The sequence below is a fragment of the Eublepharis macularius genome, chromosome 5, assembly GCF_028583425.1.
Source record: "Eublepharis macularius isolate TG4126 chromosome 5, MPM_Emac_v1.0, whole genome shotgun sequence".
NCBI lineage: Eukaryota > Metazoa > Chordata > Lepidosauria > Squamata > Eublepharidae > Eublepharis > Eublepharis macularius.
Genome location: NC_072794.1, coordinates 6,054,886 through 6,343,243, shown reverse-complemented (window position 1 = coordinate 6,343,243; position 288,358 = coordinate 6,054,886). Strand labels below are relative to the sequence as shown.

General features: G+C 46.8%; 3 protein-coding genes across 3 annotated transcripts; 1 reads left to right on the top strand and 2 right to left on the bottom strand.

Moving 5' to 3' along the window:
* Window positions 1-51,954: 51,954 nt before the first annotated feature.
* On the bottom strand, window positions 51,955-223,980 carry EFNA2 (ephrin A2). Its single transcript, XM_054980772.1, has 5 exons — window positions 223,919-223,980; window positions 222,399-223,520; window positions 72,296-72,588; window positions 60,078-60,143; window positions 51,955-52,588 (listed from the first exon to the last, which is right to left on the bottom strand). The coding sequence occupies exons 2-5, from the start codon at window positions 222,521-222,523 to the stop codon at window positions 52,467-52,469; spliced, it is 606 nt and encodes a 201-aa protein (XP_054836747.1). The 5' UTR covers window positions 222,524-223,520; window positions 223,919-223,980; the 3' UTR covers window positions 51,955-52,466.
* A 52,060-nt stretch (window positions 223,981-276,040) lies between these two features.
* On the bottom strand, window positions 276,041-280,570 carry FAM174C (family with sequence similarity 174 member C). Its single transcript, XM_054980804.1, has 3 exons — window positions 280,217-280,570; window positions 278,424-278,540; window positions 276,041-277,608 (listed from the first exon to the last, which is right to left on the bottom strand). Exons 1-3 carry the CDS (start codon window positions 280,522-280,524, stop codon window positions 277,605-277,607), a joined length of 429 nt encoding a protein of 142 aa, XP_054836779.1. The 5' UTR covers window positions 280,525-280,570; the 3' UTR covers window positions 276,041-277,604.
* An 864-nt stretch (window positions 280,571-281,434) lies between these two features.
* Window positions 281,435-288,101, top strand: ATP5F1D (ATP synthase F1 subunit delta). Its single transcript, XM_054980705.1, has 5 exons — window positions 281,435-281,687; window positions 282,966-283,119; window positions 283,351-283,439; window positions 285,175-285,302; window positions 287,957-288,101. Exons 1-4 carry the CDS (start codon window positions 281,538-281,540, stop codon window positions 285,295-285,297), a joined length of 516 nt encoding a protein of 171 aa, XP_054836680.1. The 5' UTR covers window positions 281,435-281,537; the 3' UTR covers window positions 285,298-285,302; window positions 287,957-288,101.
* The last annotated feature ends 257 nt before the right edge of the window (window positions 288,102-288,358 follow it).

The window sequence follows — 288,358 nt, the reverse complement described above, 5'->3', positions numbered from 1 at the left end:
AAAATGTTAGAAGAAGTAACCTAGATGCAAAATGGACAATGTCCAAAAGAAATAACCAACATTTCATTTCTACAGAAAACATTATTGATCTGGGACAAATAGCAGAAAGTTCTGGCACCAGGTTCACCCTCAGTTCAAACTTATTTGAGCCACGATGTCTTTCCCCCTGGATGTATTAATGGAGCATTACTAATTTGGGGGGTGGGGAATAATGTACATAGACTAAATGAGATCACTAAAAACGGAATAATGTTATCAACATTTTTTTTTGCAATTAAAGATAGGAAACAAACAAATTCCTTGATACCAGTATCTCTTAAGTACAATATTTTTAAAGGAATCCATTAAATAAAAATTGGCTTAACAGAGATCCTGCAAGATTTGAGGCCATTTTCCAAAACAGGTCCTTATCTCTGCAAAAGGCTAGCTCTGCTAAACAGGACATTTTAGGAGGTCTAGGATACATACCTAAATGAGAAAGAGATTTTGGCTCACCAGTAGCTATTAAGATATGGCCCTCTATTTGGTCTTCATCTGGTTTCACCTTGTCTTCTGCTAACATAACAGAGCTCACCTTTAAAGTACACACTAGTTGGTGCCTAACCCCAGACGAATGACATCACATTACTAATCAATAACCGTTGTCTTGCTGGAAGAAGTGTGGCAAAACTGATTCTTATTTTCATACTTAGTAGGAATGCATCAAGATGCAATGCTTTTTGACGTTAACTAGGTATCATCAGTAAAATAACAAGTTATTCCACTCCCCTTATAACCCGAAGTAATTCTGTCGGGAGTTTTAAACAATAAAACAACCCCTCATATCAGAAAGGAACATATTATATTGGTACTGGGTACAGAGAACCGGTGTGGTATAGCGGTTAGAGTGTCAGACTAGGATGTGGTTGACCCAAGTTAAGTTCCCTGCTCTGCCGTGGAAGCTTGGAGGGTGGCTTTGAGCTGGTCACATTCTCGCAGCCTAACCTATCTCCCAGAGTTATTGTGAGAATAAAATAGAGAAGAGGAGAACAATGGGGGGGGGGACACACGACATTAGGAAGAAAGGTAGAGTATAAATGAAGTAAAACACAATAAATATTAGCAGCAACCAATCTCCTAATGGCAGGAAGCTGGAAGGGGAAAATCTGCTCACCATCACAAGCTGGTATAATAAAATTTGGGAAACCATCATAATGGACAAAATCTTGACACAATTTCAGTGAAAGAATATGGTATTAATTAAGACCATCTAAATGTAAGGCCATGTATGTGTGTATGTATGTATGTTGACAGTTTTATATTCATTTAAAAACTGTATGACAATACAATGTACTGCTGAAAAATATTTAATCTTATGTTTCACCATTAAAATAATGCCAAATATCTGTGCCTTTGTAATAAGTCCTGTTCCTTTGTTTCAAGGCCCTTTGTTTTCGTAAAAATGTGTTACAATTTCAAATTCAAAAATAAGGAAAGTTTTTTTTTTTTAATTGAGGAGTGGAGAAAACTATGAATAACTCCCTGAGCTCCTTGGAGGAAGGGCAAGGTTTAAAAATATATTAAAATAAAATTTAAAAAATCAATACTAACGAGTGGGATGCACAGGGAAAGATAACATCTAAACAAAAAAATGGAAGAGCAGAAGGAAAAACATTATTTCTTGCCTAGGAAGCCAGCGGCAAACTCTGCCATCCCTCCAGATGACTCCCTCAGCTGGCTGGTCAGGAAATAATACCACACGCAGCAGATGTGTTCAATTCACTTGTTTCCTGTCACACAGGGTAGACCTTTAACTCTCCGGGAATGTTCCTGGTGGGATGCTGCCCTGGAGGGCAGGTGCAAGCTGACCCACGGGGACCACCAACAATGGCCAAGCCACTGCTCAGGTGGCCACTCCAAACAACAACCTCACCCTGCACTGTGCTGGATTTTGGGGGACCGTTCCAACACTTCTCACCTGCTGGGTGTCAGTCACAAATATGGCCCAGCGCTCAGAACGGCAAACCCAGAGAATGCTCTTTGTACATGCAGCTATTATTTTCTTAAATATTGCACACTGAAGACAAAAGCAGAGAGGGAGGGGGAGGGAATAGAGAGAGGAATTCCTCATTAAAATGATTTATTGTGGAGAGGTTTCTACAAAATACGTAAGGTCAGAAATGCTAACAGCATCAAGGAAAGAGAAAACACCAATCATATATTATTTTGGAGACAGGCTGCTAGGCTCGGGATGCCACTGACCAACGCAAATGTGCTTATGGCTTTCGGGCTACTCCAGGGAGATATAAATCAAAAAGCAGAAAGGGGGAGAGACTTGTGGGGGGGGGAGCCAGAAATTAAGTGGCAATTTCTGTCTGTCACAGCTACTAAGAGTTTGATTCTCTCCTATTGCTATACAAATCCAGACTCAATTTATTACCAATTTTTATCAGTATCAACAGTATCATAGTTCACCTCACAATGCATAAAGCAGCATGGTCCCTGTGCAAATTAACACATGGCCACTGATGGTGCAAGAGGCGATACAAATATTTTCAACAAATTCTGTGTCTAGGGATCCCCATTTCTGTCACACAAAAGGCTGGATTCTGAGGTCTGAAGTAACTACAGACATGATTCTATCCTGATTTCACTAATCATCAGGAAGGGTAAGATGACATGGAAAAGGGCCTCTCTTTGGAAATTGTGTTTCATCACCCCTGCAGCGGCTGAGATTTCACTGCTGTCTGCAAGAGCACATTTGCCACAGGAAGGGTTAGGACCGGAGCATGTCCGCTTATTTTTAAATGTAATCAGAGATTCATTAAGCTCTGTGATTCTGAGCCAAACACCAAACACACACACACACACCATTTTTCCTAACAATGTTGGTATCAGTAGCCAAGAGCCATTTAGAAATGGCCAGCGGAGTAATACATATGCACAAGGCAGAAGGGGGAAAAACCAAGCAAAGTAAAGCTTTTAAAATGCAGCCAAGGCTGCTCCCCCCATCCCCCACCCCGCCCCATGAACCACTAGCCAATGAGGTTGGTGATGTGACACTATTAAAGGATTAGCAAGTTCTTTTGGGCTCTCATCTGGAGATAAGTGGCATATTTTGTATTATCTTTTCATGCCGCACCATGAAGGATGACAAAAGCGGGGGGAGAATACAACATCAAGGTATCATGGCCTTCAGAACATTATTAAGCGTAATTTGTCTGGGGTGGAGAGAAGAGAAATAAAGCAAAAAGCGAGAAACAGAAAAAGAGAAAGGGGACCAGAGGAAAGACAGGGTTTGAGGATTAAAACTAAGAAGAGAGATTAGGAATGAAATATGAGCTGTATTCAAAGTCAGGCAGTTGGGAGGAGGGGAAATTATATATAAACAGAGTGTTGGCCAGGCCATATCGAGAACACCCCACAAGGAGAGCACCACAGGTAGAAAGTGGTCTTGTATGCAGATGATCCCCGAGTCCCTGTCACACGGCATGCGGCAGGCCGGTCTGTTTGCCTCCCCGTTCTGCTCAATTTATACTTAGCAGCAGGTGGTGGCAAGGGCCAGCTTGGCCTTGTGTAGATGACAGGAAAAGGGGGGGGGGGATGGAATGGCAGCTCCGCCAGCAGAGATTCTGGGTCAGACACCAATGGGAAGGTGGCAGGTGGGAATCTGTGCCATTTCCCAAACATTTTAGAAACGTTGCCTTCTATTGTGTCTTTGGTTGCAACAAGAAGTTTAACAAGACACTATATAAGCCCTTGAGACAAAACCTCGCTCCCCCCTCAAATACGAAGTTCACTGGGAGGCCTTGAGCCTGTTCCCCATGCTTAGCCTTGCCTACCTCGCAGTGGTGTTGCGAGGATACAATAAGATGACCCCATTCAACATGGCCCCAACTTCCTGGAGGAAAGGCCTCTGCCGTTACATTCAAGATGTAACGTGAAGAGGGTACAGATGTTCAATGATGAACGACTCCTCAAACTCCACAAGGAGTCAGGATCGATGGTAGGTTTTAATCTATAATAATGAGGCATCCAGACCAGCGTCCCAAGCAACGAGGCATAATACTGATTTTGAGCACAACTCCATTTTCTTTTGTCACATCCGAATAGTCATTTTTATTGTTAGGGGGTCTTGGGGCAGGTTTTGAAGTCCTTAAGTGTGCAAGGGGAAAAATAGATGTTCCCCCACAAAGATTCGAAAAGGGCTCTTATAGATCTCCTCTGCACTTTCCTTTCCCTTGGGCTCAGGGATGTTGCCAGATTTCATACTGCTTCAATAATAAAATCCCAGTTTCTGACATGGGATCCCTCACTTGGGATGCAATCATGATCATCAGGGTTTTTTTTCTGGGAAAAGAGGTGGTGGAACTCAGTGGGTTGCCCTCGTAGAAAATGGTCACATGGCTGGTGGCCCTGCCCCCTGATCTCCAGACAGAGGGGAATTTCGATTGCCCTCTGCTCCGAGTGGCTCAGAGGGCAATCTCAACTCCCCTCTGTCTGGAGATCAGGGGGCGGGGCCACCAGCCATGTGACCATTTTCAAGAGGTTCCGGAACTCTGTTCCACCGCATTCCCACTGAAAAAAAGCCCTGATGATCATCCTATTTCCCTCTTGGAATCTGATAAAAAATATTAGCATTACAATCAACAATTTCAGAAAGAAGACACGGAGACGGTGCTTGAGTTATAAATGGCACAAAAATGGAGTCAAATGAATCAGAAACACCCACAACAAAAAAGGGATGACTCAAAAAGACTGCCAAAGAAATTATGAAAAATTAGTATGGTATATTCACACATCATATGGCTTCAGGGGTTGGGTTTGTAGCTGGGGCTCCCCCCAGCTATGAGACTGAACTAATCCCCATGGGAATGGGGAGTCATTGGGAAGCCAGGAGCTTTATAGATAGCGAAACCACCAAATTCCCCATGGTGCTGGGGATAAGATGGCTATGGGATCATGACGCACACATAAGGTGGAAGACGGGTGGACTGTGTTTTGCAGGAGGGAGCTGCCAAAACCATGCATGGAATAAAGAGTGGGGGCTGACTGCCCGCCATCTCCTGGAGGTGGCGTTATTAAGTCAGGAGGAGCAAGGGCAAATCCCTCCAGAATACCGTAATTTGAGACAAGTGATCGATGAAAAAGAGGCGGATGGGCTTCCCCCCCACAGGGCTACGGATTGTGCCATTGAACTCATCCTGGGGCAGAAACTGCCCAAAGGGAAACTGTACTCTATGAGCCCTATTGAGTGGGAGGAGCTACGGAAGTTCATTGACAAGAACTTAGCTAGAGGCTTTATCCACCCCACTAGCTCCACGCATGCCGCCCCTGTAGTATTCCGAAAGAAAAAGGATGGGGGGTTGAGACTTTGTACCAATTATAGGGGGATCAATGCAGAGTTGTTGTCCCCTGCCTACTCCCTACCCCTCATCAAGGATCTTCTGAGTGTGGTTGCCCAAGGGAAGATCTTTTCTAAATTGGACTTAAGAGATGCATACTTTTGAGTAAGAATCAAAGAGGGGGACAAATGGAAAACTGCCTTCAACACCCCGTTGGGACAGTTCGAATACCAGGTCATGCTTTTCAGATTACAAGGGGCACTGGGTTTTTTTAATTAATTTAATTAACGAGGTTTTGCATAAATACCTGTACAAAGGTGTGGTGGTTTATCTTGATGACATGTTGATCTATTCACAAGATTATGAATCCCATGTCAGAATGGTGCAAAAGGTACTGAAAGCTCTATTGGACAATAATTTACCTGCAAAGCAATCCAAATGTGAATTTCACAAAGAGGAACTGGATTTCCTGGGGTATAGAATATCGGGGCAGGGGCTGAAAATGGACCCTGCTAAGATACAAGCAGTAGTAATATGAGAACCCCCCCAAATAAGGAGACAACTACAATCATTCCTGGGCTTTGCTAACTTTTACCAACCATTTATAAGGAACTTCGCTCAGGTGTCTCTGCCCCTGATGGACTTGCTGAAAACTAAGGGGAAGGGGCAGCAAGGGGTAAAGCTGATTGCTAAGCTGGACACAAGACGGTCAGGACGCATTTGAGTGCCTGAAAACCTTATTTACGTCCGAGCCTGCCCTATGGCACCCCGATGAAAATTGCAAGTTCATTGTGCAAGTAGACGCTAGTGACGTAGCCATAAGGGGGGTCCTATTACAAGAAGATGTTGAAGGCAAATTACACCCCTGTGCTTATGTCTCAAAAAAATTCTTGGAGGCTGAATGCCACCGAGCCATGTGGGATAAAGAGGCCTCGGCTGTTAAATTAGCCCTAAGTACCTGGAAGCACTAGTTAGAAGGGGCTAAGGAGCCATTTGAAGTATGGACAGATCATAAGAATTTAGAAGTGCTGCAGACCCCACATAAACTGGCCAAACAGTTGTGCTGGGCAGAGTTCTTCTCCAAGTTCAATTTTGTGTTAAAGCACCTCCCTGGGAAATCTAATTTTCTAGCAGATGCCCTTTCTCGCATGCCCCAACATGACAGCATGAGGGAGGAAAGAGTGGGCACCATGTTCTCACCAGCACAGTTGGGGGGGGGACAGTAACTACCCAGAGCCAGGCAAAGTCCGCCAAATAATACTGATCAGAAGGGGTGGGAGGAAAAGAGAAAAAGAGAGAGAAAAAGAGGGGGAAGAAGTGTCAAAAAGTGAACTGGAAAAAGGTGAAAACGGCAGCTGGTACAGGCATTGTAAAATGTACATCCCAGCTAGCCTTAGGGGGAAAGTTTTAAAGAACTGTCATGACTCCAAGCTAGCTGGACATTTTGGGTATATGAAATCATTGCACTTAGTACAGAGACAGTTCTGGTGGCCCAATATGAGACAGGACATTTCTCAATATGTTTCTTCTTGCCAAGTGTGCTTGATGGGGAAAAAAAGAGGGGGGAAACCACCTGGGCTACTACGAACCTTGGAAATCCCCTCCCAATCCCTCCCAACTGTGGGCAATGGTATCAATGGATTTTATTACTGATCTTCCCCCTTCTAAGGGGAAAACTGTGATTCTGGTGGTGGTGGATCTATTTTCCAAGCAAGTCCATCTCATGCTCCAAAATCCTGACTGCCCCCAAACTGGTCACCCTCTTCATGCAACACATAGTCAGGCTGCACTCATTTCCGGAGAAAGTAATTTCTGACCGCGGAGTACAGTTCGTTGCCAACTTTTAGCGAGAGCTAATGAAGGTGGTGGGAATTGAACAGGGACTTAGCTCCATTCATCATCCCGAGACCAATGACCAAACCGAATGGGTTAATCAAATGTTGGAACAGTTCTTACGTTGCTATATCAATTACCAACAGGACAACTGGATGGAATTTGTATTTTTTGCAGAATATTGGTACAATTACCAAAGAACCTGAGAAAAGTTTGCCCTGTATTTCATTTCAGTCTCCTGAAAAAAGCTCCCCCTCCTGATGAATGGCACTCGAACCGCGGAGTCCCCCCCCCCCTCCTGGTGGATGGACAACCACATTATGTTGAAGATATTTTGGACTCTAAATTAAAACATGGGGAACTATTTTATTTGTTCCAATGGATTCACTTTGATAAAAGTAATGTGGAATGGAGAAAAGCCTCTGATGTTAAAGCCCCCAAGCTTGTACGCAAATTTCATAAAATATATCCTGAGAAACCCAGTCCCTTATGAGGTGGGGAGTCATTTGGGGAGGGGCAGTATGTCATATATATCTGTCTACATATCTGCCACGAGTATTATGTGCTGAACCTCTGAGAGTATGGGAAGTGGCATTTTGGGGCCTGGCTAGCTGAGGGCTGCTTATCTCACAGGTGCCTGCCACGATGTCTACTTTTGTTTTCACGGCCGCCTGGGAATGTGTCCTTGAGGGCTGGCTTCTCCCTTGGAACCATAAATAACTTCATCTCTCCTATAGTTCTTCTCACCTCCTGCCTCAAAACCCCTCCCCCCCCCAGTTCCTTCGCGCCAGAAGCATAACCGTCTATATCCTAAAGGCAGGAACTTTCCCTATAACTAACCCCTCCAACCTTGTACACGTCACTTCTGCCAATACTCGTCTGTGTTTGCTGATACTGATGGATCTCTAATAACGTAACTTTAACTCATACATCAGAATGTGTGCAGTGGAGTACTACGGCAATCTAACTGCCAGAACCTGACAGAACCTGTTATGTGCCAACAAGTTGCTTCTAACTTATGGCGACCCTATGAACGGTCTTGCAAACTGGAAGTCATGGCTTCCTTTATTGTGTTAATCTGTCCCATGTTGATTGTTCCTCTTTTCCTATTGTCTTTAATTTTTTCTAGCATTATTATCTTTTCCGGTGAGCCTTGTCTTGGCATGCATAGAATAGTTTGTTCCTTTGCTTCTGACTCTTCACCCCCAAAGTCTTGGATACAGTGAGAAAGAGCCTTAAACCTCAAGATCTGGAAAACTGAGATTTTCCTGAGAAATCAACCTCATCTTACAGAACGGTTATTTGTCTGTTTGTTTGTTTATTTATTTATGCTTCTCTTCACTGTACACAGACTTCTTGCCTGAACAGAAGAACCTGCGAGCATACCTCAAAATTTGCCAGAGGGAAATTGAAAGGCATCTCTGATCTATTTCCTCCAAAAATGGCAGCCACTACAGCAGAGATTCGGCCTATGCAGTCAATAGAAAGACTAGAAATAAAGTGTGAGGCGGGGCACAGCAACATACAGCACTAGGATTGATATCAGGTGTTTGAAGAAGGGAGCTTTAACACTTGAAAGCTTAGTCTGAAAATCTTGTTGATCTCTAAGGTGCCACTGGATTCAAATCCTGCTGTTCTACTGCAGACCAGCACAACTACCCAGCTCATTATCCTTAGGGTTGATATTGAGGGTAGCATGGATGGGCAAAAGCCAACAGCCCAGCAAAGATCCCACTTTCTACTAGCGCGATGTAGACCATCAGGAACAAGGATTTTAGCTAATCTCCAGACTACAGAGATCAGTTCCTCTTAGGGTTGCCAGTCCCCCACTCCCATCCTCCACCCCCTGCCCCTGAAATCGGCCCACTGTGGCATGCAGAAGCACTCCCAGGGGTAGCACATGGCTTACACAATGACATCACTTCCTGGAAGTGACATCATCACATAGCCCCAGGAGCACATAACTATAAGGTGATTGCCAGGTCTTCCACCTCCCACCAGAGGGTAAGGGGACCTGCCAAACCTAGTTCCTCTAAAAAAAAATAGCAGCTTCAGAGGGTGGACTCTAAGGCACCAATCCCCATTGAGTTCCCTCACAGCCCCACAAATCTCCAGGAATTTTCTAAGCTGGAGTTAGATCCAGAGGAGTTAGCTGTATCAGTCTGTAGCTGCAAAATAGTAGAGTCCAGTAGGACCTTTAAGACTAACCGACTTTATTATTGCATAAGCTTTCAAGAACCATAGCTCTCTTCGTCAGATGCAACTTTATTGTAGCATAAGTTTTCGAGAAACACAGCTCTCTTCTTCAGATGCAATTTTATTGTAGCATAAGCTTTCAAGAACCACAGCTCTCTTCATCAGATGCATCTGGCGAAGAGAGCTGTGGGTCTCGAAAGCTTATGCTACAAAAAAGTTGGTTAGTCTTAAAGGTGCTACTGGACTCTTTACTACTAAGCTGGAATTGGCAGCTGTACCAAGAATGGGAAACCACTGTATTTTCTCAGTCAGAGAGGTACCCCACAGCAGCAGTATGGTTCAGGCATGACAAGAGAGATCCATGCTCCAAAGTCTCCCTTGATCCTACTCCAGCAGGGCTACAAAAACCCACAAGAGTCCACTCCTTCCTCTAGGACAAACAGTCACATGAGGCATTTGTGGAGCTATGTACACTTTGTAGAGTAATGGGAGGGGACCCAGACCACCCCTTCCCAGAAAAACCTTGAGTCAGCCCTGTATGCATCATGCATCCCATTCTTTTGATGGCCAGTCTTATGAGCCGGGTTTTGGCCCTTCTGTTTCTGACCCCCCACCCCCACCCAATGAACTTTTCTACAAGGTCTTCCTGGTCTTAGTATCCCTGGCCTAAAAAATTGCGCTTCTCCCTAAATTCCTTGCTAGCAGCTCTTATCATGAGCTTGACCCCAAGTAAGCTGATGGTTTCTACAAGACCAGAAGATGATTTTGGAGGTGGAGGCTCCATCTCCCCCTAGACATACACACACGGGCTGTTTTTCCACATGTCCTTAAAGGGATGGACCACTCACCGAATGCTGGTGGCTTTTCTCCTTCACTCCACATGTCTCTGATTTCAAAGAGGTGGCAGGCTGTTTGGCTTCCATTTTTTCAGCACCTTTTATGAGAATGCAATTTCCCACACTTCCCTGCATCCCCGAAAAGAGACCGAAAAAAGGGAGGCCAAATTTCCTGCTACCACTTTGAAATTGGAGACATGTGAAGGAGAAAAGCTGCCATCGTTTGATGAGTGGGCTGTCCCTTTGGTGAGTGGGCCACCCCCTCTTCACCACTCACCTGGCCAGCGGGGTGGGGGAAGGGCAGGGGAATAGGCCTCCCAGGCACGCTCCCAGGGCAGTACGATGCTGTCACTTCCCGGGAATGGCGTCATCACACTGCCTGGGAGTGCTCCTATGCTTCCCAGTGGCCCAGTTTGGGTGAATGTTGGCCTGCCTCCCTCCTACTGGGAAGGTAAAGTGACCTGGCAACCCTAGGTATAGTGCTTTAATACCCATCCTACAAAACAGCATTTTCTCCAGGGGAACTCATCTTTGGAGATCAGTTGTAATGCTGGGAGATCTCCAGGTACTACCCCGAAGTTGATGAACCCAGTGGAACAAGGAAAAATAAAGAGAGCAACAGCCACCTCCTCCCTCTGGGATTTTGTTTTATAGATAAAGAGTCATAAAGCCTAGAGAAGATGAATGACTTTCAGCAGTGCCCACCTGTCACAGCTGCTGAGTCCCAGGGAAGCTATCTGTAGGCTGCCACACACAATACAATATTTGTGGTAGGATATGATCTTTTGTGAGTCTTCAGATACCTGAAGTGAGTTGTGACTCACAAAAGCTCATACCCTACCACAAATGTTGTGAGTCTTATAGGTGCTACTGGACTCTTCTTCTTTTCTACTGCTACAGACTAACACGGCTACCCATCTTGATCTATTAAAATGGGGCAGGAGAGGAAGGTCACAAGGGTTACATTCAGCTAGACACACTTGGAACAAGCTGTGTCCTAGTAGCGGTATCAGCATCTCAGGGATTTGCCAAAGATTTGGCAGTGATGGGGTGGACCTGGGAGGTGAAGACAGACATAAGCCCTGTCCTGTTGCCTTGTGCTGCACCACTGGCCACAGCAATGCTGCCCATGCCCAGTTGCTTGGGAAGCAATCTGGGCCTGAATGCCAAACAAGATGTGCCGCTGTCTGGTACATGTGCAAAGGTGTTGCTTACCTCTGGATTAGGGTCTGGAAGACCTGAGTTTGAAATAGGAATCCCAGGTCCCCTGATGGGGGCGGGGATCCTCCAGTCCCATTCTCCACTTCCCACCACCGCTTACCTGGCTGGTGGGGAGGGGAAGGCAGGGAAACAGGCCTCCTGGCACGCCCCTGGGATGGCGCGATGGCCTCACTCCTAGGAGGGATGTCATTGTGCCACCCCAGGAGCTCACGCACATGAAGCATGTGCAAAGGTGAGTCTTGGGTCCCCCTCTCCCGCCGGAAGAGTGAAGGGGCCTGGAAGCCTTGAATCCCTGGATGACCTTAGGCCACTCCATCTCTCTCAGCCGAACCGACCTCACAAGGGCATTGACAACAACAACAACAACAACACCTGCACTTATATACTGCTCTTCTAGACAGATTGCTGATGATACCAAATTGGGAGGGGGTAGCAAACACCCAAGAAGATAGAATTAAAATCCAACAAGACCTGAATGCTCTGGAGAAGTGGGCAGCTGTGAATAGGACGCAATTCAACAAAGACAAGTGTACAGTATTACACCTGGGCCACAAAAACGGGAAGTACAAATACTGGATGGGGGATACACTTCTGGGCAGTAGTATATGTGAAAGGGATCTTGGGGTAAGAGTGGACTGTAAACTAAGTATGAGCAGTCAGTGTGATGCGGTGGCAAAAAAGGCTAATTCAATCCTGGGTTGTATCAAAGGGGCCATAGCATCGAAATCGCAGGAGGTCATAGCCCCTCTCTATACTGCCTTGTTCAGGCCGCACCTGGAATATTGTGTGCAGTTTTGGAGGCCTCACTTCAAAAAGGATGTGGACAAAATCGAGAGGGTGCAGAGGAGAGCGACAAGAATGATCAGGGGTCTGGAGACTGAGCCCTACGAGGAAAGGCTGAGGGCCTTGGGAATGTTTAGTTTGGAGAAGAGGAGGTTGAGGGGGGACATGATTGCTCTCTTTAAATATTTGAAAGGCTGTCATTTGGAGGAGGGCAAGGAGCTGTTCCAGTTGGCAGCAGAGGGTAGGACCCGAAGCAATGGGCTTAAATTACATGCACAAAGGTACCGGCTGGATATTAGGAAAAACTTTTTCACGGTCAGAGTAGTTCAAAAGTGGAATCAGCTGCCTAAGGAGGTGGTGAGCTCCCCCTCACTGGCAGTTTTCAAGAAGAGGCTGGATGAATACTTGTCAGAGATGCTTTAGGCTGATCCTGCACTGGGCAGGGGGTTGGACTAGATGGTCTGTATGGCCCCTTCCAACTCTATGATTCTATGATTCTATTAGTGCCTCACCCAGAGCAGTGAACAGGTTAGTGTTATTATCCCCACAATACAGCTGGGGAGCTGGGCTGAGAGGAGTGGCTGACCCAAGGCCACCTGCTGAGCTAATGGCAGTAGTGGGATCTGAACCAGAAGGGTGCTGATTCGCCGCCGAACCACTTAACCACTGAGCTACAGCAACTCACAGGACATTGTGAGGATAAAATGGGAGAACTGTAAACAGTACCTTGAACTCCTCGGAGGAAGGACAGGATGAAAACATACCGCAGTGTAATTGGGGGGGGGGAGGCTGCAGGCACCTTGAGATACGCCTATCCATGCTGAGTCCTGATGACAGCCCTGGATCCTTCACTTTGCAAACATGCAAAGTTTGGCCTGCATTTAATGCAAGAAGGAGGATTAACACCCAGGTCCCTCCAGCTTTTGAAAATATAACAAGCTCAACTTACACGGCATTATTCTATCCAACGATCAATCAGGAAATGGGAATTTTACAGCTGCTAGAAATAAAACCTCCTGTGCTTCACCCCCCCCCCCCCCCACACCAGTATTGATTGGCAAAGATGACTTTTAGGATTCAGGTAATGGAAATATGCATCGGGAGATGAAATCAAATGGAACAGCTAATACCAAGATCACTGATACGAAGAGGCACAGACCCTCATTTGCGGGAGGAGAAATCCTATCTTACAGTTGGCCAAAATCCCATTTCAGCAGCTCTCGCATCTCTAATTCTCTGCCACCTGACTTCGGGGCTTGCCTCTATCTCCCAGCCTCCCCCCACTGCCAAAGCCTGCCAGTTGCCTTTTTACAAAGCTTCAATGTCAATTTCTGTTTATTAACTTGGGAAGTTCAAAATTCTCTCCCACCTCTGCACAGGTGGATTCAACCCACTTGCAATGGGCCTGTGTATAAGGTTGGAAGAGAATTGGAAATACCATGCATTTCCGTGAGCACCAAACAATTTCCAAGGGCCCATTTTTAAAACAAGTGCAGCTGTTAAGGGACCCTCCGATTTAATTCGGAGGCTATTTTTGGCTCTGGTGTATAGCCAGGAAAGAAAAAGACCAGATTAAAAAAAGGGTGCTTTTGGCTTATTAAATTGCAAATTATTCTACGTTTCCTCAGAAAAGGGCACCGATATGGAGGTTTTGGTCAGCCACAAATGTAATGGTTTCATTTATTAGCAGGCAGGAGATTCTTTAAAGTTGGCGGATGGTTCTAAATCATAATAATACTTCATCCTTTCTATTCATTATCAAAGCAGACAAGGATCTCTGTGTGTATTTTCCATGGCATCCACTCTGGGGTGTATTCACACCTACACCTTCAACCAGCAGTAGCTTCCTCTACCTCACCAAGCTGAGAATGCAAAGTCTTTTTCGGGGGGGGGGGGTTGTCCCAGGCTTGGATCCTTTCCCATCCCTTTCTCCAAGGAAAAGCTTGGCTTTCCTTGTAAAAAACATTTTATAATCTGCCTTTTCATGGATACTGGCAGGGCTTTTTTTCAGGGGGAACGTGGGGGAATGGAGTTCCAGAACCTCTTGAAAATGGTCACATGGCTGGCAGCCCCGCCCCCTGATCTCCAGACAGAGGGGAGTTGAGATTGCCCTCCGCGCCTGAGTGGCGCGGAGGGCAATCTCAACTCCCCTATGTCTGGAGATCAGGGGGCGGGGCCGCCAGCCATGTGACCGTTTTCTTCGAGGGCAACCCACTGAGTTCCACCACCTCTTTTCCCAGAAAAAAAGCACTGGATACTGGTATGTTTTTAAATTTTAGCAGCCGCTGGTTTTATTGTTGCTATGGTTACTGCTCTTACTGTTTTCAATTGCTTTTTTAAAAAACCCCTCGCACTCTGCTGCAATGACCTTCAGGTTATGTGGCAAGGTATAAATACTACTATTTTACTGATTTAAATTAAATGAGGATCCAGATTTGCCCTGGGATTCTCAAGGGGACAAATTTCAGATTGTGCCCCTTCCCCAAAGGCAAGGAACCTGTTAAATCTATTTGCTTTCACCGACCAAATGTCTATGCAGTCCAGCAAGCTGCCAGATGTTTCTGAGTATTCAAGATAATGAGTATTGAAGATAATGGGCATCACATCATGATGTTTTTCTAGCATGATACACAGTGGTGTACTGTCTCTGAACATGGAGGCTTAGTTTACTGCCAACAGCCAATAAGAGACTTGCTTTCTATGAATATGTTGAGTCGCTTAAGTTAGCGTTCCCTGCCACATCTTGTGGCCATGAGTTCCACAGAAAAGCCACCATACAAGCAATTGTGCATTTGTACATGAACCACTGAAGTAATTTTGGGCTGCACATTTTCACTGGCAAGGAGGGGCAAATCCTCTATTCTTTTCACTCACCCTGGTTGTTCATGAGGGGTGTGTACATGCATTTGGTGTGTTTTATTTTAAATAATCCTATTTTTGAACTGAAGGATTACGACTGATCCTTTGCTCGTAATGCTGTGGTAATACAGCATTGCGTGGCCAGCAGCAGTTCCCTGCTGAAGCACTTAAGGTAGTTTAAACCCATTTGCGCCTGGGAGTGAAGTGAATTGACAATGAGGCAGGGGATGCAGACACTAAAGAGAAAGAGAGGGGAAGTTGCCGCAGGCCTGTGTACAAGACAGGAAACCTCATCTAACTCAAAGGTACCCACAAGAGTCTGGGTTCCCCCATGGACATATAAAAGAAGTCTGAAATTTAAGATTTTATTTTGCCATAAAGATCCACGGCACAGGGCAGAGTAATCTAAGAAAAATGAGAAAGGGTCTCCGTCCTAAGGAGGGACACTCTAAAAGCAAAAAAGGTAAGGAGTCATTTTAAGACAACAGGAGAATCTGAGGCTGATGAGAAGGAGGAGTGAAGATTATAATCGAAAACAAGGAGAGGGAAAAGTAATAATTGTTCCAATAAACAATTAAATTCAATAATGAATGTGTCTGTCTTTAAGGGACCTTGGGATTCTTGGCTGTAGCAACACACAAGAAGAAACCTCTGCACCCAAAGAAAAAGATAAAACCGAAAATGTCCCTGGCTAGCAGAAACGTTTTATTCAAAATCTGGTCCTTCAACACGGGCAGGTTTTTGAAGCATGTTACAAGTGCCCAGAAATATCCATATATGAGGTTGGGAGATGGGAGAAGAGCCTGCTAACTAGCCCCTGCTGAATAATATCTCATGGAATTTGGTCTGCACTTTGCACACAGGTATATAAGGTCTGGGTGAGACCAAGGCGTGAGCCCCTGGGCAAGAGTAGGGTTGCCAAATTCAGGTGGGTCCTGGAAATCTCTTGGAATTACAATTGATCTCCAGACAACAGCGATCAGTTCTCCTGGCGATGATGGCTGCTTTGGAGGGTGGACTCTAGGACACTATATCTCATTGAGTGTTGGGATAGGCAACCCAGCGTGCCTTGGACTTTGGGGGTGTTGGATGTCTCTGTGTGTATGTGTTATCATCCTGATAAGTAAGTGACTTCTCTTTGTTCTAAGGCGTGAACGCCTCCTGACTCCTCTCTCTCCATCTCCATTGAGAGAGATTTTCTCCCTGGCAGGGCTGGATGTAGGGTTGCCAGTGGCCAGGGCAACCCAAGTCCGGCCCTTCACGCGTGCAGTGCATGTGTGCTCCCAGCGCTGCATGATGACGTCACTTCCGTGATGTCATCACGCAGGGTGGAGCGTGCCGCCCACATGGCAAGCTGGGTGCTCTGGCATGCTGCGGAGTTGGCAGAGGCAGCGCAGGGGGTTGGGAAGCTGCCTGCACCATTCGCCTGCCACACAGGACACAGGACAGGCAAATGGCACGGGCGGCCTCACAGACCCCACGCTGCCTTTTGCCTGCCCCACAGGACAGGTGATGCATGGCAAGCCGGCCACCTCCTGTCCTGCGGGGCAGGCGAAAGGCAGTGCGGGGGGCTGGGAAGCCGCCCGTGCTGCCGCCCGCATGATCCTGGCAGCTGGCAGCTGCACCCAGAGCCCCCTCCTTGGTATCGCCGGGGCAGACTATCCCCCGTGCCCCCCCTTGATCCGGCCCTGCTCCCTGTCCTTGAAACAGAGAGGTTGAATCTATTTCTCTCCTGCAATGGGAAATTTCCCTCTCACACTCATGCAACTATGGTACTGAACTAGTCGGTCATGGTACAGGAAAAGTTGGCCCCAGCAAAGCACGGGAGCATTCCCGCGTCCAGTGAAACGACATTACTTCCTGAAGTGACGCCATCACGCCCCGCTGAGAGTGTGCCTGGTGCATGTTTTCCCAGGTTGCCTGCCAGTGGTGGGTGATCTCTGGGCGGGCTTTCCACCTCCCACCAATTGCTAGCGATTGGTGAGCAAAGGGGCAAACCCCCAGGAGATTGTCCACCATTGGTGGGCAACTAGAAAGCCTATGGATCAGACCAAGGTGGCCTCCATCTGAAGATGACTGCATTTGCAGGGACTATGCAGCATCTGCACAGGGAGATTGTCCATCTTTCCCTCCCTATCCCCTTGCACCCACCAGTCCCCATGGTTTGTGGCTGCCTTTGCTAGCTCCTAAAATAATTGGCAGCAACTGTATTCTATAGAGTTTTAATGTTACAGTGATATAGCAACAGGTGATTTTTAAAAAAAAATGCTGGCCAAAAGCGCTCTAGTGGCACAGGCTGTGTGTGTTTGGAATGACAAGAACAAGGGAACAGGAAGGGGAAATGGCACCAAGATGGGCAGGAGGTCTGAAAATCTGCACGTTCCTTCCCACTTTGACTAAGAGGGTGGCCAGACCTACAGCTATGATGGGAGACTGAGTGCTCAGTACAGCAGCAGGGGGGAAATGTGAGGGCTTTGCAGCAATGCCACAATGTCCTTTCTGGTGCAAACACAGAAGTAATGCCAGCATGTCGGCCCAGAGCTCTAGGATCCCACCAAAACTCTGTGGTAAAACCATCGAACGTCATGCTGCCATGCTGACGTAACTTCTGGGTTCAAGCTCCAGAATGCCCCAAGATGGACTTGGCAACCCTAGTGTGGAAGCAGTCCTGCAGTCCATTCAGTCTAGGAAGCCCACCGTAGGCTTCCCACTCGCCTGGCCCTACTCCCTGGCTGACGGGGGAGAAGCTCACACTGAGATGGGGGAGCTGCAGGTCATGCTGAGGCCAGATTCATTAAAAATCACCTAGAGGTGTTGCTCCAGGAAACATCATTTCCTGGCCTAGGGTTGCCAGGTCCAGGTTGGGAAATTCCTGGAGTTTTGGGGGGTGAAGCCTGGAAAGGGTTAGGTTTGGGGAGAGGGAGAGGCCTCAGTGAGGAATAATGCAATAGACTCTACCCTGCAAAGCAGCCATTTTCTCCAGGGGAACTGATCTTCATCACCTGGAGATCCTTTGTAATTGTCACCTGGAGACTGGCAACCTGCTGACCCCAACACTGGGCCCTGGAGATCTCTCTCAATTATAACTGATCTCTAAACAACAGAGGTAAGTTCCCCTGCAGAAAATGGCAGCTTTGGAGGGCGGACTCTGTGGCATTATTATGCTCCACTGTGTTCCCTCTCTACCCCAAACTCTGTTGTCCCCAGATGCCACTCTCAAATTTCAAGGAATTTCCCAACCCTTAGTTGGCAACTATAATTCAGTCCAGCTCCAGCATTCTGCTTCTCACAAAGGATTAGGGTTACCAGGTGCCCAGCAGCGGCGCCAGGGTTTTCGGCGCCTGCGGCCGGCCAGTGGTCTGGGCACCCACGCAGCTCCCCGCACATGCACCAGCGTGTGTGATGATGTCACATGTGACATCATCATGGGCATGCGCGCCGCCAGCCCCATTGCTGTGGCGGGCAGCTGGGACAGCACACAGGTGGCCTCCAAGCTCTCCTGCTCGGTTTCCCTGTGCCGCCGCAGACGCCTCCCAGCAGCTGCTGAGCCCGGTCGGGGGGGTGTGCTGGCAGCAGTGGCGGCGGCTTGGGGCAGGAGAGCTAGGAGGCTGCAGGTCCATGGCGCATGCTCCCACCCCCCGCTCCTCCTTCGGCACCCCCTCCGGCACCCCGCGCCCTGAGGCCACCGCCTACCTGGCCTCAATGGGCGCTCCGGCCCTGCAGGTGCCTGCTGGTGGTGGGAAAACTCCTGTGGATTCACACCCTTAACCGCTGATTGCTGAGCGATCGGTGGGAGGGGGCAAACTACCGGAACGTGCCCGCCACTGGCACGCACCTCATGAGCGCACACTGTGTGCGCGCTCCCACCCCTTGCGCTAGCCACGGGAGCATCCCTGGCCTCAAACCGGCCTAATCGGAGCACAGGAGCGCTCCCGCAGCTAGTGTGATGATGTCACTTACAGAAGTAACGTCGCCATGCACTTGGCGTGGTGACGTCACTTCTGGAAGTGACATCATCACACCGCCGGCAGTAATGATGGGTAAGTTCCCGGCCCCTATCCTCCCACTGAGAGGTAGAGGGACCTGGCAACCCTACTAGGGATAGTCACAAAGCTGAAGGTACAGTGTGACTCCTCACTTATTGGCTTGAAGGGAGCACTTTTTAATATCTGTGGAGAAAATGTTTTTTAATGCTGGTGGGCCAAGGAAAATACAGTGTGAGCGTGTGTGTGTGTGTGTGTGTGTGTGTGAGAGAGAGAGAGAGAGACTACAGGGAAATAAGATGCTTGCATTAATGGACGGATTGGCTGCTGCCATATATGATTTATGGAGCATGCTGGGAGATGTAGTTCTGCAAACTGCAAAGGCCCAAGCATCGAGTTCACAACATGTGTGTTGGGACTGGGGAGAGGACATCCCCTCCCCAGAACTCGGAATTTACTGGAATGTATACTCTATAGAAACTTGGAAGTTTTAGCACACACATACCCCTACTAGTCCACAAGGAGTAAATTAATGGAGATTTGGGGATGGTGCTAGGGTTGCCAGCCTCCAGGTAGCAGCTGGAGATCTCCTGGAATTACAACAGATCTCTAGCCAACAAAGATCAGTTTCCCTGGAGAAAATGGCTGCTTTGGAGGGCGGACTGTATGGCATTACACCCATCTGAGGCCCATCCCCTTGCCAAACCCTACCCTCTCCAGGCTCCACCCCCAAATCTCCAAGAATTTCCCAACCTGGAGCTGGCAACCCCAGATGGTGCCCCAGTTGAGGCTGGTAAGTAATGCTAGGAGGAATGCTAAAAAGATCTCAGAGCTCATTCCTAGCAAAGAATCATAGCCAGCAATTTCCAGGCTGAGAATTTCTGCTCTTGGGGGCAGGGGGCCTAGATCAGCAACTGGTGTGGGCAGGATGTGGCTTCTTCTAGATATGCCAATATGCCAGTCCATTTCACACGGAGATATGGAGGTACCCTGAAGTGTGTCTGCAATTGAATTTCCATTGCTCCTCTCCCGCCAGCAGCCGTGTTCCTGGCTCTCTTAGACCCTGGGCCCTGATCCGAGTTCCTCATTCCTCTGCCCAGGAAACGCCCCTCCCTCCCTCCAGCTGCTTTGGCCCTGAGCCTCCCACCCAAAGCAGAGGAAGAGCTACACTGAATCCTGATCGCTGCTGGACAGCTCAGCACAGGAGGCAGCAAGTTAGGAGGGGGCTGAGGGGGCACAAGGGAAGTAGTTGCAACATGTGCATGAAGGATGAATGGGGGGGGAGGGATGCTAGCTTTGAGTGGAAGGCCCAGGAACAGGGGGGAGGGGGTGCGAGATTCAGCCAATGCCCTGCCAGCCATAGCTGCAACCACATTCCCATGAGGGGAAAAAACCTGAAGCTAAATTGTGCATCGTGCTCAAGGCTATTTATGACAACTTATTTCCCTATCTCTCCGACATGTATCCGTGTGGGGTGTCCAGACCTCGTGAGATTTGCTAGTGCCAAGGAAAACAGATATAGGCCAAAACAAGCAACATGTTTTTACTGGAATCAATTATGTCTATAAAGTGCCACTGAATTCTGGGTTTATTCTGATTCATGAGTTGCTGGCCCAGCCAGAGATGTGCTTGAGAACAGAGGGAATATGCCCCTACCTTTAAATTTTGGCTTTTGGGAAAGCGTATGAACTGCCCGACTGATCTTATTAAGTGAGATTTACGAAAAAGCAAAGCACATTTCCTTCCAGTGCGGTGCATTGCCCTACGGACTTCCTGTATGCTGCCAGCGACTGCAGCAGAAGCTGGAAGTTCTGTCAGCCAGGCTGCACCCTTCAAAATCTGCAGGCCTTCAGGTTTCAGATTTGGTTAAAGTACCCGAATTGTATCCGATTTGCAATGATTCGGAATTCGTATAGCTTCGGGAAGCTTCGGGTCAAGGGGTTTAAAAGCAGCATGGAAAGGGGCATTTAAACCCACAGATCACTGTTTGGTGGGGAGATCCTCACCAAACAGCTGATCCGGGACTTCCCTGCCGCCCTGCTGGCCACTGCAGCGGCAGAGGAGGTGGTGCGGGTCCTGGAGGAGCTGGCTACGGGCTTCCCCGCCGGCCAGCTGGCTGCTGGGGTGGTGGAGGAGGTGAGGTGGGCCCCGCAGGAGCTGCTCTGGGCTTCCCCACCGGCCAGATGATTGGCCTCCCCTCTCCCTGCTGGCCAGGTAAGTGGGGTGGGTAGGTTTGCCCCAGGAGGGGTGAGGGTGGCGTGGGGGTGGGAGATTTGCTCCCCTTCACTTCAGAATGCTCCAAATTTTTATGGAGCATACCAAATCAAACTAAATACCAGAAATTTGGGGGGGGGGTGCAAACCCCTAGTGGCGACCCAAGAAAGGGCCTTCACAGTTGTGGCACCAAGGAGATTTGTCTGTCTACCTCTACTGCTGCCTTCTCCCGGGGGTGAAGACATTTTTGTTTTGTTCAACATATACCCAGTAACTATTACTGGCCCTCCTCTCTCTTCTTTGTGCTATGTGTTTGTGTGTGTATTTTTATTTGATTGTTTTTATAAAATTTTAAATGTTTTAAATTTAAATTATTTCATTTTTTCTTTTTAAAAAATAATATCCAGTGCTTTGGGGACCCTGTTTGTATAGAAAGGAGGCACATTTAAATAATTAAATAAATAAATGTCCAGGTTGCATTTTTATCCAACGTATTCCCAGTTTACATATACATGTCTTGAGCCCCTTCCCTTGCAGAGAAATAAGGAACATGGCATATTTATGCAATGGAAGGATCTAGAAACTTACTTTAAAAAAAAATGAAAGCTGGGAATTCAGAAAACTTACAGCATATATTATTACAATGGTACGTTGATATAGCTATATGAAAGTGAGGATTTTAAAAGATCAAAGACAAAACCAGGGACTTTTCTGCATGGGCAATTTCTTTTTGAGCGTTTGCTCTGCAAGGATTGGATTCATTTTGGCCATCTACCATTCCACGCACCGCTTGTAATCCCAATATGGGTGCCATCTTTTTTTGTCCACACCACCATGAAATAGAGGGTTATGTGGTGAGGTGTGGACATCATCATCGGCATTGCTGTCTGCGTCACCAATGCCATCACATCATCAAAATCCCTTTTTTAAATTTCTCATGTATGCCCAATTGCGTTATTACATGATTATGACGAGAGGCACCCAGCACTAAGGCATTAGCAGTGGAAAATAAACAAAAAATGAAAGAGAAAGGAAAGTGAAAGGAAACCCAGCATGGCGCATGTGCAGTGTTGGCGCAAAGTAACCCCAAACACAGAACTTTTTACCCAAAAAGCATAAAGGGCTAATCTTTGAAAACCTAAAAGAGATCCATGTGACCAGAACACAAACTAACCCTGTCATTATATTATGATGTTATAACATCATTATACTTAGCTTTAAAAAAATTCCCTCATAAACAACAACCATGCTCTGAGTAGACCTTTTAATTTACGATTTATAACTCCTCTCCACAGCCCAAACTGTAGAGCCCCGTCTGAGCTGACCCAGAGTTGGGAGTCAGAGATTGGCATGAGCACCGCCGGTGCCAGGGTTTCTGGTGCTTGCGGCAACCTCCATGCATGGACTGTGTGATGACGTCACCATGCGATGATGTCATCACACAACAAAGCCGGGCCCTTTGGCCAGCGGGTGGCTGGGATGGCGCATGGAGGCTGCCTGCGCTCTGCACGCCACCCCGACTGCCTGCCGTGCCTGGCCCACAGCTGCTGCGCCCGGCCGGGGGCATGTGGTGGCGGTGGTGTGGGGCTGGCCGGCTGCAGCAGCTGCAGGCCAGGCACGCCAGCTCCGTGGCGCGTGCCTCTGCCCCTGCCACCCCCTCTGGTGCCCCCTCCGGCGCACTGGCATCCATGGTGCCCGCCTCACCACCTCAATGGTGGTGCCAGCCCTGGGCATGAGCGGGACAAACCGACACAATACAATAACACCACAATTATGATATTATAACATCACTGTTTTCTTCAAAAAAAGAGGTGCATCTTGGGAAGGGAGGGAGATAGGGATCCCATTTCCCTGGTGGGGGCAGGGGACTCCATGCTTTCAGTCTCCACCCCCTGCCACCACTCACTTGGGGGGGGAGGTGCACTCCTGGGGTGATGTAATGATGACAGTCACCGGAGTGATGTCATCACGCTGCCCCAAAAGCGTTCCTGTCATTTGCCACAGGCTGATTTGGGCCCTAAAAAGTCCATTTTGGTCTGTTTGAGGCCAAAATTGGCCCACGGCAAACCACAGATGCGCCCTGTGCCTACGTGATGACATCACTTCCCAGAAGTGACATCATCATGCAGTCATGGGAGCGCTCATAAAAGACATCATGAGGATGCCGGTAAGGTAAGCGCCGGGTCCCCTGCCTCCCACCAGGACAATAGGGAGACCTGGTAACCCTTGGGGGGGGGAGGATGAGGGGAAGGAAGAGGGAGAAAGGGGGAGGGTGGATCTGAGAGGAAGATACCGAGACCAGTCAGTGAGAAGTGGCCTGTGGGGGGGTGGGGGTGGAACAGAGGAAAGGAAAATTCTGCATAATTAAAAAAGCCGACTCTAAACTGCATTGCGGGGAAAGTGTTGGCAGAAAATTTGAAAGCACCACATAGAAATCTGATGGGGGAGTTAAGTGTGCAGAATTCAGAAGAAAACCCAAAGCAGTATGGGGCTAGAACCAACAGAAATCACCTGTGGGGAAAAGGCCCGTGTCAGCTGTGGCAATGCCGTTGACATGGCCTTACTGCCAGGCAATTCATTTCCAAATCCTTATCTCAAGAGGAACGGGCATCTCTTTCCTACCCTGGCCGCTGCACCACTAGCAGGTTTTAACAGGTGTCCAGAAAAGAGAATTCCAACAGGGCAAAGCTTTCCCCTGTCCTTGTGACTCTTTCTTGAGAAAACTGGATGCTTTCTCACCCCACAGGTAGCTGCACCATTGCTAGTGATCGATGAATGGAGTTATGCTTAACCATGGATCAAGCTGATTGAAGGACCAGGGGCAGAACAGGTGCGCAAAGTTCACACACATTGAAAGCATAGAGAGAAAGAGAAAAAGTGGAGGATAGAGTGCAGACTTGATAGAGAAACGGATTTTCAAGAAAAGAACCAATGAGAAATCCCAGGTCATCATGAGAAAGAACCTCCTACATTTTAAAAGCCTGCACTACAGTTGGCAATGCTGATGTATCAGTAATTAGTTAATCGAGAGCTCTAAATGCAGCTTCAAGGATACAAAGGTTTTTCATTGGATCAATAAAATCTGCTGTTATGTTCTGCAAAGTGCCTCTTTAAAAACACACACACCGTTGCTCTTACCAGCCGATGTAGAGAATGCTCGGGCGTGGCCCAGAGACTCGCCGATGTTCCATTTTTCTCCCTGTACAGCTGTCTGCTTTGATTCTCAGGATCAGCAATAAAAATTATAGCCTATGGACATCCCGCCTCCCCCAAAGGAATGCTGGAGAAGCTGCAACAATGAGGGTCAAAAGTGCTTTTCTTCCACCACTGCTCTGAATACTCAGGCATGAACTCTTGCAGCTGAACAATTGCATCCTCCCACAGTGTGTGGGTGACAGCACCAATCACTTTCAGGTGCAACCTGTTCCCCTTAGTAAAAAGTCCAGTAGCACCTTTAAGACTAACCAACTTTATTGAGGCATAAGCTTTTGAGAACCACAGCTCTCTTCATCAGATGCAACTTTATTGTAGCAATGCATCTGACGAAGAGAGCTGTGGTCCTCGAAAGCTTATGCCTCAATAAAGTTGGTTAGTCTTAAAGGTGCTACTGGACTTTTTACTGTTTTGCAACTACAGACTAACATGGCTAACTCCTCTGGATCTGTTTCCCTTAGGAAGCAGAAGGGGGTAGTGCATGCAAGGCTAGCCTTTCTGTCAATGAATGGCAAAGTGTGCACGTGTAGGAATAGTGTTAAGCACTGAACAATGGCAGGCCGTGGGACCTGCCACGGACTTGCGGCTGCACAATCATTCCCGTGTCATTAAACAGTTATGAAAAACAAACTTTCCAATCCTAATCGCTGGAAAGCCATGGCTGACAGAGTTCTTGAACAGCTTTTCAGCTGGTGTCCCTGGTGTCCAGGGAAGTGGCATTACAACAATAACCATGGCCGTTTCCAGACGACTAAGCAGAAGGCGCTGCATGCCGCCATGTTCCGGATCGCGACGGGGAAAACGCGAAATATCGCATTTTCTCGCGTGAGTTTGGTGTGACGTCGCGCCAAACTCGCGCGAGAAAACGCGATATTTCGCGTTTTCCCCATCGCGATCTGGAACATGGTGGCATGCAGCGCCTTCTGCTTAGTCGTCTGGAAACGGCCCATGTGATTACTAAGAGCCAGCATGGGTTTCTCAAGAATAAGTCATGTCAGACTCACTTTCTCTCTTTTTTTGAGAAAGTTACTACCTTGCTGGATCAGGGGAATGCTGTAGACATATTTTATCTCGATATTGGTAAGGCTTTTGATAAGGTTCCACATAATATTCTTATCAACAAGGTGGTAAAATGTAGGTTGGATCCTATTACTATTAGGTGGATCTGTAACTGGTTGACAGATCAGACCCAAAGATTGCTAATTAACGGTTCCTCATCGTCTTGGATAAGAGTGACAAGTGGAGTGCCTCAGGAATCTGTCCTGGGACCTGTTTTGTTCAACATTTTTATAAATGATTTGGATGAAGGAAGAGAGGGAATGCTTATTAAATTTGCAGATGATACTAAATTGGGAGGGGTGACAAATATGGTCGAAGACAGAGTAAGGATACAGGATGATCTTGACAGGCTGGAAAACTGGGCTAAAGCAAATAAAATGAATTTCAACAGAAATAAATGCAAAGTTCTGCGTTTAGGAAGGAAAAATCAAATGCATAATTATAGGATTGGGGAGACTTGTCTTGGCAGCAGTATGTGTGAAAAGGATCTAGGGGTCTTACTAGACCATACACTGAACATGAGTCAGCAGTGTGATGTGGTAGCTAAAAAGGCAAATGCGGTTTGGGGCTGTATAAACAGAAGCATAGTGTTCAGATCATGAGAAGTGATGGCATCGTTCTATTCTGCTCTGGTTAGACCTCACCTAGAGTATTGTGTTCAGTGCTGGGAACCACAATTTAGGAAGGATATAGACAACCTGGAACATGTTCAGAGGAGGGCAATGAAGACGGTGAGGGGTCTGGAGACCAGGTCCTATGAGGAAAAGTTGAAAGAACTGGGTATATTTAGCCTGGAGAGGAGATGACTGAGAGGTGATATGATAACCATCTTCAAGTAATTGAAGGGCTATCATATAAAGGATGGTGCGCAGTTGTTTTCTGCTGCCCCAGAAGGTTGGACCAGAACCCACGAGTTGAAATTAAATCAACAGAGTTTTCAGCTAAACATTAGGAAGAACTTCCTGACAGTTAGAGCAGTCCCTCAGTGGATCAGGCTTCCTCAGGAGGTGGAGGGCTCTCCTTCTTTGGAAGTTTTTAAGCAGAGGCTAGATGGCCATCTGACAGCAATGCTGATTCTGTGAGACTGGGCAGATCATGAGAGGGAGGGCAGGAAGGGTTACACCAGTGCTTAGTTCTTGTGGTCCCTTCTTACATGCCCAGGGTGATGCCAGTCGCCACCTTGGGGTCAGGTAGCAATTTTCCCCGGGCCAGTTTGGCTAGGGATCCTGGCAGTGTTTTGCCATCTTCTGGGCATGGAGCAGGGGTCACTGGGGCAGTCGGGTGGGGGGGAGTAGTTGTGAATTTCCTGCATTGTGCAGGAGGTTGGACTAGATGACCTTAGAGACCCCTTCCAACCCTATGATTCTATGATTCTGTGTACTTACATATCATCCTTCTGGACAGATTAGTGCCCCACAGAGCAGTAAACAAAGTCAGTGTTGTTATTATTCCCACAATACAGCTGGGGAGCTGGAACTGAGAGGAATGGCTCACCCAAGGCCACCTGCTTAGCTCATGACAGTCATGGGATTTGAACCAGCAGAGTGCCGACTCACAGTCCACCCACTTCTTTCATAAAACTTTGTTGGTAGGTCAAACTGACTGACAAGAGGCTGAGGTCAGAGAAAAAGAAAGGGCTTTTCCACACAGTATGTGCTTGTGGAACTCAGTGACACAAAACACATTGAAGGACATCAGCCCAGTGCGACCTTTGTATACCTTGTCTTTTGCAGCTTGAGACCAATCTTTTCTTTGAGTTTCTCAGATGTCAGATACTGTCATTTCCCCAGAAGATGGGTGGTGTATCGGCCATGATAACTAAACAGAACTTCCATGTTCAATGACACTGTATTTCGGATTACCAAATTCTGTGCACAACCAACAGATGTGGGCTCTGGTTTTCATGCTGCTGGCTGGCCACTGTAGGAAACAGAATAAACTCTTCTGATGTTTTTTACTTCACAGAAATAGTTGTCAGTTGTCAGACAAAAACAACACACAGCTGCTGTGCACAGAGCAGTACCTTCTTATGCCACAAGATAGCAGGAGGGAGGTAAATTGGCCAGCCCCAGATGGGGTACACAAAGCCCTCGACACTGATAACAAAGCCTCCAAGTCTGTGGAGTCCTCAACTGACTGCTGCTTTTGGATCTACAAACCTGCAGGAAATTTGTCTTCCCTGGCGACTTCCCCTTCTGTCTCCCCACCAGGCTAAGCCAACATACTTACAGACCCTCCTGATTCTTATTATTGTTTATGTAATCCTCCAAGGGGGTCTGTGGATCTCTGTTTCCAATCAAGGGCATGCGTGGGACACCCCAAAGGATTTTGTGGTTATGCCGCATCTTGTCAGCTGCCCCCCACATTTGTAATGTAGCTGGTTGATGCTCAAGACACAGAACCTGACTTTAAGGTTTCCCAGGCTGAGAGTTGCTGAATTTATCACACAGGATACTGTTCCTGTTGCAAAAAAGTTGGTTAACTGGAACGTGTCTATAGCACAGCAGCCTGTTTCTGGACAGGAGGTCCACAAAATAGAGGATGGGCATAACCTTAATTTTGTACTTGTGGGCTTCCCAATACATTTCTGGGAACCAAGAATGCTGACAGCCTCTGGGCTGATCCAGGAAAGCAATTCAGATATAATGATTTTTCTAATCCTGATGTGCTGCTCTCTGTCAGTTCATAGTTGAGGCCTGCAAAGCAGTTATTAATACCCCAGTTGTTATAACAAGGATCAATGCCTGAACACTGCATGTCTCGCTGTTCGGCGTTCTGGAAGGCTGTGATCTAGCAGATGTTTTACTCTGCAGTCACCTAACCTCCACTGACATCAAAACTAAGGCAGTTGTGAGCCTGTGTGGTGTAATGGTTAGAGTGTTGGACTAGGATCTGAGAGTTGTGGGTTCAAATATCCACTCCAAAGGGTAACTACATATACTGCCCCAAAGTCATTGGAGGGAAAAATAGATGGTGTGCTCTTTTGGTTAAAGGTAAAGCCTCAGATGATAAATGCCCTACAGTACGTTACCAGCAATTCAAAAAAACATGCTGCGTGCAGCATGATTTCTTAGTGTTCATGCACACACATGGACACTAGAGGCAAGATGTGGGAGACGGGCTGTTGGATGAGATAGACCAGGACTCTTCTGATGTTCTTATGAGATGGTGAGAAGGCAGCAGAGCTGTGAAGGATGCTATCTCACAATAACAAAATTTTACTAGGCATCAAATAAGAATGGTGATTTATCAGAGTAAAAGTGGTGAACTGGCTGAAGAGTCAGACCAGAATCTGGGAGACCTGGCTTTGGATCCTCACTTTGCCATGAAGCTTGCTACAGATAACCTTGGGCCAGTAATGCGCTCTCAATCTCACTTACCTCACAGGGTTGTTGTGATAATAAAATAGGGTAGGAAGAACCACCTAAGCTCTTTGGAGGAAGGACGTGGTAGATATGTAGACCAGAATGTAGAGATTCTTCAGGGTTAATTGGGACAGCAACCCTGAGCTGGATAGCCCAAGTGAGCCTGATCTTGTCAGATCTCAGAAGCTAAGCAGGGCCAGTAATTGGATGGGAGACCTCCAACCAAGACTGGGGTTGCAGAGGCAGGCAATGGCAAACCACCTCTGTTAGTCTCTGGCCATGAAAACCCCACCAGGGATCGCCATAAGTCAACTCTGACTTGAGGGCACTCACCACCACCACCAATTGGGACAGCAGGACTGGATGTTAGTTTCCGTGCTAGAAGTTTTTTGCATGTCTTTGGACCACTTTTCGGTGCTCAGCTGTTTTCTCAAAAAGACCAGAGGCTTGTCTTTTACACTTTTCTCAGATGCTTTAATGCACAGCATCGTCCAGAAGCCCATGGCTCTATTTGGGACATTTCCCTAGAAGATGCCATTTTTGCTTTGAGATTAAAGACATGTGGTGAATAGCATCCCTGAGACAAAAGGGCACTGTGAGATGGAAGTTCCTCTCTGCTTTGAGAACAAATTATCATTTGGGTCCGACAAGGCGCTTGCAGGCTCACGCCACCACAAACACGATAATGAAGTGTCCTCATCAGAGACGGAAAGCATCCCGTCCCTGCTCCACTCACTTCCTTGGCCTCTACTTGTGCTATGAACATATGCTAATGTGTGGCCTTTCGCGCTCCCCCCCCCCCCAATCCTCTCTCTTTTATTTTGCAACTTCCCAGCCAGCAAAGGACTATTTCTGCCCCTCTACATGACTCTGCACGGCTGATTGAATATCAAACATCTATTTATCTGACTACAGAGGGATGGAGGCATTGATGCTGTGAGCAGTTTTTTGGGGGGGGTGGCGGAATGAGCGCGTTCTCTCCCCCTCCTTGCCAAACCCACTGATCTCATCGGGACACAACTGGGGAGAAACAACAGGCTGTTAAATAAAGGCTGCCTTTGTCTGAAGGAACCTTCTCTAAGTGCTTAAAAGCTTCCAGGGTGGGTCATTAGAGAGATGAGCGAAGAGAGAAGTGCTTCTTTTGTACCAAAAAATATACAGTCTTCATCCATCTCTCCCTTCATTGTTATCCTTTGTTTTCTCCAAGGAACTGAGAGTGGCATATATGCATCCCCTTGATTTAGTCTTCACAACAACCCTGTGAGGCTGGGGGGGGGGGAGCAGCTGGCCCTAGGCCAGCCAATGAGTATCATAGCCAAAGGTCTAACTATGCAATATATGGTTCCTGGATCTGCCCCCCAAACGGCCAAGCAGATGTGGACGGGGGATTGCTGGGGAAAACTCTGCACGAGACATCTTACACAGGGACTCTTAGATTCCAGGCATACAGTTGTCTAATGGGAAAATGGTAGAGGGAAGGCACTTTATCCATGCTCAGAGGCTTATCCATGCTCAGAGGCTTAAAGAAGCAGAGTACGTGCTATATTTGCTCACCTTCGTTACTAGATTGGTCTTGTCCCACTGGTGCTTCCTTTCTCTCTCCTCACTACCTTATTTTTTATTGTAAGCTCTTCAGGGCTTTAAAAAAATTGTGCCATAAACAATAGTCATATGTACCTTGATGGCCCTTGATCTTTTCACAGTTAAAGGTGGAGATTAACTTCAATGCGGTGATTGACAGAGGGAACCATTTGTGTATGTAATGATGTAATATCATGAGCCAGCCACAAGCCAAGCCCCTCTTCCCATTGATGCAAGGACAGCTGCTTTCTCTCCCCGCCCGCCCCCCCAATATATTTTGCAATTTTCTTCTCTATTGATTTTCAATCGTAGGCAGAGAAAACAAGACAGACCAGGATAAAATCTTAACAGCCGGTCAGCGGAAAATAATCGTGGCAATTAGCAACGGGCTCAGACAGGGCAGTTAATGAGACAGGAGTCTTGCATCAGGAGGAGTCAATTACCGCCTACCTGCCCCACTGTGGTTGCCTTCCCCCTTCCCTTGTGGACCAAGAACAATTAGATTATCTCATTAAGAAGGAAGGTCGCTGCTCTGGACACTTAGAACTCAGATCGATATGCGAATTGCAACGTGCAAAGTCTCTGGCTTTAAGTATGGTTGCCAGCCTCCTGGTGGGACCTGGAAATCTCCCAGAATTACAGCTGATCTCCAGACGACAGAGATCCATTCACCTGGGGGGGTGGGGGGAATGGCTGCTTTGGAGGGCAGCTCCTATAGCATTATATCATGCTGAGGTCATTCACCCTCCCCAAACCCTCCCCTCCCCAAGATCCATTCAAGAATGTCAGCCCCTCCCCCCCTGGTCCAGTGATGACATCATTTCTGCCACAACCCGGAAGGAACATCTCGTTCCAGGGTCAGTTCAGTAAAAATCGACCTCCCCAGTATGTTTGGGCCAATTTTTACTGAATTGGCCCTAGCCACCTGGTGTGACCTGTCACTTCAAGGCTGTGCCAGAAATAACATCATCAGCCGGGAACACAATCACACACTTCCAGGTAAGTATCTGTAGCCCCTCTGGCCCCCACACCCCTCCCACCATTTTTAGATTGGGGGAGCTGACAATCCTCCTTCGTGGGCTTTCTGCCAACAGTGGCCGTTTTCACACTGCTTACTAGCCACGGAACATCGTTCCGGGAGCTCGGCACGATGTTCCGTGGCCGGTAAGCAGTGTGAAAACGGCCAGTGTCCAACTCCTCCTCTCCTTTAGCCCTCTCAGCAACTTATCTGGTTGGGCCAAGTTTCAGGCACTGGCTGAAATCTTCCTTATTTATGCTTTCTCTATCCATCTATTTAATTTTTACTCTGCCCTTTTCCCAAGGAGCTGAGGGTGGCATCGTCTACTTCATGTTATCCTCACAACAAGCCTGTGAAGTAGGTTAGGGTAAGAAAACATGACTGGTTCAAGGTCACTCGGTGAGTGGGGATTAGAACCTGGGTCTCCCCACTGCTATTTCGACATGCTAACCACAATATCTAACTGGTTCTCAACCTGGTTTTTGGGTTAGTGCTGTTTCTAACTTGTTTTGGACTGCCTTTTAATTATTCCCCTGGAAACTGTTTAATGTGTATTTTCTGCTGCTTTTTTGCTACTGATTTGATGGATTATTCGTTTCAAGGGCTTTATCATCTATTTTATGGTTTATTTGATTTTCTTGTGCACCACTTGGAGCATATTTTTATGAAGCCTGCAGTTGAATCATCATCATCATCTAAAATCTGTTCCTCAGTGTGGTGTGAGATGGTGATGTGGACTGGCTAGAGCAGAGGACTCCCCCTCACACCTTTTTGAGCCTGTGGGTGGAGCACTTTGGAATTCTAGCACAAGGGAGTGGGCGCAACCACAAAATGGCTGCTACTGCAGCAGGCAGAACCAATCCCAAATTGGCTGTTACAGGAGGCAGAGCCAACCACAAAATGTCAGGGTGGGAAGTCAAACAAAACTCTAATAGCAATGTATCTCCTGCAATCAGATCTCGAACAGACATGGGCACGAACAGGAAAAAAACCCGAACATGGTGTTCGTTGTTTGTTGCCATCCACCAACAATGAACAACGAACATTGACGAACATGACCTGTTCATGAACATGTTTGTTGTTCGTGGGGGACAGCAGGCTCTCCTCCAGCCATCCCTACCACACCACTCCCAGAAACCTTACCTGAGCAGGCAGCAAGAAAGGTACCAGTAATAAATAATAGCTTGGCCCAGAGCCTGGCAGCAGCCCTGGAACTTGAAGAGGTAAATCCCTATCCCACCACACACAAAGAAAATTCAAGCTCCAATGCACTCTCCCTGTCTCTCTCTCAAAATGCCAACAGCAACTGTCTCTCCCTCATCGTCTGCAAAACCAGAGCTGGGAGCCCCCCTCCCCCCTGCTTTTTCCTTCCTTGTAACAAATTTGGAGCTCCACACTTGAAAAGAAGACCTGCCTATTAAGCTAAATTGGGCTTAGATTGGGGTTTCCAGGGCAACAGTTCAGATAGAGTTCAGGCAGTCCCTGCCTCCAGTTGCCAAGGGAATTGATTGCAGGTGCCAGATTGTCTGGCTTGACGAACAGCAACGACCACCTGTTCATTTAGAATGGAGCCTCATGAACATCTTGTTTGCGAACAGCTGATTGGGCTGTTTGTGGCTTTTTTTGTTCATATTGCTGTTCGTGCCCATCTCTAATCTCGAATGGCCATCAGAAACCTGCTGAGCAAAAATGCCACCCACTTTCTAAAAACATTCGGCGGGCGCCATGTGGGATCCTGTGGGTGAGAATATCACAGTAGGATCTTGGAAATTAAATCCCCTACTCAACCACAAAGTTCATTGGGTATCCATGGGTCAGACACTCTTTCTCAGACTCACCAACCTCACAAGGTTGTTGTGAAGATAAAAATAAAAAGGAACAACCATGTATGATGGGAGGGATAAAAGAATACTAGACAGACCAACCCCTCAATCTCTCTAGCTGTCTGATCCCTCCCAGGAGAGGTCTTAGGGCACAACTAGACAATATGGCATCCCTGTGGACAACCTGGAGATACTGCAGCACTTTTACCTCAGGAATTCTTCTGCTTCAAAAATGCTATCTCCCTCATGCTGCAGTCTTAATCAGGATTGGGTCCCCAAAGCATTTTTAAAGCAGGAGAATTCCTGAGGTAAAATGGCTGCAGCAACCCTGGATTGTCCACGGGGGTGCCATATTGTTTAGTTGCACCTCTACTGATTTTGGGGCTCTGGGCAAAAGTCAAGGCGCCTCCCCCCCCCACCACTCAACCCACTCTAAGCAAGGCGAAAGTACTCCGTTTTCACAATGCATGTTCCTTCAGATATAGGCTGCAACCTGACTGTAACATAACATTATCAAGACTGAGGATGTTTGTTCATCATTTTCGGGAAAAAAAATTACAGTTAACAAATAGTGCTAGCTAGATCAATCACATCTGGGTGTCATTAAAAATGCCACCTGTGAACACAAAAGGTTGTGCATTTGGAAAGGACATGATATTTGAACTAGTTGTTGGGATATTTTGCTATCAGATAAAACTAAAGTAGATGAAAACACTATCAGGTTTTTCATATACACCGGGTGATGTAATTGATGGATTCTTCAGTAGGTCATATCTACCCCATTCTCTCCTTGGGCAATTACCAAGGCTGCCCATGGCTGTTTTCACGTCTTATTGGCTGCGCAAAATCGCACAAAACTCCCGGAACAACGGCGTCTTCCTGGCAGGATTTCCCATCATGACTCCAGTTTGTGACATGATTCGCACCACAAACCAGAGTTATGACGGGAAATCCTGCCAGGAAGACACTGTCGTTATGGGAATTTTGCGCGATTTTGTGCGGCCGGTAAGACGTGTGAAAACGGCCCATAGGTAATATGTCTCCCAATCCCTGCTTCTTTCAGATTCTTTTAGCCAGTCTCTTCCCGTTTCTGGCCCTCTGGACTCTCCCACCTCTTGTCATCCTTTCAGCCCTCTTATCAGCAGCATTTCAGAATTCAGTCACCTTCCTTCCTGGGCCTCCTCCCAGCCCGTTCCTTCTGCCTTTAGACAGATCCCTGAATCTGCCCTTTTTCATTTATTTTAACTTTTGCTCGTTGTCATTGTGAGCTCTTTTGTTCTGCTCTAGTTTCATTGCTGGGGCTTCTGATTCATCCCCGTTTAGAAAAAAAATGGATGCAAAAAATAATTTTGAAAAACTTGATGGGGAATATTCTAATAGAGGAAACAACAAATGATGCAAAAAGACAGGCTTGTGGTTTAAGTTTGCACAAGGGAGAAGAAACAATGGGCCTTTAGAAGTCAAATTGGCAAAATTCAACTGCATCCCCACTTTTAACATCTGGCCAAGTTGCACTGTTCATCACTATTTACCTATCGATGTTTGCTGGCACTCAGGTAGGGTTGCCAGCTCCAGTTTGGGAAATTCCTGGAGATTTGGGGAGGTGGAGCCAGGAGAGGGTGGGGTTTGGAGAGGGACCTTATCGGTATAACGCCATAGGATCCACTCTGCAAAGCAACCATTTTCTCCAGGGGAACTGATCTCTGTGACCTGCAGATCAATTGTAATTCTAGGAGATCTCCAGCCAGTACCTACCTAGAGATTGGCAAACATAGCTGGTGGTATAGTCCTTTACAGGCAAAGAGTTTCTGTCCACAAAATGGCAGGTCTAGAAGCTTGCTTTGGACAGAATTGAAACACAAAGGTGTTTCAGTTAATCTGCTCCCCCTCCTGACCTGCCTGCCTCCCACTTTTCATTATACGAAAACCCAAGCCAGCCGGGAGAAGCAACCCCCTGTGATTGATGAGGCAACTGGAGATTTTCAATTTTGCTTTATTCAAGACAGGCGGGGAGCCTCCAGGCTGGGATTTCACCTCGACAGGGAGGCCAGCAAACCAGCTGCCTGGGGGGCGGGGGGGGGGGGACAATTTCCCCGTCCTGGCTACACAGGAAAAAAATAAAATAAAACTCAGCTCCAAACTAGCATAATAGTTTTTGTTTGTACATCTGTAAAGATCACATATGTTAAGTACACAGGGATATAGAAATCGTGCGTGAAGGCTGGAGGGAACGGGTCTGCAACTGTTATGGTTACCAAAAAGCAGGGCCTGGAGTTTTCCTGATATTACAATTCATCTCCAGAGCATGGAGACCCGTTCCTCTAGAGAAAATGGCAGCTTCGGAGAGCAGACTCCATGGTATACCATAGAGTGTAGGAGAAACAGATGCTCTAGCGTAACATCACACGGCAGTTGAGCTCCTTTCCTCCTTGCACGCCACCCTCCCCAAGCAACCCCCCCCCCAAATCTCCAGGAATTTTCTAAGCTGGAGTTGTCAACAGCAGAACTCATGGCCACTTACATGGTTATCCATTTCATCCTCACAGCAACTCTGCTGAAGCTGCTGTGAGAGGGGCAGAGTTTCCTCTGCTGAACAGTTTTTGTAAAGTTTGATTGCAACTGGACCACGGTTAGGGCTCCCAACCTTCCCCGCCCTCTCCAGGCTCCACCCCCAAACCCCAACCCAGGAATTTCCCAACCCAGAGTTTAACAGAGGCTTGTTTTTGGAGCATGGAAACAAGAACAGACGAAACCGTGAAGCGTATTGCAGACAAGCATCTTTTGAGTTCAAGCTGTAACGCTTTGTCCTTCCTTTGGAGTACGGCAGTGACTCTGCTGAGGTCGGGATGGACGCACAGGATCTTTTCCATTTTCAGTGTCTGTCAAGATTGTGTGGCTAACCCAAGTGCCCTGCTTGAGATAGGGTTGCCAGCTCTAGCTTGGGAAATTCCTGGAGGTTTGGGGGTGGGAGGGACCACAGTCAGGTAAGATGCCATAGAGTCCACCCTCCAAAGCACCCATTTTCTCCAAGGGAACTGATATCTGGGGATCAGTTGTCTGATTGTCTGGGGATCAGTTGTAATTCTGGGAGGCCTCCAGGCCCCACCTGGAAGTTGGGAACCCTAGATCTGTATAAGGATACTGAATTCTTTTGGCAAATCTGCGCAGAAAGAGCAAAATGCAATGTTGCAATGTTCCCTTCGCCTGCTGACCCAGTCAGCAGTGGAATCGGGTGCCCCGGAGTGTGGTGGGTTCCCCCTCATTGGCAGTATTCAAGGAATGGCTGGACAAATGCTTGTCATGGATGCTTTAGGCTGTTCCTGCATTTGGCAGGGGGTTGGGCGAGATGATCCAAGGCCCCTTCTAACTCTATGGTTCTATGAAAATAAGGACTCCACAATGCTTCCATTTCCTTTTTTAAAAACTGAGGGAACTCTGCTGCTCAAAAGAGCAAAAATGAAGAACAATCTGTCATTACTTCACCTGCAGTTATGTTCCTAGAATTTTTGGTTTTTATTGTAGAGATCTGAGAAAATCCTGGAGTGTCTCTGTAGTGTTGCTTCTGGGTAAGTTTCTGGAAGGGACGTTGCAGCTTCCTGTGCCACCCTGCCCTGCCCCCCAAAATGCCCAGAGATTGCCAACATGCGGCTGGCAACCTCAAGGAAATTTGACCGTGGATCAGCATGGTATTTAGAATACGAGATTAAGGCTGGGGAGGTCTGAGTTCAAACCCCTGGCCTGCTATGAAGCTTGCTGGGTGACCTTGTATCAGGCTCAGCTTAACCTTCCTCACAGGGTTGTTGTGAGAATGAAATGGGCAGAGAACCACTGAAGTGGCCATGAGTTCCTTGGAGGAAGAGTGGAATAAAAATGTACCTGCTTGCCAGCTCTCCCAGCATCCACAAATCCCTTCCCTTTCCCCCTCTTTTTGCAGAAATCCTGCCAAATACTTATTTACCTAGGGAAGCTGCTCATGTTCCTTCCAATCCGGATCATCCCTTTGATGAGACAATAGCTCCTTTCATGTTCGAATGTTGGCCACGTTCAATGCCCGCTTTATGCCACTCTGTCATCTTCTGACTCTTCTGATGGGCTAAACGCTCTCCTCCACTGCGCAGAAAGAATTTAATCCTGGCTTTCTTTGGCTGCTAATCCCAAAATTTTAATCATCATCATCACCATAAAGGGGAGGTGGGGATTGGAGGGAGGCGAAGGAAAGATTTACCTGAGTAAGTGTCAAAAGTTGGGGAGAGGGCACCAATTTGCCAGGTGTCGGCTTTGTAGGAGCATCAAATTCCATACTAATGGCTCAGCTAGGAAACGGGGTTCCAGGCAGAAGCAGTTCCCGTTTCTGGCCAATTCTGCACTGCTTGTCCTGTGATTCTTTCCAGATACTAATCACCAGCTGGGAGGGGGGGGCAGTCCTTGGGCCATCTCAGTGCTGGACAAGAGGGGCACTTGCCTAGGGCCCACAGCACACTAGGCCTGCTGATTCTGAGATGGGAAAATCCTGAGATCTGAGAGCGGATCCTTGGGAGGGAGGGATTTGGGGAGGGGGCCTGGAGTCATTTTCTCCAGGGAAACTGATCTCTGTAGTTTGGAGACCAGTTGTAATTCTGAGAAATCTCCAGGCCCAACCTAGAGGTTGACAACCCTAAGCACAGCCTTCACTAGAGCCACTGTGGTATAATAAAATCAAAAAGAGTTGAGTAGCACCTTTAAGACTAACCAATTTTATTGTAGCATAGGAAACCTGAGGTCAAATCCCTACCTTGTTAGAAAGGTCACTGGGTGACCTTGCATCACTAACTGCCTCTCTCTGATTAACATACCTCCGAGGGTTGTTGTGCGGATAAAATGAAGAAGGGGACAGGTATGCTACTTTTCACTCTTCGGAGAACGGGCAGGATGAAAATCCAGTAAAACAAAGGCTCCAGGGGCACTTGCTGAGGGCACAACTTGACCATCAAAGATGATGTAATAATTATCCTACTATATAAAAGGCAACAAGTGTCCCAGACAACTCACTTCCTACCCTGGTGTGCAACCAGAGGGCGCTGCCCTGAAGGGAAGACCAGGCGAGGCAGCCCATCCTTTCAGAGAGCACGCCATGGTGGGAAGCCCAGGCTGGAATCAGGCACGAAGCAAGCAGCAATGCCCATCCTCCACCTTCACCCAGCTGGGAACAGGAGCAGAGCAGGTGGCAATGCCCCGCCACCACCTTCATTCAGCTGGGATCAGAAGCAGAGCAGGTGGCAACGCTCACCCACCGCCTTCATTCAGCTAGGAGCAGGAGCGGAGCAGGTGGCAATGCCTTCACCCAGCTGGAATCAGGAGCCAAGCAGGTGGGAATGCCCAGCCCCGGCATCAGGGTTACCGGCGCCTGAGGCCATCCTCGCATGTGTGCTGTGCGCACGCGCCCCCCCAGATTGCACAATGATGTCATTGCATGATGACATCATCACGCAGTGACACTGGGGGTATTGGCCAGCGGGTGGCTGAGGAGGTGTGAGGAGGCAGCCTGCGCTCTGCGCGCCGCCACAGCTGCCTGCCGTCTCTGGCCCGCGGCTGCTGGGCCTGCCCGGGAGCATGTGGCGGTGGCAGTGCGGGGCTGGCTGGCGGCGGTGCGGGCCTGTCCGGCGGCGACGTTACACGCGTCTCCACGCCCAGCACCTCCTCCAGTGCCCCTCCGGCCCCACGGCGCCTGCAGCCCCCACCTCACTGCCTCAATGGTGGCACCGGCCCAGGCAATGCCCACCCACTGCCTTCATTCAGCTGGGATCAGGAGCGGAGCAGGTGGCAACGCCCACCCCCTGTCATATATGCCTCCTGCATGTCTGCCATGAATGTACAAAAGTTCTGCCTCTGGCTTCTGAGGGTGTGGGGAGTTCTTTATTGCACCATGGCTGTGGGTTATCTTACAAATGTTTACTTTCTCTTTCTCACTCTGCAGAGCCAGTGTCCTTGACAGCCAGCCAAAGCTGGCTCGTAGGGCACTCCTTCTGAGAACCAAAGATAAGTTCATCTTTCTCACTGTCTGCTCTAAAACAATGTCTCACTACAAACTCCCCCTGCTTTAACGCTCCTCTTTCCCTTGGTGGGAAGATTCCTTATAACTAACATTGCTAACCCCATGTACGTCACGTCTGCCAATTTCGCCTGTCGATGCACCTTGTACTGAATGGATCTCTAATAAAATTACTTCAACTGGAACACCGGTGTGTTAACTGTGGAGAACTGTGGAGGGGACCCAACTGCCAGGGACTGACACCCCCCTTCATCCAGCTGGGATCAGGAGCGGAGCATGAGGTAATGCCTACCCTCCGCTTCACCCGGCTGGGATCAGGCGAGGAGCGTGAGGCAATGTCCGCCTGCCTTCACCTGCCTGAGATCAATCACATAGGAAGAGGCAATGCCTGCTTGCCTGTCCTCCCCTTTCTAGAGCCCGTTGAATTTTTGACCACAACGGGCTTTGTTACTAGTTTTTCTATAGTCATACATCATGCAATAATTTATTTTCAATCTGTAATAATTCTCAAGATGATGACGGATGAAAAGCTTCTGAGGGCAACAAGCCAGGCAGAGCAACACTTTTTGCCGCTTTTCTTTGGCTTCCTGCCCGCTGCTCAACACGACACAGCATGTTGGCGCCATTGAATGATGCTGCCGGGGGGGGGGGGGATGCATTTGAGATAACTTGGGCAACAGTTGTGTTTTTTGCACAAGCGTTTTTGTCACAGCAGCAGCCAGTTTGAGCCTTTAAGGATAACATTTCAGGGTGAGTTGTCATGTTGGTCTTCAGTAGAGGAGCATAATTCGAGTCCAGTCGCACCTTCAGGACTTCCATGGTAGAAGCTTTCGTGAGTCAAAGCTCCTTTTGTCAGATTAGGCTTGCTACGTCCCCTCGCCTCCAAGCTGGGGGACAGGGGGTGTCTTTGGGTGTGTGTGTGCGCTTGGGGGGTACTCACTGTGCACACATGCAAAGGGCGCATGTGCTCTGGACCCTCTGTTGCCAAGCTGAGAATGACGTCATTCCCAGTATGACAACGAATGGTCTGGAGCATGCGGAAGCACTCCCCAGAGCTCCCGGGCACGTTCCTTGGACCTTCCCCACCCACCTCTGCTGGCCAGGTTAGAGGCGGTGGGAGGCAGAGGCTAGAAGCAGGGGAACTTCCACTCCCACCGAGGGACTGAGAACCCTATGACAGATGCATATAGGACTGGAGATCCCCAAGCCCTTATATCGCAGTCAGAAGCGGGATGTTGTGAATAAGAAGGGAGTAAAGAGGCACAGGTACAAGGCAAACTGTAATCGGCTTGATTGGAACAGGGGAGAAATGCTGAGGGGTAAGAAATGCAGAAAATTAGCATCTGTCGTGATGTAAGAATCCTATGTCTCTATTCGGCCCTGACCAAGGGGGGGAGGGGTGTTCTGAATTTGTGAATGAACTCAGATTCATAAATCTCCTGTTGTAATCTCCTCTTGAAGCTTCTCTGTTTGAGGACTGCCACTGTTAGGTCAATAGTGGAATTTTCTGGAATATTGAAATGTTCTCTTACTGGGTTTTGTGTGTGTGTGTGTTGATTTTATATATATATTTGCATAGGCATCTTCCAGGGGCTGCAATCCTCTGGAAATGGGGGGGGGGGGGTTTGGAGTGTTTCATTCAGGAGCCTGAGCCACGGTACGTGTCGTGATCCTGCAAGGCTCAGCTGGGCCAGAAAGGAGGGTCCAGTCTTTGCTCCTTCGATAAACTGTCTCTTTGAGAAAAAGCAAGGAATCGAGGGCCCTTGCATGTTTATCATAAGGAGATTGTCCCACCCGCCAAGGCTTCTCCTCGACCATGCAGACCAGAAGAATCATTGTTGACTCCTTTCGTTGTTGTTTTGCCTCTGGCTCCATACGAAATATATTTGAATCTGGTGTGGGGATAATGAGCTTTTCTGCTGACTGCCCATTAGGCTTTACTGTCTTTGTGCACCAAAAGCCATCAGGCCCTGCCTCTGACATGCCTCGTCACCAGGCTCCTTCTTTGGATTCACCAGCCTCCTGCTAGTTCAAATCTCACCCGTGGTTCCATCCACTGACCAAGTATTTGCAACACTCCCAAATCTCTCCGGGGGTCTCCTTATATCAGCCAAGGATCCAGAGGAGTTAGCTGTGTTAGTGTGTAATATCAAAATAGTATAGAGTCCAGTAGCACCTTTAAGACTAACCAGCTTTATTATAGCATAAGCTTTTTAGAACCTCAGCTCTCTTTATCAGATGCAACTTTATTGTAGCATAAGCTTTCGAGAACCACAGGTCTCTTTGTCAGATGTATCCCATCTGATGAAGAGCACTGTGGGTCTTGAAAGCTTATGCTACAATAAAGTTGGTTAGTCTTAAAGGTGCTACTGGATTCTTTACTATATCAGCCAAGGAATTTCTCCTGCAGTCTGCCAAGGAAGTAGGAAAGGGTCTTGCTCTTCACATGAGACTCAGGGGGCTGGAAGTTTTATACCCAGAAGAAGACCCACCATCCCTAAAGACAGGCCTCATCCGGAATCAGGGGGCTTGTTGTCAAACAAGTGAGGGGCAATGCTCTGCTTAGGTGGAGAGAATCTTTTCTGTTGTGCATCTTATTATATTCATTTCTATTTTCTCTTGGCCCCAAAGCTCCCTCAGGCACAGCAGCTCTGTGGGAGGGAGATGGCAGCTGTTTCATCACAAGTGGGGAGAACTCAGGTTAGAGACTGAAATATTTGACTAAAAACAGTGTGGCCCCAAACTTCAGGACCCTTCCCACTTTACAATGTTCATATCCTTTTATCTGAGAGTCAAGGGATGGCTCGTGACAGATAGAAAGCTGCTTAATGGGGACCCACCCCCACAACTTCTGGTTCTGTTTTGCAGAAAACAACAAAATGAAAAAACCCAGAAGACGGCCAGCATATAGAGTTGAAGTGGCAAGCCCAAAATGGTGCTGGACCTCGACACCAGGAAGTAAGAGAGAAGAGAGGGAAGCAGAACCAGAACTGAGTCTGGGGGAGCAGAGCGTGACCCAGTTGCAGGAGAAGTGGGGGGGGGCAGTGAGGGTGCTCTTTCTGCTCTCTGTGAGTCCTTGGAACTGAACGTGCCATGCCGCACCAAGTGCATTCAATCGATGGGGACATTTTGGTGCAAGGGAAGAGGAAATTGCAGGTTCCACTTGCGTCAGGGAGAAATGGGGCTTCTGAGCTTAAAACTTCAGAGATGAGAAATGCAAACTCCACTCTTGGCCTGACGGTGAGCAACCAGGTGGCCTTGGGGGCATCCCCCCCCTCCCAAGCCTTTTCAGACTTCCCACATCTGGCCTTGGTAGAATTCATTCCGGTCAATATTGGCTCTCCTAACTCCCCTGGTTCTTGCATGGAGGACAGAGGAGGGAAAAGCATCCCTGACCCCTGCCAGTCCGTGCTGGTGTCTTTAGGAGGCCCCATTGTGGCTCTTTCTCTTCTCCCTGCTGCAAACGCCACGCATGAGGCATCAGACAGGCGCAGCTAGATCCGTCTTTTGTACCCACGGCTTACTAGGAGAACAACCCTCCCCACCCTGCTCCACAAAGCAATAGACACTTTCTGTTGTGACGGACTATTCTGTTCTCCCCTTGGTGGTGGTGGCAATTACTTCTTGTGGTCAAACTTCAGAGACCGGATCAGCTGTATTATGCCACGTTAATGAATGGCTCGTTGTTTCTGTTCCTGCTAATGAGGCTGAAATCTCAGCATTCAAGTGCTGCGAATTAACCTGTGCGCCCACAACACCTGGGGGGGGGGGACTAAAAAAGAAAGAAAGAAAAGACAGCTGTTTTTGCTTCTTCTTTTTTTTCAAGGGGGAAATAACAATTCCATTGGGAGAGCAGACTGATAAAATGAAGCTTGCTTGCAATGCAGGTCTTTAAACTCTGCCAATTCTGACATAATCTCCCACCAACTACCTGATTTTAGGTTTTTGGGTAGTCCTCCTCTCCAGTTATTTGAAAGCTGTGATAGAATGGGAGGATCAGTGGTGTTTCAGCAGAACTATTAAAATTCCTTAAGCATCGTGGCAAAAAGATAATAAAGATGGGCAGGGGTCATTTAGTAGAAAAAGAGGTGGAGGAACTCATTAGCATAACTCATTAGCATATGCCACGCCTTTTGCCATCACCGGAAGTGTGTCATTGGTGTAACTGATTTGCATATGCCACACACCCCTGACATCACCTATTCTGGCCGTTTTGGTCCCAATCCTGGCTATTCAGAGGCGAAATTGGGCCCAAAATGGCAAAAAAGGGCTGAAAATGGCTGAAAAGGGACCCCAAACGGTCAGGATCAGGCTGCTGATGAGAGTGATCCACCACCCGTCAAAGGCCCGATCTGGGCCGTTTTGCCCCCAATCCAGGCCAAAACAGGCCCAAAATGGCCGAGAGTAAGGTGGGCGGGGCCACCTGACATGTGACCTCTTTGGGGAACTGCCGGAACTGCGTTCCTGTGCGTTCCCCCTCGAAATGACCCCTGAAGACGGGCAGGGCTCTTTTTCTGGGAAAAGAGGTGGTGGAACTCAGTGGGTTGCCCTTGGAGAAAATGGTCACATGGCTGGTGGCCCCGCCCCCTGATCTCCAGACAGAGGGGAGTTGAGATAACTCAGCGGCACGGAGGGCAATCTAAACTCCCCTGTCTGGAGATCAGGGGGCGGGGCCACCAGCCATGTGACCATTTTCAAGAGGTTCCGGAACTCTGTTCCACCGTGTTCCAGCTGAAAAAAAGCCCTGAAGATGAGAGAAACAGGATGGGAGATGTCCAGATACTCGGCAGCAATTTCCCTCCTAGGCTTATCAAAATGCCTGCCATGTCCCTCTGACTTCCTTGGGTATTTCTCAGGAGCAAAACCCTTCAAAAATTCACCTCAAAAACCTCTTTTTCAGGAACTTTATTGAGGGATGGACCAAAATTCCAAGTTCAGTAGTGAATTTAAAACCAACAAAATTTTTCAGGATATCCGCTTTTATGAGTCAAAGCTCACTTTGTCAGATTCATGTCAGGAGGATCCAGCGAGGTGAGCTTTGACTCAGGAAAAATTATGCAGCAGGAAAAAAAAAGTTAGTCTTTAAGGACCAACCTATTAGACTCAAATGTTGTTCTACTCCTATAGACTAACATGGCTACCCACATGAAAATTTACTTGGGGATGGTCATGAAGTTCCAAATTCTACACTGAATTCTCCATGGTGCATAAAACTTTCCTTCCATTTCCTGCTCCCCTCATTTTGATGCCTTTGAAATAATTGTTTAAGGAATATTTAGTTACTTCACAGGCCTTAACTCTTTCAGTATTATGCCAGAACATGTAGAATAGCATCATGAGGGAAAGAATCTTGGGGCTGTAGTCAGTCACAAGCTGAACGTGATTTGGCCCCATGATACAGCTTCAAAAAAGGCAAACGTGCTTTAAAGCCTGCAGTTGTAGAAGTGTAGCATCCACATTACAAGAAAGAATCGTTCCCCTCTGTTCTGTGCTACACAGGTCTCCTCTGGCGTTCTGTGTCCAGAACACAGCTTACTAGGAGAACACAGAACCGTCCAGTTTTGGCTGCTCTTTTTTAAGGATGCTGAGAAATGAGAAAGGGTTCAGAGGAGGGCAATTTGAAAGACATTCACTTGAGACAACATCCATTGTTTTTGAATTTTTATTATCAAAAAATACAGAATCCAAACAAGGGTGTAGGGCTTAGGGAAAGAAGAGGGGGAGGGGCTTGACAATCAGCACAATGTTTAGGATGAATAGTTGTGAGTTTAAGAGACCAAACTAGGCAGAGTTGAGACTGACAAGCGATTTTTTGTTAATGGAAAAAAATCCCCATCAAGAAATGGTTTGTTCCCTCCCCCACCCTCTTCGTCTGCAAGATGAGAATCTGGGAGGGGGACAACCTCCCCAAAGCAGAACGAGTCCCCCAATTAAAAAAAAACCCCGTTTTCTTTTAAATGGTCAAAGAAATTAATAATTATAACTTCATTTTTATGACACTTCATTTCCTTTTCTTTCCAGCATTGTCGCTATACACATTATACATATGTTCATTAATATAATATATATATTTCATTATATATATATATTTTTATATATGTATATAAAATCATGGATTCTGGGCCAGATTGTGAGACACCTCTCTGCTTGTCCCAAGTGTCATCAATGGAAACGTCTCCTGGAATCTGAGGTTCTGAATCCTCACTTGCTTGAAATTATGACGGAAACTTTCTAGACTGAAAGGAGAATTCAAAATGCCTTCCATTTTGGACTGTTGTGTACATTTTTATCATGGCAACTGATCAAGGGCTTCTTGACTTGGCTGACATTTGGGAAAACAGAATATAGTTTCATCTTTTGAGAAGAGGCACTGGACCCAACATTCCCCACGGTTCTGATAGCTGAAGCACGGTTTTCTGGATTAAAGATGGAGGTGCACTTCACTCATAGCTGAAATGTTTTCTGCTTTCAGTAGATTAAAAACCCTCAGTGCAGGAGAGCAGAGCAGGATTTTCCTGCTTCCCTCTCCTGCAGTGGCTTACTGAGCCCCTGAAATTTTGTTTTTGTGGGAAGAGGGGCAGTGGACCCAAAGGAACAACACTGGGCAAAGGGGAGATCTGCAAGGGAGGGAATTGCCTCCACTTCTAACTATGGACACACCCTTCTGTCATTGGAAACAGGTGATAAAAGATACAGGCCAGCATTTCTGTATGTCACTAATCTGTCTGTATCTTCTCTTTGGACAAAGACAAGCAGTAGCTCATACAGAGACGCAACAGGCAGCCTTTTCTTGGGATCATTCTACCATGTCTCTGTTTCAGTAGTGAATTAATGATCCAATTATACCCAATGCAGAGAACAGGAAGACTTATCCACCCCCTGAAGAGGCTAATGGGAAAGAAGGCAAAGCCAGAAGTGTGACTCAAGCAGAGATCCAGCAGACAACCCCCTCTGTGCATACCAGAACCTTTTATGATTTAACTGATTTCTTGCGATGCGCTAATGTGCACAGGAGATACTTCTGACACAGAAACAATGAAATGTGGCTTTTGGTAATCAGACGCACTGTGCACTGATGCTCAGTCCTGTTCATATGCTGGACCATGCAAGAAAGGAATATGGTGCTTGCTACAGATTGGCAGCCATCCTGGTAATCTCAACTCCTGCCACTCTCTGATTTTCATTTCAAGCAAGCTTCTCATCACCAGGGCTGAATGCATGGCACCAACGCCAGACAAAATGTCCAAAGCCGTGAGTGCGTAGGAGAGCAGAAAACGAACAGGGTCTCTGGCAGCCAGGGGTGGGGCTTGAGTGTCCCATGTAATTCTTTTGCCCCTCTCTGCAACTACCAGAGTCAGGCCTGTTTATAAAAATTATGCTGATAGGACCAAAGGATTTGAGCACCTTCTGTACATGGCGCCCATGGTCTCATTTAAACCGTGCTCTCATTCACTGTGTGTACAGTGCGAGCATACCAGAGGTAGCTTGCCTGGGAAGGCATTGTGCTGGCATGCTAACGTTGCACATGTAACAGGTTTGTTGATCAAATGAGAAAACAGGCATGTGTAAAGTCACACTAGTCAGTTCTTCTACGCCACCGTCACATTTAAATAAGGCCCCTATACGCAAATGTTCTGGAATGGCGCACTGCAGTACAATGAATAAAGTTCAACTTTCCTCCATTTCCTGCCACAGTGAGATGCTCATTTTGTTTTTTAAACAATGGGGTTCTATCTCGCCATCCATGAGTGATAGGATTGGAGGATCTCCCCCACCCTTCCCTCCTCCATGGAGCCATTTCTGATCAGGGAAAAACTTTTCCCCAGTGGACTTGCATATCCTAACAGCTGCGTGACTGGGTGGCTGAAATTGGGAGAGGGACCTCCATGCGTGGAGGTCCACCCAAGAAGGGAAAGGGCATTCTTGTTCCCTTTCCAACTACAGCCACCTGGCTTACAGTTCCTGAACTCTGGGAATAAACTTTCCCGGGATCTGGAACGCCTCTGGGGGGAGGGGAGGGGGAGATTTTGGACGGTCAGTGCTTTCCATTGGTGGTTTGCAGCACAAAAGCCATGGAGCAAAACACAGTGGTACTTCAGCAGAACTGTGTCTCCAAACCTACTTTTGCCAAGTAAACATGAATTGGAAAGGAAAACCTGGGGGGTTCTACACTCACCAATTCTCACCTCCCAATGCCTCCTTCAGACCAAAAGTTTCCTTTCCTTTTGGATTTGGAGCCCAGTTGGGGAAAACTGATTAAAAACAGCTGGGGAAGAAAATGGAATGGAATATTGCGCCAGAGGTCTCTAGGACACTGCAGAGGCCATCTAGGTGTACTCAAAGTGTGCACAACTCTTTTGCACTTCTGTTAATCTTACTGGCACATGAACAAGTTGCATTGTGCTCCCTCCTCCAAGAGGATGTATGAGTGCAGATGCATGATGGGGTAGCATGCTTAATGGGGAGGGGTAGAGGGCATATTGCCCAGGTTATCCCCCCACAATCTGGAGCCTGGTTAGGGGACTCCATCCTACCCTCTCTGCAGTTGCTCTCCCCTATTTATCTTTAAAAGAAAATATTGGGTTGGGAACGTAACATTCCCTCCCCCCCCGCAACCTTTAGCTCCCCCCCCCACAAAACCCTATAAGTCTTCTGACTTTTGAAAAGGGTGAATGGTCCTGGCTTTATAAAGAAAGGAACCTGGTGGCACAAATAAATCCTGTGCTTAAATGCAAATTTTTGGTTTGTTTGTGAGAACCTGTAACCTGGGCTAGATGCAAAGGATAAAACTGGGAGGGAAGTAGCAGGTCATTAAAAAACATTTTTTTGACAGGAGATTATTGCAGTTTTTAAAAAGAAAAGAAAAGTAGTTTTCTAGTTTAAAACAGCAACAATCTAAAAGAAAAAAAAAGATATTAAAAATTCAAATAATACAACTCGTTCACCAAATCCATTCATTCATTCTCATCAACGCATTCAAATAATAACAATAATAACAATAATTATTATTATAATTTCAGAATCACAGTATTAATTATACCTGCTGGCAATATCTACAGAAATATAACAAGCAGTCCAGCAGAGTCCTCGGCTCACAGATATTGTAACCGGTGATCAAAACAGAAGAGTTTTGGTTTGTCCCCTGTGAAAGTTGAAAAAACACATCCGTAGAAAGATGGAGAGTGGAACAGTCCCAAGGGCAGAGGCTTCACAGCGGGCTCCCATAACAGAAAGTCCTTTTGGTGGTGACGGTGGTGGTGGTGGTGGAAAGGGTTTAAGAACGTGGATGAGACTCATCAAGTTGCCACGATGAGCAGCTGCCCTTCCCTTCTCCTTTGTGGTCGTAACAAAACTGCTACATCAGGCTTTCCCCAGCAGCATTCACACCCCACAAAAACGATTCTAAAGTTAACATGGTGCTCTTCAGACCCCTTTCACCCCTGAGATCCGCATGCAGGGGCCAATCAGCTGACCCCTGCCTGCAAAAACTCAGCCTCTGGCCCACCGGTCAACAGCTACCACGACTGCCTGTCATTTGTGGGGAAGTGCCGGGAAGGGTGGATGGCGATTACTGGGCAAACAGATGCTGCTTCCAGATGCTGCTGCAGTGGCTAAGGAAAACTGGGGAAGGGCGAGGGATGTATGGAGGGGACAGGGGGTTGTGGGGAAACCTGGCCTGGCCTGCTGCTCCGTTGGCTGCCACTGCATGGAGAACACATTCTCCATTTTCCCCCAACACAATAGATCTGTTCACAAGTTACACACACATAATCCATGCACAGAGGAGCTATTCTCATGTTACACGCAATGAATGTGCCGCTCAGCTTGTGATTTAAACTACACATTTATCCAAGTACTGGTCCCCCGTTTCATTTATAAAGTGAACATGCGCTGGCTCCTTCTTACAAGCCGGTGTGCATGTGTGTTCATGCAGGATGTACGTGCATTCCTGGTAATTTGTGAACAGGGCTACTGACACCGACATTGAACGGTTCTCCTCTGCTTTACTTTTGAGTGTAGAAAATCTGACTGAGAGTTGAAATGGCACGCAAATTCAAAATGTAACAAAATTTCAGGATCTCCCCTTATCTTAGCTTTTAAAGGCTATTGTTAAAAAACCTTATGCAATTTAAGGCAAAGGGGTGATGTAGATCCTTGACGTATTACTGCTCCCCACCCCTTCCACATAATCCAGCATTATCCATGATTGGGAACACTGACCCCCCCCCCGCCCCAAATCAAGCCAAATTGGAATTGTTTTTGGTTCAATGTTAGGAGTGCTGTGGTTCTCGAAAGCTTCTGCTACAATAAAGTTGGCTAGTCTTAAAGGTGCTACTGGACCATCCTCACAGGATTGGTTCTGCTGATCAGGTAACAGCACAAGTCCACATTCCAACTATTTACAACAGGGTCATTTCCACACGGCTTACCTTGTTCCAGAAAACAGCGAAATTGTGTGCGAAATCTCACGAGAAGATGCTGTTATCATGTCTTCTCGCGTGATTTCATGCAAGATTTCGCTGTTTTCCGGAAGGTCTGGCTGATCCAGCAGCTTTGTACTGCCTGCCAGTTATAGGGGCTGATGTTGCATACCCCAATTTTGCACCCTAAGAGGTGACCAAAATATGTCAAGGAGGCTTCAGCCCCAGAGTACCAGACCCAACATCTCCTTGGCACTGTGGACCCCCCCCCCACTGCCAACAGACAAAATTGTATGCCTTTTCCAAACTTCTTCCTCTATCTCATCTTTCAATCCTTAGACAGACAAATTCTAACTAGGGTTGGAAAGAGAAAGGAAGGTTTGGATTTCAGAAAGTTTGGAGGCTCGAGGGGAGGGCTGGGCTCCCGGCCTTCTCTCCGCCCTTGGCCATTTTCCTCTGCCACCCTTCTCTGACCCACTGATCTCTGCACCACTGACACAGATAGGCTGCTCACCTTCTCAGTGCCATGTGCTCTCCGTGGTTGCTGCCACAGAAGAGCTACTGTAATATAAGCAAGAGAGGGATGAAGGAAACAGCAGAGGCAGAGGTTAAGAGGTTAAGGGATGGGGCCCGAGGCTTTACGCAGGAACAGGTGGGACACCATTCTTGCCAGTTATACCTCTGGTCTAAGAAAACAACAGGAGAAATTGTGGGCAAGGATAAGGGGTCCTTGGTTATCCTGTGGGCCCATGAATCCATGTGCTCTGTCACTGTAGGATGTCTGAATTGAGTCTGGGTTGTGTGAGGAAAGTCTGGGAGAAAAACTTGATAGCCGTGATTGAGGGAGCTGTTACAAGCAGACTTCAGAACTGCCAGTCTTTGAGGGTTTCACCAGTAGGTATGAAATGTATTGCCTTTCTCCCCAATGGGGACTCAAAGCAGCTTATTCCTCTCTTCCGTGTGATCCTCACAACAACCCTGTGAGGTAGGTTAGGCAGAGAGTGTGTGACTGGCCTAAGATCACCCAGCGAGCTTCCATAGTGCAGCAGGGATTTGAACCTGGGTTTCCCAGATCCTAGTCCGACACATCAGCCACTATACCAGAGCCGATTCCAGATGACTAACCTTAAGGCGCTTCATGCCGCCCTCTTCCGGATCGCGACAGGGAAAATGCGAAATATCGCGTTTCCTCGCGCGGGTTTTGCACGTCGTCGCTTGTGCAGTCCTGGCCAAGGGGTGGTGGTTTAACTTGGGGAGGGAAGGGGGAGAAGAGGAAGAAGAGAACACCAGATCCCCAAACCTGTTCTTCTGACACACAGTACATAAGGGCCAATATTTCAAGTCTCTCTTAACGCCGGTGTTGCACATCCAGATCCATTATGGATCTATCATGTCAACGTTATATTTCCTGTGCCTATTAAGCTGATACCAGCTATTCATTCCTAACCAGCTGGATGGGTGGAATGTTAGTAGGCAACGTTTTCCTCTGTCAGTATACCCTTGCTGGGGAAAGCCACATCTGCTGAATTTCTGCCTGTGACATGCCTGGAGTGGGGAAAGAAGGCCATTCAATGTGTTGTTTACCATGTCCAATATATCAGTTGTGCCCCACTCTTTCCAACTCCTTATAAAAACCAGTTTAAAGGTAACCCACCCCCCAAATTGAACTCTAGAGCTTTGGAAACCATTATGCTGTTCAGACTCTTCCTCTCCCTCTCGTAAACCAAATAAGGTCAAAAGTTTCTTTGAAGCAAAAGTTGGGCCTGTTTTCTGTCGGCCTCAACAGAAATATAGGGCTGGTGGGAGACCCTGTAAGGATGAGCACGCCATGACACCTTGCCCAGACGGCAGAGAGTCCACCACCCAGACGACTGGTTTGCAAGAGCATCCGAAGGGGAAACGGGCTGGCTCAGCTCGGCAAAATAGCGTCCTGGTCCTTTCTGAAACGACCAGCATGTCACGTTCATTCACCTGCATTGGCTCCTATGCTCCGATTTATGGTTTCACAAACTGAGAAATGTGACCAACTTGTCATTGACCTCTTCTTCCACCAGGAGGTTCAAAGGACCTGTCCCAAGGAATGTGGTGGAAAATTGAGGCACAGAGGAGGAGACAAAAGACCTCTCCCTCTCCTCCCCTCTCACTGCAAAGAAGTCTTTTGAGTCTGAAGCAGTACAGAACACAGGGCAAAGGAAAATTAAGCTGGAAAAAAGAGAGGCTATATTTGGTCTAGAAATTCTTAAAAAGCAAAAAAACTCCATCAGGGTAGGAAAAAATTAATCCAAACACTGTCATATGCCAGCCAAGTGAAAACAGTCCGCGGAGTGTCTTGGAAGCAGAGAACCAGCACCGCTTCCGGACTGCGCTTTTTAAAACGTCTTTCTTTCCTCCCCACGCCCCCATCTGCTAGGGGACTTGTTGCACTTGGGATCCTGTGACTTCATTTTCCAAGCACCGCAGGAGCTGGGATAGGAGATGCATCTTTCTCCGCGTGTCTGGATGCCGTTCACCTCAAAGCCTGGGTTTGGCTAAGCTGCGGTTCAAAGAACATTGTAACTACAACCCCCACCCCCACCCCCAAAGCCGGACAGTCTTTTTCTGGTCCAGCAAGAAAATCTCCTTTCTGCATATTTTGCTTCCTCCTTTCCTCTCTTTTCTCCACTGGTCACTGAAACAAAGTCCTGTTTCTCTTTTGTCCACACAGTGAGGCTAGGAGGCTAGAATAGTCCAAAAAACTGGCGCCACCACGAAGAAGGCATTGGGAACTTGGACGCTGCAGCAGGAATTATTGCTGGTGAATATGGGTTCTGGAGATTCGTAGAGGGAGTCATCTGGGGCAGGGAAAAATAGAAAAGGAGAGAGTCACAACACATCGCAAACCATCTTTAATTACTAACCTGCTCTGCCATCTCCTCGCTGATCAACTTCATTTCAGTTTGGATACCAGAGCCCACACACAAGTGTCTGTGTTCACACCATCATACCACGCGTAAGCAGAGCCTTGTGGGATCGGACCACTATGAAGCCCCACAAGCAGGGTGTGAACGCAACAGCCCCCCTCCCCTTTTGTTTTTCCTGAGTAATTGGTATTCGGTGGTACCACCTTTGACCACCTTTGACCATGGAGGTTCCATCAAGCAGTCAACACTACATAAATGCCATGTAAATCTGTCTTGTAAATGGTAAACAGTGATTTCTGTATGTTTATTAAGAAGGGAAAATTCAAAACTCTTAATAACTAGATTTGCCATTTCAAAATTGGCTGACTTTTCAATTTTGTTCAAAAAAATGTTTTGCCTCCACCTAAAAGCAGCCAAGATAACTGAAAGGATAAAACCCAGGACTGGGCATTTTTTTGGTCCATGGTTTCCACGTTGCAGTCTTATCATCTCTAGAATTCCCACCAGGGGTTTGGCAGGGCCTAGGATCCACCCTCGCAAGCTTCCTCTTGTGTTTGTTGACACAAGAGTTGCGGGTCTCAGACAAGGGGAAGGAGCAGCCTGTCACGGGGATCAGAAGCCGCCCCGTTGCTGCCTTCCCCCCTCCAGAGCTTAATTTCAAAATACGTGGGTGGTTTTGTGTGAGATGGAAGCGAGCCAGCCCTGCAGGGCTGCCAACGCGACGAATGCCAGGGACCCCTCTGGGGGCCTTGGATTCTTCCCTTTTTGGCCGAGGCTGCAGCCACACAACACTCAGGAGGCCAAAGGGCAATTGCTTCACAGCAATCCAATAATCCAGTTTTCAAAAGACCCCTAATCAGACAGCAAGGCAAAGTGCCTTCGAGGGAATCCATTAAATTACAGTCAAAGCTGTTTTAACACCTTCCCTTTCAGCTCTGCCTGTCTTAAATTTATTAGTGGATTAAGGGAGATTTTTGCAAAATCACAGCCTGAAAAAAATAACAACAAAAACAGCCCAATAGCAAAACAGCAGAAACCAGGGTTACCAACAACCTGGAGGGAAAAGATCCACGGGAGTTAGCTGTGTTAGTCTGCAGTAGCAAAATAGTAAAGAGTCCAGCGGCACTTTTAAGACTAACCAACTTTATTGTAGCATAAGCTTTCGAGAACCACAGCTCTCTTTGTCAGATGCAACTTTATTGTAGCATAAGCTTTCGAGAACCACAGCTCTCTTCTTCAGATGCATCTGACTAAGAGAGCTGTGGTTCTCAAAAGCTTATGCTACAATAAAGTTGGTTAGTGTTAGAGGTGCTACTGGAGGGAAAAAACCCTGTCCCTTTACTAGAAGCTGAATGTGTTGAAATGAGCAGATGAAAGTTTTCAAGGCATGGAGGTAAAGTTGCCTCCTCAATAACATCCTATTCACCTTCTATTAAGGAGGGAGGGATTTCCCCCCCAGGTTGTTGACAACCGGAGCAGAGATGCAGGCCTTCTTGTTTGAGCCTCACTCCCTCAAAAATCAGCGTTGTATTGCGCCATTACTGCACTTCCGGTTTCGAGCTCAGAGCATTGCACAATGCTCTAGGATCCAATACTGATGTAACAGCACTGCCCATCACCCATTTCTTGCCAATTTTGCTCCCACTACTCCTCAGAAGAGCAGTGGAAGCACAGATCTCAAGGGTAGGAGGTTGCCATAGAGGGCAACCTGTAGGGTTGCCAATCTCCAGATGGTGTCTAGAGTTCTCCTGGAATGACAACTGGGCTTGACAGGCCTCCCACTAGCAAGCCCTATTGCCCACTGCTGAGAAAAATAAAATATAAAACAGTGACACTGCTGACATCGCTATGTCACTTCTGAGTACAACCATAGAGTTTTTGGCAATTCCTAGAGTTACTGTTCATCATTTCCAGGTTGTATCTGGAAGTGACATAGTAACATCGGTGACATTGGCAACATCACACACTTAGCCACTTGTCCCTGCCCCCTGCTCTCCTGCCAGTTGCAAGTGATCTTCAGACTAGAGAGATTAGTTCCCCTGGAGAAAATGGCAGATTCAGAGAGCAAACTCTGGTATATCATAGATACCAGGTGAAATCCCTCCCCAAATTTTCCCCTCCACGGGCACCACCAGCATATCTCCAGGAATTTCTCAGGCCAAAGTCAGCAACCGTAGCAAGCTGGCAGCCCTACCTTGTTCTGTTCCCTTCAGGCACTGATGGAAGTCTGTACGGAAAGGGAGGGTGTACACATCATACACTCCCCAGCCTGTCTGCGTGGCCATGCACACAACTTCCTGTGGGATCCCCTCCACCTCTTCTACAGCACTTCCTCCAAAGGAGGGGACAGCAAGTGCCTTCTTACAGGGAAGAAAGTGAACAGATGCCCTTGGACCAGGGCGGTTAGTCCAGCCCTTGATGGCACTTCACGAATCCCAGCCATTGAGAGTGGCGCTTCCAAGGTCTACCCTCCCATCTACATAGCCCATCCCGGATTCTGCCTCTTGGTTGAGGTGGGTAAATTCTGGCTCCGGGGCCACTTCCAGCCCGCAGGAGCTGTTCGTCCAGCCCTTAAGCTGCCTAATGGTTGGCCTGCCAGGACGCTGCATCAACAAGCAGGATGCTACTGCTGAAAAATGAAGCCACTCAAAAGCTGAGTGCCATTAAGAGCATCCAAGCGGAACAGAGGGCACCAGGTATCTGTTCACAGTGGGCACCAGGCATTGCCAGCTGGCCTGAATGTAAAAACACAGGTGAGAAGGTAAAACGAGGCGGTGGAAACTGGAAGAGCTAACATCCAACCAAAACTCTCAGAATCGGGCAGAGATCCATATGTGAGCCACAGGCTGAAAAATAGACCCGCCCGGCATGAGAATATCTTGAAATGTTGGGGAATGGCTTTTATATCCATCCACCCCAAATCAAAGTGCAATTAAACAAAGAGAATCCAAAAGAGGTAGAGGAAATTTTAGTTAGGAAATTATCATTGTCCTTTGGAATGCCAACTCCAGACTGGGAAATGCCTGGAGATTTGGGAGTGGAGCTTGGGGAAGGACTTCAGTGCGGTGCAATTCCATAGAGTCCACCCTCTTAATCCACTGTTTTCTCTCCAGAGGAGCTGATCTCTATAGTCTGGAGATCAGATGAAAATCCAGGAGATCTCCAAGCCCCACCTGGTGGGGGGCAACTTTAGTCAAGGGGCACTCCCAAACTCCTGAGGGGGTCCTTCAGTCCCACCACTTTCCAGGTAAACTGGATTGCTCACCCCCTCAGCCACTCCAGACGGTGCTTTGGGTTCTGTCCAGCCTAAATCAGGGAAGGTTGCCCAATTATGCTTCTGAAAACTTGCAGACTGGGGGCAAGGACAGAGGGAAACCAGGGGACACGGAGCCTGCTGAATTGTATCTAATCAAAACCCACAAACCACATTAATTGCATCTAATTGTTTAAGCCCCCTTGGAGAGTCACCATGAATGAAAGGCTAGAAACTGAATAAATGGACATTTTTGTTCTGTGGCAGAGTCCGGGGCTGTAGGATGATCATCGTGGGCACTGCCTGGCAGATTCTGGCACGGCAGGCTTGAAGTCCTACTTGATATTAAGAGAGAATGTTGTTTAACCCTCCAGCACAAAATATATGATCCAATTAAGGCTGCCTGCTCCAAGTTAGGAAATTCCTGGAGATTTCGGGGATGGAGTAGGGTTTGGGGAGTGGAGTGGGAGATTTCACCCCCCCCCCCAAAAAACAGCCATTTTCTCCAGTGGAACTGATATTTGTAATTCCAGGAGATCTCATGGCACCACCTGGAGGTTGGCAATCCCAGCTCAAATATCCAGCAATATACCTGATTCCTAACTGGAGGCCAAACTACCAAATGGACTGTTCTGGTACCCGATGGACAGCAAGCAGCCCTTGTTCGATGCGAATAGCCTTTATGCTTCTCAAAGTGGCAATATGACCCTTCCTTTTACAGGCTGCTGGTGAAAGAAGGTCAGCTGGAGATTTTTGTCCCTGTACCTTTCAACAAACTTTGACCTTTTATTTTCTTGCTGGCTAAAATGCACAGTGCGGGCTCTTGGCCAAAGAGAAAGGTGCCCAGGTAGCACTACGTGACAGTTCTACTTTTGTGTAAAAAGAGAAAGAAAGAACTCCAGATTAATGCTTGGTGCAGAAACCCTCCGGGTTCTTGCTAGCTGCTTTGTTTTGAGTAGGTGAAAAGGAGAACAATTTTTTTAAAAAAATCCCCCCCCAACCAACCTGCCCATTCTCTGCAGAGGGGCTACTCTTCAGAATCAAATAGTACAGCCATTGAGGGAGAAAGAAAACACAAATTAATAATTTTCTCTTTCTGTTAACGTGTAATTAGTATTTGGCAACAGCTCTTCCCAGGGAGCAGGCAAGTGGCTAGAAATGTCAGCATCAAAAAAAATGTTCTGCTCTTTTTTCTTTGCTTTTCCATTTTGTGTGTGAGTGCGTGCACAAAAGAGATTTGAGCCAAACCAAAAAGCAAATAATAATGTTTAACAAATGAAAATATAACCTGTTTTCTATAGAAGCTCTGGGGCTCGGTTCAGACATCATGTAAATTCTTAGTTTATTTTAACTAATGTTAGTTTGTGAAACCAGGATACGGCTCACAAATGATTGTTCAAATCCAGATTACGCTGAAATAAATTTTTAGTCTTTACAGTGCCATAAACTCCTGCTTTCTTCAAATCCAGGTTTGGCTCAATCAGATGGCTTTTCTCTGTCTCCCTGGCTGGCATCCTAGCCTGTGGGATGGGGCAATACCAAGAAACAAGCCAGGATTGGGCCAGGACATCTGTGATAGGGTGGCCAACTTCCTGGTGCAATCGGGAGATTCCCCAGATTTACAAGTGATCTCCAAGCTTCACAGATCAATTCCCCTGGAGGAAATGGCTGATCTGGAGGGTGGACTCTCTGGAGTTATAACCTGCTGAGGTGCCTCCCCTCCCCAAACCCTGCCTCCCCCAGGCTCCACTCTCTAAATCTCCAGGAAATTCCCAACCTGAAGTTGGCAACCTTAGCTCATACATCACCCAGAACCATCATTAAGACTAACAGCGGGTAATTGTGCAATTCCAAACCAGGATTTCCAGTCCTGGTTTGATGTACCCTAACTAACCATTGTTAATGGAGCAGTTCATGTTCAGAAGATTACACAAATCACAGGTAGTCTCATTAAACCCTGGTTTCCTGGGATATGTGAGCTGAGCCTAGATGGGTTTGTCTAAAGGCTTTTTTGGATAAAGCCAATTAACTTGATGGTGGACTGGCATTACCCTGTTGACTGCCATTATTGAGGAAGATTTTGTGCCTGGTTGAAGGTACAGTCCTGGGAGCTGCAACCCAAAATTGTCTCAGGCCTTAACCCCTCACCCTCAATCAATCAATCAATCAATCAATCAATCAATCAATCAATCAATCAATCAATCAATCAATCAATCAATCAATCAATCAATCAATCAATCAAACAAACAAACAAACAAACAAACAAACAAACAAACAAACAAACAAACAAACAAACAACATTTGATTTATATACCACCCTTCAGGACAACTTAATGCCCACTCAGAGTGATTTACAAAGTATGTCATTATTATCCCCACAACCTGTGAGGTGGGTGGGGCTGAGAGAGCTCCAGAGAGCCGTGACTAGCCCAAGGTCACCCAGCTGGCTTCAGGTGGAGGAGTGGGGAATCAGACCCGGCTCTCCAGATTAGAGTCCCGCGCTCTTAACCACTACATCAAACACAGCCTGAAGGATATGTGACTTTATAGTGTGACAGAAACTGGTCCTTTGCCATGGTGTTCTAAAACTTATCTGTCTATACAGTATGGCTAAAGAAAGAGATGTATTTACTTTGCAGTTTATATGCCCCCTTTCCTACATTCAAAGCATCTTCAGTGGAAAAACTCTGTGCGCAAAATGAAATCATAGTCTCTATGAGCTAAACTACACGGGACGAATTACACGAGGAAGCTCAAGTGAAAGAGAGACACAATTAGCCGGGAAGCATAGTTTGAATTTCACCTCTCTCTACAGAGCTGGCAATGATCACTCCTCAGAGGGTTTGTTAATTTCCTCTTTGCCGGGAAGGCTTTGTCAATTTTTAACAAACTCTGTGAGGAGCAATCTTTGTCAGCTCTGCAGAGAGGTGAAATTAACAAAACCCGTGAGGAGCGATCTTTGCTGGCTCTGTAGAGAGAGGTGAAATTCAAACTACGCGTCCCAGCTAACATTGCATCTCCCTTCACATGAGTGTCCTTGTGTAATTTGTCTCATGTAGTTTAGCTCATAGACTATGATTGCAGGCTAGCAGCAGCAACTGAGTACAATTTGGACTAAGTGTGTCTTCCTCTCCCTGACAGTAACTATAAAGCTTGGGCATGACTAGCAGAAGCCCTGGGGTGCAACTCAAAAGGCCAGAACCTAAGGGGTCTTGGACCTTTGGTTCTTAGTCCATGGTTCTTAGCTGGTGACCTGGATAAATTGTCTGTTGAATCTCAGCAAACCCAGAGCGTCTTGTTTTTCTCTATTTGCCTTAGTTATATTACACTTTTTTGTCACTGTTGCAAGTGGCTTCAGGACTTTACAGGGAGAAAAGTGAGATATAAATATTCTACGCAGGGCTTTTTTCAGGGGGGACGCGGTGGAACGGAGTTCCAGAACCTCTTGAAAATGGTCACATGGCTGTTGGCCCCGCCCCCCTGATCTCCAGACAGAGGGGAGTTGAGATTGCCCTCTGTGCCGCTCAGTGGCGCGGAGGGCAATCTCAACTCCCCTCTGTCTGGAGATCAGGGGGCGGGGCCAACAGCCATGTGACCATTTTCTCCGAGGGCAACCTACTGAGTTCCACCACCTCTTTCCCCAGAAAAAAGCCCTGATTCTACATAACTAAATAAATAACCAGAAGCTCACAGGATGTCTTCAAGGGCAGCCCTAGCCAGAGAGCATTGCAGCAGATGAGCCTGAAGGGTACAGAAAAGTGCCTCAATATCAGGCTACTCTGGACAGCGTGAGAATGTCTTCACTAGATGGGACTGATCTTAGCAAGAGGTCCGCCTGACCTTTCAAGAAGCAGACTGGGGTCCACGATCCCCCTGGGCTCCTGACCTGCTCAGGAAGGTTTCAGTCGCTCATAGGTCAGTCAGTCCCTTCCAGAACTTCTCTCTTTAGGGCATTTTTGCCTTCCCCTAAGGAGCCTGCAGGGCACATGGCTCTTCTTTAAGCGTCACTGACCCCAAGCTTCTCAGATCCTAGTCCCGCACTCCAACCACGACACATCACTCGCTTTCAAATAGGCAATCCAGACCACTGTTTTCTGCCAACAGGCCAGTTTACAAAGCAAAAGGCGGGCAAGAGGCCTGCCATGTGTGTGCAAATGTGCTACTTACTTGTGGGCCGAACGTAAACCTTCAGCTTTAAGCAAGGCTTGTCAACCAGGTTGGGTGGAGTGGCCGCTGTAAGACATGGCAGGGGTCAGGGGGAGGAAGAAAGAAAGAATGAAAGGTTAGTGTGGGACACGTGCCTCGGAGACTCCGTTAGGATCCTGCATGCTTGCTAAGCATCAGAGGGCAAAACTAGATGCAGAATAATCTTGAGAACAAGGACTCCGGGCCCCTCCCTGTGCCCCAAAGATGGAGTCTGCATGCGTGCTCGTCCTCCATCTTGTGTCCTGAGAAAAGCACGTTATTTCCTATTAAAACATGTCCAATATAGTGTGGGCTATTCCTAGTAACAGTGGGAAAGTGTGTGAAAATAACTTAAGAGGGATGGGGCAACAGGGCATCCCGTGAGGTGCAAAAGAGGCATCAAAGGTGATGAAATATTCAAAATTAATTACAGTTTTCTTTTCAGTAAGAAATAAGGAAGCACATTTGGCATCGAGGAAGACAGATGTCAACCTGCTCGTGGAGGCTTGGTGGGGGCAGCGGGCCAGGCAGAATGGCTTTTGTGGCACCTTTTCCTTAACTCCAGCCTGACAAAGTATATTCAAGCCAGGAGACAATCAAGGCAGCATATGACAAATCACGTTTTGCACAATCTGTGCAAAACCAAGAGCATTTTGCACAAACCATTTTCAAGCAGGCATTGACTATTCGAGGAAGGCAAACTCGGAATTGCAGCGGCAGCAGCAGCAGTTTCCTTTGGGTTATGGCCGGTCTTGATTTGCCCCAATGCTGGCTTCCTGGGGGAGGGACAGAACAGGAAGCCTGCCCCATCTGCAGAAACGGCTGTGGGACTAGCAAATGAGAAACTCCAGCCTAATTGCCTGAATCTAGAGCTCTTGACTTGAAAGCAAAGTTCTGCTGAGTTCAATGGGCCACATGAGTGTAACGCTGAGGCCCCAAAATGCTCTTTGCTCATACACTGATGTGACACAATCATCTAGACCATGGAAATCTCATTTAGCTTCTCCGGGCTAGTGACCTGCAGGATCCGGGGGGGGGGGGGGCACACCATCCGATGTTTGACCTGCACATGTTTCTAGGCCATGTTAACAGGCTTAACAACAAACTCCCAGGTCGCTCCGCCCCAATCCCTTGAGCTTGACTGATACCTCCTGCTTTTAAAATCATATCTTTGATCAACATTCCTTTCTAACCGCCCCCCCCCCAATGTCAAAAGTTGTCTGACCCCCAGTTGGGATGCTTTTCCTGACCAAATGTCCTTAGACATGTTTGGATTTCCGCAAATAAAAACCTGCCAAACCCAATGATACGCTTTGGAGGGCTTCCTTCATCTAAGGGGGGGGGGGGTTGAGACATATTGGGCAGAAAGGGTCTGTCTAACAGAGGAAAAGTTTGTAATTAAAAGCAGAGAGAAGGGGGTAGGGATGAGTGGAAAGGCTTTGGGGCATGAAATTGTCTGGATTAGGATGGACGGAATGGCTGAGAAAAGGGGGTATAAAGCATGGGGGGCGGGGAGAATGGGGCTCGAGGGCAGATTTGACAAGGTGGATTTTTAGCCTGCTCTGAAACAGATCAAATCTGACAGTCCAATTCCAAGCCGGGCAGGGAATATCCTGTTTTAAGAAAAGGCTGTTGCTTCCTTTCCTTTGAAGGGTCATCCCAAACAAATGCTAAAGCCACATCCCAAACACAAATTATACTGATGTTTCTCCAGGGGGCTGTAGACCTAAGCACAGATGCCCCCCACATCCCACCCTCTGTTCGCATCTCATCTATCCTGCCACTCCTGAATTGTGTCTTAGAAAAGAAACTGGCCACATCTTGAAAACAAAATAACATATAAACAGCCTTCTTGGGACAGACTCGTCGGCCTTCTAACACCTGCCCTGCATTCTCCAGAAGCTGACAGATCCAGATATTTTAGAATTTTTTTAGCAATGGTTTTCATTTTTCTGTTGTATACATTATCCTTCTATTCCTCCCCCGCTTATCCTAGTGGTAGGAAATTCCAGGATGACCTTTTGTGGGACTTTCCCCCTAATGCCCTGGACATTTATGATAGCAGCATCAGCCCCTCTCCCAAACCACATGCAATTCTTGGGGGGGGGGGGTTTGTTTGGAAGCAGCAAAAACCTTTCAGCCATTTTTCTTGTGACAGCTGTATCCTAACTGCGGCACCATTTCTCCTGGATCCCACTGCCCTGTGTTCACGAAGCCCTCCTTGATTGTTACTTTTCAACCTTGGCCTTTCCAAACATAAGAAGAGTCCCTGCTGGATGAAACCTGAAGACCACCAGATCTGTGGTGCTACACCAGATGCCGCCTCTGGGTCCTCCACCCAGACCAGGATATGAAAGTAACAGTTGCAACTCTCCCCAAGCAACAGGTCTTCTGAGGTATACTATCTCTGAATGTGGAGGTTCTACATTCCCTAGCCTAACAAAGGCATGATCCAGCCAACCTTTAGCAAATCCATGTGATTTCTTTGCTCAACTTTGCGAATGAAGTGAGTGGGTTGGATTATTGAACTTGTAGAGGGTGAACTCCTTTGGAACAGAGATCTTGGGATTGTTTTGTGGGGGTGTGGGGGGGGGAGTAAAGTAGCACTTTATAAACATTAGAAAACAGAAGTACTAATGTGTTAGAGGTGTAATACAGAAACAGTGATAGAGAAAGTATTAAAAGGATTATATTCAACACCTGAGTTCATAAATAACAATACGCACACCGCAGAAATGGATAAGGACAAAATACAATGTATAGGCAAAAATATAACCATGCCTTCAGCCAATTATACCAAGCTGGAAATGCTCATGAAAATGGCTAAGTGCACACTGAATATAACATTCAGCCGATAACGCAGAGATGATGGACAGCTAGCTGAAATCCGTTTCAACGCTGCTTGTCTTCAGAAAAACTCCCAAGTTGTTTGTAGTCTGTCATCTGCTTGGATCACTGCAGTGATTATTCAGAGGTAAAAAAAATCAACAGTTGTAGTGTATACAATTACACCAATAACGAAGAGACAGAATCTGAATTTTTACAAAGAAGAGGCAGCCATTTTCAGCTACTCACTACATCAGGCATGAGTCATCAAAAGCCCCAGTCCCTGGCTGTGTTGAATACAATCCTTTTAATACTTTATCATTTATATTATACCTCCAGTACGTGAGTACTTCTGTTTTCCGCTGCTGAAGAGGTCAGTCTTTTTTGTTTTCCACTTTATAAATGCTGCCACTAAGATTCAGTCTATTGGCAGAGGAGATGAGTTTGTGCAAAGAATCCTGGTTCAGCTCAATTTTTGCAAAACCCCTATCTTGAAGCCGTTCTGTAAACACAAGAGATAAGAGACGGTGTTTGTGCCATGTATAAAACACTACAGAATAGCATTTACTTTTTTTCTTTGTTCAGGACGTACCCATCTCTTACAGGAGCGCGAGTTTCCTTGGTGTGGAATCTTCTCTTGGCCCAACAGTCCAAGGCAACCAAAGGCAGCTGTTCCCAGGGGCTTTTCAATATTGCTTGCTGAGACACTGACCGCTAACAATAGGAGGGCTTTATTCCAATTCCTGTCCCAGGACCCCCTCCCTTTCCCATAGCTTCAGATTCCTGCTCCCTCCTAGCGCGAGGGTTGGCATTGTCTTCAGACAAGAGAGAAATGTCACAGTGATGTCACCTTTTATCAAGACCGAAGACCGCTTCTCAACGGGACTTATGAGGAACAGAGAATGCCCTGCTCGGCATAGCCCCACCCACTCAAGTGGCATATCCCACCCCACGGTTTTTGGAGTGACACTTGAGGGATGCCAAAACCTGGGAAGATGGTTTTTTATAAATGAAATTGGATTATATCCATATGTGAGAAAATGTTTATTTTGGGGGTGGGTTTTCTCATCAATTGCCTTGGGAGCTGTAATAAATGGAAGGAAAGCAAGACACGGAATACATTTTAAAGATTATAAATCGCTGCTTGAATCTGTCATCCACATAATGGAGAAAAAAACAGAACAGACCCTCTTTCCTCATATGACCATGGAAGGGATCAAGGCGCACCTGGGCGTTTCTTCCCCTTTCGCCATCTCCCCCTGTCTGTCTCGTATTCCATGCTCATCTTCTTTTCTTGCTCCCCCTTCTCTCTGAAACCAAAGCCTCACATTTCATTCCCCTTAACACAAGGGTGATCATGACTTTCAGCTACTCTTTTCGGAACAATTTGTCACCTCTCCACCACCCCTGGTCTCCAGCTGAGAAATAAACATCCAATGTCCTTAGTCAATTTGCCTTCCTTTGACTTCACTTACCTATCCTCATTTTAAAAGTACAAGAACTTATTTTACATGGAAATCTAACGGGGCTGGCTGGAACCTGGAGAGTTCTGAGTTCTGGTCCAATTTGAGGAAGGATTTGTTGAAAGGAAGGAAGAATTGGCACACTGAGCCAATTGGCACCCTGGATATTCAGAAGAACCCACGAATCATGCTAGGAATTTAACAAAAGAAAACAAAAAGGGAAACTGTGTTGTTTCCCCCTGCTTATAAAAGCATTTTATTGAACTGGAATGGAAGCGGAGAGGCCAAGCAGTAACGTGTCCTCTATACCTGAAAGCACGGCACTAGAAGGGATCAGGTCCGCTCCCGAGGCTTGCGTTTGCAGAAGAGGAATCGGGGTTTTGAGCTGAATATCGTGAGGGCAATCCCTTAGGAATGTGCAATGGGGCAGGCATTGTTTTTTTATTCATGCGTCTCAAATCACTGGTTCACTTTCATTATAGAACGCTTACGTGTGTTTTGTTTTTATATCTGTGTACATTTCTTTTGGTTTCAATAGGAAACATTTCTTTGTCTCCCATCCGATCTGGATTCAGTTCTCAGAGATTGCATCCCTCACCGAAAGGACGCTTTCAGTTGAATTTCAGACAGAGAGGAGAAAAGTTCCCAGGTTTATGGCAATCAGGGCAAAATGCAGGGAAGTGAATGGCATTCATTCATTCATTCATTGTAATTTGGGCTTGTTTTTGTTACCCTAATGAATGCATCTAATGAGGCTTTTTCAGTTCATTCATTCATTTATTTAGAAGCTTCCCTACAAACCATACAAGCAAACCAGACCCCATTAAGACTACTGAGTTGTGGCATTTCAATGTCAGTGCCTCTGACAGTATGCAGAGGTTCCCATCCCCCTGGAACCCAGTTATTTTAAGGACCAAACGGGCATACTGCCTCTGAGCACACACAGAGTGTCTTTCTATTGTGAAGGGGACGTTACTCCATTGGTCCAGAGACGGATCTGAACGTGCTGTAGAATCTGGTATTCTTTCTTGTTTTTGCCTTCATTTGTACCCCACCTTTCTCCTCAATGAGGACCCAATGCAACTTACATAATTCTCCTCTCCTCCATTTTATCCTCACAACAACCCTGTGAGGACGGGTAGGCTGAGAGTGGGTGATGTGACAAGGGCTGTTTCCACACTACTCACCTTCTTCCGGAACGGGGCGCAAAACTCGCGCGAGAAGACGCTATCTTCCGCGTTTTTTTCGCAGCGTTGCGCCCCATTCTGGAAGAAGGTGAGTAGTGTGGAAACGGCTAAGGTCAGCCAGGTCCATGAGTGAGGAATTGAACCGGGGTCTCATAGATCCAGGGCTTTTTTCTGGGAAAAGAGGTGGTGGAACTCAGTGGGTTGCCCTTGGAGAAAATGGTCACATGGCAATCTCAACTCCCCTCTGTCTGGAGATCAGGGGGCGGGGCCACCAGCCGTGTGACCATTTTCAAGAGGTTCCAGAACTCCATTCCCCCGCGTTCCTGCTGAAAAAAAGCCCTGCCTAGATCCTAGTACATCACTCTTACCACTCCACTCCGCCCCACTCCACTGGCTCCACTGCCTCAGGTGGAGACAGCCCAAAAAGGCCCTTGCTGACTTGAAAGGAAGAGAGCAGATAAGAACACAACGGGAGTGGGAGGGTTGAGCATAGCTCTAGGAAGACTTGCTGGGCTACAGAACAGTTGGAGGACAGAGAACTCAAGTAGGAGGGACACTGGAAAGCCATCAGAGAGTCTTTAATTTAATGTCTGCTCAAAAGTAGCTGCAAGATAGGGACTTGGGTCAGGCCGTGACACTTAGGCCGGTGTATAAGCCGTGCTCTTTTCCCACAGGCTGTGCTCCAGAGAGAAATCAGGTCCCCAAACTTCTGTCACCTCCAGGAAAGGAAAAAAGAGACTGCAGAGCTTTCTTTGTTTCTCCCATCAAGATGAACAGAAGCTTGGGTCAGGGTGGCATGGGGTTTTGATTTATTTCAGGGAAGCAGTGCAGATGGGTGAAGGTTAGACTTCCCCTGGCCAGTGCCACAGCGAGAGAGAATCCAAACCTCCAAAATTAAAAAAAAAAAAAATTAAAGATGTCAAGATCATATTTCTGCAGTCTTATTTTGCGGGGCCCTGATCCACAAGTGTTGTCCCTTTTGCTACTCTTCATCCCAGGAATTCCCTCCTAGGAAAAGGAGCCGCACCTCTCACTTTCTCTCCTTTCCACGAACCCTTTGGAGTATAAGGATGGATACTATTTTCCTGAATTGGTCTCTTGTTGCCTGGACACTCCCAGTAATTCCTTCTCCTTCTTTTCCTGCTGTTTTAATTTAGATTTTAACAGTCTCCCTCATTTTGTATTTGTTACTCTGAACATTTAACAACAGTTGGTAGTTTCTTTTATGAAAGAACTACAGATTAATAGCAACGCAGAGATGCTGCAGAAAACAGGATCCCCGTGTTAAGCCATCCTACATCTCACATAATGCACTTTTCTTTCATCATTATATCACCACATTACGCTTTTCTCCCTCTCCTGCTGCACAACATTGGCAGCTGACAATGGCAGAGAGTAGGGCAGAGCACAACGTCAGCACAAAGCCTGGGAAAGTGTGTCTACGTGTTGCCAAGAGAAACTGAAATGGATGCCATTTCCAGCAGGAGAGTTGCTCAGGAAAAAAAATGCCATTCCTCTCTGGCCATTTGCCTTCATTTCATTGCATGGGATAGAAAACTGGCCTTGGTTTTATCTTTCCTGATCCGGTTCTGATTTTGACCATATGAAACCCTGCTCAGATGTAAAACTTTTGTCCAGATAATCTGCTGTCCCCTTCTCCTTCTCCTTCTGACCATTTTTTCAGACATTGTTCTGAGAAGTCAAACAGAATCTCTCCCATCCCAAAAGCCACTGTTTAACCTTGACCTAGAACTGCAGAGTGCAAACAAGACCCTTATCCTCGGTGCCTGGAAGGTTAATGGAATTCCAATTTGCAAGCTATAGAAGGTGGTAATGCCTGTTCTTTTATGTCTGCTAAATAGGGTTGCCTCAAAGAGGCATAATTTCTAATGTTCCACATGACATGAATTCTAACTGGCTTAGCCATGATGAGTTTCACTATTTACTCCTGTGTAATCTCTCCCTAACGACATTAAAAAATAAAAAAGAGAGAGAGAAGTAGCTATTTTACAAGTGACATTTTACACAAGGAGAGGGAGAGAGAGAGGAAAATGGTAATTTAATATAGATAAAAAGAACAAATTAAGAGGGTTGAAAACAGACGCTTTAGAGCAAGAGAGGGAAAAAATATTAAGGAAGATAAATCTGCCCGTTAGTTCCTGGACCAAGAGAAAATGTGGAGTGCTTTGGGGTCGTGGTTTTTAATTAATATTATTATTATTGCAAAATTTCTTTATTGAATGCCACACACACACACACACACACACACAAAATAGAAGATTTAAGAGATGCTTTCTGTGGGCTTGGAGATGGTTGCTATGATGTTAATTTCTTCCCTCCCTAATGCTGACCTTGAAATTAACCAACAAGGGGGCCTGATCCTTGGGACCAGGCGACTCAACTCAAAGCACGGTGGCTGTTCAATGGAAGTGTATGGAGCTTTAGGGGACTGTTGTGAGGGAAAGCAATGTGTTAATTTGGGTCCCGTTTGCCCCAGGGCAGTTAAACAGTTTTCGTACCAGTATTGTCTTGTCCTCACAGGAGAATCCAACTGCAAATGACTTGTACAGCACAACAATAATGTGATGTGAAACAATGTGCAGACGCAGCTTTCTCCCCCCTTCTTTTATTTGTGCCTTTTGGTTCATTTTCTGGTATGTTGATCACCATGTCTCAGTAAAGAGTTTAATTTGTTTCAACCAAGCTACTGAGTCTGTGCATTCCTTAGTGGTTTAGCATGGCCGATTAAGGCAAACAGGACTCAGATTTAAAAGGTAGGAGCAGTTGGAGTCGTTGCCTCCCCCCCCCAGGTCACCTTTAACAGCATCTCAAAATAAGAACTTTTCTTGACATGGCAATAAGCCTTTCCCACCAAATTCACACCCAACATTTCTGGGTATTAGGTAGGGTCGCCAGCTGCAGGTTTGGTAATTCAGGGAGATTTGGGGATAGAGCCTGGGGAAGGAGTTCAGTGGGGATGTGATGCCACGGAATCCACATTCCAAAACAGCCAGGGTTTTTTTTCAGCTGGAACGCGGTGGAACCAAGTTCTGGCACCTCTTGAAAATGGTCACATGGCCGGTGGCTCCGCCCCCTGATCTCCAGACACAGGGGAGTTTAGATTGCCCTCCGTGCTGGCGCTGATGCGGAGGGCGATCTACACTCCCCTCTGTCTGGAGAGCAGGGGGTGGGGCCTCCAGCCATGTGACTATTTTCACTGAGGGCGATTTAAACTTTAAAAAACTCCCCCCTTGTTCCAGCTGACCCAAAGTGACGTCATTGCGCCGTCCTGAGTTCCACCACTGAGTTCCACCACCTCTTTTCCCAGAAAAAAAGCCCTGAAAACAGCTATTTACTCCAGGAGGTGAAAACAGATGCACAGGAAACAGTCTGTGTAGGACTGAGCATTCTCCGCAGCATTTAGCAGTTTTGTACATTTAAAGATTTATATGCCGCACTGCCAATAAAAATTTTAAAATGTATTAAGGCTAATATCCTTTGATAGACCTCCTTATACTATATGAATTGGTCTAATGCTTTTTTCTTGAAGGCATCCAGACTATCAGCTGTCACTGTGTCCTGCAGCAGACTTCCAGGACTTCTGCATGGTGCCGGACAGTGCCCTCAAGTCATAGCTGGCTTATGGCGACCCCTGGTGGGGTTTTCATGGCGAGAGACTAACAGAGGTGGTTTGCCACCGCCTGCCTCTGCAACCCTAGTCTTTGCTGTAGGCCTCCCATCCAATTACTAACCGTGGCTGACCCTGCTTAGCTTTTGAGATTTGACGAGATCGGGCTCACCTGGGCTATCCAGGTAAGGGCGCACCCTGCATACATAAAGTTTTTCTTAAGGTCCAATAATAAGGCAAACCCTAATTTGTCTTCAGACATCCCAGCTGTGAACATTCCTCTCCATTTGCATTTGTATGAAGAACACTGATTGATAGTGGGTATAGTGTTGTTGCGGGGATTATTGCTTTGGTTGTTATTCTCTACCTGTAACTGCCCTTTGTATTGCTAGTCTCTTGGCACATTGGCTGACCTGCTCTGATGTCACAGTAGGCCTGCATCAGCAGATGTCTTTGCCTCACTGCCACTGGCTTAGCTGCTCTGATATCAGTAGAAGGGCCAGCTGGTTTGAGCTCGGTTGCTGAGATTACGTGGAAGGGATTATTTTAGACCTCAGCCATGGAGGTGCAGGATCCCTGAAAATCCTTCATGGAATTAGTCCCCTTTACCTACAGTGAAACGGCCTGGGCTTTTGAATGATATCTTGCAGGTCCCAATAGGTTGATTGGTTTCCAAGAATTTTGCTGGAAAGGTACACAGGAAACAGCAAAACAGGACGTGGCCCCCAGCAGAGACGTAATTCTCCCCCCTTTCTTTTTTCTTCCTTTCTTCTTTATAAAGAAAACCAAGATAAATGAAGATTCGTAAATCAGGGGCTTCTTAATGGGTGGTCTGGGAAGCTAATTTAAAGAGTTTGATTATTTTTGCTCTCTGGTAGCACAGTAGGCCAGAGGCCCCGGCAGGAGGCCCGAGTTCAAATCATTTACAAGCCAAAACATGGCCTGGGAAGAGAATCATCTTGAACGCTCCTTGTCTTCCCTCCCCTTTGCAAGAGAAAATGATGGGTCACCGAGGGGTTTCTCTCTCTCTCTCTCTCTCTCTCTCTCTCGCTGCCGAACATTGGCTTATTTTTATTATCTTCTCAGAATGTGGCCCCAGCTGGGTTCTCCACCGTCCCACATTCCCAAGTCACCGATGGAGGTTAAATAGAGTCATTCCTGCTAATTAAACCGGTCCCTGTGATTGCTTTGCTTAGGACTGACAGGGTAATCAGAACAGTTAATCGGCAGTATCACTTCAGATAAAAACAAAAGGGGGACACTGAGAGAACTGGAGCCGCTCAGGGGGACATGAAGGGCACGGAAGAGCCACCGCTCCGAGTGACGTTGCTTTACAGTTTGTCTCACATTGCCTAGCTGAGAGGGTTAATGAATAGGTAAAATGAAGGGAGGGACGGAACCCATGTTTTTAAAAACCCTAACCTCACATTACCAAGAGCTTCTTGAAGAAAGACCAAAATAAGCACGGGATGAATTTTTTTAAAGCTAGCAGCACACTCAGCTGCGCAAATTCCAGATTGTGAAAAAAGTGTTTCCTTTCTCTTCAGCCACTTAATGTTTCCTTCAATGACTCCAAGTTAAAGCTGCCAACTCAGGGTTGGGAAATTCCTGGAGATTTGGGGGTGGAGGATGAGGATGGTAGAGTTTGGGGAGAGGAGGGACCTCAGTAGGGTGTAATCAGGGCTTTTTTTCAGCAGGAACGTGGTGGAACGGAGTTCCGGAACCTCTTGAAAATGGTCACATGGCTGGTGGCCCCGCCCCTGATCTCCAGACAGAGGGGAGTCGAGATTGCTCTCCCTAAACTCCCCTCTGTCTGGAGATCAGGGGGCGGGGCCACCAGCCATGTGACCATTTTCTCCGAGAGCAACCCACTGAATTCCACCACCTCTTTTCCCAGAAAAAAAGCCCTGGGTATAATGCTATACAGTCTGCCCTGTAAAGCACCCATTTTCTCCAGGTGAATGGATCTATGTAGTTGTAATTCTGTGAGATGTTCAGGCCCACCCGGCGGTTGGTGACACTACTCATACGGTGGTCAGATGAGCTGTAAAGACCTACTTTTTGATGCAGAAGAGTTAGCTGTGTTAGTCTGTGGTTGCAAAATAGTAAAGAGACCAGGGCCATTTCCACACTACTCATCTTCATCCGGAAGGTGGAACGTCGCGAAAAAAACGTGGAAGATAGCGTCTTCTCATGCGAGTTTTGTCTGATGTCATGCAAAACTTGCTTGAGAAGACGCTATCTTCCATGGTTTTTTCGCAACGTTCCGCAGCATTCTGGATGAAGGTGAGTAGTGTGGAAATGGCCTAGTAGCATCTTTAAGACGCTATCTTCCATGGTTTTTTCGCAACGTTCCGCAGCATTCTGGATGAAGGTGAGTAGTGTGGAAATGGCCTAGTAGCATCTTTAAGACTAACCAACTTTATTGAGGCATAAGCTTTCGAGAACCACAGCTCTTTGTCGGATGCATCTACATCTGACGAAGAGAACTGTGGTTCTCGAAAGCTTATGCTACAATAAAGTCGGTTAGTCTTAAAGGTGCTACTGGACTCTTTACTTTTTGATGCTGACTATCAGAGATCAGGGTTTAGTTAGAAGGTCATTTTAAACAGTGGGCAAGCGTTTTATCCTATTTTGCTGGGGGAATACATGTTTTTGATACCTGCTGCCTGAGTTTTCAAGAAACTCCCCCCAAAGATGACTTTGAACTTAAGGTGACCCGCCCCTTAAAATGCTTATAGAAAAGATTTTTTATTACTGTACATAACTTCAACTTGTATACAAATTTAAAACAGCACCCTCTTTTTCTTGACAGTACAAGTCCTTCAGGTAAATAGGGCAAAAATTAAATAAATGCAGAATTGTGCCCCCATCCCACAAGATATTGAATGATTTCTGACGATGATCATGCCAACAGGGCCTCAGTATCCAACATCCTTCAAATCCAAAGCAAAACCGTATGCAATGTTTTTATGTACAGTTGTGTTTGCTTCCTGTATGACCCTTTGCCAATCTAACATTTGCATCTATAATTTGCACATTGTCACTAGACGTTGAAAGGTTTCCTCAGCCCAAAAGAAAGTAACTATTACTCACATATATAGTAATATTCGTGTCCTGGTCTGAATTCGAACCCCAGTGAAAAAGGAGTGAAGAGCTGGAACTTTTCAGAGAATTTCAGTGGCCCGTTGGCCGAATCGGGCCTGTTGCATTCCCAGCGTTTGAAGCCATTTTGCCGGTGGTCGCAAGAGGCATGGCCTTCGTAGTTGACCATGTAGAGGATGTACCGTTCCATCCGTTCCATGGGGAATGGGATCTCGTAGTGTGGGCAGTAGATATCCAGATAATCATTGATGCTCACTTCCACCGTGTAGTCCCCCTGATGGAACCTGTGGTGGCGGGCGGGTGGGGCCGGGGGAATGAGAACAAAACGCACAGTTAGAAGCATAAACAACAAAATCCACCTCCCCTTTATAGAATTAGGAATAGGGCTGAGATGAACACCCCCAGTCATCTGGAATGCAGATTTGCCACTTGAGTTTTGAACCAAAAATTTCAAATCTGTGTTTTGTGGTAGATAAGACATTTTGCTTCCAACACCCCCCCCCCCCAAGCCCCAGTACTTTAGCAGTGCCTTTGCAGAGCGAAATCTTATCATCTCTCACCCATCACCCATACAAAATATTAAAGATTGTAAGAGGCACACACACAAACCCCGCAAATGCAACAATATTTGCTAAACATGTGGCAAATTTTTGAGCATTCTGAGAGAATATCAGGGGAAATTAATTTTGAGAAACTTAACTCTTAAAGGAACTGTGTGGGAGGGGAGATTTTTTTCAGTGCTGATAATGGGACTAGAGGACCCGGGAGGTCCTTTCCAACTCTATGATTCTATGACTCGTGCCAGTCCACCTATCTGTAAAGCTCAGGCAGTGTTTGTCCGTGAGCAGTCTTAGCATGCGCAGAGTACTTCTCTGCTCTCACACTGCTGAAAAATCACAGATAGCTTGTTGTACTTGCAGAAAAGCAAGATATTTGAGTAGAAATGCCACTCTGGATCGGGAAATTCCCAAAGATTTGGTGGCAGAGTCAGGGGAGGGTGAAGTTGGGGAAGAGGAGGCAGATCAGCAGGGAGGGACGTGATGCCGTAGAGTCCACCCTCTCTAGCTGCCATTTTCTCCACGGGAACTGATCTCTGCATTTTGGAGTTGAGCTGCAGTGCCAGGAGAAGTCCAGGCCCCACCTAGAGGATGACAACGCTAGATTTGGGACACCTAATTTTAGAAAACTGTTCCTGCCTCCTTTCTCTTCTGCACCTAAAGACCCAGTTTCTCTATCTCCCTTTTAACTCTCCTCCCCAACTTATCGTCTCCCAGCCAGGGACTGATCCCAGGTGTATAAACTCTGAGATGGCCTGCCCCTTTTAGGCTTCCAGACCCTCCTCTCCCGCAGGATGTAGATGCTAGAAGTTCAGACTCCTTGATGCAAATAAAAGCACAATAGATCCTACCAGGCCAAAACGGCTGCCAGTGCAGCCTTCCCTTCACCACGTGACAAGCATAATCTTCCCTCTTCCTATTAACTTTACAAGATTAAATTGAGCACCTCTTAAAATTAATAAACAGGCAACAGTAGGAGATTAGTCGGAGGGGGGGAGTCATTCTTCAGCAACATATCATCTGCCCCCACGGGTATTATATTCAGAGGCACACTCCAGTCCTATAGCAATTTTTTACATTTTTGGGGACAGATTATCCAAGAGATTAGGGGATTAGCGAAACTAGGAAGAGGGCATGGCGGCACCTGGGCTATGCTCGGTGTGTACCAAAATCCTTAAGACACTGTCACCAATTGCTTGCTGAGCCCAACAGTCCCGTGTCTGTCTGCCACTCTGGAAATAACCTCAGCCAGCTCTCCAGCCGAGTCTTTTGTCCACTCAGCCCCATGCTGCCCCTACAAAGAATGGGATCCCTCCCCTCCCCAAGTGCTGTTCTCACAGGGAGGCAGGTGTAGAACACCCACCTAGCCACTGCACAGCACCCCCAGCACTCCACCTCCACCCCCTTGCCCCCCTCATGTGAGGAATTGAACACATGGCACTGCCCTATCCTGAGACAGAGCTCTGGTCCCTCTAGCTCAGCACTGTTTATTCCAGGGGTTTTCAGCTTTGTTAAACTGAAATTTAGAGAAAGGGTAGTGGGCGCCAGTACAAAATGGCTGTCACAGGGGCAGGGTGAATCATACAACTGTGGGAAGTTCCAAGAGGTCTTCCAGAATTACAGCTAGTGTTGCCTGCCTCCAAGTGGCTAGAGATCTCCAGGAGTTACAACAGATCTCCATATGAGAGAGAGTCTCTCTACACGGGACATCTTACACAGGGATTCTCAAGTGTAGGGAGAAACAATTTTAGCTGGGAAGTGTAGTTTAAAAAGACAGAGCAAAAGGCTCTGTCATTTTCACCTCTCTACAAGAGGGTAGTCTGAAAACACAGAACTGGGGGAGATCGCTCTTCAGAAGGTTCGTTAATTTCATCTTGACTGAGCCTTTGGGGAGGTGCAGAATGAAATTAACAAACCTTCTGGGAGCAATCTCCACCAGTTCTGTGTTTTTAAACTACGTTTTCTGGCTAACGTTGCATCTCCCACACTTGAGCATCCCCGTGTAAGATGTCTCATGTAGAGAGAAGAAAATTGCTGCTTTCAAGGGTGTACTCTATGGCATTAGAGACCCCGCTGAGGTCCCTCCCTTCCCTGAGCCCTGCCTTCTCCAGGCTCCATCCCCCAAATCTCCAGGAATTTCCCAACCTGGACCTGACACCCTTGACAGGTTCCTGCTGGTGGCAGGAAATCCCCCACCATCAGCTGGGCAGTGGAAGAAAAATAAGTGAGAAAATGGGTGTGGTGAAGAGTAGGGTTGCCAGCCTAGCAACCGGTGGGGGTGGAGGGGCATATTGCTGGCACATCATTTCCAAGGTACAGCCCAAAGTGACAATGGGTAACTCTAGGAATTTCAGAAGTCTATGGTTTTACCAGAGAGTTTCCTGTAGTTCCCAGAGCTAACATTCACTTCCGGGTTGTGCATCAGAAGTGATGCACTGGCAATTAGGTTGGAGCCTTATTTTTGTTTATTTTTCTCCCAGTACTGTAACAGGGAAAATTACCTGGAAATTGTCCACCATAAGTGGGCCTGTGGTAAGCCTAGCCATGGGTGTTGTCCCCACATGCTGACATCACTCACTGTACACCCAGAAGTGAGGTCAGCGTGTTGCCAGGGTCACTCTAGTATTCAGGCAAAATTCTACAGTTAAACACACGGGAAGTGATGTCAGCGTTTCACCAGCAACATCATATGTTGCCAGAGTAGATCTCCAAACTGGTAAGTCTCCCACTGCTTACCAGCCTTGTGCTACCCTTACCACTACATAGGGCAAGGCAACTCAGAAGTATTTTAGTGAATCAAATTATTTCTCCTGTATGATGCTATGATACCATAGAATACTTCCTGTGAGCAATAGATCCCCACATGAAATCTAGCAATTAAGAAGGTCTCTATGAACGTACATTGAGTGGATTTTCTGTGACCACTGAGCTAGAGGAAAGGGGTTCAAGATTAGAGGGCAGGTCAGCCTGGCAGTCATTTTAACACAACTGCAACTGCATAAAGGTTTGTCCTGTGCCATGACTAGTGAAGAGTTCTGCGTGGCTCAATGGCTTGCATATTTTGACCCTCAGTTTCTGCTGGAGTCTTTTCTGCTCCTTCCTGCGCCTCCTGCATCCCAAGATGCATATGCGTGGACAGGAGGGAAAGACGCTGTGGGCTTCCAAGAGAGGAAATGTATTCAGAATGCATACATACATGCATAAGCCCAGCTAACAGATCTATACCTCCCCACCCACAGTTTCCCTGCCCGGTAGAAGATGTGGCTGCATCTCCATTTAAATGGAGCTGGCTGTAGAGAGGAGTTTCCCACTGTGCTGAGAAGTGGCAATTGAGCACGGTGGGGCAGGCCGGTTTCTCCCAGATCCTTGGCCCACCAACGAGAGTTGGGCACACTGCTGTGTTTGTAATGCAACCACCGCAGGGGAAGAAGCAAACTAACGTGGCAGAGAGGAGACAGCCCAGCCGCATGCAAGATATACACTCCATGGATTGAGGGAGGGGAGATATTTATGGCCCTGATTCAGATCAGCAGGTTGCACGTGACAAACCTGCTGAGGTGTCTTGCCTGAACTAATGAAGTCAACTCCAAATTTGGCCCTAAACATTTTGAGGTGGTGTGAAAGAAACACCAGAAGAATTTTGAAGACACCAAAAGGGGAGGGGACATTTTATGTATCTGGGCTGGGAGTCACCAGTTTTGACAGCACTGACCAGTTCTTGTATGTTGGAGTGGGGGCTGGATTAATCTCTCTAAATATAACGTAATGCTTCATATATAATATTATACAGAGCTTTTTTTCTGGGAAAAGAGGTGGTGGAGCTCAGTGGTGGAACTCAAGACTGCACAATGACGTCACTTTGGGTCAGCTGGAACAAGGGGGGAGTTTTTTAAATTGCCCTCAGTGAAAATGGTCACATGGCCAGGGCCCCTGCCCCCTGATCTCCAGGGAGAGGGGATTTTAGATTGCCCTCCAAGCCAAACTCCGCACCAAATTCCCCTCCGTCTGGAGATCAGGGGGCGGGGCCACCAGCCATGTGACCATTTCCTAGAGGTGCTGGAACTCCGTTCCACCGCGTTCCAGCTGAAAAAAAGCCCTGATATTATAATATATAATCATATATAATATTATATAATGCTTCAGATCAGTTATCCCATAGGTCTTCACAATACTGAAGTAGTAACATAACATTATCATCATTCCAAACTATAGATAAGGGTCTGATACATTATTCCAATCATCTTCCTAACAACCCTGTAAAGTAGACCAATAGAATTATTGCTGACATACAGGTGAACAGCTATAAGAATACTGGTTTGCCTTCAACCAGGTAGTGAAGCTGTAGCTGAGTGAAGATTTGAACCAGGGACTTTCTAGCACAGCTTAGCCATTAAAATAAACCAGCTGTTTGAGGTAGTCTGGTATCTCACATGAATGGACACCCCCCCTCTCCCCCCCCCGATCCTAATCTGCATGACTTATAATAATATGCCTATTCTGTAAACATGTGCAGGTACATTTCACTGTGCCACTGGTTTGCTAAAGAGAGAAACATCTCTGTGTAGCCACTACATTGGTTCCAGCTGTGAGAGAAGCAGGTTGAAGTTTCTCAGAAGTGAGGGAATTGCACACTGCACATGCTTAGAGATCCCTTTGGCTGACCCTACAAATCCTAGGGTTTAATAATCAGAACAAATCCTGCTCTGCGCTATGTAATCAAGGAGGAAGTGAGCCTCTTCCATATTTTTCTCTGTGCCTCCCCTCCCTCTCCCCCTCCCTGCAGCTTCTACTCTCTAATGATATCATTACTCAGAGCTGGCTGAGAGCACTCCAGAGTTTATTTCCCTCTCGGGGGAAGGGAGGCCTTGCTCTGCCCTCTCCAGATACTCAGTGCATCTCCTTGCCATTAGGATCCCACTCATCAGGTACTCTTGAAAGGTCTCGGAGCACCAAAAAGCATCGTCAAAGTATGCCCCCCCCCCGTCACAGCCTGAATCCTAAAGAGCACGCACACAGATGAGAGGTAGGGGAGATGGTTTGGGCGCATTTTTTCCCAGTCATGTTTGCAGAGTATTTAAGGTTGTTCATTGGAATGTTTAGATGCACACAGACACAGAGAGAAAGGGAGAAGAGAGAGGGGGGGGGAGAGAATGCAGAACAGACACCTGTTTAGTACTATAAATACCCAGCTGTGGATTCCAAAGATTCTGGGGCTAGAGTAAGGCCAAAGGGAGGGCCTGGGACAGCTCTGGAAGGGTCCGGTGATTCTGGAGAAGATAAACTGGCTTTCTTGCTCCTGCATCTTGCAGATGTATATGGCTAAACCTGATAGGGAGCTGAGTGCAAAAGCCGCCATCCGCTGGAGTCACCCTACTGCTCACCCCACCCACTCCCCTCAAGTCAACAGAACTTGTGCCAGGGGCTGTCAAGGAAGCGCGTACAGCTATCCTGCAAAGATCATAGGAAACTGTTGCTCTGGGGCTGAGCTTACCTCCTGGTTTCTCAGCTCTCTTGCAAATAAGAGTTGCCAGCTCCATGTTGGGAAATTCCTGACGATATGGGGGCTGGAGCCTGAGGACATTTGGGGAGGAGAGGGCGCTCAGCAGGGTATAATGCCATAGACTCCACCCTCCACAGTAGGTATTTTCTTCCAAGGAACTGATCTTTATGTCCTGGATATCAATTGAATTCTGTGAGATCTCCAGCCACCACCATTTGCAAAGCAGCCCTATTACGTGTATTGCAGCGAAGTTGCTGCCATTTTTGAACCCCAAAGTTTCAGCATCACCCACAAAACTCCTAGCAGCTGCTTTTTCTTTTTAAGGAACTCTGGGCCAATTTTGTTCCCGGTCAGCTGTGTAACCTTCCAGCCGCCACTCCATATCAGGAATAAAGTGTCAGGGCCGTCAGTTCAGAGGCAGCAGCTCCTAGGCGCCTCTCTTTGAAGAAATCCAATTAAAAGGGGCAACTTCTGAGACAGACCGCACCTCTCCTGCTGCAAAGAGAGCCTTGATCTTTCCTGGCCTTCTGGTGAGCGATCCCGCACCACTCCTTCCTTTTACTTCTCCTGACTTGTCAGTCAACATTCAATGCAAATTCTGCAGCGCCAAATCCTGTGACCTGTATAAATTATGCACATTATATAGATGTAGGCAGGGGGCTTGGCGGAACTAAGCTTACCACTTGCACGTCTGGCCTGTGCTTTTCTGCTCCCCTGACCGGCGGTAGGGGAAAGGCACCGAGGGGGCAGAAGCGCATGCACATGCTTCTGCACTCACCTGTTGCGCCGGCAATGGGAGAGCAGCGAGGTGCGCTGAAGCTGAGCTCAGGGAAAAATCACCTCTAAAGAGGCTTTTAAAAACTTTTTTTTACAGAGCTGGGCTTCAGCATGCCCGGCAGCTCCTCCATCACGCTGGAAAATGGCAACAACCGTGGTCCGCATCTAGTACTATATATTAAAAAATTTTCTCTATTTGGTTTAGGGCCCGGTTTGGGGTCTGTCTGGTGAATGATCTAAAATGGGTAGTACAGTGATTCTCCACAACAGTGTTCAATATCATTCACCAAAGTTGCCAATGTCCAGGTGGGGCCTGGAGATCTCCTGCAATCTCCAGACGACACCCATCTCCAGGTGACTGAGATCAGTTCCCTTAGAGAAGACGGCTACTTTGGAGGGAGGATTCTATGGCATTGTACCCCTCAGCTCTTTAAACCCTGCCCTCTGCAGGCTCCACCCCCAAATGTCCAGGAATTTCTCAACCCAAAGTTGACAGTTCTACACCACTATCTCCTTCTGGATCATGTTGTCAGGATAAGCCTAGATGGCATGGCTTTGCAGTGGTTCTGGTCATTCCCGGTGGAAAGATCTGAGAAGGTTGGGCTGGAAGAATGTTGCTTCACCCTGTAGCATTTACCTGTGGGGCACCATTGCATCTCCCATGCTATACAACATCAGTATGGGACTGCTAGACAAGACCACCCCGCATGCTGTCGTGGTTAGTGTCGGACTAGGATCTGGGAGACCTGTTCAAATCCCCACTCTGCCATAGATACTTTCTAATGACCTTGGGACAGGCACACCCTCTCGTCCTAACCTACCTCACAGGATTGTTGTAGGGTTGCCAGCTGTAGGGTGGGAGAATTTGTGGGAGAGGGACCACTTCTTTGGCACTGAAGTGATGTCATCACGTTGGGGCAATGCTCTAGGATTCATCCCAAACTCTAAAGCTTTGGGTGAATCCTAGAGCGTTGTCCAATGTGATAACATCACTTCCATTTTCATGACAGAAGTGAAAACACATGCTGGAAGGTATCTGAAGAAGTAAGCTGCTCTTTCAGACTAACACGGCTACCCACCCTGATCTTCATCTGGTTGAGGGAGGGACTGAGATCCCAAGTCGGTGTTTACAATCAGGGATGGGCTGGATGAGGGCAAACACAGTCTGGAGAACATGGACGATGTTTCGTGGTTTTTCTGTGGTGGTGGTGGTGGGGAATCAAAGAGCAAGGGGAATTCTGCATCCTTTGGGCTTGAGGCTTCCCAGAGGCATCTTGAAGGACACAACAGGAAACAAGGATGACGGACTAGACGGTCTGATTCATCAAGACTCTTAGAAAAACCACTAAAAAGCATCTAAAACCTATTAAGCAAACTTGTGAGATTTTCTTTAATTAAACTAATTTATTTAATTAAATGAATTTGCTTTCCTTCTTTTATTTTGCATAAATTTATTCTGCAACATTTACTCTTCTGTGCAATTCATTCTGCCTTCTGCTTGTGACTGGGAGGAGGACATTCAGGACACCACAGCCCCCTTGACTTGGAGTCTCCTTCTTGGGGCTCCTGGCCCACATGGCTTCAAGCACGTCTTCAAGCAATAATGAGAGACGGCAGCTTGCTTTTTCTTAATACTGAAAACTCCAAGAGGCAGGAATTCTGCACCCACACTTATTTCTCAGGCCCTTGGACAAGATTGCCTTGCTTGTTCCATTTTGCCCTGAAAGGAGGCAATGCACTTTAAGAAGGCAAAAAAGACTCTCCTTTACGAATACGTAACCACAACCAGCCTCAAAACATCTGAGAGAAGAGAAAGTGGTTTCCAAAGCAAGACAGCATACAAGAAATTCTGGGCAGATTCCACATGAAGACCAAGGCAGATCCTTTGGAAATCAAGATACAGAAATGGAGAGCAGGACAAAGAGGCTGATGGGCCAATATTCGAGCAGTGAAGCTTGTTTGAAGGAGGCTGAAACAGGGGCCAAAGGGAGGTACAAGGGAAAGGGCTGGTAGACAAGGAACTCTGCTGCCAGAACCAAGGAGGGGAAGGTGAAGAGCAGAGCCACATCGAAGGAGACTTGTGAGCCACTGTCTGGCTGTGACTCAGGGCTTGATGGGGCCTCACTCGGTGGCATCAACTGCCCCACCAGCAGGGGGCATCAGTACAGAGAACAGGATGGTCCGGCATCCAAGTGAGAGGCCCTCCCCAGCCACTACTGAGTTCCCTATTCGTGCAAACAAAAGAGGATTTCAATTGAACCCACGGAACGTGTTTTTGTTTGGTTGCTTGTACGGTTTAGTTTGAGCGTGGCGCTCCGAGTTTCCTGGGTGTAGAAAACACGGGCTCCCGAGCTGATCGAGAAGGTTTTGTTTCTTTCAAGCCCCCCCCCTCCCTCCTGGCCAACATGAACAGTCCTTTCTTTGAGAATCACAGTGTGAGTTCTCAAGGAGTCTTTAAGTGGCTGTACACCTCATTACTTGCTTCATAAGCGCTTGGATCACACAGGGAAATAAACTAATTAATGCAAAGGGCTTTTTTGGTCTTTGTGTGCATGTGCGTGTGCATTGTGTATGTGTGTTTCTCTTGGCCTCCATTTCCCCTAATCTGTTGCAACCCTGCCCCTGGCAAGGTAACTTTTGAAAATGTAAAATGAGCCCCCCCCCAGCCCACGAAGAAAGAGTAACCATTTACTCTCAGAAACAAATATCTTTGTTACCATAAATGCAAATTTGTTCATAATTATAACAACAAAAATACCCTCCCCTCTCCCTGAAGAGAATTAATTGATTCATATTACAATTTTTTATATATGGGGGATAGTCATTCACTCAAGCAAAGAGGATTAAAAAAAATTAAAGGATACCCAAGTCTCAGAGGGAACAGTATGACGGATAATAATTACACGTTTGAAAAACAACTGACATGCAGCAGAACCCCAAAATCAAAGCTGACCCAGCCCACCTGGGGCTGTCTCCTTTCTTTCTCTGGCTGCCTTTATTTCCTTTTTTTTCAGGACTTGCACATTTTGTTGAAGGAAAAGCTAATTGGACGTTGCAAAGAAGGCAGTTTGCCAAGCGGGTTGGATGGAATGGATGTGTTCCACTAGAGAACGTGCCAGTTGCTTCACTGGTTTTTATTGTAAAGGCGTGCGCCTAAGACATTTTGCACACAGATCCCTATTGGCTGTTGCTCATAACATCACCAATGGCTAGTGACTCATAACTACACCCCTCCAATGCTATAATGAGAAGCCCATTCAGATTCTTATTCATGCAAACACACACATACGCACACACAGAGGTTGCCAACTTCGAGTTGGGAAATTCTTAAAGATTTGGGGATGGAGCTTGGAGAAGACATAAGTTGGGGAGGAGCTGTGCCGGGATTTAATTCCATAGACTCCATCCTTTGCAGCTGCCATTTTCTCCAGGGAATCTGAACTCTATAGCAGAGATGGGCACGAACAGCAATACGAACTTTAAAAAGCCACGAACAGCCCAATCAGCTGTTCACAAACAAGCTGTTCGTGAGGCTCCATTCTAAATGAACAGGTGATCGTTGCAAGCCTCGTTCGTTGCTGTTCGTTGCTGTTCGTCAAGCCAGACAATCTGGCACCTGCAATCATTTCCCTTGGTAACTGGAGACAGGGACTGCCTGAACGCTGTCTGAACTCCTGCTGTTGCCCTGGAAACCCCAATCTAAGCCCAATTTAGCTTGATAGGCAGGTCTTCCTTTCAAGTGTGGCGCTCCAAATTTGTTACAAGGAAGCAAAGAGCAGGGGGGAGGGGAGCTCCCAGCTCTGGTTTTGCAGACAGTGAGGGAGAGACAGTTGCTGTTGGCATTTTGAGAGAGAGACAGGGAGAGTGCATTGGAGCTTGAATTGTCTTTGTGTGTGATGGGATAGGGATCTACCCCTTCAGGTTCCAGGGCTGCTGCCAGGCTCTGGGGCCAAGCTATTATTTATTATTGGTACATTTCCTGCTGTCTGCTCAGGTAGGGTTTCTGGGAGTGGTGCAGTAGGGATCTTGATGGCTGGAGGAGAGCCTGCTGGCCCCCATGAACAATGAACATGTTCGTGCACACATCATGTTCGTCAATGTTAGTTGTTCGTGGATGGCAACAAACAATGAACACCATGTTCGGGTTTTTTTCTGTTCGTGCCCATGTCTACTCTATAGTCTGGAAATCAGTTGTAATTCCAGGAGAATTCCAAGATCCACCTGGAGGTGGACAATCCTAAAACACATACAAGACTTTGAGCATGAAGATGTAAACCAGGCCGGTGGCCTTTGACAGCTGGCAGCTGCAGTTGTGAAACGTATGAATTTGAAGACAACGCTGGATAATGGGGAAGTTCTGTTTGTAGCATTCAGTCTGTTCCGGTCTACTTATGCACCCACGTGATTGCCTGATGCTGCAGACAGCGAGGCACAAATTTTTGAGGCTTTAATTTTATTTTATTTATTTATTTGTGAATCTTTATACCCTTTTCTCCCCAAGGGAGACCCAGGCAGCTTACTACATCATTCTTCCCTTCTCCATTTTATCCTCACAACAACAACCCACTGAGATAAGTTAGGCTGAGAGAGAATGGGCTTTTCTGCCCGTGCAACTTACTCTGGATTTTTTTAGCAGTCAATCTACAAGCACGGAAAGCAGTTTGGGTATAGTTCTTCTGCAAGTCTACCCTCCTTCGCATTTTTAAAGTTGTGAAGACAGTTTTATTTTCTTCTTTAAGCAATCAAGATTTTCAAGTGAGGGAGCTGTTGACATCGGTGGCATCACTGACGATATCACAGCACTCCCCTTTTTTTTACACATGCTTATATCAATATAATTGATTTTTTTAAAAATAAAGATAGAAAATGAACACCTTGGGGAAGCCTAAAAGGAGAGCCGATCGCCTGCCGTAGCTAAGCCTTCTCCCACCCCACGGTCCAAAACGGAGAGCCCTGATCAGGCTGACCCAGAGCCAGGAGCTGGAGATTGGCACCGGCAAAGGCCAACTGACCTCGGTTGGGATGGAGCCCGGAGCAGTAGCGGACGTGTGCTTTTCAAACTGCATTGCTTTTTTTTGGCACCAGAAGTGGCCACCTCCATTCTCTTGGGCTTTTGCAATTTTTTTTTAAATCATCAATTTCATATAACTATATCATTTCAATAATAGGTGCAGCAAGTTCTCTCTATTCCCAAGTTTAATTTGAAAAAAAATTAAGTCTCTAGCCCCTTCCCTTGTGGAGATATAAGGAAAAAGGCATCTCCAGAAATTGGGATACTAGAGACTTAATTTAAAAAAAAATGAAAGCAGAAAATTCAGAGAATCTGCTGCATCTATTGTTACAATAGTAGCCCTCGCCTGGATAGCCCAGGTGATCCTGATCTTGTCAGATCTCAGAAGCTAAGCAGGGTTGGCGTTGGTTAGTAAGTGGATGGGAGACCTCCAACAAAGACCAGGGTTGCAGGGACAGGCAATGACAAACCACCTCTTGCCTGTTAGTCTCTTGCCATGAAAACCCCACCAGGGGTCGCCATAAATCAGCTCTGACTTGAAGGCACTCTCCACCACCACCAGGTCCATATATCTGTATGCAATGGATTATTTTTTTAAAAAAAAATGATTGAAAACAAAACCAGGACAGGAGGGCAGGAAGTTTGGGGGAGAAGAGTAGTTTGACATCCAGTCATTGAAAAGTGAATTGGAGGTGGGTAGTAAAGGGTGGGACAAATAAAAACGAACTTTATGCACAAGGAAAAAATCAACTCGAAACTGGATTCCAGAAAAAGCTTGGGGTAAAAGTGTTTTCAAAAGAACTGAGGGGAAAAAACTGGAGAAAAGAAAAAAACTAAAACTAAAGGCAAAAATAAAATGCATGTGGAAATCAGGGGATAAATCAAAGCAGTATGGGGCCAGAACCAACAACAATAACAAAAAAAGTGAAAAAAAACCATGACTGCCCCCAGGTCCCTTCTTCCTGACTGCTGGGATAGGCGACTCAGAATGCCTTGGACGTTGGGATTGCACTACATGTCTCTCTGTGTATATGTGTTACTCTCTTGATAAGTAAGCTTCTTCTCTTTGTTTAAGGCGGAAATGCCTCCTGACTCCTCCTCTCTCTGTCTCCATTGAGAGATTCTCTTGCCTTGTGTCCTCCAAATGGAAAGTTTGCATCTACCTCTTTCTCTCCCCTACAATGAGGAATTCCCCTGTAATACCCCTGCAGCCACGATGCTGAACTAGTTGGCCGTGGTATAGAGAAAGTAATGTTTTAGACTACGAGTCTCTTTCTTCTACAAGATATTGCTGTGAATGGAATCTACCTCAAGAAACTAAGTTCTATTCTTATACAATTTAATTGCCTGAGGATTAATTACTGTACCTTGGAGAAATGCTTCTGACTGGATAACTGCTACCAAACAAAATATAAACAAAATATAACTGTTTCTAATACCAACAAGTTCATCATTCCAGCTATTAGCATGCACAATAGCCTTGCAAGACTGATGACTTCAGGGGAAGCTAAAATACAAGAAGGGCAATACTTTGAATCTGGCATTCAGATCAGCTTGCAGAATAGCTCATTTGCATCTTTTCCTGACCGATCCCTCAACTCCTCTTATTTTTTATTTTTATTTACATTATCTACCCTGCCTTTCTCAAGGAAACTATAGGTGGATTACACAGTATAAGACAATACAATCAAACAAAGCAACAGCAAATTGATATGACCTATTAAAGCATGCGGAGCTATCCAGCAACAGCAGCATACAGCAGCTTGCAATATACCTATAATATATATACCAGTATTCCTTGCAGTATACCAACACAGCTGCCTGAACCATTTCCTTACAGCACAGCCCTATTATCTGTATCAGAAGGGCCACCTGAATAATTTGGTTTTGCACAGTTTGTGGAAAGCTAGGAGAGTGGAAGCTTTTCTGAACTCTTCAGGTAGGCCATTTTGTAAGGTGGGGGCCACTGCAGAGAATGTGCATGTACATTTTGCCCATTTTCTGGGTGGCACCTGCAGAAGGCCCTGTTCAGATGCCACGGTGAAGCATAGAGGGAGAGGCGGATCTACAGATATGAGGGGCCAAGACCATTAGAGCCCAGTAACTGATGGGCAGCCAATAGAGTGACTGCAGAATAGAAGTAATATGCACGTTCCGCCTAGCTCTAGAAAACGATATGATAATGGTGCATTCTGCACCAACTGGAGTCTCCGAGGTCACTTTGAGGAGAGATGTAAAGTCTCGATGTTACTATGCCATGGATTCCGGTAGCCAGTCTGGCTGTCTCAAGGTAAGGGGCCATATTCTGGTCTAGACTGAGTTAGTGGAAGGCATTTCTTTCTTTCTTTCTTTCTTGCTTGCTTGCTGCATTTACTTGCTTCTCTACCAGCATTGCTGGGTCCAGTATAATTCCCATGCTCTTAACTTAGTCTGCGCAGGTCAGCTGAACCCTGTGAAAGTGGGGAGCACGATGTCCTTCAAGATCTCCACCTTCCCAACCAGCATCACTTCTATCTTGTCTGGAATCAGCTTCAGTTTGTTTCCCTTCAGCCACTTGACCACACCTGACAGGCGGTGCCTTAAGAAGACCTCTCCTGCATCACTAGGGGATTGGGTTAGAGAAATACAGAGCTGGGTGTCATCCACATATGGATGGCATCCAATCCCACAACTATGAATTATTTCTCCTCAAGACTTTACCTAGATGTTGAATAACATGGGGGATAAGATCGCACCCTGCGATCGCACCCTCTTCTATTTTGTTTTTTTAAAAACATGCTTCTTTTTCTCTCTCTGAGCCATTACACACTTCTAATAGGTTTCGACTGGTTGTGGCTTCCTTCAAATAATCTGTGGAATAATTGCTTGGTGAGGAGGCTGAGAATTCTTGGTGAGATCTTCTCACAGAACTACATTTCCCAAGGTTCCCAGAGGTGATGAAATAATTCACAAAATTCTGTTGCATAGAGATGTCCTCCTTTTCTGTTTCTCTCTCTCTCTTAAAAAACACAAAAGAATAGATAGCAACATGTGCGGAGGGGATGTTGCTATGATCTGTATATATTTATTTTTAGTTAGACAATTTCAACCCATCTCAAGACGTGAAGTCTCCCCTCCCCCTGCCATAAACTCCGCAAAAACCAGGAAGCCCCTTTGTTTCCCCCTGTCGGATAATGTGGGTGTTCTGCCTGTGGCTTTCAGCTTATTATGACCCAGTGGTACATGAAAGTCATCAGCGGATGAGAGAGAAAAAACATTCCCCCAATTCCTCTCCCTCCTGCCCCTGCAAGAGCTTCACACCTCTAAGTTCTACCCTTCCACTGCAGGAAGCAGCTCAGGTAGCTTCCAGTAATAATATAGAACATACTAAGATGCAACAATAAAAATACATTAATACTAAAAATACTAAAAAGCCTTTGATGTTCTTAAACATCAGTTTGGTCTAAAAGGCCTTTCTGAAAAGACAGTCTTTCAAATTGCATTTAAAGTTCAACAAAGGAGGGTATAAAATACCTAACAAAAGGGATGAAGCTTCCAAAAAATCCTTCCTATCTAACCTCTGATGAGACAAAACCACACTGGCTGATCTCAAGGCCTAGCCAGGTATATAGATCCACCCAGGGGTTTTTTTTCTGGGGAAAGAGGTGGTGGAACTCAGTGGGTTGCCCTCAGAGAAAATGGTCACATGGCTGGTGGCCCCGCCCCCTGATCTCCAGACAGAGGGGAGTTGAGATAGCTCAGCGGCGCGGAGGGCAATCTCAACTCCCCTCTGTCTGGAGATCAGGGGGCGGGGCCACTGGCCATGTGACCATTTTCAAGAGGTTCTGGAACTCCATTCTACCATGTTCCGGCTGAAAAAAAGCCCCGGATCCACCATTACCTCCAACTGGGCCATGACGTTTGTGCTGGATGACCTTGTGCCAGTCACTCTCGCTCAGCCTAACCTACATCACAGCGTTGTTTTGAGTATAAAAATGAGGAAAGGAGAACCATATAAGCCACCCTGAGCTCCTTGGAGAACAGGTGAGATTAAAATCAGCCTCTTACCATATGTTCCCCGGAGGGTACTCAGATCGATTGATAAAACAGCTGTTGGTGGTCCTCAGCCCCAGGGATGCCCGCCTGGCCTCAACTAGAGCCTTTTCGGTCCTGGCAACCACCTGGTGGAACTCTGTCGATGGAAACCAGGGCTTGGCAGTATTTGCTATCTTTCTGCCAGGACTGCAAGACAGAGATGTTCCACCAGGCATAAAGTTGAGGCTGGGGTTGAGTGGGAGCTCCTTGTTTAGCCGTTTTTAGCTAGTTTCTTGTTGAGGGAAGAATCCAGCCCCCCTCCTTCTGACGGTCTGTCAACCCTCCTAACAGGTATACTATCACCCATCCCATGGGATTTACAGGATTTATCTGATTGGGCTTCAGCATATGGGCTGCAGGAAAAGTTGTTGCCTCTTGCACTGATTTGTATGATTTTATGTAATGTTTTAATGCAATTTCTATATAATGGATTTTAATGTGTCTGATTGTTGTCTGCCGCTCTGAGCCTGTGTGCGGGGACAGCGGGTTACAAATGCAAAAATAAAAAAAATGTCCTGGATAGGTAGATCAAAAATGAGAATATCACATGCTTTAGGAGCACTGCAGCCAGGACTGGAGGTAGGCTTGACAGCCTTTGGGTGAGCCCAGGAGTTCTCCCAGAATTATAACTGATCTCCAGACTACAGAGATCCGTTCCCCTGGAGGAAATGGTTGCTTTGGAGGGTGGAGTCACTTCACCTCCCTGCTGAGTTCCTTTCCTTCCTCAAACTCTGCCCTCCCTGGGCAACGCCATCAAATCTCCTAATTTCCTAATCCAGAGGTGGCAGCCCGAACTGGAGGGACAAGCTCTGGAGATGTATATAAACTTGGGGAAGGGGGGAGCAGGGACAACAGACAACTTGCCGCACAAGCAAGATTGGTCCTGTGGATGGCCCACATTTGCAATCTCACTCCAAGATGCTGCTCTTGCACTCAAGTCGAACAATTTCCAATTTCCCATTTTCCTCCTAACACGTTGCCAAGCCCACAAAAGGGGGCGGAAAGGATAGCTCTTCAACTGAGCTGAATCCACCGCTGTGAGACAATGAGCAGTCTGTTGTCAGCCTCAATATCCCAGCTGTGAGATACAGGCTATACAAGCCCCGAAAGAATGTTATCGGGCAGTTATCTGCCGGCTACAACGAAACATAATCCCAGTTCGGGATGTTGTTCAATGCATGAATAGAGTCCGGGGGAGAGCCGCAGTGGAGCTTGGGCAGTGGTGGGAAATCTTCACGAGTCCAGCTCCCTAGTTATTTCATGCCAGGAGGAGGGGAATGGGGGTCATATGTGCATGTTGTGTGTGTGGGGGGGGGGAGTAGGAGAAGGCAAGAGTGACTGGGTGAAACAGGGCTATAACAGAGCAACAGGTCCACAGCTCTGGGGAGCCAACTCTCAGCATGCAAAAGTACCTCTTGCATAAAAATCATGGAAGGAAGATTTTTGGTCAGCGGCTTTGCTCAGAAAAACATGCAGCAACAAAACACAACAAAACATAACACAACAAAACAAAAATCAACCCTTTAGCCTCACCACACTTCCTTTGGCTTTGCTATCCTCCCAAGCTCTGGTCCCTTTCTTTATCAACTATTATATTTTTATCCCGTTCTTCCTTCAAAGGTACTGTGCAATAGTCTCCTTTCCTCATGTCATCCTCACAACAACCCTTAAGAGGCTTAAGAGTGGCCACCCCAAGGTCACTGTGCGAACTCCATGGCAAGTGTGCGAATTTGAAAACCAAACCTCCCATCTCATGCTCTAACGAATGCACCATGCAAATGTTGACACAATATTACTAATCTCTGTAACACAAAACACAATTTAGTTCTCTGGGTGGAAACCCAGCACATCAAAAATCTGCAGACTTCCTTCAATAAACTCGGGGTGCTGAGCTTGGTTCCTGGCTCTCAGCACCGTATCTTGGGTTGCCAGCCCCAGCGGCAACTCCTGTCAGGTGGCACCCCTGTCACCTCACTTGTGTGCCTGCTCCCAGGATCATAGGATGACATCACTTCCAGGAAGCGACATCATTGTGCAGGGAGCAGCCGCCCCCTGGGAGCACTCCCACAATTCAGGCCGCAGCTCTCCCGTTGGCATGGCAGGTGGCCAGGGTGGCATGGGCAGCCTCCCAGCCCTCCCACGCAGCCGTCCGCGCTGCCACTGCCACCAGCTCTGTGTGTCCAGTGAGCCGGCCGCCCCATCAGTGCAGCAGGTGGCCAGAGCGGTGTGGGCAGCCTCTCAGTCCTCCCACACAGCTGCCCTGCTGTGTGGGAGCTGCCAGCTCCACGCGCTCCCAGTCAGCAGCCGTGCCTGGCACCCTCTCTTTAGTAGCACCCGGGGCAAGCGATCCCCCGTGTTCCCTGCTGGCTCTGGAAACAGCTTGGGAAAATCTTCTTTCCACTTGCTTAGGTCATGGGCCAGTTCTTACTCTTTGGAAGGTGAGGATGCCATCGAAGAATCAAGAGACAATTAATGGGCCTTACACAATGATCCCCTCGTACACACACACACCCAAAATACTGAAACTGGCCATATCAGGGACACCCAAGAAACACCTACATTAGGAAAACAGAGTTGCACTTACTTGTAACTTCTGTCTTTGTGCAGGAACACACTGGGGACTGCGCTTGTGCAGGCCATCCATCCAGAGCAGGATTTCTAAGCTTTTAGGCTACTTGGGTGGGGGGTGGACTCCCCCCTCAGACCGCTCTGAGACAGCTTTTCCCGCCAAAATGGTCACACAGTGAGCAGGCCACCCCCCCTTCTCCCTCAGTTCTCCTGCGTCGCAGCAAGCCCCTAGTAATTTAACCTCCAGAGTTCACAGTGGGGCCGGAGGGAGGAGATGTGTGACCACACGAAGACCTAGATGAACAGAAATTAGAGGTAAGTGCAACTCTGTTTTCATCTATGGTCTTCAGTGCAGTCCCGTATTGGGAGACCTACAAGCTACTCACCAAGGAGGTGGAGTGATGCTCTCAGGAGAAGAGTGATTGTGGGACTGCTTGTCCCACTGCAGTCTCTCTCCTCGCGTTGACATCCACTGCCTAGTGTTTGACAAAGGCCTCTTCCGATGACCAAGTTGCAGCTTTGCAGCTATCCCCTAGCAGCACACCACCCAGGAAGGCTGCTGACATCGCTTGTCCCCTTGTCGAATGCACCCTTAAACTAAACAGGCACGGGACCCTTGCGGTTTTATAACTGACTCTAATTGCTAAAACCACCCATCTAGAAATGGTTTGAGCTGATGCTGCTTTGCCTTTATTTTGTCCAGTGTGGCAAACAAAAAATGCCTGACTCTTGCAAAACGCTTTTGTTCTGTCTATGTAAAATAAAACTACTCTCTTAACATCCAATGTATGGAGTGTCTGTTCCTTTGTGGAAGTAGGGTTAGGAAAAAACACTGGCACTGACATTGCGAAACATGGAACTTGGAAACCACCTTAGGTAGGAATTGAAGGTTGGTATGCATCACTACTTTATCTGGGAAGATGTGCAGGACAGGTGGGTCCACTCTTAATGCCTGTAACTCGCTGACCCTCCTGGCTGAAGTAATTGGCAATAAAAAGGCCACTTTAGCCGATAGTAACGCTAGGCTACATGTTGCTAGTGATTCGAAGGGTTTAAACTTAAGACTGGATAATACTAGTGAAAAAGACCTTGGAGGATACAAATTATATAAACCCTTAAGGAAAAATTTAGAAAGAAATTTAGAAATCTCTGCTAGGATTGGGAAGCCTCCAACCAAGAAAGATAGTGGGAGAAAACTTGTCTTACTATCTACATTAGCATGAAAAGCAGAGATTGCTGCTAAATGGAGGAAGAAGCTAGGCCAGCCCTGTGCAGAGACACTGAACAGGAGATATTCCCTGGGGGTGAGCCCATAAAACAAATCTGTTCCATTTCAATGCATATGAACTTCTAGTAGAGGGTTTGCGAGCATTCAAAACGCTATTCGCTACCTCTTCAGAAAACTGACAATTCAGTGTCTTATGAACCACGCTGTCAGATGCAGTCTGTTCAGATCGTGGTGCCGTGCCTTGCCAAAGCACAGCAAGTCCGGTGTAATTCCCCCTGGCCATGCTCTTGAATGAATGAAACCATCGTTGACATGGCCAGAAAGGAGCTATTAGGTGGTCTGATCTGCTATGATCTTGCAAACTGTTCTCTGAACTAGCGGAATTGGGGGAAGGCATAAAAGAGACCTCCCACCCATCTGATCTGGAAGGCATCCTCTCGAGTTCCTGCCGAGTCCCCCTCTCGAACAGAACTGTGGTGCCTTCACATTCTCTTGTGTGGCGAAGAGGTTCATGTCCGTACACCCCCATTTCTGGAATATCTGATGAGGTTATTTGTCCATTAGTACCCACTTGTGATGGGGACTCCCTAACCTGCTTAGGTAGTCTGCTTTTGTACTTTGGGAACCTGCAATATGGAGTGCAGAAAGCATAATATTTCAGGAAGTAGCCCAGTCCCATAATTTGATGGCTTCTAGGCAGAGTTTTGATGATGCTGTCCCTCCTTGCTTGTTTATATAAAAAATCGTTGTCATATTGTCCGACAGTACCTGGACTCTTCTCCCTGTCACCATATCTACAAGTTAGTTAAGTGAGTAATAAACCGCTCATAACTCCAAGAAATTAATACAGTGCCCCTTTTTCACTTTCTGACCACACCCCATTGACTGACGTATCCCCACAGTAACCTCCCCAACACTCCAGGGAGGCATCCGTCATAATAGTGATGTCACGAGATGCCAACCCAAACTGTATTCTCTTATTCAGATTGATAGGGTCCTTCCACCAATTTAGGGAATGTAAAACATTTCTCAGGATCGAGAATTTAATTTGGGGTGACTGTGACTGAGGATTAAACTTCTTAATAAACCACAGTTGCAAGCGCCTCATTCTCAAACGTGCTAGGGGCACCATCACAGTAGTAGAGGCCATAAGGCCCAAGAGGACCTGAATAGATTGTGCTGACTGGTATCTACATTTTTGGAACACTTGTACCAAGGCCATTAACCTCCCACTACGATCCAGAGGTAAATATGCCCTATCAGTTGTGGCGTCTAACGTTGCACCAATGAATTTTACTACCCTGTTTGGTTCTAAATTAGACTTCTTCATATTAACCACTAGACCCAAATTTTTGCAGGTGACTAGTATCAGTTCTACATGTGACCTTAGTTATTCTGGAGATTGTGCAGTAACCAGCCAATCGTCTAAATAAGTGTAGACTGCGCACCCTAATCTCCTCAGGTGGGCTACCACCACTGCTATACACTTGGCGAACACCCTTGGGGCTGTTGCCAAGCCAAAGGGCAATGCTGTCTATTGGAAATTTTCACCCTTAATGTTAAAACGTAAAAACCTCCTATGGTTGTGACAGATTGCAATATGAAAACATGTGTCCTGCAAATCTAAAACAGTGAACCATGAATCTGCCGGAATCATATGTGGCATATGTGGCAATGTGACCACCCTTAGTTTAGATATCTGTAAGTGCTCATTCAGCCCTCTCAGATCTAGAACGGGCCTCTTTCCCCTGTCCTTCTTATCTACTAAGAAACGAGAGTAAAACCCAAAGGGGTTATCCAAACAGGGAACTCTCTGAAGGGCTCCCTTGTTCAATAAAGACTCAGTCTCTTGTGTAACTCAGGCAACTCATTTACAGGAACTCGCTCAGGCAAATAAGTAGGAGGCAAGGTGTCAAACTCCAACTTATAACCTTCTTTAATGATAGATAACACCCATGCATCCTCACAGATAGCCTGCCAGGCTTCAAAAAATTGTGACAATCTGTCAAAGAATAGCGTTTGGGTTGTAAATGGTGGCTTTCCTATTCATAGCTGCTCTCTCCAACTCTGAGGTGGATCCTTCTGCGTTTGTACTTGGTTTGACTGAACTTTCCCCAATGACTGCCTATGGGGCTGGTTCTGATTTGAATATTTTGCTCGATATGGATACTGGTTTCTATATGGCTGAAACTAGTAATAATGGTATTCTCTCTTGGATTGGTAGCTTCTCCTGACTGGGCTCCGGTAGAATGAGGTATGTCCTGATGACTAAGGAAGAACACCATAAGACTTTGCAGTCTGCTAATCCTCCTCCTTTTTTGATAAATAGTCAACTTCTACTTCCGAGAATAAAGTATTCCCTTCAAATGGCATATCCTCTATTTTGTTTCTAGTTTCCACAGGTAGAGCGGTTGCTCTTAACCACGCATGTCTTCGTAGAGCAACAGCTGCATTCAGCCCTCCAATATATTCCTGCTGGTACTGATTTGCTGTTTGGAGAGAACAATGGCTTCATCTTGGATGAGTTTAGCTAGTACCTTTTTTTCTTCAGGCAGTCCTTCAAGATAAGTGGCTATTTTGTCCCACAGGAAGATTTGATAGCCACTCATGATGGCTAAAAAGTTTGCCATCTTAATTGTAAGGGCAGAGCCTGAGTAGCGTTTCCTGCCCACTATGTCCAACTTACGACCTCCTTTATCAGCTGATGTAGAGAGACTACATTGTCTCTGTCGTGCCTGGAAATCCTCCGCTATCATGAATGATGCTGGAGGGTGGGCGAACAAATAAGGACGTTTGTCCTTCTTAATCTTATAGAGGGCTTCAGCCTTCTTTGCTGTGGCAGGAATAGACACAGGCTCTTGACGCAACTCATCCATTATTTCAATGAAGCTTTCTGTCATTGGGAAGGCCACCACTTCTGGGGTGTCAGAGTATATAGATAGATAGGTAATTTATGGTATATGGCCATAGGCCTTCACAATCCAGAACCTTTCATTAAAAAGACAAAAAAATACATGAATACAATAATAATCACATGCATATAAATACAATTACAATAAAATGCATTTTACCTAAAATGTAAAAAATAAACAACATTAAAACCAAATGGTTTCTAGCAGCTTATAAGACAACAATCTGTATCAGGTGTTTACTCTCTTAGTTGCCACGCTTGCCCTTATTTTCCTAGCAGCCAGGGCGTAGAGCGCCATCCTATTCGGAAAAAAAGGTTCTGTGTCTGAAAGTATAAAATTTAGTTTATCAAAGTCAGACAGCAGATGGAGACCAGATAAAATATTCACCAGAAATTTTCCCCTTGGTTCCTGGTATAAGGGACAGTTTAAAACATAGTGTGGTAAGTCCTCAATTGAGTTTCCACAGATACATATACGCTGATCGATGGGGGTTTTTTTGGAATTGCCCAAGTAGCATCTCAGTTGGCATAGACTGGAAGTGTAATGTCAGAGTATATATATGCTTTAGGATATTGTCCCGTGATTTCGGTTGGGGTGCTGATACATTTATGTCCAGCGACTTTGTCATATGCATTATTTGCTCAGCGTACAGCTTGTAATCAATAGCTGGTGACTTTCTCTCAGACACCCTCAATACCTCCTCAGGGGGTGGTTCGGATGTGAAGCTGGGATTCCACCAGGATCTGAGGGGTTCTGTTTCTGACTCTGACTTCGAATCCCACTTCGATGCCGAAGGGCGGGCTCGAGGGTACCAAGTCAGATCCGACTCATGAAACCTGCTTTGGCTAGATCTGGCCACTCCTGGAAATTAGTATGGTGGAAAATATTCCCAGTCATGCAGGTAGCCTGGCAGAGGATAAGATGGGTACCAAGGTACCGAGAGGATAAGATAGGTACCAAGGTACCGAGATCTCTTGTCTGAGCTGGACCTTCACCTCCAACGCTTGGTCTTGTTGGATCCATCAGTCGAGGCTACTAATGCCGAGCTCGATCTCTGTTTCGATGCCAGAGAAAGTGTCTGTCTAGGTGACTCCAATAAGAGCATCGGAACTGGCGAAGCCACTCACTTGCGAAACTTATGCTTACGTGGTCTCGAGGTCGCTTCTTCCTTTCCAATCGGAACTGGGGACTTTGACCTTCCAGTTGCTGGCATAGAGACCTCCTCATCTATCTGTATCACACTGGCCCCGGAACGGGTGGAGGTTGTAATATCTCGGGAACGAGATTGTGGGCGACTCTGGTCTTTTGGAACCAACGGGTCTGACGGCTGTTCCGCAGATGTCGAATCCAACACTGATGCTTCTGTCATGGTTCCGGGATCAGAATATTTAGCTCGCTCCATCAGGGCAGATTTCTTGACTGCTGGGCTTGTGGAGACGGACATCGCCTTATTCCACAGCATCGCCTTCAGTCTTGAGGCTCGGTTTCCTCATGCTTTGGGGGTAAACAATTGGCAATGTTTGCACCATTTGACTACATGCCCTTCCCCCAGGCAAGCTAGGCACAACGAATGGCCATCAGTCCTGGCTATCTTCGTCCTACAGCCTTCACATTTCTTAAAGAGGGACTTGTCTGCCATAGAAACGGCTGTTGGCGACCCAATCAGCCACAGAAGGGTGGGGAGGGGAAGAAAAAATCCCAACTTTCCCCTTTGGAAGTCCAGGACTACTTTAAACTATTTTAACTACTTAAAACTGTTTACAAGGGACTATCTAAACTCTCAACTCTCAACTAACCACTAACTATAACAACAACTTACAAACTCTACCAAACTCACTAAGAACACTAAGCCTTGCTAAAAATGTGTCTGCTCCTTGCAGAGGCAGAAAACAAATTGAGGGAGAAGGGGGGTGGCCTCCTCACTACGTGATCGCTTCGGTGGGAAAAGCCGGCTCGGAGCAGTCTGCGGGGGAGTCCACCCCCCCAATTAGCCTAAAAGCTTAGAAATCCTGCTCCGGGTGGTTGGGCTGTGCAAGCACATTCCCAATGTGGAACTGCACTGAAGACTGTAGATGAATACACACATTGCCCCAGTAATGAGGTGGATGAGTCCCCCTTTCATGTAATCCCCAGAAATCACCTGTGGTACCATCCAGTGAACCTGGCTGACATTTCAGTCAAGTTCAGTGGATGGTGAAAAGTGTGGGTGGAGGCTGCAGGCCAGGAAACACAACATGTATCTCAGAAGACCTTTTCTAGCCGCACCTCTTCTGTGAAGCCTAGCACCTTTTAATGCTCATCCCCAACCCTAAGGAAGCCGAAGCACATCTTTCACTCACACTGGTTGCACCCAGGTGTCACGGGCTGGTTGCAAGAAGAAGAAGCATGGTTTATGCACTTCCTTCCCTCCCATGGAAGCAAGATCCTGGTTTTGAACGATTCATTTGAATAAACTGTGGTTTTCTTATGTACAAAGTGGGACTGTAAACTAGAGCTTGTAGATAAGAAAGGGCTCCGTAATTAGGGCAGAACAACAAACTTCAGTTGATTCTAAACCAGAAGAAAGTCTTCAATTTCAGCTCCACTCACAAGGATAGGTGGAAGGAAGGCAGGAGGCAGGGAGCACAAGAAACCCAGCACATTTTCATTGGAGAAAGCTAGAGGAATTTTCCCCATTATGTCCAAATACAACTGTTGCCACATCCCTGCCTACCATTTAGTATGTCCCCCATTGGGGATGCATAAACTGTAAGCAACTTGGGAGGCAGAGACCTGTCTTGCTTTATGTTACTCTGTAAGGTGCTACATGTATTAAATAAACATTTGATTAGATGAAATAATGATCCTCAGTTGGCATGAGGGAAAGCCTACAGACTTTTCCATTCTTGCAAAAATGCTTCCAACACAGGAGAACTCAATATGGAGGAGGAGGAGGAGGAGGAAGAGGCAGTGGTTATAATTGGCTGGGCAGCTTAATCCGTCTTCTCACCATCTCTCCTGGGACCAATTAGCACGTCACAAGGCTTGCAGCACTTCCTTCTCCCAAGCAAATTCAAAGCCACCCAATTCAAAGCCACCCAATTCAAAGGCCACCCCCACCACTCCACACCAGCATCCATCATAATAAAGGGTAAACTGGGGGACTGGTGCATCCCTGGAAAAGGAATTGATTTGACTCTCACTGGTTGGAGCAACTTTGAGCATGTGCAGACTGCAGTTCCCTCATCAGCAGCCATCCCCTACTTTCCTCCAGTTCTCTGGGAATTCAGGAGCCAGATCCCACATGTGGTCAGAATGCAAGGGTGTACGAGTGCCCCCTTCACATACATCCACTGGAAGGAGGAGTGGCAGCCGGGTGGCAGCCGGGAACACATTTTCACGTATGGGATGCAAACCAATTGTTTTACTCTGTTTAAAGTGAGTTCCTCCTGTATCTTTCCCTTCATAGGTCAAGTCTTGCTTTAGGTTGTGTGCTTGCATACGAGGACTGCATCTTTTAATCCTCTTAGCAACTCTTACAGTAAAATCCTACGAAGAGTTACTCCAGTCTAAGCCCACTGAGTAGCCCTGCTTAGGATTTCACTGTTAGTGACACTATAAATTAATACGGTTTGAGGGCACTTTAAACATGTGAGTAACCCCGCCCTATGACTATTTGGCTGGGACACAGAACTGTCCTGTTTGATGAAATAGCTGTTTGCGGAACGCATGCATGTGTAGCCCAATCTGAGGGCGGCCTGCTCTTTGGACAACTGGATTGCCAACTCTGAGGAGTTTCCAGTGTGCCCTTGTTCTTTATGCATGTACTAATTGCAAGCATTTTTGGTCCCATGTATTTCCTTTGCAAGTTTTTTTTCCATTTTGTTTGCTTCTTTCACGGCATTTTAACCTCAAAAACGTTAATTTGACTATCAGATTTAGTTACTTTGGTCAAGGTAATGATGATATAGTTCCAAGAAAAACCATAAAAGAAATTCTAGACAGCCACGGGGCGGGGGGGGGGAGCAGGATAGAAATGTTTTAATAAATAAACTATGAAACTGAACCAGAGGTGTCACAAAATTCAGCAACCCTTGACTCAGCAGCTTGGGCAAGTCTCTTCCCACAGATCAGGCTTTTGCCACACAGTTAATGCGCAGCTGGCCTTGTGCAGATACAAGTTCCGAGTTGCCTGTTAATTTGTTATCATTTAAAGTCATTCCCTTCGTAAAATGTCAACAGAGTTTTAAGAAGGCACCACCTGGCAAGATTCCTGCTGCGGCTGTGTAATTCCCTCCACAGGCCTGCCAAACCGTTGTAATTAAAACGAGTGGGATTTGAAGGGTTGCGATGAAGCGCGTCGCTAATTCGCCTGTCTTTGTGTAAAAAAAAAAAGAGTAAAAATTAATATATAAAATCCTGTCATGGAAGCCTGACAAGACAAGAGAGAGAGAGAGAAAAAGCAGCAGGGTTGGTGTCAGGGACTTGCGGAAGAAACAGGAAATCCATCTTCGCGGCTGCCTTTCTAGTGTTTGATAGCCAGCAAGTTAACAGTGAAGAGTTTTACAGCATGTTTTAAAATCCTACCATCACAAGGCACATAGCGCTCTCTCTAACACACTGACAAACCAAATGAAAAGCTCAAGAAGTCCTTTCCAAACCAAATATCAGAATCACCTAAAAGCTGGTGCTGAGTTGGACTAGAGCCTGGAAGAACCCAGTTCAAATCCCGACACTGTCATGGAAACTCACCCCAGTGATCTTGGGTCCGTCATGTCATTGTGAGGATACAGAGGGGAGAACAATGTGGAAAGCCGCTTTGAGTCCCCATTAGAAAGAAAAGCAGGATACGAATAAAAACAAACAGGTAAAACTGGAAAATCAGAACGGTACAATTTCCTACAGATTGATTCCGTTAGTTATGACAGATTTTCTTTCATCTTGCCAAGCTAGACTCCCCTGCTTACTTGGCCTCTGCAAGAAGTGGCACAAAAAAGATCCAGAGGAGTTAGCCGTGTTAGTCTGTAGATGCAAAATAGTAAAGTCTAGTAGCACCTTTAAGACGAACCAACTTTATTGTAGCATAAGCTTTCGAGAACCACAGCGCTCTTAATCGGTTTTTAGGGCTCCATTCCGTTAATGGTCAGCATGAGCAGCCTTCTGGCACAGGTGGGAAGCACACCATGGTTGCCAGGTTGGCCCAGGACAGCCCCTTTCAATACAGGAACAGCTGGGAAACAGGCCATGTGGTTGCCTAGCAATCTCAACCTCCCACCTGCCCTTTGAGGCTAATGGAGACTGCAACAATGGGGAGAAGAGTAAGGGAGCACGAACTCTTAGGAGAGCAAGAGAAACAAGGCTAGGCCAAAGCTGGAGTGGCTGTACTCAAAATAAGATCTGGAGGAGGAGTAGAGTTGCCAGCTCCAGGTGGAGAAATTCCAGGGGTTTGAAGAGGGGAGGGAACCCAGCAGGCCATAATGCCATAGAGCCCACTCTCCAAAGAAGCCGTTTTCTCCAGGAGAACTGACCTCTATGGCTTGGAGATCAGTTGTAATTCTGAGAGCTCTCCAGCCACCGCTTGGAGGTTGGTGCCCTACCCAAAGACCTTGCAGTGGACTGCCAGAGCAAATTCTGGACCTGAACTGGGAGACTAGGGTCCACAGAGAGTCTTTTTTGGATGGAAGGATGGAACAGAAAAGCTTTTAATAAAGAAGTAAATTGCCCTCTGTTCTGTTGCCCAGGCAAAGACTGAAGGCACTATATACATCTGGCTTGGCTAATCCCAAGGTGTCAGACTGCCTGTCTGTTCTAGGGCTTCCAATCTCCAGGTAGCACCTGAAGGTCTCCAGACTGCAAGGCTCAGTTCCCCTGGAGGAAATGGCAGCTTTGTAGGGTGGACTATTTGGCATCACATCCGTGCTGAGCTCCCACCCTTCCCCAAACTTGGGTCTCTCCAGGGACCGCCACCAAATCTCTAGGAATCTCCCGAGCCAGAGTTGACAATCCCAGGGGGTCAATGTGGTCCCTTCCTTGTTCCCTCTGAGGCCTGAACAGGCTCTGATAGCACATGCAGCAGCTTCAATAGGCTTGGCCACAACTGGGCTGGGGTGGGGACTCAGGCAGGAGGCCACTAAAAATCACCACGAAAGATGTTTGGTCCTTTTTCCAAAACGGCTCCCATTAATGGCCAATGATGACCACTTTGGCTGGGTCATCGCAGGACCTAATGAGGCAGCTGAGTGGTGATTGTCTTCATTGAGGGGAAGAAAGGGGGGCACCAGCCACAAGGCTGTGATTAGAGAGCACTTTGGAGGCAGAGACAGACAGAAAAAAAGAGATGCCCCCCCTTTCCACCGCAGTGCGATTCCAGTCATTTAACAGCCTTTAATAGCCTCTGCCGCCCCCTCCCCTCAACCCCAAAGACAAGAGCCATCCTCAGCAGTCCTTCTCTCTCTCTCTTCTCCCTGACTTATCTGTTTGAAAACTTTTCCTCCTCTCCGCCCGCCTCGCAATTTTAACTTCACTCTTCATTTCTTTCCCTCGGTTGGCTCGTAAGCAGCCATGGCTGGAGCACTTGAGCGTGGCTGGGTGAAAAGATGGAAGTTTAAGGAGAAGCTCAGGAGAAATGGGGAGGGGGCAAAGCCTGGCCAACTTTTGCAGAATAGAGTGAAGGGTCAGGCTGCCTCACCTTTATCTTATAAATAAATAAAGGAAATTGCTGATCAACAGAAGTTCTTGGGATCTCCATTCCTACCCATGTCTGAAGAAGGGAGCTTTAACTCTTGAAGGCTTACACCCTGAAAATCTTGTTGCTCTCTAAGGTGCCACTGAACTCAAATCCTGCTGTTCTACTGCAGACCAACATGGCTACTCACCAGAAGTTCTTCAAGGTTTCCATGTTCTAACAAGCTTGTTCTCCCGTCTCTCTCTATCTCTCCCTCTCAAAAGAGATAGGGCTTAGGTCTAGCAAACCTCTACAGGATGCCCCCTCTTAGATATTGGTGGCTTTTTAAGGATACCCCTTAGCAACATGATTTGTACCAAACTAGTTACTACAAGTAGGTGTGTGAAACATCCAAGTGTGTATTTTGAAGAGCCACAGGAATGCACAGTTTGGAGCAGAGAAGCACACAGGTCAGGAGAGGTGTGAATGACCCTTCCCGGGTCTCTATCACCCTACCAGAAGCAGCAATTCTGGCTCCAAAAAGGAATTCGTGGTGATTTGCACATGTGCACATATCATGCCTAGGTTAGATCATACATCGGTGTTGTTAAGTTGGCAGGCTGCTTCAACAGATTTGACAAAATCTGCTTTCTGGAAATGCTGTCAAGATCTCTTTGGCCTTTAAGGTTCGGTCTACATTAACAAGTTTCACGGTCAGGGTAGTTCAAAAGTGGACTCAGCTGCCTAGGGAGGTGGTGAGCTCCCCTTCACTGGCAGTTTTCAAGAAGAGGCTGGATGAATACTTGTCAGGGATGCTTTAGGCTGATCCTGCACTGGGCAGGGGGTTGGACTAGATGGTCTGTATGGCCCCTTCCAACTCTATGATTCTAAGTAAGACTGGGCTGGGTTTCAGTAAATCCAATCATCTTGGAAAATATTGTGTTTTTGTTACAGGTACAAGCTGGGACCCCACAGAGCATCACTACAGATGGAAGGGATTTCCCCTCCCCTCCACTGCAACCCCAAATGTCCCTGAAATGCTTTTTCTGGGGGACAAGGAACCTCCAAGGTGAACTGGAGGGAAGTTAGAGGTCTGAAGCAGGAAGGGTCAGCTGGCAAATATCCAGCCACTCCCCCTCCCCTGTTCTACACACAGAAATCCTCTGCTGGATCCAACCCTATAGATTGATAGAAAGAAAAGAAACACTGGCCGATTCCAGACGGGCACAAATAGAGCGAGTGCTTTCGCTTTTTCAGCGACCTCACTCGTAAAAACCCGCAATTTCCCGTCCCGGCTTACCTGCGGTCCATGGTGCTCAGTTGCGCTCTATAAGCGGACGGTGTGAACGCGGTATTGCGGGTTTGCACACTTCTGGACGCTTCGTCGCTGCGGAGAGGCCCTCCCCTTTCCCTCCTTCCTTTGCCGGCCAGCCGGCAACAATATTCCCTTAATTTTTTTTTAAAAAACGGGTGCCATTTGCGCAGTCGCACGTTTGCACACATCAAACTGCGCAAATGTGCACAAATGCACAAACGCACAAAAGCGCACAAAAGTCAATGCTACATATTCACATACTTGCACATTTGCGCATTTGCGCAAAACACGTAAAAAAAATTTTTTTTAAAAAAACCAAAATGCGAACCAATGAAGGCCCCCGACGTCAACTGTGACGGGGAGGAAACAACCAATCCCGGGTACCTCAGTTGGCCGTGCGAACATCCGGAAGCGGGACGGCACGGCATGCTGCGAGACAAAGCGGATGGAGACGAAAGTGAACGCGTGGCCGGTAAGCGATTATTTCCACAGAAAAACCGCAATTTCTGGCCATCTGGAATCGGCCACTGTATAAACCAGCATGCAAGAATTGTTCAGCTAGTTCAAGGGCAGTTTGGACAAATAGCAACACACACACACACACATCCCACCATACAGCATTCCACTTGAATGTCAAACACCGTTTGTGAAATGGTGCAGAGGCTAGATTTGTTGTTTGAAGAAAACAAAAACGGAAAATAGACCACAGGAGGTGTGCCCACTCTCAGCTAAAGAATCTCTCTGGATCAGGTTATATAGTTTTGAAAAAATAAATAAATCTCGTGCGTTCAAATGCAAATCTCATGATGCTGCCACCCATGGAAAGGGCACTGTAGCATAGAGGTTAAGTGGTTGGGTTGTGAATCACCAGTCTGCCAGTTTAAAACCCACGACTGCCATGAGCTCAGCAGGTGGCCTTGGGTCAGCCACTCCTCCCTGTCCCAGCTCCCTAACTGTCCTGCAGCGATAAGAATAACATTGACTTTGTTCACCACTCTGAGTGGGGCACTAATCTGTCTAGAAGACTGGTATACAGGGGTTTTTTTCTGGGAAAAGAGGTGGCGGAACTCAGTAGGTTGCCCTCGGAGAAAATGGTCACATGGCTGGTGGCCCCGCCCCCTGATCTCCAGACAGAGGGGAGCGTAGATTGCCCTTTGTGCCACTTGGCGGTGTGAGGGGGAGAGATGCAGAGTCACTCCCAGCAAAGAGAAACATTCAGGTCAAGCAGCAGAGACCAGCTAGATTTCCAGGCTGCGATCTTTCAAGAGTCAAAGCTCCCTTTGTCAGACACATGGAGTAGGAAAAGGCAGGAGTCTTTAAAATCCAGGAAGACAGTGGGAGGGGTATTGCAAATTAGGTGGTCAGGAAGCTAGCTATAATACATGTTGTAATTTGGTTGATAGAACATAGGTGTGAAGTGTGTAAAGTTAGGATTACCTGCTTTCAAAGAAGGCTGCCTGTTATGACCCTGTATGAACAACTGCTTTGGCTCTCTCTATCCCACCCTTCCTCCAAAGAGCTTGGGGTGGCCAGCACCATTCTGTCTCATTCCACCACGACATCCCTGCAAGGTAGGTTCAGCTGATAGTGACTGGCTCAAAGTTACCAGTGAGCATCATGGCAGAGTAGGGATTTGAACCTGGGTCTCTTGGTTACTAATCCAAACTCTAACCACTATAGTAAAAAGTCTAGTAGTACCTTTAAGACTAACCTACTTTATTGTAGTATAAGCTTTCAAGAACCACAGCTCTCTTCGTCAGATGCATCTGATGAAGAGAGTTGTGGTTCTTGAAAGCTTATATTACAATAAAGTTGGTTAGCCTTAAAGGTACTACTAGACTCTTTACTATTTTGAGACTACAGACTAACACGGCTAACTCCTCTGGATCTCTAACCACTATGTCATGCATCTAATCAGTAGGCATGCTGTCTGTGGTGAATGGATGTTTCACCCCACATGGAAGCAGATGTGCACCACGGTTGACAGTCATTAGGGCACTGATGCTGACATGTGGGAACAGCAAGAGGGGAGGGGAAAGATCAGGTGCCCCTCTGATACTTACCCAAATCAGTTATGGTGATGGAATGTGCCCTCAAGTCATAGTTGACTTATGGGGGGCCCTGGTGGGGTTCTCATGGCAAGAGACTAACAGGTGGTTTGCCATTGCCTGGCTCTGCAAACCTGGTGTCAGGTCTTGCCAGGTAGTCTCCCCAAGCACTTCACTGCATCACTCAGGTGAATGAGTTAAAGTTACTTTATTAAAGAAGAATATCAGTATCAAGATGGTCAGACAGGATCATTGGCTGAAGTGACTCAAGGTGGCAAAGCAAGGTTAATTATAGGGCAAAGTCCCTCCCCCCCCCCCCCAGTGGGAAAGAAAGTGTGTTAGGATTTTGGCACGCTGAGTCAAGAAGCCGGGAGAGAGGGGAGGAGGGAAAGGATGAGCTCTGCTCAGTCTCTTAGGAGGTTGGAACTTCAAGGCCACGTTCACAGGCCGGCCAGGAAATAGTAACCAAAAACACCTGCAAGATAAGCAGCTAGCAACCAGTCAGCAAAACAGGTTCCCTCTGCATGTTCTCAGAGGTACACTACACACTGCAGCAAGAAAGTCATAATAACACATGGCAGATAAACTGGAGCCGTATCTGACACCTGGTCTCCTTTGGAGGTCTCCCATCCAATTGCTAACCAAGGCTGACCCTGTTTAGTTTCCAAAATCTGACAAGATCAGGCTTGCCTGGGCTATCCAAGTCAGGGTACCAAGGTCAGTTACTCAGGCAAAAATCAGACAGTGTGGGAGTTGAGAGTCTTAAAAAAACCCTCCTCTTCCTTGGATATAAAGATGCCTCCAATTTTAATTTAGGCAAATGTGTGTGCCTGAGAAAACAAAACCTCAGGAGTCACTAAGTTAGAGGTGCCTTAAACAAAAGGAGTGCCCTACCCAATAATAGCCCCCTAATCCTAGCATGGGGATTGTCTCAACTGAGCGATCCCTGGATCCCACTGCCACTGGGATCCTCCTGCCCTTGCCAGAGGTGCCTCAATTCTCGCTGCTATCGCAGACTTCATTGCAGAGCTCAGAATGACCACTTTAGAAACCTTCCAGATTTGGTCAGAACCCTGATAGATATAAATCTTGCAGCTCTGAAACTTTGCCTGGGTAAACACAGGGGAAGGCCATTCGTATTCAGTTCCAAAGGACCCTTGGCCCAGCTTTAAGGGGCAAAGCCCTGAATGGTACCTTCCTGTCTCTACAGCCACTCTGTCGAGTTGTGTTTTCTCCTGTCATGGATGATGAGCAACCAACTGCTTTGCATGCCACAATTCTAACCAGCCTAGTGCCCCCCCGCCCCCCACCAGCAGATAAAGGCACATCTTTGCTATTGTGTGCCTGCATCCTGGCCCAAGAGAAACTTCAATTGCTATGCAGGTCTGCTGAACCCCAGGAAGCCAGCAGGTAATTATTTCTAGCTTTTCCAGCAGCGAAGGTGTAATTACCATCCCCTCAACAGCTCAGGCTAAACGTTCGTGAAAATGGAAATAAAAAAAAAAAGCAGGGTTATAATCTCTCTGTGGGTCAGACGCCAGCAACGGAAGGGGATTCTAATTGTTTTCGAGGACTGAGACAAGCTGCAAACTCCCTCTGCTGTGGTTAGAAGAAGGCAAGGAGGGAAAGACAGAGGGAGCCTAAAAGGCTTTTTTCTCTCTGGAAGACCCTTGTGTCAATGTGGGGAGGGGGCTGCATAAGCAGCTGGGCCCACTGAGCAAGTGGCACACGGCAAAATGTGCCTTATTTTAAGATGGCATCCCTCATTTTAACCAAAGAAGGCCACTGTCTTTAAATGGTACATATTCTGCACTGGCAGTCTCATACATGTTTTCTTAGAAGTAAATTATGTTCAGTGGAACCGAGGCTGGATTTCCACATGCAGTAAATGGGAACAAGCTGCTGGAACAGCCTGTGCTTCGGTAGGTGGGGGAGAATTGCACTTTCAATGCAAAAAACAACCCTCCCCCAAACAAAGAAATGCATACAAGCAGCAGACTAGCAACTAGAGATGGGCACAAACTGCATTACAAACTTCAAAAACCCACGAAATTGGCAATCGTGCGATCGTGATCCGGCGGTTCGTGATCGTCCACGGCCAACGAACCAGCATTCGGGAGAGGCCTGGTTCGGCGCGTTTGGCCGCGGTTCAGGAAGCCAGTCAGGTGCCAGCAATCAATTCCCCTGGCAACAGAGCCGGGGGAATGCCTGAACTCTGTCTGCGCTCCTTCTGTCGCCCTGGAAACCCGAATGGAAGCCCAGCTTACCTTGATCAACAAGTCTTCTTCCAACCATGGAGCTGCAAAGCGGTTACAAGTTGGGAGAAGACACCCAGGGGAGGGAGGGGGAAGGGGGTGTTCTGTAGCCATGGGCACTCCAATCTCATCCCTGCAAACCCTGATAGGCAGCTCTGACGGGCAAAGACAGACCTCCTGCATTGCTCAATGGGACCTGTGCTTATAAATAGCCGTGGGCTCCCAGGCTGGGTTTCACTTTCAGCGAGCAGTGGAGTGGGACAGAGCTCTTGCTTGCCACTTGCTAGCCTTTGGGGAGAGAGACTCAGAGTATAATTCAGCTTGGATTTTTGTGGGAGTTTCATGGGGGCCTTGGATTGGAGAGGGTATAACTCACTCCAAGATCCCTTTTGCAATCTTGTCCAAACTTGGGTGATGGCTGTAGGAGAGCCTGCAAAAGACTCCCCGGGAATATGGGCTCTCTAAGTGCCATGAGGGCTGTTCCGCGACCAGCGAACTGTGAACCAGTTCGGCAATGGGAAACGTTCGTTGCGGTTCGCGACCTTGGGATCTGTGGCGGCACCAAACCGTGAACCGCTGGTTCGTTAAATTTTTTTGGTTCGTGCCCACGTCTACTAGCGACCCAGGTCTATGCCTGTAAAGTAATAGTGTTGCAAAACAGCCTGGCACCAGTCTAGTGGCTGGCATGAGCATAGCCTGAGGTGGGGCAAATGCAGAGGCCCAGGACCTCCGGTGGGGTTCACTACTGCTTCCCCCCATCTCACATAACTTCCCCACTGCTGACCCATGCATGCTCCCTCGTGCCTGTGCAATAGCCACCTAGACTTATGTTTTCAGTTGGGATTTAGGAAACCTAAGTTAGAACAGAGCAACACCCAGCAGCTAGCTAGTTTTTCGGTGCTTTTAGTGGGGAACTTGTTGGAATGGACAAATGCACCGTAGGATAGATACCCAATATCTGGTCAGAATGGGGAATCAAGCTGTTGCATCAAAAAGCACTACACAGGGGCAGGCAAGCCTATTCTTGCACAAACATGGGGAACCAAATCTATTGCACACAAAAACAGAACAGCAATGCAGAAGAATCATGGGGCCATTGCAAGGACTGCCTGTCAGAAACCAACATTCTGAAGATGTGATACTGATTTGGGGGAAGGAAAACGACGTGTGGAGTGGGTTGGGGAAAATAAAAGGTGCCCCGCCCCGCTCCCCTGCATGCTACAGGGACTTGTACGGTGGCAGCATGAGCAGCAATGCTGCCTGGTTACATACTGGAGTTGGGCTGATTAATTCCTCATCACTGGCCAAGGATTACACGCTTCCCGTGTTCAGCAAACAGGTCAGCAGGACTGAGTGAGCACCTAATTTGCCATGGATGAAAACATGTCATTCTGGGGTGCAGAGCCATGAATAGGCTTTTTCAAAGAAGGGAACTCCACTAGGATTTAAGGCAGACAAGTTTCCAGCCAGAAGAAGGATCGCAGGCCAGTACAAGCCTGGCTAGGAAGAGGGAAGAGATCAAGGAGGCTCGTTCGGAGTTGCTGGCTCACATCCATAGTGGTGCAAGACCTTTTTTTCCATTCCCCCATACTGTCTTTCCCAAGGGGAGTTTCCCCCTCCAATGGTTCTCTCTCAACAGTCAGTCTCAGCATATCTAAGGGTGGGGGGGCACCCAGGCTTCCGGAGCGCAGACCCTGCCCCACAACTCTCTCTTTCTTCTACCACTCTCTCTTCCTCCCCACTCTGCTGTCTCCTCGCTCAACCCTTAGCTTTAAAGGGTTTGAGAAATAGCACCCACAAGACAGGATGAAATCTCCAAATTTTATGGCTCCTGGGAAATCCAGTTATGTCACGATCATGACTCAATATCTTGCCCAGCTTGATGTCCCTTCGCACAGGAGGGCGTTTACCTAGGCTAGATGTGCAGGAAGAGTGTACTGGGAGATATAAAAAGATCCCGTATGCAGAGAGATTTTGCTCTTGCACTATGAGTGAAGTGGAATTGTTGGAATATGTCTTCCTTCGCTGCCATTTTATAAGGAACTATGAGATAAGATAATTTCTCCCCTTCTCGACAGACCAACAGTTTCTGCAGATAAGGCCTGCTTGGAGAAACTTTTGATAGATAAAAACTTGTCTATCATGAGACTTACAGCCAAGTTTTGTGTTTATGTGATAAAATTTCATAGCAAACAATAAGATTGTACATGAGGTTGAATTCTTGTGCAACCTTAGTTCTTCGGGGGGGGGGAATGCCAGCCTCAAACCATAGTTAACAACCAGTTCAAGCTTCTGATACCATTCATTTGGTCCGTAGGCCAGCAGTTTACAAATATAAGACCCCAAGTTCTATCCCTGGCATGAGCAGTGAAAGGTTCTCAAGACTGGTAGCAGCCTGAGAGCTGCTACCAGTCAGAGAAGACAATTCTGAGTTAGCTGGACCCAACTGGCAGATAGTTTTGTTTTATATCAGTGTCCCTCAGTGGGCCTCCCATAAGCACCTGGCTTGTTTCTTGAACTCTGGGGAGAAATTCTAAAATGGGAATGGGAGGGGAGGGGGACAAGGAGCTTTGGGTCACTCCCCACCAGATGATCCGTATCAAAGCACTGAGCTCATCGCAGGCAGGTGCCACACAGCAGTAAGCCCTTGGTTTGGACATAAACACAGACTTCCTTGTGTCTCTGGGTTTGGCATCCCCTCTCTGTGGCTGCACAGGGAGTAAACCTGCCCCTTTCTTTGAAAAAAGAACCCAAGAACTCAATGAGCCAATCCTACCCTGCAGGGCAGCCATTCTGTGCCCTTATGGCAGCCATTTGGAATGGCAAACTAAATAGAGACTCCAGAAATTCTTAAATCACCACAGAGGAGGTGATGTCACCACCAGGTGGAGAATGCAATGTCATGTTCTGTGACACTCTGTGATCCCCTCTAGGATCTTTATGGCCTTTCGCATCGTGGTTGGGGAAATCCCTGGAGTGCTGGCATCAATGCTATTTCCCACCCCCACCCCTTAATTTTCTCCTGCTTTTCAAATCAACAAGGGCAGGGGATTGGGACCAAGGGTAAGGGTTTCCCCACCACATGCAGGCAAATGGCAAGCCTACACCGATGTGAGCCGCTGGAACTGAACCGAGACTGTGACGGGGACTCGGGAGGCAGCAGAAAGAGGCATGGGTTGGGGAGCAAAAGAAGAACAAGATGGGGAAACGAGCAATCACGCAGTTACACAGCCTTTGCTTGGCTTGCAGGTAAGGATAAGGACAATGGCATTATGCTGAAAGCTTCAAGAGAAAGAGTTTGCGGTATGTGTCCTTTAGTGTACTGGCAACATCTGTAATTCCCATTTGTCTAGTTCATAACATTCTGAGATATATATGAAACCAAGCACCATTCTCCAGGAAATTCCTCCCCCAGCTCAAAAGGTAAAATGAGATTGTGCATATTCTTCCACAAAACCAGTGTTACAGATGCTTTACATGTGGAAAGGTACATTCAAAGAACGAGAGCATTGTGTGTTCATTTTCCATTTTCTTTTCTTTTAATTCAGCCCTTATGTCAATATGTTGATATAAGCATACAGATTTTTTTTTCAAGGCAGGGCATGCTCTAGTGCCCTCACTTGATAATCCAGATTAAAGCATGTGAGGAAAACAAATAAGATGACTCCAAAACTGTAAAAATGCAAAAGAGACGGCCAACGTGTAGAAGAGCCACACCTAAACCAATTCCAGTGCTTGCGGATGAACTGCCAAGAAAATCAGGAATAAGTCAAGCAAGCAGAAAAGGACAAGATCTTGTTTTGGGCAGTATCCTGGGCCGTTTCCAGATGGCTTACCTGCCTCCGTAACGTTGCGCCATGTTGCGGGGAAAACGCGAAATATCACGTTTTCCACGCAACATGGCGCAACGTTCCAGAGGCAGGTAAGCCGTCTGGAAACGGCCGTGGGCTTTTTTTCCGTGGGAACGTGGTGGAACGGAGTTCCGGAACCTCTTGAAAATGGTCACATGGGTGCAAGAAATACCATCTATTGAAGAATGGACACAAAAGTTGCTGTACATGGCAGAAATGGACAAGATGACAAGAAGGCTGAGAGACCAGAACTCTGAAGAATTTTTTAAGGACTGGGGGAGACTGAAGGAGTATTTGGAGAAAAAATGGGATGTGAAGGGGAAATTATGGCAATTTGATAGTTACTAGTTGGGGAAAATATCGGAGATAGGGATTTTTACCATTTAAAGTGAAGTTTTAATTATTGTTAAGTATAAGTTTTGAATAGATATGAATTTAATGGATATAATTTAGTTTATTAGGGAAATATGAGATAATAATATATAAATGGAATAGATAAGTAAGGAATAGAATAAGATAAGGGTTGGAAAGCTGTTGGAAGTCTGAGAAAAAGAGGGGAGGGAAAGGGTGGGGGGAAATGGATATTTAGGTTTTAAATAAAAATGTTATTTGTTTTATGTATTCACCTAATAAAAAACTTTAAAAAAAAGAAAATGGTCACATGGCTGGTGGTCCCGCCCCCTGATCTCCAGACAGAGGGGAGTTCAGATTGTCAGCGTGGAGGGCAATCGAAACTCCCCTCTGTCTGGAGATCAGGGGGCGGGCCCACCAGCCATGTGACCATTTTCTCCAAGGGCAACCCACTGAGTTCCACCACCTCTTTTCCCAGAAAAAACGCCCTGGCAGTATCCATAGCTTAGTGGTGAAGAAGAAGATCTCAGGTTCACGTTTCAGTTAAAAAGAATCTCAGATATCTGGTAACAGGAAAGATCTTTCCCTGGCTCTTCTGGTCAGGGAGACAGAACTGAGTTAGAGAGACCAAAGGTTTGATTCCATGTGAAGCAGCTTCATAATGTTTATAAAGGCAGGTTACAACTAGATGTGCATGCTTCAGTCCTATCCGAGCAAAAAGAAATTCCTATTTGGCATTGGACACAGCATCAAAATGGGAAAACAACTTGGAAAAAAAATCAGGAGGAAAACTACTTTCCTCCTATCTCCCCCCCCCCCCCCCCGCCCCCAGCCCCCAGCCCAAGGATCTGTTTTCAATTTTTCAAACAGAAAAAATGGGACATTTTGGGAAGAACTAAAAAAAAAACGAAAATCATTTTCTTTTTTAAAATGAGCAAAAAGCTTCTTAAGACATAGTTTTTCCTCACTCAAAATAGAAAAATTGGGAAATTTGGGGTAAACACTGAAAAAAACCCTCCTAACTCTTTTGGGAAAGTAAAATGAAAGAGAGCTTTTATTCCAAATGTGTAGTATGGAAAATTTTATGTAAGATAATCTACAGAAAGAGATGATACAGCCTAAGGATCTGGTAAACATAAACAACATATTCAAGATTCTTTTTGTTTCAATGTAAATAATTTTGGAAATATTAATATGGTATCATGTGTTTAATGATAAAACATTATTAAAGAGGTCAATGTGTTCAGTGTTACAGAGTTCCCATATCCAAAGAAGACGTTTAATTTTGTTTACTATAGAATCTTTTTTCTATTTTCTACTTTTATTTTGTCCTACTTCTCGGATGGCAAAAATTAAGATATATGTGCTATGGTAGCATAAGGTGTAGTGGTTTACAACTTTTCCTCCAGTATTAGATATACATGCAATTTTTCTCACAGCAAATGACCACATATATAATTTTAAATTCCTTAAATAGGCCAAATTGTACCATTTTATATGGTGACAAAGTTGTAAAAGATGATTATTATGTTGTTCAATCAGTAAAATACGCCTCGGTTTGACAGGGAAGTATTACATAGATTCTACTCCTCCTCCAATTTCCAATTTCCTCCAAAAATCAAAACACAACAAAACCAAACAAACAAACAAAGACAGAAAAATACACCCCATGGCTTCAAAAGTTCTGGAAATTTTACATCTCTAATCCCCAACAATTAAAATGGGCTTTCATTTTAATTAATCATCTAAGGCTTCAATGAAGGATTAATCAACTAAAATCTTGCAGCCTCATTTGATCTGTTCTGGGCAAGGGGAGGAGAGAAAGAACACCTTTTAAAGAAAAGTTGCTGTGTTTGACTCTGGAAAAGCCTTACCCTTTAAGAGACCCAGCGTGAGCATTAGAAATCCAGGTGCGCACCGAATGTAAACAGCGCAACCTAATTATGAATATATAATGACTGCCCTGCCCAACCACTGGCCCCCAGAGAATGGCAAAGTGCTTTCTACATATTGATCGTTTAAATTACACTACCAATCCCATCTCTCTCTCTCTCTCTCTCTCTCTCTCTCTCTCTCTCTCTCACACACACACACACACACACACACACACACACACACACAGAGCTTCCATCACAATGGGTAGGTTAGGTCATCTCTGTCTGGCAGAATGAGGGAAGGGAACCAGCAGGTGGGGGAGAGAAGGTGGTATAAGGTCGACTGCCCGCCAGCTACCAAACACATTAAATAAGCAATCCCAGATAGATTTCATCAGTTGTATAGTTCAGGTTTAAGGTCTCAAGATCTTAGATGTGATCTGTCTAGCAGCTCAGGTTTGACAAAGCAGTTCAGCTGAATGCTGAGTTCCAGTTGCGGAATGCCAGTCCTGGCCCCTGACTATGGATGTGCACATTGTGCTTTCTTTTCATTTCTATGCATTTCCATTGAGATTGTTCTCTTCAGCAAACGTTCCATTTTCATTTGTTTCTTTTATGGCATTTTGACACAATTTTTTATATTATGTACCATTAATATGTAACACATGTCCATTTTAATGCAATATTTCTGTTGGACTTCATCAATATAATTGTGGAGGAAAGACAACTTCAGTTTTTCATCCCAAGCGTGGAGAAAACAAAAGAAAACTGAACTTTCATACCAATCCATATTGACATGAAATTCCATGACATCCCTAGCAGCATGAAAACACGATTGGAGGGTACACAAATGAAGGATATCTAATGAGCAGGAACAAATTTGCAAGCAGCCAAGTGCCTGATCGCCTTTGGTGATTAGGAGTTGGCTCCAGGCAATCAGGCAGGGAAAAAAGCAGTCTGGCTGCCTTTTCATTAAACCCTTAAACATTAAACCCTTGGCTCCTTTATGGAGCAAAGAAGCCTTCGGAGTGAAAAAGATCTTGGCTGGGAAAAGCACAACGAAGCCAGGCTAGTGTGCCTCATGTGGAACTATGAGGGACAGATTTCTCAACAGCTGTTAGCCATAGCTGCTGAATATTACCTCCATGTGCAGATGCAGTCTACCTCTGAAAAGCAGGTGTTAGGGATGAGCTACGGGGCAAAGCAGGCCTCTTCAGTTAAAACCTTGTTTATGGGAATCTCAAAGATGACTGCCATCACAGAAGGCTATACTGAGGGTGGGGGGTCTTTGGTTTGACCCAGGAAATCCATACTCCCCAGGAAATGCCTACTCCGATAATGGTTGTTCCCACACCGCAGTTTAGGATTGCCATGACTCCTTAATTCAATTTTAACAGAGGATCCAGAGGTCAGTGTTGCAACCTGTTTATTTCTTATTTTCTGACCTGATTTTTTTGAGATTTTTTAAACCCACAAAAATAAAACTGCAACAGCAGGCAGTTCCATATGGTCAGTAAAAGCGCTATTAAGGATTCTCTTTAAAAATGCCCTTTCTCCTCCCACCTTAATTACTTCCTGTGTCTCTCACTGCCAGACACTTCTCACAGCATTTATAGATGAGTGCTTAATTATTAATTTCTGTTCCCTTGTGGGAGAGTGTGAGCGAGTGAGTGAGAGACGGGGGAGGGGAATGCTAGTTTTCACTTTGTAGGCAGCCAAAGCCACTGACCTTTCAATGAAATGCTTGTTATTTCACAGTTGTGCTATTAGGATCATAAACTGGCAAGAGCTAGTGCAGTGATAAGAGCAGGGCATTTTTTCTGGGAAAAGAGGTGGTGGAACTCAGTGGGTTGCCCTTGGAGAAAATGGTCACATGGCAATCTAAACTCCCCTCTGTCTGGAGATCAGGGGGCGGGGCCACCAGCCATGTGACCATTTTCAAGAGGTTCCAGAACTCCGTTCCACTGCGTTCCTGCTGAAAAAAAGCCCTGGATAAGAGTGTTGAATTAGGATCTGGGGGACCAGATTTAAATCCTTGTTTGGCAATGATACTTACTAGTAGGGGTCATTTTGTAGAAAAAGAGCTGGAGGAACTCATTATTATAGCTCATTATCATATGCCATGCCCCTTGATATCACCAGAAATTTGTCATTAGCATAACTGATTTGCATATGTCATACCCCCTGACATCACCTATCCTGGCTGTTTTGGACCCAATCCTGGCCATTAAGGACTGGAATTGGGCCCAAAATAGCAAAAACGGGCTGAAAATGGCCAAAAAGGGGCCCAAAATGGTCAGGATCGGGCCACTGGTGAACAGAAGAGTGATCCACCACCCATCAGAGGCCCAATCCGGGCCATTTCGGCCCCAGTCCAGGACGAAATGGGCCCCAAATGGCCGAGAGTCAGGTGGGCAGGGCCACCTGACATGTGACCTCTCTGGGGAACTGCCGGAACTGCGTTCCTGCGCGTTCCCCCTCGAAATGAGCCCTGCTTACTAGGCATCCTTAGACCAATCACACTCTCTCAGCCTCACTCACCTTACAGACTTCTTGTGAGGAAATGGAGAAACATGTATGCTGCCTTGAGGCTTATAGAGGAAGTGTAGGATAAAAACATAATAAAAAAACATAAACAAACGGTTTAAAAATAAGAAGTCGTTGTCAGGAGCCACTGAAAACTTTTTAAAAAGATCTCTTCCCATACCACTTAGATCCAGTATTGACATAAATCACATGGTTTGCTAATACCAGTGTCAAGGCTAATAACTCGTTCCCTTATGGCATGTTGTATATCTCACACACACCCCTTCCATTCTTTAAATGTATATTTCACCATTCCTCTCAGGTTGCCAAAAGAAGTATACTTGGTCTCTCCCCTCACCTTATCCTTGCAACAATCTTGACAGACAAGAGGCCGCTGCCTTCAGACAGCAGGAAACAAGAAGCATCTTCCTTCTGACCCCCTCCCAGTTTTCCTCTGCTGGTTCTGCCCAGCTGGTATAAAAGAGCTCCTCTGAGCCGGACCAAACCAACAGTTCTCCACAGGTACCAGGAACTGATGCAGTTGCTTCTTTCTTGGGGGTAAGAGCAACTTCCAGCTGTTTGCCAGTGGAGAAGGAGGGGGTGATGCTCAGAGTCTGAGATGGGGCTCATGTTGTCCTGCCATAGGATGCCAGTTGGGACAGAGGTGGGCAAGTGAAATGCTAGAATGAAGCACAACAGAAAAAAGCAAGTTAGACTCTGAACTAGAGACGAAAGGTAAGCAGAAGGCAGGATGAAGAAAGGAGGGAAGGGGATCCAGGCAAGATGCAACTGGGAATGAAAGCTCCACCTCTCCGCTTGATTTCAGGCCTCCGCGGGAATGAGAAAGCTTCCGGATGTTTATGATGGAGATGCGTTGCTTCCTCTTTGATTCACCCTGTTCTCACTAGAGGTGTGCAACCAAAAACAATATGGGTGATCTGGATCCAGATTTCAGGGATATAAAAAAAATTGGTATCCCTGAAATCCAGGTCAGATTTTCTAATCTGGTTAAAGAATCCTGACTTTATCTGGCCATTGCTCCTTATGGAGAAAACTCTAGGAAGCTGGGAGGGCATCTTTCAAGTAAACTCCACCAAATTTGCAGTGAATGTACTCCTGACTATCCAGTAAAGGTCCCCCCAAATTACAGGAAGATTGTACCCCAGGGTACAAATCTATGGGGCCCTGAACAAATTGGGCCCCAAACCACACTCTATCGTTGCCTATGGAGAAAACACTTCCAAGACTTTCCAGGCAAAGGGAAAGCTTAAGCAGAGGCAACTCCTGCCCAAAGCCAGTCCCACTTCCATGCAAGCTTAACCAACAAAGCCCAACAGAACCAAAGTGAAGCAAGGGAACCCACTTCAAACTAGAGAACTCCAATGCCAAATCAGAGAATCTTGGACTCAAACTGAAGCAGGAGGGTGAGGCTTATTGGAGCTGCAGAGCTTAAAAGGTGGCCAGTGGCAGCAGCTCTTTTGGAGCTTGGGAGGGGGTGGAGGGGAAGGATGGGGTTGCAATCAACTTTGCCTGCTGACTCCCCCCTCACTGCCAGCCTTGTCCCATTCTCCTGCTGCAGTGCAATGCTTGCACTGCCCTTTTGTGCGGGCCACTGCCTCTCGTTTGCACCAGTACCTCTCACTTGCTGCCACGCTGGCTGTGCTGCAGCTGCCTGCAGCCAAATCAGCCCAGCAGAGTTTGGTTCCATGGCTGAGATCCAGGATTCTCTTATGTGATCTGGCATAGCCAGATTGTGCTGGAATAGCATAAATCCAGCTATTTTGCCAGTTCATGAATCCCAGATCACACACCCCTAGTTCCTGCGGCTGACCTGTTCTGGCCTTTGGGACTACAAGTGTCTGAGAAGTTAAATATCAGACACTGTTCCTCAGAAAAGCACAAGAGAAAGGAGTATTTTCCCAGCTACAGGAGCTCATCCACCCTGATTAGGTCTTGGAACTTCTTGGTCATGGCACCAGAATTGTGGAAGGTTTGACTGTCCCCTTCCATCACTGTCTTCTGTGAGTGGGTGAAGACTTTTCTGTTTTGCTTGGTACTCCCTTACTGATTCTCATGGGCCCTTCTTCCTGTTCATGTGTTTTTCCCCATTGTGTTTGTTTCATATATATCCACACAGAGCTTTTTTTCTAAAAAGAAAAAAGAGGGGCCAGCACTCACAAAGTCCACAACCTTCAGAGTCCCAAGCCTGCCAACTGAAAGAGATGCCAGTTGTCATATATGCCTGTCTGCAGATCTGCCATGAATGTATTCTGTGTTATGTACTGGCCCTCTGAGGGCTTGAGAAGTTTCTTATTGATGTTAAGGTAGTAGGTTATCTCACAAGTACTTACTTTCTCTTTCCCGGTGTCTCCAGCAAGTATCCTTGAAAGCTGGCTGTGGCCAGCTTGAAATGTATCCTTCTTGGGAACTGAGATGATTTCATTCTTTGTTCTGTCTAGCCTAAACCTAGCTTGTCTCTTTCACCCCCCCCCCCCAGCTCTTTTGCACACAAGACTTTAACAGTCCTTATCCTGATGGCGGGAACTTTCCCTATAACTAACATCACCAACCCCATTTATGTCACTTCTGCCAATTCAGCTGTCTGAGCACCTTGAACTTGATGGATCTCTAAAAAAGTTACTTCAACCAATATACCTGTTTGTTTGCTGTGGAGAACTTGGGGAATCTACCTGCCAAGGACTGACACTAGTACTGTGTGTTTGTGCATACCACCAGAAAAAAGCCCTGTATCTATATCTGTTTTAAAGCCTACTTTAATGTTTTTTTATTATTATTTGCTGCCTTTGGGGCCCTAAGTTGGGTGGAAAGGCAGCTTTAAAATGTCTTAATTAACAAACAAACTTTGCTAACTGCCTGGGCTGGGCTGTGGGAGCATGTCCAACAGGCAGCATATTTCTCTCAGGGTTGTTGACAAGTCAACCCAAAATGGATACCCAAAGGCACTTCTCCCTTTGGGTTAGCAGCACTCTGACAAGAAGCAAAAAATACCCCACCCCTTGTGTTTGTGGGTTTTTTAGACTCTTAGAGATCGAGAGTAGGAAAGGCCAGGTATGGCTAAAGGTTCCTAGGCACACACAGACTATTTTCCTTAAGCTGTTTTCGCAAACTGAGGTTAGCCAATTGACATGCTGCCATCCACTGCTCTAAAAATGCTGCTGTTTAATGTTCAATCAGTTAGAGGGAACGCTAGCAAAACTCAATATTTAATTGAGAAAGAACACGCTGCCCTGTTATTTATCACACTGACCTGGATGAATGAAGTGGGTGGGACTGATTCTTCCCAGATGTGCCCACCTGAGGTTTCAGTTCAGATACAAGCAAGAATTTGTCAGGAAGCAAAGGGGAGTTGCTAGCATGACTCCTCCTCCCTTCCCAGGTGTTCTGTCCAGCAGAATACAACCTTTCGGTGTCTGTGCTTGGCACACAGCGCTTCTTAGAGTTAAGACACAGAGAGGAGAAAGATCTCTGCTCACAATATGGACATTTTTATAATGCTCTACAGTGATGATTACTGCATATTTTAAATTTTGTAAACTATTGTGAGGATATCAAAAGACGGAGTAAAAATCTTTAAATAAAGGTGTTTAGAGTGTCCTGATGGTGCTACTTTCCATTTCCCTTGGCATTTCCAAGACTGGCACACACATCCCATACTTTTTGATGTACACCATAACACCTAATGGTGTGATCTGCTCAGTGGTGGTATCAGGGGCAGCTTCCTGCCCTTCAGACAGCTGGTCCATACATAACATAAGCAACCCAGGCAGGTTTGAACTGTTTCGTCCCTCAGACGTGGGGATTTCCCCCCACATTCTGCTGCCTGTGCCAAAAAATTATAGGGATGCAACTCAGGGCTTTTTTTCAGCTGGAACACAGTGGAACGGAGTTCTGGAACCTCTTGAAAATGGTCACATGGCTGGTGGCCCCGCCCCCTGATCTCCAGACAGAGGGGAGTTGAGATTGTCCTCTGCGCTGCCGAGCGGCGCAGAGGGCAATCTAAACTCCCCTCTGTCTGGAGATCAGGGGGCAGGGCCACCAGCCATGTGACCATTTTCACCAAGGGCAAGTTAAACTTTAAAAAACAACCCCCTTGTTCCAGCTGACACAAAGTGACATCATTGTGCAGTCTTGAGTTCCACCACTGAGTTCCACCACCTCTTTTCCCAGAAAAAAAGCCCCTGATGCAACTTATATGTGTGAATGAGCCTGTGGCTAACCCTTTGCCATGAAAATCTCCTTGGTGCACAATGGGTACACTTGGCAAGGAAGAAGACTGTCTCTGGTGTGACCTTTCCAGCACAACCTCTCCACACTTGACTTCCGAAACTGCATGCCGTTTTATTTTTAAATCGATAAATGCACCATTCTCTGGGCCCTCCTGTCACTTGCTTCACCCCAGTTTCGCATGACAACACCACACAATCTATTGAAGTGAAATTGCTTAGAATAAAATATTAGAACTAAGGAGCAGGCTCTCCCCCATCCCCACACCCTCTTTTGCCATCTCTTCTGCCACCTCATCCCCCGTTCTGCAACCCCACTACATGCAACTTTCAACAGCTCCCTCCTTTATATGCCGGCATTGTGATCAAATCAGGGCAAGAAATTAACTCCCCTCCAGGGACTGCTTTGTGAGTGTTTTCTACTTCCAGAATTGTAATGCTCAGATATTCTCCTGCCGCGCCCGGACATACAAGCCTTCTAAGAGCATTTCCTATTACAGACAGGATCTCTCGGGACGGCTCGCTCAAAACCTACTCTCCAGATTCTTCTTCTTGGTGGGTTTTTTTTTAATGCTCTGCAAAAAATAAATATCCCATCTAGATCCAATTTGTTTGAAATATCTTCTGAAAGAGCTCTCCGTTCGCAGCAGTTGCTTGCATTAATTCTGCTAGTGTTGAAAGAACAGCTCGCCCTCCATCATCATAACTGCTTCTCAGCAATGCTGTCGTCATCGGACTCGGAGCCCAAGGTGCTCAAGCTAGCTAGTTCCAGTGATCCTACACAAGGTGAATCTTGTGATTTTAGCACTTCTTAAAAGTTTTGAGATGCCGACGGCTTTGGAAAAAACTTCAGCAGCAGCATCCTGTTTTCCACCCCCCCCCCCCCACGGAGAGATGACTGCCTAGTATGGGCCACTGATTCAACATGGAGAACTGTATCAGAAAAGCACCCAAGCACCGGTGGCTAATGTGCATATTTGAGTAGCCTACAATCAAAACGTTTTGCATATCATTTGCATGAATCTGGCAGGTACCAGGAACCATATTAGACAAATTCTCAACTAGAACAACACTTTCTCTGTCAAGCAGCCAGCATTTTCACAGGGACTACCTATAAATATATTTTTAAGAAGGAATTGTAGGTGATTAATTATCTACCTTTTTGGCCTTTAACGAGCTGAAAGCCTTTAGGTACATTTGCAAACTGCATAATCAGTTAGGCTTGTCAACTTGCAAAGTCCAAATTTCATGCCTGGAAGTAGACATCAGAGCGGGCCACAAACTGGAATTGATGGGGGGGTGAGTAAGAGTCCAGCTTTGCCTCTTGCTTTTCTGGTGACCATCCCAAAGGCCAAAAAATACCCCAGCCTATATAATTTTCTCTTGAGCATTGACCAGCCCCAGATGCAGAGCCGATGAAAGACTCTGAAGGAAAGGTTTTTTAAAACTTCCAATCTGAAAATGAAAAGCTACCCCTTGGCACCAACACACCCTTTTACAAATATCCCTCATTATAGTAAACCAGCACAATCAAAGGGGTGTGAGCTGATGTAGCATAGTGGTTAAGTGGGTGGGTTGTGGGTTGTAAGTCAGCACTCTGCTGGTTCGACTCCCGTCACTGCCCTGCTGCTCAGCAGGTGGCCTTGGGCAAGCCCCTCCTCTCAGCCCAGCTCCCCAGCTGTATTGCGGGGATAAGAATAACACTGACTTCATTCACTGCCTGAGAGGGCAATAATCTGTCTAGAAGAGTGGTATATAAGAGCAGTTATTATTATTATTTGCAGACACATTGCCAGTGGCAGAGTGAAGTCTTCACCAGCCAGAGGTGCCAAGGAATGAATAATGTATGCTCTGCTATGGCCTGTGGTCCTTCCAAGTAGCCATCTAAAAAGCCATTGGATGGTTACTGCTGACTGACTGCTGGACAGCCCCTTCTCACAAAGGCATAAATAAGCAGCGCCCATGGAAAGCTTACAACTGGAGTGATGGCTACGGGGTTTTGCTTGCTCAAAAGGACTTGCATGGTATTCCTCACCATCTGCCAGTTTCAAAGGCCTGAGCAGCCAGGCATTCTTTAGCCTCTGGTTGTAACCATTGCTTGCATGCCCAGAAAGATCTTCCCACAACTTAAATGGATTTTTAAAAAATAACAACAAAATACTATGTAAGAAGTACGAGTCAGGCGTGGTTAAGAAATTGTCCACTGAATGCACAAAAAAAGGGGATTTGGGTAGGAAGCAGATGCGTCTGGGCATGAAGGAAAAGACCTTGGACACAATGCTAGTTGACACTAGCTGTTGTAGTGTTTTCGTTGTTTAAAAGGCACAGTATTTGTCTTTCATGGACACTAAGGGGTGGGCCCCCCAATCCTACAGACACTACTGCCCCCCAACCCCTCACATTTGCTCCTTCATCATCATCATAAACCTTTTATTGGCATAAAATACAGTGTTTTATTGGCATAAAATATAGTAAAACAAGATTTTTAAAAACCTTGAAAGGTAAGTAACAAGAGGGTGATATAGAATCTCAGCTGGTCAAAAACCGTGGTAAAATTTTAAAAAACCACAATAAAAAGGTACACGGTAAAGTCTAAGTATTGTAAATTCCTGCCCTTAACTTACATACTTGTGAAAACAACTCAGCGACAGATTTATTATTTATTTTATCACATTTCTAGACCGCCCTCCCCGTCAGATGGGCTCAGGGCGGTTTAACAACAGTTTAAAACACTAAAAACATTATAAAAACATTAAAACATTATATCAAAACAATTAAAATTGGCGAGTATAAAATATTAAAATACAGCATTTTCCTGCATGGGTGGTGGAAGGTCTGCAGTGATTTCGGGGGACTTATCAGATAACAAAAAAATAATTTCGTTATCAATCGTGGATTTTGCAGAAGATAGAAGAGGGCGAATCAGGTGGTGACGTAAAGAGGAGTAATGGGGACAATGAAGAAGGATATGTTGAACAGAATCCTTACCGAAACCCCTACCCTGTAGACCACACGAGCACAGATGTGCAAACTTCTGATGCGTCGCTCAGCTTTCTGCAGAGGAAGAACCTCTACATTTGCCTCACATTTTAACTCGGGATGAAATTTAGGTGCAAAGTCTAAAAGTGAATTACTGAGGTACCCTGTCAGTAGCTCAGTCCTCAAAGTCCTCTTGTGTTCACCAGGATCACTTCCCTGCAAAAAGAAACTAGTGGCATGGAGATGCATCCACTCAACACTGCAAATGTCAGTTTTGTGGCAGAGATCCAGAGGAGTTAGCCGTGATAGTCTGTAGTTGCAAAATAGTAAACTTTATTGAGGCATAAGTTTTCAAGAATCACAGCTCTGACGAAGATCTGACGATGCATCTGACGAAGAGAGCTGTGCTTCTCGAAAGCTTATGCCTCAATAAAATTGGTTAGTTTTAAAGGTGCTACTGGATTTTTTACTACTTTGTGGAAAAGGTTTGCATCTTGTATAGGTCTAGCTGATCCTTACACTTGGGTATGGGCAGGAATTTTATCCAGGTCAGAAGGGGCCGTGACCTGTGACATTACGAGAGGCCACTGCTTTGCATGCAAAAGGTCCCAGGTTCAGGTCTCACCAGTTCAAGGATCGCAGGAAACAGGTGACTGGCAAGGACTGTTCACTGTCTCAGAGCAGGGAGAACAGCTGCCAATCAGACAATACTGGTCTAGGTGGCTTGAGTGGATAAGAAAACTCCTCGTGTTTAGCACATGGCTTGGCTTAATTTCCTGAGTGTTTGCTCCAAAGGGTTCCATGAGAAACAAAATGTTCAACATTTGGCACACTAGCCATTCACTGTCATTCCCAAGCATGATGCAGGAGCATGGCGGAGTGCAATTTGCCATTCCCAGCCCTAGTCCTGTGCCCTTCTCCCCTCTCCCACCGGTCAGGTGAACAGCTGCTGGTGGGAGAGGGCAGGTTGGAGATTGGGATCAGGGGATCCTCTGCCCCCAGTGGGGGACTATACACAAAGAAAGACGCTACCCTTGGACACAGCTAAGCACAAAAGAGGTAACCACCAAACGAGGGATAGGATACAATAAAGTGCAGTAACATAATCCCTATAAAAATATATTTTTATATTTTGTATCACAAGTGCAAGTGCTGCTAATAAACATACAATAAATAGATACATATGTAATAAATACAGTATCACCATTATATAGGAATATTGTCCAAGTATAAATTTCAAGTAATAGTCTCTAGTTCCGGCCGCAAAAATGCACTCTCGTTCATTCACTCGGTGTAAAGCATAAGGCAATCCACTTCCCTTTTTGCCGATGCACGTAGAACATCAAGGTGAAGACAGAAGGCGTCAGTAGTGTCAGGTAAGTATTCACAAGCAGGTAATAATTGTTTTTTCTTCTCTCTTTTACAGGGGGAGGTAAAACAGGGGGAGCAAGAGACCCCATGACCCACTGGGGGACTGGCAACCCTAACTTCTTTACAAGATCAGATCTAGCCTGTTTCCAGTCATGGCCAGATAGGGAAATTGTTATCCCAGTATAGTACCATTCCTAGTGGCTTTTCCACATGCCAAAGATGGCCATCAGCGCAGCCTCCATCCTTTTTCAAGCAGGGCTGGGTGGAAACAGTTCTCTGCAAGGCTAGGCCTCAAAAGATCTTTTGCTAAACACTCCAACCCATTTTCTACATTAATCCCTTAGCTCGGCTGGTCACTGGCACGGCCGGAATCAGCAAAGAGCTTCACACTGAGGACGTTTGCACTAGTTTTCCAATCGCTTGCCTGCTTTCTTCCCTGCCATCCCCCAGGCAGCTTGCTTTTTTATGCTAGATCACTATTCCTGTGCGCAGCTAAACTCAATCGTCTGGGTGTGATGTTAATACGTCTGCATAAAATCCCCAGAACACTGGCAAGAGCCCATATTGTGCACCGAGGCCTCCAAAATAAATCTTTCAATTAGCTGTGTATTGACTGAAGCGCCTGTGAAACGGATTTGTCTAAGTTGGAAAATGCTTAGCTGACTTGCTTTAAAAAAAACTTTATTTATTGAAACTGTCTTCCCCCATTCCTTAACAAGATTAAAATATATGGAGAAACCTTCATGGATGCAAACAATCCTTAAATATTGAAGGAAAATGATATATCCCTTTATGATAGTATTGCAGTTGGAAGTACTATATTTGGTAATTGTATTTCTGCGATGACGTCAAGAGATAACCTTTGATGGGGCTCAACCATTTGATTAACATCTGTTCCTCTTTATACCGAGTACTTGCCATTTATTGATTTAACACCAGGCTGAGCACGTAAGATTTTTAAAATAATATGTATTTGGGCTTCAGATACCAGCCATCGCAAAGCAAAACGGTAGGTTCCATTTTTCAGCCTCCTACCTTTGTGTGCTCCACATTAAAAAGGACAGAGATAGGGGCCATGTTTGACTCTTCAGTTCAGACATGAAAATGCCAAAGAGTTCTGAGTCACCTAGAAGATTGCACTCCTGAGTTCTTAAGTTTACCTATGAAAAGCAATTGCCTCCCGGGCTTTGTTTCCTCTGTTGGGTGTTACAGAGACATTTGATTAACTTCTGGTTTTTGCATTTTCAGCTGGAGACTTCTGCTCTTGCTTCTTCTTTGCCAGAAGGCACAGAGGCAATCTGGCACTGGCTCTAACTGGCATCATTTTATCTCTGCAAACCTGCTAGGCATTTTGTACACAGTATTCTGGGAACGCACCTCATGGACTGAAACCTCCCCCCTCCAACACAGCTTGATGAAGAGTTTTGGAGAACTGTGTTGTGTTCTTTTGGTTGGTCCTTCTAAGAGGTATTGCAGGCTTCTGTTTGTTGGATCTTCTCTGTGGGATTTCTTGCTGTATGGCTAACTTGTTGGCTAAGAACAACAAGTCAGCCCACAAACTCTCATTTACATACTGACTTCCTACCACCATATTCAAGGCAGTTTACAGTTTAAAATAACAGCTGGCAAAATAACACACACAACACCAAAGGAAGAGGGAAAAAAACAAAGACTCAGGTGCCAGGAATAGGGCTGCCAGCCCCCACCCACTCACAATCCCTGGGAGCACGTCGGGGGTGAAGCCTGGTGAGGGGGAGTTTCAAGAAAGTCATGACATCACTTCTCTCTGAGCAGCCGGAAGAGATGCTCTAGGACTACCCCCAATCTCTATGTTAAATACCATAAAGCTTGAAGAAAGTCTTGCTGCCTCTGTTATCACTTATGGCCACTTGACCGGAAGTGATGTCATCATTCATGCTGACATTCCCCTCAATCGCGCCACAAACCAGAGTCATGACGGGAAATCGAGCTAGGAAGTCACTGTCATTCCAGGAGTTTTGAGCGATTTTGTGCAGCCGGTAAGACGTCTGAAAATGGCCCTGGTAAGCTTAGCTAGGATTCTCAAGGAATAGCTGGGACAGTCTGTTTTTGGCCCCTATGTGGGATCCCTGATTTGACCTGCACTTTCCTCAGGAAAATAACCAAATATTATTCCCTTGTAATGTTCAGACAGAAATTGTAACCAACAAATTTCCCTTTCCAGCAGACTGTTTGGCGCCCAGTGGTGGGGGAGGAGTAAATTTACTTCTGCTTCAGCACCCCAGCCTGTTTTAAGCAGCAGTTGGGAGCATCTCCCTGCTAGTAAATTTACCTGTGAGGAGGCTCCCTGCAGCCTCCATTTCCAAGCACTAAACTGACCCCTCGTTGCATGTCTCATAAATTGTGATTCCAGCAGTGGTTCCCATTCATGAGTCTGTCTTGTACTTTTTTATCCCAGCCTTCCTCCAAAGGAGCCCAGAGCAGTGTGCACAGTTCCATCTGTAGCCCCACAACAACCCTGGGAGGTGGGTTAGACTGAGTGGGGAGCTGAACTTTGGTCTCCCAGACGGTAGTCCAACAACTAACCACAAGGCTATGCTGGTGCTCTGATGATTTCCAGGGGGAGAGAAGGGGCAATTTTACTCTCTCACATTTCAGCATCCCCCATCCCCGCAAAACGGGGAGCAACAAAGCCGGGGGATGTTTTGCGGCTTAAAACATGCACAACAGCAGCCCTTAGATGAAAACTATGGGGGGGGGAGAAAAAGGAGGGGCCCAGCAGCATTGCGATTATTCCTCCTGTTTGGAAAGGTCCCTTATGTTTCACCACAGAGCCCATAAATGCCTTCAAATCCCCTGCTGAAATGCTATTTTCTAACTGCTGGCAACAAAGGGCTACAATGAATTAGTTCTTCACCTTGGAGCCGTGGCAGAACAGAGGGGTGGGGAGGAAGATCAGGGAGAAGGAGGCAAAGAGGGGCCGGTTCTCCTCGTTCTCAGGCGGGGGAAGGACATTGTAAAGCTGGCTGATCTTGCCAAGGCACTGACTGCGCGAGTCGGCCCATGTCACAAAGGCAGAAGAACGCGAAAAGAGCCCTGCGGGATCAGACCAGCAACCCCTCTAGTCCAGCATCCTGTCTTGCACAGCAGCCGAGCAGTTACCCTTGAAGGCCGTCAAGCAGGGCCCGGAGGCAGCAACAGTGCTGCTTCCTAGCACCGGGGTTCGGAAGGAGGCTGCTTCTCGATGCGGAGGTGCCCTTTGGTCACCATTCATTTATTTATTTGTTTGTTTGTTTGTTTACACTCTGCCTTCCTCACTGAGACTCAAGGCAGATTACATAGTGTAAGATTAGTACAATCAGTATCAAGGACATTTCCATACAGCATCAAGGACATTTCCATAAACAATGTCATAGGATTTTAGCAAGGATCCAATACAGAGTAGAAGAAATGCTGAAACAGAACATAATCAATTCTAGGACTGACATTAGAAAACATGAAGCACAGGTAGTATATATAGGAGTACATATTTAAAGCAACAGATAATATGTAAGGTAATAGTGGTGAAGTCTATGGTCCGTAACTCATCTGAGACCCCTCCCCTACAATACTTCGCTCCTATCTGGTGGATCCCTCTATGGATCACCAGATCCATAGACATGACATCTGGACGTGACATTGCAACATTGGCAATGCTGCTGTATTTTAAACGTTTTTCTCCTGTGGCTGCTTCACTGTGGTTTTCTGGTAGAAGGCCACAGTGAGAGAGGCCTGGCAAGATTAGTCTCAAGCCATAACAGACTTTGAAGATCATAACAGTGTTGCCAGCAGGGAGCTTTTGGGTGTGGGGCAGGGTGACATCACGGTACACAATATCACTTCTGATTATACACCTGGAAGTGATGTTGTGGTGATACTCTAGGAATTTCTCAAATCTCTGTGGTTCTTACAAATGGAGGGGAAATGCAATAGTCCATCCTCAACCAATGCTATGGCAACATAATGTTACCTCCAGCTACATAAGTGGGTGCCACAGCATTGCCACAACACCTCTTTTCTCAGCATTTTTCTTCTACTGCTCCGGTACGTGGCAGCAGAAGCCTGGGGGCTGCAGGGGGGGGGTGAGACTTAGCAATGTGAGACCAAAACCAACACCTCACATCTGAACTCAGAAACAAATGAGCAATCAGTTTAATGTTCTTTTATGCTTTTCTGTTATTCTGTTGCACACTTTTGTACACCACCCTGGGCCGTTCTATGAAACAGTAAGATTTTTACGCAAGGAAAGTCATATATCGCCCTCCCTCCTCTGTGCCCAATTCACACAAGGAAGAAACAATATCAAAATAAGGATTTTCAAACTGAGACAAGGTCAGGCAGCACCATCTTGAACAACGGCACGTGTCAAGCAGCAGCAAAATGCCTAGTCGTTCCTTCAGAACATCCCTTCACCCACATTGCCAGCCAAGCCAGTAGCTGACTATCACTCATGACGACTGGCCAAAGCCCTTGCCAGTCAAAATGGCGGACGGTAGTTTCCCACAAGTTCTCAGAAGGCGAGGCGAACTACCACAATGGGTATTTGGCCCAGGGGGAGAACTGAGAGCAGGGGCATGCTAGGAGGGGGAAGATCCTGGCTTGCCTCAGTGTGGAGACTGGAGCGCTGTCTTCAGGGACTGCCTTGTACACACAAGGCCTAAATTATTTAATTTCTCCAAACTGCTGCACCTTTATAAATCATTAACAGCTCCTTTTGATCTGTGTTAATGAGGTTGCTTGATTGTGGTGCTTGGTGGGGGAAAAAATAACGGCTCTGAAAACGTGAGATGGCAGATAAGCTAATAAAATAATTTAAATTATGAAGGAGGGGATGGGAAGGGGATGAGGGAAAGAGACAAATGGAGAAAGGCAAGCAATTGAAGGTTTCGAAAGGGGAACAAGCTAGAGCTGAGAGTCCCATTTGACCCCCAAATATAGAGATGAGAACCAGGGGACAGCCAGATTAAGACATGTTGGGGCTTTAAGCTTCGTTAAGAGACCACACAGCATTAGCCAAAAAAGGCAATTAAGTACATTTTCTGTATTTAGAGGTCCTTCATAACCTGAGGCCCTAAACTGTACAGCCAAACCACACATTACACAAGTTCTCAATGGGGACCGGCAGGCATTCTGCAGATGCGAGTTCCCCAGGGCATCTCCATCCAAATGGGCTGCAGAGGCACAGGAGAAGAGGAGTTCCATTCCTGCCTACTTCTCGTACTGTTTTCCAGAGCCAAAGAGGCCTGTGGGCATTATTTGCCACATGGGAGGGGTGGGGGCCTGTTTGTCCACTGAGTGCCTACATGTTAAGCCTCTCAGTAGGACAAATACTCCCCCCTTCGCCCCTGGGCCGTTTTTACTATGGAGAATGGTGTGAAAGGGAGGTAGGAGCCCTTCTTCCCCTGCGCCATGTTCCTGATCTGAATAAGGCGCCTGAGGAACTTTTACACAGAGTGGCCACCAGAAATTCACAGCGGCAATAGGGCTGACAGTCCCTAATGGGAACTTGTGTACAATGTTATGTGTAGTTTGGTCATTAGCCTGTGCATAAATCCAGCTCTGCCTAGGGAGCGTATTGGGCCTGCTGTTTCTGAAATGATTGTCACATGACGTCGCGCAAAACTCACGCGAGAAAACGCGATATTTCGCGTTTTCCCCGCAAGATGGCGCAACGTTCTGGAGCCAGGTAAGCCGTCTGGAAACGGCCCTGGTTAGGAGAATACAGAATTGGCCTTTACCAGTGAGCCGGGAACAATGGGATATTTTCACAACACTTTCTGGTCAGGGGGACCCAGCACAGTGGGATCCTCAATCTTGTCAGGATCCCACAGAGCAGTTGAAGCAATGGATCTCTGTCCTCCAGGGTCTCAATCAATGGGAAATAATAATAATAACAAAAACAACAACATGCAATTCATATATTGCCCTTCAGGACAACTCAGAGCAGTTTACAAAGTGTGTTATTATTATCCTCACAACAATCACCTGTGAGGTGGGTGGGGCTGAGAGAGCTCCAAAGAACTATGACTAGCCCAAGGTCACCCAGCCGGCTTCAAGTAGAGGAGTGGGGAATCAAACCTGCTCTCCAGATTAGAGTCCTGCCACTCTTAATCACTACACCAAACTGGCCCTCCAACTCAAAATAACCTTTTAGGGTTCAACCTATCATGGAGCAGAATTAGGGTTGTCAGCTAGCCCCTTACCATGTTGCAATGGGGGGCAATATCTCAGTCCCATCCCCCATGACCTCTCTTCACTTTGGGGGGCGGGGGGAATCACTTCTGGTTGAACCTGGAAGTGACATCACAGCTTTCTATACATTCCCTGTAGTATAGTGGTTAAGTAGTTGGGTTGCCGGTTCAAATCCCACTACTGCCATGTGCTCAGTGGGTGGCCTTGGGCAAGCCATTCCTCTCAGCCCCAATGGTATTGTGGCAATAACGATAATACTGACTTTGTTCACCACTTTGAGTGGGGCACTAAAATGTCTAGAAGAGCAGTATATAAGCACAGTCAGGGCTTTTTCCCAGTGGGATCTCCTCGGATCTGAGATCTGGCACCTCTGAAAAAAGATCATGTGACTGTGGCCTCACCCCCCGGTGCCCAAAGACCCATGGGCCATCTTCCTAGGTGGAGTTTCTCCCGGGCCGCCTGCTTCTCCAGCCTCTTCCCTAGCCTTTCCCTCCCTCCGTCCCTTTCTTTTTCCTTCTTTCCTTGCTTTTCTTTCTTTCCCTCCTTCTCTTTCTCTTTCCATGTCTTCTTCCCTTTCTTTACCTACCTTCCTGAGGTGCCGCCACCACCTGGCTGGCTGAGAGGCAGGCCAGGAGGGAGAAGAAAGGAAGAGAAAGCTGCCCTCCTGTGGCTCTTCCTGCCACCGCCATCACGCCAAGCAAGGGGCAAGAGAAGGAAAGAGCAAGGCCCGACGACTGAAAATTGGATCACAAAAATTTGGGATCATTTTATCTCTGAAAAATTGGCTGATAAGATTTATCAGGCAGATCATTTTCCATATAGTAGAAATTTTGTGGAGAAGTGGTTTCCGTTTTTTGAGTATCTAGAAAGTAACAGTTCTTATCCAGGACTAAAGTTCTTTCAGGTTTTAGAATATATTTAAAATATTTGTAAATTTCTGTATTTCATCACTTTGCAAACTTTTTCATAGTTATGTACTAGTTATCAACTCTCTCAGAAATTTTGTAATTATGAAAGTCTGACAGTTTGAAATTTTTGGAATGTTGTCATTTTGAAACTGGGAATTTTAAAAGTTTGGAATTTTGTAATTTGTTAGTTGTATTTTACATTGTACAAATTCTATTTAATCATTGTATGGAGAATAAGTATTATCAATAAAAATTATTTTTAAAAAAAGAGAGAAGGAAGGAGGTGCGTGGCTAGTTGGAGGTGGCGGCGAAGGAGCAGCTCGGCGGGGCGTTCTCCCCTCAGCTGCCCCTGTCCTGTCCACCAAGTTCATGGTGGTACTGGTGGAGGCATCCGTTGAGGGGGAGAAGGAGGAGCGCCCGGGGGGTCAACTGCCACTGCCACTCCTGGTGGAGCTAGGCAAAGAGCCCCGCAGTGGGAGCCACAGCAGGCGAGGCGGCAACGCCCAGTGGCGGCAAGCTGAGAGCGGCTGTGCAGTGAGGCGGGGGCAAAGGTGAGTCTCTGGGCTTCTTCGCTACCTGCGCGGTGCAGGTGAGGCAGCCACCTGGGCTGGCCCTTGCCGGGGTTGACAGGGCAGGTAGCCACTTCCCTCGGAAGGCTTCCCTGCGGAGGCCAGTGGCGAGCCACAGTGCTGCAGCTCGTGGCCGGCTCTTCTTTGCCCAGCCAGCCAGTCCCACAGGGGAAAGAGAGGGTTGGGGTGGGGGGGGGTCTTTAGGAGAGAGGATGTAAGAGAACAAATGGTCACAAATTAGTCATTAAAAGTGAAAACACTCAGAAACCTGGAATTAAAAAGGATGAAATGTTTCAGCAGAGATCCGTTCATGAGCTGCTGTCAACCTCTCTAAGTGGGGAGCTTCATTGGCCAAGTGGAGCCTGTGTTCAGTCAGTGGGGAAATGGGAAGGAGATGCTTATAAGGGTTACTTCCCAGCCTTTTCTTTTTCGCATTCTGCTGACTCTTCCATGCAGTCTTTTGCATAGCATGACTTAAATGGTCAAGAGACGAACAGTAGGTCATGTTAAATGGCTTCTGTTTTGTTAGGGCTGTGTATCAGCTTTCTGCTTGTTTTCAAATTCACCCAGTCCATACCCTATTGTATTATTGAATGTCCCAGCCGTAGATCATGTTGACTTACACTGTAATGCGCCTTGAGTCTCAGTGAGAAAGGCAGATCATAAATAACATAAATAAATAAACTGGACATTACTACAACCTAGGAAAATAGAAAAATCTGGATTTAAGACTGTTTAATGCCACTGCTTTCTGTTAGATTTAGGTGGAAAGTTATAAACTAGTGATAGGTGGCTACATCCTTTATGATATCTGGACAAGCCAATCTAAGCCATGAGATAACTGTTGCTCTAGGGTTTCCTTTTAAGCTGAAGTAACATAATGGCTATGGGCTGTGATCTAGGAGGTCCCTAGTTCAAATCTCACTTCTGCCAGGAGCTAACGAGGTGGCCTTAGGTACTCTCAACCATCCATCTGCAATATGAGAACAACACTGGCCTACCTTTCAGGGCAATTGTAAGGGTTACTGGTAATATCTGCAATGCTCTCTGAACAATGAAATTGCTATAGAAATGCAAAGCATTATTACTTCATTTAGAAAAAGTGCAATAATACAAAGCACCGTAGCTTTGTCTTTATTTACTCACTTATTGGATTTCTATCCCACCCCATCTCAAAGGCAGGGTAGCTTGCAATACTTTAATTATCACTCTTATTTATGTACCAGCAAAACTGCAACACTGGAAAAGCAATCATAAGCAAAACCTACTTAGCTTCCAAGATCTAAGATCAGGCTAGCCTAGCTATACTGCCCCAGTTAACTCTTATGCTAAAATAACTGTGAATACATCTTTTATCCACACGTTTCTCTTATCATTTTTAAAGTCCCTAATACCCTCTAGCAGTTGCCACTTCATGAGGCAGTGAACTCCATATATTACAGATGCATTCTTTAATGCCCAGAGGAGTTAGCCTTAACTACTCTGTAGTTGCAAAATAGTAAAGAATACAGTAGCACCTTTATGACTAACCAACTGTATTGAGGCATACCCTTTTGAGAACCACATGTATAATTGGTGTCATCAAAATATTGATGGCACCCAATACCAACGCCTCAGACAATCTAATTCAAAAGTCTTTTAATCAAATGGATCCTAGTTTTGGAAAAGGCGTGACCAAACTTGCAATTTGCTGCTTACAAAGCAGTTTTCTGGCTCACAACACGGCACCGCTTAGAGGGAACATTGCCAGGTAAGGGGCGGGGAGGCAAGCGGGCCCGAATCGAGGGAGCGCTCCGGGGGGTGGCTGCACCCTGTGTGATAACCTCACTTCCGAGAAGCAAAGTCACTTCCAGGAAGCAAGGTCACTTCTGGACGTCACTTCCTGGATGTGACGTCATTGTGTGTTTCCGGCAGCGCCCGCGTGCATCACGCGCGCACATGTGATAATAGAGAGATTCACCACCTCTTTTCCCAGAAAAAAAGCTCTGAGTTATAAGGGCACTCCTACAGCATAGTGGTTAAGGGGTGGGACTGCCAATCAGCAGTCTGCTGGTTTGAATCCCACTACTTCCATGAGCTCAGCAGGTGGCCTTGGGTCAGCCACTCCTCTCAGCCCAGCTCCCCAGCTGTATTGTGGAGATAATAATGACACTGAATTTGTTCACTGCTCTGAATGGGGCAGTAATCAATCTCGAAGAGTAAATAATAACTGTTATTATTATATTATATTATACATTCAGTTATTTATTCTAAGCGCAGTTATTATTTATCTATTTATTGTAAAAACAGGAGAAATAGGTGAATTTCTAGAGCATCAGGACATCACTTGTTGGTATAACTAGAAATGATGTTGCAATGTTGCTTCCTACCCCCCATCCAGTTTGGTGTAGTGGTTAAGAGTGCGGGACTCTAATCTGGAGAGCCGGGTTTGATTCCCCACTCCTCTGCTTGAAGCCAGCTGGGTGACCTTGAGCTAGTCACGGCTCTCTGGAGCTCTCTCAGCCCCACCCACCTCACAGGGTGTTTTGTTGTGGGGATAATAATGGCATACTTTGTAAACCGCTCTGAGTAGGCATTAAGTTGACCTGAAGAGCGGTATATAAATCGAATGTTATTATGTTATTATTATCCCATTTTGCTTCTGCTGGAGTGTAGAGCGGCAACAGCGTCTCGGAGCAGAAGCCAATTTGATAAGCCTAAGAACTGGTTCTATCAGCAGGTACCAGCTGCCATTTTACTCGTTTCTTAGTAATGTTTCTTCCATCTTTCTGTCATCTCAGAACTCAGCATGGCAACCAAACACGTGGCTTTCCCTCCAAGCACCAGCCAGGTTAGCTTCACCAAGGTTGCTGCATCAACCTAGCTAAGTGGAATCTCCTCATACAGATGCTGTCTACCAAGTGTCAGACACTAAAGACATGTTTGTTGCTATCACATCCGGTTTGAAAGATTCCCAGAGGTATCAGGCTGGTCACTGTCAGATACAGGATGCAGAGCTCAATGGGCCTTTGGGACAAACTATCAGGGATCCTCTTATACTCTGAACTCTGCTTGCAGCAGCTGGAGAGAATTCTAGGTCTGAGAAGTCCAGCTGCCCTGGAAGGAGGGTGGCAGGTGATGGGAAGGGACAGCCAGCTTACCTACTAAAGTCATTTTCCATGTCAATATTCGCCACAACCCTGAGGTTCTCATATACAGCAGTGGAATGGCCCAATAATGTTCACAGGTAGGGTTGCCAGCCTCCAGGTGGTAGCTGGAAATCTCCAGGAATTATAACTGATCTCCAGGCCACAGAGACTGGTTCCCCTGGAGAAAATGGCTGCTCTGAAAGTTGAACCGTATGGCATCATACCCCACTAAGGCGCCTCCTTTCCCCAAACCTCACCCTCTCCAGGCTGCACCCCCAAAATCTTCAGGAGTTTCCCAACACAGACCTGGCAACCCTATTCACAGAGGTCTCTTCACAGAAATCTTTTTAGAGGGGCAGGAAGTTCCAAAGGTTTGAGAAACAGCTTCAAGCCTTTTCATCTATATGAATAGAATCCTAGAGTTGGAAGGGTCCTCCCTACAGCCCATCTAGTCCAACCCCCTGCCCAGTGCAGGAGCCCCCTAAAGCAATCCCGGCAAGTATTTGTCCAGCCACTCCTTGAAGACTGCCAATGGAGGGAACCCACCACAGCCCTAGGCAACCGATTCCATAAAGGGCATTTTCCTTATTTGGGGAGGATGAAAAAAAGAAGTTGCATGATTTTTTTAAAGGAATTAAAATCTATGTCAGTTTGCCTCATGAAAATTTCTTCAGGGACAGAGAAAATTTGCATTTGAAATTAGGGGCTGTGGGGGTGGGGAAGAAGAAGGCTGTTTAAAAGAGGTCAGGGATCCAATGAGTTACTACAAAAATATACTATGAAGCCCTGAGTCCAGAATGGAACGGTATTAAGGGATAGTCTATAGAAAAATGAGTGGAGATGCAAAAAGCTGACAAGGAATGGAGCCATAATGTGATTTAAGTCTGGGGACTTGTGGAGGGGGGAGGGCCTAAGCTCAGGGGAATGAAAACAAATCCAAAATTTTCCTATGAGCTAGCAATTGGAATATATTATGCAAATTGGCCAAATCTGGATGTGTTTAATGAATTGTGCATACTTTGTCCCAACGTGCATTTATTTTACTTTGTTAGAATTTGGAGCTTTGCGTGCAAGTTCTTTTTTTCAGTCTCTGGAATAAGAATGCAGGACAGCAGAAAATAGCAGGCAGTTACAAATAAGTCAATAAGAAGGGATCTGGCCTAGATTCCCCATGCAACAAAGTCCCATCTCTGGGCCACCGAATTCTAACCAGTGGGTCCTCGGGGGGGGGGGGGGAGGCCCACGGATACTGGTGAGATTTACTCTTCAGTAACCATGCGCAGAACTACAGCTCAGATGGTCTTCATTTTCTAAGCCATTAGAGAAATTTTCCAAGTGGTATTCTGGATTTCACTTTGTTTTGTTCAGCCTCCAGGGACAGAAACTGGCAGGCCGTGTTCTAAACATGAAGCTGCCACATACAGAGTCAGCCTGCAGGCCCATCTCGCTAGAGCTCCTCTGATGGGCAGCGTTTCTCCAGGACCTCGGGCCAAAAAGGTCTTGAACGGGAGATGCTGCTGCGTCCATGGACCTCTGAGCTGCCTTAGACTGAGGGGCACCGATGGTTCGTTCCTGTCTTTAAGCTCACGATCACTCCTTTAATTGGAGAGTCCAGAGATCGAACCTAGGATTTTGTGTGTGTAAAACATATGAATTATGGATCCTGCTCAAAACAAAATTGCTGACCTTAGAAACATACCAAACTTACGCAGCTTCAGAGCACTGATCCATGGAGCAGCCCAGCACTGTCTACTCTGGCTGGCAGGTAGAGGAGACGCCAGAAATCGAACCGGGACCTTGGCATGCAAAGCAAGAGAGCCGCTGCTCGGCCAGACTGTCCCTTCCACTCATACACAGGGAGCACCGAATGTCACACTGGGAAATGTGCCCCTCGTCCCAATTGCTGACCATTAATGTGAATGCAGGAGTGTTGCTTCTTGTGCCTACAAACTCTCTCTCAGGTCATTTCCCTACAGTTGGGCTCCCCCCACCCCCGCCAGGCCTCAGAGCCCAGTTGAGGGAGTGTGTGTGTGTGTTTTGCCGTGCATGTCAGGAGGGGGAATATTTATTTTCAGCCAACAAAATTTACAGCCTTACTCCAAGAAAAACTCTTCCTTTGGGGGATGATGTGGAAGCTCACAAAGCAGCTTGCTGGAATTTTTTTTTAAAAAGAGAAATCAAAATTGTGTGTCAAGAAAAGCTGGGTTTTAAAAAAAATCATTTAACAAATTCACAGAGTCTACATTTCTTATCCTAGAAGTCAAATATGGTAAAACCAACGTAACGGACAGAAAAGCCCCAAGATCCAGAGGAGTTAGCCGTGTTAGTCTGTAGTTGCAAAATAGTAAAGAGTCCAGTAGCACCTTTAAGACTAACCAACTTTATCATAGCTTAAGCTTTCAAGAACCACAGCTCTCTTTGTCTGACGAAGAGAACTGTGGTTCTCGAAAACTTATGCTACAATAAAGTTGGTTAGTCTTAAAAGGTGCTACTGGACTCTTCGAAACAAAAGCAACATTCAAAATACTTGCCCCAAAGAGAAAACCAAAAAGACAGCAATTGAAGAAATGTCCAAGGACATTTTTTAAAAGAATGGTCAGATAAAACAACCATGAGTATTAATTAAAGGACTGGAAGGAAAGGCTTTTGACGTGGTGCCTGAAATGACGGGCCAAACTAGATGTGATAGCGTCCTTATCTCATTTAAAAATTCTGTGAGGGCCCAACCCTGATTGGTCCCACAGCACAGCACTCTTGACAGCCCCCAAGTCTTTTCAAGTGCCAAAACGGCCACCGGTGGAGGGGGGCGGGGAGTATGGCCATTTTGACACTTGAAAAGTTATGGGTGAGGGGGGAGGACTAGTATCTCAGCCCCTTGAACGGGATTGGATTAAAATGGTGGTGGCATCCTGGTTGCTGCCACGGACACGGTCATGTCTGGTTTGACCCTGAAAGACAATCCAAAGATAAGGAACCCCCACAGGTGGGGCAAGAAAGAGAAGCTCCTTAGAAGAGTTTATCTGCCAGACAGGTTAACAGAGAGTGTTACTCCTGCATAGATTTGCTTATGCATAATGTTGGCACTGAAAGAAGACCAAGGGGCAAGGTAAGAAACGTGTTGAGTACCACCTCCCAATCAATGAAAATCCAGTTAATTCCACTTTCTGGCTTCTGGGATTTCACCAGGCCCACATACTTTCAAGCTTACTGACAGTATTGAGGACTAGGAACATACATTTTAAAAATGGCTGAGAGAGCACGGGAAGACAGAACACACACAGCTCTAGGAGAAGCTGGTAGCAGCCATTGCCAGCACCCCATCTTGTCTTGTGCAGAAACATCCCTCTTGGTTTTGCAAGAAAGAAGGCAAAGACCTCTTTGCAAGCCTTGATGAAGACTAGAGGAACAGCCCAATTTGCTGCCAAACTCGTGAAAACAGAACCTGAGAAACAACCACAAAAGCTGGGCAGAAATGCAGGACAGAGGAAAAGAAACGTCCGAGCGGCATTTCGACAGATGGGCTGGGGAAAGTCTGGAAGACGAGGTCACGTGATTTCCTGGCTGGCGCGAAGCATCACCCTGTCAGCTCTGACAACTTTAATATCAATATTTATGCCAGCTCCAAAACTCTGATCCTTGGCTGCATATTCTGCCCCTCCACTACAGTTATCCATAATGCCTCTGATGGACCTTCCAGAAGGGAAGGTGGTTCGGTTATAATGCAATCTGACAGCTCAGCCTCACGCAGGCAGCTGGAGGTCTCACGGTAGCAGAGGTACAGATCCTGACAAGCAATGCAGCAGGGAACCCGCCTCACCTGGGCTGGGAACCCACTTGCAACTGCTTGCAATGCCTGGAGACAGAGAAGCAGGGTGCACGGCAGTGGCAGGGGACAGAACTCCTAGTCTGGAGGACCTTTGCTGTTTTGCCGTTGAGAATGCAGAAGTGCTTTTCCCACCCAGACCTGCCTGCATTTGGTATCACATGGGTGACCCTGATTTTTCCAAGGGCGATTCAGCAAGAGAGGCTGTCATTGCACTTTGAATTACCGATGTATACACACGGATGCCACAGCCACGCCGGCCCACATCATTTCTGTCCTGTCCAAATGCTCGAAGGGCTACTTAGTGCTGACCTAAAAGATCTACTCTGGCTGGGGGAGGCAGCGGCAAAAGCTGCCCTCTCTCGCCTTGCTTGTCAGAAGGGTCAGCCTGGCACGGCCCCAGCTTGGCTCCATTGTCAGCTGTTTCCACTTCATGCCTCTTTCTTGCCCTGCCACCCCTAACCCAGAGGGACAATGGCAACTCTCCAGCATCATTCCAGGAAAGGTGCGCTTCCCTGCCCTCCCAACCTGGCATCCAGTAAGAGAGAAAAGGCAGGAGGCAGGCGGTGGGAAGATCTTGGCTGCCCAATGCTTTTGCAAGGAGAAGAGAGAGCCCAGTCAGAGCCGGGTGCATTTTAAAAGGATGGCTGCAATTCAAATGACCTCTTTCAAACAGTAAAGGATGTCTTTTTGTGGGATTTTAGTTCCTATATATGAGATTGGGGTCTTAATTCCTCACACGAGAGGTATTGTGGACATACAAGAAATACGGAACTATTTTTACAGAGTGTCAGCAGCGGGGGTGGGGGGGAGAGGGACCAACTAGGAGGCTTTTTTCTGGCACCAACGCCAACTTTCACACACACACACACACAAAAGGCAAGTCATTTTTGGCTCAATTAAGGGCAAGGAACAGCCATCTTTCAAAACAATGAGGAGAGTCGTTTGCAAGTCTCTTTGGCGGCCTGCCCGATCCGCTCAGGGCCTGCCCCGTGATCATCATGATGCGAACTCCAAATTAATATGTACGGTTGAGGGCACAGCTTATCAGATAAGTGTGCTGCCTTGAGAGCATTCAGATGGGAGAACGGCTGACTGCCTCTCCCCCTTGCAAAGGCAAGCAAACAGCCAGAGGACGCATCCGGTCCTGTTTGAGATTCTCAACTTCTTATCAGGCTTTGAAAATTGCCTCGGTAGGGTTGAGTTGACAGGGGTTGGGGGGAGATGGCAGGGAAGGGGAGCAACGGCTTTTATTTCTTTTAAAGAACCTGGTGGAGCGGCAACTCGTTCCTTTGTCACAAATACAAAAATGCAGTGACCGGTAAGCATGACAAAGCAGAAGGGGGGGGGAGTCTGCTTGGATTTGGTGCTGGCAGAGGCGGGGGGGGGGCACGTTAGCCAACATGACCTCCTGAAACCACCTTGGAACCGGCCTTTATAGCCAGTTTGGGGGGTGGGGGTGGAATCAGTGGGCTGGCAAGGGACTGAGCCCTGCTGGAGTGGGTGGAATGGCCCCCTTCTTCTTTCATTCCACAAGACAGCACCCATCACACCTCAGCAATAGTCATGCTAGGGAACAGCCGACACTCAAGAGTAACCAAAAGCAAATATTATCAGCATGGCCCCCAATCACTCCCCAAAATATGCAGCATGACCTAGCAGCTTTTCCTGTTAATTTTTTCCACCCAATCCAAGATCATGCTTGGTCTATCCAGAACACTGCCAAAGTGGCCCACGCACCCGCTAGGCTGAGCTACAGACCCACGGACGTGCAGGCAATCCAGCCTTATGGGACCTGTGCTAGACGTAGTACTCTGCGCCATTCATTAATGCTGGAGCTTGTTAGCCGAACACTGAGAGTAATCAATATCCCCCATTAACTAGATGTCCTAAGCAAGTTGCATTTTAATTGGTGCTGATACTTATTTATCTCCACCTTGCTCTCCGTGAGGGACCGGGCAGCTGCTGTTCAGGCGCAAGGGTGTGGAATCTTGTGGCTTAGCCAGGCACAGCCACATATTTAAAGTTAAGCCTCTGGCCCTTGTGGCTGTGGAGAGAACATGCTAAACACCATCAAATATTTGGAAAAGTGTGGTCACAGGAGAGAGCGGTCAGGGTGTGTGAACTTCTATCTCCTCCCCTCCAAGAACCCCAAACTTTTACCTTCCCAGTAGCTGTTCTCCTGTCTTTGGTTATTGATTGTTGTGCCCCAGAACCTAAGCATGGTTTGCCTCAGTGGTGCAATTTCAAAATTATAGGCCAAAATCAACCAATGAGCTGTTAATGGGTTGTAATAAATAAGGGGATTGGGAGGGTATATTTTAGTGTTTCTGACATTAGCATCAGAAACAGAGATGTTAAACAAGCACAGGTATTTTTAAGTTTGGAAGCTTTTGCCTAATTATAAGAGACAGTGTTGTGCAGTGGCTAGAGGTCAGTCAAGTTCAAATCCTCACTCTTCCATAAAGCTCACTGGGAGACCCCTGACTAGTTACACACTCCCAGTCTAACCTACTTTGCAGGATGGTTGTGAGGACAACATGGAAGGGAGAGACTGATGTATGCTGCCCTGAGGTCCTTGGAGGAAGAGTAAGTTTTTAAAAATTGCCAGTTAGATTCCTGACCCTAGATACAGTCAGATTTTTTTTATTGTATAGCCATTCCCCCTTTCTTTCATTTAGAAACTCAAGGGGGTATATGGAAGGGCATCCTGGTATTGACCAGAACAACATCTGCAAAATTAGCTTTTGCAACGTCATGTACCTTCCACTCTGTGTGGAAGCCATGGGCTTGCAGAGGAGTTGAAACCCATTTCTGGATGGGTTGACAAAGTCTGGATGCGGACCAAGGAAATTTCAGGCCAGACTTCTCAAGAAGGCACCTTGCGCCAGCCTCGCCAACTGACATATTCACGGCCATGGTCACCTTCCCACATTACGAAAGTTTGCCCCAATCCAAGCACAGTTTTACAGAAATTACAAGCAGGGCTTTCCTCATTAGAAATAGAAACTTCTAGAATGTCACCTCCAAAGAACGCCCTCTTCACCTGCCTGGCCATTCAGATCAACATTATAGGCTCTGCCTTCTATCTTCTTGTCATCTGAATAGATCCAGAGGAATTAGCTGTGTCAGTCTGTAGTTGTAAAATAGTAAAGAGTCCAGTAGCACCCTTAAGATGCATCTGACGAAGAGAGCTGTGGTTCTCGAAAGCCTATGCAACAATAAAGTTGGTTAGTCTTAAAGGTGCTACTGGACTCTACTATTTTGTCATCTAAGGTCTCTCAAGAGTCAAGACAGGGCATTTTTGGTGCTGGTGCTTGTATTCAGGAATGCCCTCCTGGCCCCTCATTGCTCCTTGGCTGCCAGTTTGGCTTAAGTGAAAAACCAAGTAAACTAGAGATACTGCTGATTAGTAATGATTGATTGGGCTGCTGCAAGCTCCAGCTGTCACATTTTTATCCCATTCTTCTGTCCAGGAACTCAGAGTGATGTCCATGGTTCTCTTCTCCCCATGTTATCCTCACAGCAACCCTGTGAGGTAGGTGAGGCTGACAGAAAGTGACTGGCCCGAGGCCGCCCAGTGAACTTCTTGGCAGAAAGCCGTCTTCCAGGTTCTACTCCCACACTAGCTACAACACTAAACAGGCTCTCTTCATTTAGATGATCAGACTTACACTGTTTTCATCTTGCTGTCAGCTGCCTGAGGATTTTTTTAAAACATGGAAAATGAGTATACAAATATTTTAATTAATAAATGTGGATGTTGGGTATTTTCGCACCTACAACTTACTGGCATGAGAAATATAGCTGAACAGGGACCACTGTTTTCTTTTGCCAAACACTTTGTTTAAATCAGTTGTGAATTCACAACACAATGCTTAAAGTTTTAATAAGTACGGAGGGGATTTTTAAAACTCACACTGGTTGTGATCCCGAAAAATGTAGAGACATTATCAAATTTCATATCCACAGTTTCTGATCTGGATTTTTTTCACTTAAGATGAAGCAGGGGTATTCTCCCCACTCCCCCAATGCAATACAAATATTACCTGTTAAACCGATGCCTGCTTTCGTACAGAAATGGAGTTAAAATGTCTAATTATATACTTAAACTCTACCCACCTCCCTCAACTGCTTTGCCTTCTCGCAATCATTCCTGCCTGGCAATTTGGGTGTTTAGTTATTGTGCAAAAAAATTTCTCTTCAGCTGCTTTGTGCACCTCAGAGTGTTCAAAGGAAGGGCTGTCTCAAGAAAGCACTTCTTTCTTTAAGCAAGGTGTTCCTCGTAAGTGGACAAACATTTAAGAACACAGAAAAACCCGGCTCTTATTAATCAAACCAATGACAGACACCAAAACACTTGTCGTGTACTCGGCAGCCAAGCTTCCACCAGGTCTTTTACGTGGGGAACAGCTTGTGTAGCTTCCACATGGCTGCTGCAACTGTTGGTATCGCACAGTCGCAATGAGGCTTCCATATGGTAGGTTATCAGTTTGCCCTGGACTTTCCCTGACCCAGTCTCCCAGCAGCAGCAGCAGCAGCAGCAACATTCCCACTGTTTGTTTTCAAATTGGCAGCTGAATATTGTGATATTGTTACAATTGTTACAAAAGTCACCCAGTTGGCCAACACAGCCCTGCTGAAGCAACATCTTCTTTCTGTTTCTAGATTTGGGTCTCGCCTCCATCTCAGACCCTGGTTGTCTCCGGATGCAGTTCCAGCACGTCTGGCTCCTGACAGGAATCAGATTCTTGCTAAAACTTCGGGGTGGCCAGAGCTTGACTAGTCAGAACCTAGAACCAAGTCTGTGGCAAAAGAGATAACATTGTGTGTATGCATACACATGCACAGTGTCCACCCCAAAACGGTAAAGCGTCCAGTAGCACCTTTAAGACTAACCAACTATATTGTAGCATAAGCTTTCGAGAACCACAGCTCTCTTCGTCAGATGCAACTTGACTGTAGCATAAGCTTTTGAGAACCACAGCTCTCTTCTTCAGATGCATCTGATGAAAGCTTATGCTACAATAAAGTCAGTTAGTCTTAAAGGTGCTACTGGACCTTTTTTGCTACTACAGACTAACTACTATTGCTACAGACTAACTACTATTGCTACTATTTTGCTACTACAGACTAACACGGCTAACTCCGTGGGATCTCTCACCCCAAAACAAGCCAGCTCATACACTGCAGGTGCCTGGCTGTGGGTTAAATGCCCAGTGCCAATCACCCAGCTGTAACTGCTGGAGAGTGCTGTCAGCCGCCATGCAAAGAGCCGTGTGGGAGTCATCTGATTACACACAGCTTGGCCTTTATCCCTCCTGTGGTGGGCATCACACCAGCCACCTGTCTGCTCCACGGGGGAGGATGAGGACCCAGTGTGCGGTGCAGGCAAGGCGGCAGCGATTCCAGCTGCCTGCCTTTTGTGACTGATTTGCAGGCGGGGAACAGCAAAGAGGAACAGCTACTGACAGAAGGCTGCAGATCGTCAATGAGAAATTGTCCGCAACTGTCTACTTTATTGGGGGTGGGGGGGGGAGTTAGTAAATTCTGCTTCCAGAAAAATGGGGTTCTGCGACTTGCGCCAATCAAGTTTGTAAAAACCCAAGAAGCCAGCACATCAAAGGAAGGAATTTCATACCCTGACAAGATGAGGTTAGATGAAGATCACTTCCGGGTGATCAGGCAGGGGGAATTTTGTAAATTAGAGAATGCAGCTTCTTTCAGTGTATTGACACTCCACAAATATGAGTGAACTAGTAAATTTTTTGAGGATTGGTAACATGGGCAGATTTATATACCAGGCTAGTATTCATTCTACAAATACGGGAATATTTCTCTTATTTTGAATAATTTTATCCTGCTTCTTGTTGTCATGGGGAGGAACACAATGGTCTCCAGCAATCCTACCCTCTGATCACAAGAAATCTCACCCAACCACCTCTCTGGCATTGCTGAAACTCTTTCAAGTATATCATCGTTAACATGAGACATCAATCTGCAGACATCGGACGGACAACATGATGACACGGGGCAGTCAGCATGGATTTGTCCCCAACAGTTCCTGCCAGATCAGCCTTATCTCCTTCTATGATCAAGTGACAGGCTTACAGGAGCATGGGGACGCTGTTGACGTAGTTTATCTGGATTTCAGTAAAGCTTTTGACAATGTTCCTTATGATGTTCTGATGGGTACTCTAGTGGACTGTGGACCGGACTCTAGGATGGTTAGAGGGATAGGGAACTGGCTGGATAACTGCACCCAAAGAGAAGTTGTCAATGGCATCACGTCTGATTGGCGGGAAGTATCCAGTGGAGTGCCACAGGGTTCGGTTCTGGGCCCTGTGCTTTTCAGTATTTTTATAAATGACCTGGAGGGGTGTGTGAAGGGATTCCTCATTACATTTGCAGATGACACCAAACTGAGAGGAGTCGCAAACACTCTTGAAGACAGGGATAAAATTCAATGAGATCTGAACACTGGAAAAGTTGGCAGATCTGAATAAGATGTGATTTAACATGGATAAGTGCCAGGTCCTATACTGGATGAGAGATACACTTCTGGGTACCAGTGTGTGTGAACAGGATCTTTGGATAGGGGTGTGACATGTGTGATGCAGCAGCAAAAAAGGCAAATACAATCTTGGAGTGTACTAAAGGTATAACATCCAAATCACAGGATGCCATTGCCCCACTATATACAGCATTGGTCAAGCCCCACCTGGAGTAATGTGTGCATTTCTGGAGGTCTCACTTCAAAAGGATACGGACAAATTGGAACAGGTGCAGAGGAGAGCGACCAGGATGATCAGGGGCCTGGAGACCAAGCCCCACGAGGAAAGACTGAAAGTCTTGGGAATGTTCAGTCTGGAGAAGAGGAGGCTGAGGGGAGACGTGATTGCTCTCTAAGTATTTACAAGACTATTGCTTAGAGAAGGGGGGAGGGAGGTGTTCCTGTTGGCAACAGAGTATAGGACTCAAAACAGTAGGGAAGGTACTGGCTGGACATTAGGAAAAGCTTCTTCACGTTAAGAGTAATTCAGCAGTGGAATCGGCTGCTTAGGAATGTGATGAGCTTCCCCTCATAGGCCGTCTTCAAGGAGTGGCTGGACAAATACTTGCCAGAGATGCTTTAGGCTGTTCTTGTATTGGGCAGGGGGTTGGACTAGATGGTCTGTGTGGCCCCTTCCAGCTCTACGATTCTACGACTAGAAGCCTGCTCTCGGTCTGTTTTGGATAAAGCATTTCCGCCAATATACTCAGTCCTGCTGCTTTGCTGTGTTTGCATGGACTTATGGCATCAGAACAGGGCCCCGATTGTATAAACACACAGATTGCGAAACTCCTCTGGCAGAACCTGAGTCAGGTGAAATCCCTTTCCTGCCGGCTTCCCAGCCCCCTGTGCTTCCTCCTGCCTGCATCCCTGCCTAAAGGATCAGCAAAGTTTAGCCAGCAGCAGTCAGATTTCCCAGGCTGGCCCGCAAAGCCTCAGGAACATCACCTCCTCGAAGGCTTCGCAGCAGAGACACAAATATCTTGAAATCATAAGCCAGCCAATTCATTCCTACCAGCAAACATCTTCTTATATTACAGTAGTTTTCAACTACACTTTACTTTTAACTGACTTCTGAATGAATTTTATATGCCACTTTATGGCCAGCTTGGTTTTACCTACTGTTCTGTGATTCTAATTTCTTTGTGCAGAACTTGCTTTCAGCTTCGGCCCCCTGCCACCTCTCACCCGGTCAGCAGGAGGAAAAGGCTTGGGAAGGGGCCTGGGGAGCCCCACAGCATGCTTCCACGTGATCTACGGCATGTCCTCATTGTGCAGGGAATGACGTCATTCCCAGTATGATGCAGAAGAGATGGGTCATGCATGAGCCAATTTGATAAAAATCGGTCCCTAATCAAATGTTTCATTTTTATCCGATTAGCCCCATGCACTCCGGAGCACTTCCTCGTTGCGCTAGAAATGACACGCATGCAAGGTAAGTCCCCCTGGCGCGTCCCCTGACCCCCCCCCCCAAACTCCTGTCTCCCGTTTCAAACCCAGAGGATCTGGCAACCCTATTTTTAGGGGGTTTAAAACTTTAATATCATGTCATATTTTAGTAAATTATAGCCCACTTCTGGCCTTATTGGTGGTGGAGAGGCAGTCTATAAATGTATTTTATCTTTACAACATTCTGACAAAGCCAGGTCATTTCCAGTGGGCGACAGTCACCAAAGTGTCACCATGGTAGAGCTTGAAGGGCTAGAGGGGTGGGGGGCTTTCAGCCGTGTAAAAGCTTAACAGGAACATGCAACTGGGGGTCGGCTGCCCCCCCCCCCGTCTCTCCGTTCTCCCCACGCTCTGTAGCTCCACTCCCACATTCCACGCTGCATTGCAGCCGTAAGCCGACCGGCCCCCCAGCCCTAGCCCCCTTTGCGCCCTTGTTTCGCTGGCTTCTCTTAGTGCCTCTGGCGAAGCAAAGATCAGTAATGTAAGATCTTCCTTAACATCTCCTGCCAACTCTGTCAGAGCTCCTCTCCAGAGGACCAGGGCCCTGAGTTATGTAAACACGGCACATTCTCTGTCAAAGATTTTTTCCCCCCTTGAAAAAAAAAAGTCTTTAAAAAAAACCCCGTCTCTCCTGCTCATTTGCACATAAAAGAGGCCCTTGTGCTACTCCCGGGCACAGTGGCATGTTCCAAAGTTGGCAGGTTAAACTTGACAATAAAAGAAAAGAGGCCGGAAAATCAGATTGCCCTCCCTCATCTTTGCCACCTCCCTACCGGGCGCCATGTTACCTGATGTGTGTTGATCAGTATTGGCGCTGAGCAGAAAAAGGGGGCCAAAGCCTCATCAGGACCGAGGTCACACAACTTACAACTTGCAGGCAAAATGCAGGCCAGTGTGTCAAAGGCCTTTTTTGCACAGGCAATTTTTGTGCATTTGCCCCCATACCTCTTTGGGTTTTCTTCCGAACTCCAGACAGTTCATCTGGAATTCAGAAGAAAATCCGAAGAGACGAGAGGCGGAACGCAGCAAAAATCACTGGTGCAAAAAAGGCCAGGTCTTTGTTCCTAGCCAGGAATTGCTCTGAAGGGTCATGGTGACCTGTCTGTCCCAGGACCCTGAATTGCATGGAACATCCCCACAGAAAATCTTTGGTGTGTCTGTGTTAAAAACAACACAAAACAAGTGACCCACATGAATTTATTTGATTTTTTAATTTATTTTATTTATACCCCACCTTTCTCTCCCAGTGGGGACCCAAAGTGGCTTGCATCATTCTCCTGTTCTTCATTTTATCTTCACAACAACCCTGTGAAGTATGACAAAGGGCCGTTTTCACACTGCTTACCGGCCACGGAACATCGCACCGAGCTCCTGGAACGACAGTGTCTTCCTGGTGTAATTTCGCGCGAGAATGGCAGAAATTGTGCCAGGAAGATGCTGTTGTTCCGGGAGCTCGGCGCGGTGTTCCGTGGCCGGTAAGCAGTGCGAAAACGGCCAGGGTGAGAGGGCACGGCTGCCCCCAGGTCACCCATCAAGCTTCCATGGGCACAGTGGGGATTCCCACATTCTAGTCTGATACTCTAACCACTACACCACACTGCCTGTCAAAAAGATGTCAGCTGATCTTTCACTTTACATATGCAACAATTTTAAAAATGTTTCATGGAGGGGTGGAAGAGAAATTTGTCACTGATTATCTGGCACTGGCCCATAGGCTCCCACCTTGGTCACAAGCTATAACACCAGGGCCGATTCCAGACGACTAACCTGAAGGCGCTGCATGCTGCCATGTTCCGGATCGCGACGGGGAAAACGCGAAATATCGCCTTTTCTCGCGCGAGTTTGGTGCAACGTCGCGCCAAACTCGCGCGAGAAAAGGCGATATTTCGCATTTTCCCCGTCGCGATCCGGAACATGGCAGCATGCAGCACCTTCAGGTTAGTCGTCTGGAATCGGCCCAGAAGTGTCAGGTGGAGGCTGTGGCTGCTTTATACTGAAAACTGGCAAAAGTGAGCCCATCCCAGGACCAGAAATGGATCCGCTTTCACTACTCTTTAAAACATCCACCTAGAGTTTGGGGTGAAATTACTCAGTCAATGTTTGAAACAGACTGTGTGGATAGTTTTGAGTCTACTCTTCCTGTGCCTCAAGAGTTAGTTAGCGTGACTCCCTTGGTCACTCCAAGGGATTACAAGAAAACTGAAACTTCACTTTTTGATCCATCACAAAGTGAGAAGGCACTACAATAGCTTTGTTCCTAAAACTGCCTCCTAAATCTAGCGTGCCATATACTTGACATGCATATCAAAAGCACAAATCTTTTTGCTATGTAGCCATTTCCACACATTCGTAAAGGGACAGCCCACTCATTGAACGCTGATAGCTTTTCCCCTTCTCTGCACACATTTCCAATTTCAAAATGGTTGCAGGCTAGTTGGCTTCCGTTTTGTCGGCATCTTTTTGGGGACCATGGGAAAGTGTGTTCTCAGAAAAGGCGTCAAAAAAACAGAAGCCAAACAGCCTGCAACCATTTTGAAATTGGAGACGTGTGGAGTGAAGAGGAAAAGCTGGCAGCATTCGCAGAGTGTGTGTATGGAAACGAACTCTGTGTGTGTGTGCATGCACATGCATGCATGCACCTATGACTCTATAACAACACTGATCTCATTATTATTATAAGGTATGCAATTGGAAAGGACGCTGTTTACAGTGTGCTCAGTTTAATTTTAAACATATCTAAGACAGGGGCTTTATGGATCCTACCCCACAACCTGCTAGATCTCACCTACTCCACTTGGCATGTTTGAAATCAGACATCTGGGTCAAGTCTGGGCCACAAAAGCTTTTTAAAATAATACCAAAATAGTCCAAATAATACCAACTTTATTGACTAACTTTATTAACATTGAGACTAACCAACTTTAGCATAAGCTACAAGCATCTGACGAAGAGAGCTGTGGTCCTTGAAAGCTTATGCTACAGTAAAGTTGGTTAGTCTTAAAGGTGCTACTGGACTCTTTACTATTTTGATACTACAGACTAACATGGCCAACTCCTCTGGATAAAATAATACCAGAACTGAGCTTTGAAATATGAAAAATATCCATAAAGACAATTCAGCCTCTGAGAGTGTGCAGTATGATCCTTCCCTAACCGCCAGGCCTTACAGGTATCAGGGAACAGGGAGGTGGCATGGTGTCCAGCTGGATGCACCTCCGTTCTCAGAAACTGTACATCATTCTGTCCCTTCAAGTGAGGATACGAAAAACACATCTGGATAGATGCCCGAACCTTTGGCTCTGCAACGATCACTACATAGGAACCCTGCCAGACAAGCAGTCAGGAAACTGCAGCAGGCCAAGCAGGCCACAGTTGACAGTCAGGGTTGAATGAGGACACAGGGAGGGAGAGAATAAGGTGACTGGCACACAAATGCATGGCACGTGATGACAAACAATGGGCATAGAGGGCAAGAGGTACAACTGAATTACTGGCTGTTTGTTTCTCTGAACTCCTCAATGGTTGGTGCCACCAGCTTCTTCCACCCTTCAAATCCTTTCTCAAGGCTTAAACAGGAGGGTCCCCTCTTCCAAATACCCAACTGTTCATGTTCCCCGTCTCCCAAGTACCTCTGCTCCTTTCCTCTCCATCCCAAGACCCTTCCTAGGTTCTCCCTCCCTGCTTCCATGGACCTGTCGCTGCCTCCTCATCTGGGCCCACTGTGGCTCTCTGCTGCCACACCTGGACCTGGGGCAGCATGCAGCCTCCTTGCCCAGGCACTGGGGCCTGTCCAATTGCCTAGCGGAGGTCTGTGCATGCACAGAACGCAGGCAAGTGTTTGGGGAGGACTTAACGCTGCCCTCCCCAATTTTTTTCTCAGGTCCCAGATTTTTCTGCAACCCTCAGAGATACCCGTAAACTTGCTGAAACATCTGTTTTGTTCCTAAATGGCCCCGATTCATGAGTTTAAGTATCCACAGATCAGGGCTGCTTGGCTATTAGTATAATTACTGCTGAAACTGATGCCTGTTTTTGCATAAAACAATGTCAAAATGGCACACAAATGATAAATAAGCAAGGTGGACAAGAAAACTAGCAAAGAAAACAAGCAAGACGAAAATACGCAAAAGGAATATGTCAAAAATGAAAATGGGACTTTACAAATTTTCCTTTGAATCAAAGCCCACATAGCTTTCTTTTCACACAACCACTTGGTTCCCTTGACTCTCACAGACCTCACCACCTTCCAGTGGCAACTTTTACAGTGCAATCCTACGCAAAGTTACTCCAGTCTAAGCCATTAATGTCAGTATGCTTAAACTAGAGTAACTCTGTTTAGGATTGCACTTAGGACTCCTTGCATTCCTCAATGTCTTTTTTTTTTGCTTCCACATGCTTTCAGTCTCCCCCTACCCCACCCTGTAAAACACTATGTACACACTGAGGGCATTAGAAAAATGGTTAATAACTTTGGAAGGAAGGAAGGAAGCTTGAGGACACTAAAGCAGGAAAAAAGAAAGAAAACCTGGAGAGAAACTGAGGCTGGGGGAGAAAAACAAAATATTCAAAGGCTAAGTGAGTTCTGGTTGAAATGGGAACTGTGTTAAGGGGTAGACAAAAGTCACAAATTAAAATAAAAAAAGATGAGAGGGTGGTGATTTATAGAAGTTGATGCCAGCCGTCTTTTCTCCATACTTATTTGGCCAAGAGAGGGAGATTCAATTTGCATCTATTTCTCTCTCCTTCCCCAGAGTAAGCTATTTGCTCTTGGAATAAGTCCGCTTTGGAGGATACGATATGGATAAAGGGCGTCAATTACCAACAACGCTGTTAGCGATCAGCATCAATTGCCGCTTGCTGTTTTGACTCCGCATTTCAATTTTTTTTACAATAAAAAAATTCATTTTCTCTTGCCTTATTTTTTATTATTAATATTTGTTTTGAGCTGGGGGGATTTGGTCACGGTGAGGGAGGAGGGAAAGGAGCTGTTAGTTTACCCAGATAATTGTGTCAACTTGTAAAGTAGTAATTCGAAGGAAATCTAAGACATAAACAATGGGATTCCCCCCTCCCTTTCTCTCTCCCTTTCCAAAAGTACTGTCAAAAGCATTCCTCCATAATTTGATCAGCAGGAAAGGGAGTGCGAGAAGCAAACCCGACGCAGAGCTTGGCAATCATTCCGATAATATCTTTGGCACAAAAAACCCTCAGATGCCTCGAGTATCACTTCGGTTCTTCATGTTTAAGTCAATGGGAGTTAATAGATGGAATTGATGAGCACGTCGAAGTTAGCTGGGGAAAGAGAACTGGCAAGATGATCTCTTTTCTCAGACTAGCCCAGTTGTTCCAGAAAGAGGCAAGCTTTCAAGCTACACTGAACTGGGCACAATAGAACATTCAAGTCGCTAAAGGGAGAATATATTCTGAGACTTACAGGGCTGTTTTGGTCTTTGTTGGTACATATAATTCAAATACAGCTTTTATTCCACAGGTGCAGATGTGTTCCTGGCTGCCACTGGAAGAGTAAACCCCTCAATATGGGGATTATTAATGCATGTGAAAGTGGAGGGAGTCCCATATGGGTGTGGCTTCTCTCATTTTCAGACTTATCTTCCTGACTGCCACTTCAAAGGGGCATTTGTGTAGTTTTTGTTATGTATGATTCACAACCTCAGACAAAAGTCACAGTTGATACAGTCCTGGATGCCACCTGAACATGCCCCTTTTAATAAGAAGTTTGTTAGGAGTGTGTGAAGGAGGAAGAAATCCCACACCTGTGTAGTTTCTCCTATTTTCAGACTTTGGCCATGAGCAGGGGAAGCTGCTGTCAGACTCACCAGTTTGTCTTGCTCAGTAGGGTCTCTTCTGATTATTGTCCTGGGCAGGAATGCACCAGTCCATGGCAAATCCATTCTGATGATCACTGATGAAAAGGCCAGAATTTCATGCAACTTTTGTTTATTATCATTTTGCTGCGAGTCCTGCCTCAAGGCGAGCGTCTGGGCCTCGGTGGATTCTATCCCTGACGTTGCCCCCACGCTTGCAACTTTGGTTTGACACACAACGCCTGCAAATACCACCTTTTTAAAAATCCCCCCTTTTTCTCCTTTGCAACCAGGGTCTTCCAGGATAGATCAGACAACACGCTAACAAAGGACTGCTTAGACACCGTATTGTCAGCCCAGATGAGGTCCTGAACTGACATTCTTGATGCTAGAAAATCACCAGCTACCGGCCTTCACTAGTGAAAAGCTTTGTTCCCATGGCACGTGGTCTTCAAGTTGGCCCACAGGTGTGTAGTGCTGTCGGAAGGCAGGCCAGGAACTGGCACTTCTATATGGGGGTCAGAGAGCCATGGCATGTCACACTTGACACATTGACAAAAAGTGCTGGCCTTGGATTTAACTCACTGTAGTGCACAACAGGAAGGCCTGCTGAGAGCTATAGGCCCCGGACTTGGTTACCTCTGGACCCCCATCCTCACACCATTTACCCAAACCCAACCCATAGTATGACATAAAATCACTTGACTTTTTGTTGGTTCTCTCTTCATGCAACAATCCGACGTTTTTTCCAAGGAACATTGTGCGCTCCATCCCCCCTTTTATCCTGATCCTGTGAGGTAAGTTTGGCTGAGAAACAGTGACTGGCCCAAAGTCAACATACCCCTTTCCGATCCTGTCAGTAAGATGGCTTCCAAATTTAGAGCTGCACCTCAGCGTTGCTTTGGCCATGGCTCCAAGGGCCATGAAAGCTCCCAGAACTTTCTCTCCCCCTCTTGGTGGCCCAATGAAAAGGGAATTCTCTGTCAGTACTTACATCTTGACCAAAATGAAAGGGGAGTTCTGTTTGCTGCCACACAGTTCTGGCCCTAGTGGCTTGCTGAAACCTGCCGCTGCAGGCAGGGGGAAGGGTTAGATCAGCACACCTTCATGGGCTCTGCCAGGCTTCCCCAAGAAAGAACAAATTCTCCCACTTCCAACAGCACTCCTCAAACTCCACCACTTTTAGCCAGTAGCCTCTGCTGCATCTCTGTTGAGAAGACGCCCCCACTCCTTCTGAGGCTCCACCCTCTGGGGCTAACCTGGCTTCCCTCCAGGCTTCACCTTCTAAGCTTCAACAGCAGGTGACCCAAATGCTTAGGACAAAGGGCTGTTGGGGGTCTTGCCAGCCCCACTCAAAGCTCCCCCAGTCAGGCACTGCTTAGAGTAAAAGCTTCCCACATGAAGTCCATATCAGATGCTTCTCAGGGGACTGACCCATCGTAAGAGTTAGGCATGGATTCGAGAAGGGCAGCTAGCTTAATTCCCTGCCACGAGGCTGGGAAATCTCCACCTCCAACCTTGCCACAGATCATCGAATGCAATCCGCACCACTGGAAGGCACTGCAAATGAAGGGCAGCCCTGTGACCCACAGAAGCAACAGCTCTCACTGACCCTCACAAGGGAGCCAAGCCACCCGAAGAAACCCCGGCTGGCTCAGGGGGAAATCACTCAGAGCCCTGGAGGCTTTACTGAGAAGCAAGCCTAACTTCACACCTCTATTCTGGCCCCCCTTGACACCTCAAGAGAAAGGAAGGCGAGAATGTAATCTCTTCTTGATCGAGGCCAGATTCCAGGGGCCAGCAGTCAGAAACGGGCTACACAGACTGAGGCCCTCTTTGGGCACAGAATGGAACAGTGTGCTAGGACTGGCAGGCAGCATGAAGCCTCAATCCTAGCCTGGCCAGGGATAAACTACCAGGGAGCCTAGCAAACAGAACCCTCTGCTTGCTGCCTTCCTGCTCCATCTCTTGACTTTTTCCCAGCTGGGTGTGCTGTGGGCACCTCACACTCTAGTCCCACCTGTGTCCCATCTCCTTGTAGTCCTAGGTATGCCCCATCTTTGGGAGCTTGCTATCCAGAGGGTTTGGTCCTAGCAATCTGTTTCTCCCACTCATCAGTACAACTTTGATTGCTTTGTTCCAGCCCCTCATCCTACCCCCTCGGTTGATGGACCATGCAGCCAAAAAGGACACCATCTATCACACCAGGGCCTGACAGCTCTCTTTGACAAGGGTCTCTGGAGAGGCGGGGAGATGGAGGCCAAAGGCTGGCGTTTGTCTGGCAACAATTAATTATTTCCCAGTTAATAATGCACCCTGGCTTGCAACAGCAGTGGAAGAATATGGCCAGAATCCTTCCTGTCTGTCACTCCTCCCTCCTAACCCCACACCCCACCCCAAACACACAGCAAAAGAAACTCTCTTTGCACATGGCAAGCAGTTGCATCAGGCACAGTCCGAGAATGAGTCCCCATGTGAGCAAGAAAATCTCATGATTGTAGGCATGCTAACTGTCTGGGCCTGAAAAGGCAAAAGGATTGTACACAAACACACACAAACATACATACAAGACTGATCCCTAAAAGTCATTACCAGAAGTTGTAAGCTCCTATGATGGTCTGGACCTAATAAACAGTCAAAATCTTCAGTGCTGTGATAAGAGATTCTCGGTTGCAGCCCAGCTCCTGCAGTGGTTTCAAGACTGCTGTGCTGGATTTTCCTGAATCAAAGCACTGAATGATGTACTGACATACTCTGAAAGGACCCCAATGTCCTCCTGTCCCATGAGAACGAGAGCTCTCAAAGAGGAAAGAAGAAATAGATTGAGCTTTTCCAGCAAGATTTCTAACTAGGACAAAAGGCAAAATCATAGGAGGGACAGGAAGAGGAGCAGGTCAAAAGCATGTCTGAATCAGGCAGGAACAAACAGGGAAAGCCTTGTGGAAGGAAGGGGAGCCGGCAGAGGAGCAGGTGGAAAGCATGGGAGGATCAGGCAGGGCTTTTTTTCAGCAGGAACACGGGGGAACGGAGTTCCGGAACCTCTTGAAAATGGTCACATGGCTGGTGGCCCTGCACCCTGATCTCCAGACAGAGGGGAGTTGAGATTGCCCTCCACACCCGCTGAGCAGTGCGGAGGGCAATCTCAACTCCTCTCTGTCTGGAGATCAGGGGGCTGGGCCACCAGCCATGTGACCATTTTCCCTGAGGGCAACCCACTGAGTTCCACCACCTCTTTTCCCAGGAAAAAAAGCCCTGGGATCAGGTAAGAGCAAGAAGGGGAAAATGTCTTCAGTTAGGAATCTAGGAGCAGAGGCTGTGCACTGCGCACAAAGAGAATGTTGATAAGTTTGGCCAATGGAAAGGGGAGGGTTAGGGACGGAGTGGAGGAGGAAGACGGAGGGCCAGGAAAGCTCTTGGGGCCTCAGGAGGCCCATGGAGTGCCACCGAGAGACAGGGATCAGGGCCGCAGTGCAGTTCCTGGGAGGCCCATGGTTCGTGATTACATCCAAAGGGGACCTGTGTGAGCCCAGAGCTGTGTATTCCCACCATGCCACTCTTAAACATATTAGCATTTTTCCTTCTTCCCCCTCCCTGCCAAACTGATGGGCAGAGCTTAACAGGAAATCTTGTAGTGCATTACATTTCAGCATACTGTGACTGTCTGAATCACCCCCTCCCAAAAGGGCTTCCGAAATACTTTTTAAAATCCTGCGTGTCTTAATTGAAAAGATTTTAGAATAATTGCCAAATGCAATACTTTCCTCCCAAACTGAGCAGCATTCATATTCTTAGCAAGTGTACGCATTCAATGCACGCATGTTAATAAGACCCTGTTGCTGCTGGTTCTCTCTTGTATCCCAGCACTACAGAGTCTGAATCACATTTTTTAAAAAGCAGACAGATAGACGGACCGCCAGCTCAGCATCCTCCCCACGGCAGGAGCTGAGAATTGGATGATGGACCTTTGTTAACAGCAAAAAATCCATTTAAGTTCACTCGTCCTTCCCCAACAGACTGCCATTATGCCTCAGGGGTCCACGGCGCTCTGCACCTTGATCCGGTGAGAGAGCGGCGCTGCACCAGATTCAAGCGCTGCCTTTCAAGTTCGCACTCTTTCCCCTCACTTCACAGAAGAGCTGCAAGGAAGCACAACCTGCACACTATGGTCAAAGCAATGTTTTAGGCCCAAGCTGGCAAGTGCAGAAGGTAAACACCACACTGGTGGCCTCACTGAGCCGAGAAACATGCCAGAGTCCCACAGCAAAACTGTGGCGCTGTTACGTGGCTCTGAAGAACTGTGTGAGCACGAGTGAGCATTGCATGACAACAGAGGGGTATATCAGGGGTTGAGAGACCCAGAGATAGAAAACCATTGAGCTGGGGCAGGGTCAAGGATGGTGACCTCCCCTTTCATTCTGGGAGAGGCACTTGGAGGGAGCTGAGCGAAGACAGCAGGGAAGGGCCACGGGCTCCTCCCTTCTTCAGGAGGGTGATGTGTGCAGCATGCTCAACTGGAGAAGGGCATCTTGCCCCCAGCCTGCCAAAATCTGGCACCAGCCCACCATACAGAGCAAGGAGCTCCTGCTAGTTATGCAAGAGGAAGGACAAGTGTGTTGGGGAGCCGGGTTTTAGTTCAAGGGTGCCTGCCTCTTCACTGTAGGAGGGGACAATATCACGGGCTAACAGGAGGTCCCAATATCACCTCTTCCAGCCTTGAGCTCAGAATCCACCTCACTGCTTGTTGGCTGGGACAGGGGCCTCAAGGCAGAGGGAGCGGCCCGTTTGCCACTGAATGGCTTTGCTCCGTTTGGGGAGGGGAAGAGCCCGCCTATGAAATCAGGCAACCTGTCTCCTAGCCCAGGTGCCCACTTATAACCCCAAAGGGGGCACACGTTGACAACCCCAGCACTGCCTTTCCTCCAAACACTTCCAGGGGTAGCCACAGAAAGACCCCCCCCCCTCCCCCTCAAACTAGATCTGGCACATCTGAAGCCTGCGTTGGGAAAGAGAAACTGGGACGCTGCTACCTGGAAGAGCAGCTCCCAAATAAATTACCCAGCTTTTCCTCTCGTGTCTTTTCTGTTTAAGTCTGGTTAATAGCAAAGTGTTCTCTAGTTTTAAGCCCAAATGACATTTTGGGGAGTTACAATAACTGTGCTATTACTTGCCCTATTGATGCGCTCCCGGTGCCGCATGCCAGCTCATCCCAGCCCGGCCAGCAAAAGCTCCCTCAGTCAATATCAGTTCTATTTTTCATTACTCCCTGGAAATGTGGCTCCTGGAAGCTCATCCGTCATTCAATTACACTCTGGTTCAGCCCTATCATACACGTGTCATAAAGTTCCTCAGATCTGAACCGCTGTTAATTTTCTGCGCCGTCCCGAGGGAATGCCCAGAACGTGATCAGAAAGCAACACGGCAAACAGAGGGCATGCTGGGTACAGAGAGACAGCTGGGGAGTGGAGCAGAGCTTGGGCAAGAGCGTAAGGGTGTGTGTGTGTGTGTGTGTACACTCTCATAGATATGTGTACAACTCCAGTCTCAACCAAAGCACGGTTTATTGCCATCCCTGTCTGCCCCCCTCCCCACATCTTCCACTTTTGTAGACTTGCTGTGTCACCCCAAAGAATCCAATCACTTTCGGCAAAAAGCTGAAAGTGGCAGGATAGAGCCACTGTTACTTGAGGGGGGGGGCATGCATGCTTTTATCTTTTTTCTGTAGAGATTGGAGGCAGAGCTTGCTGGAGGTGGTGGTGCTTCTTCCTGCACCAGGTGAATTAAAATTGTGCCCCCGTCCATCTTAGGACATGTTAAGCAGCACGCCAACAGCTCAGTGATTCTTTAACCATGGGTCCTGACCCCAAAGTGGGTTGCAACTCTCACAACAGGGCTGCTGTGGCTGAGCTGGGAGGGGAAGCTCTGGGCCCTCTTCCTCCGTGAGGTGGGAAAAGGAGAAGGGCAGAGCTGGGATTTCCCTCTTTCTCCCACCCTTCATCCTCATTCATTCCCAAGGGCTTGGCTCACTCTTAGCCCCCAGCAGAGCAAGAGGCCTGCATGCCTTGTCCCTCTAACCCAAACAGACAGTAGCCCACAATGCAGCAGAAGCAGGTCCAGAGAGGCGAAATTTGGAAGCAGGTTCCACTTTGGAAAGATTGAGATCCCTCGGACCAGCACATGCCCTGGCCAAGAACTGATGGGGCCACCACACGCCCATTCGTAGCATCTGCTGCTTTTGTGCTTCTTTTCTTTTTTCCTAGGAAGAGGGACTCCTAGAAAAGGCACACCAAAGCAGCTGAGGGTGGCTCATGTGTACCTCATCCCAAAAGTGTACACAATCCCCCCCTCCCTTTTCTGTTTGGGCCAGCCCAGTCTAGCAGGCTTGCGTCATGCTTCAAAAACCTGCAAATCCTGTTTGACCAGGGGCAAGCGGGTGGCTAAGCAAAAGGCGAGAGGCCACCCTGGGCACCAGTGAATCCCACATCATGACTAGCACCTTCGGCCTGCAGAAAACACCAGCCTATAGCCTCAGACTTTCTGCGCCTGTGTCTCTGCCCAAGTCTGGGGCAAAGTTTGGCCCAATCCATTGCAAACACTTCCAATAATCTCTTTTAAACTTGTGGCCTGGCTTCGGGGGGGGCAGTAGAAGCAGCTCAAGTGCCGGACTGGGGGCCCAGTTTCAGCATCCCACTTGGCTGTGGAGCTCCCTGGGGAGGACCTTGGAGCACTCACGCGAACCTACCTCACAGGGCTGGTTAGGATGAAGCGTAGCTCAGAGCCCATAATCTTGTTTGCTCACCTACTGCATTCCAACAGCTGGTTCATTCTGTTATTGGGCAAAGGTTTCACAGGGCAGCTGCATTTCTCTGACTTTCCTTCCTCCTACCCCCCTCCCTGGGTAATCCTGCTGGCATTGGTATACCACACGTCCGTACACAAAATAATTGCTCACTTGGCAGATCTGTCAGACTCCAGATGTAATCGGCACTTTCCTCCCATCCCCTTCTTAATACTCCCTCATTTCTTAAAGCCGTGTCTGCCACTCATGCTCTGACTTTCTTCTTTGGCATTGGGGGGGTGGGGGTGGCGGCTTCTTCTGTTACCCTGCAGGCTTCCTTTGTCTTGTCCAGCTGAATTTTGACCACTACATCGGCAAGAATGTGCGAGGGAGCATTTCGCACCAGGCACCTCTGCAACCTCCAGGGTTCATCTGTGGCCTCTTTGGAACACTTTGTATGTTACAGGGTCCTAACTACATTCCATTTGCTCAAAGCACATTTCCACTTGGGGGGTGGGGGGTGGGGAGGCCATTCAGCCACTCCCTCCTTCTTAATGCAACCCCCATGTTGCATCCCACCTACTGCCTGGTCCTTTTAAACCGGAGATGCCAGGGACTAAACCTGGGACCTTCTGTACACAAAGCAGCTGCTATGGAGCCACAGCCCCTCAAAGATGCACATGGTGTTCCCAGTGCAGCAGCTCTCCCCATCTATCTTTCTAGCACAGTTTTATCCAGTCCTTTGTCCAAGCAGCTCAGGTAGGGTTGCCAGCTCTGGCCTGAGAAATTCCTGGAGTGTAGGGGGTGGCACCTGACCTAGATAGCCCTGGCAAGCCCAATCTTGTCAGTTCTTGGAAGCTAAGCAGGGTCAGCCTTGGTTAGTAACAGGGCTGCAGAGGCAGGCAATGGCAAATCATCTCTGTTAGTCTCTTGCCATAAAACCCCCATCAGGGGTCGCCGTAAGTCAGTTCTGACTTAATGGCACTCTTCTCCACCTCCTGTGGAATGTGGGGAGGGATTTCACCTAGACTCTATGGCATACCATACAGACTACCCTCTAAAGCTGCCACTTTTCTTCAGGGGAACTGATGCCTGTAGTCTGAAGATCAGCCGTAATTCCAGGAGAACGCAGGCCCCACCTGGAGATTGGCAACCATAAGTTCTAGGTGGCGTGCTCAGCTCTCTCACTTCCATTTAATTCTCAGAACCCTGTGAGGAAGGCCAGGCTGAGAATGAACCTCATGGCAGACTGGGATTAGAACCCAGGTCTCCTCAAGCCTAGCCTGACACTGTAACCATCATCCTTCAAAGGTATGTGTGTGTGTGTATATGTGCTGGTCCCTGCTCTCTTCACAGATAGGAATACTGGAGTTTGCACATGCGAGAGATCCATGTGCACCATTTTCTGTGCCTGCCTGCCCCCCCCCCATCCCCTTTTGGTCTGTAAGCATGCTCCCTCCTCTTTCCTGCAATACAAACAAGGCTCACATTTCCAGCCGTTTGACCACCGTTAATGACTCGACTAATTGATCTCCGACAAGGTTCTGCTCCTCTTTCCCGGTGGATCGATATCAGAAATCTTTCAAGGTCTCTCCCCCCTCCCCCAACTCTTTTTTAAAAAAATCCTAATTCTTCACTCAACCTCCACCATCTTCTCTTGTCCCCAAATTGAAAAGGCCCATTGATTTGGGGAGGAGGAAAAGAGGGCAGATATCGATTCAATGGAAAACAATTAAAGTCAGGGCTGTGACTCTAAAAACCAGTTTAAGTGGCAGGCCTGAAAGGCAACGGAGAGGGAAAGGGTTCTTGCTTACAAACCGCACCCCCCCACACACACACACCCTCCGTAACAGTGTCCTTGACAGTGAGAAACAGGAAAGAGGAAATGGGGGTTTGGGGGGAAGAGGTGGGACAACTGCTTTAAAATGCACACAACTACAACTGTATTGCAAACTCTGGGACAATCTCTCTCAAACAGAATCTAAAAGCCGCTGAGAAATTCTGGAGAGACTAGTAACAAAGCCCTTTTTGCGAAAAAATACAACGGACTCTAGAAAGGGGAGGGCAGGCAAGCATTGCCCCCTCCTATGTGATTGATCCCAGCTGGGTTAAGGGGGGCAGGCATTGCCTCATGTTCCATGCCTGACCCCAGCCCCGTAAAAGGGAGTGGGTGGGCATTACCTCATGCTCTGCACCTGATTCCAGCAGGGTGAAGGGAGGACAGGCGTTGCCACCTGCTCCATTCCTGATCCCAGTTGAGTGAAGGCAAGCAGCGGACACTGCCACCTGCTTCACACCTGATCCCAGCTGGGTGAAAGGGAAGGGGAAGTCTTTGCCACCTGCTCTGCTCCTGATCCCAGCTAGGTGAAGGTGGGGGGGCAGGCATTGCCACCTGCTCTGCTCCTGATCCCAGCTAGGTGAAGGTGGGGGGGGCAGGCATTGCCACCTGCTCTGCTCCTGATCCCAGCCTGGGCTTCCCGCCACAGCGTGCCCTCGGGAGGGATGGGCTGCCTCACCTGGTCTTCCCCCTAGGGCATTGCCCTCTGGTGACACACCAGGGTAGGAAGTGAGTTGTTTGGAACGTGCTTAGCCTTTTATATAGTAGGATAAGTTTCTGCTGCTTGCTTAAAGTTAGATTTTTAGTCCTCATGTTTCTACAGAAATCCCCAGGCACTGCATAGCCAGTTCAGTTTTCTCCTTAAGACTGATAGCACAGCCACACCCAAGTGCAGCCTTGAAAGATACCCTTCTGAGGGGCAGGACTGCTGCAGTCACCCTGGGAAGCTAAGATGGCTGCTCTGTCCACTGGGCCAAGCTCCTTGTATGGATGCCCAGCCCCCTCTGGAGATACCAAACTTTCTGCTCCCTGGAGGGCCTTACGTTACACGTCGTGTGACTGCAGGGGGCATGAAGGCTTGCGCCCCATCCATAACAACTCCGTTTGCTGCATCCTCCCGCATTACGGAGAACTCGGAATCAATCTGGTGTCCTCACCCTCTGTCCTGAGAATAACAGCCATACGTGAGTAGTGGGTTCTCCTCAGTTCCCACATGCATGGTGCTAAATTTGGATCATAACTGCAGTACTTGTGGAAAGGGAGCGTAATCCCCAGGCAGTTCTGCCGACCATCAACAGTCCCTGCGGTAGGCCATTTGGCCAACTGGGGAAGCACATGGGTGCGAACGTGGGTTTCCCCAACACCCACACAGCACCCCCAGAAGCTCCTTTTCCACACACGTCACAACCTGAATCAGGTCCCACATGAAAAGGAACGGAGAAGAACCTACAACCCATGTGTGACTGTCACACCAAACACAGAGAGGGGACCCTTGATCCAACCTGTGCACTTGGTAATGAGTGAAACAGCTTCTAGTTAAAACCCCAAAGATAACACAGACCTGCTTGAAAGGTAACAAAGTTTGTGGCATTGCTCATTCAAAGCATTCAGTTGAGAGATGCACCATCTTCTCTTCCAGGGTATGCTCTGAGGGGAACAACGGGGTGTATTTACAGGACAAGCCAGCGATGGCCTCCTCCTCCTCACTTTGGCAGCCACCTCCAATGTCGCATGTAGATCCTGAAGGTGTCCACTGTGGGCGTTATGGCAACCCCAAATGGGCCTCAACTCTGGCAGTGTGCTCCCTGCCTCCTCCCAACATCTGCACCTCATTAAGAACAGGGGGGGGGGGAGTTAGATCAAAACTGGGGAGGGGGTTTAACATCATTCTACCAGCCAGGAAGAGGGCACTTCACTGGTAGTCACTGCCGGAGCACTTCAAAATTAGAGACAATGATTTTGTATTATATCTGACACCTGGATATCCTTATTACCATCAACCATGGTTGGGGACCGATTTTTCACTAAAAAGTGGAGCAGAACTCCCAGTCAAACAAATGAGCCCCTTTCTCGAGCAGTTTTTAAACATTTTAAAAATTGAACCTGCTTGTTTCAATGCAGAGGAGAATTAATATAGTGCGTTGAAAAAATTGCTTGAGGTATAGGGAGGGAGGGGAAGGGACAAATGACAGGGCCAACATCTGACTGGCAGGCTGGTTCAGAGGCTAAATGCATTCTGAGGAGCCAAAGTCCTGGGTCAGTATGTGGTGGGACCAGGGCTTTTTTTCTGGGAAAAGAGGTGGCGGAACTCAGTGGGTTGCCCTCAGGGAAAATGGTCACATGGCCGGTGGCCCCGCCCCGATCTCCAGACAGAGGGGAGTTGAGATTGCCCTCTGTGCTGCTCGGTGGCGCGTAGGGCAATCTCAACTCCCCTCTGTCTGGAGATCAGGGGGCGGGGCCACCAGCCATGTGACCATTTTCAAGAGGTTCCGGAACTCCGTTCCACTGTGTTCCAGCTGAAAAAAAGCCCTGGGTGGGACAGTTAATTTTTTTTCCCCCAGATCTGACCAGAAGGCTGGTCTGTAGCAATGGAGCAGCAGCGGCAGGTGTTGAGTGCTGGGGAAAACTGGCAACATCTTTCCTGTGACCCTGGTCATTTTGGCAGACTTGTCAACGTCTGAGATCACCACCAAGAGTCACCAACTTTGCTTCAAGGGAAGCCTTTTGCTGCTGTAACATGTTCTTTTAAAAATTTATTTCCAGGGCCTTTCTTGGCAAGCAGGCTCGGCTATTCAGAGCTGGGGTGGGGGGACACAATCAAGTTCTGTTGTCACAATTAATGAATGAGCTTTCTAAACACAGGCAGATACCAAAGCAATAGGGGAATTCCTCTTGTTTAGAAGGCTGCCCGCCAGGGCTGAGAAATAGGATGCTTTGGAAAGGAAAGAGGGGAGGGCATGGGGAACGGATAGCCCTCCACACCCAAAGGCAACAAACATTTCCCTTTGTGCTGCCCCCTTCTTCCTTTGCATTGGCACATGGCCTCTTGGCAGTCAAGAAGAGGGAGGGGGCAGGATCTACACCCTCCCTCATTCCCGCCAACAACTCATTTCTTCCCCAAGCAAAATCATCTGACCAAATTTGGCAAGCTCTATCAAGGTCTCTCCACTTTGTTGGGCACAAAATCCCCTCTGCCCCCTCCAGCTCCTCTTCTCTCTCTTTTTTTATTAAAAAAAAAAACTTTCTGCTTCTTCCATTCACTTCAAAGCTAATCAGATTAAAGGCCTTCCAAAAGGGTGTCCTCCCAATCCCCATATTTAGCCTTCTCACTCCAGCTTTTCATTCCTTCACTTCTTCCCCAATGATTTCTTTACCCCGATTAAGAACCCCGCCTGCCTGCCTGCCTTCGTGGGGGTCTGCAGCCCCCTTGGCGATTTGCCCGTTCTCTTCTTGGAGCATTGCCACGGTGCTGGGCTACTGGGATCTTCCCCTTCTAAGAGGTAGGCAGAACTGATGGTCAGGAAAAAGGAGAGCGAAAAGTGATAGAAAACTGAGGGGTGGCAAGGAACAGCGGCTTCGGTGTGGTTGCCCCTCTGAGCTCCAGAATCAGTTCTGGCCTGCATCCTCCGCTTCCTGGGCGTGGAATTCATGAGCAACAGCCAGAAAATTGCAGGGGAGGTCCACGGTTCATCTCCTTCCTGATCACCTTCAGAGCACAGATATGGGCCGTTTCCAGATGGCTTACCTGCACCCGCAACGTCGCGCCACGTTGCGGGGAAGACGCGAAATATCACGTTTTCTTGTGCGAGTTTTGCGCGACGTTGCGCAACGTCGCACAAGACTTGCACAAGAAAACGCGATATTTCGCGTTTTCCCCGCAACGTGGCGCGACGTTGCGGGTGCAGGTAAGCCATCTGGAAACGGCCATGGTGGTAGATCCAGAGGAGTTAGCCGTGTTAGTCTGTAGTAGCAAAATCGAAAAGAGTCCAGTAGCACCTTTAAGACTAACCAACTTTATTGTAGCATGAACTTTCGAGAATCACAGTTCTCTTCGTCAGAACTGTGATTCTCAAAAGCTTATGCTACAGTAAAGTTGGTTAGTCTTAAAGGTGCTACTGGACTCTTTCAGATATGGTGGGGGTTGGCCAAAACTGCTCACAGGTTTATCCCCCCACAAACACCATCTACAATGTTGATTTTTCAGTACCTCTCACAAATAGGTACTCGCATCCATGACCCTTGCTCCCCCTCAGTGATATCATCACATAGCCAAGTATAATACAGCTGAGTAGCACTCTGCCATCGTCCTCTTCATTCCCATGGTTCACAACTGGGTGGAACCCCCACATGTGGCTAATCCAGAAAGGCTCCTAATTGCCCTACTCATTAGTATCCCCCTTCCTTCAAGGAGCTCAGGCTGGCACAGACTGTCTCTCCCCTCTTTTATCCTCACAACAACCCTGCGGAGTAGATAGACTGGCCCCAAGGTCACTCAATGAGATTTGTGGCGGAGAGTGAATTTGAACTTAGGTCTTCCCAGTTTGAATCCAACACACTATCCATTATACCACACTGACTCCAATGCTCTTTTGTGACGTCATCATGCAGCCAAGTCCAATTCTCCCACCCTCAATAATTTAAGGAATGGGAGAAAATGGAATGAATGGTGATCCTCTAGGAAAATTCTTACGATTGTAACCTTCAAGCGACATCACTTCCTCCTGAAACTCCACCCTCCCAAGGAACTGCCCCCCAAATCTCTGGGCATTTGCTGGCACAGAGCTGAGAACTCTACTGCATATGCTCCCTCCACATGATTTGCAGCATTTGGAAAGAAGCACCCCCGTGTAAAAGGGTCACGTGCAGAGGGCTACTCATTCACAAATCCACTCATCCACATAGACTTCTTAATGTGGTCCAGCCAAATGTGTGATCTACCACTTCTGAAAACTACATTGTTCAGGTTGGTTGGAAAATCTACACTTCACAATTCACATATGTAAGCCTGCTTTATAATGGCAACTGAACCAGTATGTGTTGTGTACTGGGCCGAGCAAGGCCTCTAAAGTAGTTACTGTATTGATTGTAATGCACTATACTGTGTTGAGCTTGAGGTTCAGTCAAGGCTCCCAAAGCCTGCATTCTCATTGGTCCATAATCCCTGCAATATCACTGGTTACTTTCTCATGACAGCAGCCAATCGGTCCTCTATAATAAAGACCAATCAGTGGCCTGTCTACTTCAAACAGTGTATATAGTTTATGCAGATGATGGTATTCTAAAATATGTATTCTCATTGGCTATCAGTTATTCTGGGGGTGGAGCTGCTGTATATATATTGAGGACTTCTGTTCAGTCTGTCAGTGTGTGTTGTGTTCCTGCTAAATAAAGAGCTATTGAATCACCTCATGTCTGAACCCACTATTGTGTGATCTACCACTTCTGAAAACTACATTGTTCAGGTTGGTTGGAAAATCTACACTTCACAATTCACATATGTAAGCCTGCTTTATAATGGCAACTGAACCAGTATGTAAACTCACTTGAGAACTGGAGGGGGAAAGGATGCATGTATAATAGGGGTGGGAGAAGGTATGTTGTGTCTGAGCATCTCCGGATGGAATGACACATCCAGCACAACAGTGAGAAGCCTCTTGTATGAAGGTCTTAATCCTTTGGGAGCCAGTTTGGTGTAGTGGTTAAGAGTGCGGGACTCTAATCTGGAGAGCCGGGTTTGATTCCCCACTCCTCCACTTGAAGCCAGCTGGGTGACCTTGGGTCAGTCACAGCTCTCTGAGCTCTCTCAGCCCCACCCACCGCACAGGGTGTTTTGTTGTGGGGATAATAATGGCATACTTTGTAAACCGCTCTGAGTGGGCATTAAGTTGTCCTGAAGGGCGGTATATAAATCGAATGTTGTTGTTATTTACCTGTACTATGAGGGACTATGAATCTCCAGTCATAATGACATCATTCATTATCCATTTCCCCACCAGCCAATGAAAAGGAGCTGAAAGGCAACCGTGTCTCAGCATGGGCTATGAGTTCCCAGATGCTGTGAAAGAACAGCTTGATGTAGAGAGGACTTTTTAGTGGTGGCCCATTAGGCCTTTAAATAGTTTTAATCACTTTGAGTCTGCTCCATCTATTCACTGTTATCCCACCTGTTCTCCAAGGAGCCCTAAGTGGTGAACTCAGTTCTTCCCCTGCATTTTATCCTCACAGACTATCCTGTGAGGTAGATTAGGCTGAGAAAGAGAGCGGGCCCAAGGTCACCCAGGTTTCACAGCAGTACAGGGATCTAAACCGAGTCTCTCATGCCCTAGTCCTATACTCCAATCACTACCACATACTGGCTGATATCTGTGGAATTCAACATAGAAACTCAAGCTCAGTACAGCCTGGGATAGCCACTGTGGAAACCCTCCCAGTTCTTGCCATCCCAGAAAAGACCCCCTTCTCTGGCTTAACTCCACAATTATTTTAGTTTTTAAAAAATCTGAAGAGATCGAATTTCAGCTTTTGGGGTTGGGACAGTTCCCCAAGACACAAATGCATTTGACATGGATCCTCTTACCAGCCCAGGATCCTATGCAAAGGCAGTTAGGGACTCTTGAATAATTCATATCCTCCTGCCTTGCAGAATTAGACTGTGGAAAAATAAATCTGGAGTGTATAATATTATTTTAAAAGAAACCAGACAGAATGAACAAATGGAGATGATCGTAAAAGTGATGGGTGGAGATGGGAGGGGGGGTATCCCATTGCATGAACTTCTCATTGAGCAAGAGATAAAAGAACTGGTCTGTCTGTTTCTCTCTCTTTTTCTTTCAGGGAACAATTTGATATTCAGGTCTTATGCAGAGGCCATCTTAAATCCTTCCTGTGCATTGTGCTGGGGCCCTTTTCATGGGGTTCTTAAAGAGGGAGCATGGCAGGAGGAAGAGAATGGGGGGGGAGAAAGGGGGTGATTAAAAGGACCCCTTTGAAAAAAGTCACTCATCCATCCCAACAGTTGAGCTCACGGAGCTGAGGGACCATGGGGGTAGGCAGTCCATAGGAGGTGGAATCTGCCTGCCTCCTGTGGCAGACTCACCAACGCCCAAGCGCAAGAACTTTGGTAGTTCCAAATATGATAACATTCGAATCCAGTTTTGCCTTTTGTCATGAATCAATGATGTTTTTAACCGGGGCTTTTTTTCTGGGAAAAGAGGTGGTGGAACTCAGTGGGTTGCCCTCGGAGAAAATGGTCACATGGCTGGTGGCCCCGCCCCCTGATCTCCAGACAGAGGGGAGTTGAGATTGCCCTCCGTGCCGCTGAGCAGCGCGGAGGGCAATCTAAACTCCCCTCTGTCTGGAGATCAGGGGGCGGGGCCACTGGTCATGTGACCATTTTCAAGAGGTTCCGGAACTCCGTTCCACTGCGTTCCTGCTGAAAAAAAGCCCTGTTTTTATCCCACCTTTCCTTGAAGGTCCTCAGGAGGGCTTACACAGTTCTCTCCTCCTCGTATCTTCACAACAACTTGATGAGGAAGGTTACATTGAGAGAGAGCGTCATTGGTCCAATGTCACCCAGCTTCATGGCTGGCATCGGAACCTCATCCTATGCTTTAACCACTACTCCATAATGGTGTAGGGTGATTCAGATATTTGTGTTTGTTTGTTTAGAATATTTCTATGCCGCTTTTTCAGAGTCCTGCTTGAGGCAGCTTACAATTTAAAACCTCAGTATTATTAATAACTTTCTCACAAGGAGAATCCCATTTAAAATTTGTCTCTTGCATTTTTGATATATATTTTAAAACGTTCATCACAACATTCACCAGTTCTCCAGCCCCAACCTGTCTTTTCATGCTCCATCTGCACTCGGGGGCCATCCTCGTCCAACTGGGCTCCGTACCCACCCTGCAACCCAGGCTAAATTCTCTGTGGCTCTCCCTGGCCTAGTCAGTTGATGTTCCAAGTTTGCTAACTTGCAAGAAAAGGAAGTGGGAGGCACTTTAATTTGGCTATTTAAAACCCAAAATAATTTTTTTTAAAAAAAGCTAAACCCAGCTTTGAAAAGCCTGGAGGTATCCCAGCGGACGCTGCTCCTCTCCTGCTTCAAAAGCTGCCTTTCTCCTTTCTTCCGCCCGCTCGCACCAAACAAAGGTGCCAGAGCACTTTCGTCTCTGCGGAAAGACCTTTTTAATTGGTTCCAGACAGAAGGTTAAAATGCTTCTCCCCCCACCAATACCACCCCTTTCCCCCCCTGCACACTTCCCTTCAAGTGAAAGAGGGGAGTTTAAACGAAAGACAGAAAGAAAAAGGGAACAGCGGAGCTCAAGAGCAGCTGCCAATCCTAGGCCGCCTGAAGGGTACACGCCAACTGGAGAGAAAAGGGAATTTGTAGAGAGTATATAGAGCCAACAGCTTCTGCAATAGTTTAGCGTTTGATTTATCCTGCATGTATTCCAAAACTCCACAACCAAACAGGGAATACATTGTCTTTTTTTCTTTAATCCACAGGTTTCTAGACCCTAAGACTGTGAAGACAGGCTTCCCAGCACATGGGCAGCAAGGCACTCAGTATTTTCAGGGAATATTTTTAGCAGCGTAGAATTTTATTTTTTTTTGGCAACATTTTTTCAGCATCACTTGCAAAAAAAACCTGATTTGTTTACATTGCCCTCGCTTGCTTTCAATTGTCTTTACTTGCCTTCAGTGATGTTGTTACATTCAGGAAGCAGCAACAACTACTGGGGCAAAAAAATAACAAAAAAAACATAGTGAACAAGACTGGAAATAAGTGAATATTTTGCATTTTTTCAGGAAATATTTTTGTCTCCTCTGAAATCACTATTGTCATTTTGAAAATTAAAAACATAATATTCTACGGGAATCTCAGAAGCTGTAGAGAAATACAGGGGAAGGCACTGGATTTTTAATAACCTGGGATGCAATTATTACAACTTCCATCTGGCTGAAAGAAGAAAAACTATGCAAACCAGGCAAAAAATATATAAATATATACATTTATATATAAATGTTCTCAGGTCAATGTGCTTTCAGATCATCTTGGTACAAATTTGTATTTTTCAGTATGGACTGTTTGAGACCGACATTATGTTTTGAAGTTCTCTTACGACCCATTCACTCACTGGCCTCCAGAACCCTCCAATACAGATATCTCCAAATACTGTATTTGAGATGGCATCATTTGCCAAAGAGCCCATCACCCATCAGTCTTCCAGGTGGTTCCTCACAGACCTCTCTAAGCAGGAGGATGTGGACATACTCAGCTCCAAACCATGCAAGCAGCAGCTCAAACCTCAATTATCAATCAATGCTTGTTCTCTCCAAGGGAGGAGAAGGTATGAGGGACATTAAACAGCACCACCTCTCAGGTCGTTCCATTACCCAATGCTGACCTGTTCTGGATAACTAGCAGTGTACTATTCAATACGTGCTACAGACCAGTTCTTCGCAGCTGTCTCTCAACCTGGCTGGTGCAGACAACCAGGTTCCAAGGAGGCAGCCTCTTTTTGCCACAGGGTCAGGAAACAGATTCTGGGTCTCAGGGGAAAAACTCCACATCACAACTTGGTTTTTATAATTGACTTACAAGAGTTACCGCCAGAGTGTGACTGGATTCCCAGCATTCTCTTGTGGCCATAATCATCTACCGATGCCCTGTTCCTTTTGTCCCATTAATGAAACCACATGGCAGGCTGGTCTGCAATGGAGAGATTTAAGTTGTCACACAAATGCTTCAGAGGATAAAACAAGGTCACTCCTACTGGTTAAAGGGCTATACAATGTATTACAATTTACTGCAGCACTAAACCAACCTTGCAAATAAAAACTCATAGGAGTTAACTAGTCCACACACAAAAATGTTTTACTAGTCTGCAAGCACACATCCACCAATGTCATCATTGGCCAAAGGCCAAAAAGAGAGCGTGTGTATCCCGATTTCTGCAAAGCTTCCCTGCTTAGTCAACAATTTTCTCTTGTCACAAAGAAACCAGAGAATATCTGTTGATGGGCCTGCCCCCAAAATATGCAAACATACCACATGAGAAAATGGGGAACACTTAATTTTTTTCCTCTGAAAAAAAGCCACCACTGATGGTTAAGCCTGGAAAAGAACCTTCAGACTGGTTATGTGTCACGGGGCTGGTCCTAATAAAAGGTATTATATGGATTTTATTCCTAACCAATTCCAAAGCATCTTAATCAAATATATTTAGCCAGTTCAGTTTCTGACATATGAATCTACTCAAAACAGCATTATAATATATAACATTAAATATGAAATCAGTCCCATACAGAGATACCAACATGCTAAATAAAATGTACCAATTAAACCCATTTTATTTATTTGTAAATCTTAATAAAAAGATAAGCCATAGGGCATCCAGCAGAACCACTTTCCCCCACTGTTTTTCTGTATGTTTTCATTGGTGCTCAAATTTTTAATTGTTGGATTAATCAACCAAGCTTTAGTTGATTAATACAGGGACCATTTTTTAATCAAGGAGGGCAAATTTTAATCATATGAACTGAGCAATGTGGCAGGCAGTTGTTTAATTTTTTTATTAGATTAGTTATGTTCTTCTGTACTAAAGTGCTATTTAATAATCAAATACTAATGTTAATTGTTAGAATGCCCTATTACAATTATTTCATTTGATTTTTCAAAAGGTCACACGTTGTCATAATATACAAATGGCTTTTAAATGTGACAAATTTGTCAATCAGCCTGTTAAAAAGGTAGGTGAATAAAGAACAAAAATTCTTTGAACTGGTCAACAGCCCTAATACTTGTGTTTAATGTTCAACTGATTCCCTTCTACTCCTCTTACATAAAGATGCTCACCATTTGGCCAGCCTGAACATTGAAAAGGCATTACAATAGCCAGGCTGCAACCATTTTACTTTCTTTAATACAAGAATACAAATAAGAATTTTGCATTAGAACTGACTTTCCCCTAGACTCTTCTGCTTGATTTTCTAGCACATTTGTTCATCTATCAATTCCTGCTTCTCTGCCTTTTGTAAGGAGTTGGTCAACATTTATGTGGTCAGATGATCTATATGCTGCAGTGCAACATTCATCCAATGTGCAGTAAAATGACAACTCTTCAACGCAAGAATAGGCTTGCCAGGCACCCACCAGTGGCAGGCAAACTCCTGGTGGTTTGCCTGTCAGTGATCAGTGAGAGGTGACAAGTCATCCAGCAATTGCCCATCGCTGGCAGGCAACCCAGGCAAACAGCTGGCATGCACACTCTCAGCTTGTTTCCAGAAGTGATGTCATTGAGCTGGCCGTGGGAGTGCATCTCGTGTGGGGCCCATTTTGTCTCCAAACAGGCTGAAATACAGGAGTTGTGATGAAATCACTTCTGGAAGTGACATGGTCATGATCTGGCCAGGAGTGTGGACACCTCTCCACCCTCCCGCCCATTACCAAGGATACGTGACAACTAGGGCTGCCAGTCTCCCAACAGGGGCGGGACATCCCCCACTCCTAGCCTCTGCCTCCCACCGCCACTCTAGGGTCCCAACGTGCCTGCTGGTGGTGGGAAAACTCCTGGGGATTTACCTCCTCATCCACTGATCGCCCAGCGATAAGCAGGAGGTGGCAAACTCCCAATCAGTGTGCGACGTCACTTCCGGAAATGACATCATCACACTAGCCACAGGAGCATTCCTGCACTTCATTTGGGGCCAAATTGGGTTCCAAATGGCTGAATCTGCCCCATGTGGAGCGCGGGAATGCTCATGTGGCCAGCACAGTGACATCACTTCTGGAAATGTTGTCATCGTGCTGGCTCTAGGGTGCACGAAGATTGAACACACCGCCGACATGAGGCAAGTGCCAGGTCTCCAAACCTCCCAGGGGGAGGGTATAGGGACCTGGAGAGACTATGCCACTCACCTGGCCAGTGGGGTGGAAAGGCCCATGGAACAGGCCGGGGTGGCAAAAAACCTTCTGGGCCAGCACACAGTGGGCACACTCCTGCTCGATGTGACATCACTTCCTCAAGTGATATCCTCACGCCTGGCGGCAGGCATGATCCCACACTTCACAGTGGCCAATTTGGAGGTTACCCCAGTTAAATGCCAGGAGCATATGGGAACCTGGCAACCCTACAGTGGCAACTCTATTTTAGTGACTGCAAGTCCTAAAGGAGAGCTGTCAGTGACATTCTCTAGGTGAGGCCTAGAGTTCTTACAACTGATCTCCAAACTACAGAGATCTTGGAAGAAATCACAGCTTCAAAAGTGGACAGTATGGCGTAACAAATCTGATGAGCTCTAGGGTTGCCAGCCTGTAGGTGGTAACTGGCGATCTCCCAGAATTACAGTTGATCTCCAGGCCATAGAGGTCAGTTCCCAACTTCCCCTGGAGAAAATGGGTGCTTTGGAGGGTGGACTCTACGGGATTATACCCTGCTGAGGTCCCTCCCCTCCTCAAATCCTGCCCTCTCCAGACTCTGCTCCCCAAACCTCCAGGAATTTCTCAACATGGAGCTGGCAACCCTAATGAGCTTCCTCCTTTCCCCAAACTCTGCCCTCCCCAGCTTCTGTCCCCAAATGTCTAAGAATTTCCCAAGCTGGAGTTGGCAATCCTAGCTGCCATGCTTGGCTGCTAAAGGTGGAGTAGAAGGATGTGGGATTTGGTTCAAAACAGGGAGCACTCCTCCAATTCTTTGTCAGGAACAGAGCATGAAATACTCCAGTTAGGCTAGGCGTTGCTGTGGTAACCAAATAGGCCGATGGAAGAGGCCCCATGAAAAACTCTCATGGGGTGCATGTGAAGGTGAGTCCTCCCAGTGCACGGCCTCTTCATCCCCCCGTCCCCTGGTTTGACACTCTTGGGCAGAACACAACATTAGTACATTGTTCTACAGTTCAAAAGCAATGGCTTGTTATCCCATATTCAAAAATGCAATTCAACACTTATCTTTTGTGTAGTTTTGCTACAATTATGCAACATTTTGCACATCAAGCTGCTTTTTAAAAAATGTCTACGTGTGTATGTGCATGTCTTCATGAACGCATGGATCCTAACTCTGTGCAAACGACCTCTCTGGCAACTCTAAAGTTTTGTATGTGGAAGATTACAGATATACACCACAAACCCTCAGTTGAGATCCACAGCAACTTTTTGAAAGAAGCTGCTTAGTTTCCATATACTTTCCTAACTTAATAAGCAAGGAGGGAAGAGAGGCTGCACTCAGAGGTAGAGTAGGGAGAAGAGGTGGGAAGACAGCAGAGGAGAGAATTTGACCTGACAGGTATTAACTTTGGATGTTTAGTGCAATTATTTGGAACACATTAGGAAAGCTACATTGATAGGATTAGAGAGGAGAGTAATAGGCTGAAATTATTCACTCTGTCAACCTTCTCCCTGTCCAAAGCGAACCCCAACTTGGCTTCACACTGCCATCCAGGCCTCACATGAGCGACAGCTCTTGTCTCGGGAGGTGAAGCCCTGCCGTCCATAGCGGAGCAGCCGACTGTGACTTCTGAACTTCCCTCTTGCCGTCAAAATCCCCAGTTCATCAAAGAGCTTATCCCTGCAGTGCTCCTTTGGCCATTCAAGCCAAGCCCTCTACCCATCCACCCCTTTGGGAATGCCAATAGATCAAGGCTCCATTGTCAATGGATAAAAGGTCAAGGGACAGCAGTGCAAGACAAACAAGGATCAAACCTGCCGGGACTGACCACTCGACCTGTCTCTCCCCATAGTGTGGAATCTTCTACTCCTACAAAAGGAGCCCCAAACCAAGCTCTGCGTTTCCTTCCAAAGATGCAGGAGGGAAGAAAGTATCCCAGGTGTCAGAAGCCAACCAGACAGTGAAGCAGCCATGAGGCACCAGCGGAGGACCTTCAGAGGGGTAGCCTGGTTGGTCCCTTTATCAGAGGGTGGCCGCCTGAACTGGTCAAAAAGAAAAAGACACAAAGCTGTGAAGAGTTTTTAAGCCGCAGTCATTGCAGTGGGAGAGGAGAGGGTCAAATCAAATACTCTTCTTAGCCATGGCTAGATAGGGCCCCTCTGTCAAAAGGTTTCAAAGACATTCATTTATTGCAGATACCGAAACTTGTTCTAATGGCAGGGAATATACTTTAAAAACCTTCCTGCAGTTAAAAACCCTTTATTGTATCTTTACTGTATTGGATTGGAGTAAGTTAGGCTGACTTCTACACAAAGGGCTTGCATGGAATATTTGACAGCCATTGACTGTGGACATACAATTGACTGGTAATATTTGACCAGCCAATCGACTGGCTTTGCAACTCTATGGCTCCCCCTCCCCCAAACAGTGTATTGGTGCTTAGCAGAACCATGGCTTTTTTTTGGTTTAATAGCAGCTTGACCGGGGTGGGTGGGCAGACCACGAGCTGCAGTTAACCAGTAATCAAGGAAAGGCATTCAGCATATGTTCGGATGTTTTTCTTACAGCCTGAAAAGGTAAGATTTATATGAAAAATGTCATCCATTGTAACTAGCAAGCCAAGAGGAGCAAGCTCTGGTACTGTAAACAGATACTTTTGCCCCAAAAGGGGCTTCTCCCCACCACTCCTTTGACCTTCAACCATCTTCCCTGCTGCCATGCTTCTCACAACAGGTTCTGAAACAAACATAAAGAGACAAGAAGTCTTTTCTTTAACCCGTTAAAATGGAGCTTCCATGTTTAGGGGCAGTCTACCTACCAGTTTTGCTCTGTGTGCGTGGCACCAACCTGAAGGGAGGCAGCTTGTGACCTGATTAGCCAACTCTGGGGGCAAGAAGGGATGTTCTCTCAAGTTTCCTGGAGGTTGTTGCTAGTTAACTTCTGTTGCAGACAGAGTGCGGAACTAGATGAATCCAGCAAGATATTTGTAATGTTCTCAAGGGAATTTAATTACTAAAATTCCTGCTGGCTACCAACACAGACGGGTTTCCAAAAGACCAGTAACGTCTATGGGAGCTTCACTGTCCGGGGCAGTTTAGCTGTGCCTTTGGTACATTTGGACACCTCTTTGTTGAAACTGTTTCACTGGATTTGCTGAACTTGTTTTTTTTATTTATGCTGTATCTTATCTAACTGCATTGCTATATTATTGGCATTCACAGCTTATTTTAATGCAATTTAGTATGTATGGATTTCTGTTGCAAGTTGCTTCAGGCATATTTTATGAAGCAACATACAAATTAAACAAATAATGTGAGCCTCTGGAACACTGTGACTTCCTAGTATTCTTTAAGGAGATTAAACAGTAGTGCTATATTTTTTTAATTATGGTAGTATATGAAAACTGAGCACCGATACAAATATGCACCTTTTAATGTATAAATTATTCCAATAATAGGGCCTCAGAGCATTTAAAGCACTTGGCAAACATCTAAGTAATCTTTAAAACAGTCCTGGAAGGTTGGCCAACGGTATTATCCGCCCCCCCCCCCTCTCCTGCAGAGTAGGGAACAGGGTCACCAAGGCTGCAAGAGAGGCTTATCTAAAGTCACATCATGGCAAGATTTGGACTGGGGGAGGGGGCTCATTTGCTGCCCAGCCCCACCCACTATGCCACACAACCTCTTGGCGACAGTTTCTTAAACACTTCCCCATCATTCCCTCACTCCATTCTCACCTGTACTAATGAGCATCATTTCTTCATCCATAAATATGCATTAAAAAGTGTGTGTTTGGGAAGAGGGGCAAAATAGTAAAGAGTCCAGTAGCATGTGACAAAGAGAGCTGTGGTTCTCAAAAGCTTATGCTACAATAAAGTTGGTTAGTCTTAAAGGTGCTACTGGACTCTACTATTTTGCAACTACAGACTAACATGGCTAACTCCACTGGGGAGAGGGGGAGTCCCGTCTAATTGCAAGTTATGACGGTTGAGTTAAAAATATACAGAGGGCTGCTAAACCACACTGAATGTTTATCTTGGTCTTTTTATTTAACTCACACATATTGTGGTTTGAGGGAGTCACAACCAAAGACAAGCAGGCGGCTTCTCAATCATGCTGCATTGATCCAGAAAATGGCCAGCAATTGCCGAGTGACAGCATTATCGAAGTTGCCTTTACTGTAGCCATAAAGCACACCTATGGCTTTCCTGCTGCTCCCTGCTGGCAAAATATTGGGCTGGCAACACACATCCTGGTGGGAATGACCAATAAGGGAACGCCTGGAACACCCCACCCCCGCCCTCCAACCATAACGGTGGGAAGAAAAGACACTCTTTGCACTTGATCCAAAGTATGTTTGCCTCTGTTTTGAAGTCATCTGTTAAAACTTCCAGGGTTGAAAAGAACCCAACTAGGGTAGTGGCTAGATTGCTGAACCAGGATTGCATTGGCCCAATTCAAATCCCTGTCTGACCAGGAAAGCTCACTGGGTGATCTTGGGCCAGTCGTGCGCTCTTAGCCTAGCTGACATCACGGGGCTGTTGTGAGTTGTAAAAAGGGCAAGAAGAATGCATGGTGTCCTGAGACTCACAGTGATACGAAAACAATATTTCAGAGTGTAGTTGCTGCAACGGCATTTACAGCAATCATTCCATACCATCCCTATCCATCAGGGTCAATCTTAACTTTTTGGGTACCCAGTCTCTGGACACCATCTTTATTTTTGCCTTTCCAGATGACTTGTTAAAAATTTGAAAGGAATCATTTGTTGCAGTCAAAACAAACAACAGTCTTGTGACACCTTAAAAATTGACAAGTTTTTATTCCAACATAAACTTCTGTGGTCTTCAGTTTATGCTAGATTAAAATCTTTTTGATTTGAGGCGCCATGGGGCTCTCATTTTATTTTCGTTAATACTTAACTAGAGTTAGCATGAAGTTTCTGGAATAGTCATGCTTCACTGCAGCTCTGCTTTGTCTCCAGAAAATAAATCTCTGAAAGGGGGCGGGGGGGGGGGGGGTCCAACGTGTTGATAAGAGTACATATAAGTAACTGCCTGCGCAGGAATACGAAGGCACCACCAAGCAGTGTGCAAACAGCCACGTCATGCACTGACATAGGTAACAAGCTGTTGGTAACACACAACAGGACAATTATATTTTATTCTTTTTAATCACAAAAAGAAAAGTGTTTTAAATCTGAGCAGGACAAGTTATTGCAAACTGAATAAATGAAGCAGGCAGGGTAGAGCCTTCTGTAACTGGAGACTTGACGAGAGTTACAAGAAGGTCCTGATTTTCACATGTGAAAGTGTTGGAGGGTATGCTTACAATGTGTAATGAACTGATGGCCAAATTTAAAACACCTTTTGAAAAGGCTTGGACGGAGTCACAGAGGATGGGTTTATCAAATATTAAAAGCTGTTGGCCAGGATATAGCTGTAGGGAACCTGTGTTCCCAGGCAGGCTACCTCAGTGTAACAGACGCTGGCGGCAAACTATACAGGGCTGTAATTCTGGGTTGGCCATTGGGGGCCATCATCCCTTTGGCCACCCCAATGAATGTTGCAATGAGTTGACCGATGCTCTGATGTAAGCTGTTCCACTGAATGCTGGGAAATGCCTAGCATCGTTATCTCCTGGGATGGGGTTGAATGTAGAGGAGGTGAATAACATCCCACAAAGCCTCTGTTAAAAGAACAGAAACACATTTCTCCAGGTCTGTCAAGTCATACTGCAGGATTCTAGAAGCAGTAGACAGTGAGGAACAGGTACCTCTTATTCTTGTAAGATGCACCCAAAGAGTAAGAGCCAAGCTACAAGTGACGAATGACACTTGAACGGCAAGTAAACAGGGAGGACTTGGTGATCAAGTGGAGCGCAAGTGGAGTGCAAGTGAACAGGGAGGAATACACGGGAGTCTGTTCACTTGCCGTTCAAGTGTCATTCGTCACTTGTAGCTCGGCCCTCTGGGTCACTGAGTGTTGAAGGGAGGTATTTGTGAATTTCCTGCATTGTGCAGTAGGTTGAAATAGATGACCCTCAAGACCCCTTCCAACCCTATGATTCTATGATCCAATTGGGTTACAGAGTAGCAAAGCCGGCTGCCAAATTTCACCTTTCAGGTTTTTACTCTATTGGATTTAGGGTCACTAGCCATAGGAGGATGGCTGAGAAGGGCCTGCCCTGCTTCAAATCTGAAATTTGCCCACTCAAATTCTAGATCCAGGTTCTTGACATTTTAGGGGGGGGGACTGCAACCAGGGTTGTGATGTGCATTCTACACAACCAGCTGGCAACCAACGTAAGTGGTGACCTTTCTCATTGCAGGATAATAAACTCTATTCATTTGTTCCGTGGCTGTAATTTGTTAGCTGCTACACAATGAAAAATGCAAAGGGCTTCGTTTCCCCCTGCCTGCAGACTTGCAATCGATTAAAAGAAAACCAAGGGGAAAACCTTTCAACACGAGCAGAATAGGAGAACAAAAAACAGCGAAAGAAATTCATGCTCAATTCCAGAGATACATTTCGTGGTGTCTCTTAGGGACTCATCCAAAGAATCAAGTGACAGAGAGTTCCATGGGATAGAGGAACAGGTAGAGACAAGATACTAGGGTTGCCAACTTCAGGAAGGTACAAATCAGGCAAATTACCCTGTACTTGCTGAAACTTCAAGGGAAGGGAGCAAGAGATGCCAAAAAGCAGGAAAGACTTTTTGCAAACACCTCCCCTCGTTGCTTGTTTCCAGGGCTATTTTTCAGCAGGAACACGGTGGAACAGAGTTCCGGAACCTCTTGAAAATGGTCACATGGCTGGTGGCCCCGCCCCCTGATCTCCAGACAGAGGGGAGTTGAGATTGCCCTCCTTGCCATGCGGCGCGGAGGGCAATCTACACTCCCCTCTGTCTGGAGATCAGGGGGCGGGGCCACCGGCCATGTGACCATTTTCTCCGAGGGCAACCGACTGAGTTCCACCACCTCTTTCCCCAGAAAAAAAGCCCTGCTTGTTTCCCTCCTGACCGGAACAACTCAGACCACTGGCAAGATGAAAAGGGACCCCCAAGTCATTCCAATCATATGGGAAATTACAATCACATTTTTATTTCTCCTTTCCTCTAAGGAGCTTGCGGTAGCTTACAGTGGTCTTGCCTTCCTTTCCTTTACCCTTGCAACAGTAGTTAGACTGAGAGCATGTGACTAGTCCAAAGTCACCCGGCAAGATTCATGGCAGAGTGGGGATTTGAAATGGATCTTCTAAGACTTAACCAGAGATGCTAAGGACTACGCTATCCTGGTCTCTTTCCTATTCCTTCAATTATATGAGGGGGGAAACATATCTCCAAAGAGAAATCAGCAGATACAAGTATGAGAGCCTCAAAAAACAGTGAACGCAATCTACCTCCCACTATTGCAAAGCCCCCCCCCCCGCCCCCCAAGTAATTACATCTGGCCCATTTAGCACACTATTTTTCCTATGTGGAAAATATCCCACCAAAGGTTATCATGGTATTTTTGTTCTCCTGCCTGCACGAGACCTACAATGTTTCAATGTGCTTCTGAGCCTGGAAAGGAGCTAGCAAACCAACCCTGAGGTCAGTCTCACACACAGAGAGACACAAAACCACCTCAGTTTAAACGTCTTCCACTCCATTGCTGCTACTTGGAGCCAGGTGGAGGGACGCTTTTCACTCTCTATGGCTTTGGGCAAGTTCCCCCAGCACTCCTGCTAACAAGCTGGAGGGGCAGGGGGGGAGAAGAGACCCACCCCACATTTAACACTAATCATTTCAGACTGCCTAACAAGCACAAAATGTTACCATTTGCCAATTACTTGCTTCATTTGAGCAGTTGCAAGAGAGCAATTTGGCTCCAAGATATTCCCAAGGAACTTTCTCCATGCACCTAAACCAATTTTGCATTGCCTCCTTGGCATATCTGGGATTCTACCTCCCTGAACCAGCTCTGCCCCTTCTCCTTTATGCCTGGAAGTCGTGGAGGTGAGGGGTTGGAGAGTAAAAATGGCCCAGGAACAGTTTGGACACCGATGATGACACTGCAGGAGGCAGAGACCAATAAACGAGCAACCGGATCCCACCTTGGCTGCCAGCACCCACGGGGATGGGCTCAGCTTGCTCTGGACTGCCAGTGGCCCTCCAGGAAACTTAATGGGCCATATTAATGGGCCAATCCACCCTAGCCGGAAGTCTCTTCCAGAGACCTTACAGGGAGCCACCCTCGCTTTTCTTCCCAAATCACTCCTCAAAACCCACCCATATCATAATGCCTTTGGCTTGTCCTCTTTGTGCACGTGCCCAGCTGGAAAAGCCCCAAGGACTCTTCCTAATCTTTGGTGGCTCCTCCTCAGTTGAAATGAAGAATGCAAACTGCTCAGGGCAGGGGTCTTTCTCTGCAGCTTATGTTCCCTCTGGAAAGCATCCTCTGTGCTGAGAAGGGAATGAAGGGGTTAGCATCCTCCTCCTCCTCGATGAAATCATCTATCACATTTTTTATCTTGCATCGCTTCAAGGAGCTCAGATTGGCATACCAGAGGAGGGTGTTCTGGAACACAGAGCCGCTTATACAGGCTCCCCCACCTGCAGAAAGTTAAAAAAAACTCTGAGAAATGCAGCTGTGCCATCACTGCTATGTAGGCAACCCCATCCTGGATGCTTGGCTCCAGACAAAAAAGTCAAGAGGCGCCTCTGAAGAATCAGCTCCGTGATACACCGGCAAGTGCTGGATCATTACGCTCACTTACACCTGTCGGGGGCCTGGTCTGATTGGCTTTCACCCAATTTATGCCTGATCGCAATTGCTTCTTAATTGTTCTCTGAATGCCCTATTTCCCCCAGTGCAACATTAAAAACTAATGTCACTTGTCATTTAGGGGTAGCCATTAGGTACCTACCAGCCCTCTCAGAAGGAAGCTCAATCAAGGTACACCCAGAAGATCATAATTTTCCTTGGGGTTTTTTTTTGGGGGGGGGGGGGAGATTAAACAAAGAGATTTAACAAATTCCTCTCTTCAAAAGTGTAACACAGAACGTCTCTCATGATCTCTCGCCAAAAGGAGCTGAGATTTTGTAGCCTAAGAGGTGTGGAGAGAAAGGAGAAAGAACTAGTACAGTATAGCAGTGTTGGACTAAGATCTGAGAGACCCAGGTTCGAATCCCCACTCAGCTATGAAGCTCCGTGGGTAACCTCAGAGTGATTCTCACTCGACCTATCCTACTTCAAAGAGTTGTTATGAGGATAAAATGTTGGGAAGGATAACAATGTACACCATTACGGATGTCAGACCCCAACAGCCACATGAGCAGGCCTGGGGGACGGGGGCAAAAGGTGGGGGCTGGCATCCCTATAGACAACCATGAACCCCTTGGAGGAAAAGTGGAATAAATATTATACTCAGTGGGCATCTAATGAAGCAACAACCATGTCCCACCGGTGTTTCAACAGCAAAATAATGCCTTATTCCACATTTTGGGATTTCAGTCTCTCCTGCTTCGCTTGCTGACAAAGAATTAATTAAGAAGTTAATGCAGAATTGATTTAATTTAAAGATTTAGTTCCTCTTCTCCACAATAGATGGAAGTAGTTTACCACAAACACACATAAAAAGCAAAGCACAAAACCAAACCATATATATGACTATTTTAATTTGTTGAAGAGAATCGGCCTCAGTTCACCAAGGGGCCTTGAACGCTCAGCCACATACCCTGATGAAAGAGAACAGCTTCACACTCCCCCAGAGATGAAAGAAGGGAAGAAGCAGGCCAGACTTCTTTGGGAAGGTGCTGGGTGAGAAGTCGAGCACAGCAAAAGGAGAAGAGTGAAACTAACAGAACCCCTGGGAAGAACCCAGCAGCAGGCTTAACAAGGCACGCAGGCGGGCAGCCAGGGAGACCTTCAAGAATGCAGGTCTCAAACCGTGAAGGTAAGAACAACCAGCATCTTAGGTCAAGTATGCTCATGGCGTTTGCTGTTCAAAAGAGGGCATCCTCCCCACCCCATTTCATCACAGGACTGAGCAGTTTCTGTGCACATTCTAGGTCTCCTAAACCTGCTTTGCTCTGATGTTTTGGGAAGATTGTAGCAGAAATGGGGTATTATCTATGTGAATGTGAAAATCCAGATCTTCCTGGTCTTACCTGGACCAGGGCCATTTCCCTGCCTCGGTCCCTTGAAGTGGTCATATCCCCCTGCTTTTAAAAAAAAAAAATAGGCAGTTGACATATCTTTATAACATTATAGCAACCTGTCTATCAGGGTCTCTGAATTCCTAGCTATCATTTTAAAAAATTAAGCTTCTAGCCAGCACCTTTCATTGTAGAGATATGCCTTTCCCTGGAGACTTACTTTCCTAGAAACTTTAAAAAATATATATGCAGGGAATTCAGAGAACTGGATAAAACAGGTTGTTATCACACTATAATGATATGACAGTTGCTGATTTTAAAAGAAAGGCAATATCAGCATAATGTGGTCATGTTGCAAAATTCCCACCACCTGAACTGTTTTGACAGCTTAGCTCTAAGGTACTGCAAAGCCCTCTGTTTAAAAAAGCCCCTTTTCTTCAACTACCCAGCAAATTTTGTCCAGCAGTCTCAAGTCCATAGAAGGATCCAAGTTGTATTTCAAGAGTCCTGCGATTGCTCATTAAAAGTGAAATGGTCCTCCCAAAACTCAAAAAGGTTTTTAAAAAGAAAAAAAAAGCAGGGGGGTATGGCCTTTTTTAAAAGAGAAGGAAAAAGGAACGTGCCTCCTGCCTGAAGTGGGAGAATTGGCAGGCCTCCACACCCCCTTTGAGAATTTTGTTCACTTGCAGAAAGAGAAGCCAAGATGCCAAACTTGGCAAAGGAGAAGGCAGAATCTTGCACCAAGCTGAAGTGTCCGTTCTTCACCGGCTCCAGCAGGAGAACAGAGGCTAAGTCAAAAACCAGACATCCTTTCCGAGTCCAATCCCGTTTTGGTCTGGATCCATCCCCTCCCCAGAGGGACTTTAATTCCTATTCTTTCCACATGCTCCCAAGCCCACCTTGCCCCTTGGAGGAAGGATTTATTGTGAGGGAGAGATCTCTCCCTTTAAACCAAATCGCTCTGGTGGTACCATCATTAGAAAAACATTAAAACAGTCCGGTCACCGACAGCCAAGTTCATCTCATTGCTGTTACACCTGGACTCATAAATCCTGCTTTTTTTTACAAGCTAGCCAGGGGTGGGTTGATTTATAAGGTGAAACAAATATTAAAACACTTCAAGGGAAAAAAAATAAGAAGAGAGGCTTGCCTCAGCTAGTCTCACCTCGCCTGCATGGACTTTTGCAAAATCCATGTTTTCTAGACAATGGCAGGAAGGGGGAATAAGATACATGAAGTTGTCATTGATGAAATCAATGAGTTCTTTAAAATGTGTTGCTTTAAAATGATACGAGGTTCTTCTGCGATCCTGGATGTTTCCCTAGTCAAAGAAAAAGCCAGACATTGGGGAACTCAAACCTTGGACCAAATCATTCGTAATGCGGGGGGACGGGGGGACGGGACTGAAATGTGTATATTCCACCCGACACAGAGAGGCAGAGCAGGAGAAAGAGACCAAGGCCATTTTTGGAGAGTTGGTGTGATGTAGTGTTCTGGGTGTTGGACTAGGAGGTGGGTTTAACTCCCTGTCCACTAAGAAGCTCAATGGATGACCTTAGAAGAGGACAACCTCATACACCATTCAGAGCTCCATAGAGAAAAAGCAGAATAAAAATGCTAGATTTGCAAACTAACAAAGGTGTCCTCAGGATGCACATGTGAAGAGAGAACCACACATTTATTTGAAGAAGGCCCTACGCTTCAAATGCTGATGAGAAAGCGAACATGGAGCGGGGCAGCTTAAGCCCCCTCCCTTCCCTCCCTGCAGATCTTCTGCTGTAGGTACCTTGCCAGACCAGACACTGGTGTTCACGGTTGCTCTGCACTGACCACAACGTTCCACAACATTTCTCTGAGTGCAAGGACTTCTGCCCACAGAGTGTAATTTTCTGGCCTCTCCCCTTCCACGGCAGCCCAAAATCCTGTTCATGGCAGTCTCCCTCTCCCCCATGAATAGGATTTCAGGAGACGTTTTGAGCTGCTGCAGGACTGAGCATTACCCAGTTCTCTTTCATTCCCACCCACTTCTTCATCACAGGGAACCACAGTCTGCAACCAAAACCCAGCTCCTGGTGAGGCATGGCTAATGAAGTGTACAAGTTAAGAATGCAAGAGGGAGCTGGGGGGAAAACCAGTACAAACTAGAGATGGGCACGAACAGGGGAAAAAACCAGAACACGATGTTCGTTGTTCGTTGCCATGCACAAACAGGAAGGGCCGGCTCCAGCGTCGCCGGCACCCGAGGCAACTTAATGCTGCTTCTGTGTGTGTGTGCGCGCGCACACCCACCCGCGTGCTTCCAGCCCTCCCATTCAGTTGCTCTGCAGGCCAGGCGCAGCCAGCCGCCCTGGCCGCCGGCTGCGCTTGGCCCGCAGAGCAACTGAACAGGAGGCTGCCTGCTCAGCTGCCCCATGCTGCTACCACCAGCACACGCTCATGGGTGGCAGCGGCAGCTCCCTGCCCCCGGGTCAACGCCCCTCCAGTTCCTTAGCGCCCTGAGGCGGCCGCCTCACTGGCCTCAATGGACGAGCCAGCCCTGAAAACAGGGATTCACGAACATCGACGGACATGACATGTTCACAAACATGTTCATAGTTGAAGATTCGTGGGAGCCAGAACGGCCACCTTGGGATTTAGCTGAACTTGAGCCGGGGAAAGGCACGATCCATGGGTCCCTCCCTTTCATGTCATGTTCTCTTCACAGTGGCAAAAACTGGACTGTCTGCTGGAAGCTACTTTGAGGGGTTACAAGCCAGAAGGAAAGCCAGAAGGAGTTCAGACAGTCCATGCCTATGTTGCCATGGGAATTGATTGAAAGGCGCCAGACTGTCTGGCTTTACGAACGGCTGATGAATGCCACGAAGAGGTCTTGGAACGAACACATGTTCGCCAGGAACGGGGCCTCACGAACAGCTTGCTCGCGAACAGCAGATTGGGCTGTCTGTGGCTTTTTTTGTTCGTACTGCTGTTCATGCCCAACTGTAGTTCAAACCTCAGTTCACCCCCCTCAGACATGCACACTACAATACGGAGATAATAAGACTGGCCTACCTAATAGGACAGTTGAAAGAATTAGAGAAACAGGACATGAAACATTTTTTTAAAGAACTGGATTCAGATCTATAAATTGTGATTTTAAAATTTCATTTTGCAGTGAGGAATTATATTGATGTATATATTTTAAAATATATAATGTCTTTTTAAAAATGTTTCATTTTGAATGGCTAGTCGTTCACTTGATATGTTGCGCTGCCTCAACCTTTAAATCGATAAAACCTTTGCACCCATAACTGAGAATCTTTTTTTTAAAAAATCAAGATTTTAACACACAAATTACTGCTAGGATGATCTGCTTGGCCGTTTCCCCAAATCCAGTCTCGTCTGCATCACATACATCTGTTGATACAAGATCTTGGGCAGGGATCATGGACTTGGTTTAAAACTGGCAAGCTGACTCCTGCCTCTCACTTGGAATTACTGGGTACATATTATCTCCACTTCCCCTCCCTGCTGGAAAAAAATCCCAGAAACAGAATGCAAAAAATGGATTATTTCTCCTCAATTACAAATTCTCTTTCCAAAAACCTGAAGGGATCTGTGGCTTCAAGACCAGGGTTGAAAGCTTCAAACGGCACCCCCAAAATGCTTCTACAGACTTCGACACTAGGAGTGTAAATCCTCCAGTTCACCTTCCCACCGCTACCACCAGCTCTCCTTCTTCTTTCCACTCCATCATGCCAGAAGGCAAGGAGAACAAGGTGTTTGAAATGGAAGCGTTTAAATCAACAACTACCAACTGCAGACATCTGGAAAACAGATGCCAAGCACTCGGCAGAGGCGGAAACCCGGCAGGCTGGAACATCCGGGTCTCCCAGCTTGGAGGAATGATGGCCTACAGAAAGCAGGAGGAATGAAAAAGCAGAGAGAAGACTTGGCCCAGGATCCAGATTGAACCAGGAGTCTGCCCCAAAGTTTGTTTTGAACCCAAGGGCTCTGGTTCCATAAAAAGGGTTCACATTTTCTGAAAATAAATCAGAAGTTGACTTTTTAATATCCATATGAGGCTCCTTAATCATCTTTGGATGATGGATGTCACCAGGATGCAGTTGATACCCCCCCACACACACACGCACACACACACTAAATAAGCTGCTGTTTTGGTCTGGGGTCACCTCCCAACCAACGTCGATCAGTGGCCAAGAGCAATCTGAAGCCAAATCCTGTTAAGACAGAGGAGATGCTGGTTGGGCGGGTGTCTGCTCTTATCCACGTTATCCACTTTAGAGGGAGTTCAGCTCTCTTCAGTAGATAATATCCTGGCAGACCCTGCAATGTTGCTAGAGAAGCAGGACTACAGTGGCTAGGAGTGCATTTTTCCAGTGACATTTAGCCCAGAAGCTTTCCCTCTGTTTAGAAACTCCACACTACAGTAACCTCAAGGCTTGATTATTGCGACATGCCCTGTGAGGGGCTGCCCTTGAAGAATTCTTGGAAACTGCGATTTGGTACATGATGTGGCAGTCTGCTGTCGGAGCAATACACAGTGGGAGCTTGCACTCACATCAGGCGATGTTTTCCCCCTGGCTGCTAATTCGTTTCCGAGTCCCATTCAAGGTGCTGGTTCTTCCCTTTAAAGCCCTTCAGAACCGGGAGCCCACAGATCCAAAGGCCCACCTCTTCCACCAATACAAGGCCCAGGAGCGAACTTTGCTCGGAACAGCAACACTTGCTGGCTATGACTCCCCTCCTCCACCAAAGGTGCAGCCACTCACACACACATCCATTTGTAGGCTTTCTCGGTGGCTGCCCCCATTTTACAGAACAATCTCCCTAAAGAGTTGATGAAGCCCCCCCCCCTCCCCTGATGGCCTTCCAAAGGGGCTGCAAAGCTAAACAAGAAGTGTGTGTGGGGGGGATTTTTAGTTAATGTAAATTTGTTTTAACTGATGTGTAACTTTGTTAACTGCTTTGGGTCCCACTTATGGGGCAAAAAGAGAGTCTGTAAATATTTTAAAGAAAAAGGGCTGAAGCCTCTCAAATTTATTCCCACTGACATTTCTTCTTTCCCGGACGCTGGTGTCGCACGTTTGAGACTCTTCTCTCCATGACCTAGGGGTGTGTGTTTCGCACTTCCATAATTTCTCAGTGTGCATCACATGCTGTTACAAAGCACCACTTGTGCAATTCTGCCCAACCGCAGCTTGCAGAAGTGAATTCCATAACCTGCTTATGCTTCGTATGCGGATGTACTTTCTTCAGCTGTTCTGAATCTGCTGCAAAACAGGCCTATTGGGCAACACAGAGCTCATCACAGGAGAAAGATTAGCCCCACTCTTAATTCTAGAAGCCACCAATACAGACCCTGCAGGAGGGAGGGAGCTGCAAGGACCTGCACACCCAGAGGCAGGCGTTCTCCAGTTGCCATGGGGAAAAGAGGAGGGGGGGAGACTTATGGCTTCATCTCCGTTTGGGGCACTCCTTGAAGCATCCTGGCTTGTAATCTAGACTGGGCAGCCTGACCCAGCAAAAGGCCATTTTGTGAAAGGAGCCATCTCTCAACCCAGAGAAAAAAGCTTTCTCAAATTTAGAAAGAATTAACGTCCCAAATCAGCAAAGCACGATGATTTTTAAAAGAAGAAGAAGAAGAAAGAAATCTGCTCTAGGGACAACAGTCAGAGTAAATGTATTACTTAATTTAACAAATCACAGCATGGACTGGATGCTACAGGGACCAGCGCTCCAGGTCCTTTGCAAAAAAACGGGAATGAGATGGAAGACCAATCCAGCCCCACCCCACAGCGCCCCGTTGCTTATCCTGACACCATTCATTATGAAAAGTCTATACCTATCTTTGGTCAGACTTGTCCTTCTAGGAGTTTGATTTTTAGTTATTACCCTGTTATTCTACCTTTCCTCCACCTTGGCTCCCAAGACAGTTTACATCAGAGCATGGAGTTCTCAGATAGTCGTCCCCCACCCCACCCCATCCAGTAGCTGATGAGACCCACACAACTTCAGCAAGGTTCAGTCTCACATAATAACAATAACATTCGATTTATATACCGCCCTTCAGGGTGACTTAACGTCCACTCAAAGCGATTTACAAAGTATGTTATTATTATTGCCACAACAATCACCCTGTGAGGTGGGTGGGGCTGAGAAAGCTCTGGAGGAGCTGTGATTGACCCAAGGCCACCCAGCTGGCTTTAAGTAGAGGAGTGGGGAATCAAACCCAGTTTTCCAGATTAGAGTCCCGCCGCTACACCGAACGTGCCCTCCCACACATCTGGGTAAGGCTCCATCACAAACACCAATCCTGGTAAGTTTGGGGGGGAGCGATATCTGTTTAATTCTGGAGAATTGGCCAAGCTCACATCTGGGAAATCCAGGGCAGCAGGAAAACGATGCTTTTGGACGGTTCTGCAACAGGAGAGGAAATCTCTGTCCTGAGGAGAGTTGTGTGTACACCGTTAACCAACAGATGCCACCATGGTTGTTGTGGGTTTTCCGGGCTGTATTGCCGTGGTCTTGGCATTGTAGTTCCTGACGTTTCACCAGCAGCTGTGGCTGGCATCTTCAGAGGTGTAGCACCAAAAGACAGAGATCTCTCAGTGTCACAGTGTGGAAAAGATGTTGGCAGGTCATTTTTATCTACTCAGGAGGGGTGGGGTTGAGCTCAAGGTGAAAGCCTTCGACAATACATCAGATGCCACCATGTCACAGATGAAAATGTTTGTGCCTTTCTAATGCCACAAACCTCACACCAAGGATCGCTGTCTCACCTCTTCCTAGTATTACACATTAATAAAACCCTGCAGTGGGTTCATTTACATTCTTTATGTCGCTTTTCAGTCATAACTGGTTTTTAAAAATGGTTCACAATAATGGAAAAGATCAATTATTTAAAAACAAAAGCAATCAGTTCTACAACAGAAGAAAGCATAACGACACTTTTTTTAAAAAAATGATGTGGCATCCAACCTGCAGAACTGTCTCAACTAAAAATCAAAATCTTTACAGCCCTCCAAAAGGAAAGGAAGGGTATACTCACTGAACACAAGGTGGAAGAGAACGTCACAGTCCATCTAAGCTCCCCAAATTCATTTACCAGACTGGATTAATACTGTCCAGCTAGTTATTACCAGTCAAGGAAAGCAATAAATGAAAAAAAATCAGAATACAGGCTTTGCCAGGAATTTACCAGGAGAAAATTGGCATGGGAAAACAAATTAAAAGCAACTTCAGTTACAGATGCCAAAAAAACCCCAGCATCTAACACGAAATGTATACAAACAAGTTGATCAAGGCCAATGTCAAACAGTGGCATCATGAACCACGGCCTGGAAGGGGGCCCCGTGGCAACCAGAGGTGCTTGGAGATCTTCCACTCACTCAGGGAAGGCGAGATTGCCCCCAGAGCTCAGGCAGTCTCCTGCTTCCTGGACTAATCAGCCTTGAGAAGGCAGCAGCGCTGAAAGGAACGTAAGAGAGCTGTGCTCTTCTGAGCGGGAGGATGCGCAGGCACACAGTGGGTGACACAGTGAGTGGGATATCCTCTTGCCCTCTACATCCCCTTCCCCAAGCTGGAGCCAGCGTTGCTGTGCAAAATACTTGACAAACCGGTCCCAACGCTGCATCAATTTACTCTGTGACAGCTTCTTCAGAAGGGTCTCAGAGCAGCAGGCAGCAGCAAATGGACCAAGCTTCCTTTTTACGAAATGTGGTTTTTAATCACGTACATAACAACAGTTTAGGGTGCTGCTGCTATTCAATACATTCAGCCACTTTCACTATCAAGACAGGCTGTTCTAAGGGGGGTACAGTTACAGGGTTTTAAAAAAGCATCCCCAAATCTCTCCCCACAGGAGAACAGGAATAAGCATTTAGAAGAGGCAGGCAGCAGAAAACAGGGAGACTGTCCCTCGTAAACCTTGACTGTTGAAGAGCACACCTCAGAGTCCCACAAAGTTCTGGATCACAGCTATGGTTTGCTGGGACTCCAGAAAGGCATTTCTGCAGTCCTGATCTCTGTTTGCAAGAGGTTAGGGAGAGGAGGGTGCATTATTCTTATTCCCTGCCTTCCATCATGGAACTTGAGGCCATAGTACAGAATGATGGGTTCTAAGAGATCTCCCCCTTCTAGGCACTGACCAGAGGCAACACACTTGGCTTCAGCCAGGTTGCATGATACACCTTTCAATCATCTGCTAGAAATGTGACAGTTAGGTTTTCACTAGGGGAGGGGGCTTAATCATTAACTTGGACCCCCCCCCTTCTTCGGAGAAGACCTGGAGTCTGTCTTCCTATTGTAGGTTGGGGCAGGAGCACGACCAACTCGCAAGCTTCATGGCCAAAATGCAGGAAGGGAATTAGAAACCAGGTCTCCCTGCACCAGGCCCGGCATGCCATTCCCTACAAAACTCTGGTTGTGATTGCGTGCATCCAGATGACAGGCCACCTGACAGGCATCCGTAAGCCACTCTATGCCCAAGAACAAAACGCAGGCATGACTTGGAGGCTCGTTCTTTCTTTGGGACAATTCAGTTCCCTTTCTGGCCAGCCCCAACCTTCTCAGCCTTACGTGAGCAGACGCAACACAGGAGCCAGCAGCAATATCTGTGATCGCAAAAGACATGGGGAAAGGGGGGCCACCATCTAAGGAGCTGGAGCAGGTGCTCCTATGCACAAATACACTTCAGATGATGTCTGGCTTTTAGGAGCTCCTCAATGTGTGACTGACTCACACATCGTGCATCTGTTGGCATGAGCAAGAATAGACTAGAGGGCCTCCAGGCAGAGAATCATTTTTAAAATCTATTATACAAAGCTGAGTAATTTTAGGCCCTTTATAAATAAAATATGGTGAAAAAGAAGAGGAGGAGGAGGAAGAAGTCATACCATGTATGCATGCAAAAGGCACAAACCCCTTTGCAAAAGAACAACTTCCATGCCTCATGGCAGAGGTTTTTCTCAGAGGGAAGAGACAGTTTAATTTCATTCACTTCTCATCTTATGGCACTGTCTTGCTATTGTGTTGATACAACTTTATTGTACTCATTTCCAAATTGCTTGCTTTTTTAAAAAGAGAAAGAGAGAGAGAGAGAGAGAGATCTTTGCAAATTGTTTTGATTTTACAATCGAAAAGCAAGATTAAAATGTTGTGGCAAAATTATCTGTAATTGCATACCGTGCAAGAATATACCTAAACCCGTAAGATTTCTACATTATACAATTGTGCAAAGCAAAACTCAGCTTTTTGAAACGGGCGACTTTGATTTACAATGGTGCGCCGAAGAGGGAAAAGGCACTGAAGTTTTTAAATGGTGCATGATGAAAGAAAAACCATCCTGTATATAAGGAACCAACACATCACAGGACAATTGCAAGAAATGGCTAGGATCCAGAGAACTAGCTCCCTGAGCTAAAGCGGGCTTTAAATTTGTTTTTCTTGAACAGCCGCAGGCAACCACATAAGCTGGTTTTGAAACGGATAGGATTTCCAAAGCAGTTTTTTTTAATGATGTGGCAGGTCGCACATTGCTCATTTAAAGGGGGAGGGCTATAGGTTTGCAATGCCCCTATTTACCAGGGGTGGTCTTCACTATATTGATCATGCATATGTCGCTAGCTCTGTTCTACTTTGCAGAAAGATGTCAGGGGTGCCATTTTAAAATGTTATGCCCACCCTGAGCCCTCCAATCCTCTCCCTCATTTTTCCAGAAGCTGTGCAGAGCGACAGGATCAGTGCATCTTGACTCTGGAGCACAGAAGCATACCTGAGCGCACACAGGTACGACGACTTCCCTCCTCATGCCCCCCCCCCCCGGTACTGCTTAACCAGACAGCAAACCTTGCTGAATGCTTTGGAAAAGCAGTGATTCTGCATAAGACATCCTCCCCCACTGTGACGTTATGCATCCTGTCGTACATTTTTAAATTTTAAGGGAGTAACCTGTCATAATCAAAGTACTAACATGTCTGGCTTCACAAGGCAAACTATAACAGAGCGAACGGACATGACGGATAACAGGTAAGTAAAACTTCAAGAACTGTGTAAGAGTACAGGGTGTGTGTGTGAGAGAGAGACGGCCAAGTGTTAGAAAACACACAAGAGAACCCTCATTTTCCTCCGAGAAGTGTTGGAGCGCATGATTCCACCAAGCTAGCACAAAGCCATCACATGAGCGCAAGTTCCTATTTGGATCCAACACCTCTTATTACATTCAACACAGCAACACATAACACGAAATGTTAAACTGTTCCCATACAATTAAGACACAGCTTTAGTCGTAGAACATGAATGCAAAGGCAGGGGGAACAGTGTCTGTAAAAGTGTCTGTAAATAGTGGCAGGGGGAATAGTGTCTGTAAAAGACCTGGGCATCTCTTCTCAGATGGAAAGCCAGTCGTCCCCACCCCCACCCCCAATGTATAACCACATTAAGCAAAACTGCATTGGCATTTCCATGATTAATGTCAACATGGAAATGTCAACATCTTGGATTATATGTACTCTAATTGCCCTCTTTGACCACTGATGGCCTCTTATAGTCCGGAGTCTGGACCCTGGCAAAATATTGTCCCTATCTGGTCTTTTAGGGAACTGACATTTTTAAATGCTTGTAACCAGGGCTTTTTTTCAGCAGGAACGCAGTGGAATGGAGTTCCAGAACCTCTTGAAAATGGCCACATGGCTGGTGGCCCCGCCCCCTGATCTCCAGACAGAGGGGAGTTGAGATTGCCCTCCACGCCATGCGATGCGGAGGGTGATCTCAACTCCCCTCTGTCTGGAGATCAGGGGGCAGGGCCACCAGCCATGTGGCCATTTTCTCCGAGGGCAACCCACTGAGTTCCACCACCTCTTTTCCCTGAAAAAAAGCCCTGCTTGTAAGCAGAAGCGCGTGTGCGCCCACTTCCCTCCCATCCAATCCAGAGCGTAAATGGAGCAGAGGGTGTTTGAGTTGTAGCTCTTAAGCAACCCAGTCCACAGCAAGACGCCGCGTTTTTCTTAAGCCCTTTTCATTAGTACAGGAGCAAGAAAAACATGATGTACAGCAGGCACAGAAAAGCCTTCATCGGTCTGTAACAGGGAGACTGGGGTCAACACAGGTACAAGAATAAGGATTTTAGAAACACACACGGCCCCTGCTTTTGTCTGTGAAACACTGGAAGGCATGTAGTTATTATCTGACTCTCGAGAGCCAAAAAACAGTTTCACGGGTAAGATTTTGTCGGTATAATGGTATACGCAAGTTCTAAATTTTCACTTCTCTCAAAGACCACTAAACCAAAGTTTATCCATGCCAAAGCATACTTCTTTGTATCCATGGATCTAGATTTTCCTTCTGCTTGCTTGATTTCATTTACCACTTGTAATAGGAAATGCTGCCAGCTCTCAACTCCAACATCCTCCCTTCTTGCTTTACACACACGCACCTATGTCCACCCTGCAAGCCCCCCTCCAATTGTGTTCCTCTACCACATACCAAGAATTCCTGTGGGCCCCCCCCAAATCCCCCCCCACACACTATTTCCTTTCTGGATTTGTGAGAGATAAATCCTTCCCAAGCTCTTTGCCAAGGCACAGAACCGGAACGACAGAATCCAGCCTAATAAGAAAGCTTGATTTAGCAACCAGATAATATGTTGTATTATGAAACTATCTGGGGAGGAGCGGGGGGGGGGGGCGGGGGGAGAAGAAGATGGAGGTGATGGGATCAGCTTCCGGATCACTGCTAGCTTCCAAACATTCTGTCCGCATTATTAGGAGTTGGATCTCGCTCTTCCAATAAGCCACAGATCTCTTGGCAAAAGGAGCCATGCAACAAGGTTGCAATAAATAAAACCCTTTCTTCAGCAACATTTACCTATATAGCGCACGTACCTATAAATAAAACTGCCTGATACAGAAAAACAGTTCAAACACATGCACATTCTGAGCAATAAGACACAAACAAACAAAAACCATGAGAACACACGGCAGACCCTACTACTGGCTGATAGAATCTAGGTCCATATTGGCCCTATCTGGAATTCTGGCATTATAAATATTAAATTCTGGTTTCAAGCATAGACATAAAAAGGACAGAATCCATAGCACAATCCCCCGGGGGGCCTTGGAAGTGGACAAGAGGCTGCTGACGGTTGAGAATCCCACACCGCCTGTTTGGCTCATCTCACGAATGGTTTTAGTTGGGTAGCCAAGTTGGTCAGCAGTAGAACAGCAGGGTTTGAGTCCAGCGGCACCTTAGGGACCAGCAAGATTTTCAGGGTATGAACTTTCGAGAGTCTGAAGAAGGCTGCTTTCGAAAGGTCATACCCAGAAAATCTTGTTGGTCCCTAAGGTGCCGCTGGACTCAAACCCTGCTGTTCGCAAATGGCAACTCCTTGAACAATTCCACCAGCAAGAAATCCATCCTTCCGCTTCCACATTCTTCTACTTTCCCTATCAACCCTTCTCCTCCCTTTGTGCTGGTGTTTGATATGTATATTAGGAAACTCCGATCACCTCCATTTGAGTCTGAGAGACAGTTGTGTATCTAGACAGGCTCTTGGGACCAATCCCTCTGGGAAGAGCACAGAGAGATCAAAGAGGCCAACCACAGACCCCCACATTAAAAACCCCACAACTCATCCAACCCCAGATTTTAAATGTTCTTCTAGTTTACCAAGAGGGGAGGATATATCTTTCTGTTCTGCTCCCGTCTCCATTACGTGCCCCTTACTTAGTGTTTATCAACAATATATCACTCAGCCATGTCTTCAAACTGCAACAAAAATTCAGCTGTAAAACTAAAGTTAATTTATTTTGTTAGCTAGAACGGAGGGAAGAAGAAGGTATTAACATGCATCTTAGGTGGGCGCTAAAAGTTGCATTTTCCTTGGTAATTTTAAGTCTAGGGCTTTCATTTGTGTCTCCCACATCAAAAATCCAAACTAAATTAAAACAAAAGCCAATGCAAAGTAAACTTCAGCTAATGAGCCCAAGATTCCATTGACAAAAGAGGATTAATTTTCCCAACTCGAGGAATATCTGGTTTTGCTGGCTGAGTTTCTCTTTCGTCACCCGCTAGAGAGACAGAGGCAGCAGACATTTTCTACCAGGCTATTTTAAAGTAAATCTAAATTTTAGAGTCTCCTTTCCTACTTCCACCTGCCAAGCACTTTCAAAATACACTTCAGCACGTGAATTAAACAGGAAAGAAAGGACAGATGGAACAGACCACCCCAAGCTAAATAGACTTGACACTGTTGGGAAAAAATTTAAGGAGAAATTATTTAGAGAACATTTAGATTGATCTTACTTCTGTACTACCCACTCCCCAGTCCATTACAGATATGGCCAAAAGATTTTGGGTGTCTATAACCATATGAAAGGCAATGAAATAAACAGTACATACGCATATCTGGTTGTGACGGCAATTTCAATCAATGAAAAACACTGCTAGCTTCTAACAAAAATACACTTCCAGGTATTCTGCAGCTGGAAATAAGCTATATAACACTTTAGTTGAAAAACAAAAAAATTGCAAATGTAGTGTTTAAATATTAAAGATCACATTATTTTATTTTTAAACTTGCTTGGACAGTGAGTATTCTTTGGCTTTAAAAACAATGAAAAATGTTACGTTCGTTTTAAAATTAATTTTGGAAGGGAAGGTAAAATGCCATGCTGCTAACACTATTGCAGCATTTTACTGTATGTTTTTGTGACACAAGTCATCTCATAGACTGTATGGCTGAAAGATGGGACACTGTATAAATATTTTTAAATAAATATTTTGTCAAGGACTTTTCCTAGATTGTAGCAGTTTGAGGCCAAGATAATAGGATATAAAGAGATGCCCAGAACAGCAGGTACGTGGCACTATAATTCTCCCTTTTAAATATCAACATAGACAAAAAAATGAAAACCACCCCCTCCAACCCCCAAAGAGCGAGAAAGAAAATGGATCCTTCTGGTTCGTGAAGCACTGCAGAGGAAAAGGGAAAGTTTCACTAGATAAAGCTATGGGGATTTTCTTCTCGATACCACCCCAGGCCAGAACGCCCAAAGGGAGGAGAGATCCACTATCACTCCCCTCCGCCCCATGATAAGGCACTGTCCCCTTTACTCTGGCTGGCTGGAAGAGGAGTCAAGAGACCAGGGGCAAAAGAGAAGCCTCATTTTTGCTATCCAATCTTCCCACGCTCTCAATGTCCACATGGAAACATCAACTGGCTTCTTCGCCAATTCCTCCAAATACCCAACGGCAACTGAATGTCTGTTTTTCCGCTGAGCGTGCTGTCAACGTGACTTTTCTTTAACAGCCTTTGCTTCACATTTTAAGGAAGTCACTCTTTGAGATTAACATAGACCAGCATTCCCCCCACATTCCTCAGCCATGCTATCCGCGATATCAATACTGGTTCATTGACGAACCTGGGCACTGAGGCATTAAAGGGGAGGCAAAGAAAAGACAAGGGACCAGAAAGATTCTCGCAGCGTTCCTGAGGAGGCCAAGGTTGGGGACCAAGAGGGTGGAGACAAGGTGTAGGCCAAAGGCTCTCGCAGGACTATCTTCATTAAAATGCTGTCTGCAAAACCGATGGAAAGATCAAACACGGCACCCCGCCCCTCCTTTCCCTCTCTTCTCCTTCCAAAGGCCTTTATGTTACCTCACAACCTGGAATTATCTGCAAATCAAGGCCCTGTTTAATACAACTGTACCTACTCTCCCGTTCAGAACCAGGGAAGCCACACTTCCATCACCACCAAGTAATTAATATGAGCAGTTAAGGGGGGGAAATCTAGACTATTCATATTCCAGGGCCAAGAAGGGTTTGAACCATTTTTGTCTTCCAATTCCCAACCACAAAGACTGGGTCGAAAGACAACAGGTCTCCTCACTCCATCCTGCCACAATATTTAGCCGGTCGCACAAAAGATGGGAAAATATTCTTTCAAAAATCTCTTTTACCCAAAACAGGGTGATTAAGAGTCCAAGGGATTTCACCACCACCAATCCCACGTCCTAAATGTCAACATTCCTTCACCAAGAATTCAGAGATGTCAAAAATATCTCACTTCATAACTTGGATTTTTTTTTAAATTCGCAATTTATTTATTACCAAAGTAAAATTGGGGGTCAGAAAAGGAGAGAGAAATACAACACTAAAGAAGTTTTAAAAAAACAAGTTGGTGAACACAAAATGATCCTCCTTTTTTTAAAAAAAAATTGGACTGCTTTGAGAAAAAATCTAATTTACTTGCACCCGATGCATGGTGTTTATTTGAAATAATTAAACTTGCAGATCAGTATGATATTGCGAAGGTGGAAAATCTCACTTTGACTGGAATGTTGTTTTCCATCTTAATTGATATCCCAGTGAATTGATGCTCTGCCTTCATTCCCCCCTTCCCCTACTGCTGTTTTGACGTCTTGCCCCCCTCCCTTTCCACCCAAATTTCCAATGCTTTGGTACTGCCTGCTTGGCACCCTTTGGGTTATAAAGCACTAACTACAACCTGAATAGGGCCATCGGTGAGGAACAAAGGACATTAAGGGGGCAGATTACATTCTTCATGGGTCTGCCGAGATTCTCCACTTTCCACGTCTCCATCTGGTACACAGAGAAAAACGGATAATCTACTGCAAGACGGCTGATGCAGGCACCCGTCACGAAATACCAACTACTTGATTTCGAGAGGTGCAGATAGGCATAGAAGCTGTGCCAACCCAATCATCCCTTGTCCATCTTGCCAATTACATGATGAACAGTTCCAAGACACTTCTCACAAACAAGCATTTCACCTTTACGGAAGAGTCAGGCAGACACACACAAAAATCCATCACAGAGTGCAACTAGCAGAGAATGGCTAGGACAGTGTTTCGGCGTCAAACTAAAATGCATTTGGAAGAGTCGTTTGGTTGAACCAAGGCTGAGGCACTGACTGCTATTTCCACTGAGATCGCTGGCCAGTTTTTCCTCCCATCAGAAAACTGTGCAGGACTAACTGATTAACTTTCTAAAAGTACAGATTAATTCCCTCTGCCATGTTTGGGGGCAAGGGCCAAAGCCTCATCACTTACTGGTCCCAACAAATTTTATATCATTAAACAGAAACTACTTTATTTCACCGTGCAACAGTCTCCAAATGATAGCAGCGTCGAAGAAAAAAACAGATGGGGGGATTGCAAGGAACTGCAGGGGGATAAGCAACGGGTAAGTTCTCCCCCCAACCCACCTGGCCCAAATCCACAAGCTTTTACAGGCTTTGGGCTGCCCAGGGTCTCTCTGTTCCACTTTAGTTTTTTCCTTTGTAAATGACACTCAACCATTCTCAGTATTTGCGTGTCTGGGGGTGGTGGAGAGACGAACATGTTCCATTTTCATTAGATTATTTTGGGCTCTCTCTCTTTTTGGTTTAATGTACAAATGATCTTTCCCTGCAAACCTGAGGAGCTACCCAAATATGCAGAAATATGCCCGAGGAAGGTGACCCCTTTCATGGTTTTTGTGGTGAAAGCTGCTACTAAAAGAACAACTGTGCCATGGGGTTTGTAAAATACAAGATATTTTGATACATGGCGTAGTGTTCGTGTATGGGATGTAATGTTCATGTTGGCTTTTTTCAGTGAAATGGCTGAAAAAGACAACTGCACAAGAACAGGGTTCAAAACCCAACAAAAAGCAGAAAGCCGCAGCCATCCACGCATGCTTAATTTCCTACTTGCTCCAATCATCTCAGAAGATGAATGCAATGGAGACCCAAGCAAAGAAAGGCTGTGAAAAATGTTCACTGCAGCCTCACCTATAATGAACTGTTCTGGGAGAACAGCAGATGCTTCCAAGTGAGCCAGATCCAACATGAAAACCACTGCAGGGCACAGTGACATGCAGACAGGTGGGCAGGCCAGACAGGTGAACTTTCACATAATGTTCATCTCAATGCTAAGACTGATCATGGCCCAAAGATTGGCTGCCACTTATGCTGATGCCCGACCCCGGGGTTAGTTGCCCTTCGTCTCCAAAGCCCCCGGGGTTAGTTGCCCTTTGTCTCCAAAGATCGTTCAATTTGCAGAAAGTTTTGCATTTTTTAAAGCTGGTCTTACTTTAATCCTAAGAAACAAAAGGACTTGCAGAATCTTACAGATAAAATGTTTATTGCTGTGAGCCAAAGCCCACGTTCTCGGACACAACAGACGCACATGGTTACCCTGCAGGAATTTAAGTCTAACATCAGAAAGAGTTGCAAGACCACTGCTTAGACTACTGGCCGTCCCCTGGTGGGTTACAACCCACAAAACAGGACACAGTCTTACCCAAAAGAGCTGTTACAACACGCAAGGTGGCGGTCGTAGAGGGAGAGTGAAGGAGCAGAGATACATGTCCAAAAGCAAAACTCATAAATGGATCCTATGTCAAATGGGTGTGTATTGGCTAAAGATCACAAGCTAAGATGGATGTTTCCAGTCCTCTCCCCCCCACAATTGAACTACTAGGAGAAACAGTAATGGGGACAGATGAATGCCCAGGCAGCAGCTGCCTTATATTCCAATTGGGTTTTAAATTTGGATCCACCTTCAACTCACAAGTAGATGGAAGTTCAGGAAAGACCGTTGTTAATCAAAAGCGTGCTTTAAAATCAGAAATAAAGTTTCGGCCAACGTGCATCAAGCTGACAACTCCACCAAAATAAAATCAAAGGTGAGTGGGGGGCTGCTTCTGTTCAGAATGCTTTCGGCTCTTTAAGAATCCCGGGCCTAGCTTCACCAGCACTTCCCCTCTCCTTGGCCGTTTCCAGATGGCTTACCGGCCCCCGGAACGTTGTGCCATGTTGCGGGGAAAACGCGAAATATCGTGTTTTCTCGCGCGTGTTTTGCACGACATCATGTGACATCGTGCAAAACTCGCGCGAGAAAACGCGATATTTCACGTTTTCCCCGCAACGTGGCGCGACGTTCTGGGGGCCGGTAAGCCGTCTGGAAACGGCCCTTTTCATGACTCTCTGATATTCAGGTACACACTGGACAGGAAGACAACACAGTTGCTTCGCCATGCCTAAGGTTGAGCCGGCACACTGTAGCAGCAACTGCTTTAAATTGTATACACACACACGCACAAAACCTCCATTAGCAAAAGATGTAACTCCTGTTTCACAATAAAGGCTATGTATTGTAATTATTATTCACACAGAGCCTCAATGTACATGAAGCTCCACAAAGCACAGAACGCTATCCATTCATTACATGTTAAAAGTGTGCCACAGAACTGACCAACTGGAGGCAACGAAACTTCAGGGGCAACATGTTACTTTGGTTAGCACTAAACTCCTGAAAACAAATTTACATTTGTCCACCCCAGGCAGGTCTGTCAGGGTCGGCGGCGGGGTGGCGGCCATGCTGGCCTGGACGTACAGGTCCGCCCTAGCTCAGGCCGCCTGGTTGGCCAGGGTCAAGGGCCCCTGTGGACACTGGAGAGGGCTTCCCCACAAGCCTCAGAATGAGTGGGGACTCTCTGGCCTTTGGCGGGAAGCCCTTTGACCTAGAAGCTGTCCCTCTCTCAGGGCGCCGCCTCTTACAGCAGAGGCAGATGTCTCTTCTAGCTCTCTCCTCCCCAACTGGGGTCAGGAGCCCTCCTTATATCCCCTCGTGCCATCCCCGCCCCAACTCCCACGTTCCCGCCCCCAAAGTGAGTCCCAACAACTGGGCCACCTGGGGCCACATACCCGGGCCTTGCCCCTGATGGGCTTGCTGATTGGGCCGTTCTCCCATCCTTCCCCCCTGCCCCTTCCCCCTCCTGGGGCTCTCTGGAGCCAACCTCTTTTCTAGCGAATCACCCCCCCCCCCGGTGATTGGTGGACACGAGCTGGCCCTGGAGGCAGGCCTTGCCAGCCACACCTGGGAGGGTGGTGGCCGCAGTGGCGGTGGGCTCCTGGGCATGGCGCAGGCCTCCAGGATGCCTGGCTGCGCTACTCCAGCATGCCACCCTGTCCCCAGATTGCCAGGTTGGGGCGGCTGCTGCGGAGCTCTCCTGTGCTGGCGGTGAGGCCGCGCTGCCCAAGCTCCTTCTCCCACGCTGCTTCTTTGGGTGCCGAGGTTGCAGCGCTGCAGTCGGGGCTGCTCCAAGGCTCCGTTGTTCAAGGGGCGCCACTGGACGTCATCTGAGTCACTGGGGCCACTGCCCTGCTGGTGAGTGCGGGGGTGGGGTTGGTCATGGTGGCAGTCCGGCGATCAGCGGAGGCCATCCCCGGACAACATTATAGCCATCAAAGTGCACCAGAACAGCAAGAATATTCTGATCTATGCAGGACACCTGGCCCTTTCCTTTCAGAGAGAACTGTAGGGATGAGATCTGAAAAATACACAAAGCAGGGCCTTTTCAGCAGTGGCACCTGTCTGGAACCTCAGTGTCTGAGGCTGGGACACAGGCATGTGAGCTCCTACAAACTGAGTGCACAGCGCAGAATGGAATAAGAACGTGCCTCCGACATAGGCAGGCAGTATAAAGACCGAGGATTGGCCAAGAAGGAAGTTTTGATGGCTGCATTGTGGTCTTCAATTTCCAGCTCAAGGTATGGTACCAGAGGGGGTGTTAAAAGGGGATTACGTTCATAGAGGAAAGGTCCATCAGCGGCTACTAGTGACAGTGACTAAAGGGTACCTCCACACCCAGAGACAGCCAACCTCTAAATATCAGCACTAAGGGGCAACATCAGGGAAGGACTCGGCCACTGTGCCCTGTGGGGCCCCTCCAGGGAAACTGGTTGGATGAAATGAGTAACTGGAATAAGTCAGATCCAGCAGGGCATTTCTTATGTACTCAGGTTTGGATCCCAGTACAGTACCAGTGCAGCCTGGTGCCGACAATACCACAACTATGGAATGCCCTTTTGAAGAAGGCCTGCCAAGTCCCCTCAAACTAGATAGACACTTTTAGTGGTTCTTTCAACAGTTTTATTCTTTTCATTCAGCGAATGCTGTTTAATGCTCTTCTGTAGCCTCACAAAGCAGGCTTCCCCCCTGCCAGCTTTGAATAATTTGGTGTGTTCGTTTGTGTGTTTTTCCCCCCTCCATCTGAGCGCTTGCACACCACTTTGAGGAACTGTACAGAAAAGCGACGTACGGATTTCTCAGAAAATAAACTAAGGAAGTCAATAGTGCTCAACTCACTTATGGGAGCTTCTCCGTGCATGGTGCATATTCTCAACACCAGCCAGATGCCATTCTATGCACCCCAATCCCTTGTTAGTACATGCACCACTTTGCCTGCCCATGTCCTCTGCCTATTTGAAAGCAGTGGGAACCCTGACCATATCAGAGAGCCATATGCACAGAACTACACACTAGGGCAGTGCTTAATTCCCCAAAACAGAGAGATGTCGGGGTTGAGAGCTGACTGGAAACACCACCCTCTGCTCTGAAGGCCCTTTCTCCTAATCCCTGGCAAGCGGACGGCAGGCTGCATCTGCTTAGGGTCACTTTCCTTCACTCTTCCTTCGTGTATTCTGGGAGAAAGTTTTGGCTTTGAAAGCTGATACTGGGGCAGCTTGGCATGTGGTCTTCCTGGGAACCCGCTCACATCAGGAAAGAAGGCGGAAGAAAACTGCAATTAAATAAATAGGACACCCTTTTAGGGATTAGGGCATGGCTACTAGAGCTTCCTCACCCCTCCACGGGAGAACCAACAACTATTTAAAAACAAGGCTCTAGGGCTGTCTTCCCCTGATCACAACTTGCACACGTACAGAGATCACCTGCAGATGTTCTGCTCCATGTTTCCTCCATGGTGATGGATCTACGTAGAACAGGACACGGTCCAGGGGCAGTGCCAAAACTACAGGACACTCCCTCAACGTTTAACAGCCACCCAGCCTTCATGTGCTGCTTAAGACGATCCTTTTCCAATGGGCATTTGGCATTCATTCATTTAAATGCTCTCATTTAATGGATGTCTTTCTTTCCCCCGTCTTTGGCTAAGCCTTGAGATTTGTTTTATTGTTGATCTGGACACAACTGAGTGTTTTGTTTTAGATTGCTGAATTGTTAAGTGTTATTTTATGTTTTCTTTATTTGCAGGCAAGAAGCCTAAAATGTGGGATACACTTTTTAAAAGAAAATATGTATTTTAGAGGTGGGGGGGAGCAGCTAGAAGCAATGGTTTCCCCTTTTTTTTTTTAAAGACAAAGGCGTCTGCTCTGCTACGTGCTGCATCAAGCAGAAGATCATTAAGCACAGCAGGATAACCAAGAATGTTTGGGTTAGATACATAAGTTGATTATGAAATACAGCAAGGTATAAATGGATATCAGTATGTGTTTATTGGTGTCAATTTTATTGTTTTTAAAAGTGTGCCAAACCCCCGCCCCTGCTTTTGGAACTGGGAAGTTGGAGGGAAAAAAGTCAACTTTTATCAGCCTAAAGAGAGGCAACATCACAACAGCCTTTGGAGGAAGCATTTTGGCAGCTGAACAGTGACTGTGTTTGAAAGGGCCCTAATTAAGGACAGCACAACACAAACACACACACAGATCCCCAACCCTACGCTTGCTAATGCAGGGGAGGGGGGTGCCGATCCCATCACTCATCGGTTTGTACTGCCCCCTAAACAAGGGAGATAGCTTGGGGAGTGATTGCAAGGAAGAAACAGCTAGCACGGCAAGGCTTTCTCCTACCCCCACCGGTTTCTCCACAGCAAAGGTACCCCCGCATTGGTGTTAACCATTCACACATGCAGGTGTTTACAGTTGTAATGATACAGCTAAATCTGCAGGTGACAGAACAGACTGCAAGGGTTGGATTGCAGCTTTGAATGTTCCTTGGCGTTAACAACCACTCGCAAACAGAAAACTAGCACTGCAGTGATTTTAAAACATATTTGCAGGGTTTTTTAAACACAGAGCATCATTATAAAAGACAATCTTCTATCAGTGGACTGAACCAGTGTAACCCATTCTGCCACCTCACTGTCCTGACAGTCACGTATCTGAGAACTGTACATTTGCCAGCATAAAAGGTCACTTTGCCCCATGGACACCTGTCCTGTTTTGGAGAGGGAGAGGGGGGGACTTCCCTCCCACTCCCCCCAAATACAGCTTCAGATGTGTCAGGGTGTCGCTGTCTCCTTTTGCAATGTGCATGACTTGGCTGTTCCAAAACAGGAGAAGCGAAACATTGTGAATGGACATTACAGATCTGACACCACCAACCAAAGATCCGTATCTCCAACCATCGCCTGGCTTTTCAATGTAATCTGGTCTCACCGTTTCGGCTGCCAGTCACTGAGAAATCAAATCATGGGCAGGGAGCTGTGAAGCAGTTCAAGGCAACTTGGAGCTAAGAGAGTCAGCCAACTAGGAAGGAGTGGGGAGGGGGTCAGCACTGAAACCCTCAATGCAATGCACAAGTCCTCTTCCTGGAATTTGACTGGCAAGGGCTCGTTGCACAGGCAAAACAGACAACTGTCAATCACTCTGATCTGTCCTTCATCCTAAGATCTCAGGGCAGCATACGTGAGTCATAGGTGGTTTAGGCACCTATTCGATCTTCATGACCACCACCCTTAACTTAACTCAGGATAAACTGAGTGGGGATTTGAATCCTAGTCAATGTGGTTGTGAACAGCTCTCAGTTGGTCCTGAGCCAGAGCAGAAGGATTTGCAAACTACATGAGAAAGCAAATTATTTTTGTGCGTCATCATCTCTGTTTTCAAGTTGTTTGACATTGCCAATCTAGCACATGCAGGGATATTTGGTCATTTCATGCTTCGAATCAAAGCAGTGGTTGCCCAAAATTTGTTCCTGTTAGATGCAGTAATAGCCAAAGCTAGCTTAAGTGGAAAGAGGTTTAGCAACACCTTCAATAACAGAATGAAACCTCCACATACAGAGGCAGCCTACCTTTGAACCCCAGATGCTGGGGACAAACAGCTTTCATATTGCATTTCAAGTTTCTCAGGGGCTGGCTACTGTCAGACACACAATACCCAGCAAGGTACATTCTCATCAGCAAGGTCTGATACAGCAGGCAAATTATTATTGTTGTTGTTGTTGTTGTTGTTGCAGCAGCAAAAGCCAGTAAAACAAAACAATTCTGAGATAAAACATAAGTTATTACATCAAAGGAGGGCAATAAGAGAGCATTAGCAAAGGAAGATTAATAAAATAAGAATAGAGATAAAAAAGGGGGAAAGCAATTATACCACATTTTCAGCTACGAGGAGTCTATGTTTCCTAATGGCTAAGGAACAAAAATTGGCCACGGCATAAGTCACTGCACTCTGAGTGTCTTCTAAAAGGAAATTGCGCAAGACTTCTGGTCTGAAATCAAGATAGGACTGCAAGGGATTGAATCTAGTCAAGAGCAGCAGTATAAGGCAAGCCCGTTCCTCTTGATAAAATTCACAGAATAAGAGGACACGAGTGACCGATTCCACCATGTTGGTCATGCATGAGCATAGGGGTTCATGCATTGGCACTCGAGCAAATTTACCCGGCAATACGGCGGAAGGAAGTGTCTCAAATCGGGCTCTGGAGAATGCCCATCTGTAAGGATCATGAGTGATGTTGGATAGGTAAGGAGCAGCAGTAAAATTGGGACTGGATTTTAAACATTTGAAGTTCTTGCGCAGCAGAGCTTCTTCATTTTGTAATTCAATATCAAGAAGTCTCTGTGTATTGTTTGTTCTTGCCATTTGCAGGCTTCCATAAAAGACATCTTCTGGAACTAAATCTTATTAAGAATTTGTGTGGACCAAATAGGATAGGGGTCCGAAGCCAAAAGGTAAGGTATTAGGCCCTTCGGATTGTAGTGAATTTTTAGCCAGAGTAATATTGCCTGTTCCCAGACTTTTGTTTCGACTCTGGGTAGACCAGCCTCTTGCCTAAGTATTACATTTGGAGTGCTTTTAGGTACACCAAGTAAGGATCTAAGAAATTTGGACTGGATGATTTTGAGGATCTTTAAGTTGACAAAGGGTCCAATCTGTGAGCCCTATAGGAGTTGGGCCAATGACTTTGCTTGATAGGTTTCTAAGGCCATAGGGAGAAAGCCAGCACCCTTCCTAAGGATAGCGTTTGCACTTCTCTCTGCCAAATTAGCTGATGAAGACAAATGCGCTGAAAATTTGGAATTATAAGAAAAGGTGCTGCCTAAATATTGGAAGTTCTTAACTTGTTCTATGGCATTTCCTTTGATATTCCAATTGTACTTCCTAAATGAGTTACTGGAATGGATAATTTTAGTTTTAGCAAAATTAATAGTTAGTAGTTCGGTATCATATTGCTCACTAAATTTTACTAAGGCTCGCTTAAGACCAACCCTTGTTCGGGATAAAAGAACAGCGTCATCAGCATACATTAAGACTGAGACCTCTCTGCTGCTTGAAAGTGATGTGGCATGAGTATCAATTGTATGAAGACATGTAATTAAGTGGTTGACATAGATGTTAAATAAAAAAGGGGCAACCTTGCCTGACTCCTTTTTGAAGCGAAACTCTTTTCGATAAATTACCTTCTTGTGTAAATCTTATCTGAAGGCTGTTATTTTCATGTAAATTAATTAACAGAAGTAACAGCCTTCTATCGATACCCATGTCAACCAATTTGGCCCATAGCCTCCCCCTAGATACAGAATCAAAGGCCATCTTGAGGTCCATTCAGGCCACATACAACATATTCTTCCGACGTTCCATATATTTGAAAATAAAATAGTCTAGAACCAGGCAATGATCAAAAGTAGAGCAACCAGGTATGAAGCCGGACTGTTCAGTTTCCAGTAGGTTATTTTGGTCTAGCCAATCCCACAATTTTTGACATAGATGTTTGGTGTATAATTTACAGATCATGTTCAGCAGACTAATTGGGCTGTAGTTCGATGGATCCTTTTTGAATAGGGGAATGATTACGGCCAGGCCCCAATCTTCGGGGATATGAGTTGGGGTATCTATATAGGAGAACAAATTTGCTAGAATTGGGGTCCACCAATTTATGTGCGATTTCAAGAGCTCGGCAACTATAAAGTCACCTCCAGGAGCTTTTCCGGATTTCAGTTGCAAAATTAACAAGTAATTTCTGATTCAGAGAGTGCGGGCCATTGTGGTCGTGTTCCATAGTTTTACACAGCTCCTATGTAAACCTGCAACAAATCTGGTAAAAACAAAAGAAACTGATTTTTTTTTTGCTGCAATGCAAATGTTGTTTCCAATCCCTTTGTGCTGGGACCAGATTTTTAAGTACCTACACAAACACACCCTTGAGACGTCCCAGCCTCAAAAGAGAACTCCCTGTGAATAAATGCTGCTTGATTTCTCCTCAAACCCTGTACAGGAAAAGGCCAGCCCTGCTTGGGCAGAAGGTCTGAATCCTTGAGCTATTTGATAACGGGAGACAGGCAAAGCGCTCTGGACTCGAACTAACAATGGGAAATTTTAAAAGGTTAAACTATTGCCTATGTTCATTGACTAGCATATGTTTCGACGTGAGGTCAGGATGGCTGCTTTCCAGATCTGACAGGGATCTTCAGACTGCCTTTTGCTCCTACATGAAATGGTGGGGCTCAGTCCTTCGTCTGCTCTACTGGCCCCTCCACTGCATTCACCCACAGAGCTTTTGTTCTGGGTGAGCCTCCCCCTCCAGCTCCCACTCCCCCGCCAAACTCCACTTCTGCTCCCACCTGTAGATGCACCCCCCCCCCCCAAACACACACACACTCTTGGTTCAGCCTCTCTCGCGGTTTGGCGGCTCATTAAGTGGTAATTAGCTCTGAAACGGAGAAGGCACTTCAGCAGAACAGCTGCATCAACAAGACAGGAGGGAGTGGGGGGGGGTACCATGTGTGGAAAAGGTTTTAGCACCCAGCAAAAAAAGGCTCACAAGCCATTCCAGGAAGGTGGGGAGTCAAAATATTCCAGTTCAGGATACCCCAAGACAGCCCTTCCTCAGTTCCCCTGGTGTTCGCATTCATTTGCTCCTCCATCATGTAAGAGTTTTGCTTTGGGATTCTGTCAGGAACAACAGACCCAATGATTTCTGTGTATAGGCCGGGTTGAGGGTCTTCTCTGAGCAAAGCTGGTTAAAACTGAGTTACACCAGGGTGATAAGCTGGAAGCAGGTTGCTAGACAGAATATCACCCAGTAGTTGGGAGATTTTTTGTAATGAGACCATGAAACCCTGACCTGCCTACCGCATGCCGGAACAGGGGCATCTAGATTTACCAAGTGGGGGGGGCAGCATAAGCAGTTTCCAGAAAAGCAAGGCCATTCTGGCTTATTTTGGGGGAGAGGCTTGCTTGCTGTACCCCGTTGGGGCATTAGCAAGTTATCCATTAGGTCTGCCTGTCCAATCCACCAGAAACCATAAAGTCCACCGCTAGATGCTATCTGAGCTCCATTCCCCCGGCCCTACTCAAGATTTGTGTCTTGATTTCTTCCACAGGCCCCAGGGCTTTGGGCACAGAGCTGTCAAAAGAGCCCACGAAGACATCCCATATTGCAGACCTGAGGGGTTGAGGCCCAGGCAGGCTTCCCTATGGCCACAACTGAGTGAATTCATGGCTGATCTCAGCTTCACTTCGCACTGGAAACATCGCATCTCAGAGTTTACAGTCTTCATTTATTTCCTGCACAGATCGACTCTCGTTCTACCAAAGCATTCAAGGCAGTTTTACAACTGAAAATTATTTTAAAATGCAAACTAAAAAGAATTTTTTAAACATCCCAATACAATAGCAGCATTTTCTCGGGCAGTTAGTGGCAGCCACTATACCCTACATGCTCTTTCACGGGTGTAAAGGAAGAACACATTCAGTGGTGAAAGAATTGTGCATGTGGCGGTTTTGCTTGAAACCAATCAAGTTTCTAAAACACACCTATGTGTTATGAAACAAAACCATGCAATTTTCACACACGATTGAAAAGGACACCAGTGTATACGGGAGCTGGGTCCCCTAACAAAAAATATGTTCCTTAACATCTGGGGGAAAGATGTTTTTAAGTAGTTCTTTGCAAACCAACTGCACCCTCACCAGCATTTCACAGCGGAAAATAGACACATCTGTGTTCTCACACCAAGGATCTCTGCCCAAGCCTTTCCCTCTTACAAAACTGTGACAATCTTGGCTCTGTTCACTGGACGTACTTACACAAACACACCCGTAGCCTTACCCTCCAACAGCCGCACTGTAAAGCTTCTAAAACAAAGACAGGTTAGTAAACCAGCCTCAAATGTGCCCTAAGCACATTTAACTGCAAAAGCAGAGCTGGTTGTGCATATTACCAGAATAGCTGGAACTCAAAACCCGTGCATTGTGGTTTCCAATACTGAGATAAAACTGGGGTGCAGGGGAGATCCGCAGATGGTCTATCCAGTGTCAAAGTACAGGCACAAAGGCAAAATTAGGATTTGCGATTTATACGTATGGATCTCAGAAAACAAGGACAAGTTGTCCATGCCCTGGCCTCAGTTTTTGTGGATTAAATTGAAGATCACTCCACAATTCATGTGGTAGCACACTGGGTGCTTTATAAATAAAATCCTACCAAAAATACAAGTTCTGTTTGGTTTTCTCACTCTACTGCCCTTGATACAGGGCCAAACTAGACGTAACTGTTCTCAAGGCCACCAAAGGATGTCACCGTCATGTTAAATCCATTTAAAAATGTTATGAGGGGCAGATCCTGATCTGTCCCACAGCACGATGGGCTGAGGCACTCCCCCCACACCGCCAAGTGCCAAAACAGCTGTGCACCACCATCTTCACAGCTGTTACAGCACTTTAAAAGGCACAATGAAGGAACAAAATTACCTTATGCTGCCACCTCATGTGGATTGGGACCTCACAACAACCTTTAAAGGGCTACATTCTCCTTTAAAATGGCATTGGTTTCCACGGGTTAGACCCGCGGCTGGTGTAATGTCTAGTTTGGCCCTTAGGCATTCTTATGAACATGCTGCCTGCCGCTTCATGGAAGGAATTTGCAGCCGCTGACTTAGGCCATTTCCACACTGGTGATTTGCCCCAAGCAGGATGCTTTCGGGAAAGAAGTTTTTCCCTGCTTCTCTACACCATCGTTGTGCTTGTGTAGACCATCAGATTTCCCATGACTAGTCTGCAATCTTAACAAAACCTATTTTGCTGTGATGTTTTGGGAAGGATTGAAGCAAAACTAGTCTGGATTTTCCCAGTCCCACCTACACAACAGCTATTTCCTCCCCCTGCCACCAGGGGGCTCTTTTGCATGTTGTTTTTTAAACTGGCAACTGGTGTTGTATCCAGGGCTTTTTTTCTGGGAAAAGAGGAGGTGGAACTCAGTGGGTTGCCAGCACAGGGGGCAGCTCTTGGTGGGAGGTGGTGCCCCTGGTACCAGATGCACGTGGGCAAAGTGTGTGCACGCTCCCAGGACTGCACAATGATGTCACTTTGGGTCAGCTGGAACAAGAGGGGAGTTTTTTAAAGTTTAAATCGCCCTCAGAGAAAATGATCACATGGCCGGTGGCCCCACCCCGATCTCCAGACAGAGGGGAGTTTAGATTGCCCTCCGCACCACAGGCACGGAGGGCAATCTAAACTCCCCTCTGTCTGGAGATTGGGGGCGGGGCCACCGGCCATGTGATCATTTTCAAGAGGTGCCAGAACTCCGTTCCACTGTGTTCCAGCTGAAAAAAAGCCCTGGCTGTATCAATATAAAGGTGTGGCAATTACCTAGAAAAAACCCTCAGATAAAGCCCCCCTCATAGCATGTGGGGGGGGGCAGTGACCGCCATGGGAGCTGGGGCAGGGAACATGTGGGGAAACCCATCTGGAAGCCTTGTCATTCTGCACTGCATTGGCAGCCTCAGCAACAAGGGGGCTTCTAAAGGAAAGCACCGCCATGCAGAAAAGCCTTGAGTCAATCACCCCAATACACTCTTGGAATCGCCGCCACCTTAGCAAGGTGGCTTTCCACAGACAGCAAGAACAGAAAGGGCAGGAATTTGAAACGACTGTATCTTTCCTCGCGACAATTTAGAGACAACAGCCCTGCTTTTTATACCAGGTTTGCAAAGCGCAACCTTTGCCTAGCAACTCTTTAATAATTTGAAGCACAGTGCCGGAGAGGCAACGTTCCTTTTCCTGAGCTGGCTGGGCTTTTAAAATACTGGAAACGTGCTTTGGAGTGGAAGGGGTTTGTGAGACTGAGGAGTTTCAGGCACACAGGTTTTAGAAGTCAAAGCAATTTTATTTTGTGCTGGGAACTCTTAATAAGAACATGCGCGTCTGCCATTTAAAAACTAGTTTTCCCAGTAATAAAGAGCACTGCCTGGCGATCACAATCACAGTACCTATTCCTCAGGCCCAATGCTACCAATTTGAAAGACATTCGTGAATCACCTAGTGTAAATTCCAAAATATTATTGGTTCTTGGCATCTCCTCGGATCTTCAGCAATTGCCAAACCAAGGTTGGTGCCGAAGCAATCAACTGTACAATGAGAAAATGCTGGTCATCCTTTAGGTTTCTGTTGGGGCCTTGATTCCTGCAGCACCCCAAAGAGTTGCCTACTTATTCAATTTTATTGCATTTTTTAAAAAGACAAACCAAGATTATATGCACTCACAACTGGATATCTGGGGGGGCGTGAGAACGTTTAAAAACAAAAACAAAAACAAAGAACAGCCACCGACAATAAGGATTTTTTTTAAAAAAGCATAAAAGGAAAACGAGGGCAGAAATTTTGTCCCACCTGGTGACAAAAAATTTCTAGCAGACTGGGCTCGTTGAAAGAAGGGAAGGGTGAAACTATGCCTGCGCATTTGACTGTACACATTGCAAGTCTATTGTTAGGAGCTTTGTGCTCACAGCATGGAGGCGGCTAAAAATTAAAACCAGTGCCACAAATCTTTTTGGATGCTGGAGATAAAGAAGAAAAATGCACGCATTAGTAATAACTCTGTAACCATCTGTGTATGTCCCAAAAAGATCTAGAGATATATGAATATTACACAGACAGATGTGCAAAAAAGACACAAACTTCCTTTGTGCTGTAGACACAGCCAGATCAGGTTTTTTTAAAATCAGCAACCAGAGATAAACAGATGTGTTATCTTTAGGGTCACAGAGAGCCCCAAAGTACAGAACAATGTGCAGATGTGAAGAGTGTACCGAACATGCTGAGATTAGCAGGCCATTTAATCACTATGACTCCAATACAGACACACAGATATATATGTTTCTTCCTTTTTCTCACTCTTCCGTTCACTTCTTAGAACCCACCTTCCTATGAAATCTCTGACTTATCACCCCATAATTCACACCCTCAACTTAATGGAAGCCTAAAATCATTTATCTAGCCCTTGAGTCTTGCTTCCCCCCTCATTTAATGAGGCTCGAATTCATCCCATAATTCCTCCCTTCTCTTCATCTTTTGAGTCCTTCTCTCTCATCTTCTCCCTGCACTGCTGTTAGAACGTAGACTGTAAGCACTTTAGGGCAGGGATCGATCTCTCCTGTTTCCATTTTGGGTCCAGTATTATGGAAACCAACATAAATATAAAAATAGGATATTCAAAAAAATTCCACAACAGGCAGATAAGCATGAAACTTGTGTTTCTGTGTGGGTATATATGTGTGCTGTTTAGAGTTTTATCATACAACACATATATTTCTATACATAAATAGATTATACGGCCGACAAAAATCTAGGCACAAAATATATAGTGTGGTTGTGTTCGTTCACCCGCTCTCAAGCAGAAATGTATATAGGAAGTATGCATACCAACAGATAAATGATATACGCAAACGAGACTTTGAAACCAGTGGATAGCATGCTCCTCAAGAATATGTGTGGTGTAGTGTTTTTAAAGCCAGACAAGTAAACGATTGCTCACATATAGGTGAGCTACAGTGTAGCAACAAGGATATAGAACTTGGATTCAGACGTGTGCAAGTGTGTCATTTAGGAGGGGTAGTTTTGCAAGTGAATCCCAGTCCACTGCGTTTCCCTTAAATAGATCCAGCTTGGCAGAACTTGGCGGAGGGTAACCCTGCAAAGGGTTTGCCTTTACTCCAAAGAGCCACTCTGTCCCATCCCTTCATTTTGAATTCTGCGCAGAGATGGCATCTGGATTCCAAATGCAGAGCCCCTGGGGAATACAATCAGGCTCCCTAAAGAGTGCAGTAAAACCTTGCAAGAGAAACGGGGCCTTGTTTGCATCTGCCACTTATTAAGCCCCCTGAGTTACCCATCTTGGTACATCACTAGGAGAACTGAATGGTTGTGTGCAGGTAGGGGATCTAGGCCAAAAGTATCCACAAAGAAAAAGAAAAGCAACACTTTTCTAGACAAAGAATTATGTCAGAAGTGCATGACAGTTTTCTGTACACCCTGCTGCAGTTTGAAGCCGGGGGGGCGGGGGAGAGTATTTCCGTAACAGGAAAATCTCAATTTAAATTGGGTCCGGCTGTGGTTAAGAGAGATTTGAGCACAGAATGTAGGGCAAGGATACAGTCTCTGAGGTGATGGATAGAAAAAACAAACAGCCCAAGTATCTTCAAAAAGAGACCCAGTTACCTAAAGGACGAGGCGAGATGGCAAAAGCATGTCTCTTAACGAGACCGACTTCTGTGTGTGTATGTCAGGTTCTGTTACATCTGGATCTTCTAGCTCAGCCTTTCCCAACCAGTGAGTCCAATCCAAAAGGGGGCTGTGAAGTGTGTGAAAGTGGGTCCCAGGCTTTTGGCAAGTTTATTCATTTTTTAAGTGGGTCACCATACAAAGTATAGTTGGACTTGTGGGACTCCAAGCCAAAAAGGTCACGAACCACTGATCTAGCTATCTCTTATTTTTAAAAAAGACATACACCTGAGGTGAAGATTATGATGAGGACATCAGTTTTACGTACTTGAAAAAGCCAACTTCTCAAAAGACACCCCCTCCCCCCTCCCTATCAACCCAAGAAACAAACCACCCAAATTTCGAACCCAGGACTGAGTCCAGGAAACTCTCGCTTGAATTTCCCTCTGAAGTCAATTAGCTCAGTTTAAGGCAGCTAATTTGAACCTTTCCCCCAATACCGCTGACTATGAATGCGGGACAGTCCATTGCCTTGTGAATTCTCCATTGCACTGACTAAGCTGTCCAACCCAAAGATGACTGGCTCCAACCACCCAGTTAAGGACCGTGGCCTAAAGCGATTGACCCCAAAATGCTATTCCATCTTACAATGATCTGTTCTTCTGTATTCATCCCGCTAAGCTCCAAAAAGAATTCTTCTACTCCTTCATATTGCACCCAATCAGAAATCTGGGGAAATGGAAGAACGGTCAAAATTCATCTGGAACTGTCAAGAAGTTATCCTGTGGTCAATAACCTCTTATACTTCCTACATTCCAAGAAAAGTTTTCCTTTTCAGCTGTTACACTGGGAGAAGGTTTCTCCACCCAACACCACAAAGACATCGTGTAGAGTCTTGCCAATATCCTACCACTTTGTTCAGATTCCTCAAAGTTGATAAGGGCCAAATGTCTTGCCAATCTATAGTAGCAGAGGCATCACACACCCAATGGTAACCAATGGCCCAAGAGAAGGTTCATTGGAGGACGCTCTCTTACCTAACACCACATTTGTACATCATGTTAAAATGCGCCCAGAAATATCTGTTCTGCTTTCCATGCTCAGACAGGAACGGGAAAATGGGAAATTGGCTGTGTTTGTGCACATCTTATAGATTCACCTCAAACATCAAGCACATCTGGATAAAGCTGGGTCAGGAACCATAAGAAAACCCAGCTAGATCAAGATTTTTTTTAAATGGCTAGTGCCACTCTTTAAGGATTTGATCAGAGATTTCTAAAACAGTATCGCTGGGCGCATTGTGATTTGTCACAAACGAGTCTCACTTTTCCTCTGAATTTGGTGCCTAACAATTGATACCCGAACAGAAGCTGCACATTTTAAGTCATGACCTGATCTCTTCCTCTGCAGTATCTGATAGAATTGCTTGCACAGAGATCTACATTTCTCTCACAAGACCCATAAATGCACTATTCCAATCACACCTTCAACAGATGCATATAAGAGAGAGAATGTGACTAAAGTTTTCCATAAGATTCTCTGCATTAGTCTCAGTTTCAGAAATCAACAAAGCCCTCAACAGGCAATCTCTCAAATAAAAGTTTTACCAACAGATAACTCAAAAGGCAAGAAATGTTTGTGCGGCTAAATACAAGCCCAGAGAGGGGCAAAGTAAAATAAAATAATGGGATACCCTGTGTAGCAAATGGAGAGAGAAAATAGCTAACAATTTACCTCTCTCTCTCTCTCCTTTTCTACAGAGATATCAAAGTGTGGTAGTCTTCTCAGGAATAGCATTTGGTTACAGGAGAGCTGTCATTCTGGAATTATTTTAAAACTGCCCATTACACTGTTGCGGGTAACAGGAAGGACAGAAACAAATCCTTGTCTTGTACTTTAGGATGTTCTATCCAATCATGCCAGCACAAAGAACTGGAATTTGCCTGGGTTTCTAACGCTATGACACAGCTTCCTCAGGATGAGGCCATTTGTTTCCCCGCTCTCGCTCATCATTCTCTTACTCACTCACACAGAACACCCAAAACTGCAAAAGCAGATGTTCTCCAATAACAAATTTTACATTGCATCGAAAGCCATTGCGGACACCCCTGTTTACTCAAAGGCAAGACTGAAGCTGATTGAGAAGAAACTTTGACCATACTGGTCTCATGACTGGCATGAGATTCGAGACTCAATTCGATTTGGCCCCAACACCCCTGAACGTTTACGAGAGACTCAAGGAAGCTCTCTGCCATGGTCAGGCGGTCAAAACATTAAAATGGGGGAAGAAGAGATGGAAGGGGGCGTCACCTGCAAAACAGTGCAGAATAGATACGTCGTTACACATTTTTATTCCTTTTAAATTGTAAAAAATGTATTAAAAATTAGTCACAATAAAACCAAGGGAATCCCAGGAGAGTTTAACAAACCCTATCTATCACAAGTCAACTTGTGTTATTCCAGTGTTATTCCATATTTTCCTCACAGTTTCCTATAATTTGGAATTTTGGTAAACAGCATTGTATTTAAGTGTATACCTGACTCAACACGGCAAGGACTCCTTTCCATGTGCTGTGGGCAAAACATAACATGGCAGCCGTTTATTGTCTGCAGTCTAGGAGATGCCCAGCTTCTCACTGAAGCTCAGCTTGGTTTTGATAACTTTGGAGTAAAATATCAGTCTTCCCTTCATTTAAGCACACAAGAGACCAAACACCCTTGGCCGTGCCTAACCTATCCCTCCCGCCGATATTTCAATCAACAGCCTACACAGAGACGTATTTAATAAACATCTCTTAATGTTCTCCAGACCCATGGCTACCACATAAAACACTATGACGGGTCGAAGATATCAAGGATGCCTGCGGGTGATCAAAAATTACATTCAGAAGGGGCGAAGCTTCCTGTGTCTCAATTTACAATTGATTTTTAATTTAGACACAATTATCAAGGAGGGCATTCCTTTTGCCCAAGCAAGGCACATGTGCCACAAGATTGAAACATTGGCTTCCGGAGGGGAAAAATAAAATGGAAAAAGGGGAGGAGGAGAAAAACTACATACATATATAAGATTTCAATTTTTTTTCTTTTTTGAATTTTTCCATTCTCACCCCTCACAAGGGGGATACAACATACTATCCAAGTACAGCTGTGAAATACATACTGCACTCATTTTCTTACTGAATACCATTAACCAACATGCAGTGGATTTGTACCACACTAACAACACTCATTATGGTTGACAATTTATGCTTTCTTTTATTAGGAAACAGGATCTTCTCTCCCTTCTTGTGAAAATTTTTAAATGTTTATGCTCACCAATAGCGCAAAAGCAAAAAAGGACCAAAGGCATTTAAATTGGGGGGGGGAACACTTTTATTTCTCTAAGTTGCTGGACAATATCTACTTAAGGCAAACATTTTCCAAGTTGTCTGGCAGACTGTACCCTATGGAAGCAGCAGTTCATCCATTTGGGGTCCATACAGATGCGTGCGTGTTTAAAGTAAGATCAAAAGGATCTATTTTCTTTCAAATAAACATGAGAATATATATATGCTTCTAGGCTAAGGTTTTGTTATTGCTGAGTCAAAAACAAACCTGCCCGTTTCTCTTCCCAACAGCAGAGTTCAATGCACAGTTTTGGAGGGGGGGGGAACAGAGCAAAAGAAATCTCCAGGAGTGGAGTCAAATTGCAACATAGGAACCTCCTGAAGCATTTCCAGTGCAAACACCAGAAATCTGAAACCTAATTAAGTTAATGTGTGTTTCTTAGATAGGCACAGGCAGACACACACACACACACACACACACAGAGTTCACCCCCACCGAATGCAGGATATCATTCGATCCCAAATTCAAGGAAAAAATTGCCAGCTTTCACTAGATAACAGAAAAGATGGTGGAAATCCATTGGTTTACTTCCAACATCCAGCTGTGTTGCTGCTTTATACCATCTTGGTCACATTGGTTTTGTAGAAACCTTTACTCCTGTGCCAAATGTCCAATTTTTTAAAAAAATAGGAGGGGGGGGGTTAGTGACCCACATTATGGCCTTTAAAAAGCCAGACAGAGAAAGGAACACTGTTTCTTTCACTAAATGGAGGAGATGCACAACAGCGACCAATAACAACCTTAGAACCTGAGAGAATTAAGAGACACAAACACCCACGCGCCCCAGAACACATTTTCCCTGGAAGCTCTCAACTTCATGGCAAGAAATTTTAAGCCATATAAACTGATCTGAAACATCGATTGTGTTTTTGAGGCTGGCAACGGGCCTCCCTTGTCTGGATCAATCTCATATTAACAACATTAATGCTCCATCTTTTATATGGAGTTTTTAAAAAAGCAGTGGAAGAAAATGGAAAGAAACCACAATCCTCAGTTAAACACCACCACACTAGGGAGCAAGGAGGGAAACAAATGATAACAAAAGCCAAATGAGAAATAAAATCTATGTGAAAGATTTCAGCTATAGACCCCCAGAGACGTAACAGTTTGGATCGCCTCTTTTTTTTAGGCCAAAGTGACTGTGTCAAAATTACTTTTTAAAGGGATGTTTTTAGGACTGGAACCCAAAGACCATGCGACTTCTAAAAAGCAGGTCACTACACAAAATGAATTGCGTAACTCCCCGTGCCCACTGGGGTATTCTCAGCACCCAAACCATTTCTTAACAGCAATAGACTCAACAATAATGTAGGAGCCACAGATTCAGAACAGGCCTCCCCTGCCTCGTGAATTCCCCCCTTTCTCTCTATACAGTGGCCCTCATTGAAATACAGTCATGAATTTCCTTCAAATCTAAAACATTTCATCTCGAGAATGAAGCCCCTCATTCATAATGACAGGAAACGGTCTGGAAAGAGAATCATTTCTCTATTAAAGGTTCCCCTCAGAGCTCTCTCACAGCAAGAGAGGGGAATGGAGGGAAAAATTATCTTCCATCAAGATGTGTGAGGGTGGGGGGGAGAGAGGACTTTTTAAAAAATAAAACCAGCGGCAGACAAAGACTTTTTTCGTGCATGTCTAGTACAGGTCTTTGCACAATCGGACAGCAAATGTTCACTTTTGTATTCACGTACAGGTTTTTTCCTCCCATTAGCAGGTAGCAAAGAGAAACAAACACTGCACAGAGTAACCCCCATCTTGCAAATAAATGAGAAGAGGTGTAAAAGCCACTACTCAAAGAAGAAACCCATTAGAAATTTTGCACTCACAAATAATTTGATATAGCTCCATAAAGAGATTTTTTTCCCTCTGACCGCTGAAACTTTTATTTAAACAAACATTGACACTGCCGCTCTTGTAACTGTCCTATTTCCACACCTTGGCAGGAGACTCATGACTTTGCGTATCCCCACCCCAGCACAAAACTAGGTATGCAAAAGAAAGAGAAAACCCTCAAGAACTATACTTTAAAAAAAAAGAAGGAATAAATACTGCCAAAATTCTGAAGTTGGTGAAGCTGTACATGGTTGTATTTTTAATGCGGGGGGGGGGGGTGGATTTTTCTACCCCAATCCAGCCTTTAATTTTGGCAGGAAGGGAAATTCAGAGAGTGAAGAGGAACGTTTCTAAATGCTTTTTTTTTTAAAAAAAATGTTCTCCATAACATTTAAAGAAAAGGGTAGATCTGGGGTTCTGGTCCCATATATCATGAGTGATTGGTGTTTGCTGATTCTTATTCAACACTTTCCTTCATCTACACTTCACAAAACCATTCTGAGCTCCTCCACAGAGATAACCCATTTCTGGTATCTCACCATCACTCCAGGAAGAGGGAACGTATTTTTTAAAGAATTATGGCGCTCACACAAACCCATTTCATTGCCATCCTTATTTTTCTCTTGCATCCCAATGGGGGAACACTGCATGGAGCTTGATCCAGTGTAAAGGAGGGGGAATCAGGGGAGTTTGGGCTCACCTGAAGTTCACGGCCAAAAGGCCCTGCAATTTACACCTCTCCTCACTGCAACCAATGTTAACATTACAAGAGAAAACAGGAACCCAGAGTTTAAAAAATTATCTACAATTGCCACAAAGTGGAAAAAAAGCTTTGGGCGTCCTTGTCCCATTTGCTAACATATTCCACTCCAAGACACAAGAACCAGCCAGCCTTCACCAACACCCCCCCCCCACCCCCCAGATCTCATCTTTTCTGGTTTCCACATGGCTGGAATAAGAATGTTTAACAAAACTTTTTCCCCACCTTTGTGCGGACACCTAAGAAACGAGGCCTCTCACAAGCAACCCGCTGTCCATATGGGCCAGCAAGCTAAAATCATAAGGACAAACAAGTCAACACAGGACATTTCCATCCAGAGCAAGGGGGTGAGGGTGAGGTGCTGGTGTTTTAATTTGACAAGATGCGAGCTCCTAAGTGAGGTGTAATTGATTTTACAGTCTGCTGTGCTTCTGAAAATTGTTATCTGTGCGTTCTCCTTGGCTGCACCTACTTACAACTCTCTAGAATTGGCTTCTGGATGAATGACTTTTTTTTTTGGTTTAGAAGCCAAAGGTAAAACAGCTGTTAAGAAAAATATCTCTTCCCGCCCCCCACCCCCCACCCCCCGCTTGTTTCACAGCCACTGTATTTTGGAAGGGAGGATTCCCTAATGAAACTTACCCAACTTCTCCTGAACCTGGGAGACCAATGAAAATTTAAAACACACATTGGAAGTGCCTTGTGGGGGGGGGGATTCATTTTTTAACATTTTAAAGAAAAGACAGCCCAGCCCATCACCCCCTAAAAGTATGAACGTTCAATTTCCCAAAGATGTCAAATCAGTTTTTAAAACCCTAATGTTTAGCAAGAAATTCATCCAAGTTGTACAATTTGCAAGTGCGGGGGGGGGGGGGGAGAAGTCTGCCACTCCCAGCCCTGGGACACCAGGGTCTAGAAGGCATAGCCCATACCCCTTACAGGAATATAAAGGAATATAGAAGCAGGCAAGAGAAAGAGAAATCTTACAAAACAGAGATAAGCATCTTTCACCTAGGTAAAGACCTCCTCTCACTAAATATAGATAGGTGGTTAAAAAGTGTAGTCCTTATCTCTTCCTCCTGCATGCTCTAACTCCACCACGGTGCTTTTTAAAACAACTAAGACAACAATAAGGAACAACCCAGACTGAGCACTTAAAGCTTGTAAAGTTCAATGCAGGCCCCCAACTCTTCCCAGAACCCCTGCAAAAAGTGCACAGAAATTTTACAGACCTAATTTTCATCCCCTTTGGGGTGCATGCCCTCCACCCCATCCAACATACATATTTTTGTGGGGGGGGGGGAAGAGAATAATAGCAACATTAGAGCCCCTGCAGTTGAGTGTGCACGGGATGTGCAGACAGACATCCTGACTGTTCCCCGTCTTACCTGGGGTTGGTCTTGTTCCAGTACACTGCATATCGATCCGAAATGACTTTGTTGCCATCATCTGTCCACACACAGACCCCAACGAAAGCGACAAGGAGGGCAGCTATCTCCAAAAGCAGCATCATACTGGATTGGCCCCTCACCACTTTCTTGCTGCTCGCTCTCTCTTTCTCTCTGCCCCTTGATTTTTCTGCAAACCTCTGCTTTTAAGAAGAATGCAACCAGTTCATGTCTGGGGGGGTCTACTTAACAGCTGACAGTTGTCTGTCCTTTTTCTTCCCCCCCCCCTCTCTCTCTCACACACACACAAACGCCATTAACTCACTCCACGGTGCAGGGTCCCCATCTCTTGACCCAGGGAAGTTCTTAGGATGTTTTAGTAAATCATGGAATGGACAGTCTTGGCTGCAAAAACCTACTGTAAACTGGTTGTTCAGTATTTTGTGGGTGATCTGGATTTGGTTTTGAAAGAAAAAAGCTTTTCTCTTTTTTTGCTTCTTTGTTTACAGCAATCTTGCAATAGATGGATGTGGGTTGCGTTTTGGTTTTTTTTTCTCTAGAAGAGAACAATCTGCCAACTTTCTTCTCTCTTGGCTTGAGATTCTTGCATTTTTCCTTCCTCTCTAAAGCTCTTCACAGACTCAGGACATGGGATGGGAGATCCATTTCCGTGGTGTGAAGCCTTTAGTCCAAGTGGTACTTACGATCAAAGATACTTAGGAACGTAGGAAAGAGAGAGCCTGCAGAGGAACTTCCCGGCATCTCGAAGTAACTGCACCGCTCTCGCAAAAAAGAAAGTGTAGAATCAGCAAGCAAAGTGTGAGAAGTTTTTTCTTGACTGGGATTCTGCCGCAATTTCCACCATATCATTGAAAAAGAGGAGAGAGGAAAAAAGCGTTGAAGAGAATGCCCAATTTTCCAAAAACTATTTTTCTCAAATGCAACCAGTTGCCTGGAAACAGGATTTCCAACAGAGGGCCAATTTCCCCCAAAAAATAGTTTTTAAAAAACACATACATACACAACTTGATCCAACTTTTTAAAAGGTGTCTTGTGGACCTCGATTGATGCCGCTCCAGTTTTTTCCCCTTGCTACATCTTTGTAGCTTCTGGGGTCTGTTCCTGAAAATCAAGGGAGGGGAAACAAAATTACAGAGCAAGTTTAAAAAAAAAATTCTAAAGTGGAATCCAATATAAATTCACCCAACAGGTTTTTCCCCTCTAGCTGCACAGGAAAGAAAATAAAGAAGTCCACTTTTCCATCTTTCTCTCCTCCCTCCTTTTTTTTACAATCCAAGAAGCTCGCCTTGGAACTGGAATGGGAGGGGGGGGGGTCAGCAGCAGAAACATTACAGGAGAAAAGGCCAAAAAAGAAAGGAAGGAAGGATTTAGAAGCACATGATCTCCCCACTCATGCAAAATCCTTCTCCCCCCCACCCTTCCCCCCATTTGATGGAGAGGGATGAATGCATGCAATTGCAATCTTGAGGCTGAACCCCCCCCCCCAAACGCTCTCCCACCTTTCTCGGTGCAAAATTGCAAACAGGGGAAAGAGGAGGGGGAGGGAAAGGGTCTCTGCTGCGGACTCCTGAAGCCTGGCGGCGGGTCTCCTTTAAGGCGCTTTCCTCTCCCCACCCCTTGCCCCCCTCCCCACCCTTTTTCTCGTCTTCAATGGCTCGCCCAGGCTGCCGCTACTCGCGAAACTGACACATTGTTGCCACTTGGTGGGTCACCCTAAAGTAACCGCTGCTCTTTGCTCCCCCGCACTGCCACCCTCTCAGGGGCGGGGCTCCCGGGCTCAAGGTTGGTTGGCCAGCGAGCCCGGATGGCCCCACCTTTTTCTGCCATGTGGGTGTCTCCTCCAAGCCCGGGAGTCATTTCAGAGCCATTGGGGAGAGGGTGGAGGGGGGGGGGATAGGTGGGAAAGAGGAAGAGGAGAAGCCAGAAGGAAACGGGAGGGGAAGAGCTGCCCTCCCCCCCAAAAAAAACTTTGCAACCCCCCAAAGTCAGAAGGGGCTGCAACTTGGGCTTCCCTACCCATTGTGCTTAGGGGTGTTTGCTTAAAAATCCCTGCGAAAATTCGAAGCAGTCATGACTCACGAACCAGCACTTTCCCTTCCCTTCCCTGGATTTCATCCAGAAATCCCATTACCCTACTTTTATAACAGGGAGAACTCTATGGACAAAGGAAAGGTGACTTCAGAGATCTCCCACTCACTCACCCACGTTCGCTCTTGTCCTGACTGCTCTTGAGTCTGGGGTAGGGTGGTTGTGCAGCAATGATACTTCTGGAGCGTCTGGAGCGCTTGGTTGGACTGTAATCCTTGCAAGAACTGTGCAAGGCGGGCAAGTCTTGTTAGCACGCAGCCCACTCATCGAAATGGTCGTCAGACTACTGTGTCGAAGATTTGGGTTCCAGTCCCCTACAAAGGCCATGGAACTCATTGGGTGCCCTTTGGCCACGTCCTCTCGCACCGCCTAATTGCACTGGAGGTTTGTTGTAAGACTAAAACGGGGAAGGGATAATTCCTTGGAGAAAGCACAGGATAACAATGTCCTAAATAGAGAGAATGCCCCGTCTAATGCCCACGTGACCAGCACAGATACAAGATTTTGAATGCAAGACATCTTGGTTCACAGCATAGCCCCTATGCTATTAAGCTCTCCAGAAAAGGAAGAAACACCCAGCTCTCTCTCCAACTATGTGGGCGTCTATAGAGGGGTGAGTGAAAGATCAAGAATATGTCTGATTTGGCAGTTTTTCCTAGAAGTGCTCTGCGTCTATGATCTATTCATTCACAAAGCCAGCCTCTAAGATAGGCTGGTAGTGTCAACCTCATGTTGACATGCGGGAATTATTTAGAAGTTAAGTGTGCACAGGATTGTAGCCTCAGTGTTGCATGGCATGGCTGAGATATGAATGGGGGAAGGGGGCGCCTGGTTTACAGCTCACTCTCTTAACTCCAGCACTTGGCAGAAGAAGACAGGGATGGGCCAGATTAGGATAGAAAGAGAGGAGGAGAATGGCTTCATCTCCTGGCCTCACATTTTCTGAACTTTCTGCATGGCTATGAAATAGAGCCCAACACCCACCCCCAACCCCCAAAGAAGGATCCAGTATGAATCTCTGAGATGCATTGCTTCAAGCTCTGCCTTCATCACGGCTAAGGTGCTTGAATGGGGGAGGGGGGAGATGGATCAAGGACTAGTTATTTATTTATAATCCACCTTTCTCACTGAGACTGAAGATGGATTATGTAAATACAATCAAACAGCATAAAACAACTAATGAACAATGCAATAGGACTAGGATTACAGAACTGGAGAACACTGGAGAGAAGAAACTAAGGTAAAAGTATACTAAAAACAATATAGAAACTGGATGACAAGGTAGAAGACAACACACTAAAAGCAGGCGATAATCATTGCAGTGGACTACAATCCTGTTCCTTATAAAGGTGCCTTCCTGGCCTGTTCTCTTCTGCTAGAGTTGCAATTGCTTTCTAAAAATGCCCTCCTGAACATTTCGTTTTGCGCATGCTGAGGAATGACAGGCAGGCCATTGCACAAAGTGGGAGCCGCCCCTGAGAATGCAGACCTCCTCTCCCCATCCCCTGATCCACTAGGAAGGGTGCCAAATTTTGCCTCAGCAAGCCCACAGCTGCTGTTTCTCCCCTCTGGTTTATACAGGAAGAAAGCAATCCACGCAGCAGCACATTGATGGAAATAGATCCAGAAGAGTTAGCCGCGTTAGTCTGTAGTCACAAAATAGTAGAGTCCAGCAGCACCTTTGAGACTAACCAACTTTATCGTAGTATAAGCTTTCGAGAACCACAGCTCTCTTCGTCAGATGCATCTGACCAGGACTCTTTTTCTGGGAAAAGAGGTGGTGGAACTCAGTGGGTTGCCCTCGGAGAAAATGGTTATATGGTTGGTGGCCCCGCCCCCCGATCTCCAGACAGAGGGGGGTTGAGATTGCCCTCTGCGCAGCGTGGAAGGCAATCTCAACTCCCCTCTGTCTGGAGATCGGGGGGCGGGGCCACTGACCATGTGACCATTTTCAAGAGGTTCCGGAACGCCATTCCACCGCGTTCCAGCTGAAAAAAAGCCCTGCATCTGACAAAGGTGGTTAGTCTTAAAGGTGCTGCTGGACTCTTTCTACATTGACGGGAGAGTCCGCAGGCTGGGAAATTAACAACCCACCTTGCTTAGTTGCCCAGAAGGTGGGCAGACAAAACAAACCAACAAGTAGCATTTTGGGGATCATCAGGGGCAGCTGCTAACCAGAGGCTTCCCATTTGGCCCTGATCTCCACACCATTGCTACTTTCCCTTTCATAAGTCACCTAAAAGCATGGGGCCCTTAAATCCTCCCCGACAGGACTGCGCAACAGGTCTCCCCACTCATGCACCAGAGCTGTTTACCACAGTGTAATGCATATAGAGAACCTGGGGCAGTTGCACCATGGCTTCTGGGGTCCTCCTGCATGGGGAAGCCTTCATAAGCTTTTGGTGTGACCCCTGGACTCCCAAGCACAAAAGAGATTTGCAGGTTACTAACTCCAGCTTGGGACATCCCTGGAGATTTGGGGAGGCAGAGCCTGGGAAGGGGAACAGGCTCAGCACGGTTGTAATGCAACTGAGCCCACAATGTGAAGCTGCCGTTTCTCCAGGGTAACTGATCTTTGTAGTATGGAGAGCAGCGGAAGCCACAAGATCTCCAAGCCTCACCTGGAGTCTGGCAACCCTGAAGCCTTGCTGCTGACCAGATTTGAAGATGGGGTTTTCTTGCAAATTTATTACAAAAATCTGTCCAGCTGACAACAGTCATAAAAACAAATCATCCGTGCATTATAATAAAACAGCAAATCAAAATCCTAAAAAAAACAAAAATAATCCTACCTGGAAGCAGGTGTCATTCCGTGATGTGCCACTGAGAAAAGCTGACAGTCTGCCCTTTCCCGTTCTGCCTCACCGAAAGGCAGGCTGCTAAGCAGACCCCAGCTGAGGAGTGGACCTACATGCCCGAGAGCGGAATGGCGAGGAAATGCAGGAAAATCTCCTTTCATGCAACTTAAAGTGATTTTTTAAAAACCATTAAGTGCTACCTAGTCAGGAGCTACTGAAAAATCTTTCTAGCATGAGCCTGCAAGAATAGAAGGTCTGGCATAGCGTAGCAGAAGCGATTGTGTGTCAGACTAGGACCTCAGATCTCTACCCAGCCACGACGCTCATTTCAGGCCTTACCTACATGTTACAAAGTCCTTATGGGCTTCACATGTCCTCCCCGAATCCTGTTGACTAGTTCTGCTATGGGAGGTTCAGGAACCTGAGTCAGATCAGGCCCAAGATGCACAGGGAGGGAGGAGTGCAAAGTCCCACACTGAGTCTCAGACTGAAATAGATCCAGGGAGCTGCTATTTGTGCCGTGGGGGAAACTTACACATAGCCCACCGGGACACAAAAAAAGACCTGGAAACTCATTGAGCCACCTTGGGCCACTCACTCACTCACTCACTCACTCACTCACTCACTCACTCACTCACTCATTGCTGGGAAATAAAATGAGAAATGGAAATTCATGTATGCCACTCTGTGCTCCTTGGAGGAGAGTCAGGGGGAAATATAGAGGAGACTTTGTATTTACTTCATTTATATACCACCTTTGTCTCCATTGGGAAGTCAAAGCAGCATTATCCTCTCCTCCATTTGTCTTCCCAACAACCCTGTGAGGTAGGTTAGGCTGAGCATGTATAACTGGCTCAAGGTTACCCAGCAAGCTTCCATGGGAGAGTGGGAATTTGAACCCAAATCCTAGTCCAACACTCTAACCACTACGCCACAAGGAGCTGCTGCTTGGCCCACGAATCCCAGTTGCACCATTGGCTGCTAACCTCATTTTTCCTGTGGCTTGGAGGCTGCAGAGCATAAGACAAAAGCTCTTCCCTTTGCCCCTGGGATGAGCCCTTTGCCTGGTATGGGTGAATCACTGGGCAATGCCAATGTTGCAGGCCTTCAGCTCATGCTCAATTCAATTTTTTTTTAAAAAAAAACTCATCACCAACCAGAGTTGAAATGGGGAGGAAGCAAGAGAATATAAAAATGATGGAGGGAGGAAGAAGTGTCACAAAATAAATGAAGATCGCAAATATATAAGACACGGGAGATGCTCTTGTGTGGATGGAGCAGAGAGTTAGAGAGATCATGCAGAGACAAAAATATTACTGAAATATTTTCTCCATGGGCGTGTGTCTGATAGGGTGCAAGAGAAAATGTATGGCAATAATTATGCAATAATAATATGCATTTATACAGCTCTTTTCATCCTTCGATTGTGGGTTATTCAATAATTAATTGCCATCTGCATTGGCATGCACCCCCTTCCACCACAAAGCTCCGAGGCGGAGGCTGAAGATTCATTTGCCAAGGGTACAGCTTTGGAATCAAATATTTGCTTGGCTCTGGCTTCTGATGGTATCTTAGTTGTGACCCCTTTCACCGCACACATCCCTAGCACTGTGGCTCAGTGTTCCGGCTGGATTTGGGTCTCCCACCCACTCACCTCCTGCTTCACCTGAAACGCGCTACAAAGAAGGTCTTGATGGGAGCACATGGCGTCTTCCTGCACCCAAGAAGCAGGCATGCCTCCCTCTGCTAGAAACTTCCATTAACTAAGGGTTGATTCATACGTACATCCCTGTGACCTGTTGAGTGTGGCTTCAAGGGATTCCTTTCACACGTGCATGAGATGATTTAACAGTAGGGTTCTAACCTCCCCCCCCCCACACACACACATTGTTAGCGCTCTTACTCTAGTGAAAGACTGGCTCGACATGCAGAACTGTAACAACTAGCAGGATCCTTCAGTGCCAGAAAAAGAGGAGCTTAAAAAACAGGGCTTTTTTTCAGCTGGAATGCGGTGGAATGGCGTTCCGGAACCTCTTGAAAATGGTCACATGGCTGGTGGCCCCGCCCCCTGATCTCCAGACAGAGGGGAGTTGAGATTGCCCTCCTTGCCACTGGGCAGCATGGAGGGCAATCTCAACCCCCCTCTGTCTGGAGATCAGGGGGCGGGGCCACCAGCCATGTGACCATTTTCTCCGAGGGCAACCCACTGAGTTCCACCACCTCTTTCCCCAGAAAAAAAGCCCTGTTAAAAACAATGGACCAAAGAGCTGGCAAGCCACCATGTATTGGTTTAGAAAACAGTCTCTGGTCTTGTTGTGTTTTTATTGCCCAAATAAACTTATTGTGCCATACAAACAACAATTTAATAGAAAACAAAAAAAGCCAAGCAGATGAACTGGACTAGATTTCGCACGCACGCTCACACACATGTATTGCGAAACAGTAGGTGTGATTTTTGTTTACTTGAGCTGGAAGAGGGTTGGCGAGAGATGCGGCAGGGCCTGGCACCTCGTGGGTCGGGGGGCGGGGCTTGGTTAAGACAGAGGGTGGGGCTAACGCAAGAGGTGGGCAAATTTTTCAGCCAGAGGGCCACCTCTGGGTCTGTGCCTGCTCTTCCGGTTCCTGGTGCCAGCTCACTTCTGGACCATCCAGCTCGCCTGGGTTTATGTTTGGGCAGACAGACTCCAGCAGACACCCCCCTACTCCCACTTGGCCACTCTTAATGGCCCTTCAGCAGCGGAACAATCCCACCCCCGCCCCCGCATCAGCCCACTAGCCGATTCTGTCGCCCAGCCTTCTTAAGCAGGATCTCTCTTGAAATGGGGTTAAATTTGCCATGGGGGGCATGCCCTGGGCTGGGAGAGCAAAGGCCAGCTGGCTCTTTCCTCGAACGAGGATGCCAACCTAACGGCCAGGGACTGGCACGTCACATTCATCCTTTTGCAAGGACAAGCTACAAAGCTGGCTCTGGGAGGGTTCTTTCCCTCCCTTCCTCCAGCCTGTTTGTATTTAGAAAACCTTCACGTGTAACAAGGGGGGGGGAGGCGGATCCTGATTCTTCGCGTTCTCTCACCATTGCCTTTGCTCTGCCAATTCCTAATTGTTCCTTGTCATTTTTCGTTAAATGTTTTTGTAATACGCATTGTCATATCTCGCAAAGCTGTTGTGTACATCAGTGCGACATAAATCAACTCCGTAATGCTGTCAAGCACTTAGTGTATTCGTTAGGGGGACTTTATTCTTTTTTTAAGTGCTATTGGTATTCATCCTGAGTCTGGCGCGCAGGCTGGGTAGCAGCAGCCTTAATGAAAGGACCATTTAAAGGGTGTGTTACCGGGCTCTTAGGACATAATCCAGTCAACATTACTTAGCTCCATTCATTCCAGTGGGAATGTTGTACTCGTTCATAAAACCTCCGCTGCATCAGACCAAAGGTCCATCTAGTTGCAGCTAGTCTTGTTTCCTACAGTGGCTGACCAGATGCCCTTGAAGGTCCTCAAGCTAAGGCACAGAGGGCAAAGCCACCCCCAGTTTTGCCCAGTTGCCCTCCTTCCAACTAGTGGTGGTGGTGGAGAGTGCTGTCAAGCCACAACAGACTTATGGCGACCCCGGGTGGGGTTTTCATGGCAAGAGACTAACAGAGGTGGTTTGCCATTGCCTGCCTCTGCAACCCTTGTTTTCCTTGGAGGTCTCCCATTCAGTTACTAACCAAGGCCGACCCTGCTTAGCTTCTGAGATCTGATGAGATCAGGCTTGCCTGGGCTATCAAGTTCAGGGTCCAACAAGTAGTATTCAGAGGTAAACTGGCTGTCATGTATGCCAGCATACCTGCCAATATTGTGTTTTGCATTTTGTGCTGATCATAACTGTTTGCTAAGGTTGTATTCTGTTGTATCATCTGAGTGTGTGTTAACTGTTAACATGTGATGTACTGGGCCAGTGGGGGTTGACTGTTATCTGTTGCAAAGTATTTGCTTTTTCACTTTTGGAGCAAGTGTCCTTGGATGCAAGCTGCGGGCAGCGAGCGATGTATCTTTTCTCAGAGACTGGGATGATTTCACTTTGTACTCTGTCTGGCCTAAACTAATCCGTTCCCATGTAACTCTTTGGGGTTTTGCGCCAGAATGTCAATGAACCCAAAGAACGGGAAGTTTCCCTATAATTAGTAGTGTCCATTTTTGAATAGTCTCCTTCTGCCAATTGCTACCTTTGTGTGATCGCCCTGAACTGAATGGATCTCTAATAACGTTGCTTCAACTGGAACACCTGCGTGTGAACTGTGGAGAACTTGAAGGGACCAAACTGCCAGGGACTGACACTGGATCATGGAGGTCCCACTAAGGGCTAACAGCCATCAAAACACCTGCCTTGTCATTGACTTTCTCCAATCCCACTTAAGCCATCACAGATACTGCCCATCACTACATCTTGTGGCAGTTCAGTTCCATAAATTCGTCATGCATTTGTGTGAGGGAAGGACTTTTTGGGGGGTCTGTTCTGAGCCCACTGCCCCTCCATTTCATTGGGGCCCCTGTGAATTTGCTTTCTCCCTCCCTCCCCCATGTTCTCCACAGCATGCATAATTCTGTCCCCCTCTGCCACTCATCTTTTCCCTAAAAACAACCCCCCTCCCAACTCCTTTTCAACAGGATCTCAATATGGCTCACTATGGCTCAGTCATGAGGCTAGTTTTAGAGGGGTAGCCATGTTGGTCAGCAGTAGAACAGAATTTGAGTTTAGTGGAACCTTAGAGACTAACAAGATTTTCAGGGTGTAAGCTTTCGAGAGCCAGAGCTCCCTTCTTCATTTGTACTTGTGTCTGAAGAAGGGAGCTCTGACTCTCAAAAGCTTACACCCTGAGAATCTTGTTGGTCTCTAATGTGTCTGAACTCAAATCCTGCTATGGCTCAACCAGGCCATCATGAGTTATAGTAGAAGCCAGAGAATGTGGCTAGTTTGCCCAGGTGAGATTTAAATCCCAGCCAAACTGACAACTTTTCCTTCCCTCGCCAATACTGGGAAACAAATACTTCAACAGCTTTTCTTTACCTGAGCAACTGGAAGGCTTGTGAACATTCCATGCCATCATACCAGCCCAGCCAATCACATCAAGGGCTTTGCTGCTGCAACATAGATTCAAGCAAAGATCTTTGCAAGTTGGCAGACATCCTTTGGTACATGTGGTGCTTTCTCTTTATCCACTCCCTGTTTGCTTATTTACACAAACACACAAACCCTCACACACTCCATACTCTCTCACATTCACAGTCCAAGAGAAGACCAAGCTGGCACCAACTGGCACATCATGCTGATTTTTTCTTTAATGTTTTCCAAGCAGTTGGGATATTCAGTGGCTTCAGGAAGTACTCAGCAACCAATCAAAATGCTGACTGGGCCAAGTTCCACATTTAGGCAAAAAAGAATATAAGGCACAGGGAGATGGGAGGTCCCTGTGCCAGCCCACAGAACATGTGCAAAAGGTCCCAAGACTCCAATCAATCACAAGCTGAGTGTGAGTCAGCAGAGTGCACGGCAGCTGCAAAAAAAGCTGGATGTGATTTGCAGCGGAGTTCAGAGAAGCCGAACATCCAGGTCAGGAGAAGCCATTGTTCTGCTCTGTTCTGTGCTGGGCGGTCCTCCTCAGGAGTGCTGTGTCCAGTTGCGGGAGCTGCAATTTAGGGAAGAGGCAGACAAATTGGAACCGGTTCAGAGGAGGGCAATGAGGACAGGCAGGAATCTGGAAGGCAAGTCTTCCAAAGAGATCTTGGAGGAACTGGATGTGTTTAGCTTGGACCAGCGGGAGACACGAGTGCGCTCTTCAACTCCCTGAAGGGCCTTCCCTGCAGAAGAGGGCAAAACATTCTCTGCTGCTCCTGAGGGCCAGAACAGATCTAAGGAGGGTAGATTTGGGTGGAACATGTTAAAGTACTTACAGTTTAGCAATGGAACACATTGCTGAGGTGGGCCAGTCCACGTTCACAGTCTTCAAGCAGAGGCTGAACAGCCAACTGTTGGTTGTGCTCTGGCTTTGGATTTCCCACACAGAGCAGGAAGGGTTGGACTAGATGGCCTCTAAAAGACCTTCTGACTCTATAATTGTGTGAAGCCAGGTTCCTCCAAGGCAGTGCCTATAGAGGTTCTGCAGGCTGCAGCCTCCTTTTACTCCGTGTTCTTCTGCTTCTTCGTCAAGCACCTCTGATTGCGGAGGGTGAATTGGCATATCCCTTTTTCCACCAGGATGGGCAGACTGGTGCCTGTTACTACCGACACAGGTTTCTTTGTGACTTTTGCTGGATGGCCGAAGTCCTGGGCTGGTAAGATGGGGATGTTCCTTGCAGATCTCTTTTTCTTCAGCAGCCCACAAAGCCCTTATGTCAGCTCTGCCCCTTCCCAGACTAAATATACTGCTAATCTTTTCCCATTACACTTTCTCAGCATTGTTAATTTTAATGCAAGTGGCTCTCTCGTTTTTTCTCCTCCCAGTAGCTCTACCTCTCAGCAAAGCTGCCATCAGCTAATCTTTCCCCCAGTCAACGGAAAGCTATCATAAAACTGTCCACTTGTCTGTCAATTTTATTTGTTTTCATTTAACAGGCTCATTGGCAAATGGAAGCCCCCCCCCGCCCCCCCCTCGAGCCCTGGTGTTCCCAACAGCCACGGAGATGGAAGGAAAGTCTTGGGCCAGAGGAGGGGAGAGAAAACAGCCGCCTGGATGACACCTTTCTAACACAAGGTTGTTGTCACTGGTTTGTGTAGCTGCCTCCCTTGCTGAACAATTTTACAGAGGAAACGATGTGCGTGGGGCGAGCGGGGCGAGCCCCCTGCCTCCCTCTCTCCTGCAGACACAGAAAGGCAAAGTTTGCCGGATCAGCAGAATCAAAGACATGTGACTCCTCAGAGACTCTGCACAAGATTGGGGGACACGACAGAAATGTGAGTTTAGGCTGGATGCAAAATTCCTTTTCTTAAATAAAAACAAAAGAACCCTAATGCAGGATTAAAGCATCCAAGACAAATCCTACAAAGGCCCATTGCCTTGAAACTGATTGTTTCTGCTTGCCCATGTCCCAGTATAGAAGCTGGTTCACTCTATCCTGTGCCCGTTGTTGCAGTCCTAAGTGGAGTTGTGCTCTAAGTCCACTGAAGTCAGAATGTTTCAAAGGGAAACTCTGCTTAGGATGGCACTTTGGGTACAGGCAGGTTGGATTCCCAATGACTCTGCAACCGCTGGAGGCAAAAAGCCTGCTTAGTCCTTCCATAAAGAGATCCTCCTTGACCTCCTCCCATATAAGTCAGTGTTGGCTATGGGGTAAAGCACTACACTTGGGGATGACCACTGAGGCGAGTGCAAATCACATACCGCAACTGCAAAGAGGAGAGTTTCTCTGAGCATGAGTGGAGTGCAGTCGAAGGCTCCACACACATCACATCTTGAGTTAAGGGGAAGGAATCTCTACAGCTAAAGGTATTTTTTTTAATTTATGTACATCATGTATAGACCGCCTTTCTCACTGAGACTCAAAGCGGATTACATGTTGTGAGTCAGTACATCAATATCTCATTTCAGTATACATGTAATGGGTATATACATGCAATTTGCAAGATTTAACGAGAGAGAGAAAGAGAGAGAGAGAGAGAAAGGTTTAATGATTAAACACAGCATAGACAAATTCCAGGACTGATAGATTAAACAACAGAGGGCCTACTCAGTAGGGTGATACTTATAGAAATAGTTGTGAAGTCTGCGGTCCCTCCTAATCTCTTTACTGATGGATCTCTTAAGACCACTTTCTTACAGTATGCCCTACTGTACAGTTTAGTCTCTCTCCCCCCCCCATTATATATAACAAACCCAATCTACGATTCATTTATTTACGTATTTATTATTTCTTTAAAGAAGGCTCACAATAGAGTAAAAAAAAACACAAATGAATTTAAACATCCTCTGCCCAAATACAAAGGCAAAAAACACCGCCAAAGCACACAGTGAACATAATATAGAATAAGAAAACCCGTAAAATGAACTTTTAAAGAACTTCTTGCAATCCAAACAAAACTAATTAATCGCATCTGAATATACCTTTTCTCCCTTGAGCTCTACAGCCATTTGGCTTATAGCCAGCCCCCCTTTTCTCATAAAGCTCACTGAGTGGCCTTGGGCCAGTCAAACACTCTCTTCCTAAACCTACCTCACAGGGTTGTTGTAAGGATAAAATAGAGAAAGAGAATGATGTAAGCTGCTTTGGCTCCCCATTGGGGAGAAAGGTGGGGAATAAAAGAAGTTGACAAATGACACAATGCAGTCCTTACAACGATCTAGCTAGGTAGGCTATGCTGGAAGGAGGGTGGAGAGACTAATCAACGGAGGGACGGACATCGCCACAGGCTTGAGGGTTGAGTTGATTTGAAGTCGGGATCAAATCCACAGCACCAATCCACTAGTCCCCAGACTGACCTCTTCCCAGTGGCGATTCCCCCATCCCAGGATAAGCCCTCATCCGGTGTCATGAGCAGCGCCTGCTCACCGACTGATGGTAAGACATTCATGCTCTATGTGGTCCTGGCACCAAGAGCCAAAGGAGGTTTCTCCAGCACCACCCAAAGGCCCAGGAAGCATTGCAAGAGAGAGGGCAGTGTGGGCTGCCCCCAGGGCCCCAAGTGGGAGAGGATCCAGCCCTGCCAGTTACCAACTCAGAGACAAAACTAGACTGTGGAAGAGGAAACCCACTCTGGAGATATCATCACATGTCTGGTATCTCCCTCCTCGGAGAACTAATTTGCCCCATCTGGAAAACGAAGTCCTGACTAGGATCAGAGAGTAAATTTGGGAGCGGGATCAGTGTCTTTACAACCAGGAGTAACCCGTCAGTTTCTCCTTGTTAGCCAAGCTCCCTGCAGATACACTGCATCTGCACAGCAAAAACCTTCCTCAGTAACAGCTCTCCTCAATAATTGGAAGAAAAAAATAGTTTGCATAATTCTTTCCCTCTCAACCCTTTTTACCTTCCTCCTTTTTCTTTCTTTGCAACAATGCCCGGTGTCTCTCTCCCCCACCCTTAATTATTCTGGAATCTCAAGTCTCCATTCCCCTCCACCCCAGGGGGCTGAGGAGCCAGCTTGGGTTGCTGAAAGGCAAAATGTATACCTTTTCTGTGCTGGCTTCAATCAGTCTGGCCTAGGGAGTTTCTTTGAAAAAAAATAAAATGAAAACGATCTGTATGTATGTATGTACGAATTACTGTGTATATAATGCAACAACAAATTCCCTTTAAACAAGAAAGGCAGAAGACTGTTATCAAGGTGAAAAGCTTGCTAAAACAGAGAGGATTCTCCCTCAAAAAAGATATCCAAATTATTGGGAGCGGGGGGGGGGGGAATCCAAACAGGCTAAAGGAAATTATCAGGCAATGTGTGCTTTGGAACTGGCATGGACATGTGCTGAATTTGTGTGGAAGGGGCACCTGAAGCTTTTCATGAAACGACAGCTCATGAAACGTCTATTCAAGGAGCGCTGCCTGTTTTCTCCAAGTCTGCTGGCAACTCTACAGGCGAGAGGGGCAGGCATACCCCCTCCCCAGACGCTGGCTATGCCAGGAGTCTCTGCTAAGAGAAAGCAGAGCTGCTGTGCTGGAAAGAGGTAGTAGTCAAGGGTGAGAATGGAGTGGCAAGTGGGCGGTTCTGGGTACTGATGCTCCTTTAGGGCTAGCTGTCTGTGCCTGTTTGCCTTCCACCTGCTCAACCTGTACATTGGTAAATAAACAAAGTCCTTAACTCAATCAAGCCTACAGGAACCTTTCCTCCAGCAAACAAAACCAAAGGGTATACTCAGTTTAACAAGTAACCCAACATAACAAGTAACCCTTTCACTCTATTTCATACATATCCTGCTAAGAATGAGCCTCTTTTCTCTTCTGTCTGACAAAGAACTCTGTGCAGCACAAAACTTTGCATCATATGAACTCAAAGATTATTTTGCTATAATTTGGCAGTCACTGTGGATGTCTCTGTACTTTTCTTCATGACATGAATTCTACACAATTATGTCTCTCCTTCCTGCATTTCATGGCCCTTTGACCCTGCTGTTCACAATTTTTTTCTTCATAGCTGCCCTGTGTGCATGTGTGTGTGTTTGTATCTAATGAAGTGGGCTCCAGTCCACAACAGCTTATGTCAGGGGGGGGGGAAAACTGGTTAATCCTTATACAGTGCTACAAGACTACTGTTTATTTTTTTTCCTGCAATAGACTAACCCCTCTGGAATTGCCTGTAGAAATCTTCTTTCTTGCCAAACATGCTGCCGCTGGTCCAAAAATACAGAGCAGATGAAAACTCCACTCAGAAAATGGCAAATTGGGCCTGCCAGTGTTTGCAAACAGGTGTGCTGTTTTGCAGAATCCAGGTTCAAATGTCAATAAATGCAACCCCCCCGCCCAATTCTTGTCTCCGGGGTGGTGTGTGTTTTTCTGAAAAGTTTTTCTACGGATTATGAAAGCACCAGGCAGATTTGAGGGAAGACTGGCAGCTCGTGGCTGTGGAGGACTGATAGGCGGGGAGTGTGGCAGGTCACGGGAGGTCAAGAGTGAAGCTGTGTGGTCAGGGTTTGCACTGGGAGAGAAAAGAGTGGATTGGCAGGAGGGGCTTTAGGTCAGGTCTGGGGGGCACTGCCAAAGCGCTGTGTGTGGGATGGAAGCACGAGGAGGAGTAGGAGAGGAGGCAGCAGGTCAGGGCAAGAGGGCAACGATGGAGCTGTGCTGAGAAGCAGGGAGCGCAGAAGAGGAGGGAAAAGGAAATTGCAGGGAACCACAATGCCGAGGGGAGCTGTGGAATAGTGGGGCTTGCCTGCCTGTGCTCGTCTAGGGGCCTGACATCTGGGAGCCAGCGGCTGAGATGGGGTCCCTGCAACAGTGACCTAGTTCACCCCTGCAGGAGAATGATGCGGCGATGCTGGCAGGTGGTCACATAGACTATGCCACTTCAGCCGATGGAGTCCAGCTTTGAATGCATCGTTTTTAAAATCCATGCAAACAGAAAACTAGCACAGCAGGATGACAGGTCACCCTTTGGTGCTGGTTTTCTATTTGCATGGCATTTTTTAGTGTTGTATTGCAAACTGGGGGTCCTCTGTCTGCACAGGGCAGTCTCACCTTCATCTGTCAGTCTCTTGTTCCTCCACACCAGGTTGCCAACCACCAAGTGAGGCCTAGATAGCTCTTGGAATTACTGGTCTTCAGACTGCAACAATATGTTCCCCTGGAGAAAATGGCTACTTTGAAGGGGAAATTCTATGGCATTACAACTCACTGGAGTCTCTCCCTCCCTCAAACTCTGCCCTCCCCAGGCTTCATAGAATCATAGAGTTGGAAGGGGCCACACAGACCTTCTAGTCCAACCCCCTGCCCAGTGCAGGATCAGCCTAAAGCATCTCTGACAAGCATCTCCACCTCCAAACCTCCAGGAATTTCCCAAACTAGGACCCTACTCTACCCATATGGCCAAAGGGAGACAGTCCAGACTTATCTCTCCGTAACATATTGGCGTGGAGAGGGGCAAAGCCGAGCCAGGTGGAGGAATCAAGAGTCCTGCTCTCTGAAGGATGGAAGGAAGTAATACTGAGACTTGCTCCTAAGTTCAGAGATCGACTAGTCAGCCTTATTTTTGTTCCCATCAGGACTAGAAACTTAAAAAAATTAAAGCTGAGACATTCAAAACACTGAATTCTCAGATTTTGTAGGTCAGGAAAGATGGGAAGCCTGGCTCCTGTCCTTGGCCACTCAGCTCCACCAGAGCCGCCTGGTTCGATATTTCAGGGCTAGCCTCCACCCAAGCAACCCCTTCCACCCCCTCCAGGGAGAAGTGGGGCGCAAAGGCCCTGTCCCTGGGATGAGGGAACTGGGGTCTCTCCAGAAGGGAGAGGAGGCAAAGCACTGGTGGGGGAGGGGGATTTATGGCCTGAAGCTAGTGGTTTTACTACCTTAACGGAGATTACGGTCCCTTAACTGAGGCTTTTAAGGGCCCCTCAAGCAGGGCGCCAGAGTGCTGGGGGGGGGGGGCAGAGTGGAGGGGACTGGTGGGCTCTCGCAGTTGAGGAGTCCAGTCCATTTTGGATATGCTGTGACAGTCACTGTGGGGTCACCCTGCAGAATTGTGACCGACGCTAAAATCCTTTGGGAGGAATTTTTCTAGCAGCTTTGAAGGGGAATGATCCAGATATGAATTCAACTTGGGGATTAATTTCTTTCTTTTTAAGAAAGAGGCACTAGGGCTTAAGAATGGCCGGGAGAGATACCGAACATCTCCTAACTCAGGACTGTGGCTGTTGTGGCAAGGGGACCACACGGTAAGCATGCTCAGAGGTACTCTTTTATTCATTACTAATAACAAAGCCCATTGTGGGGAAAATCACAACAGGCTCTAGAAAGGGGAAGGCGGGCAAGCAGGCATTGCCTCCTCCTATGTGACTGACCCTGGCTGGGTGAAAGGGGCGGGCATTGCCACCTGCTCTGCGCCTGATCCCAGCTGCGTGAAGGTGGGGGGCGGGCATTGCCACTTGTTCTGCGCCTGATCCCAGCCTGGGCTTCCCGCCATGGCGTGCTCTCTCTGGTGGTGCACCAGGGTAGGAAGTGAGTTGTCTGGAACACGCTTAGCCTTTTATATAGTAGGACTAATAACAAAGCCTGTTGTAGGAAAAAATACAACAGGCTCTAGAAAGGGGAGGGTGGGCATTGCCTGATCTCGTACGGGTAAAAGCGGGGGGTGGGCACTGCCACCTGCTCCTCGCCTGATCCCGGCCAGGCGAAGGATGGTGGGCATTGCCACCTGCTCCATGCCTGATCCCAGCTGGGTGAAGGGGGGATGGTCAAGGCCACCTGCTCTGCTCTTGATCCCAGCTGGGTGAAGTTGGGGGGCGGGCATTGCCACCTGCTCCGCTCCTGATTGCAGCTGGGTGAAGGCACCTCCCGCTGGGAAGGGATAGGGAGCTGGAGACCCTGCCCTGGAGTGACGGCATCATGCCACTGCCAACTGCGTGCTGCTGTCGCTGCCAGGTCATGCCAGGAGTTACGTCATCAAGTGGCGATGGGGAGAACCCCCTCCCCAGTAAGTTCCCAGCACCCCCCACGATTGCAGGGGGAAGGACCTGGGCAACCCTAAAAATACACAGTCTACTGCACAGGAATCAAACCCCAGGTAACAGCCATTTCTGACGGACTACATTTCCCAACAGCCTCCTTAAGCCGAACTAAGAAACAGTTGCCTTTTCTTCTGAGAAGGAGAGAGAGGAGAGAGAAAGGGAAGGATTGCAGAAGTTGGAGCAAATAACTTCTTGGGAGCCCTGCTGTCAGACTGAAGCTCCAGGTAGGGACTGATTCATATTGACGGTGCCAGGAAGGTCCTGGGAAGAAAGGCCTGCCTGCCGTGAATTCTTATTATTCAGCTGACAAGCGCAGAAGACTCACTCCCTTGGAACCCAGTTATGACTTCCCACCTTTTCTTAGACGAAGCATCCCTGTTTACTGATCTCATTAAAGTTCTTGTTGCTCTTAACTACCTGTCACTACAATTGTTAGAATCCAGCAAGGCTGCTTCACAAGTTGCCAGTAATGAAGTGCCGTCAGCACTTGCCTCAGATCTTATTTGCACAGGCACAGTGGTGGCAGAGGTGGGATTCCAGAGGTGCTGAGCAACATGAATCATGTGACAGGTGAAATGGACCAGTCAGGCAGCCATAATATATATCCCAGAGCTCCGCCAGCGGAACTGCAAAGGGCAACAGGGAAAGAGAGTTATGTTTGGCCTCTTATTTTCAGGTCAGGGGCATACCCTGTTTAGAGAAAAATCCTAAAGAGAAACCAAAAAGGCTGGAGAAGGCTGCTGGAATAGCCACAAAAGGAGAGCCAGTGACAGAAAGTGTGGATAGCAGCACAGTCTCAAAAGGATGATTTCACGAGACCTGAGTATAAGTTACCAAACCTGTGGGGAAGACATCAGACATGTCTTAATCGAACACACGAGAACAGTGTGGCATGCTGCCAGGGAGCTGAAAACATCCGGAGGAGTAGGGAACCCCCCAAAATCAGAAATGAGGCAGGATCACTGGTACAAAGCACAGCACGACACCCCAATAAGCAGGATTTGGAAGGCGGAGAAGGCCATTTCCAATGGGAACGTCCACAGCAACAGAGTCTGAGGAAACATGGAAACGTCCCAAGGCAAGAGCCTGGAAGAGAAGAAATGCCCGGCTTCTTCAACAGAGGGGTGCAAATGGCAAAGCAGGAAACTATCAACTGGTAAGTGGCAGCCCAGTATGCCTCTATTCAGGGCTTTTTTTCTGGGGAAAGAGGTGCTGGAACTCAAGACCGCACAATGACATCACTTTGGGTCAGCTGGAACAAGGGGGGAGTTTTTTAAAGTTTAAATCACGCTCGGCAAAAATGATCACATGGCCGGTGGCCCCGCCCCCTGATCTCCAGACAGAGGGGAGTTTAGATTGCCCTCTGTGCCAGCGGCGCAGAGGGCAATCTGAACTCCCCTCTGTCTGGAGATCAGGGGGCGGGGCCACCGGCCACGTGATCATTTTAAAGAGGTGTCGGAACTCCATTCCACGGAGTTCCCCCTGAAAAAAAGCCCTGCCTCTATTAAAGGGACAGGACACTTCTCTGGGCTGTTGGCAGTCCTAGAGCGAGGGGCCCAATTCCTGCCCGCAGAACAGTAGGCCCTATCCAACTGGTCCTGGAAGCAAGTGAAAATGGGCCCAAATACCATACCAAATTGCTGGTACTGTTGATGGACTTCAGTGCACAAGTGGGGTTACCAACCTCCTGGTGGAGCCTGGAGTTCTCCAGGAATTACAACTAATCTTTGGACTCGACAGAAATCTATCCCCCTGGAGGCTGGGGTGTATGGCGTTCAATCCCTGCCGAGCTCCTTGCCCTCCCCACACTTCAGCCTCTCCCCAAATCCCCAGGAATGTCCCAACCCAAAGTTGGCAACCCTAAGCACAAGTTTCTGCCGTACATGCATGGTTCTGGAAATGGGCTGCCAAAGAAGACTGGGCCTTTCCCAGGGAGCGTTCAAGGGGCAAACCAAACTAAGCTGAGAATCGTGGGACTATGGCGTGCCTCCCTCAGTCCAGACGCTCTCTGTATGCTTTAGTTAGAGAAGCAGCTTCCTACCGTTGCCAGCCTCCGGTGGGAAATTCCTGGAGATTTGTGGGTGGAGCCTGAGGTAGGCAGGATTTGGGGGGGGGGGAGGGACCTGATCGGGGCATAATGCCAGACAGTCCACCCTCCCAAGCAGCCATTTTCTCCAGGGGGACTGATCTCTGTCGTCTGGAGATCAGCTGTAATTCCGGGAGATCTGCATGCCCCACCCTGGAAGCTGCCCTCTGTACCTACCTCTTGAACATCCTTCTTGTTGCTGCCAAGGAAGCATTGCTTGAGAAGACGGAACGCCCCAGGGCTGATATGGCCATGTTGGCCCTGAAGGGTCTTCCACGCTTGCCTCCGAGCCTGTCTGCCGAGGTGCCCCCATTTATTCGCGTGTGCCGGTACACCCAGGCTGCCCCCACAGGGTGCCACATCCTTATACAGAGGGTTCCTGTGAGGGAAAGTTGATTAGAAGCTTTTTGCAGGCTGTTAATCCATTTTCTTTCCTTTTTAAAAAATATAGTGAGCTTTAGGGGAGGGGGGAGTTATAGCATTGCTGTGTGTAACAAAGGAAGTCCATAAAAACTGAGGAGGGGAAGCATTCTTCCTTTTAATTCTTTTTAAAGGGGCTATAAATATTTCAACATCTAGGATTTTATTGAGGGAACAGAAGTTCCTCTCAGAGTCCTGTGATTAAAAGAGGCACCTACAAAGCCTTGGAAGACTGATGGCCATTAATTTCTCCCTGACGTTGGTGCGAATGTTCCCGTTTTTCCCTGAATCAGTCACCGCAACAGAAAGTGGCAGAAGAGGGGCTGGATTTGGCCCTGCAACCTCCAAGTTGCTGATTCCTATGTCCAGGGTTTTTTTTCTGGGAAAAGAGGTGGTAGAACTCAGTGGGTTGCCCTCGGGGAAAATGGTCACATGGCTGGTGGCCCCGCCCCCTGATCTCCAGATAGAGGGGAGTTTAGATTGCCCTGTGCGCCACTCAGCGGCACGGAGGGCAATCTCAACGCCCCTCTGTCTGGAGATCAGGGGCGGGGCCACCAGCCATGTGACCATTTTCAGGAGGTTCCGGAACTCCGTTCCACTGCGTTCCAGCTGAAAAAAAAGCCCTGCCTGTCTGAAAGTCCCTTCACTCAGACAGTATTTGTTTAGTACATCCTCAAGGGAGCTCAAGGCCACGGCTCTCTGCCCTCCACTGTTTTATCCTCACAACAACCCTGCAGGGTTGAGCCAGGATGAGAGACAGCAACTAGGCCAAGGAACTCAGTCACGTGATCACACAGATCCTGGTTTGCTTCAGCAAACACCTGCTTCATAACCCTCTATTCACCTTCTGGTAACTCATCCTGCACTGCAGCAAGGGTGGCTCCAGAGCTCCAGCCAAAACGAAGGCAGGAGGTCTGTGTTTGCATGTCATAGGAAACCAGTTATGACTAAAAGTGGTTAACCAACCAACTTCAAAGCTGAGTTTCCAATCCTGGTTTTGACAGACCCTAAATAACCACAGTTATTGGAGCCCCCCACATTTGGACAATAATTTTCCCCATTTTGTTTGTTTACAGCATTTAAAATGCCATTTTGAAATGATCTATACATTATGCAGCATTCTAAAGACAGCTGATTGCCAAATTATGCATCAGTGTTACTATTGAATGTTGTAGTCATATTTCCAAAACAAACGTCGCATAATGACTCTTATTAGGTTCAACCAAAACATCACATAATCACGTGCAAGCTTCTGAATTCCCCAGAGCTCTTCACTAGGCCACATATTCAAAAGCAAAACCAAAAGTTTTTGTTGTTTACACTAGGTATAAAACAGGTTTTCGCAATGCACTGAGATATAGGAGTGGGAGAAAATATGGCACTTTATTTTACTTTACTTCATTTCTTCTCAGTGGGGCTCCAAAGCAGCTTACATCATTCTTCTCGCCTCCATTTTTTCCTCACAACAACCCTGTGAGGCAGGTTAAGCCGAGAGTTTGTGACTGTCCTCAGATCCCTCAGCCAGCTTCCATGGCAGAGCAGGGACTCAAACTGATTGTAGTCAGTCAGTCACTCTAACCACTACACCACACTGTATGAGTATGAAAGGCAGCAATGCAGTACAGCCCTTGGAGTGTCAGCAAAGGATCTGTGAAACACAGAGTCAAATCTGCGTTCACAAATGAAGCTTGATGGGGCGTCCTCGGGACCCTCGCCCAGCCTAACCTACCTAACCAGGCTGTTGTGAAGATAAACTTAAGAACTGTGTGTTGTGTGCTACCCTGAGCTCCCTGGGGTTTTAAAAAAAGCATTAGGCAGTCCAATTGTTCTCTCGCACTAAAAGAGGCACTTGGAAGGCAGAGGGCAAAAGAAAGGGGGGGGTGATTAGCCCGGGCAAGCCCGATCTTATCAGATCTCAGAAGCTAAACCGGGTCAGCCTGGGAGATCTCCAACGCAGACCAGGGTTGCAGAGGCAGGCAATGGCAAACCACCTCTATTAGTCTCTTGCCTTGAAAACCCCACCAGGGGTCGCCATAAGTCAACTATGACCTGAAGGCAGGACTTCATTCTTCAAGCGATGAAACTGGACGTTAAGATTTAAGACGTTAAGAGAGAAGGCGTGAAATGTACCCGCATCCCACCTTGAGAGCCCACGGCTCCAAAGCTGGAAGGGTTAGGCCCACAGGCTAGGTTTGCCAACCTACAGTTCTCCTCTGAGGAAGGCAGTTCTCCCGGAATGACCCTGGAGAAAACGGCAGCTTTGGAGAGTGGATTTTATGTTATCGCTTCCCTGCTGAGTTCCCTTCCCCAACTCCCCACCCCCACCCCAATCCGGCGCAGCAGGCGGGCCAAGACCCCGAAAAAGAAGACTTTGCCTTCTATGGCCGCCCTCGCAAGTCCATAGTTCCGGCGAGACGCGGACCAGAGAAGTCCCGCATCGGGCGGCGGTTCTCATTGCAACTTGCCAGAAAGCTGCCAGAAAGAGGGTTCGGTCCGCGGGGCGGGCAGCGGGTTTCCGACGGCTGGGCAGCTTGGTGCAACACTGCCCTCTGCTGGATTTGTGGCGCCAACGCCTCCGGCCCCAGGAATCTTCGCAGCCCAAATTCCCCCGTGATTGACATTCCTGCCCCCCCCAACCCTCCTCCCCAACCCATGCACTGCACATTAGTGGCGATTCCGATGGAGCAAGCAAACAAGCCGGCCGACTGGATCCTGAAATGTTCTTTGCATCTAGAGATGGTCCAGTTCTCACACACAAGACCACGGCAATACAGCCCGGAAAACCCACAACAACAACCATCGTTCTCCGGCCGTGAAAGCCTTCGACAATACATCTCACACACAGTTTTGCAAAGTCAAAATGGAAGGGGGGGGGAATCGGGCAGAGGGTTTACCTGCTTTCCAGACCTCCCCGCCCCCCTCTCCACCCCCTGTCTCTCTAGTAGTTGTTTCCCCCTCCACCACCAAAGTGAAACAACACAACTCTGGAGAAGTGAACTGTGACTCATGAAAGCTCATACTCCACCACAAATTTTTGTTAACTCTTAGAGGTGCTTCTGGACTCTTCCTCTTTTCTCGTCCTGCAGACAGACTAACACTAGGGTTGCCAGGTCCAGGTTGGGAAATTCCTGGAGATTTGGGGGGGTGGAGCCTGGAGAGGGTGGGGTTTGGGGAGGGGAGGGGCCTCAGTGGGGTATAATTCCACAGAGTACACCCTTCAAAGCAGCCATTTTCTCCAGGGGCTGTTTGCCTGGAGATCAGTTGTCATTCCGGGAGATCCCCAGCTATCACCTGGAGGCTGGCAACCCAAACTAACATGGCTACCCATCTTGAACACAACTCCTGTCGTTCCACATTCTCTGCCTCCCCCCCCCCCCCGCCAGCCAACACACCGCAAACCCCTGCCAAAATGTCTTTGAATATATCACTCTTCATCTCCTCCCTCAGTTGTTTTCACTTGAGGGCTTGCCACTCATTCTCTGTCAGGCTGTCAAAGGTGATGAGTTTGCGCCTGGCGTGGCGCTGCGGTTGCAATTCAAAGTGGATTAACTCCTTGAATAGCTCTGTGTTGCGCTTCGTGAGCACCTTGGCCTTCGTCCGCTCTCCCCTCTCCCCCCTGCTTCACTTGGGTGGGTTCCAGCCAAACACCGTTTCACTCTTCCTTGTCAATATTCAAGGGAGCCTTGCCTGGGCGCCTCCAAAACTCCATGCCTGAGAAGTTCTGTGGCAGGAACTTCAGCACTGAAGTTTGTTCTGTGCTGGAGAGTTCTTGGTCTTTAAGGGGCCCGCGTCTTGCTCTTCTACTGCAGACCAAGGCAGGGACCCTCCTGAAATGATCTTTGTCAGCAGCTCGAGGGCACCTGGCACAGCCCCAAGAAGCAGCCTGATCAATTGCTTCTGCTGTCGAGTTTTGCTTGTCGACAGGCAACTGGTGACTAATTTTCGGGAGGCAGGTCTGACTCATCGGCTGTTAGTTGCTAAACCCTACGCAAGGATAGACTTGCCCTGTACCACAGCAGATTGAAGGTAAAGAAACTGAACTTTGGAAGTCTCTTCCACAATAAACACACATACAACTGATAGGGGAATTTCTTTAATAGTAGTCTGCTGCCAATTATAAATTTCCCTTCTACCCCAATATAATCCAAGACACCAACCACAATGATATAGAGAAATATGAGTTTTATTGTGACCAGGGCTTTTTTTCTGGGAAAAGAGGTGGCGGAACTCAGTGGGTTGCCCTCAGAGAAAAAGGTCACATGGCTGGTGGCCCCGCCCCCTGATCTCCAGACAGAGGGGAGTTGAGATTGCCCTTAGCCCCGCTCAGCGGCAGGGAGGGCAATCTCAACTCCCCTCTGTCTGGAGATCAGGGGGCGGGGCCACCAGCCATGTGACCATTTTCAAGAGGTTCCGGAACTTCGTTCCACCGCGTTCCCCCTGAAAAAAAGCCCTGCTTAATACAAATAAGATTCTTTTCTGGCTCCTTGTGGTAAGGCTGGAACATAAACAATCTGCAAGCCTGTATGTGGCATCCTTATTCTAGATAAAAACTACTAGTATTTATTTACAAAGGTACTACTAGGTATCTACAAAGCTGTGTGATTTCACACCGACCTGCAGAATAGCAACAATCATAACAAAAGACATGAAATAAGCAAAGTTTCTTGCTCACAAAACTAAAATGGTAGGATCTTTATTAAAAACTTGCAACAAAGCCCATTTTTTTTAAAAAAAATGGACCCTAGAAAACCCAGAAATGCTAGCCTTCCCGCCACTGCAGCACCCATTGGAGGGGCCAGTGGGCTCGCCTGGCCGTCCCGCGGTGGTGGCTCCTTCTGGAGGGTCGGGAAGGCTCGCCTGGCTGTCCCACCACCATGGCTCTCTCCGGAGAGGCGGACAACCCTGCCTGGCATTCCTGTGGCAGCTCCCTCCAGAAGGGTGGGCGGGCTCACTGGCCGCTGCGGCTCCCTCCAGAGGGGCAGGCAGACTCGGCTGGCCATCCTGCGGTGGATCTCTCTGGAGGAGAGAGGTGGGCTTGCCTGGCTGTCCGGCCACCACGCCTCCCTCTGGAGGTTGCACTGGCCATGATGCACTTTTTATCCTGGTGCTCCTGCACAGGCGCCCAAGGGAAAAAAGTGAGCTGTTGGCAATATGGCTTCCTTTTTATATAGAAACATTCCCTAACAACAACATTTGGAAAACTACATAAAGAGCATAACAGCAGCCCTGCTGGATCCAGCGTCTTGTTTCCAAGGGTCAGTCAGATGCCTACAAAGCAGGGCTGACTGCCAACAGCCCCCACCTGCTGACTGCTCCTCCCCCAAGCATCTGGCAATCAGAGACATTCTGCTTCTGAATCCAACAGGTCCATTCAGCTACTCAGAGACAAATCTATCCTCTGTAAAATGTGTCCACTCCTGCCCCCCAAATCCTCCTCGCTTAATGGCCATGACATCTTGTGGCAATGAGTTCCACTGGAACTACTCACTGTGTGAAGTAATATTTCCTCTTGCCTGTCTAGAATTTACTGCCAGCTAGTTTTGTAGGGTAATGTGAGTTCTAGTATTCTGTCAACTTCTCTCATGTCCCTCTGCAGCTGCCTTCTTTCTCAACTAAAAGCTCTGGGGGACCTGGTCCTTTCCTCCTTTGCCAGGTGCTCCAACCGTGTAATCCTTGCAATTGCCCTTTTCCTGCAGTTTTTCCAGCTCCTCAGTATTGTTTTCAAGATGGGGAAGAAAGCTAGGCTTGAACTTTTCTGTTAGAAAAAAAATCTAGATGTGTAGGAAACTTGCACAAGAAGCAGAAGGCTGAGCAAGGACTTTGAAAACAGAACAAAACACGGAGTTCTATTCTACCTCCCACCCTCAAGCGGTACAGCCCTGTAAGGAATTCGCCATGTGGTTTTGTTGAACATATTACTCCATTCAAAGCTGTTTTATAAGGAAAGCATAGACTCTTTGGCTAAAGGACAGTTCATTGCAACCAGACCCACAAAAGTCATGTCAAAAAGAGTCCAGTAGCACCTTTAAGACTAACCAATTTTATTTTAGCATAAGCTTTCGAGAATCAAGTTCTCTTCGTCAGATGCCTGATACAGAGACAAAAGTCATGCACATTTTAGGGGTACCCTGCGAGCCCTTCGGTTGCATGCAAAATGCACATCTCTGAATAGGGATTTTCAACAGCATTAGAGTAAGCAGCACTAGGAAAAACCAGTGGGGGGCTCTCTTCACACTGAGATATTGTGTGGAGATGACACACACACACACAACTTCCGTTGCGATTCTGAATGGCTAGGAGCACCACATAGACTGAAATAAAAAGAGGCATGTGAATCTGTCTTCCATTTTTCTTAAAAATGGCCAAGTTTTCAGCAAACATCTATTTGTCTATGGTTAAAATTTCTTCCAGGCAGCCAGACGGGAATCTCTATACAGTGGAAGTGAGATGGATTCCATCTACCCATCCTGATTTCTGCAGGCATGTTAGTCACAATTGTTTGGATTAGTAACTTTGTGGTGTGTAGCAGTAGCCATTTCCACATGCTTTTAAAAGGACGGTCTACTCAATGAACACTGGTGGCTTTCCCTCCGGGAATCCAGATGGCTCCATTTGCAAAAGGGCCGCAGGCTGTTTGGTTTCTGTTTTTTTGGTGTGCTTTTCTGGGAATGCACTTTCCGCGTTCCCAGAAAAGAGTGCCCAAAAAATGGAAGCCAAACTGCCCGCAGCCCTTTTGCAAATGGAGCCGTCTGGATTCCTGGGGAAAAGACGCCAGCGTTCAGTGAGTGGGCTGTCCCTTTAAGAGCGTGTGGAAACGGTCAGTATGGTGTAGTGGTTAGAGTGTCAGACTAGGATCTGGGAGACCCAGGTTTGGATCCCTGTTGTGCCATGAAGGCTTGCTCAGCCATTCACATACACTCAGCCGAACCTACCACACAGGGCTGTTGTGAAGAGAACAACATAAACCTCATTGGGTCCCCATTGGAGAAGAAGATGGGATATAAATGAAGTACATAAATAGATAAATAATTTGTTGGTGCTCTACTGAATGGCATAAGCAAAGAAAGGGGAAATGACAGCCGCTGACAAATTTTCAGCACCAAGAGAGTCAAAAGAAGGAGATTAAACATTTCTTGCATGCAGTTTTTGACCTTCTAACAGTGGCCGTATTATTTTTTAAGATGAATTTGTTTTTATGGTAGAGAAGGTGCAGTGCAGACAGGTGCCAACAGGCCAGCATGTAGGAGGGAAAGGCAAAGTAACAGAAAGAAGGAACAGTTTTGTGCAAAGTGGACTTTGTTTCGCTTAGGGTTGCGAACAATGGTCGGGGCCCAAAAGCTTCACTCCAACTTTTGCCCTGAGAGCCAAACTAGTACATCCTCGTGAGGCATAGCATTTTTCCCTGGGACACTTTATAAAAAAAACCCTCCTTGTGGCCAAAGGGAAGGAAGCGATGCTAAAAGCCTACCCACCTGTTTCCCCCTCACCTGCAGAGAGGCCTGTCAGAAGCGCAGAGGCAGCCGTGAAAAACTGAAGCCTCCGAGGGACTGTATGGTGCTGACCCTAACATTTCCGCCAGAAAGCATCCCTGTTGCGCTTGGCTGCTGAAGATACATTACAATCCCCTCTCCCTCCCTAGCGGCTGAAGGGCTGGTCTCAGAAGACAGATTGCGGCTGCATCCTGCAAAGCCTGAAGGGGACTCAGGCATCCCTCGGGTTCCTGTGGCAGCTGCTACGTTGCTGTAAGCCCCATATTTAAATCCCAGCACTGGAAATTATTGTTATTAATAATAAGCATTTACAGGGCTTTTTTTCTGGGAAAAGAGGTGGCGGAACTCAGTGGGTTGCCCTCGGAGAAAATGGTTACATGGCTGGTGGCCCTGCCCCCTGATCTCCAGACAGAGGGGAGTTTAGATTGCCCTCCACACCGCTTGGCGGTGTGGAGGGCAATCTAAACTCCCCTCTGCCTGGAGATCAGGGGGCGGGGCCACCAGCCATGTGACTATTTTCAAGAGGTTCCGGAACTCTGCTCCCCCGCATTCCAGCTGACAAAAAGCCCTGAGCATTTATATTCTAGAGCATTCAAGGCATTTTGCATACATTATCTTGAAATCCTTACAACAGCTCAGTAACGTAGTCCAGCATGATTTCCCCCTTTATGGAAGAAAGTCCTTAGAGGGTCTTGTCTACGGCTGCATAAGCTTGTGGCAAAAGTGAGTTCTGAAGTTGAGATCTGCAGGTTCCAGACCATTATTCCATTATAGCACAGGATGCCCATGTGGTGTAGTGGTTAGAGCACTGGAGTTAAACTGGGGAGATCTCAGTTCAAATCCTCACTCAACCTGCAAAGCTGACCAAGTGTCAGGTGCTTAGCTTCACCTGTCATACCTGGCGACACCCTGCTGTTATGATTGTATTCTAATGCTTTTGTTATGGTTATGGTTAAATGCTGAGGCTATTCTTTGACTGGACTGCAAATGTTACTCGCCTTGTCTTTCAGACCTGCTATGTGGAACTATGCAAGGGAGGCTTTTTCCTGCTGCTATCTGTATGCTCCTCTGAACTGCACCAGGGGCCTCTCTCCTTAGTCTGGGAAGAAGAGTCTGCCCAGACACCACGACTTTGAAAATCCCGCACATCAGTTCTGCTGCTTTCCTACCTATGTTACCAGAACTGCTTTTTATAATGGGGAAATTAGCTTAGCAGTTTGGAACTAAAATTAGCGCGGATCTAACCAATGTTTACGGAGGTCCCGATTCCAGACACTCTAGTGACAAAGAGGCAGACTACAAATAGGTTCAATAAACACGTGTATTTACTAATAGTGTGGCGTAAGCCTGAACTTGCACATACACACAAGAAAGCATACAAGGACTAAGAAATATAGAGTAAGAAATACAGAGACGGTCGCATTTGCAGGTACCCAACGATGATAGGGGAAATACTCACAATCCTGAAGCGGAGCAGAGACACAACAGCGAGGTGGTCCAATGCCAGCAATGGATCCATGGACAGACAGCAAGGGGTTCTGGATAGGAATGGCCTGAGCACCATGCGGTCTGAGAGACCGACTTAAATACCCCAAAATGTACCCTGGGGCTGGTGCTGTACTTGGTGGTTCTCACAGATTGAAACAAAGGCTCTAATGGGTCACTGAATGGCTTGGATGGGCCACTTTAGGAATCTGATTGTGATAAGTGACACCTCAGGAAGAGGGGACAAAAGAGGGAGGGGGAGATCCGATTGGGCTGAATGGATGTTCCAGCGGACAGGGCTTGCCCTGATGTCATCAGCTCTGGAATGCGGAGGTTTCTTTGAGATGCATTCTCTAAGTGCTTGGGATGGTCAGCACTTAGTTCCTTCTCCAGGGCGGCTCCTAAGATATGCAGAGCGGGGCGAGGTTCTCTCGCTGCGGACGTGGTGTGCCCGCTTCGCCAAAATGGCTTCTCAAAGCAGGCTTCTTCCCTCGGTCTTCTGGCTGCCTAGGAACATGGTCGCCGGCTGGGCATGGCAGGGGCTGGTTAGCAGGTTGCCCGGTAGCGAGGGCAAGCTCGGGGACCGGCCCGCGGGAGGCTCCAGGCGGGAACTGACCAGGGAGCACCTAGCCAGGCTCGCTGGAGGTTTCCCCGGCAGGTGCCCGGCTGCTAGCAGCGGCTTGGGCCCATATGAGGCAGGCTTCCATGGAGGCAGGGGGAACAGCACGTAAAACACAGTCCAAAGCAGGGAACAGGCACGGTCCGTGGCAGATGGCAATGCAGGCACGGGGCACACTTGTAACACAGTCCAAACACACACTGGGAGGTCCAGATATAAGTCTAGGCAGGGCTGCCCAGGAAAAGAGTCCTTTGTGTAGTTAACCAAGCATGGAGTCCGGGAACTACACAGTCTATTGCAGCAGCAAGGTAATTAAACAAGCAGGCAGGAAACTGACACGTGTACCAGAGCACACACGTGCAGGGCAATCTTTGTGTAGCAGTAAAACAGCAATGCAGGAAACTTTAACACAGTCCATGGCAGGCCTTAAAGCAGGAGAGGGGGCCTACTTGGCAACACCTACAAACTTTCCTGCTGAGCTTAGCTGACCGTTAGACTAAGGGGGGGAGGATTTTAGAATTTGCCCACGCTATGGAAGCCTATACATGTTTGATACGGGCACGTGAACATTATTCCTGACAAAAATGGAGTAAGGTCATGATATTAGCAGCTTTCCAACAAAGTTCTTTTACTGCCTTGGCAGATCCTTACACCACGTAATCTGGGGCCAGTCACAAATTCCATCAGAATGGGGAGGGGCATACCTTGTATGGAACTCTGAGCTCTTTCGAAAAAGAATGCAAGCGGGGGGGGGGGTCAACTAACTGACTAGCTAAATAACAGCCAGCTACATCCCGGTTTTATAATCGTGTTTGATTTATGACATTGGTTTTCACATGGATGATGCCAAGGGGGTACGTATGCAGGTGTGGGCTTAGAGATCGCCCTCCCCACCTGCCCAAGGCATCAAGGATAAGCTGCAGGCCACTCTGGAGAAGAGGATTCCTGGCTGGGCCCCCCCAGTTTTGGAGGAACATTATTACCTGCATGTGGGTGCACTGCAGACATCACATACCACCAGGGCTTTTTTTCTTGGAAAAGAGGTGGGGGAACTCAGTGGGTTGCCCTCGGAGAAAATGGTCACATGGCTGGTGGCCCCGCCCCCTGATCTCCAGACAGAGGGGAGTTGAGATTGCCCTCCGTGCTGCTGAGCGACGCGGAGGGCAATTGAAACTCCCCTCTGTCTGGAGATCAGGGGGCGGGGCCACCAGCCATGTGACCATTTTCAAGAGGTTCCGGAACTCCGTTCCACCGCATTCCAGCTGGAAAAAAGCCCTGCATACCACCCAAAGGAAATGCATTGGTGGTACCAGCTGCTTACAAGGGGAACACCTGAAATGTCATCCCCCTCTCTGCTCAATTTGTGACTTAGAATTCCTGGTTCACAACCAGCTTAGGCAGAATAGCGGCTTTCCCTAGACCAGGGAGTGGTATAGAGTTGGCAACTTAGCCCTTGGAGTTGGCAGGGCAAGTGGGCAGTCTGTCCGTACACCCCAGGCACCTGGAGCAACTACAGCCTCCCACCCCCACCCCCATGTGCCAGGGCAGGACCATGTTGGTCTGCATCTGGGGCTATGGCTGTCAATTTCCAGATGGTGGCTGGAGATCTCCTGGAATTACCGCTGATCTCCAGGTGACAAAGATCAGTTCCCCTGGAGAAAATGGCTGCCTTGGAAGGTGGACTGTATGGCATTATATGCAGAAGAAGTCCCTCCCCTCCTCAAACCCCACACTTCCCAGGCTCCACCCCCAAAATCTCCAGGAATTTCCCTATCCAGAGCTGGCAACCCTCTCTGGGGCCCCCAAGTTGTGACTAGGCCTGGTAGCCAGCTGTTATTTCAACTAGCCAGCTATGAAGTCCCCTCCCAACACAGTAAGATAAACCCTTGGCTGATCAGATTGTACACCAACTGTATTAATAAAAGGAAAGCCAGCAGGGCTGGCTTAACCACTAGACAAGCCTAGGCAATCGCCTGGGGCGACCACCTAGACCACCACATTCTGAGGGACTCCAAGAAGGCAAGACGAATGTCCTCAACTTCTCACTTTTCTCTCTATTGAATGTCTGGAAAGGGGGACACCAAAGTCGTAGTTCACGTAGGAAAACCTTTTCCACGGTCAGAGAAGTTCAAAGGTGGACTCAGCTGCCTAACTATAACTGCTTTGCATTTGGGGTTTTATATCACAAAACTGACATGCTGTTTAGTATATGAGCTTGCTATGAAAAACTGCAGCCCTGTCCAAAGTAATTCATCACAAAATGGAAGAGGATTGACAAGTTTTCCAAGAGCAAGGAGTTTTTTTGTGGGGGGGACGCACGGTGCTTTTGCCCAGCAGGGCTTCTGATGGCGACTGGCAATCCAGTTGGCTGCCACAGCGCAAGGATCTTTCCTGCATCACTGCTAGTAAGCTGTGTGTATGCAAGAAAATAATGTAAAATTATATGTTCCTTTTTTAAAAAAGGCAACCTGTTAAATAAAGCTTCTTTCTGACATACTGTAGAGTTACAATGCTACCCAGGTAGGAGGTCTTCTTAATTAGTTGGTGGGATTAGCATTAAGGAGGCAGCAAGAGAGGGTAACTGGGCTATATACACCAGGATTTTTCCCTTAGAGAACACTCAAATAAATTAGGCAGATGTTCAACAGGAAAGGTTTTTTTATTAACAGGGAAATAAAAGGCAAGCATCCAGAAAACACACACAGCATACACACAGAACTAATCTGGAAGGCAGTGAGGAAATGGGAAAGCAGTTTCAAGGAAGGACGATAATGACCAGTCTCAGAGAAAGGAGGAGATCTGCAGAGTAGCAGCGAAACGACCAGTGTTTCACGGAGAGAAGGCCAAACTGATGATGGGTGTTGCGTGGACAGGTCCCAAGGCTCCCAGTCTTGGTACCTGAGCACCGAGCACATAGCTGGGAAGTGCAATTATAGGGCAAAACGTTCCCTGGGGCAGTGCTGATGCCTTCCTCCCCAAAACAATGGCTTAGTGGCTGTCTCTGGAGGAAGAACAATAATTTGGGGGAGTCTTGATATGACTATCTGGAATGGTCTATAAGTAAAAATATTGCTTGATGATCTGGTAAGTACTGGCTATGGAGGCTATCAGATGTGCTGAATAGCTCTGATTAGGTAAGTGGAAGAGGAAAGGTGGAGGAAGGTGTTGATGAGATTAGGAAGGGAGTTTTCTCAGGAAGCCTGGTTAGCCCTGCTGCTTTCCAGGGCATGGAGGGCCATCAGTTAGTCATTCCTCCTGTGACTCATGGCTTGGTAACTTTATCCGTAAACTGCCCTTTCAGTGTGAGGAGGGGGTCTGATGGTTAACAACTATTATTTGGTAGGAGTTATGCATAAGCTCACTCCTTGACACTGTGGTTGGCTCCCCCTCCTGCAGCAGCCATTTTGTGGTTGCCCCCACCTCAGAATTCCAAAGGGGACCCTTGCTTTATTCCATGGGGGAAAGACTTGATTTGACAGTCAGCCAAAAACTGTAGGGAGGGGAACTTCGTGGAGATAACCAGCTAATTGGATTCTGTTGAAAGCAAGAGTGTGCATTGCATGGTTTAACTTTTTCCCCCCAGAACCCACCCCATGTCCACCCATCCCCCAAAGCAAGATAGCATGCTCCAGCTGTCTTTAAAAGTTTGCTCATCTAAGCTAGGATGAAAGGGATTCTGAGCCAACCAGTTTTGCCAGGTCAGATCAAAGTATTCCTAGTTCCCCATCCTTTGCAAGGATCCCAGCAGCTGCCAGGTGGCCCCACTGGAAATCACCCCAAATAGTCCAATCCACCCAGATCACTGTCTGCCCATGTAACCCCTTTTTATATATGGGTTCTATGGGGCTAAATTAGGAACCAAACTTGCAAGATAAATGCAAATTAAGAAATTCCTTTAAATCAAAACCTTTCAATAGTTGGACCCATACAACTAGATTTTTTTACAACCGCATAGGTACAACAAAGAATGGAAACTTGCAGCCGATAATGTCTTTAAGCCAAGTCTCTTGGAACCACTTCAGGGTGAACTTTCAGGCCCATCAAGTGCCAGAGTCCCTTGCTACAGTCCTCTTGGTTTTGCAAACAAACTGGAACCCAGGCTTCCGTCCAGCTTAAGAATTACAGCCCTGCAATAATAACATGACTCCGGTAATAATACCAAACTAAATTTACGCCCCCCCCCTTTTTTTTTACTCATTAGTTTTCACATAGAATGTCTTTCCATTTACCTTATTCCAGGTGAGAGGAGCTCATAAAATGCCGTCAAGATCCCCAACAACCAGCTTTCTGCTTGGCTGCTGAGCTCCAGGCATTGGCTCCACTCTCCTGGGCTACACCAGCTAGCTCATGGGGATTACACTTAGTCCCAGTTTTAAAGCACCTACCAGCTCCTCTGTCACCTCTCGCTGGGTGTGGCTCTCTCTGGCCACATCCACGTGCAATACGGGTGCTCTGAGATAGGAACAGCGGATATCTTCCGTGGCCCTAAAGTTGGGAGGCCGGGACGAAGTGGGGCAACAGGGAACAGGACTGCAGTGTTGGAGGGAGTTCATTCTTGGCCACCAAGCATTTCCCTGATCAAAAATGCCCCCGTCCTGCTTCAGGTATCTCTTCTGTGCCTCTCTCCTACTTAAAATCTGCCCTGCATGACCATTTTTAATGGGGGAAATGGTTCTGGGGGCAGGGGAATTACACCCCCCCTCAAGCTACCTAGATGGGATGGTCCCCCCAACCTATTTGCATGAAGCAGGAACATCTTGGCCAGGAAGCATCTTCCCTGTGGGCAGAAAGAGTTGGCCGTGCCTGCGTTATGTTATCCCTTTCCCCTTTTAAGCATCTTGCTGAATTCACGAGCATAATAGCAAAACAGGATATTTTTTTAAACCAGACCTTATTTTATTCTTTGACACTGCACCATTGTGCTACAAATCAAACCCCTGTTTTGTTTTTTAAAGGCTTGGGGGCTGGGAGGCGTCAAAACTAGGGAGTGCTGGCCCTGCTCTGGCTAGATTGCCCTCCTCTCCACCCCATCCTGAATGCTGATTTTTAAGGGCCAAAAAAAAAGTTCTGGAACTGTCCAGGCTACAGATCTAGAAAAGAAGGGGTGGGGAAAGAGAACAAAGAGGTGTCTAGATCCAAGTTCAAAGGTCCACCTTGCTCCACCTCTTCCTCCCCACACAAACAAGGCGTGGGGCTTTTAATGTGGCAAAACATGAGAACTCCCGGAGGTCTTCATTATGTCTTACAGGCCTGACATTATAGCCAATAATGGAATCATTAAACAGAAAATATTGTACTCTCCAGCGTCCGCAGGGGCCTCCCTGATCTCCTTGTCTAAATATAACAGCATCATTCTTAACCAAAGTGCTGCCTTCCTCCCCCTGGGGCGTCATTATATTGCACTGGTTTGGGATAGCGTCTCTCTTGTTCCCCTCCTCCTGCTGAGACAAACAGAACAGCCAGGTTCCTTCCCATCCGATATCCATAAACTCCACAACTCTGTCCCTAGAAGCATTTTTCAGAGCTACATTAGAGCAAGCCATTAGACCAGCCACGGAACGATGGGAGCCTGGGACAATCCCACTTGCAAACTGGTACAGGGGCTGAAAAAAACGGGAAGTGTGGTGAGAAAGAACAGCCGGCATGCTCCCCTTGCTCCCCTAAATGCACTCCGCAGCCAGAGGTTGCTGAGCATGCCGACGGCGGTGAGAGAGAGGGCCGAGTGCGCTGGTGGCAGCCAGAGGGAGCTGGTGGCTGGGGCTCCCGCAAGCACTCCTGGCTAGGGTGGGAGGTAGAAGGAGCGATGGGCACCCCCGCCGCATGGCAAGGCAGGCATGCAGTGGGGGGGGAAATGCTGGCTGCTGGCTTCCTGGGCTGCCCTTCTCAATATGGTCCTTGAGCGGTGGCAGGGACTCTCTCCCTCTTCTCCCTGGCGAAGAATCGCATTGAGCGGCCGTCCTTAGAGAATCAGAGTCAGGCTGTTTCCCAGGCATGCCCTAGAAACGCTTCTTGCCGGAGGCGGGGAATGAATGGCTGCCAGGGAGTGCAGCCGCACCAGGGCCCAGCTGCCTTCTTTCCCTCCTCCTCCTTCCTCCACTGTGGCTTCAAGGTACAGGCCACGAGGCTCCAGATTCGTCCCAGCTGATCCTGATGGTATTGTCAAGAAGTTCCAAGGGGGCTCTGAGGTTGCCTCCCCCTTCCACATTCCAGACAGCCTCTTTGCTTCACTGGGGCAAAATGCTCCAGGCCTTAGAGGCTCAGCTGAAGTGGCCTTCCTCCTCCTCCTCCTCCATCAAGTGGCAGAGAGAGGGGCCAGGCTTGGAGTCTCAGAGTCTCCCTACACGAGACATCTGACACGTTAAGAACACGTGTTGGGAGATGCAATGGTGGCCAGGAAGGGTTGTTTAAAAAGACAGAGCCGGCAGCAGGCTTTGCTATACACTGGAGCTGTGTGAAGGGGCTGTGAATGCCAGAAGGGAAACTTCAGCCCATTATAACCTCTTCCAGCTCCGGAAGGCAGCTCCAGCCCATTTCCATTCCTTGTTGCCCTCTGGTTGCCATCCCACACCGTTTTAGACTGGAGAGGTGAAATAGACAGAGCCTTTGGGAGGCAAAGATGAAATTAATAAACCCTCTAAGGAGTGATCTCTGCTGGCTCTGTCTTTTTAAACTATGTTTCCGGGCTAACATTGCGTCTCTCTACACTTGATGAACATGCGCCGAGGCATCTTGTGTAGACAGACTCTTAGCAGATGGCATTGCTGAGGACCCTCAGGTAATCCTGCTGGGCAAGGAGAGGAAGCAGCACAGTGGGAGAAGCCAGGGAAGTGTCCATTTTGAGATCAGTCATCATACATCTTACACAGGGTTGGTTAGTTCAGTTGCCTCAGGGCGTCATTCTGCAAAGTCTGCAGTAGCAAATGATCACATTATGTCTTTCCGGAGTGTTTCCTCATCAGCCAGCATTTCATTAGTCCTGGGACTAGGGAAAAAATTACAGACGCTTCCTGGATCTCCCTATAATCCAGTGCCGAAGTTGGCAGCCTTATTGGCAGCCCATCCAGAATGAAGGCATCTGTGTGGCTGGTGTGGCACAGAATTTAGGGTTTTTGCTTTTGACGGGCACCGAGGAATCCTTCAGGACCATCTGCTTGCAGGCTACTCTGTGCTGACTGTTCTTGGGCCTGCGCTCCTCTGAAGGAGCGGCTGCTTGAAGCAGCCGAGGATGGGGTCATAATGAGAGAACTCGAGCCAATGTTCATAATAAGCCAAAGATTTTTGGTTTTGCCCCTCAGATTTTGAATCTGAAATTTCAAATTTGGGGGAAAGTCTGTGGCTCAGTGATAGAGCACCTGGTCTGTATGCCAAATTTCAGCCCTCAGTATCTCCAGTCAAGTGTCTTCATGGAACTGGTGTTAGGAAGATCTTTCTCTAACCGAGCCACTGCTAGTCAGAGCTGGCAATGCCAAGCTAGACGGAGCTACAATCCGACTGGTCCAGCCAGCAGCACAGGGCGGCTTCATGTGTCCAACTTCAGAATTTGATTTCACAATCAAATGTGACATACTAAGCAAAATTTTGGTATCTTAGCCTTAGACTTGTTGGCGTCACTCAAAATTTTTGGCAAGCATCACACATGAAATCTGATCAGCTGTCAAATACTTAATGCCATTGCACATCACCTATCTGATGGAGTATTATACAGAAGTCCAGGGTTTGCCAGTTGCCCCTCAACTAGCAAATACTGAAACAGAATATCAGAAGATGGTCCGGTACAATTAAAAAAATCTGGCAAACATTTAAGCCTTAGGAAAACACCTGGAAATCACAATTTCATCATCACAATTCTTTATAGGAGAGAAGGAAGTTTTTACCCATCTCATGAGAGAAATCAAGCTCTGGACGTATCTGACATTACATTTTTGACAACCTGGGGTAAAGAACAAATAAATAATGAATTTATTTGACATAAGTTGACGGGTGTGTGTTTGGGTGGAAGATACAGTTTAAAAAAAATGAAAGGAGTTAAATATAGGAAGTTCAATTTATTTTAATTGCATGTAAGGCACGGCTTGGCTCAACAACAGCCTCACAGTTTACTGATTTAAACAGGTCCAATTATGTGTGAACATATAACGGATCCAATGGACAGCAAATCAGCAAGTGGGCATAGGGCAGTACTGACAGAAAGAAACATGTTTCCACCCATCTGTCAAGGCTCAGTTATCCATGACAAGATCAATGGTTTCCCTAATTCCTACCTACCCTGGAATGACTTTTTATTAAGGCAAGAAAGCCACGTGCACACAGAGATGAGTTATTTGCCTGCTCCAAGGAAGGGGATAAAAGTTCCCCGACAATTACGCAGGTGGGCAGGAAGTACTGAAAGTTTTGATGGGAGACTTCCAAATTAATGGTGGGGGTGGATCTCCTGCAATTAAAAAAAAATCCTGTTTCTCCTTGCTCTCATTAATCCTGTGTTATTATTCAGAGATCAATTTAAAGAGTGTTCCAGGGCTGATTTATATATTTTAAAAATTTCCTTGTCTGTAACACAATAAAATTACACAAGGCAAGCACTGGGGTCAAAGGGGACACTGCTCCTGCACCTAGGAGGGAATGCCTTTTATAGGAAAGTCATTGTGGCTGCAACTGGTGCGTGCTTCAGCTAAGAACAAATGATCTATTTCTCTCGCAGAACAGACCCAGGATGCTTTTCTCTTCCTTACTGCAACTCACTGAAAAGAGGAAGCTGAAGTTGGTTCTCAGTTCCCAGTTCCTTATTTGCATTTCCCATTCACGAATCAAACCACAAATACTGAGGATCATTTAAAGCTCAATACCCCAAAGTAAGGTTTAGACCACCACATCCCCACATTCAGGGGACTCAGCCTTCCAAGTGGACCTATGCTGTTTTCCTGGTTCAAAGACCAGTTTTGGTGCTAATGGCTCCAAAATGGGATGCCCCCAGGACAAAGACACAGGCAGAAACCAGAGGGGGGGAGGGGAGCTGTGCCCCACAACAATCTTTGGACCACCCCAAATCATACACCCCCACACTCGGGAGACTATCCCGTAAAACAATACATTAATTGGTCCCATGTCCAACCCCTAGTTCTGGTACAAAGAGCTCCTATTTGGGTTGCCTCCAAGAAGCTTGTATTGCAGAAAAAAAGGAACCAGAAGAGCTGCATGCCCCCTGCACCTCCAAATAAGTTTGGACAACCACATGCCATATATCCCCACATTTGTGGTTTGATTCACAGATAGGAATTGTGAACGAGGAACTGGGAACCAACTTTAGTCTCCTCCAGAAATGCCATTCTGGATGGCCCAGAGAAGCCTCCAGAATGGCTTCAAACTGTTGGTACAGGGGGTGGGGTGGATCAGCAAAGGTCCATTCTGCGGGAGTATAATTCTGCTTATGGTTGTCTGGATCCAAGCCTTTGCATGTGCAAATTTAATGACTCAATTGGAATGCAAAAGATTAAGCAGTTAAGATTTATTTCATTGGGTGAGAATCCTACAGGTTCCCTCTGCAACTCCTACATGTCCCCTTCTCTCTAAGGTCACCTTGGCCTCTTCCTTCTCCCTCCCACTATTGACTCTCTACTACTTCAACCTACTAAACATTTGAACTGCAAGCTCCTTGGGGCTTTGCTTGCTTGTGATGCGCCATAAAGAACCCTCTGTGCATCATAATAGCTGTCCGGCCTGGCCTTAAGGTGGAAATACACCTGGCTGTGTGTTCCCAAAACTGTGCTGAGGCCAGATTTAAATGTGATGCAAGTGACAGAGAAGAATTTACACCTTGTGCAATGCTGACCGCATCCAGCGTGACATTGAAGAGGAGCTGCCAGGCTGCGGCATTTGCCTCCTAAGTCTGCTCAGGCTATGGATCTCTATGATGCTAAAGTTACATGCGAAGCAGAGAACCCGTGTTAAACAAGATGCTGAGCACATGTAAGGTTCACCAGGCAGGATCCTCAGGATCCACCAATCTCACTTTTTAAATAGGCCAGGGCAGGGCTTTTTTTCAGGGGGAACGCAGGGGAACTGAGTTCCAGCACCTCTTGAAAGTGGTCACATGGCCGGCGGCCCCGCCCCCTGATCTCCAGACAGAGGGGAGTTCTGGAACCTCTTGAAAATGGTCACATAACACCCACTCGGAGCGGTTTACAAAGCATGTCATTATTATCCCCACAACAAAACACCCTGTGAGGTGGGTGGGGCTGAGAGAGCTCTGAAAGAGCTGTGACTGACCCAAGGTCACTCGGCTGGCTTCAAGTGGAGGAGTGGGGAATCAAACCCGGCTGTCTAGATTAGAATCCCGCACTCTTAACCACTACACCAAACTAGCATATGCAGGAGAAAACTTTCCATTCCTGTCACCAATTTTCATTTGCTCATACTGTTTCCCCCTAAACGGGGCTTACTTTTAATTTTGAAGTCCAGCTGGGATGGGGGTGGAGAATTAAAACCACATCTGGTGAGGGGGCTTTGCAGAAAAGAAACAATCAGGGAGAGGGACGAGGTGGGGGGAGGTGTTTTCCTTGTTCCACGCTCTTCCCCCCTAAGAAGATGCCACCATCCCAATCCATCAAAACCAATTTGTGTAAACTGACAAAACACTACAAGCTGGCTGTACAAGTTGTCAACAAAAATAAGTGTGTGTGTGTGTGTGTGCATGCGTATGTGCGGAGGAGGGAATCAAGAGCAGTCACTCTAGAAACACCTTGTGCTGCTGAATCCTTCCACCCCCCTCTGCGGATGCTGGCGTCTTCCTCTGATGCGCCTCTCGTGTTGAAGGAGGAAGCCTCCTGGAATCAGATGACAGCTGACAGCTGAGCAGAGCGATGGGATACAACCCAATATGACTAGATCCAGACTCTGAAAAGAAACCAACTGGCAAAGACATTTTAAAAATGGAAGTTGGCCAGTGCGACGAGGGTCCCTGCCGTTCCACCTGCTGCAGGAGAGAGGGGTCATATAAGCAGTTAGCGGTTTGGTCAACTGGCCCATCCTGATGATCGGCAGAGGTCCAGGGCTTCTTGGGGGAGTGCCAGGTGCCTCTACGTGCACAGGGGTGCACAAAACTCTTTTTGCCTGCAGGATCCCGCTCAAGGAACAGTCTCACCACATGTGGAGGAAGGGCATAGTTCCCCCTCACCAGGACCATGTTCACCATGCAAACACAGCTGATTATTTTTCCCGCAAGTGGCAGCAATTCCCTATAGAGGAGGAAGACGCACACTCTAGGAACAGGGTTTAAATGGCTTCCCCCTTCAGAATCAAGCCTGACTGACTGCGGCCTCTTCAGTTCCATAGGTCAAGGTCACAGAATGGAGTTGTTGTTTTTATCATATAAAGAGGTATTAACATACATGGAGCACTCACTAGAGGGAGAGATTCCCCCAGTCAAATATGTACCCATCCCACACATAAGGTTGCCAAATCCAGGTTGAGAAATTCCAGGAGATTTGGAGGGGGGCTAGAGAAGGGTATCAATGGGGTATAATGCCACAGAGTCACCCTCCAAAGCAGCCTTTTGCTCCAAGGGAACTGATCTCTTTAGTCTGGAGGAGACTTGTAATTCTGGGAAAGCTCAGCCCCACCTGGAGGTTGGCAACCCTACCCACCCATAACTAGTAGTAACCCAATGTAGGGCTGCCAGCTCCAGGTTGGGAAATTCCTGGAGATTTTGGAGGTGGAGCCTGGAGAGGGTCGAGTTTGGGGAGGGGAGTGACCTCAGGAGAGTATAATGCCACTGAACCCACCCTCCAAAGCAGCCATTTTCCTCCAGGGGAGCTGATCTCTATGGACTAGAGATCAGTTGTAATTTTGGGAGCTCTCCTGCCACCTGCCTCTCCTGCCTGGATATATGGGGGCTGGCAACCCTGACCTTATGGAGACTATGTGCTCAGTGCATGAGAAGGCCATGCTCCAGAAGAACAGAGCAACCGCATAGCACATTAAGCTACCATGGCCCTTTGGCAGAGCTACGGCCTTCCTTTCCCCTCCTTCACCTGCAACAAACTTTGAGAAACTGGCTTTTAAAATCACCATCACCATGCCAAAGCTCTCGTGCGCTTTCCATGACCCCTGGTTTATTTTTCCACCTTCTTTTTAGCATGGGAAGGAGGGTACGAAGAAGAATATAATAGCAGTTTAGCCTCTCTGTGTGGAAGTTCTTTGACTCTAATAACCTTTACCTTTGAGTTTTTCTGCTTGAGGGGAAAAGGGAGAGAGAAACATCCACCTTTTAGGTTAGCAGGCAGCCGGCACTGCAGAGCATGTGGGCCTGGGGCGGGGGGAGAGGGTTGTAGCTGGGCCTTTCGAAGCACAGACTTCACAGACTCATTACGGTACAGCCGGAGGATCTGGGCCTCTTGAGACCTGGGCACGGGGGAGTGCGAGACTCTGGTTCCTATGGCGACCGGCAGGTTGCAAATGTCGCCGCCCGCGGCATTACTTTTGGTAGTTACAGATCAAACGCAGAGGGGCAAGTGCTGCCGGGGAGAAATATACAGAGCGCTGGAAATTTAATGACTTGAATTAACAACTCACAGTCCTGTGGTTCTCCCCCGCACACACACCCTACGCCTGTGTGCAACGAAGAAGCATGAACTTGCCCTTCCGAGCATCAAAACCTCACACCATCTCTGTGGCCCCACACCTGACAGATGTCCCAAGGGCCCTTCTTCTCCAGGTGTGCAGCCAGTTCCCTTAGGGAAAGTATGAATACCGGGCTCAAGTGAGGTCATTTTTAGGCTCTGATCTTCCAGGAGGGGGCTGTTTTTAGATACTAATATATATTTCAAATCCAAAGCCACAGCCTTCTTTAGGTAGGGGAGGCCCGTGCCGTTCCAAAGTCCAGCCCTATGGCACCAATGAAACAGGACAAAAAGAGGGAGGGGGGAAAACTTAACCCGCCCCACAATGAATTAAGAACCAAGAAGGTTAAAGAAACCCCAATCAAAGAGCCAAGTATTAAACTTACTAAATATAGAACATAAATATATATCAATAGATAAAAATACATGCCTTTATTACAGGATAATATAAAAACTATTACAGGCCCAAATATAGCCTCAATGCAGATTAAAATTGTACAAAAAATTCAAACAAAAACCTTATGTGACCCTGACCAAAGGCATTTCAGCCATGTGGCCTTCTTCAGTGGTCAAGCATAGTAATGCAATGATATGACAATAATAAATAAATCACTGCATTCAATATAGGACCGAATTGGAATTTGTGTGTGAAATATCCTAAAATACAGCCTGTTTCTGTTATGTCATATGTTTATAAACACTTAACATGAAAAATACAAGTTTGTTCAATGTTAACTGAGATTCTTGAATTAGCAGAGGAGGAAGTTAGAAAAATCCCACAGCTGAGCGGAATGCAATTTGGGGCAAGTTTCTTAGCTCCTCTGCTTGCAAGTACTTCAGCCTGGTCAGAGGCACAAACCTAAGGGCTGGAGCGAAAGGCGTCTTGGCTCTTAGCCAATGGCTCGGAGACTGCAGCCTGTGCTAGCCAGTCCAATAAATCATGCTCTGCCCAAGATTTTTTTAAAAAAACATTAAACTGTAGGGTTTATATTTGCTATCTTATTTGTTGAAAAGTCTTGGAGGATCACAGCAGCAGCCAAACACCCAAATAAATAAATAAATAAACAAACAAATAAATAAAAGGAGGAAAGTAACCAAATTACTTTGCAGGTGAGTCCTCAAAAGTGGGAAAAGTCTAGAAATTCAAGAAGTTTGAGAATCACTGCTGCCTCAATTGCCCAGGGCATGTGGAGACAGTTGCCAACCTCCAGGGGCTTAGAGATCTCCAGGAATTATAACTGACAGACTGCAGAGATCAGTTCTACTGGAGAAAATGGCAGCTTCGGAGGGTGGCATTATACCCCAACTGAGGTCTTTCCCACAAACTGTACCCTCAAGATCTCCAGGAATTTCCCATCCAAGAGTTGGCAACCATAGCTGCAGGAGCCTCCCAGGTAACTCCAGTTTCAAAAGGGAGGGATACCCAGGGGAACACGACAGAAAGCATGCTGTCTGTCCCCCCACCCCCCTCCGCCGTGCGCAACCCCACGGCGATGCTGGATCCTCACTAAATTGGCTATCAGACAGCAGAAGCGCCTCCACTTTCCCACCATTCTTGGGTGACTCTCCTCTAGCATGGGGTGGAGTGCCTTCTAGTGTAGGCCCCAACAGTTCCCTCACAAATATTCACACACCTTTCCCAGCAAAATTAAAACCTCCCTGGGCAGTTTCTACAAAGAACTAAAGATGGTAAGGGAGCATTTTTTGTTGAAGTCTCTGACCTTGAGCATGAATGGCTAGCAAGGGAACTGCAGTGTTAATACTGCTTGCAATACACACAAAAGCAGGAGATGTGTTTGTGTGAAGGGCGGGAGCCATTCATCCCAACCACCAGGGAGGACTGCGAGCGCAAGTCAACCCAGCAGAGCACCTGGCAAGTCTGACCAGCATAGCACCTGGCTGGCCACCTGACCATGACCTGGAAGAGTGCTAATGAGGAAGCAAGAAATCTGTGAGGTCACCCACACAGAGCCTTTGATATATTACAAAGGACTGTGGGGGTACTACAATTCAGTCATGCAAACATCTTCAAATTGCAGGTAAGGGATGCCATTTCTGAACACCTCCCCCTCATGTAAATAAATGCACAAACTAGCGTGCCAAGGAAAAGACTTCTATCCCAACACATTCCCTGCTGTGCTGGCTTTCAGTTTGCAAGGAGGGTTTTTTTTTTAAATAGCAGAACATTCCAAAGTGTAATTTCCCCCTGCCTGCAGTTTGAAAAGGTACAGCCAATAAGTTTTAATGATATTTCAGTGTTCTTTGTTGATGTATCTTCTTGTTCTTAAAGGTACCAAGAATTTAACATTTTTGTTTACTCTGTGTTAAATTTCTATGGTAATTGGAATGTGCTTTTTTGCCCTTTTAAGCATATACAAGTTATTCTTGTATAATATTATTTTAATGTTTTTTTTTAATATGGTATGTATTTGATATGACATTCTTTGTAGAGTCTCCTGAACTTAAAAAAAAAGTTGGGATTTTTACAAGACACTTCCAGATAAAAGAGTTCCTGTTAAATTTTAAATCTCTTTTTTTTGGCTTTATCTACCTCTCTGAAGTGGTAAATGCCATTCACCCTTTCGGGACTCTATCACCTGCAGGGTTGGAATTTATAAGTGGGAAGGGTTGAGGGGGTTGGACTAGATGGTCTGTATGGCCCCATCCAACTCTATGATTCTATGATTCTAACTGATTCTATCTGTAATCCAGAACTGTTAGCATCCTTGTCAAACTACATTTCCCAGGATTCTTTGAGGGACAGCAGGACAGTTAAAGTGGCATAAGAGACTAATACCTCTTGTAGTGAAGACAGGTCCAACTGTGATCAGTAATTTGGGGGGAGGTGCAGGGCGTCCCACTACCCTTCCTCACCCCCCAACTCCTTCTTAGGCTTGCTAACTCCAGCTTGGGAAATTTCTGGAGATTTGGGGGTGGGTCCTGGGGAAGGTGGGGTATAACACCATGGACTCTGCCCCCCAAAGCTGCCATTTCCTCCAGGAGAACAGATCTCTGCAGTCTGGACATCAGTTGTAATTTCGAGAGATCTTTAGGACCCACCTGGATATTCTTGATTGTCTTAATTTCCAAGTAGGCTGAACCCCACTGGACTGAAAAACAAATAAATACATCCTTGGTTCTCAGCCCTACATTTTTTGCCCCTTAAAATTCAGTCGATTCAACTGATGAAAGCCCTAATTATTAGTAACTGCAATAGATTCCTGTAAGTGAAACTGCACACAGATTTTGATAATGGGGTTGGCTCCCTTGGCAGACAACAGGACTGCTGGCCTTGTTTCTCACCCCGCCCCCCCAAGCACACGTTGTTTTAAACAGCATCCACCAGAGTGTGCAGACAGCAGCTCTAATCTCCTGCAAGCCTTTGACAACCTGTCTCTTTTCAGCTTTTAGCCTCACCAGACCTGATCACTAATGGCACATTAACCTTGGAAAGCCTTCCCCCCCACCCCACGATTACTGCAACGCTAATTTCATACAGTTTTCAGTGGTTTTATTTGTTCTTTTGACAAGCAAAAGGAAATTCTGGAAAGGGCGGGGTAGGGGGATTAAAACAAAACAAAACACAAGACCCTTTTTGTCCATTTCTTTTACAAGGAAGATTTTGGTGGGAGGAAAAGCACAAAAGAGGGAGTCAAGAAATGCAGATGTCCTCCATATAGACAGATATTGGCAAAAAGAGAGACGGGGCTATTTCCCCCCCCCCCATCCTTCTCTCTCTTTCTCTCTCTCTCTCTCTCTCATATAAGTGACAGAAACACCAGGTCTCGCCTGACCTCATTAGGGTAATTAGTGAAAAAACCTTTGAAGCTGGGAGAATAGCTCTGAGCTGTGGGAAACGGAAGAAAACTGAGTGCTTTTTAAAATATAAAAATGATGTTCACATGATTGATGGGGGGGAGAAGAGCACTGTGGGTGTTTGCAGGCGTGAAATGGAAGGATAATCAACATTGTGTTAAAAGTTATCCACAAAGACTATCTCTGTCACACACACACTATATTGCATATATTTTCCTTTGTTTATTTAGATGTGTCCTTCTCTCTCATGCGCCCCACTCTGTGTGGCCATAACACAGTTGTGCAACTCGTTTTGCATCAGCTCCTGTTCATGACCCACCAGACAGAGGAAATTAATTACTGAATACAGGGGTGTGTTGACTTCAACCTGCCCTTGCTTGGGTTTTACTGTAACCCCCCCCCCCCCCGCACACACACACACACACACAGACGTACAAAGACTTAAGGATGAGTTACAACGGAGGAGGCAGTGACACCTGCCCCTTCATGCCTGCCCCTTGGAAGGGGGATGGCGTAGGGAGTGTTGTGTTGGGTCTTTTCATAGACTCCCATTGGTACACGCACATGCCCTGTGACTGTGTCATTTCACACATACACACCTTCCCAAAACATGAGAGGAGTAGGGTAGCTCTTCATCCTTCCTCTGTTCTAGGTCATCGACATCCTCCTTGGGATGTCAGATGCTGGGCAGCAGCTGTCGCAGTGAAGTCACTGAAATTTGGAGTACAATTTTGCCCGGCTCGTATCGCTTGGATGCATTACAGATCAAGCCTCGCTTCTCCTCCGGCTTGGAACATAAAAGGAGATTCTGCACCTGTGCTTCAAAAACCACCTTCTGCGGCTCAGGCACAGCCCAGTCTGAGTGGTGGATGGTTGGGACTTGTGTTACCTACAGCAGGATGGGATCAAGGGCAGAGGGTCTAGTTTCTTACTGGGGAGTTTGAATTCTGAGCAAGTGCAGATAGAGGAACATTTAGGGTGGAGGTAGAAATCCCAAGGTGGCTAACATGAGGTGGGGCGAAGGCAGACAGGTGATTGCTGCTACAGTCAAGGTTGAGTAATGGCTTGACGACATTCCCTGGCTTTGGGAATGAGTTCCTGGAGTAGGTTGTAATACGAGATGGGCTCTGGGGCCTCAGGGTTCTGTCCAGCAAGCGTGAGTCAATGGCTTCTGGCCCTGGGTGCGAGAGAGTTCTGCAGGCTTTCGATAAAAGGCCTTTCATCCATGCAGCATCCCAGCAGGTGGGCTTCTCTCATCTGAGAGGCTCCAAGCAAACCCCTGCGAGTTCAGGGGACCCTGCTTTGGCACCAAACTGGATATTTTATAAAGACCCTTCAGAGGGTCTTTGGGGGGCAAGTGAATACTGGGGGTGGATGGCCTCGTACGGAACACTTGTGCAAACAACAGATTAAATTTTTGAGGGGCGTGTCAAAATGAGACATAGACTTTTGGAAGTCCCCCCGCCTTCAGGCAAAAGATCCCAGAGAATGCTCATGAACACAGAGCTAATTCTGAACAGAGGTGAGGCAAGTCTGTCTGTTACAAAATTTGCTATGCTTCCTCCTTTGTGTGGCTTCCGTATTATGGACATCCTGGAATGCCTGTCCTGCTTTGGAAATTCAGAGTGTCACAAACAGTGAACTTCAGCTATAGTTAATCCATGCTTTGTGTCGCTTTCCTGGACAGCAATTCTAAGATTGGACAAGAGGTTCAAATACTGCTGCAAACTAGCCTCAGTTGAAATAGGGTTTTCTGGTTATCTCTGAACTGAGCAACTTTCACACTGGTCAATCCAAACTGTAAGATTTCAATTCACTGGAAGTGAATTGTCATGCTAGGAAACAGGAAAATAAGCTATATGGTAGGAATTTGATTCCAACTTTTATTGCTATGGAAGTGCTAAAAGTTGCCAGCATGGTAGGACCCCCTCTCACACACACAACTTAGGTTGTGATCTGAGAACAGAAATCTTTCCAGGAGTAAGGCTTGAATCATGCTGGGAAATGCATCCGGCACCAGAAAGTGCAGAAATTGAGGCATTGTTCTATTTATTTTATTCTTTTCCATTCTTCCTTCTACCTTTTTAAGTGCCATGCAAATTTCTGGTTTTCCTGTATCTACCAGAATCATTCTTCAGCTACAGCTAACCAGGCTGTTGATCTCAGTATATTTAAAACATACACACAGGCATCTTAGACAGCCTTCAATAATTAGAGATTCTAAGTCTTTGGTGTTCTCTGCCTATTATTTAAAAATTGAGGTGGCAATCTTAGAGGCTTTGCTGGGGACAGGAGGAAAAGCCTCTCTGCTGGGCAGGAATTTGTGACTAAAAAGCAATCTACATACTCCCAGAGGCTGGCCCTACATTTCCTTTCATACTTTTAACTTTCATGTAGCTGAATAATGTTTTACTTCAAGATCCTATGTCTATGCATGCGCACAAGTGCACACGCGCACACATATTAATGTCACACAATGGATGGAACTGCCCTTCTGCTCAGTCCTGACTGGAGCTCAGCAAGATAAAATCATGAGACGTTGGCTAGATGTATTTTTAAAGATGGGACAAGAAACTCACCCTGGCGCCAAGGGCAGGGTGGAGCATCCGCGTCACCGACGTCAGCAGGTGCAACCAGGTAGGAACACTAGCACAACAGTGTGCCACCTGCTGCTCCAATCTTTCAGGAACCTTTCGAGCTGATGTCCTGCTTTCCCCTTGGAGTTTCGAGAGAGGAAATGAGACCTGGAAGCTCCAGAGCTAAGACAGCAAGAATTAGTTTGTGCAGCTGGTGAGCCAAGAGCGCTGATACTTTGGCCAGCTGCTGACGGAGGTTTTGCTCTACACTTGTCAGGAAGGAGGTGCTTCAGCTCCACAATATGCTGTGACAATATGCTCTACAATATGCCTGTGAGTCTTTAAGGGGCCAAAAAAGGGATACCAGGCACAAACCCAGTGCAGAGAGGGCTCCCTGGCTCAAACTGGCCACTGCTGGAATGGGCATGCTGGATGACATGGACCCTCCTTGACCTGATCCACCATTTCCAGAGTCTCCATTTGTCAAGTCACCTTGTTCCTCCTCCTTCCCCTCCCACACAAACATTGTCTCTTTCTGCTGGTTGGAGAGGCCTACCTCACAGGACTGACACAAGAGACCCACTGTTAACACCAGTCTGCAAAAGCTGGAGGAACTTATTAGTACAACTCATTAGCATATTCCACGCCCCTTGCCATCACCAGAAGTGTCATTGGCATAACTGATTTGCATATGCCACACCCCCTGGCATCACCTATCCTGGTGGTTTTGGACCCAATTCTGGACATTCAGGGCTGAAATTGGGCCCAAAATGGCAAAAAGGGGCTGAAAATGGCCAAAAAGGGGCCCAAAATGGTCAGGTTCAGGCCGCTGCTGAGCGGGAGAGTGATCCACCACCCGTCAGAGGTCCAATCCGGGCCATTTCGGCCCCAATCCAGGCTGAAACAGGCCTAAAATGGCCGAGAGTCAGGTGGGCGGTGCCACCTGACATGTGGCCTCCTTGGGGAACTGCCAGAACTGAGTTCCTGCGCGTTCCCCTTCGAAACGAGCCCCGCCAGTCTGTAATATTTGGAGGAAGGTCTGTCCACTTTTTTCTCATTTTCACTCTGGATGAACAGACACAAAGGGAAGGCAGCAAGACTCCTAGTATTTTAGAAGCCAGGAGTTTGGCACACGCTGCTTTCTGACACAGGGTGAAAAAAACCTGCCTCTCCTGAAATCACTGTTGGAACTACGGGAGAGTCAGAAGTCCTCGGGCTCCTTCTACCCCTGCTAAAAAGTGGGGGGGGGGAGCGGGGAGAGAAAGAATGAAGGAAGCAGCAGCAGTGCTACTGCTACAATCAAAGTGAAGATTCGCAGTATAATGTGAAGGTCAACCACCACTATTAATTCTTTAAAACGTGCTGGTTCAAGTTTATATGGCAACTCTGCTCCATTAATCCAAGGTGCCTAGAAGGCACTAAACTCACTCACGATGGGGGCTAATGGGCACACGCCACACATGGGCAGAGGCCCCAAACACAGCCCTGCTTTGAACGAAGCCCTGTGATCAGCTTGCCTTTCAGCAGAGAGTGTCAGCACCTTCATTCAAAATATTTTCTGCACAGAGAAGGCTACAAGACTCTCTCTCTCCAATGTGCATTTGTTTTAATGGAGCAGCAGTCAGCTGTGAGAGGGCTTCCCTCCTTTCAGTCAGAAGTGGTATGATCCAGGCTTATCTCAAAAGAGATGAATCCTGGTTCACACATGCAGTTGAGAAAGGGTGGTAGCAGAAAGCTACTCTATCCTGGAGATTTAGTTGGTCTTGAAGGTGCTATTGGACTAGGATCATGCTCTTCGACAGCAGACCAACATGGCTACCCTCCTGAGGCTGCAGGGGGTAAATTCTAGTTTTTATGCATAGAAAAGTCAACTACATTCAAGCAGAAAACTAGCAGAGAAGAGAGGGAGGGTCAGTGTTCTTGCTTTGCTTAGGGTGCTATTAGCAGGGGACTTTTTAGACATATTGAAACGCAGCAAAATGCAATCCTCCACCTGCAGCATTGAAGCAGTACTGCCTATTCCACCATTTTATGTCCCTGCATGTGTGAACCAAGTCATAGGCCAGGTGTGCAAGAGAAGGTGGTGGCAGAAGAGACTGCATCAGGCTTCAGGTGGAAGTTTGCATTTTGGCCTTGGGGCTTTCCTATATAAAAACTCTCTGCAACTTTTTAAAGTTAGTGCTTCAGGGGAAAAGGTTAAAGTGCAGGTCTAGCTTTCCATATAAGGGAATTATTAATACAAGAGAAGTTTTTTTTAAAATGCAGCCTCTGACCTACAACGTGGAAGGGTGCAAAGCATTCTGCTCCATCGGGAGTCTGCCACCTCATTCTGTTTAGTCTCGAGCTATGCAGCTGGGAAAATCACAGATTCACAAGGGGCCATACAGACCTTCTAGTCCAACCCCCTGCCCAGTGCAGGATGAGCCTAAAGCACCCCTGACAAATATTCATCCAGCCTCTTCTTGAAAACTGCCAGTGAAGGGGAGCTCACCACCTCCCTAGGCAGCTGAGTCCACCTTTGAACTACTCTGACCGTGAAAAAGTTCTTCTTAATATCCAACCGGTACCTTTGTGCATGTAATTGAAGCCCATTGTTTCGGGTCCTACCTTCTGCTGCCAACTGGAACAGCTCCCTGCCCTCCTCCAAATGACAGCCTTTCAAATACTTAAAGAGAGCAGTCGTATCCCCCCCCCCCTCAATCTCCTCTTCTCCAAACGAAACATTCCCAAGGCCCTCACCCTTGGGAGCGGGGATTTCTCCCAGATCTTAGTATGACACACTAACTGCTACACCAAGTGGCTCTCTGAGAGACTCAGATCCTTACTGTGGCATGAAGCTCACTGAATGACCTTAGGTCAGACATTCTGTCTCAACTTTACAAGGCTGATGTGAGAGGAGAATGCTGTGCTTGGCTCAGAGTCCATTGAAAGGTGTGCTAAAAACGCACAAGACTGGAAAAGGCAGAGGAGAAAGGTCTGCATGCCCAGACCCCCTTTGCAATGCACCTACCTGCTGCAGGGAGAAAAGCATTGAGAGATTATACAGAAGGCAATAGGCACAGTGCCCAGTCTGTGGGCATCAAAATGGGCACCAAGAGGAAAAGTCCCAGCAATAAATCAGTAAGAGTCAGAGAACAGATGAGGGAAGCTAGAAAGGACATCTATAACCAAGATGGTCACAGGAGCCCACATCAAATAGCAAGGCTGGATGTGCCACCCCTTTTCTCTGGAATGTGCTCTCTTCCAACCCCACTGCTTCGTGTACTCTAAGGACTCTTCACATTGTCCCCCCAATACCAAAGTTTCTGTCCTAGCAGCCCACTCGTCTCCCTACATAAATACCTTGCTTATAGAAAGATGGTAAGCAGGGCCTGCTTGGGGGGGTGGGGGGGTGGGCATGGCTTAGCTGCAGGGGCTGCTGATGATTAAAAAAGAAGCCACGGGAACTGGGAAGCAGAGCTGGATAGGGAAAAACCAAGAGAGGATGAGGATCTCAAGACAGTTTGAAAGAATTGAGCGGAAACATTTCACCAGTTTTAAAAATTCTGTCCTATAAATAGGAGCCTTAGGAAATGGCCCCAACGGACAGGTGATCTGGGTTCAGAACAGCCCCAACCAATACTTCAACTTCTCCAAGGGTCTCCCTGAGGCAGAGATTTCCAAACTATGTTCCGGGGCACTTTGGGACTCCTGAAACAGCTGATTCCCAGCATGTCCCCTCCTCCCCACTCAGCTGCAGGGTAACATCAACTGCCCTGTACCAGAAAGCCAGGAAAGGAGGCCAGCCACTCTGACCTGGTTTCACTGAGATCACCCTCTGCTGGCCGATTCTACTTGCCCGTAGTGACAGCATGAAAAGGGAATGCAGCTACTCAATGCCTCATGAAAAGGGAGTGCATGAAAAGAGAGTGCAGCTACTCAATGCCTGATTAAGATATGGAATTCACTGCCAGAGGACGTAGTGATGGCCCTTGACTAGTGGCTTTAAACTGGACACGCTCATGGAGAAAAAGTCCATCAGTGGCTACTAGCCTTGGTGAGTAAAGGGAACCTACACGTTCAGAGATAGAAAACCATCTCATACTCTGTACCAGAAAGCGACATCAAGGCCTCTGTGCCGTGTTGTTGGCCCTCCATAGTAACTGCTTGGCCACTGTGAGACAAAATGCAGGACTAGATGAACTACTGGTCTGATCAAGCAGGGCTCTTATGTTCTTAGTTTTGCTTAGTATTTTAAAATCCTGTTTTCCCTCCCTCTTAGCTTCAAAAATGCATTGAACAAGGACCCTTCTATTTTGGCCTTGGTTAATTTAATTCTGTGCATATATGTGTTTGATAGGATATAACATCACTCCATTAAGGTTTGTTCTCAACCCCTCTTCCATTTACAGATTTATTTTTTAAAAAAGAGAGACTAAACAGCATTCTCTACCAGGTCACTGACTCGTCATGAACCGCAAGCACTTTTGAAGCAGAAAAGAGAAGATAAACACTTATTAGTTGGCTAAAATTTCCTGGATTTTTATTCTCTGGAATAAGAAAAACACAAAACAAAACAATGCAGAAATCATAGTTTAAGAACAGATTGTTAAAAATATTTTTAAAAGTCTAAACCTCAGAATAAATTTCAAAAGCAGACTGCATTTCCCTCACCCCTAACGAGGTGGTCCCAGTAACCGTTGGAGGTAAGCTTGCATGAGAGTTCAGGTCCTTTAACAATGCTTGTTTCTTGAGTCCCAAAGCTGAATCAAGGATTTTTAAAAGAATAATCCATTGTTTCCATCACTTGCAAGATCAAAGTAGGATTTCTGCTAATTACAGACACACACAAAGAACCCAAACCCTTACTTCAACAAGAGTTGTCTCATTCCAAAGTGTATCTTTCATGTAATCAGAACATATTTTTTTAAAAGACGGTTTGTTATATACGATGGCAAAACCGGAAGAATTGCAATTATTGCTGAAAAAAGGATTAGCATCCAAACGGATACACAACAGTTGTCTTGCTCCATTTGGTCACATCATAGCTGAATTTACAATCCTTCAAGGAGTGGGGGTGGGAGATGGGGAGACAAAAACCCAGTTACTCATCTGCTGCAATGAACTGATTTTGACTGAAGCTACCTCAGACTGGCCCATCTGGAATGTCACTCATAGCATTGTGCTGCATGATGTAGGGGGAATCATACCACATTACCTTCTCATTTCACCAGAGGTGCAGGTAAAAATTAGCACCAGCCATTTGTAAACAGGTTTTTTCAGTTGCTGTGCATCCACTGGGGCCTTGTTATCATCACCAGCTTTGGAGACAGGAGACAGCCAATGCCAAGATCTCAGCACCACCTGCTAGCTCCATGTTACCTTACAGCAGACTGAACCCTCCTGCCCAAAGCTGCAAAATTCCCAGGCATCAGCAGCAAATGTTCAGGCAGTCTTGCTTTCCCACACTACCTACTGCCCTCTTCGAAGGACATTGCTCAAAAGTGCTACCAAGGCCATTCAGAGTACCGTGCAAGACACAAATAAGCAAATCAAGACTGGGCTCAGGGCACAACCCAGCAACCCACTTGTGACTTCCCAAACTGATGAAAAGCTGCGGAGCCACTTTGGCCATGATGTGCCGGAGCTCACAAGCCTGCAGGTGCCAGCTGCACAGCTGGTTCTAAAGCAAAAAGAGATGGCACCAGTTGGGGATAAGCCGATGGAGACCTTTGGCCCCCATGCTGGAATCCAGACATGACAGCCTCCCCAGTTAACCCTTTGCCTGATCACTGTTTGGAGTCTACAAAGACCTACCCCCTCCACATTCCCCCTACCCAGTTCCTTTGCAATTCCCATCAGCCCCATCTATTATGTCCATCAAGAGGCAAGCGAGGTGCCAGCTCTCCTCTTCAACCACCTCAGGAGAAAAGGGGTTTTCACATTGCTAAGCGGCATCATTAGCAGCTTGAAAGAGTTCAGATATTAAAAAAAAAATCAGGAAGTCGAGAAAGGTGGGGCTTCCAATGGTAGATCTGCACTTTCTCTGGTCAAGTCTAGGCTGTCAAGCCATTAAATCCCGTCATCATCTAGAAAACAAAACCAAAGTAGAGGGAACCCTTCAAAGTCTGATAGCACAGATATAGCCAAAAGCAGCTCTAGTTCAACACAGAAAACATGAGCCCATCCTGACCATGCAAGCTTCTCAGAGTCACTTTGTAAACTCAAGAAGAATCATCAAGGCAGCCACCATGAAAGATTCTTACTCACGACTGTGGGACACCAGCCAAGTGGCTATTCAAAAGCCTGTTTTTAGCTAGGACACTAATGGCCCCTCCAGCATACCTACTGAGGTCCTGTAAACATTACCCTCAGAACTACCCTGTGAAGAGAGTTGTGCTGGGAGAGAGGCCCTCTCTGAGCTTCAGGAGAAACTGGGGATTTGAACAGGGGTCCTTGTATATAGACCCAGCAGCTTAACTGCTTCTACAAGCCAGTGCAGAGGTGAGCTCTCTCTCGCTCTCTCTGCTCCTATACTTCCCCTTCTTTCCATCTCTTAGCTCCCTTATCCATCCCTGCTCCCCTCCCTCCTTTTCTATTTCCCATCAAAACCTATACTTTTATTAAAATGAATAGAACCTGGGCTCCAGACATGACCAGTGTTCTGCAGAGCACCTGAGAAAGCTACAATATGTAGAAAGTACCAATATGTGATGTGTTAAATAAATATACTCTACTAAAGTTTGAGACCTTATGTTATTATTCCTCTGTCCCACTGTAGTTTAGCCTCACCACAGGCAATTCTAGCAACTGACTGAGTAATTTTGCAGCTAACATCTCTACTGCCAAGAGTGCTTTATACTGCTGCAAGGAAAGAAAGATCCCCCCCCAAATGGACACCTACCGCCTCAGATTCCTTGTTTCAAATACCGTTTCTTCATCACTCTCCAGAGAAGCCATCTCCATGTTATCTTCAGAGTTCGAAAGAAGACCATATTTTTTTCGTGTAGGCTTCCTTGTGCTAAAAAATAATTTTGTTTTCTCATTAATTGCAACAGTCCAAAATCTCTAATGGTAAACACTTGGCCCAGTTGCCACTTCTAAACAAGGGCTTGTTGCCAAGGAGCAATGAGAAAATCCAAGAGGGCGTATCCAAAGGAGATTAGACAGATTCACAGAAGACAGGTCTGTCAGTGGCTACTAGCCATGGTGACTAAAGGGAACCTCCATATTCAGAAGTAATCAGCCTCTTGAATATGAGTGTCAGGAAGTTACATCAAGGAAAGGCCTCAGTCTCTATTGGCCCTCAATGGTGACTGGTTGGCCACTGTGTGAATCAGGATGCTGGACTAGATGGACCTCTGGTCTGATCCAGCTGGGCTCTTCTTATGTTTTGAGTGCCTCGCTGTAGCCCTCCCGCCCCTTGAGCTAGTGGACGTTATGGTTCAAATCTGTTACACTTTGCTCATCTGGTGACCACACATAAGCTTTTCTCTCCTATCCCAGACAGTATAGAGAACAACAGCTACAACCTATTACTTCTCCCTCCCCTGGCTAGAACTAGTTTTATGTCAATTTTAGGGTGTCTGCTGCCTGTATTCAAGGAGCTTAATTTTTGTTCCTGTTCTACTGTTGCTTGGGATGTTTAGTTATTTTGAGGGTGCTAGCATCTTATGAATAGTTATACTTTTTTTGTTTGGCTTTTTACTGTTGTTACACTATTCCTTCCTCTGTTGAAGAGGGAGCAAATTGTTTTTTAAAAAAATCACCTTACATAGCTTTATAATCATTAAAGGGAAACAATGTACATATGGAACTACGAACACTGAAAATGTCATATAAACACATAACACACTCCTCAGAGATCTTCAAAACCAGTAGTACTGTTATTTAAACGCACCCAGCTATTCTAGCCCCATTCCAGGCTCCTTTCTTAAGCCCCCCTCCCCCACCAAAGGTTCCCCAATGCAAATGTATCATGCAGTCACTGGGTGACTTCAGAAATGCCATTTCCTTTCTCCGCCCGGTTGCTTACTCTGGGTTGGGAAATTTCTGGAGATTTGGGGGTGGAGCCTGGAGAGAGACAGCAGCAGGGTATGATGCCATAGCAGGATATGATGCCCTCCAAAGCAATCATTTTCTCCTGGGGAACTGATCTCTGTAGCTGGGAGGTCATCTGTAATTCTGAGAGATCTCCAGGCCACACTGGAAGAGTAGCAACCATACTCCCCTTTCATGTCAGTGCATGCACAGGGGAGATGACGTCTCTACCCAGCTTTGCCAGCTCTGGGCTGGGAAAGTCTTGGGAGATTTTGATGGTGGGGCTTGGAGAGAGTGGGGTTTAGGGAAGCAAGGGACCTCAGTGGGGTATACTGCCACAGAGTCTACCTTCCCCCCAAACCCTATTTTTTGCAGGGGAACTGATCTCTATGGCCTGGAGATGGGCTGTTTATTTATTTATTTTCATATTACTTCTCCACAGTTAAGAGCCTGAAGTAGGTCCCAAAAGTTACAAGTCGTAATTCCAGATCTCCAGGCACTAACAGGAGTTTGCAAAGCGTACCTCTACCGTACTTTGCGGGCTGTTGCGAGGATGAAAAGATTGTCGTTAGAAACAGTCTGAACACTTTACACGTATAACAACGACACCAGCGCCCACTGCAGCCCCCCAAAGCCCTTCCCGCCCGGGCTTCTCACCGGAACACTCGGAGTCCGAGGTAATAGACGAAGGCCAGGCCGGCCAGGCCTAAGAACACATAGAAGGCGCGTCGGAGGGCCGGCAGCCCCAGCCCAAAGAGCCCTGAAGGCGGCAGCGGGGCGGTGATGGTGGCGGCGGCGGGATCCGGCGCGGCCCCCTGGCTGTGGCCCCCGTGCTCTGACGGAACCGTGGCTGACGAGGTCGTTGCCGTCTCGTTGATGGCGGCGACGGCCGCCAGAAGCACCGCCATCAAAACGAGGCGCGTCGCAGCCATTCGGTCCCTGAAAGCGCACTCTGAGGGGTGCATCACCACGCCGGAAGTGCCTGCGGGAAATTGGTGTAGTGACGGACCAACTTCCGGTTCTTTGGTGCTCCGAGTGAAAATGCCCGGCATCAGCCGCCCATAAATAGGCGAGGGTTACAACAGCTAGTGACGAGAGATCGATTGGGGGCGGGGGCGGGGATTGTGATGCAGTGGAGTGTCGGATTAGGATCTGAGAGCCATAGAGTCGAATCCTCCCTTCCCACTGAGAGGGTGACCTTGGGCCAGTCACATTCTCTAGGTCTAATGTACCTCACAGGGTTGTTGTGAGGATTAAATAGAGGGGAGAACCACGTAAGCCACTTTGGATCCTCACTGTGAAGATCTTGCAAGTAAATATAAAAATGTGGTGCTTACTCGTACTTCCTATTTAAGTCCCGCCCCCTCAAATTGCAAACCAGACGTTCGGGCTCTGAATTGCCATGGTATTTCTCTCTGTGGGTTAGGGAAGAACCTTCACATTATTTTTAGTCAAATGATAACGAAACCAATTTGAGTTTCACACATCCATAAACTACAGCATCACGAGCGCTCTCTGTGTCCAGCGCAAAGCCTTCTAGGCACTGGCGTCCTGTCTTCCTAACGCATCGCAGGGCAGCCAAAACAGTCGGGTGACGGCCCTTATTCGGGTCACCGGCGGCGAGGGGGATGTCGGGAGATGTAGTCCGGCCGAGGCTGAGGGCGGTTGCTGGCGCTGAGCCTTATGGGAAGTATAGTCTCGGTTTAGCCCCTCCCCAGGTGGCTGGCGTCATGGTAAAGGCGAACGAGCAAAGCCATTTTTCCGCGGCGGCCTTTCAAACAGGCATTTGCCCGAGCGGAGCCTTCTGGGAAATCTTCCTTTCCTGAACGGCCGGTCGGGCCAAACCGTCTCTTTTCCCCCAGAGTTCCTAGTGCGCTGTTCCTCTTCCTGCGCGCGGGGACCTCTTGGGACTTGTAGTCCGTGCCTCAGCGCCGTCCTCTGCGCCCCGCGTCCCGGCTCTGCCCTTGGTTCCGCCACCATGCTGCCCGCCGGCCGCTGCCTCACCCACTCCCTCCGCCGAGCGCTGACACTGGGCTCTCTCCGGGGCTCGGCCCGGCATTATGCTGAAGCGGCCCCGGCAGCAGGCGGCTCGGCGCAGATGGCCTTCACCTTTGCTTCCCCCTCGGAGGTATTGCCGTGGTAACCGCAAAGGGGGGGGGCGGCGGCTTTGGGAGGCGATCCCCTGAAAACGAGGAGGGGGAGGGGGGGCTGGAAGAGGCCTCTGGAACCCCCGCCCACTGGCCCTGGGTCCGCTGCGTGTTTTTAAGCAGTTATGGGCAATTTATTTGGTCCCCTCATAGGGTCACAGAGGTGCTGGAGGATCTCTTTAGGAATCTGGAAGGATAAACAACAAGAGACTCTAGCCATCTTTGTATTTAACTTTGAAATGTTGTACTATTCCTTTGAGAATTGTGTATCTTTGTGAAAATGACAATTGTAATTAATATGGAATGGTAACCTGTTGCTAGAAATATTTGGAATTTTAGTGTTACCATCACGGTGGCATTTTTTCTACATTGGTCCCAGGAGAACATGGTAGCTTTCAAGGGTGGGCTCTAAGGCATTATACCCCACTGAGGCCGCTCACCAGCTCCACAGGTTCTACTCCCAAATCTCCAGGAATTTCCCAATATGGAGTTGGCAATCCTAATCCCCTATTCATCATCACAATAACCATATGAGGTAAATCAGGCTGTGATGACATGGCCACCCAGTAAGCTTTATGGCGGAGCGAGGATTTTTGACATGGGCTCTCATTTGTTTCTTTCTACCATTTGTGCTTTTCCCCCATGGTAAAGATTTAAATCAGTTACTGGGGGCAAGGGAGCTAAGTTTTGATTGCTTTGCTAGTATAGTGTACTTTAATTATGTTGTTTAATAACAATAATGTTATTTCAAAAACTCTCTGCGGTCTGTCTCATATTTTTATCTCATGCTTCTGTCTTTTTCCTTTATCCTTGTTGCATTTACAACTGCCTTGCAAATTTATTTTGACTAAAGGAAGGAAATGACTTGCCTCAAGGTCACCCGGCAAGTTTAATGGATGAGGGATTTGAAGGGGAAAAAACCCTTGCTTTTAATTCTTGGCCGATACATTTAATTAGAATCACAGTAACATGGCTGTTAAATGTGCCAGACTAGGGCTGAGGAACTCTGGGTTCAAACTACCCACAGAGATATAAAATTCCTAGAAATGTGATGATGGAAACTAAAGTTTCTGCATCGTTTATTTTCTCATTAAGCCTAAACCAGCCATCAAGATGCTTGGAAGTGCAACTGAATTTTCACTGTGTTTTGTTCTAAAATAAACACCCTAAGTTTTTGTAGCAGCGTCTCCTTCTCTGTATCTCAGAGTCAAAAACTACTCTCCAGCTAAGTTTTTTTTCTTTCATGCTCCTCTTTTCAGGTTTTCTACAATGCAGCCAACGTGAAACAAGTGGACGTCCCCACCCTGAGTGGATCCTTTGGCATCTTGGCTGCCCATGTCCCCACCTTGCAGGTCTTAAAGCCTGGAGTTGTGACAGTCTTCACTGACGATGGCTCTGCTACAAAATACTTTGGTGCGTTTGGGAACTGTGGACTCTTTCTTGGGTCTTGTTGCCCCGCTGCCCCTCTGTTCTTTTGCCATGTGGTGGCCATCCTAGCCAGATGAGAACAGATTGAGAACTGGAGAGCCTGCTACCTAGTAGCTATTACAAGCAGCTCATAAGGGAGGCTCTGGGGCTGAGCTGCCAGGGCCTTTGGATCTCTAGCATCTTATGACTTCCTTTCTCTTAATCGTGTGATTTCAGTGAGCAGCGGTTCCATCACAGTGAATGCAGATTCTTCTGTCCAGCTGCTGGCTGAGGAAGTTGCGCAGTTGGATCACCTTGACCTTGCGGTTAGTGCCAGCCTTATCTAAAGCATGGTTTTATAAAATTATAAAAAGATAATTATGTTCTTCTTTGCAAAAACATACAATACAGATTTTGAGCTCCAGGTGCCCCTAGTTAAACTTGAAGTGCTGTGTTTCTTCTGCTGAATTTGTGGTGGTTTGAGAGTACAGGAGGAATTAACAAGTCTTGCCAGTGTTTCTTCTCTTAGGACAAAAAGAAAATCTTTAAAACATTCAATAAGTTGGGAGAGAAGAGAAGTAACTGCAGGGTTCGGATGGTTCTAGTTTGGCCCAAAGAACAGGATCAGAGATTCTTTTCTATCCAGTTACTGCCCTTAGAATTCCTGCTCAGGATCATGGAGTGGGGAACTCACCCTCTCCCTTTTCTAGGAGCTTGGAATTCTTTCTAGTGTTCTTCAGACATATGTGCTGGCACACAGTATGACTTTCTTAGGCTGTAATGTACTATCAAGAGCAATCAAAAGCATGTATTTGATTTTTCTTGATGTGAGATAAAGACACTTTGGTACAGAACTGATATGGATTTGACATGACACTGACCATCTAGTTAATTTTTCTCATCGCAGAACATTCACTCCTGTGTGCATGTTCTTGGCACTAAAAATCCAGTCTTGGCAGGAGCTAACTTTCCTGATATGCTGATCAACTTTGACGTCCCATTACGTTATAACCTTCCGGGCCCTCAAGTGAAAGATTTTTGTGGTGCTGACTCAGCTGCACTCTGTGTGTTGCTTTTGGAAAAAATCAATATCCTTGAAACAAGGATACTGTTCTAGGAGTGAATTTTTAATGCAGCAGATGCTTTGATTAGAAAGGGAACTCGCCCCAGGAGTTTAAAGATTCCTGCAGAGGATAGCCGCTCATTAGCAATGTATTGCAAATTGATTGGTACAGATGCCTGATCAGTGATTCAGGGTTACTCTACATAAGCAGGTTTGTACCAGCAAAGCGCTTTTCCTTATGCCAACTGAAACCCTGAAACTTTCATCGAACAAAAGAAAATCCATTTTAAAATCACTGTGGCAAGCCAGAAATACAATAAATTATTATAAAAATGTGGAGGTATTAAAAAATTAATTGTAAAAACATCAGGGTTTTTTTTTTTGTAAAAAAAATTTTATTGGTGGGTAAAACATCTTATACAATTTCACACTACTTTGTGATATTGTTAATTGTCTAATACATAATTATTTGCTCGTTATCCCCAGTTCTCCTGTCTGTCTCCTATACCCACCCCCCCAACCCCCCTTTCCATATTAGACTTCCAACAGCTTTGTAAACCACCACCCCCGCTACTCTTTGTTTACTTGTATCCCTTACTTCTTAGTTTACATATCTCATTGTAAAAACATCAGTGATCGAGCTTTTCTAGCTCTAGAATGAGAACTCTCAGGCAATAAAACTGCATTTGTGAAATCACTTTGTGATGCATGCAGAGTCCCTTTCTCCCTGACAAAGGAAAAGGAGTGGATAAGGTAAATGGAGGCAGGGAAGAGTCCAAGAGCGAGGAGTGGAGCAGACAGCCATGGCTGAAATAGAAGACCCTGCATAGCAACGGATGAGTTGCATGCTCAGCAGCACCACCTGCTGTTTGCTCCAAGTAAAGCTTATCATTCAGCACCAGGTCCAATATCAGCTTGTCAATTTCCCTGGCTGTTGGTGGGGCCCTCCCTAGTGTCAGGCCCCCTTCCCTGTTCTTTGATTCCTTTCCCTTTTTCAGGCAGCCAAGTCAAACCTGGAAAAGGCCCTGTCAGAACTCGCCTCAGCTTCCGATGAAACCGCAAAGGCCGAAGCACAGATCAAAGTGGAGGCCAATGAAGCCCTGGTGAAAGCTCTGGAGTGAGGAGGGTGAGTGCCCCCCTAAGTTGAGTGAAGGGGCTGTGGCTCAGCAGAAAAGCCTCTGCTTTGCAAACGGAAGGTCCTGGAGTCGATCCTCAGCATCTCCAGTTAAAAGAACCAAGCAGTAGGTGATATGAAAGACCTCTGCCTGAGACTATGGAAAGCTGCTGCCCGTCTGAGTAGACAATACTGACCTTGATGGACCAACGGTCTAAATCATCATAAGGCAGCTTCACATGAGCCTGACCATGTTGGGTGCCTCATGTCCTAGAGAGCCAGATCCTAGCCAAGAACCAGTATAGCCTAGTTCTTAATCACACGAACTGGTAGTTCATCTCAGGACAGCTGAAGCCAAGGCACCAGCTCTTAGCCTCAGGGAGGCACCCCCCCCCCTTGTTGTAATGAGGGGGGGTGTAGTTAACAATAACAAGCTACCCTATAGGCTTGTTGAAAGAAACAGGTTATTAAAGCAACATGCATGAATTGTTTCTCTTGCTCAACGAAAAGTGATGTATTCAGAGAGCATGCTAAACTGGTTAAGGAAACTTAATTATGGTGAAGGCTGCATCCAGGTGACCCAACAAATGGAGACTTGTCCACGACAGGCCTGCACATGGCTTGTTGTTATGCGCACACATTCCCCTTCCTCCCGTCTTGCTCGGAGTGCAATTGAAAAGCGTTTGAGTTTGTGCAATCACTTTGCTCCAGTTTATCATAACGTGTGAATGCTTTCACCTGGGAGACTTGGGGCTTATTTTATCTCTGCAAATGCGGGTTCTAGCCCCAGTTTAATTCCTGGTTTAGGGTCCTGGAATTGAGAGAGAAGCACACTCCAGTTTACCCAGCGAACTGTATGCCGATATTGCAGCAAAGTAGATTGAAGGCTTTCCAAGCTGTGAATTGTTGCGTCCCCTCCTGTGAGAGGAGAGAGGAGAGCAGAGAAAGCAGAGTTCATGCCTGTCGCGGACAAGCCCCTTTCTGAGTGTAGCCTGAATGTTAAGAGACAACTTTGCAAATCATGTTTTGAATCCAGGTGAAACAATCAGAAACTGGTTTGAAATGGATTCCTCCAGAAGTTGTTGCGCTTTGCAAGCAGATTATAAACAATCATCTGTGTAAAATGGTTTGCCAGCAACTTGGGATGCTCAAACCATAGTCTGTTTTTTAAATTATGGCTAATGCAAACTGGTTTAACATGTCTGTGTCAAGCCAAGTGTGAACTTTTGAGGCTATGGGGACAGTAAAGAGAGGATGAGAGGGCAAAGCAAAATGTGCTAGCAGACATACTGAGATGTCATTGGGGGTTGAGTTGAGCAAGGTCTCATGGGACCAGTGAGGCTTTACGAAGGTTCTGAAGGAAGAGAACGTAAGTATTCTTGTAGGGAGTGCTCATCAAAACATGTCAAATTCATGGAGACATTCTCTTTGTTCAAAGACTTGCTTTCTCTTTCAGCAAGATAAGGTCATCCATTTTTTAAAAAATCTTTTAATCACTTGGCATGTTAGAATGAGGTTGGGGTGGGTCTGAATATGATGTAGCTCAGGGTTGAGTTTGGGGGCACACTTCTGCCACTAGGTGGTGCTGTGGGGCTTCCTAATGGAGAAAAGACCCTAAGACAGTTTTTTGTGCCACTGGGTCTCAGCATCACAACCCCCCACAGATTATTGAAACCCTGGTTTGTGCCATAAACTCTGGGCAGTATGCCAGATGTAAATAACTAACTGGTTTGTCTGCTTCAGTCGCCTAAAAGGGAGGGCACCCCTCTACTGCTGTTTCAATGGCTGCTGGTCAAACAGCCAGGAAGAGTGGCACTACACAACAAACTGGTTTCTGAATCAGGCATTCCCTATAAATAAGCTAGCCAGCAACTGTTTCATAAACTCCTAGCTGGAATCCTGGATTGAGCTGTCTGCAACCAAGGTCCATCAAGCCCCTGTTCATAACCATGGTTGATTGTGATGTCTGAATGTGGTCTATGCCTTATAGTTTGTTAATGGGGAGCCTTGATTATCCTTTTCCAATTCCCACAGAAGTTGATTTCTTCCCTTCTGTGGTGTTCAGTAGGGGTGAAATGACAGGGAAGGAAAAAGGGAGCAATCACACACTCCTTCACATTGAGGGCAGAGATGGAAAAGGCCGTTCTGCCCAGAATGGAATTATGGCCCACCCTTTTGCCCACTCTCATGCATCCTAAAGGAAACAGCAGTCAACTAGCGCTGTGGAAACAAACTACTGCTGGCCCCACTTCTGGCAACTGAAGATCAGTCTTGGGATATCTTCAGAGCACTTTTCTCCGCTCTGGTGGCTACTGACTGTGCCACTGTGACTGTTAAAATGTAGCACTGGAGGATGTACTCAAATGTGAAACTGGGAAGAATGTCTTAATTTTTGTCTTTAGACTTCCCACAAGACAAAATGTGACACAGTTCTGGCACCATGAGGACTGGCTTGCATAAATTGTGCCAGAGGCAGGGAGGTGGGACAGGAATGATTCACTGGGTTCTGCTAAGAGAGCTTTGTAATTCTAAAATTCACGCTGCCCTCCAAGCTGTAAGCAAGTGGACAAACCATGCCAACTTTTGGCACATGAGCCATGCTGGACTTGGGGGTGGGGGAAGTCTGTATGTCCCAGTTCACCTCTCTTCTCCTTCTTGGATTACAGGAAATCCTGCTGCTGCTGTGCGGAATCAACAGTCTCGGCTCTGGATGTCTCCTTCGCTTCCTTCCTCTTTTTCTGGTCTGTACAGATGATGTGGGTCAAATCCTACAATTTGTTGTTACCAATTAAAAAGAGGCAAAAAGGCTAATTTTGACAAGTGTGACTTTTATTGGAGGTGTGTGTGGGGGATGATAGAGTATTTTTGATGGAGCAAAAATTTGAGGACAGGCAGGTGGGTTGAGCTGAACATGCCCAGTTCTCTCTGATTTAGATGGACACACAAGGGGGTGCTTGTGGTGGGAAATGCTCCTTTCTTTCTGGTGGGGTTAGGAGCTCTCGATGGCAAGATCCCTTCCTTCCAGAACTGAAGCTGCTGCTATTTAGGGAGCTGTAAACCAAGGTCAG

Excerpts from the sequence above, each read along its gene's own strand:
- FAM174C (XM_054980804.1), bottom strand. The coding sequence starts at position 280,524 with ATGCACCCCTCAGAGTGCGCTTTCAGGGACCGAATGGCTGCGACGCGC. Across the intron at positions 278,541-280,216 it reads CTCGGACTCCGAGTGTTCCG|CACAAGGAAGCCTACACGAA; the intron begins GTGAGAAGCCCG and ends ATTATTTTTTAG.
- EFNA2 (XM_054980772.1), bottom strand. The coding sequence starts at position 222,523 with ATGATGCTGCTTTTGGAGATAGCTGCCCTCCTTGTCGCTTTCGTTGGG. Across the intron at positions 60,144-72,295 it reads ACACGAATATTACTATATAT|CGGCCACTCCACCCAACCTG; the intron begins GTGAGTAATAGT and ends CATGTCTTACAG. Across the intron at positions 52,589-60,077 it reads GGTTTACGTTCGGCCCACAA|ATGACTCCCTCTACGAATCT; the intron begins GTAAGTAGCACA and ends TCCCTGCCCCAG.
- ATP5F1D (XM_054980705.1), top strand. The coding sequence starts at position 281,538 with ATGCTGCCCGCCGGCCGCTGCCTCACCCACTCCCTCCGCCGAGCGCTG. Across the intron at positions 283,120-283,350 it reads CTCTGCTACAAAATACTTTG|TGAGCAGCGGTTCCATCACA; the intron begins GTGCGTTTGGGA and ends GTGTGATTTCAG. Across the intron at positions 283,440-285,174 it reads TGGATCACCTTGACCTTGCG|GCAGCCAAGTCAAACCTGGA; the intron begins GTTAGTGCCAGC and ends TCCCTTTTTCAG.